This window comes from Rhamphochromis longiceps, linkage group LG12 (assembly GCF_057381845.1).
Source record: "Rhamphochromis longiceps isolate RC_006_pf linkage group LG12, R_longiceps_female_GT1.1, whole genome shotgun sequence".
Classification (NCBI taxonomy): Eukaryota; Metazoa; Chordata; class Actinopteri; order Cichliformes; family Cichlidae; genus Rhamphochromis; species Rhamphochromis longiceps.
Genome location: NC_140568.1, coordinates 35,498,469 through 35,741,756, shown reverse-complemented (window position 1 = coordinate 35,741,756; position 243,288 = coordinate 35,498,469). Strand labels below are relative to the sequence as shown.

Below are 243,288 nucleotides of genomic sequence, written 5' to 3'. Positions count from 1 at the left end.
AACAATGTTAATATTTTGTCCATAACATTTTGAAATTATGACAAGTATTGATCATATTGATGAGATAGAAGTCTCAGAAACTCAGGTATCAAATATGATACAAAGGGCTTTATAGGGTTAATGTAAACAGATTACCAAGTGCAGAATGTGCATGGATTGAAGAGATGTAGCATTTCAACAGTAAATTTTAATAAACCTGTGCATTGTGAACAGATTTAGTGCTCATTTCAACTGTCAAATGTACGAATATACAGTGAGTAAAATAAGTACTGAATATCTCCCCAATTTCCTAAAAAAAGGCGCATATGAATATGAAATTCTCGCCAGATATCAGTAAAAATCCATCCAGTCCACACATGCAAATAAATCAAACCATAGAAGTCCATATGTTGTATGTAATAATGAGAATGGACACAGGACACAGAATGTCAGTCTGCCCCAGGGAAGCTGTGGCTACAACTGTAGCTTGCCTCCACCAGTGTGTGAATGTGAGAGTGAATGAATAGTGGCATTGTAAAGCGCTTTGAGGCCCCCGAAAAGCGCTATATAAATGCAATCCATTATTTTATTATTACAGGGTAAAAAAAGTATTGAGCATGTAAAGAAAGGGCAAATTCAGCTGGGTAAGTCCCAACTGATGGCCTGTACAAAAGGAGGCTCATTAGCAAGGTGTCACAGAAGAAACATGTCATGATGGATAAAATCAGTGGCCTTTGCAAACTTATTGTTGCAAAACATACTGATGACACTGGTTACAGTAGAACGTCTGAACTACTGAAGGTTTCAGTGAGCACTGCTGGGGCCATAATCTGGAAGTGGAAATGAAACAACATAATTTCACATCAACCACGACCAGATGCTCCCCACAAGAGTTCAGACATAGGACTGAGCCAAGAGCCAAGAACCAATTGTGGACAGCTACAGAAAGACCTGGAATCTGTAGTTAGAATTGTTTGAAAGAAAAACAAAAAGTAATGCACTCAACCGCCATGACCTATGTACACGCTCACCATGTAAGACTCCATTGAAGAGTAAATGTTATAAGAAGGCAACAAGTACTGAATGGAGTGAAAGTGGGACTTCTTGTCATGCTGTTGGAATGAGCACGAGGAGAGGTTACTGTAGGCAGGCAGGCAAAGTCTGTGGAACAGCAGAGAGCAGGTGAGTGACATCCAAAGCAGTCAAGTGACTGGAGTGAAGACGCAGGAGCAAGTGTTTGTCGGTGCTCACTTTTTCTGGAGGTAAAGATTTGGAATTATATTTATGTTAAAAGTTCTGTATGAAAAAAATCAAAATAACAAGCAAATTATTTAGTTTTTACAAACACTAGTATTCATTGATACTTTACACAATTCCTTGTGCAGAAATTCAAAAATCCATATGTGAAGAGTTCAGCAGCCACGGCCACAAAGAAGCCATTGCGCACACCAGAGTGTGTGCTTTGGAAGCACTGCAGAAGATTTCCTTGAAACTGAAATCAACTGACTATTGACTGTTTGGGGGGTAGAGCATAAACAAAATGGGGTCCTAATGTGATTGGTCGCTTTGATTGACAATTCAGGTTACTGCATTAAACTGAATTATACTTTGGCACCAATATAAGTGCCTTTTTAACTTGGAGCTATATAAATAAAATTAAATTGAATTCAGTTAATCCATTCTTGACTTTTAATAAAAACCTTAAAACTACAATGGAAGTTCAATTTAATCCCCTCTCTCATATAGAAACTACAGAAAATTGTTATTATTTGTGATAAATCTGACCACTTGCTTTGAAACAATATCACCAGTTCATCAGCTGGCATGTGTCAGTTTTGCTGACTCATTATTTTCCATGATCAAACCACATCCTTCGAACTCAGCGTATAAAGCTATGCATCAAAGTAAATTTCATGGCATTCGGCATCTAATCAAAGAGGGGTAAGACAAAATGTTCTGCCTGAAGAATTTCAGTCTTTTAATCTCATGTTTGATTTTCTTCATCATCCAGTCAAGTGAGTAATATTTTCTATTGCACATTCATTCAGTACACAGAATGCAAGGGCATTACTTTCAGTATTACAAAGCCGCTGGCATTTCTTGTGTTTTACTCATCTGTTCCTTCTTTCATTTTTAAGTTCTTGACTTGATTATCTTGTGATTTAGATATTTAAGTGAATATTTTCTTTTAATTTTAGGTCATGGTTCTGAGATTATTGGAGGGAAGGAAGTCAGGCCACACTCCCTGAGTTTCATGGCTTACTTGAAAAGTAAAAAGTCTTTCTGTGGGGGGATATTAATCCATCCACAATGGGTCCTGACTGCTGCCCACTGCACTAAGTACAGACTTACTCTTCTGACATCAAATCAAAATATCTTAATATTTTTAACAGACTGTGAAAAATAACACATTGTGTGTTTTTTTAATACATTTTTATAATATATACATAATAATATAAAATAATATATACATATAACATATGTCTACATATAAAATACTGTCAGTAATCCTTTCACTGATACTGTGAGTACAAATATGCTAAAACTTCACATCTTCAGTGTAAATAATTTACATAATTACTTATCATGTTAATAGTAGGCACAATCAAATCAGCATCTCCTTAAAAATGTATTTGAATAAACTCATGGCGGAAGCGACCACATTTCAGTGTTGCTTTTATTACTCTCGGTTGCTGTCACTTTTCACACCCTGCTTCAGTTTTTCCCCTCGCAGTTGCTCACTTCCCCTACAACAACTAAGAAAGGACCTAGTTCACCCTTTTAAAGCAGGCGCAGCGTGATCGCTGATGACGCTCAGGTGCGTCCACCTCGCCCCACTACAGCATTGCTTTTAAAAATCCCTCAGATTTTTCTGCCGTTTTTAAGGACAAGCCTCAGCTCTCAGGAAAAAAGCCTGTAAGACACGAGTATGTTTGACTGCTTTGCACATTAATGAAAATAGAGGTTGATAACGTTCCAAAAAATGACAATAGACAAAATCTGTTCATATTCTAACCCTCATCACCCTACACCCATGAAAGTAATTTTTCAGTAAAACCCATAACGCAACCACCTCTAATAATATGCATATAACAAAATATAGAGTTAATTTATCTTATCGTAGTCCTCCCCTATGAAGCTTTTATATATGTTAACTTTACTCTGTATTTTTTTCTTTTACAGTATTAGTGAGGTGATCCTGGGAGCACACTCCATCAAGAAAGAGGAAAAAGATTCGAAACAATTCCGAGAGGTTAAGAAACAATTTCCTCATCCTGACTTTTGTAATATATTAAAGGGCAATGACCTCATGTTGCTCAAGGTAAGGTCAATATTCACTGTACAATTCACAATACTAAATGAAGCAAAGACGCAACCCTGTAATTTAAACGCTTTTTCAAGAAAACCCACTTAGAGGAATTTGTTTAAAATGGGGCAGTAAATTAAAGTGCACAATTTTTTTAGAGCTTTTAATCACATGAGATTTGATTTAGTATTACATGTTTTTTATGTTACATAAAACATTTCTATTTGTGAAAAGACAATTGAAATATGTAACAATATGAATAATATGAAATGTTAGGCAGCTCAGGACCTAACATTTACTTTTCTTCTTTTCTTTACTTACTCTTCTTACATAGTTGAAACATGTTTTTAAAGTCAAAACATTGTAAGCTAGTACTGACCAATGAGTAATAACTGACTGTTAAAAATTAGCAATCTGTTTATTAACTGACTCTCATTTGGTGTTGGCTCGCTGCAGTCCAGTATCACGACACTACACTCACTGTTGAAATTACCAGCTAATTATATTTAAAGTATTGATTAATTTTATCTTTAGGGATTTTCTATCTTAGCTCTCAGCCATGTTGCTATAGCATCATGCTTTATCCCCTGTTCCTCTGGCACTTTCCTGCTTAGTGTGCCACACTACTAGTTTTAGTAATAATGACACTTGTAGGAAGCTTAACCTAGTTTGGGGGTGAGCTGCTCCAAGTGCTCCAATTACCTCATGGACAACTTTTGAATCAACCTCCACATCTTCTGTAGTTCCTCTCTCGGCCCTTGGTATTTCCCAAGCTTCCCATGTTCCTTCTTCCTGATGTTGCTATCACTTGATATAGCTACATGTATTACTACAGCCTTCTTTCTTTACTTAGTTCCACAGGATCTTAGCTTGGTCATTCTTAACCACCCTAGAGGGTGTATTCCATTTTGACCTTGGGACATCCAGGCCATACTCAGCACAAATATTCCTGTATATTAAGCCAGCGGCTTAGTTCCATGGGCGTTCCATGTATGCACCCTGCTGTTATGTTCTGTCTTATTTACTTACTTTATAACTATATAAACATAATACATAGATAATCATTATCAATATGTAAAGCTTCTTTTTTTCAGCTTAACAATCCAGTGATGGAAACCAAAACAGTGACATTTCTCAAGCTGGGCAAAACTCTCAAAGACCCTGCAGCTGGCAGCAACTGTCTGGTGGCTGGATGGGGAAAAACTGAAAAGAAGAATAGGTCGGATGTCTTGTTGTCTGTCAATGTGACTGTGATTGACAGAAAGAAGTGCAACTCTCGTGGTTATTACAACCGCAACCCTGTTATTACTAGTGACATGATATGTGCTGGTTCAAATGGAAACGCTAAGGCTAGTACATGTAATGTAAGTATATATTAGTAAGTTGCTTTGTAATATGAAATTGTAAATTGCAATAAAGCGCAAGACCTTTTTGGCTTTTTTAAATCTCCAGAATAGTTAAAACACCCCCCAAAAATGTCAAACATTTGTTCTTGCTGCAGGGGGATTCAGGAGGGCCACTGCTGTGCAATAAAGAGCTGGTTGGAGTCACTTCTTTTGGACCTGTAGTGTGTGGCGAGATAAATGAGCCTGCAGTCTTCTCATTTCTCTCCAAAAAACAACTCAAGTGGATCAAAAAAACAACGAAGTCATCTGAATTTTAAGGAATCCACAGGAATCAGTCCACATAATTTAATGAACACGAGCATCTTTGTAATCTTTCTTGTTAAATCTGTTACTGCTGTTCCTATAGACCACTGACTTGAGCATTATTAATATTATCATTTCATTCTTTTACATTTTTATTTTTGATCTCTGCACATATATGACAGATCCTTATTATTGTTAGTCCTTATCATTGCACAAACTTTTCCTTTTCTTTGTTTTTCAATCCCCAAGTAACCCCAAGAATATGAGTACTCCTGTTTGCTGCATTTGAAGGCTACCTCTGCAATAAAAGCATACAAAGGTTTTTTTTTTTGTTTTGTTTTTTTAATGTACATACAAAACTCATGAAAGTAAAACAACAAAGTGAAATTATTCAGCCTGCCAGTGAGAAAGATTCACCAGCTCCTGCTTTATATACTGAAACTGAAACTGAGGCTTGTGAACTGATTTTGTTTTGATGTAGATAAATTACTGAGCATGCTTTCTTATTTGTTCATTTTTCATCCTGATTACTTGTGCTCAGAAACCACTGACCAATCTTTTTCCACACGTTACTTTTTTATTTTACTTTTAGATAATTCAGTCCTGGGCCACTCCTCCTGTTACAGAGCTGTGGTTATATGGTTATATAAAACTGCTTGATAAGCTAAAACAAAACTAAAAAATTGAGTAACCTTGTAAAGTAGCTGGGATAGGCTCCAGCCACCCCGCAACCCTGACACGGATAAGTGGAAGAGAATGGATGGATGGATGGACCTTGTAATGTTGAAGGGAAAAGGCAACCATATCTATGAAATTCCATGCCTTTTATTTGAGCTCTATTGTATTGAGGGGCGATCGTGGCTCAAGAGTTGGGAGTTCGTCTTGTAATCGGAAGGTTGCCGGTTCGAGCCCCGGCTTGGACAGTCTCAGTTGTGTCCTTGGGCAAGACACTTCACCCGTTGCCTACTGGTTGCCTCAGAGGGCCCGTGGCACCAGTGTCCGGCAGCCTCGCCTCTGTCAGTGCGCCCCAGGGCAGCTGTGGCTACAATGTAGCTTGCCGTCACCAGTGTGTGAATGTGTGCGTGAAAGCGTTTTGGGGTCCTTAGGGACTAGTAAAGCGCTATACAAATACAGACCATTTACCATATTGTAATTCATCCACAGGGATAATTTGCTGGACAGTGTGTGTGATAACGTCATGTAGAAGAAGAAGGACTTGGTACATCATGCTCCACAAAACAATAGTAACCAGCTACAGTGTATCCGAAAAGCATTCACAGTGCTTCACTTGTTCCACATTTTGGCTACGTTCACACTGCAGGTCTTAATGCTCAATTCCGATTTTTTGATCAAATCCGATCTTTTTGTCTGATTGTTCACACTACAAATAAAATGTGACAGCAAACGCACTCTAGTGTGAACGTTCACGGCCCTCAAAGCGGCCCGCATGCGCAAAAGAAGACGTCACACACAACACGCTCTGTTTACGAAAGTAAAAATGGCGGCTACAGAGCTAGTAGGTGTTGTTGCAGCAGTCTATCAATTTCTGCACAGTCGTAACCGACAGAATTTTGACAAATTAATTAGAGAAAGAAGGACACTGAGAAAAAAGAGAGCCCGTGCTTTAACAATGGCCGCCATGCTTTCTTGTTTGTCTTCTCCAGTGCTGATAATTGGCGTCTGTCTTGTGTCAGTGACGTAAAAGACTGATTTAATGCGATATGACCATTCAAACAGCAGTCGCGTTCTAAAACATCAGATATTTATCGGATTCAGTACCACGTACCGAAGTGACCTAGGTCGGATTTGAAAATATCGGATTTGTGCTGTTCACACTGTCATACCAAAAAAGTCAGATTTGATGCTCTTTCGCCTGCAGTGTGAACGTAGCTTTTGTCATGTTAGAGCCTTATTCCAAAATGGATCAAATTCATTTTTTCCCAGAATTCTACACACAGTATTTCATCATGAAAAAGGGGACAAACTTTGCTTGAAATTCTTGCAAATGTATTAACCCCCTGACTACCAGGAAAAAAAATGTTGTCCAATCAAAAATTTTTTTAAATCCCCCAATGTTTGTAAGGTAATTAGAAGACTGAAATAATTTTTTGGGGAAAAAAAGTTTACATTTTTTAGATATCACATGTCCACTGTAGAGGACATTGGAAGGCCAAACATATAAAAATGAACTTTGATGGCAAATATTTGCTTCAACTCTTCACCAAGGAGAAGTTTGAACTCAAGGAACTGTAGTGCTTTCTTCCCCCAAAACTGCAAGTCACTGCTATACTGAAGCCACGAGTTGGTGATTGCCAGATCAAAAAGTAGAAAACTGCACATACTGTCAATTTCTGAGTGCGAGAGACCATCCTGTAGAAACTCAACATTCGGCAACAAGGTCCACGTCACCTATATTGGTAGTGTACTCAGCAATTGCCAGTGGACTTGGCACATGGACAAACCTTTTGTTTTTCTTAGACCATCTTGTGCATCTGTCCTGAGGTTGATTGCCATCGACAGAGGATGCCATGACAACTGGCTTGTTGTCCAACCACTTAATGACAGCAAGTTCAGGTCTGAGTACCATCTCTGATGCTCCTCCTTCTTTCTTCTTCAAGGGCTTATTCCATATGATCTTCTTCATGAGACAACTCAAGATCTGGGTTTCCCTCATCAAACTGCAATAAATTTCTTTCTGCTTCTAAAAAGGACTCCTTTTCTGGTCATTTAAAAAAACAGAACAAAATGGAGGAAATGACTACAAATGTCCACTACGGAGGACATTTTTTAGACACTTCAATACTATACTAAAATGAAGTTAGAATTAAGCATGCTATGTTTTAATGTGTTATTAAGAGACTTATTTAAAATATGTTAACAACATTTATAGCTAAAAATTGCTCAATAAGAAGTTTTATGCACTTACTTTTCTTCTTCCCATAAAATGTGCTTGCAGCGATGGCCGCCATGTTCCTTAATGAAAAAACTAAAGTTCCCAAAGCTCCACCCCTTCACATTTGGTATCATTGGAAAGCCCTAAATGTCCTCTGTAGATACCAAAAGGAGGCAGTTCTGTAGTATGCAGTGCATGCCAGATATTCAGGTTTAGAAAGGTGCTCTACAGAGGACAAATTTGCATTGCTGGTAGTCAGGAAAACAAAAATATATCATGCATTTAAGTATTCAGAGCCGTTGCTCGATACTTTGTTGAAGCACCTTTGGCAGGAAATATATCCTGAAGTAATTTTGAGTAAGATGCTGCAAGCTTGGCATACTTGTTATTGGGCAGTTTCTCACATTTTTGTATGCAGAACCTGTCAGACTCCATCAGGCTGGATGGGGAGTGTTGGTCCACAGCCATTTTCTGTTTTCTTCAGAGATATTAAATCAGGCTCAAGTCTGGGCTCTGGCTGGGCCACTAAAGACATTCACAGAGTGGTCCCTAAGCCAATCCTCTGTTATCCTGGCTGTGTGCTTTGGTTCATTGTCCTGTTGGAATATGAACCCTCCCCAAAGTCCAAAGTACAGTGCTATGGAGCAGGTTATCATCAAGGATGTCTTTGTATATTGCTGATTTTATCTTTGCCTTGATCCTAACTAGTCTCCCACTAGTTTTCCTTTTACAGAAAAATATCCCCACTGCATGGTGCTGACACTGCCGTGCTTTGCTGTAGGAATGGTATTGGCCAGGTGATGAGCAGTACCTGTTTTCTTCCAAACATGATGCTTGGCATTCAGCCCAGTTTCAGCCCAGTCTTTGTTTCATTAGACCAGATGTGGTCTTTTTTGATAGTTCGATGGTCTTAAGCACCCGAAGGACTCTAGTGAAGGTGAGTCCTTCGGTGAGCCTCCCAGGCTTGTTTGGGTAGCTGTGGCGGTATTCTCTGACCATGGAGGGGTCCAGAATGCAGACGGAGGCATTCAAAATCTCTCTTCTGGACCCCACAAAATCCACAAGATACTGATATTGATATTGAAGGCTCTTTACTACAATTGCTTGTATGTGTATATGCACTCTTTAACGTCGGGGATCTGGGTCTGAGGGATCCAGGGTCCTTGAGCAGTGTGGACTCATTATCATTATTATTATTATTATTGTGTGTTTTAGCTGCACTGAGCTGCCGGCTGTGTCCCAAGTTGTAGGAATAGGCAGGTGTGTGTTGGGATGTTTGTTTGTCTGCAGTTGGCGCTGTTTCCTGTAGGCTGGGTGCCAGCCCCCTTGGTAGGGGGCTGGCCACACCTGAAGACCATGCCATGCACTTGCTGATGATGAGGCTCGTAGGGGGAGCTATTTAAGAGTATGATGGAGCTCCCTCTGGCGTGGGATTATTGCGTGAGACTCCAAGTCAGTTTTCAAGTCAGTGTTGAAGACTAGTTATGTGGTGTCTTGATGGCTGTTTCTATTGTGTCTCAGGAGGAGCGTGGAACGTCAGATAGCAGCAGGCATGGGGAATGCAGAGACACGGGAGTGGAGAGCACAGAACACGGATGTTTTGGGAGAAGACACGACACGGGAGTCAGGGGAGCACATGGGGATTTATTCTGTGGATTATTAACTGCACTATAAATAAACGCACTGTTCAGCATAAGGAGGCCGGCACTTGGGTCCTCATTCCCCACTTCCCCGACTGTGACAATAATTATTTATTTATTTTCTCCTCCTGTTCTCCCTCTTTTTTAAATACCAGCTTTACCACAGAAGAGAGTTGAATACATCCATTATGTTCTATCCTATTCTGTCCTTGTCTTGTTTTTGTAAAATAATATTAAAATACAAATATTACCAGTGATATGATTATTTTTTCTGTGATAATGAATTTTTTAAAAGACTTAACGTAAACTTCACAAAAAGACAACCTCAAATGTTTTACTGAGTTTTTGTTTTACACAGTTCCAGAGCATTGTTTGCAATTATTCACTATGTTTGAGTCCATTCATGGTTTTATGATTTCAACATGTCTGTGAACAGTGTGTCTTTTTTCATTGTTTATTCTGCAAATCATTTTTTCTTCTGGTTAATAAGATGACATTTTAGAAAGCAAATGTGAAAGTGTCAGTGACTTACTGACATATCTGCACCCAGTGACAACGTTCTCGGAATCACGTAAAGAAACCCACCATCGCACAGTAAATAAACAAAATGGTCATTATTCGTGGTAAATTCAACCAGAGTTCTTGAAATGATGTAAGCTTGAACCTTTTGCAGCCAGACCACATCCTTTCAGCTCAACATAAGTTGTGCATTACAGCTATGATCAAGGTTTCAGTGCATTCAGCATCTGATAAGGAGAGGTAAGCAGAAATGTTCTGCCCGAGAGATTTCAGTCTTTTCATCACATGTGTGATTCTCTTCATCATCCAGTCTGGTGAGCAGTGTTTTCTCTTGAATTTGCTTTTTGCTCCATTATGTAAACATGCACAATGCAAACTCACATTACTGAGGTCTTTCAGTCTTACAAAGCAGTTTGTTGAGATGCAGTGTGCTTCTTTCTTTTGCTCATCTGTTCTTGACTTCAACATCCAGTGACTGGACATTTTTATTTTGTTTTAGGTCATGGTTCTGAGATCATTGGAGGGAAAGAAGTCAAGCCACACTCGCTGCCTTTTATGGCTCTGCTGGAGGGTGATGGAACAATGTGTGGAGGAATATTAATTGATCCAACATGGGTCCTGACTGCTGCTCACTGTCCGAAGTAGGAAATTAAATCGTACTTTTATTACAATTTTCAAGCTTTAAAATGTTAAAATGCAATTTAATACAATTGTTTTGTGTATATGCCAGTCAACAGTATATTTATTATTCTGATGCTTATGGACTTTATTTACAAAAGATACAATTTTTGCCGCATCTGGCTTTCATTATGGAAACACACACACACATTCAGTATATCTACCTTTTAAATAAACAGTTGATCTCTTACTGAACTATCAGACCTTTTTAAAAAGACACACATGCACATACACATACACATGCAGACACACACTGAGTTACAGAATTATGACAGATTTTCTGATGACATCATATTTACTCTGTTTGGCTTATGTGACCAGTGTGTCTACAGTATTATAGATGAAAGATATAGAAACTGTAGAGCTAATGTGCATACGTTGATGTTTATTTTTATCAACAGCATAGTATTAAACAATCTCATTTTACACATTTTACAAAGATAGATCTTTCACAGAGATGCTGTAAGGAATTTTATTTATAAAGCACTAACAACCAAACAATGATCTATAAATTTTTATTAACCTGTTCTATAAACAAACTATCATCACCACAAAGTGTTGTTGATGTTTTTTTTCTCTTCCAGTATAAGTACGGTGATCCTGGGAGTGCATTCCATCGAGAAAAAGAAAAAGAAAGAGACACGTTTAAGGCAGGTCCGAAAGGTTCAGAAATGTGTTCGTCATCCCAGCTATTCTGAAGAAAAAAAAGTCAATGACCTCATGTTGCTGAAGGTAAGGTGATAATTGAATGTCCAACAGTGAGCAGAGCAAAGATTCAGCAATGTGAATTAAAAAGGAATCTAAAATAACATATCTGAAGCTTCAGATAAGAAATGGTCTAAATCAAACAAAATCAAAGTCTCTTTTCTTCTATTTTCAGTTGCTGTTTATTCAAAATGCTGTTAATCAAACACTTTGTGTGCCTGTTATACTCTTCCAAGGCTCTCGCATGTCCCTATGTTGTTTTAACAATATCAACACTTTTAGTAGCTGTAATTAAGGTTCATTGCAAACACTGTAATTTATTCTAATCTGTTCTGTGACTGATTCTGAGTATCAGACAAATTTTATAAAAAGCCCATATTCATTCAAACATCCTTCCTTTCTGCTGTGACTAAAAAATAGCAGTTTTGTTGATCTTCAACCTTCAAAGCCCTCATGCTATTGTAGACACTTTGATGCTACTCAGAAAAGTAAACAGGGTATTGAATTCTTAATCTGGCCATTGCATAGACTGCATGCTTTTCAAGTGGTTACCTGAAAGCATCCAGTCATACTCAAGCCCCTTAAGGTCAAAAAATGGAAACACTTAACATTTTTCACTGACTCTGGCTGGTTAAATTCATGTCACTAAATTCACAATTAACCCCCTGTTAGCAGAGCTGCTCTGGGCAGCGTTATGGCACGATAATCTTAAGGGAGAATAAAAAGTCGACACACATATCTCATTCCTGACGGAGGACTCTACCACTACACTTCTCCAGTGCATTCACAGAGTCGTTGCATGGTAGAACCTGGATGGGAAGTGGGCGGAGCCTTTTACCGTCATTTTATTACGGCGCAAAGTACAAACACCTGTGGACACACAATCCAACACCCCCACTTGTACACAGGTTGGGGAAAAACAATCCTCCGGAAAAAACATCTTACATTCCAAACACAAATACAGAGAATTTGTCTAACTTAGACTTTGAAACTGGTTTCGTCATCATATCTGCTACCATTGACTCAGTTGGACAGTAATCAATGAGCACTTTCCTTTCATGTACAGCTGACCTTATAAAATGATATTTCACATCAATGTGTTTACATCTTTGTCTGTTCACTGGATTTTTTGACAAAGCGATTGTTCCCTGATTGTCCTCCAATATCATAGGTATTTCATACTCAAACTCATCAAGATCTTGAATCAAATAAGTCAAATACATACATTCCTGAACTGTTGCTGCTAATGCCATGTATTCGGCTTCACAAGTTGATAGTGCTGTAGTTGACTGCTTTTTGGTTTTCCATGATATCAAAGGACCATTTTCATTTAGGCTTACACAATAACCTGTCATACTGCGTCTATCAGAAACATCGGATGCCCAATCTGCATCACTGTATGCTTGTAGACCTAGTTTTCCACTTGAACATTTCCTAAAGCACAGTTCTTTTCCTCGACTACCTTTTAGATACCTCAGAACATGTTTCACTGCTGTCCAATCATCAACAGTTGGCGCATTGAAATGTTGTGACAGTTTGCTGACAACATAGCTTAAATCAGGTCGCGTACAATAGCTCAGATAAATAAGACATCCTACCGCTTCACGATATCTCCTCACATCTGGTAATGTCTCGAATTTATCAGAATGAGTCCATTTCTGTTCACAGGGTGTTAACCTTGGCTTACAGTTTTGCATGTTAAATCTCTTTAAAATGTTCTCAATATATATTTTCTGTGACATTTTGACACATTCTTTTTCTTGAATAAAATCTATTCCTAGAAAATGGTTAAGTTTCCCCAGATCTTTCATTTGGAATTTAGAAGAGAGCATTTCTTTCACGCCTGAAAGCACATTTTCATTGTTAGCTGCAATGAGTAAATCATCCACCCACACTATGATGATTACTTTTTCACTTTCAGTTTCTTTTGAATACACACAATGATCAGCAATATTTTGTCTAAATCCACAACTGCTTAAATAGTCATGTAAGGTTTGGTTCCAGTTACGACCCGATTGCTTCAGCCCATAAAGTGATTTCTTTAGTCTGTACACCAGTTTATTAGTCTCACTTGATTCTGTCTCAAAACCTTCTGGTTGTTGTATATATATTTCTTCATTTATTGGTGCGTGTAGATAGGCGGTTTTTACATCCATCTGGTGAACCAACATATCATCCTGAACCACTTTCTGCATCAAAACTCTCACACTCGATAAGTTAGCAGTCGGTGAAAAAGTCTCCTCATAATCAACTCCTTTTGTTTGACTAAAACCTTTAGCCACAAATCGAGCTTTATATCTGTCTGATCCGTCTGAGTTCTTTTTAACGGCATAAACCCATTTACCCCCCACTGCTTTCTTACCCTCTGGTAAAGTGGTTAAAGTAAATGTGTCATTCTCCTTAAGGGATTGAATTTCTTCATTCATCGCTCTTTCCCATTCTTTTGACTCACTTGACACAATAGCTTCGCTAAATGATGTGGGTATTTCACACAACAATCTGTAGCAATAATCAACACTGGTTTGCATCTGTTCATTTTCACACTCTTTCACATCCGTGATATAATCACTCAAATAATCAGGTCTCTTTCTGATTCTGGATGGATAACGTGTAGCTCCAGCATCTACTTTATCATCGGTTTTAACCTCGGACTCAGTTTGACTGCTTTCACTACCATCTGGAATATCCTCATCCTTCGTCTGTTTGGGTTCACCATCTTTTCTGGATTCATAAACCTCATCTTCATACATCTGATCACTCTGTGTTTGTTGATCCATTGTCGCGGGATTTAGTATTTTTATCAATCTGTGCTTTTCAACTTTCCCGGTTTTTGGGAAATAGATCAAATATGCTGGACTATTTTTGTCATATCCCAAGAAAACACCTTTGTCGCATCTTGGATCCAGCTTTCCCCTATTTTGTTTATAAGCATAGCACAATGATCCGAATTTTTTCATTCTAGAAAGATCAGGTCTTTTTCCAGTTAACATCTTATACGCTGTCTGACCTGTGCGTTTGTTAAAACATCGGTTCCGAATCACTCCCGCGGTTTGTACTGCATATGGCCATAAAGACTTTGGCAATTCGCTCTCAACTAACATGCATCTCGCCATGTCAAAAAGTGTACGCCAGTTCCTCTCTGCTGTTCCGTTTTGATGAGGCGAATATGGCGCCGAAGTTTCCTGCCTAATGCCGTGTCTACTTAATAAATCTCTGAACTGTCTGCTTGTAAATTCAGTTCCATTATCAGAACGAATGCACTTGATTTTCCCATATGACGCCACCTCTGCAATAAATCTTTCAGTTGCTTGAGTTGTATCACTTTTGCTTTTCAGATTATATACAAATGTTGCACCTGAATAATCATCAACAAACGACAAAACATACTTAAACCCTTCTTTCGAGTTCGGCGTAATCGGACCAGCTAAATCCGTATGTACCAACTCTAATGCTGCCCTGGCCTTTTCATCTGGTTCTCGGTTCCTAGTTTGAGTAAACTTCCCTTGTATACAGGCTTCACATTGCATGTCTTTGTTGATTTTACCCTTAATTTCCATTCCATCAACGACATTTTGCAGATTTTGAACATCCTCATAATTACAGTGTCCTAGAATTTCATGCCACGTTTGCATATCAAAACATCCATTACATTTCTCTTCAAACTCTTGCACAGTGTTTATAAAGAACAGTCTCTCGTGTTCATATATAGGGAATTTTGTTCCATCAACATGTTTAAGAAAACTGTCCCCGTGTTTGAAAACCACAGTGGCTCCGTTACTAGTAGCTGCTTTTACTGACAAAATGTCCTGTGGAAACGATGGAATGTAGAGTGCTTGTTTCAATGTTACCTTGTGACTGCATCCTTTACTGTCAATCATACTTATCTCAGCATCTCCTCGCCGCTTTGCAGCTCCTCTGCTCCGCCTTCCGTCAGCCAACTCTACACAATGAGCCTCGGGTCGAAATGTGTCATCAAAAGTCTTAAAACTCTCGATCTTCGTAAAGATATGTGACGTCGCTCCCGTATCCACCAGTAGCTGGTTATTCAGCATCTCTTGGCCGCCGTCCGGGACCCTCTGGGGTTCGGAGCCCGTCCTGAACGCGTAGTCCTTCTCCACAACCCCTCTCGCTTCATCCCGTCTTAGCTTCCTTCTACAGGTCGCATCTTTGTGTGTACTACTCCGGCAAAAACTGCACCATACTCTGGATCGGCACGTTCTTGCAGTGTGTCCCTTTAGTCCACATTTAAAACACACAATCTCATTATTCTTTGATCTTCGGTCATCTGCTCGCCATGAAGTAGAATCCTGGTCTAATTGCACTTTTGTCCTCATTACGTTGTCATCAGTTACAGCCGCACGCATTCTCTCGGTTTCTTCATAACTTCTGAGTTTTACTTTAAACTCTGAGAATGTGATTTTTGCTTCGCTCTGTGTAACGTGCACAATCAGGGGTTTAAACCTCTCTGGTAGACCTCTCATTATCATTGCGATCAGAAGTCCATCAGTTAATGACTCACCCGCATTTTTTAACGCTGTGATAATTGCTTCTGCTCGGATAATATAGTCCGTCACACTTTCATTCTTTTCATTTGTGAGAGAAGTAAGTTCGGTGTACAGACTTATGATCCTTGGCTTGCCCACTCCTGCATAATGACCTCTCAAAATTTTTAGGGCTTTCCGTCCGTCATCAACTGCATCTCTCATAACTAACGATAAACTTTTGTCATCCAGAAATTGTATCAACTCTGCATATGCTTCTGCATTTTTGTCATCATCTTCACCATCGGCTTCTTCATCACCCTCAGCCTTTAAGATGACATCTTTCAAACCTTGTAGTCTGAGATGACCAAGGAACTTCGTTTCCCATATCTCATATTTCCTTTCATCTCCATCAAACTGCAAACGGGAATATCGACTGCCCGACTCTGCCGTGCGTCTGCTCATGATGCACAAAAACGCTTACTCACTCAATCGTGCCAAACTTTTAACACCTGCCGGTAACCTGCGGCTTTCCAGGAAACGCTGCCCTTCCTTTGGCAGTTACAGGATCTCTAGGATCTCTTTCCTGCTGCTCTGGGCCCATAACCTGTTAGCAGAGCTGCTCTGGGCAGCGTTATGGCACGATAATCTTAAGGGAGAATAAAAAGTCGACACACATATCTCATTCCTGACGGAGGACTCTACCACTACACTTCTCCAGTGCATTCACAGAGTCGTTGCATGGTAGAACCTGGATGGGAAGTGGGCGGAGCCTTTTACCGTCATTTTATTACGGCGCAAAGTACAAACACCTGTGGACACACAATCCAACACCCCCTCTTTACTTTTAAGGTTAGTCTTAAAGATTTCCTTTTTGATAAAGCTTAAAAGATCACGTTGACTCCTTGAAGCAAATTGTAGAGAAAGGAGGCTTCGGTTTTTGAATTACTGCATATAGTTCTTTTATTAAGAAAAATCTTTGTAAAGATACGTATACACAATTTATATCCTATGTTATGTTTCTTTTTAATCTTATTTCAGCTTAATGAACCAGTGCAGGAAACCAAAACGGTGAATTGTCTCCAGCTACATAAACATGTCAAAGACCCTGCAGCTGACAGCAACTGTCTGGTGGCTGGATGGGGACTAACTAAAAAAAACAAACCATCAGATGTCCTTATGTCTGTTAATGTGACTGTGATCGATAGAGTAACGTGCAACTCTCGTGACTATTACAACCGCAACCCTGTTATCACCAGTGACATGATATGTGCTGGTTCAAAGGGTAAAAAAAAGACTGATACCTGTAAGGTAAGGATCATGCATATTTTTTGTGCTTGAAGACCCGCTGCCACCTTGAAAGTTGTAAATAATTCAAAAGCGATTGCTCTTTCTGCAGGGGGATTCAGGAGGGCCACTGTTGTGCAATGGAGTGCTAGTTGGAGTCACTTCTTTTGGACCTAAAGAGTGTGGTAACATAAAAAAACCTGGAGTCTATTCTTTTCTCTCAGAAAAACAAGTCAAGTGGATCAAGAACACAATGGGTGCCCCTGAAATGTGATACCGACATCAATGCAGATATGACCTAACAGCCAAATATGAATCTTTGATGCTGTTAAACATGCCACTGCTGGGTCCACTTGATCTATTATTTTTCATTTAATGGCTTCTGTTTCATCTTTTATAGAGTAGGTTCCTTGCTTGCTATAATCTTTACAGACTATTAAAAGCATCAGCACATCTATTACATGAACAGGCGTTTGTTTAAACATCATATAACTGGAAGTGGGTTCATCACCCTTTCCCTTGCAGGAACTTGGGTGAGATATCTATAACCAGTCTTTTTAGTATTGTGTAGGAAAAGATTGACTGTCCAGTATTTTAGCAATTGTCATTGCACACCATACATAAACATGGGTACATAGCTTTCACACCTGAAAAGATAAGCAAATGTAAAAGTGCCTTAAATCTGCATTGTTTCTACTTTACTTTCTGTATTGCTTTTTGACTACACTTTCTTCTTTTTCTACTTTCTAATAAAGCAAAATTTTAAAAGGAATCACTGTTTATTTCATTGTTTTTACTATAGCTCTTTCAAATTTCCAATTTCTCAAACACATTATATGTCATATAAAAAACGTATCTGATTTTAGAATGCTACATTCTTCAAAGTAATGGACATAGAGCCCACCTTACATTTTAAGATACATAGTTAATAAAAGTTATAAATACAGTACTTGAACTTAATATGTCTCTCTCCAGACATGTGACATATGTCCATATGATTGGCAAACTTGTCCCGTACTTTTGCAAGCATTTCTGGAGTCACTGTAACCAGATACCAGTGAATGGCTGTGGAATTAAATCACTTACACAGTAAAGATGATATCTTGTAATTTATTTTCTTCTTTCTTCTTTCCCCCCCTGAGGTAGGTTAGGTTGTAATAATCTTTCCTGCAAAAGAGAGCTGTAGTAATGTCAACACAAGAGACATTCACTTCTAGAAGAACAAGCATAATGAGCCTCTGACTAAGAGCAAACCACAAAAAATAATGCTAAGACCCTGCACAGGAAGAGTGCAAAATGTCACGACATACCACAAGTGTCATCCATGACAAGGGGCAGTCTCAATTTGTTAGTTAGACGTTTTACCTTAAATGATGCTGTTCTTTCATTGCTGTCTGCTGATGACAACCCATTAGCGGCACTGCGAGTTGAGAATAGTTAAAGAATAAGAATAACTTTATTGATCCTAAAGGGAAAGTAACCAATCTACTTAGCCCTCTAAATACATCTCAGCATTACTGTAACATGAACAGTCCGAAAATATTATAAATAATATCTTTACTTGTAAGACCATGAGCTTCATGTGACACTGACGCTCAGTTTCTTACTATACCATTAGTTAGAGTTCTTTGCAGTGTCGAAAAAAGAAAGAAAAGCCGCTGCAACTCTGAAAGTCTCCATGTGGTCAACAACAGAGATGGGCAGTAACGCGTTACTTGTAATGCGTTACTGTAATCTGATTACTTTTTTCAAGTAACGAGTAAAGTAAGGGATTACTATTGCAAAAACGGTAATTAGATTACTGTTACTTTCCCGTAGTAACGCTGCGTTACTGCGTTACTAAAACCGTGATTTTTTGCAAGAATGTCTCACGACAGTGACGTAAGCGAGTGCGCCGTTAGTGACAACAGCTGTGTGCAGATCAACAATGGATCACATATCGATTGTGGGAGAGAGTATGAGCGTGCAGCGTTTGAAGCGTGGAAGTACTGACCTTACTCTGAGTTTGATTCCATAAAAAGTGACAAAAACATTAGCGTCCATCGTGCGTGGGAAGAAAACTTCTTTTTACAGCGAAAAAAACCCCTAAACTTCCAAGCAAGCACCGAGTGCGCAACGACGTAATGGGAAACTCACAGAGAAACTCGCGGATTCTTCAACTCACCGCGGCACACCTGCACCAGGGTAAACCTCCGCCTACCCCAGTCCTGCTTTACAGGTGAAAATAGAGCAACAGGACCGCTGAGTCTTTGACTTTATTTATTTTCTGCTGTGTTTTACTTGCATCTATTTGAAAGAGTGAGTGTAAACACAAAAAATATTTTATTTTATGTGCTGGAATGTGTAGAAAATAGCTTTAAATGTTAAACTAATTTATTCAAGTCAGAGAATGTTGCATATAATTGAATTTTTGCTTGATGCATAAAGTTAAAAGATTAAAACTGATAAAACAAGTTTTTAAAAAAAGACTTTTCCATTTGATTACATTTTGTATGATGGATTATGTAGAAAAAGTAGAATTGGGCTGAAAGATCTATCGCTTTATCACCTATTCAGGTTGTAAATCATGTTTTTAAAAAGTAACTAAGTAACTAATTACTTTAGAAAATAAGTAATCAGTAAAGTAATGGGATTACTTTTTGGGGAAGTAATCAGTAATTAGTTACTGATTACTTTTTTCAAGTAACTTGACCAACACTGGTCAACAACTGACATATATTATGCCCCTATCATGGTCTAAACCAGTCAGAGATAGTCAGGGGTGGGACCTCTCTAATTAGCCGCAGTCCAGATATTCCTGTAGTCCTTTGTGTGTACGTTTGAAAGTGCAGGCAGATAGATAGAGGTGAGTAGCTTGAATAAAGAGAAATCAATTCATTAAATCCTGAATCGACTTTTAAATATAAATGTATTTTGCCAGAAATGCCAGAATCTCAGATTAAAGCCCACAAAACGATTTCAGCAACGTAAACACAGAGCGCGGATGCGCGCTTTGTGTTTACATCCTTTTTGCGCTAGGTCTTGCCTCTCTTTAACAAAAATTCCCTGAACCAGCAGCAAAAGAAGATTCAAACTACGCTTCACATTTGATAAATGTCGTCATTAATTCTCTCTTACTTTTGCTGTTTTGCTTCCACCACGTTAAAATCATACTTCATGCACAGCTCTCTCTCTCGCAGTGTACTTTAAGAACAGTTTCCCATCGCAAACGGGTCATCAGAGGAGGTCGATGTGATGATTAAGTTTAACATTGTCTGCAATATTACCAAAGAGTCCCAAAGCACTTTAAACACAAGCACTTTTTCAGTAACTTGTTGACAAGATTGTTATTTAATCATTTACAGACAATATTGTCTGTATGGACGGCCCAAAAAGTGCACATGTAAAATGTAAATGGTAAATGGCCTGCATTTGTATAGCGCTTTTCTAGTCCCTAAGGACTCCAAAGCGCTTCACACTACATTCAGTCATTCACCCATTCACACACACATTCACACACTGGCGATGGCAAGCTACATTGTAGCCACAGCTGCCCTGGGGCGCACTGACAGAGGCGAGGCTGCCGGACACTGGCGCCACTGGGCCCTCTGACCGCCACCAGTGGTCAGAGGGCCTGCTTGACAACTGCGGTGTCAAGCGATGCGCTTGAAAAATTTGGGCGCCTAACTTTTAGGCACACCAGTGCAACCGTGACAAAAAGTTAGTCTAGAGCCCTGCTCTCATGTGCTTTTATGTATGCTAGGGCACGCTCCCAATGAGATGACAGAGGGTGTCCTGGGGGGGTCTCCTACAAGAGGTGACCAGGGCATAACTGGTTTCATGGACAGTCTGCAGCGTAACCTGGTGGTGTCAGATGTACCTAAACAAAATTTCCCATAGCTGTTCTTTTGAATTTAGGTCAGTCGGGCGTTGGGGGCCAGTATCAGTTTCTTCATCCTCTTGGATCTCTTGCTACATGAGGCCTGGCATTGTGGTTCACCTGGAGGAACCCCGGACCCACTCGGTCTATTTTGTCACGGAACTGGGTTTGCGATCCAGTGTTTTGTGTGTTTTCGTTTTATTCTTTGATTATTGTTATTTTCACAGTGTTTCCTGGTTTATTTTGAAAGAGTTTTGTGTGTCTTTGTCATTGTTTTTTGTTTCACTTCCTCTGTGGCGTCATTATGTTCGTTCTAGTCAGCTGTTTCCCCTGTGTTTCCACTTCTTCTGATCACCTCCTGTGTGTATGTAAGTCCCCTGTCTTCCTTTGCTGATTGTCAGGTTGTCTGTTTACCATCCACGTCTCATCTTAGTATTCATAGTCTTCATTGTGGTTTCATAGTTTTCACTGTTTTCATAGTTAGTATTAGTTCTTTCCAGTTTAGGTGTTAGTTTAGTTCTCGTCACTGTTCATGTTGTTTGCACTTTTCGTCGTCAGCCCTAATGAAGGCTCGCTTTTGTTTCCTCGCTCAGTGTCTGCATTTGGGTCTATATTCAAAACACACCGGCGTACCCCACTGTGACATATTTATTGTGTTCAACAGACTCAATAAACTGATTGGCAAAGCCAGAAATGATGTGGGGATGGAGCTGGACTTTCTTACTGTGGTGTCAGAGAGGCAGACGCTTTCCAACATAAGGACAACGCTGGACAATACCTTGCACCCACTCCATAACGTGCTAGCTAATCACAGGAGCACATTCAGTGAGAGACTGAGATTACCCAAATGCACCACTGAATGACATCATATTTTTACTGTTTTACTGTCACTCAAGTTCATATGTGTGTGAAGGTAGACAAACAAATACTGCTGGCAATACAGTGTTGATCAATTATTAGTAAACAGTACAAACATAAACAAATTATTTTTTAGTTTGCTTTACACATTGTCCAAACATGGTTTTTGAATAGTAACTTTAAAAAATTAAGTCTCAGCCTACACATTTCTCTCAATTGTCCCATAAGTTTGAATGAGTGGTGTGTGATAGAGACACGGCAGGTCCAGAGAGTGTTAGGCAAAGCCATCGTTATTGCACACTCGGCTGCACCTCTCAGCTGTCAGCCACACATTCATCACACCACAACTCACAACAACCCCTGCTTCCCCGTGTTTTTAACACGGCAGGCGTGATTGCGGATGCCGTGCAGGTGGGTCCGCACGGCACCACTGACCATGCCTCACCACAGATACTATGTCATGAAATATGGAAGTTTTTAAAGCACAGAATGAAAATTACAACAATCTAAGTTTAGTTTAACAGTCAAGCCAAGGACAATGAAGTATTCATCCATGGGAAATACACCAAGTCAAATTTCTCACGGTCAAAAAGTGGGTAAGTATATGTGTGTGTTCTTGTTGTTGTTGTTGTTATTGGTGCTGATGGTGAATGGGGTAAGGTTGGTAATGATATATTTGATCACAACCTTAGAATAGTTTAGGAGCCCACTTTGCTGACTTGTTAATTTCAGTTGTCAGACCACATCCTTTCAGCTCTCTGTATAAAGCTGAGCGTCACGGTTTCAGTGCATTCAACATCTATGAGAGACAAAGGGCAAAATGTTCTGCCAGAGTTATTTCAGTGTTTTCGTTTCATGCATGCTCCTCGTGATCATCCAGCCAGGTGATTAATATTTTATGTGGTACTTTAATTTACCTGTAGACAATTTTCTCATTCATTTAAATAAGCAGAATGCATACTCGGCATTACAAAAGCAGTTGGTGAAGGGTATTTGTTTCACTCATCTGTTTTTGACTGCATCATCTGCTGAATTTGTTATGTGATGGATATTTTCTTTTTGTTTTAGGTGGTGGGTCTGAGATTATTGGAGGGAAAGAAGTCGAGCCACACTCGTTGCCTTTCATGGCCTATGTGGAAAGCAAAAAATCTTTCTGTGGAGGGACGTTAATCCATCCACAATGGGTCCTGACAGCTGCCCACTGCAAAGAGTAGGAATGCTTCACAATATTGTAATATTTATGTTTAACTGACGGTGTGAAAGATAATACATAAAGAGATTTCACAAGAGATCAGAAGGAAAAAGTCTTTATTATAATTATTAATGTAAAAATTTTTGTTATTTTTTTATTTATAGATTGTCCATATTCTTGTAGTAATTAATATCTTCACAGAGAATTTTGCACTAGTCATTGTCATTTTTTTTTTTTACATTTTTTAGAATTTCTTCATTTCCTTATCATAGATACAAATCAAATTGGCATCAAACATATTGTCTGTTGTTTTTATAGAAAAGCCTGTAAAACACAAGTAGATTTGTCTGCATTCCACATAAATATTGATGTTGGCCATAATCCAAATGAGAAAAAAAAGATTAAATGTTTATCTAAACAGTGTGGTAATCACTGTTTAGAGACTGCACTCAGAAATTTCATAACTGCAAAATGTTATATCGTTGAAATTCTTTATTCACCTGGAGGAAGACACCATGCAGCTTTATCTATGTCTCTAAAATAACCATAACCCAACTATATACAATAATACACATATAATGAAATAACTGTGCAGCTATGATAATGTTATAATTGTTTTATTTAAAAGGGTTAATCTGAGCTATTAATCTTTTTTATAAGTGAACTTTCACTAATACATTTTTTTTTCTTCTACAGTATGAGTAAAGTGACGCTGGGAGCACACTCGATGAAGAAAAAAGAAAAAGCTTCTAAGCAGGCCCAAAAGGTTGATAAACGTTTTCCTCATCCTGACTATTACCAGGGATCCAGGGAGAATGACCTCATGTTGCTCAAGGTAAAGTGATAATTCATTGTCTGAAACCAAGTTTAAAAAAGATGCATTTATGTGAATACGTTTGTTTTTAATCTTATATGATGTATTTCTGTGTGTGTGTATGGATAAATCAATAAATCACTGTGCCTATTTATACATTTTCCAAGCAAAATGTACAAATATGTCACGGCAAATGGATCCGACTCAGGCTCAGACTGGAATCACAAGTTAGCAGTTCTTTTATTTACACAAAACACCAGGTGCAGAATATATATACAGATGGAAGGAAAGCCAGGGGTTCCAGTGGTCTACCGGGTAGGTTTAGGGGAGAGAATCAGATCCTTCTCACTCGTTCGCTCTGTTTGAGACTTCCACATGCACGCCACTCCAAACTGCCAATATCCACGTTTAAGTTTCCACGGTTCAGGAAGTCTAAGCACAGAGAGACGAAAGTCACAAATAGGTTCATACACAAGCACACTAGAATTCACCGAGCTGGATTTACACTAACGTATCAAACTCAATAGTCCAGCGATGAGGAGCTCAGAGCCACTGCCTTAAGAAGTGGCCCGAGATTAGGAGCAGGTGCGTGGTCCAAAAGCAGAAGCTTGGAGTGAGCTCCACCCAGGCAGAGCAGTGAGAGAGCAAAACCAAAACACATGTAGCCTTGCGGGGCCGACCATGACAAAATAAATGAGTGGTGTTTCAAGACTGTAGCACAGTGCTGTATATATACAAAATTTAAGGCCAGCTCTCTAAAGTTAATATAGTCATTATCAATATCTTTCTTTTTAATTTTGTTTCAGTTGAAGAAACCAGTAAAGCAAACCAAGACAGTAAAATGTCTAAAGTTAGCCAAAACTGTCAAGGACCCTCCAGCTGGAAGCAAGTGTCTGGTTGCTGGATGGGGAGAAACTGAAAACAAGAAAACATCAGATGTTCTCCTGTCTGTCAATGTGACTGTGGTTGGTAGACGGACATGCAACTCTCGTGATTATTACAACCACAACCCAGTTATCACCAGTGACATGATATGTGCTGGTTCAAATAGTGAAAAACAGGCTGATACCTGTCAAGTAAGTATATAGAAAGTATGTAAGGAAGTAAATATCCATCCAACTCAACACCCTTTTGACATTGTGACACCTGTAAGTTAGTCAAAGAAAGACTAATATATTTGTTCTTTTGCCAGGGGGATTCAGGAGGACCACTCGTGTGCAATGGAGTGCTGGTTGGAGTCACTTCTTTCGGAGAAGGTTGTGGTATCATTAAAAAACCTGGAGTCTACTCGTTTCTCTCAGAGAAACAACTCAAGTGGATCAAAAAAACAATGCAATCTTTAGAAATCTTATGAACCCACAGGTGTCAATCCATACAAGCTGAGCAAGAAGCAAATCTTTTCTTTGATAATAAATGTCCATGCCTTTAATGTAGACTGCTTACATGACCATTAGCCATTTTATCATTTCATATTCACATTATTTTCTGATATTTCAGTTTCTGTTAGCTTGATGAATTTTTTTGAGCATGCTCTTTTTTGTTGATTTTTCATTCCATCTATCCCTGCTTAAAACCCCTCATAGGATATTTTTTATAAACATTCTACTATATAATAAATCTTTCATTGTTTGTAACTCTTTCCAAGTGTCATTTTGTTTTTACTCTGACACCTTCTACCATCAAAGCTTGATATTTCAGTCCTTTGGTTTTAGTGTTCAAATTAAATAACTATAATGACTAAGAAAAGACAAATAAGACAATTAATGTAATGTCAACACAGAGAATATTAACTTGCAAAACATAGAAAGAAAAAAATGTGATTAAGCTCTCACTCAGAGCAGACCACAACAGACAAATGCTAAGTCTCTATATAGAGACTTAGACTATGACTTACTCAGTGTGCACATTTTCAGAGGACATGCCAGCACTATGTTCATAATCTCAGTATATGCCCCAACACTCTTTCAATTATCATTTCTTACCTCCAGAAATCCTGTTTCATTTTGATTCAACTGGTCCTCTTTTTACCTGAATAACACACGTAGTTTTTACTCATTATGATACATTTGACCACAAGTGTTAAATTAAAAGAAAAGAAAAGAAAAGAAAAGAAAAGAAAAGAAAAAGCATGCAATTTTGCATGCCAAACAATAGACCACTTGTAATTAACGGGGGCTGAATCCCGCGGGATACCTACCGGGCAACCAGTCTAACCGGGTCCACTCCCACGTCCAGGAATGGGTGGCTTGCCAAAGTTGACCTTCGCGCTCTCTTACTAGGATCAAATTGGTAACTTTAAGACCGTAACTGTGGCGTCCAACGTCTGCTGACCTATTGTAAAATTTATTATACTTCCACGGCAACACGTGAAAACGACTTTTCACAGACACTTAAAATAACTTTGCAGCAGACTTAAACATCAACCTGCAGTTCTTAGCAAAAATCTCTTGTTATAATGTTTCAACACCACTGAGCCAATTTAACAGTGAAGATCATCAACTCAGCGAACAGATAATTTAGAATTCATCCAATCTGCACATTTTGATTTAACAGGCTGTGCTTACCTTTGTATTATCAAGCCGGCTCTCCGTTCGCTTCATTTTACGATTTCACCTTAAGCTGAATTTGTCTTCTCAGCCGTAAAAGAATCCCGGGTTTTCAGCACCAACTATTAAATTTGGTTCTTGTCATTCTTTTACTGAATAGAGAGAACACGACTCAGTCAGTCAAAATATTTATAATTTTATTTAATCATCTTCCGGAAGAGAGAGACCTGCACAGCCCAAAAAGCCAGTTGCAAAATCTCTAGCATTAGAAATCAAAATGTGTATCATATAGGTGTTAATTTGGTCCTTTCCACGTCACACATAGTTTTGATAAAAACAACTTCTTCTGAGTTACTAGTTTCGCTCTTTCTGTCTGGTTTCCTGTATTTTATTAATATGCCTCTGCAGCTCTGCACTAAACTTCCTGTTTTTTAAACTTCCACTAACGTAAGCTTCTGTTGCTAAGATGACCTATCACCCTCTGACCTAGTTCTCTCTCACAGCTGGCCTTGCTTTATAGAGGCCTTTATTATTAAACTACATAAAACAATATAATCAGAAAATAAGCACCAAGAATATATATTTATTCCATAACAGAGGTCAGTTCCTTCATCATAATTATGCAAATTCTCATGACCCTTGATCAACAACCACTGATCAAAGCCCAATGGTCAATAAAAAGGTTCCTTTAGATGCATTTGTTGGCCACATATGTATAGGCTGACCACATTTATTAATCAGGTGTAAAAACCGTGAATAATAATTTAATATATGAAAACAGCGTGAATGATAAATGTGCACAGCCTGTCGCGGTGGGGAACGCTGGGGTGTTTATTCAGTGGGCCCAAAAGCAGACACGGGATATACAGCAGACACAGGCTGACGTTCAAAAACAAAAAAGACAAGGCAAGGTGGAACAAGGGTGAAACTAATGTGACCAAGTGGTCGGCAGGGTTGGATAAAAAAAAAAACAACTAATAAACACGACAACACCACCTAATGGAATTTCACCCCCAGGAAATATATATGTAAGAAAAATAGATAAAAGAGGCCGCAGATTCAAGGATGCACACCGAGGCAGGTTGGCTCCAATATTAATACAGTTTTATTTAGTTAAAATAAATAAAATATTAGAAAACAAAATGTAGCGTCATTGTTGACAGTGTCCTAAAGTTAAAATAAAACAATCATGGAACTTGGACTTACCAGCAGCCGTGGACCCAAAAGAAAATCACACAAAAAGAAAATCACTAGAGTCCACCCGGTGGTGTACAAAGGAAAGTGTGAAAACGACCCACCACCTGAGGTCCCAGGGCCACTGGCACGTCTTCCGTTCACTGAAATAAAACACAGAACTACACGTTAAAAGAATAAAATGACACTGAGCGTTAGGCTTGCTACATATCATAAAAACTAAAACTTCAATCTGTATTAGCTTTAATAAAAGAAATCACAAATGCACGCACGCACACACACACACCAAACTGGAAGGCTTACACCCCACAAGTCAAACTATGACTCGTCCTGGTGGCAACTGTCCAGACCTCGATCACAAGCCGGTGTTCTGGGAATCCATCCTACCTCAAAAAACATCCTACCCAATGTTTCTGCGCAGACGCGGCGCATGCGCACAACACCAATGCCGAATTAACTTCTTTTTCGCTCACCCATCCGGAATACTTCTTAAGGTTATGGTTAGGGGTAGGGGTAGGGGTAGGTTTAGTCACAAGTCACCGTCAAATTATAATACGGGTAGGACGATTTGTCAGAGTAGGTAGGATGGTTTCTCAGAACACCGGCTTAACTTTATACGGACTGACGCCACACTGCAATCAATATGCAGGTGGGTTCCCAGTTAACCCAGTTGCGTAGTCGAGAGGGGGTAGGGACAAATAAGTAAATACTTCTGCCTACTCCTTTTCAAACAAATAATGGAATGATATTTTGTAATGATTGTGAAGGCACATGTTTGAAATAAAAATGAACTGAACTGAACTGAACTGAACTGAACTGAGAGAGCGAGCGCAGGAGAGAGTGAGGGCGGTGGAATTTGATCAGAGACAGTCACACCACGTGGGCTCTGAATTTTTGTGGCCTGTTTAATCACAGTGATTCATAACATGAAACATGCAGGTAACTTGCACTCACTGTGACACTGGCTCTCAGTTTCCATACTACACCACTAGATGGTGTTCTCTGCCATATGGTTTGAGCAGTGTGTGCCTTCAGCCTAGCAAACGAAACTAGAAAACTAATCATTTAAAAACATATGAACAAGTGGTTAAACTGATTAATGCTATTTTTGATCAACACTGACTATTGTGGCAACATTAATACCTTTTTCTGCAGTGCACAATAAATCAAATTTAGTCAGTATTTGGGATTTTCCACAATTAGCAAGATTTGATCAATACTACTACTTAAAGGGCAAAGTAAAAGCAAATCAAGTGCTCCTTCAATCAGCACCTTACCATGTGCCTGCAGCCACCAGTCACAGTTGTTTCCTGTATGCTGCAGTTTCCTGAAAAGGAAAACAGTCTGTAAAAAAAAAAACAGATGTACAACAAAAAGCCAAGCAAACAAAAGCAACAGATGATCAGCATTGTTTGGATACACTCTGGCTTTAGTGCAAGTGACTAAGAAGAATTCATATGAAAATAGTGATGTAGAGTTGTGTATGCACTGCAAAACAACACAACTAATGTTCAAAATATGAATCGCACACTGGCAGTATATTGGCAGTTGGTGGGTAGCTATGGACTTCTACCTGCAGAGAGTGTCTGTTTTCCGATGGGGCTGTGCCAAAAATATGTGGTACAACTGGTCTGTAGACTACTTTTGGTCAATCAGCTAGCTGAATAGAAGAGAAAAGTTATAACAGCTGAAGTGAAACCAAGTGTTAAAAACAACAAAACGTTTCCTTGGTAGTCACTGTTTGTACTTTTCATTATGTATTTTTTGATCTATGGTGTTTGATTCCCTCTTCTCCCATTCCTGGTAAGCTCAGCTATCCAGCCCTTCCCTAATGCATGCCACTAGTCATCCAGACCGCATTCAATCAATGCACAGGATCATTCACAACAAGCAACGCAATGTTCGGATTTTGTAGGACTGCACAGGGGCATGTTTGCATTAGTTGAATACCCCTCTCTGTATGCTGTCCATAGGCAAATCCCTCTACAAATGGAAACATAAATTAGGCATAAATCTTTCAACCACCTTACAACACACTTCAAACTGCAGAATAGTTTTTGCATGAAGACCAAGAAAAAAAGTGCAGTGGCTGTTAACACGTATCACAAATACACACTGGCCTCAATACAAACATAAACCAATTGCATAACTATTTAAACAAATATGCCAGTCCACAAGAATTTTTCAATGTAGTAGTACAAACACCGTATGAAAAACATCACAAATAAAATGAGGGGGACCTCAGAGCTGTGGAACACTTTTCTAAGCATTTTATTCAAGTAAAATGAAATATAATACTATACAGTATAATGAAGCAGCTGAGTTACTGCATTTGGATATATTGTACATATACAATATGGAACATTTACACTACCGGTCAAAAGTTTTAGACCATCCTCACCCCATCAAACTAAACTTTTGGAATTGTTCAGTTTTCGCAAGGCTCTGGGTGAGCAACACGTTCTCACTCCCAAAGCGAAACATTTTATTCTAGGTGACAAATCGGTGGTATATTACGCTTCTGGGCACCCAACACGTCCCTATATTAGGAGATCAGAAAAATAAGGACACATGACAACCATTTGGAATGAATCGACACATGTACGTTCATTTTACTTAAATCGCTTTGGAAAACACTATCTAACATCATTAAAGTCGTGGTTAACGTTAGGGAAAAGGTTAGGGTTAGGGCTGGAATACATGGCTGGAATGTCTATTACTCTGGGAGTGTCATTCTACTGGGTTTATCCATAACCTGGCATGTAGCATAAGAATGCAGAAGGTCACACTTTGTTGTTCCTCAGGGACGCAGCGGGATGTGACAAATCATCAGTATATTATGCCTCAGGAGTGAAAATGGGCTGGGGTTAGAATCTGTTCTTGAATCTGTTCATGAGCATGAATTGTCTTCCAGAGAGCAGCAGCTTTGACAGGTCGTGTCTGGGTTTGCACGTTCTTTCATGATATTGGCAGCTCTGCTGGGACAGGAAAAACTGAAAAGTTCCTCCAAAAACAGCAGTGCACAGCCAAGGAGTTTCTGATTTTCATGTCTTTTTGAAGGCCTCAGTAAGCTGATTTTCACATTCTTTCAGTACCCATCCTCTCACTCCATGCAGGAGGGTGACAGCTCTAACCGCACACCTTACATTATGCTCTAGCACTGTGAAGGTGTGGCTGTAGTTATCACAAGGATGCTAGCTCCTTTCTGTGAAGCCCTTTAACTCTCTCACCTTTACCAAATAGGTGAGCACACCACCAGCTGAACACTTGTTGGTCTTGTGATGTTTTGCCTGCCCTGCCAGACTTATCCCATCTTCCTCCCCTCACTCACAACCAGACGTAGCAGATGGCCTTTCTGAGCCTGGTTCTGCCAGAGGCTTCTTCCTGTTAAAAGGGAGTTTTTCCTTCTCACTGTTGCCAAGTGCCTTCTCAAAGAGGTTTTTTTGATTGTTGAAGTTTTCTTTTTATTACTGTAGGGTCTTTACATCAACAGGTAAAGCACCTTGAGGCAACTACTGTTGTGATTTAGTGCTATAGAAATAAAACTGAATATTTGCCAAGGCAAGTAAAGCCCCTTGATCTTCTTTTTAAAGATCACTATACCTTTCTGATGGCTATTTTTGGGGTGGCTCTAGTTGTGCTATAAAAGGTTTGGTTGCCAGGTCTGAAAGTTGTGTCACTTCTAATTTCCTTTGTCATCCAAGGCTAGGCCTGGACATGTTTGTCAACAGTAACATTGCCAACACAGTGATGTACACAGAAGAAAACATTTGATGTGTGCACTTAGCCAACTTAGTTCAAACCTTGCAAGCCTGCGCTGCAAGGACCTGCAAGGAGGAGAGGAGGATGGCAGCAAAAAGGAAGAACCTGGATATAAGAAAGTATTAAAAACATTATGTAATTATTACTAAATGTTGTTAAGTCCTTAAAGTCATATTCTTTTATTGTCATAACTGTATTTGAAGCTATTTTTATTTTTGTATGAAACCTGATTTATATGGAATATGGCTGAAGTAAACTAAAGCCTAAAATACTTTAGTCAGTCATTTGTTTAATAGTAATTTAACATTATATAATTCACATTTAAAACTATGAATTGTAATTTTAAATGGTTTAAAAGCATGTAGAATAGCATATGTAGGCAAGTAAATTTCTCCTTTTTTTTATCAAGAAGCAAAGACAAAAAGGAAAAAAAAAAGAAACAGGGCAGGGTTCGGCGGTTGAATCATCCGTCCCCACCAATGCCAAAACCAAATCTACACCCTTGGCAGCATCATAAAATTTGCAGGGAATTACTTATAGATAGATTTTAAAACTACCTGCAAATTTTAAGCATAATCTTTCCAAGAGGAAAGGATTAGTACTATGGCCACATTTTTTAATTATTATTTTTATTTACTTTATTTCATGTTATCTAGTTTATTAGGCTTAAGTTAGTTTACAATATCTTATCAGTACACATTCAACAATTTTTATTTGTGCTGGGTGTGCTAAAGAATGTGGACACATTCACAAAACTAAGGTTCAAAATATAATCTCTGTATTGTGTTAAAACACAGTCATTATTATTTCATTTGATCCGTTTGGTTTTTTGTTTTTTTCAGTTGACTAAAACGTTACCTGAAACGCAAGTCTGTGTAAGAAATTAAAAACAAGAGATAAAATCTACTTACCTTGGCATCAGTCCTGTTTCTTTACAGGTGAAGGGGGAAAACATACCACACCTATCAAATTCCATCATGTCTTTTATTTGAGCTCTTAGTGAATTAAACTGACCAGACACCTGCTTTTGTGTTTACTCTGTTTCCATGGGCACCCACAAAAGCTCACAGGCCCACCTCGATGTGGGTGAAACTATCAAAGTTTGCCACACCCATACAAACTTATCTTGTCAGTGTTTACGCAAGTCTTTGTCATGTTTATAATAATAATGGATACTTTATTGATCCCCATGGGGAAATTACTTGTTTTTCTCTGCATTTGACCCATTCACTCAGTGAAGCAGTGGGCAGCCCACTAAGCAGGCGCCCGGGGAGCAGTGTGTAGGGACGGTACCTTGCTCAGGGGTACCTCAGGGTAGCCGTTAAGTGGATTCGAACCGCCGACCTTCCGATCATGGGGCGACCACTTTACCTACTGAGCTATCCCTGCCCCTTTAAATAGCCCTCCCTATCACTGTCTCTCTCTGTCTCATACACACACATCCACACACATAAAATCAGAGTAAATGTTTACCTAGAGTTGGGTACATGTCCAAGTTGGAGGAGCCTTGCCTTGCCTTTTCTCACTTGTGACGCAACACTGCAGGCATAGAGTGAAGCCTTGTTTTATAACTGAAACTGGAAGCTCGTATATCTCAGGAGGTGATTCAGCATCTTTATCTCTGAGTTAAAGTGCAAACAAATGTGCTTTGACGCAATGGCCCAAAGATAAGATGACTAAAGTCCGTTTTAAAACCTGTGCCCTCCTACAAAGATGTAAAGGATGTTCTGTTGCTTTGTTTGATTTTTTTCTTAAATCAGACATTGGATCTGTACGTGATGTGAAGGTTTGATTTTTCAGATCGTGAAACATATTGCAAAACAAACTGAAGCGTACTAACTTTGCGTTATATAAAGGTTGCATGAAATTTAGTGCAGTATAAACAGGTTATTTTTCCATATTTTGGTAAATTTACCAGTAATGTAGTGGTGCACAGTGGCTTTGGTGTTCTTGATTCTCTGTATTTGTATCAACTCATGTTCTACATAACAGGGTAAATAAACTAGAATTAAAAATTACTCAAACATAACTTCAAAATTATTTATATGATGTTATTATTTTAATATAGCATGTTTTTCAGTTCACTTTGCCAAAAATAGCTGATAGAAACATCCTCAAAAAAGCTACGTTTCACTTTCTTGCTTTAAGTACATTTTCAGAGGCTTTACTTTTTCACTCTTACATGAGTAAATAAGTTGAATCAGTATTTTATCTTTTACCAGAGTATTTTAACACAAATCTGTAGTTCTACTTAGGTACAGAATACCTGTACTTTTGCCACCTGTACATAAGTGTAACACAATGTAACACTGAAGCTGCTGACAAGTACCAGAATTAAGTAACAGTAAAAAGTTATTTAAAGTCCGTCTATAATATGGCATAAAAAAGCTACAAATTTTGACAAAGAAAAAATGTTCTAACACAAAATGTAAACTAACTTTGTTATAATCGCATGTTCTTGTGTGTTTGCAACTGACACCCCGCCACATGGACTTTCTGTTTTTTCCTTCCTCTGATTCCTTGACAGTTTCCATCTGTAAAACGAATTATAATGAGAAAGCAACACATTAGAATGCAAACGTCAGACATACTAAACTCACTGTCTATATTATAGTCTATATCAGAGGTTCCCAAAGTGTGGGGCCCACCCCCAAGGGGGGCGCAGAGCCATTGCAGTGGGGGCGCGGTATGAGAAAAAAGAAAAAAAAAAAGAACGCTTGGACACTGCTAGCATAATGGACAGGTTTTGACGGGGCTCCCACACAAACGCAAAGCAGGAGATGAAGCATCGCCAAATATGTTTCCAAACCAACTTCCTTCCAAGCCAAAGACTAGAAAATATGGTGAAGCATATCTTCAAAAATACCTGTGTAGGTGTGGACATAGTGTAAAAGAGTTAGTCGTGTATTTTATTACTACCTGTAATTTATTGCAGTTTACTTTTATTTGTGTTTACTGAATGTTTGAGGTGTGAAATTAACCGCAATGGAGTTTTAAAACAAAATATGGGTGTCTGTGGTTGGAGGATGTGTTTGTGTTTGTGTGGGGGGTGTTAGGTGGTGGTGGTGGGGCGCAAAGATTTTTCTTGTAAAACAAAGTTTGGGAACCACTGGTCTATATGATATTTGCTTACTGATCATTAATTTCACACAAGCGCAGTAAGAATTTTGCAGATGGAAAATTGAGCTCAAATGGCAAAGTTCCAAAGATGGATGTGGTCTGACCAACAAGGATTACCAGAGTAGGTCAGCCAATAGGACACTGGCCTCTGTACACACCAGTTCCTCATTCAGTTTAAGTTGTGATATTTTTATGACTCCCTTCATCAAGGTTTATTATCTGGTGCATAAATAAGTTATATGCAGCTTAAAAAAATAGCGCTTTTTGATCAAAGTATAGTATTAAGTCATTCAAACTTCTGGGATATTGATGTGATCAGTTAACAACAGGTGAGCTAGAGGGGCAACAATGAGACAATGCCAAGACAGGAGTAGTTTTACAGGTGGAGGCCTGTAAAACTACAAAATCTAGTTCTAAAACTTTACAGGTATGTAGTTTTAATCTAAACGAAGTCTATGTTTTAAGATAGGGGAAAACCTAATGGGGCTGCAGATATTGTGATCTCAAAAAGCAATGCCACAAATAGTTTTTGTCTAACAAATCAAGTGACGCAAGATTCATACGTTCAAACTCAACACACTCTCACAGCAACTTGTCACATACTAATGTGTCTAATATTTTTCTCTTTTGTACTTCGTCTTACTTTAATTTGTAACTTTTTTTGTTTGGTTCAGGTTTAAATAAAAACTCTCACGACATTGAACCTTTGCCTGAGATTTCATTGTCTAATTTAGATGGCGAGTGAGCGAGTGATCAGACTCGCTTGCTTCTGGAAAAATGATATGTAACCACTGTAACCTGGTGTCACTATAGTGATGAGATTGAATTGAAAATGTCATCATTACTAACACTCTCTCTTTTTTTTTAAAGCTGAGTATAAAGCATGAACTCCAGCGACTTTCTGCTTATCCAGATAAGTTTGTGTAACATTTGTCCTTTTGACATGAATGCATTGTGACTGCAGCCAAATCTGCCTGTGAAACAGTTGGTCTTTCTTTACGCAATGTGCTTTAGTCTTCTTTGTCCTGAACCATATAATTATGTTTTTTTTTTTTTTGTTTTTTTTTCCCTACATTTGTGTTGTGAGAGACTTTTAAATTACCCAAGCACTCTAAAAATAGCTCAGACTAGACGCACCCCTGTTTCTTTTTATCAGTTAGACAGTGCACGAGCACGTTCAACATTCATTCAAAAGTTCTCTCACAGTTGTAAATTTTGCAAAGGAAATGCTTCATATGCTTGTAGGTGTAGTGAAATAAGGTTATATTTGATATGTTTCGTTTTATATATTAAAAATATGTTGGTCTTACAAGATTTACCACTGAAATGGTAAATCTGAGCTTGTAGCACAAACACATACCAAAGGCAACTCTCCAGTCTCTCCTACTTTTGTATTGCCCTCATGTGTGTCTGATTACCTTGATGATGTCAGTTTTTGGAAAAGTACTTTCATGCTTATTCTTATCTACTTTGTCCACAAGACTCCCTTGTTCATGTAAACAAGCTGCTGAGACTCTGGATGCTTGCAGAGGTAGGAATGTAAATATAAATCTAAGGCAGAAATGAGCGAACAAATATCATTTTCACATAACACTGAGACATTTTATTGGTGATCATATTCCATCCCTTTTCCAGAGTGAAATGAAGAGTGTTTTCTGACCTATAACAAAAGCAGTACAATAAATAAAACCAAAACTAGAGAACATCAAAAGGCTGCATCCTCAGCATTCACAGATAAAAGATATTATAATAGTAGTCCAACATACAGATACGTATATAGTTGTTAACAATAAATAATCATACTAAATAAATTACATTCTAATAAATTCTGGACAGTGTTTTTACACAGCATCTATTGAAGCCATCTATTCACTCGTCTCTCGGGTGGTCAGAGCCAAGTTCTTTGAACTGTTTAGCATTGCTGTGGAAAGACAAAAATGCAAGGTCAAAAAATACATAAATTAATGTTTTAGTAGAAATCTATGCAATAGTTTCATTTTGAAACTTACATACAATCCTTTTTTAGCTATGTAAAGCAAAACTCTACAATTCTGATATTGCACTTTGTGGTGATTTTGCTATGACTGAGTAATATAACGGTGCAGATATGTTTTATTTTAATTTCTGTAGATTTTTATGTCATTTGGGGTTTTAAAGACAAATAAAGAGTAATAAAAATATTTTTTTAACCGCAAATAAACAGGGTTAAATAATCTGGACAGATTACTGTCCCTTTTAATTACTTTCCCTCATTCTAGTCACTCATTTTTGTCATCATTCATTCATGCTTCATTGTGGCAGTGTAACAGAAATCCCGTATTTCAGCAATTCCTAAATTGCCACAATAAAAAGCTTATGAAGAGAATACGGCATGTCCACACTGTGTATATCTTGAAACTAAAGTGTTTTGTTTCCAAACATGTAAAGTCATCATGCATGTTTGCATGTGCTGCTCAGTAAGATTTAATGAGTAATTATCTCTTTATAGGTCATCACGTGCAAAGTCAGTATGTCAATACTCTTATTGTTCAGGACACAAAGATGAATGTGTACAAATGAACGTGTGGTTTCTCTTTACGCTGCTATTCACTTCATTGATGGAACAAGTGGAGACACCCCTCACTAATCCCGACTAATACCTCTAGTAGGGATCTCTCTTGATCTGCATGATGCATGTATTCAACAACAACAACAGTCGTACGTGCGCTCCTGTCATTCAGTGAGCCCACTCCTTCCTGTTTGGCTTAGACTCATGTGATCAGTGGCTAGACACACTCCTCTAAGGAGTTAAGCAAGACCATAGGTGAAAAATACATCACGAAACCATACAGCGCCAGAAATACGAGAAGATTATATCAATGTTGCTGCACTGATGGCATTACTGCAACAGCACTGACACATTATCCAGCTTGGTAAAGGTCGTAGTTGTCATTTTCATGGTATGTATTGTTTTATATCTTTATTCTTATTTTTTATGGGTTATTCGAGGTCAGGGTTGGGTGACTCAAAACACTCATGTAAGGTGATGACTAAACGATATGTTTACAAACTCCGTCTGAAATAAAACGTTTCCATGATCTTGCTGGTCTGAACACAGTGCAGTACTTGGAAGTAGCACTGCTTTTTCTGATAATTTGATGCTTTATATTGTGCAATAAACACTGAGTTGTATAAAAAATAAGTACAGTGAGTACGTGTTGGTTTGCACATAAGGAGGTCAAAACCTCAGGAGCACCTACCTCATTGTAACTTAACGCCCTCAAACGACAACGTCACCAGGGTGTTTCTGAAGCTTCTCCTGCTCTGACACGGTTCCAAGGTAGGAAGCCAGGAAGTTTTTATGTGACCTGTAACTACACAAGACATTAACATTAGTATCAAAAGCCCAAACAGCTCAGATAAGTGAAAGAATCAGCTATTTTGAAAACCAGGACTGCAGTGCCAGCTACATGGTAATGGTCTGATAGAGATAAATACATTTTATGGTGACATTTTCACTGTCATTTCTATTGGCTGTGCACATAAAAAGCATATGACTATTTAAGTTTCAGACTCACAGAAATAAGTCCTACTTTCTCTCGTTTTCTCCAACTGAGTAGTTATAACTAACCGTGGCTGTAAAGCTTTAATTGCATGTCTGCTTGTTTTATTTGCACCATCATGGACTATTGACTCTGTCCACAATTCAAATAATACCTTTGATTTCATTACATATTGATAAGAAACTGTGATTATGTAATAAATTGCTTGTCATAGGAATTCAAGATTCAAAAAAAGTACGAGTAATACAAAAGACCTTACAGTCTTTCTGATAAAACAACAGTGAGGTGACGCCGTTGATGGTGCTGTAGGAACAGGAATGACCATTAGAGCTGTAGAAGTCATTTGAGTTGATATTGGCAAAGTGGTGAGCAATAACTCTAAAGTCTGGGTGTGTTCGGGTGTGTTAATGTACTTTTTGATGTGTCAGTGTGGTCATATGCCAGGAAGTGTTTCTGGCCTGGATCTTGGAAGCGTAACCTTTGTTCTGTTGGGATTCATGGGGTGTGGATGGTTTATTGGATAATATTCTCTACAATACTTTAAATGTAAAAAAGAAGAAGATTACTTTTTCACAAAATCACCACAATCAGGCTTTGTCTTAATGTTGTTCCAGCTTTGGTGAAGCTGGTCACACTGATAGCAGGTATATTGGGGTCTGATAGTGATGAGTTTGTGGGGACATTACATTTTGTTTTTTCTGCGCCTCATTCTCCTCAGTGAACAATGGCGGGTTTATTGCTGTAAAAAAAAATCCCACTATGAGGATTTTCTTTCAAGTTGTAAAGTTGTATTTTGACTGCTTTTACAACTGGGAACAAAAGAAAGATTTAAGTTTACTATTAAGAGTTCATCAGTGAATTGAAGATGGGTTACTCATACTAATACAATACAATACTCGGTTAACCCAGACCTATCTATATCTAGGAAAAGACAAAAGTTAAATGAGGGCTAAATTTTAAATTTTGGCATCATTAATTAAGGCCAAATTAGAGGCTTTTCTTTTCTTTTAAAATGTTGTTATATATAACATATGTAACAACTGGCATATTCAGATATATGTATTATGTTACCACTAATTTTTTCATGTTTGGAATTTTATCCATTTACTTTAAAATCCTTCAGCCAGAAACGAATGCTTTGGTTGCTACAGCCTTACCACCAAATAGTGTGTCTTGTTGTGTTTCTTTTTGTGTGTTTGGCTGTGTGACAGTTTCAAACTCACTAAGCACAGGTCATAAGCAGTATGGCGGTACAACTGATGACTGAAAGAACCACGGCGATGACCACTAAGACCGTCTGCACCAGCTCAGCATTGTTGGTCTCGGTGGGCTCATTTTTCACTGTCCCCAGAGTCTGGATCCCACAGCGCTCTCCATCATAACCCTTCATACATCTGCAGAAAAAAAGAGTTAAGAAATCAGTGTGATGACTCAATGAAGAGGCTTTTATATCAGATATTGATGAGTGTTTGAATGATTTTTTCAAGTTGTTCCAATAACTTGAATCTGTCTGAACCTGCCTATTAGTCACATTCAGGTGAGGCAGTGGTTTTAACAGTATAATTGTTTTGGGGGTTTTGTGTCTACATCATTCATTTTGATGATTGCAAATGATCCCAAACATGATTTAGTTCTGATTCAGTGAAGGCCACATGCTTGTATCAACCATAGAGCTCATATTTTCTCATGCAAAAATACAATGGGGCCAGGACTGTACTTACATACAAACTGGTTCATGCAGGCCGTCTATGTGCTTGCAGTATCCATGAATGCAGTAGCCCAGGTGGGAGGTGTTGCAGGGATCCTCATTGGTCCTGAGAGTGGATGTGTGTCCACTAGTGAAGACCATGTGCTCGGGGTTGAAAGGAGTTGTGCTTTTGCCCTTGTGTTTGTTCCTCCTCTTGCCTTTGACCTTCCTTTTCTTCTTCTCATCTCTGGTGGGATGCAAGTCTGTAGGAGGAAAGGAAGCATCCGCAGTTGTTTAGGGTGCCATTTTAACTCCCTAGACTTAAAGGCTGAAAACATTTTTTTTAATCAATTGAAGCTGTTAAAGTCAAGAGAACTTCACTTTCATACAATTTTATATACTCATCTTTCTTAAAAGAAACATATACAAATCACACAGTTATATACTCAGATAAAAGATTCCCTTGTACCAAGGAAGCTGACATTTTCATCATCTCCTCCTGAAATCCCGTCCTCTTCCAACTCATCATCATCGCTGTGCAAATTCTGGAGGCCTTCCCCTGAGGCCAGGTCGACAGTCACTCCAACTTGGTCACCTGACTGTGTGGTTGTAGATCCCTGAGCACTTAGAGCACTGCAGACTACAAAAAAAAGCCAACAAAAATGAATAAGACATTAAATCTACATAGAAATACACAATTAAATCAAAGTTTACTTCTTTTGATCCAGATCAACATCTTGGATTGTGAAAAACACTCTTTCAGAGCTATAAATAGAAAAAAGACGTGAATAGTTGCCGATCTGCTGATAAACTATTTTAGAAATCAGTCTTGGCAGTCATTTTTTTTCATTCTTTCCTTTTTTTTTCTTACCATGAACTTTGTGTGAGTTACTTTCTTTAGAAATTGTGCTCATATAGCTTTACCTCTGACTCATTATTTCACCTTCCTCTGCTGGGAACAATCTTAAACCAGTACAACCAGTCCACATTGAGGACTGTATTGCACCAGTGATGAATAGGATTCAGTGAAAGGATAATGAAGTATTCAAAATATGATGACCTTTCTGTGTGTCTGGTGTGTCTCCTGCACAATGTCTGGTAATAGTTTGGTCTCTAGAAGCGTCTCTGACAAAAAAAAACAAAAAAAAACTCAAATACCTCTCTCCTCTCTGACAAGTCCTCGCCTGTGGATACAAGTTTTCTCCCCTGACCCATGCCTTTCTGTCATGCCACTTGCATTTCTCTTTTCATTTCAGTCATTTAAACTATCTCCGCACACACAAACACACAGACACTTTTAAGTACAAGTTCAGACTTACCGAAGCACAGGAAACAGGTGAGGATGAGAGGGTTCATATCCCAGGAAGCAAGTGTTTTGTGTATGATAGTCCTGCACTAACGTGTGTGTAAGTAGGTGTCGAAGTGTGTCTTTGTCCCCCGCTGATCAAGAGTGTGCTTTGCTTTCTTCACCTCCACTGGGTGCAGCTTTTATAGACCAACGCCTGCTTCTCAACTTGAAGGAAAAAGATGGGTGTGTGTGTGCACTTGTGAGTGTGTGTGCATGAGGCAAAGAGAGAGCAAAGAGAGAGCACAGGAGAGAGAGTAAAAAACGCATTGTGCTTGTGTGTGTGTGGCTTATTCATGTGTGTCTACTAATTCATCTGCCCCAGGCAATACATTTTGCACCTCACGTTCTGGTGGGAATAATAATTGTGGGCGACACTGGGTCACCAAGCTCTTGGCTTTTTATCACCTGTTTGGTAACTTTTATTACTTCCGCAGGGCTGCCTTTATATGGCCTTAGTTATACCTTCTGTAGTGATAGAGACACATACCAGGATATTATAAAGCTTTTCAACATTAACTTGAAAACAACTTTCTAGGCCATCATGTGTCATTTATTGAATGGCCAAAGTGTTGACTAATCTTAGATAGACAAAATCATAAGCAAACCACAAAAGTAAAGTTACTGGGTTCTTAATTGACAGCAACTATACACACCTTTTTCTGTAATCGAGTCATAGCTACACTTTAGTCAAGGTACAAAGATAAAAAATAACATAAAAAAATGCTACATTACAGTGAGAGCAATAAGGGGTCATAAAAAGAGTATCTATGAGTGTTTGTTTCGGTAAGTGGTTTCATAAACATATATGGGCAAATGGGTCATGAAATGGGAATTGTGGCTGGCTTCTAGAAAATACACCTCTGAATGTGTCTTATTTTCTGAGATATAAGATACTTTTTTAATATAATCTTTTTAAGTGTGTATTACTTGTTACCTGTTTTTATTTATTTGCCTATGACAATGAGCGTTCTCTGTTTTATTGTTGTTTCGTTTTGTTCGGCGGGTTGTGGTTCTGTCTGAATTATTATGTGTGTGTTTTATCAAATTATACTCAGTGTTACTATTTCTGTACACTGTAACTAAGAGGAGACCTTAAGGCTTGGGTGGGGAAGCTGCACACAAGGGTGTGTTGTTTATGTTGTTGTGTCTGCAGATACAGGTTGTCCCATCAGTCATACACTAGTGGAATCAAACACAAACCTGCTAGGAATGCAGGGAACTACTCCATCTCATTCCGTAACAATGACTTGGAGCTCCTGGCACGTTTTGTTGAGGATAAACATGCAATGGAATTGTTTGGATATGTGTAATGACATTGAGGATATGAGATATGGATGTGTGGAAAGTCTGACACAAGCCAGGAGAGAAGCACCTCATAACAGCCACCCACAGTAAACACACTGCTGTCAAGCTAAAGGCACGCAGGATGAAAACTTGAACACAAAAATACAATTAGATGTCTTTGTGCATCTTCACAACACTGTTACAATGTTACTAGCTGCCGATATTGAATCTCTACTTTTCCGTTAAAAGCATAATTTCCCATGTGAAGTATTAGCTTAAAGTTTTTTAATGTATATGTACACTGTTGTCTACATGGTGCCTTTTGTAGCTGATTCAGTTCTCAGTTTATTTAGATCGGCTTCTTAAATTTATTGCCTTGAAGATGAATTCTTGCAACTTTACCAACTAGTATTAATGGCAGAAAAGCAACTCCAGCATCTTCCTGAAAACTATCAATTTCACCTTAATTATGTCTCTCCGCTGAGTGCCCTTAAATGATGTATGTGGACTTTCAATCTGGAGCCTTAATAGTCTGTATTTCCATCTAGAAAGCGACTCTTTGAGAATAAATGACAGCGAATAATACAAATATAACAGAAACTAAAACACAAACCTGACTTGAGAAGCAAAACAAACGCATACGTGATAGACATGAGACTTGTTTGTTAAAGAACACACGAAGATGCAGCTTAGTGGGGCTTCCCCCACTGTATTACTCACTGCATGAGTAGCCTACTATTACTTATGCAATAATAAGTAATAGCACAGTGCAGGGATTAGAGCAGCAGTTCCTGAATTTCGAATATCTTTATCCACGGGTTTTATGTTTAGAACAAAATGGCCACCACAGAGTGGGTGTGTTTGTGGGTCATCGCGTGTGTAAGCGCATGCTAATGTGTTTTTAAGTATGTCTTAACAGAGCAGCAGCTGCAGGTGAGTTAATGTTTACGTGTCATCGTCGCTGTTCATTGGTATACAGAACATGTAAAGCGGATCCAGGCGAGGTGTTAAAATGGATCATTGGCTCTGGTTGAGTGTAAAATGAAGCTACTGATTAACTTGACATCTGACACTGCACTCGGTAGGTCAGATGATGACCACAGACATGCATATTTATTTGGGTTTAATAGGGATGGTTTGGATGCACACAGTACACGTAACTTGTAGTCATTTGTCAGTCTTTTATTAGACTCAAATGAAGAACAATTCAAAGGAAAGCTTTTTGGAGATGGCGTTCTCAGAGTTTTATCAGAAGAACCAAGGCTCTTACCACCTGGTTTCCATTTGCAAAGCATTTCTGTGGCAAACCCGCAGAAGGAAGCAGCAGTGCAAAAGCCAGCATCACCATCAGCACAGCAATGTTTCCCCTGGTACAAGTCCAGATAACACTGCCCAAGAAAGATTATTTTGCAAACTGTACAGCAAGAAGTATTCTTACATGTGTATAAAATGTAAAGGACAAAAAAATTGGGAAAAAAAAGTTAAATAAATTTTAAAAAACAATACATATCAATATATATATATTAAAGAGAGATATTGATGACATGTAAGAAAAATGTGAAGACTGCAGGAAGGCTTGAGAAGAATTTGAAGCCTCACCGCTGCAGCCTTATCACCTGAAGAATGAGTGAAGACATTGAAAGATACAAGAATAAAAAAAAAACAAGTAAAAGTAAAAAAAATAAATACTTTGTAGCTTCAAACACAGACAGAGGTTGTAGAGTATATAAACATTGCCAACTGAACTTATAAGAATGAGGAAACCTCCACACTACACAAAGTTTCAAGCGTTAAAGCTCAAAACTTTACACTCATTGGCCAATTTAAAGTGACATCATCATAATAGTAATAGTGGCCATTTTGATTTTGTGCAAGACAAAAAAATGATATCTAATAAAAGCTCAAAGCTAGGCACAAGCATAAATTAAAGGCAAAGTTCAAACCACAGTGTAAACAGTCCTAATCTGTTTTTTAGGATGTTAAGTCAGAGTAGACAGGACTGGAAGACAAACAAAACATCTTTAACCAGTTCTATTTTAGGATCTGAGAGTGGGTTGATTCAAAAGATAACGCAGCCTCACTGAACCACAGAAAAGCCTTTCATATTCTAAAATTAGACTTGCATTCTAGCAAAAAACAGAAATCCCAAAGTGAGGAAACTACATTATTATTGATAATTGATTATGATCAATTCTGCTAGTTATCAGCAAATTCGGAGCAACATTTTTTTTTTTTTTGTTGCATTACAAGTTACTATAGTTACCGCTTCACAATTGTTTATTTTCCATTAATTTTTCAGTATCGTGTGGGCGGAGTCAGCCACAGAAACTGTTTTTGTGTGCCTAACTATTCATCTTTTCAAACTGAGTGTAACAGGTGCCGCAACTTTAGAACCAGTGCAGCTGGAAAACAATCCCACCGCACACAAAGCTGACCATTATAACCTCTTTGTGGTGATCTGCCTGCTTGATAAAGCCACGTGACGTACAGTGTAAAGGAGGCAGGAATAATTTACTAAGCTAGCCACTGAACTGCCAGGATGTTCTTGATATGTTGAAATTTTCATTTAGAAAACTGGGAGAAATCTTGATTTGTCTTTTCCAGCAGTGGATGTTGCAAGAGAGCGTGAAATGCTCTAAGCCATCTCGTCTCCTTTGTAACCCTGCAGCTTCAGCTGACGTCGAAAATTATTCTTCTCATACCTACAAAAATAACACATATTGATTTTATTTCAAAATACACAAATCCTGTCTCGGTGATGTAGCATTTCACCATTTCATGCTTTAATATAACCAACAATGAAGGTTGAGGAGCTTGAAATGGGATTTCGGTCATAGCCGTTCTTTGTGGTTTGGTGCGTGTGCATGGAGCAGGATGCTGAGGGCAAGATTTTATTTCATGAACTTCAATATTTAAAGTAAAATGTAGATCTGTAGGTTTAGCTGTAGTGTCACGAATACCCTCAGAGTTTTAGTGGTAGACTTTTAGCAGCTTAATGTGCAGCCTACTTTTGACATATTCCATGGAGACAAAATGTTATTATTTTCTTTTTCATATGTACTGCTGCAACAGTCAAAACTCATATTCAACATGGCTTCAAATGAGGTCAGCTTATGTTAAAATAATCCACATGAGCCAAAAGTCTGTTTCTTTTCTGCTCTGGGCTCCTCTTTGTTCTCAGCGTTCAGTTTTTGTAAGAAATCTCATTGCTTTAGTTTGAGGCCTACTAAGTAACCACACGTATAGTCACATACATTCACATATCTGTCATGATCCTGGGTCTGCTGACCCAGCGTTTTGTGTTTAGTTTATGTAGCCTTCAGGTTTCCTAAGTTCATCGTTATCATGCCAAGTTGTTTCCAGTTAATTTTACCCCTCGTGTTCCCACTATGTTAAGTCTCCCCTGCTTTTCATGTATTTCATGTCTGTGGCTTATGTTGTCAGTTCAGGTTGTCATGTCTATATCTCACTGTGTTTCCTGTTTTATTGTGAAGAGGTCTGGTGTGTCTGTGTTCATCATGTTCAGTTACTCTCCCCCTGTGACGTAATTATGTTCATGTGTCAGCTGGGTTCCCATGTGTTGCCACTTCCCTCATTATCCTCCTGTGTCCATTTAGTCTGTGTGTTCTCAGTCATTCTTTGTCAGGTTGTCCGTTGTACTGCTCCGTTGTTCCTATGTCTCCGCTCCAGGTATCCCTGTCAGTTCGTTATGTTTAGAGTTTTGTATGTTTCGTTTTAGTTCACCCAGTTTAGGTCATTGTTTAGTTTTCATCGATTCCCTATTATTTTGTACCCTCGTTTCTTGCCTTAATAAACGGCTTGTTTTGTTATTCATATCTCATTTCGGTCTGCGCTTGAGTCCTTCCCTGCAACATTTGACAATATCAAAGCCTTACCATCTGCAGAAAAGGTACAGAGCTCCAGCCAATCCAATAATCAGCAGAATCATGAAGAAAATGATGATAATTATTTGCTTTTCACCTTCTGGCCCCAAAACAAGTTCCAGTTTCTCACACCTGGAACCAATGAAGCCTGTCTCACACCTGCAACACAAACAGACGAGTCATGCATAACTACTCATGATGACAAAGTAGCACAGATTCACTTACCCACCCACATAGCCACATGTGACAGCCCTCTGCCATGGCCTGCTGCTTTTTCTGTTTGTCCCTGTGTGTGTGCAGGTTCCTGGTAGGTGGGGTTAATCCGTGTAACTGAGAGCACCTGGTCAGTCTACCTGGAGCATTTAAGAACTGGCTGTCTCAGCGCTTGGGCTCTCTTTCTTATCGCTCCATTTATCCAGCACTATGTTATTTGTTTGTTTGGATTTGGCCTGGTTCTTTTAGGTTTTACACCACATGACAGTATGCATCCTGAACATTCAATCATCCATCCAACTACTGATATGCTGACTGATAGCAATGATTGACACATCTCATGGAGTACTATCTTTTTTTAGTGTGTAAATTTTGGTTTGAGTGGTATTCCTCCCATTATTTGTCATGGCCCTTGCACATACACACACACACACACACACACACACGATCGTACTTGCAGTGGTGTTCATTGATGTCCACGAGCAGTATGCACTGGCCGTTGTTCAAACAGTAGTTGTCATATGCGCTTTCACAGTTCTGCATCGACCACTTAACCACATGCTGTTGCTTTTCTCCCTGGCCTGAAACAAACAACAAGCCGTTGGAAACGTTTCCTAAAAATAAGACCTGCATGAATCGGTGTACATTCAGGTAAAAAGTACTGTGGATGTTACTTTTTACCTGAGCTGTGGCTTATTTGTTTACTAGATTTAAATATCCTCCATTTGTTTTATCTAAATAATTTACTTCATTGTCTTATTTTTAATGTAAAGGGCTTCTGAAGGTTATTATATCTAACATTATATCCTTTCTATTAATAATTGTACATTAAATGAAATAAGTAGTATTTTGGGGCTGCATCTGTCAGTTAATATTGACAGTTAATGCCATTAATCAATCATTTTATCTATGAAGTGTAAAGAAAGTAACATTTATCTGTGTGGTTTTATTGTGCTACCAGTCAATGATGCAGATATATTCACCTTATTGTAACTTAAGGAAACATTTAAAAATAAAAAAAAATAATAGCTGACTAATTGTATAACACCTCATCCTCATAGCCCCCACTTTGTTTCAACTCCAGGTGCTCAGTGTTTCATTTTAATTTTGAAATCTTCTGATTTACTATGCTATAAAAAGGCTGATAAAATGTCTTCACAGCAGCTGTAGAGCTGAATACCTGCAGGCAAAGAAGCACCATCTGCAGACGGCACTCTGGGTGATGCACTCTCGGTGAGTACATACGGCCAGATCATCATGACACCTGTCAGATAAAAACAAATCCTCGTTATTCACACTGGATATAAGTCTGATATGAACAATGAGCTACGCAAGCCCTTTTGTAAGAGTTTTTTCCTAAAGAATGCTGACCAATAGCATTTTCTAATTTCTAACAACCTTAAGAATAGCTGGTCAAAAACCTTTTGTGCACCTTCAAGGTGAACATGCCACCCCCTGTACAGGGTAACAACTTTCAGGTGTTTTTATTTAAGCGTTTGCGAGGCCTTGAGAAGGTAAAACAATCAAAAAAGTCATTTGAAAATGGACATTTTAAAAATGTGCTGCCCAGGTTCTTATATATTTAACCTAATCCAGTTTGTCAGGGAATGATATAGTTTTGCATGCAAACACAGACTTTCACAGCTGCAAATGTTATTTTTACTTGCAGAGAAGATATGTACAGTCAGTCAGCAATATGTTTTATGATTTTATTTTTTTTTTTAAATTATATGTAGGGACGACTGTTCCTTTAATTACTCCACAACAACCCAAAATGATTCATGTTTTTGTTGGTTTTGCTTAGCATTCTCTGCAGGGTGTACCCAGCCTCTCACACAGTGAAAGCTGGCAAAGGCTCCAGCCCTGAAACCTGATTTAGGAAGACGGTTAAGAAAAGGGATGAATGAGTTTATTTACATAGCACCAGCATTAAAGAAAAATTCAGAAACTGTAAATATGCAGGGGGATAAAAGAAACTGTGAGAATGCCTGTCAGTTTTAGGTGATAACAAGAAGGTATAGCTTGTGTTACTTGGATCAAATACCTGTACTAGCCTGCACAACTTTATAATGGACAGCACTAGCAGCCGCCCACATTCCAGCAGACAGGATGCAAAAACACATCAAACAGAATGCAAGATGTGTCTAGTTAGGACTGGTTATGAATCTGGTAATACTCGCCATAAAATCGCTCCCTTTTTGGGTTTCTGTTCCTGTCTGTTGTTATGGCTGCAGAGGTATTTTTCTCTGTTTTCAGTTAGAGAGCTCAGGGTGGTTGTTGGGTGTTTCTGACATGGTTGACTGGTGTAAAGTACAGTGGAAGTGATGAAGTAGCTTTCCCGTATTACTAATTAATCACTATTAATCAGATCATTTACATCATTAGCCAGTGACTCACTCTAATTGCACATTCCTAGCAACCAGCCTACCTCAAGACATTAATTGAGGTGAAAATAATTGTCATAAAATAATTCAGCCTCCCTTAGGCTCTACAGATGCCACAGAGTATCATTTGTCTGAAAAACTTTGGATGGTTTCTGTAATTACTTTTAGTCCAGTGGTTTTTGAACTGTGGGCCCCACCAGTGGGACATAAAGCCACTGCATGTGTGGCATGCATAGCCATGCAGGGGGAAAAAAACTGAGGTAAATCAAATGAAATAAAAGAGTTTTGATCGTATTATTTAAGTTACCACGATTTCATATACACACTGGATCCCTTTTTACTGATATTAACTGACCAAAATTGAGTGGAATGGAAATCACGTGAATTTTATTGAATTTTTAAACATTTTTGGCTGATTTGGGGCGTGCCAAAAAAGGGTTTTAGAGACACTATAATTGGAGTTAACTCAGCTTTTGACTCAAGTGCCAAATACCAGTTTAAAAGTCAGTTTGGTAAGAATGCCAAAATATTAGCAGCAAAGGAAATCTGAAGATCAACACTAAAACTATTTAAATGCTAGATTTTAATGTTATATTGCGGTGATTATGCTTTCAAGCTTTGAGTATGAATAAAGAAATCATTCATATTAACTGCATCTTACACCAAGACATATCTAAGATGATAAATAAGATGCAGTAGAAATAGTATGTGGACTTTGTACTTAAAGTCTTAATAGTGAAAGTAATCATCAGTATGGAAAGTTATTTTACATAACTTAACATCGTATCACCTTATTATCTTCTAATAGACCTTACTCTGTTCAATTTTCAACTGCTATCTGCTATTAACATCTATAACACCATCAGAATCAGTCAAACCCAGAAGGATAGCAGCATATTGTACTGGTACATGGTACTTAACAGATGTATTAAAATTAATTTCAAAGTAAAAACAACAGAACTCATGATTTGCACATAACAGGTGACCAGCTTACAAACTTGCATTTTTATTTAACTAAATTAGCTACCCTCTATATCAAACTACATCAGCTAAAGTGCAAGTAATCTACTTGTAGCCTACTACAAATTAAAAATACATACAGATAAAGTCAGACTGCAAATGGGTACACGCTCACATCAGCCTTAATGAAATCTTGCAGTATGGAGTCACTCACTGACGCTGTTAAACAGTGTTCCCATGGCTACAACCATTAGTAACTGCATTTAGTTATTTTTTTAATTCAACATTCCGTTCCAGTAGATGCTAAGTTTAACTTTGAAAGAGCTTTTCGTCTATTTAAAGGGGATCATCGCTCCGGGTTCCTTGAGATGACTTAAATTCAATCCATACCTGAACAGACCTGCCATTCACTGTCAACGCGTCAAACTCAAATAATAATAATAATAAAACAATAAAAATAATATTCAAGACGTCAACATTAAGAAAAGCACACACACTTTACCGATAATTGACAGGACCACTGACAGTTTGCTGATCCCCATCTCAGTCGATAGTTCGCTGGTAGGACGAGCAGGACGAGTAATAACTGTCAGGTAAAGGTGCAGGTGACGTTTCTTTTGAAAATAGGAAACCAGTGGGCTTTTACTCCTGCGGTTTGGGTGTGGTGTCAGACTCATGTAATTTAGATAATTTCACCTCTCAGCGGTTTCAATGAAAGGACAGACCCGAGAATGTCTGTCCTCACCGGTTTCCATAAAACAGGAGTTTTTATTGTTGATAATAAAAGGCGGATTGTAATAGAAATTTTCAGATAACTGACTAAAGCTAGTAACAGCACAATTTAAAAAAAAGCCCCAATCAAAGCAGAAAAAAAACCCACTTATAATATGTTGTTCTTCTGCAGTCTGGCTCTTGCTGCGTTTGTAAGTACCATTATCGACAAAAGTGTGGACACAGTAAAATATAAACTAAACAAAAAGCTGTCAGCAAACCATTTAAACCCCATATCATTTGAAAAGTAGTAAGACACCCTATGAAACGTCCAAACCGATAAAAGCTTATTTGCGTGAGTGGAAAATTGTTCTGTAACATGACCGGGATAGGGCTATTATATAGCGTACATGGCATAGGTAACTGGATACATATGTGAAGGCTGCATTATAAATATATTGCAGATATATTATCTGGAGTAAAGGAGTTAGGTGGTACACTGATTTGGCAGAAGTCCAGGCCAGGTCGCCTGTTTGAGCATTTATTAGCTATGCAGTCCAAATATAGTTTTATTCTTCATGTTCTTTTTTCTGTTCTCGTATATTAATCTCAGCTTTAATCACTGCTAATTAAAATTACCGAACTTTTCTTATACCCTTTACTGTACTTTGGGCTTATTTACTCCGTTTAAGAATGGGACCAGTTTATCGTCATATTTCATGGCTAAATATGCCGTTCAAGCATGTTTAGCCTTTCACAGCATCGTGTTACAAGTTAACCTGTTGTTTAATTAGACTTTGGGCAGCCTTTTTAGGCTTAATAAATGGCTCATTTACAGTTTGTCTGGGGATCAGTGAGCATTATCGTTTCAAAAGCTTAATAAGTGAAACTCAAACAGGAATTACGCAGTTTTAAAAATTCTTCTTTACCTTATCAAAATGGTAATGGAGTATCTCCTGTCAAATATTTGGCACGCACAATTATCAAAGCAAAAATATATTTATTGTAAAAAGGCTGTAGCAAAAAGTGAAATTCAAATAACACAAATATCTTTTGTAATTAATTAAAAAATAAACTTTAAATACAAGAAAATAATAATTTATAATAATTTACTTAACATAATTTTGCAATAAATATATACAATTTTTCATTCTTATTCTTTACATGAAAATAAAACAATCGTTAAAAAAATAACGTTAGATTTGATAGAGCTTGCTCTTTCCTTGTTAATAACCTCTTGTAACAGTCAAGTGTTTCCATTTAAATGTTGTCAAAGGGATTTTTTTTCTTTTTATATATTATATTATTTGTTTTGTAGACTTGCAAATGATTCACTCTCATGAAATGCTGTGGTTTGTCTTTTCTTGAAAGGGGAAATGTTGAAGATGGTGGTGCATGAGCAAATGTGAGCTGCAGAGTTCACACCGAGGTCTTAGCAGGTGCATATTTTATTGGCACCGTCGATTCTGTACACCTGAAAACAGAAACACAAAAACAACATCAGAAATGGAACTGCCACTATTCCTGCATACTTTATTACACCGCGAAAACCTGTGGATACTCACCTCTTGTAGACAAAGAAGTAAAATGCGATCGTCAAAAATATGATGAGTATGAACACCCCGAAAATAATGCCAATGACTTGCTCTACATCAAGCAAAGTAACACCACGAATTGGTTCCACAAACATGCAGCGTGGCCCGCTGTACGAGGGTTCGCAGCTGCAGATCAGAGAAAATATGTGAGCGCATTCCAAAAGTGAACATGAACAAACACGTAGAAGAATTTCATACAGATCATTATTAACTAAATCTACTGTGGATACTGTCTGATACTGCAGAACTTACATGCAAGAAGGTTTGTCACTGTCTTGCGGATACATGCACTTGCCACCGTTTACACAATAAGAAGCATGTTCGCTTCTACATGGCTTGTGTAAAGGTAGGACTTGAGGCAACTCCATGCTACCTGCAGAGAGGGAGAATAAAACAATCAACATAAACAAAAATTTAACAGAAATATATGACTTTAATTATTCATTCTTATTATTAATTCCTTGATTAACAGGCGGCATTATTTGACACCGGTCTTCAGATAAGCTTCAGTTATAAGACCTTAAACCTTGTGCCCACAACTTAACAAGCATATATCGTGACGTCACTGGGGACATTTGGGGCTCTGTAGATTTCATATATGTCAGGGATAAAGCACTGTAATGCCATGTGTTTCTACACCGTCACAAAACTCAAACTTAAAACACTCACTGTTGCTAAACTGAGTGGTCAGAGATGAGTTTGACAGAGGCGGTGCTTTGGTCTGGAGATTATCATTCACCACTGCAGAATGTCCTGCTGCAGCCAAAAGCACCAGCACCGTCACTGCCGGCAGAAACGCTGTAAAAGAAAAAAAGAAAATAATGTAGAAAATATATTAAATATTAAATATATAGATGATTTATTTTTACTCTATGCATTTTTCAGTTTTCCTAACAAGTTTCTTCCTTTACTATTATCATTTATACATTAAAAAAAAAATACCTAGGTCAAGCTTTATGAAAGTTTTATTTTAAAAGGTTTTTTTTTTTCTTGCTTCATGGCTCTATCACAGAACAAACTGGAAACTTACGTTTCTCCAGGTACGTCTGTCTTTGTGTGACCATGTTGTCCTTTGGTGATGTGATGTGTTCAGCTCCTTCTGCCTGCACAGGTGTGACCAACAGGTCTGCGCTGAGCTTATTTATCCAGATTTGCACAGCCAATCAAAACACTGAAGGCTTTTTTTCTTTTGAAAAATGAAAAGTATTTCCTTTTGATACTCGACTTGAATCAAGTCATTTACTTCATAGGCATGCAGAGACAAAGCCTATGGGGGAGGCACGATATCCCCAGAGGCAAGTGCTTCTGAAGAACACTGGCTGGGTGACTTTCAATCAGTTTCACAGTCCAGTAAAGTTGCTTCACTGACAGCGGTGGTTGGGAAATCCTCTCTTTTTTCATTGGCGTGATCACAATGGAAGCTTTATTTTTCTTTGGCCTCTTAACACGTGAAGAGAGAATTAGTTAGAGACAGGTTACAGCACATTAGAATTAGATGTAATTAAAAGTTTTATCAAAAAATTTGATAGGGGGCCAAGCATTTCTAGATGAACTCTTCAATTATGTGTTTACTGTTTTTGTTTGTTTTTTTGCTTTTTGTTTTTCACTATCACCTTAAGGAGGTGGCTCCAAAGTGATATGGTTTACACTTTCACCTGACAACCGAACAACCGCTTCATTTTTGGGAGAAAACACAAATCCTTTGGGGATTGCATTGCAAACTGGTGTGGAGCCACCATTATATTTTACTGTCCCACAGCTACCTATATTACGTTCCCAAATATTGAGGTCAGGCGGCTGCCTGAACATACTCAATCACCAGGCTTTTCCATCAGTAGATTTTCTTTTCTTCTTTTATAGTACAGGCACATTTCTAGATGCAATGCTGCTTCATCTAGCTCAAATTATAAGAGTGACTCAGGGAGCATGAGATATCATTTTCAAATATAAATTATCCGCCATAGAGTCCAGAATTAGCTGAAGATGTGTTTACACAGGGCCGGGTAGCTTTAAATAGCTTTTTTCTTATTTAATAAATGAAGTTATCATTTTAAAATGTAATTTTTATTTACATGAGTTATCTTTGACTATTATTAAAATTCGTGTTAACATCTGATACATGTAAGTGTGACAAATATGGAGAGAAAAAAAACTGAGAAATCAGGAAGGGGCAAAACTGACAAGTAGTCCAAGATGGCCTGCCTCTAGCCTTAAGACAGTGGAGCAGTGCCATCATTAGGAAAATGGATAGCCATACAGAAATCTATATATTAATTATCTAATTATTATGATGATCAAAAGATGAAATGTCTTTGGGGAATCTTTTCACTGGTTACATTCATTTTTCAGAACTTCCCTATTTTTGGATTTGAGGCATTGCAGAGGATGCGATAAGGAAATGAAAAGCTGTCTGTTAGATCAGGAATCAGCAGCCTAATGTTTAAGATGCATAACCCTTAATCATGGTTGAGCTTTACTGTCTCACTACACTCAAAAGCAGAACAAACACACAACAAAATACTTTTGGAAATCATGAAAAAACTAAATAGAAAAAAACTTTGGAACTGAAATGTTTTTATTTCATTATGCTCAAAATGAACCAAACTTACATCAGTAGAAAAAATATTAATATAAATTCTTAAAAATTGAAAGCTGAAATAAATAACTTAATAAATAAATGAATAAATAAATATTATAAACGCAATACATATCAAGTAGATTTCCCAGCAGGTATTGAGTCTTGAGTTCACAGATGTTCAAATAAAACTGTGTTAGATGTTTGGCAGGAGGTCTGCCTGTGCGGGTGCCTATATAAATGTATGCATCTATATCTGCATGTCTGCATGATGTCTGCCCTTGTTAAAATAAATATCTTTATACTGTTTGTGCACGTGTGTGTGTGTCTAGGTGTAGGTGTGTGTGTGTGTGTGTTTAATGCATCAGTGCGTTTCTGGCAGCAGTCACAGTGTTCTTCATCAGCATGGCGACCGTCATTGGACCCACCCCTCCGGGGACAGGTGTGATGAAACCTGCTCTCTCCTTCACTCCTACAACATGCCACAACAATTGACTTGGAGACAGTTTCCCAAGAAAAATAAAGTCGACAGACAGGTATACATTGTTTTCAGAATGTCAGCAGTATAGAAGAAACTGTGACACAGTTAACTTCTTTTTCATTTACCCTCAAAGTCCACATCACCAATGAGCCGAAGTTTTCCTGTGTTTGGATCCTTGATGCGATTTATACCCACATCAATGACTGCTGCACCTTCTTTCACCATATCTGCTGTGATCAGCTCAGGAACACCTACGTAAAGAAACCAAGGTTATGGTGACAAACGAGAACTACTTTGAAACGTTTTCTTTAAATGCTTTAAAATGTTTTTTTAAATCCTATTCTTGTGTTAGGGGAAGTACTGAACTCAATAACAGATCAATTATTCATGAAATCTAAAAAAAATCTTTGGAATCACAGTTGATTGTTCTTTTGTCGGGTGGACCATGGACATTAAAACTGAATTAAAACACAAATATTCAAATAATCATCACATCATATTTGATAACAATCAATTTGATCTCCTCACACATTTATTATTGTTAATTGATAATGGGCCCCAAATTCAGTTGGATAATTAAATAATTAAATAACAGGTTTGTCTAGCTAAACTAGAACTGCTCATATAAAGCCAGCATAAAACTTCCAAGACAGGGTATAACAAAACTAAATGCCAAGCCTATTAACTGCAATTACTACAGATTACACAACCAGTTAATCCCTCAGCATACGTTTTGCTTTTAACACAACCAAAACACGTGCCGTTTCCCAAAAGACACAAAGACAGCTGAAAGAGATGATGTACATGCAGTTAGTACTTCAAAATCAAAACCAAGCATTTGCAGCATGAAAAGAAATTGAGGTGTGACTCATCAGGAAAAAGCCCATTTATGACAAACAGAGTAAGACATGGCACCCATCGCTGCATTGCGTTAATAAAGAATCTTTCATCTAATATTACAGCCCTGTATTGATTAATGGCTGCACGTTCCAGCACGCAAAAAACAAACAAAGCACTACTGTTCTTCCAGAAAGTTTTAATCAATGCCTACAGATGGGGTAGAGTAACAGGCGGAAATGTCGCCTTTTATTATTTTGATTCCAAGAAGCTCGCTTCAAGTAAGGGCTGGTGAGCACTTTTCACAACATCTCCTCCTTTTTGCATAATCAGCCAACATAAATCTACGTACACCTGTTCCAACACAGGAAAAGTAATCTGAAACTGACGGAAAGGAATGCACACTGGAGGGTAGAACCTCTTTAGTAATGCCATATAACTGGCACTGCTTTTCTTAATGTAGGGTTTTCTATCCAAAAAACTAGGGTTAACAAGAAAATTCACAAAATATGGATGTTTGCTCTCAATATATTTTAAACTCTTCTTTTAAAATGGGTTAATCCAGTTTCTCTAAAGCAAAAACAAATGATACCCTAGTTCAGTATAATAATGACTGCATACAAACAAGTAGCCTATTACAGATTAGGTAAGTAAGTAAAAGCCGACGTACAGTATGTGAAAAGGAAAGTTTTCATAGAACTCTCTGCAGTTCTGTGAGTACACCTCATGATTCAGTAGCTCGTAGAACTACAATCAGTAGCAGTAACTTGAAGTCATTATTTCTGAATGACTCTCAGTCTCTCACATTGTTGTGTCAGAATTTTGTCCCACTCTTATGTACAACATTGCTTTAGTTGATAAATGGACTGATTCTCATATAGCACTTTTCTACTCTCCCTGATTACTCAAAGCACTCTTTACGACAAGCCACATTCACCCATTCATAAAGGCAATGTCTTCTATGCTTTGAAGTGCTTTCTAACTACCATTCACACACAACACCTTGATTATTTTCATTTTCAGTCAGTTGTAGATATGCTGCTGTGCTTGGGATCACTGTCTTATTGTAATACCCAGTTTGGGCAAAGCTTTAGCGGTCAGCCAGATGGTTTCATACACCCTAGAATACTTTGGTATAGAAAGTTCACGGTCATCTCAAGGACTATAATGTGCCCAGGTCATTTTGCTGCAAAACAAACCAAAATCATCAGACCTCTACCTGATATGAGGTGTTGTGCTAATTAGGTTTTCTTTAAATTTTCTGCTGTGGATTATGTCCAAACATCTCCAGTTTAGTCTCATCTGTCCAAAGGACATTGTTCCAGAAACCTTTTGGTTTGTTCAGATTCAGATTTGCAAACCTAAGCTGTGCAGCCATGTTCATTTCAGGGAGAAGAGCCTTCCTACTGGCAACCCTTCCAAACAAACCATGCTTGTTCAGTCTTTTTCTAATTGTACAACAATGACATTTGACATGCTAACTGAGACCTGCAGAGTCTGAGGTGTAGCTCTGTAGTGTTTTGCAGTTTCTTTTGTGCATGGTCTGAACTTGGGGTGAATTTACTGGGACATGGACTCCTGTGACGATTGCGGCACTGTTATTACACCCATCAATTCTGCTTTTACAGAGCTGATCACACTTGATGATGAGCAAGTGATTAGTACTAATTCCTGTGGAAGCACTATGGGCATACTTAGTTTCTCACAGGATTGCAAATCCTATAAATCTTTAATTTTCACATGACTGCAGATACATTTCTTTGCAGTACACGCTGAACATTTTTTAATAATAATAATAATAATGGATTGGATTTATATAGCGCTTTTCAAGGCACCCAAAGCGCTTTACAATGCCACTATTCATTCACTCTCACATTCACACACTGGTGGAGGCAAGCTACGGTTGTAGCCACAGCTGCCCTGGGGCAGACTGACCGAAGCGAGGCTGCCATATCGCGCCATCGGCCCCTCTGGCCAACACCAGTAGGCAAGTAGGGTAAAGTGTCTTTCCCAAGGACACAACGACCAGGACAGAGAGCCCCGGGATCGAACCGGCGACCTTCCGGTTACAGATACGCTTCCCAACCCCTGAGCCACGGTCGCAAAATAACGAATAGCACAACTTGAATAATGAGTGAAAATGTACTAATTGTTTGAGGAAAATCAGGTGATCCCAAGTTCCTAGTTTTGACTCTTGTTTGGACAAAAATGACATCACTGATGTCAATTTTTCAAAAACAGTGACATTATTCAACCAAAACACTGACTGAGAAATGCCTTGGCAGATTAGCAAATTATGACAGTGATGGTTGGTTGTAACCGTACAGCCAGTTGATGTGATGTTAAATCCTATGAATCGTTTTGCAATACTTAATACAGTTAGTATGACAACTGACACCAGAAACTGTTGATTTATTACAGCAGCAGCTCATAAACATTACATTGGAGCCAACAGCTAGACGCTGGTGATGAAATAACAGCCAGTGATGCATGGCAGCAGTGTCAGTGACACAACACAGGGTAACACTGGAAATTTTTCAGCTTAAATTGAATGAAGTAAATGGCGACGAATTACGTGACGAAAGTGAGGGTTGTCATGAATGCAAGATGCAGGACAACCCAAACCACCTGCCTGAACTAGTTTGCATGTGTCACTCCATTCATTTGAAAGACGTTTTGTTGGGTATGACATATGTCACTTCGGTAGTTCTTTAGTTGTGGAAAAAACTGACAGATATGTTTTACTGTGGTCCTGATACGTTTACCTGCTGCTGCAATAATGATGTCAGCCAGGCGGGTTAGCTCTTTGAGCCTTTCCTTTGGAGTACATCTGTGGGTAATGGTCACTGTGGCATCACCTAAGAGGAAAAAGGACATGTTGTGGTTAATCCACCACTTCTTGGTTTACACTTCTTGGTCTCGGAGATATCTATCACCTACATCACCTGCTACATTCAATGTATATGAATAAAATGCCACATCAGGGTTTTAAAAATATGTATAAAAACTTACTTAGCCAAAACATGGCAAATTAACCATGAAAGGACATCTTTCAATACTTCTAAAAATGCTGATAGTGAAGGTTATCCTGTCAATGACGTTCCTTTAAACTGTTCTAAAGCTGGTGTCTCTACATGCTCAAAGTGCCAGAAGCAAGATTTCTTTTACTCAATATGAATATTTCAAGTTATTACCCAGTCTATCATTCTTCAGGTACTGACAGGTGGTGCATTTTGGGGGGTATTAGTGCTAATGTTAATAATCAGCAAACAGTTAATGTGGCCAAAACCTAACCTTCAATTAATTAATTCAATTAAGGTTCTCCTGTGGGAATGAAGAATATTGATTCTGCTAAGCAGTGTTTTTATACATTTAAAGTGTAAATATTCTCTTCTTTCTGCTTCATTACTGTGAGACCTGTTGTTCTCTTACAGCTTTACAAAAAAAATGAGACAGTGGTGGGGGAAGGACACCCTAAGTCAGACATTACACAATGAGGAAATGCAGCATGCGTGATAGTAACTTTAATCTCCGTTTAGGTGTGTCAGAGCAACTTGCAAAGTCATAACTGTATTAGGACCAGTATTGTTGCTGTAATCCACGGAGGTATTCTGCGAAGATAAGAACGAGAGGGAAGAAAAGGCAAGTCACAGCACAGCAAACCTGCATATCGCATACCAGAAGAAATGTGTGTGAAGCTGTACAACTCGTGTTGTGGGAAATAAACCTATGAACTATGTGGTTATTCAACTTCCCTTTGGAATAAAAAAAAAACCACTTACTGGGGACTGAAGATTTTTAAAATAGGAAAGTTTGTTTTTAACCTTATTGTATATTTGCAGTTTAATATCCAGTTACAAAGCACACATTCAGTTGCCATTCTTTGCAAACTTAGTTTTCAAGAACTAGGTAGTCCACCTTAGTGTCACGTTCTGATAAAATCCATACACCTGAAATAACAAGTACAAGAGGAGCGTAAAACTCATCTTACATCGTGGGCCACATATAGCCGACTTTGATCTTAAGTGTTTCAGGCCAGTGAAACTCCCCTTTCTGACAGTGTAAAGAAATTACATATTTAACTGTATTTCTACATGGTAAACAAAAAGCTGCTGAAAGAAATCTGACTTAAATTGTAAGAAATACATTTTTAAAGTTACAGAAAAAGTTCTGGTAGATCATTGACCAGATTTAGTCTTTTTGAAGTCTTGTAATTTGATTCAGAAAATTTTTTTTCTCATTTATCAGATATTCATTACTTCGAAAGTGAAATATATTAATCTTTTTTTGTTATAATTTTATTGACTATGGCTTATAGCTCTTCAACATCAGAAATCCAGTATCTGGCATTATCAGAATAGTTAGAACATTAAAATAAGATCATTAAAAAAACATTTTCAATACAAAAATGTCCAACCTCTGAAAAATCTGTACATTTATGCACTCAATATTTGGTTGGGAGTGTTTTACCACAACTTAAGGCATCCATGTGGTATCTATCAGTTTCTTTTTGCGCCGGATGTGTCTCTTCCTCCTTGTGACAATGCTTTAAAAGATTCTTTGTGTTTCAGGTAAGACAGGGAAACTCAAGTCATCCCACACTGTGCAAACGTTCCAATGGAACTCAAATACCTTAGATTCTGAGCCTCTCCACGCTTCTTTTTGACTCTTTGAAATGATTTATAAATTCCTGACGTTACCTGAAGGTATGTGCATGTACATTTTTGCACATTTATGCTTCTAGACACTGATTTTGAAGGACAACTTTGGGGTCTCTGCTCTAATTCAGCCCAAAGGTCTTCTATCAGGTTAAGGTCTGGACTTTCTGAAGGCCATTCAAGTTCTTCCACATCGAACTCGCTCATCTATGTCTTTCTGGGCCTTGATTTGTGCACTGGTGCGCAGTTATGCTGGAACAGGAAAGAGCCATCCGGAAACTGTTCCCACAAAACGATAAAGCGTTTCACTGAAACTAAGTGGCCAAGCCCAACTCCTGAAAAACAATCCCACACCACAAAGCAGTCAGACAAGTACCGTTCTCCTCGCAACCGCAAAACCCAGACTCATTGATCGGATTGACAAACAGAAACACAAGCGTAACTCATAGAGACAGACAACCGTTCACATTCACACCTACGAGCAATTTAGATTCACCAGTTAACCAAACCCCACTGACCAATTGTCTTTGAACCATGGGAGGAAGCTGGAGTTTATGACATATGAATAGTTATTGATACATTGATATTTGCTCTCTTCTCCTCTCCTCTCCTTAATATCGTCTTATGACCAAGAACTTTCTATTTCTTCTGTCCATGTCACGTGCCTCACAAATATGTGTTAATCTTGATCTGGGTGTAAGGCTCAGAAGACCTGGAACTGGCTGCACCAGTTCATAAGTTCAATCTTAAAGATTTCCAAGTATCTGTAAGAACAAGTTCTTACAGATTATAAGTTCTCATTAACTATTTATACCATCCATCATCCAGGAATCACTGATGATTAATAAACTGACAAAACTTGGTAATAGATGACGCAGCTACCAATAGAATAAACAATACAGTTTTCTGTTATGGGCTTTACAATAATAATATAATGTAAAACTAAAAGATTTTTTACATAAGGATGGCACAACATACCTGAAATTAATTAGGATTATGCTTATGTTTAACTAAATAAACAAATAGCACTGGTGCAGTTCCAAGTGATTCTAAAGGTAAAAGGTAAAGTTAAACAAATATGTACAGTTTCAAAAGATAACACCTGCCTTTAAGTTTGTTTTTGCATACTGCATTACTAAAACCCTGGCATAGATGTTTCCAAGCAACTCATTACAACTCATATGTTTTAACAGTGCAACCAATTTCAGCTACAAAGTCAGTAGTAGCCATTAAGAGCTTTTAAAAGACTCAAATTTCAAAATAGCGTGTTCTTTTACTGATTTCAAAAACTTAAAAATGGTTCTCAATTTGCAATATGTACACACGACATAGTTTGGAAGAACATGGACTGGGTCTCAATCATTTACTTTCAGAAATTGTATAGCATATTTCAGTCCCCTGACCTAATTTGATGTGGATGAATAAAGAACGTTTTATCCTTTTAGCGATGACTTTAGGGACAACTGCAGTGTTTTGATCTCCTAATTTTTCTTTGGTATGCAGCTTTGAGTGAGTTATGTTCCCATTTGTGTTGTTCTGACCTGCAATAACACTTTACTTTGAAATGTTAAGCACATCTTGTTGCTTCATCTGAACATGCAATACCTTTCCAAATCCAATCCCTTCTTCCTGCACCCTGATGGGCTGATCTGTCTTCCAGTGCCAAAAGTCTCACCCTGTGATTTTCCTTCACACTCCCAGATTTTTTTCTTTGTTCCTCAGCAGGACATTCATCAGCAGTTTTTTGTTTGATTAAAAAGGTGAGGAAACAATAAAGCTTTAATTTATTGCTCACATCCTGGCAAAAGCTCAAACATCAAACATCCCTCAGGGAAAGCCACAATGGTGAAACACCAATCCTACAAAGAGCAGCACGCCAATCTTATTACAATGCTGACTCAGATTGCAGATAAGCCACACAGACATCCAAATGCATTTTCTTACCTCCAGGACGCTCATGATGGCGATCAGTATGCAGCAACATTGCAATGGGCATTCCAACATTTTTGGAGCGACCAGCAACAAGGACATTCTTCCCCACAGTCTCAATACCTGCACAGAGAAATGATAAAATATGCTAGATTCACTGTACTGCTCAAGTAGAGAGAAACTGACTCTCCCTGAAGCTAAATTGTCAAGCAAAAACTATTAAGACGTTAACATAGGTGTCATCAATTAGGCCAATATCACAATTTGCTGATGAAATTTGTATTAAATACCAATTATGCTGCTAAACCTGATCTAAACCCTTCTTGTTTTCTATTTGTTTTTTATGTCATACCAAATTCTGTCCAATTTTTAAAAAGTCAACCTGAGCATGCTTGTTGTGTAGTGATAGTTTGAAATAACAAATCTAAGTATCGAAGCAGAAAGAGTGTTTAATATTACAAAGTATATGTGAGAAAAAAAGATTTTTGCCCTTGTAGTCAAAAAAAAAGCTGATAACCGGCTGCAGCTGGACTGGACACACCCAGGCCTGAAACCATGGCATATAAGCAATTTTCAGAAGTGTGAAGTTGCCTAAAAGGAATTACCAGCAGCACAATATGTGGTAACGACCAGAAATTTCAGAAGTGATAAGGAAGAAGAATATTAAGCCAGATAAGTCTATAAAGTTTGAAATCCTTCCAGAGTTTCAAAATATCCCAAAGAGTACAACAATGAATCATCCTATGATGTCAAAAAAGTTACAAGAAAAAGATTCATGGGATTTTTTCCTTCCTTCCTTGGTCTTTGTGTCATCTAGTATCTCTTTTGGTAACTCCACAATCCAACAGATACTGGGCATAAATGACGTGCACAGAAGGCTGGCAAGTAAAAACACTACTAACTCCAGAGGAACCTCAAGGCTTCTCCAAATTTTGCGATAATGTATCTTGAAATCCCTAAAACCTTTCAGAAGAATATAAAAACTCAAGCTTTACATCTCTGATATTGTATGACTTGTTTCTGAAGGACTCTATGCAGTCCTGTGATAAACTAAATGCATCCCCACTGGTTTAATAGGAATTAAGAAGGTAAATAGCAAACAGGTACCTAATCAAATGCACTTCATCAACAAGTGTGATGACCTCTATAAAAGCAGAATTGAGGTGTATAATACCACATTATTCACAGGAGTGGATATCCCAGTAAATTCACCCCATAGTCAGACCATGCAGTGCTCAGAGAAACTGTAAAAACTCAAGACCTGCATTTCAGGCTCTACAGACTTTAGTTACTGTGCTGCCCTGTCAGTGCGCCCCAGGGCAGCTGTGGCTACAATGTAGCTTGCTATCGCCAGTGTGTGAATGTGTGTGTGAATGGGTGAATGACTGAATGTAGTGTAAAGCGCTTTGGGGTCCTATGGACTAGAAAAGCGCTATACAAATGCAGGCCATTTACCATTTATTTAAATGTTAAAGTTCATGACCTTTCAGTTAACAAAAGAGTGAACATACCTGGCTTGTCTGGAATGTTTATCAAGAGAAAGCCTCTTACTTGTCAACAAACCACAAGATTTCTGGAATAATGGCAAATGCACAATGCCACATTTAATGACAGCATAGAGTCCTGTGAAAACCTTATTTTTTTATGACTCTATGGATAACTATTTAACAGGAGCCATTACTTTTTAAACCGGTGATTTGGGGTACTGGATAATATTTTAGCTTCTATGAATACAGTAATTATTAAAAACTTGCATCTGTTTTCACTTGCATTGCCTTAGCTAGGTCGATAGAGCCAGCAGAAAGGTTTGTTACAAGGCTTAAAGAATTCAATCACACTTCTCTCGGACCATTTTTACCTTTGAAACCAAAACCAAGCTCAAATAATTATATACACATAGTGTATAGTGTTCAAGTTCATCAGAATTGTGTATTTCCATAACTTAGAGTTTGAAACATTCCAGTCATTCAGACAGACAAGTGAGTTACGCCAAACCCTTCATCCTTCAGCTCTCAATGTAATCTATAAAGAGATATCTGCTTCAGCACTATGTGGGATGGAGGATTCCAAAAGTTCTGTCACAGCCGATAAGCTGATTTCATGATGATATAAAACCCTTAAGCATTCCTACGACAACTGAACTAACCTCAAAGGCAGCCAAGGCTTAGCCGCACCTCAATCCTCCACTCCTTTGGTATGATAACCAAGGGGTTTCTTGCCATTCTAGACACTGTTCTCACATCACAGTAAGAATAGTTTTATTTTAAGAACTAACGTCCTACTATTTTATTCAAATAATGTTTTAATAACAACATCTGTTAAATATAAAGTTTTACACACATTACTTCAAATAACTTTCACACTTTTTCAGAAAACTGAAACATTATACTTTTATTTCATGTTAAAACTAATGAAAGTCAAAGAACAGATGAAATTTAGATTTAGATGGAAGAAAGGATATTAGGCGCCACCTAGTGGATCTGAGATGCATAGAAATGGACATGTAATACCTACTTCTGCTATTGCTTCTAGAGTTAACTTTACATTCTTTGGAACTGAACATTCAGTTCAAATTTAGGGATCATGCCATCGTAGGTTCAAAAAACAGAGCGAATGGCAAGGCTAAAAATAGCCATGACAAACATTTATAGATATTAAGTTGAGTAAATGCTTTGGAGAATACTGGGAGGCATACCTGCTCTTTTGATGATCTCCCAGACAGCTGCAGGAGTGGCTGGCACCATGGATCTCTGGTCCAGGCACAGCTTACCGATGTTCACAATATGGAAGCCATCCACATCCTTCTCTGGAGCGATGGCGTTGCATACTGCTCTCTCATTTATGTGCTCTAAAATCAGAGGGAGCAGAACATAAGCTCAGGTACTGTATATCATGTGAAGAACTGTACAAAGAACTGAAACATAATAGACTCACAAGTGACTTTGTTAAGTACGCCTGTTCAGCATTCAGATGATAAGGTCAGAACTCGACATGAGCCCCTTAGTATCAGCAGAGCATTGTTTAAACACTATATAGCCTACCTGAGTAGTCTGACCATCCCTTTATGACTACAGTGAACCCCTCTTCTGATTGCTGCTTCCAAGCAGGATTACGTGTCACATCACAAAGTTCAAATAATCTCAAACTGGTTTCTTAAAAATGATAATGAGTTCACTGCAGTCATGTGGGCCCCACAGTCACCAGAAATCACTCCAATACATATTCTGTACGCATAAAATTTTATGCACACAATATCCATCGACTATAGAAGCAGAATCACCACAACTGTAAAGACCAGTTAACATGATGTCATGGAGGACACCTCTGGAGCAGTGGTGCCTTTGTTCACCTGGAAGTGGGAGCTGCACCAATAAGCCACTGACCCTCCAGTCACGGTTCATCTTGTCAATCAGCTCCAGCAGCTCCTCCTGAGACACTGTGCTGGGCCGCACCACTGTATCACTGGAAATACCTGGAGAACACATAAACACATATACCTAAACCATGAAGATGTAGTTGTGTACTTTTGCATGATTATTTTAAATACACATTGTTTTATTTTTGATTATTTTAAATGTATGTTACTTTTGCTTAAGCAAGTGCGTCTGAACATATGTATCTGTGTATGCATAAAATATGTGCTACTTTAGTTATATTTATTGTTTTTAGATATGCATGAAATACTTTATGAATACACGTTTAAGAATGCATGTGCTGCTCATATCTGACCCAGGATGCTGGCTGCGCGGGTCTTGTTCTTAACGTAGGTGTGACTGGCTGGGTCGTCACCCACTAAGACCACACCTAGGTGTGGTCTCATGTTGCCCTGAGCTACCAGCTCTTCCACATCACGCTGGATTTCTCTGTGCAGCTGACGAGCTAACTCTGTTCCGGAAATCACCACAGCGGCATGCCTGGAAAGATAAAGAGAAAACACATGAATTAATGCACTAATACACTGCGGGAAAGATGAAAGATGAATTTAACAGTGACAAATTCACTTTTCAAGCTGACCTGCAGTCAGCTGAGACTGAAGAACTCACTTGGATGAGTGACGAAATGTTTCTCCCACTGAAAACGCTACATCCAGATGACCAGAATCTACTTTTGGATATTCTTGGTTTTAAATTTGTATTACTGACAGCTATTACCCATGACCTGCCATTTTATACCCTTGTCGCCACAAAAGTGATAGGGACACCGGAATTCAGTGATTTGGCTAAGTGAGTGAATACTTCCAGTAACAAAGCTTATAAGACCACAGCCGGTTTCTCTCCTGTAGCTAAGATGAGGAAACTGAGGCTGAAATTCACACAGGCTCACCAAAATTGGACAACTGTAGACTGAAAACAGTCGATGGTAGGGTCAGAACCTGGCATAAACAACACTAAAGCATGCATCCATCCTGCCTCGTCTCAACAGTTCAGAATGCTTCCGGTGATGTAACGGTGTGAGGAATATTTCCTTGACAAACTTTGCCCTCTTAACACCAACTGAATATTCTTTAAACACCACAGCCAACCAGAGCATTGTTGCTGACTATGTACATCCGTAACTACCCTTTAATCATCTCAAACTGGTTTCTTGAACATGACAGCGAGTCAGTGCTCAGATAGCCAGATAGCCTCCACAGTCACTGCTTTCAGTCCAATAATGCAACTTTGAGATGAGGAGTGTTGCATCATGGATGTGCAGCAACTCTGTGATGCTCTCTGGTCAATATGAAGCAAAATCTCTACTTATTGTTTTGACACTTTTTTGAATCTGTGCCAGGAAGAATTAGAGTAGATGGCTCATATTCACTAATAGCAAGATGTTCTCAAGTGTCCAGTGAGGATTTTATTAAGGCGTCTGATTTAGGGACCACAATTTTATGTGTTCTTAAATGTGCTATAAATATACTAAATATGGTATAACCATAGGTGACAGCCCTCTCCATCAGCTACAGTCCACATTACATAGAGCGCGTTGTGTTCAGCCGGCGAGGCTGTGAGCCGGTTATGTAACTCTGTCATGTCTTTTGAAAAAATAGTCCCTTTAAATATGGTTGCAATTTGTACTGTAATCTACACTCGCAGGTTTCGTGAACGGCGAAACAGGCTGTCAATCACCACCCACCGACACGTGACGCTGCGCACGCCTTCGCCGGACCTGAAGCGTCGTTCAGCCCTGCGCAAAGTGATGCCGTATAATAAAAGAAAAACCAGCATTGTTTTAGACGTGCTGCGTTTTACCTCGTCGCCGACTCGTGTAGATGTCTCTTTTGACTCTCGCATTTTCTGTGCATCCGCAGTTTGGCCCGGCAGCAGTGATGGTGTAACGTTAAAGGGCTACAAATCCTGAAGGAGGAGCGTAGCGGTGAAACAGAGGCCGCCATGTTTGTGTGTGTGTGTGTGCGTGTGTGTGTGTTTGTGTGTGTGAGAGAGAGGGGGCAGGGAAGCGTGTAGACGATGATGAATGATACTCTGCATTACACACTACACATCTTTTGGCTTATGAGGAAGAGCTGGCCTCCTTTGTTGTGTGCACTGCCTGGGAGTGCATTCATGAAATGAGCTGCAACTGTAATGGCAAACACAGCCCATATGTGAGCAGGGAGGCCAGAGCCCAATAAACAAGATGAGGGTCAAAGAGTGTGGTTGTGCCATAATGGAGTGGTGTGTGTAGTCTGAAATTTTGATAAATGTTTGGCTAAAATCTCACAAAAGTTATACAGGTTAGAGTTTAAGTATAGGGAAAACGAATATGCTGTAATTTATCTGATTGCAATAAGCACATATGAGCTAAAGTATGTATAGTCTCAAGTCTTTGTACACTCCTATATTCCATCCATCCATTATCTTCCACTTATACAGTTCAGGGTCACAGGGACCTGAAGCCTATCCCAGCTGTCCTGGAGCCCAGTCTGCCACAGGCTTAACACACAGACAGATGTTTTAGAATCAGCAATTAACTTAGCCCCACTAACTGAATGTTTTTGGACTGTGGGAGGAGGCTGGAGTGAACCCATGCTGCTAGGGGGAGAACTTGTAAACTCCACACAGAGAGGCCCCTTCCACATGGCAGATTTGAACCGAGGACCTCGTTCCTGTGAGGCAGCAGTGATAGCAACAGTGCTAACCACTGTTAGCACTGATCCCTTTATGTAGAGCTTTGACAGATCAAACTCTGGTAATCATCTTCCACACTATCAATCAGCACATCTCGTTTTCGACCACATGCTTCTAGAGAGAGTCAGGTGTTCACAATTGTTCAGTTAAAGTGAATCACAATGTGGGACATTGTCTCAACATGTAGGACAGGGATAAAAGGATTTTCTGCATGGACATTCAAAGCATGAAACAATATGAGTAAAAGGACACCCTTTTTTTGTTTTGGGTTTTTTTTTCCCATCTTGGTTGTTAGGTGAAGTGATCCATACCAAGTTCATGTCTGTATTGTAAATATTAAGCTACCATCAACACCTGAGTAGCTTAACTTAACACAAAGACTGGAAATGATGGAAAAGCTGGTCTTTTGTCTGTCCTGAACCTGCACAGGCACAGAGAAAGCATGAAAACTCCACATAGAAAGACCTCAGCCATCAAGTGGATACGAACATACGACTTTCTTGCTGTGAGGCATCATTTAATTGTGGGTGGCTATAGCTCAGGCGGCAGAGCAGGTCATCTATTGATCGGTGGTTCGATTCCTGGCTTCCCCTAGTCTGCATGCCAAATATCCTTGGGTAAGATACTAACCCCAAATTGCTCTCCAATGCATCCATCGGAGTATGAATGTGTGTGTGAATGTTAGTTAGAAAGCACTAAGAAAATGTGCTTGGGTGAATGCACAAGTTGTGTAAAGTGCTTTGAGTGCTCAGAAGAGTAGAAAAGCACTATCTAAGAATCAGTCCATTTACCATAATTATAAAATCATTGTAGTGCCTCTACATTCCCAGAATAGATCAAATCTCTATTTCGTACATCCTTGTCAAAAGAAAGGTGTGTGGTTCCACGGGTACTGTACACATACAGCTATGAAGATAGTGCAATAAAGGAAATGATGACCAAAAAAGAAAAGCAACCATTGTTAGTCTTGATGCATGCTGAATCATCCCAGGGAAGGAAATCCCAAAAAGCTAATTCTGTTTATTTGGACACAACATAGCCAACTGAATCAACTTTTTGTAATAGCCATCGTCAGTGAAATATGTCCTGTTTTTCCACTAGATGGCAGCAAATATCTGCTATATTAATCTATCTCTTTGTTAAATTATGGCTATGTCAGTTTGGGCTCATACTTCTGTCATAGATCCATAAGCATAGAGGGATCCAAACTTCAAGTACTGGTGTTTATTCAAACACATCAAAACAAACACAAGTGTTCATTTCCAAGTATAGGATTATTTGCAATCGCCATAATGACTATATGGGTTACTTGGTCTGCAGTGAACATGCTTCCTCTGCCCCCAGCATCTGGTCATCTAGCAATTCTGTAAAGTAACAATTTCAGTATTTTTACATCAATGGTATTGGTGTGTTTCTCATTGGCATATGGCAGTGCTACAAATCTTTGTGCGAAGTGACTGTACTAACCGATTCTCATTTCAAGATGTCCTTATGGTACTTGCTACAGTGTAGCGGCTCGAGTTAGGCTGGACCCGTTGGCCAGCTACCCTCAGGGTCATTCCACGGTTGTAGCTCTGATGTCATCAGCAATTCTATTTCTTACTCTTCCTACCCTTCCTCTCCCCCCTCCTCATCTTCCTCTCCCCCCTCCTCGTCTTCCTCTTGCTCCTCCTTGTCGTCCTCTTCATCCTACTTCTTCACCTCCACGTCCTCTTCCTCGGCCTCCTCTACTTCTCACTCTTTCTGCTCCCTCCATTGTACTCCGCACACACAGCTTACCTGTATTATAGTGCTTAGGCTGATTGCAAAGTGAACTAATTATCTAAAAAAGTTTTCACATGTGAAAGTGTGCCAGACAGTTGGAAAATTAGTGTTAATGATAGCCATACATAAGATAAGATAAGATAAGATAAGATAAGATAAGATAAGATAAGATAAGATAAGATAAGACTTTATTGATCCCACAACGGGGAAATTTTTGCGTCACCTCAGCTCAGGTACAGATATATGAAGGAAATACAAAAATACAATTAAGTACAATCAATGAAAAAAAGTAAGATAATACACTATATACAATGGTAGCATACACAGTATGTGATTATGGATATGGTTGGAAATATGGAAGACATAAACTATATAGCTTGGAAGGTCATGGAAGGTCCATTATGCATGAAGTGGTGACCGTGGATGTTCACAGTGTCCAGTGACTTATGACATCGTGATTGAGGAGTTATAGAGTCTAACTGCTGTTGGGATGAATGATCTGCGAAAGCGCTCCTTCCTGCAGCGAGGGTGTTTCAGTCTCTGACTAAAGGAGCTGCTCAGACCACTCACATACTCATGCAGTGGGTGATGTGGGTTGTTCATGATGGATGTCAGCTTTACTAACATCCTCCCCTCACCAACCACCTCCACAGACTCCAGGGGACATCCCAGCACGGAGCTAGACCTCTGCACCAGTTTGTCAATCCTGCTCCTGTCCCTGTCCGTGCATCCACTCCCCCAGCAGGCCACTGCATAGAAAAGGGCAGATGCTACCACAGTGTCATAGAATGTCCTTAGCAGAGTCCTGCAGACTCCGAAGGACCTCAGTCTCCTCAGCAGGTGGAGTCGACTCTGGCCCTTCTTATACAGGACGTCTGTATTTGTTGTCCAGTCCAGTTTCTTGTTGAGGTGAACACCCAGGTACTTATAAGAGTCATGTGTATACTTTTGCTAGGAGTGTGTTGGAAATTTGGTAATTGAGTGTTGTGCAGTGAATTGTGCCTACAGTTTTGCAAAGTGTGTGTTACAAAATTGCAAACTGAGGGCAAAGCAGTTTTTGTGCTTTTAGTTTTGCAAACTCAGTGAGTGGTTTTGCTATAAGTCTGAATAGTTTTAGAGATTGTGCTACAGGAATCACAGTTAGGGTTTAAGCATTCAGAAAAAACTGTAAAATAGCTAAAAATGTAAGAATTAAATTGTCCAATCTGTGTGCAGTACCTGACAGTATGAACATCTAGAACTGATGATAGGTGTCTAGAGTCCATAGTAGTCAAGAAGAAAGCCTCACTGTCTGCTCTTAATCATACATGTTTCCTGGAGAGGACGCTAAGATAAAGGTGCTCATTGTACAGTGTTTGCACATAACTTCAGCACTAAGGGTTTCCCCCCCCCATGCTTTATGCTCCTGTTTACTTTTTTGCAGTATTTATTCAAGACCGTAATTGTCAGCTGTCCTAAAGCACATGTTGGTTTTGCAACATAAACAGCAGAGAAGTGGACGTTTAGCATATGTCAGCGTTTCACATCCATCCATTTTCTTGCGCTTATTCAAGTCAGGGTCATGGTGGGGCTGGAGCCTATCCCAGCTGTCCAGCTGTCATATGTGGGGGAGGGGAATACACCCTGGACGGCACAGCCACTTACATTTTAATTAAGCCAACATGTAACCTGTTGGGTTAGAGTTGGGAATTCGCCTTGTAATCAGAAGGTTGCCGGTTCGAGCCCTGGCTTGGACAGTCTTGGTCATCGTTTCCTTGGGCAAGACACTTCACCTGTTGTGTCAGAGGGCCCGGTGGCGCCAGTGTTCGGCAGCCACGCCTGTCAGTGCGCCCCAGGGTGGCTGTGGCTACAACGTAGCTTGCTATCACCAGTGTGTGAATGGGTGGATGACTGGATGTGTAAAGCGCTATACAAATACAGGCCATTTACATATGTGGGGGAAAGATGGAGTATACAGGGACAATGTAAACAAGAGAGGCAGATTAAAACCTAGGGCCTCCTTGCTGTGATGTGACAGTACTAATTTCCATGACATTTTGCCTTGCTGGAAAAAAAATTACAAATACAATTACATATAAAAATATATATTCAGTGTAACTTTTGACCTTAAATGACCAAATTGGAGTATGGTGGTGGTCTCATGTCAGTTATCCTCATCAAACACACCACAGTAAGAGCAGCTACATTATATACCTTCCTTGCTGCAGGATTGAGACACCACTTCAGCGTTACCAGGACCACAAATGCATAAAACTTCCTGCATACAAAAATACAACACAAAGAATAAATATTTACATACATGTATGATGGATGTGTGCAAATATTTAACATATAATATTCCAGTGATTTTTCACTCAGAACTGTGCTCTTTAGACCAACATTAGGTGACCAATTTTCCAGTCTATAGTCTTGATGCTACTCTTATTTAACATCTTTATATTGGTATCATGTCAGAGGTAACTTTATTATTGTGTTGTTACTCAGACACAAAAAAAAATTATAATCTTTCCAGTGTGTGACCTGACAACACTATGGTAACCATTCAAATAAATGTAGTTCACTTTAGTGCGCATACTACAAATGGATTCAAGCATGTTGGTACTATCATTTATTATTTTTTTTAAGTAACCAAAAGATAGCTTATAACAGTGGTTCCCAAACTTTGCGGTATATTTCACACCTCAAACATTAAGTAAACAATTACGCAAATACAAGTAACCTGCAATAAATTACAGGTAGTAAGAAATAACTGTTTTACGCCATGTCCACACCTACACGGGTATTTTTGAAAACGCAGCTGTTTCGTCCTCCCGTAAACGGCGTTTCGAATCACCGAAAAGGGAGATTTGTTTAAAACTCCTTTTTTGGTTTATGTGTGGACGAGGAATACAGAGTTAATCATGCAAAGTCAAATTTATGTGCCTTTTTTCACGTCAGCTGTGCGCCACGTTATTGTTTACGTGAGATGAATTGCAGAATGGCAGATAGAGACAAAATACTGTTAATCTATCTTCAGGTTTTACATGCTTACATATACACACGCAGTTACAGTTTTTTCTGATTGCTTAAGCACATTTTTTGTAACTATTGGCTAATTTTGCAAAACTCTTCACACAAATAAGAAAACCTGTCACCCAATCATCAAAACATTGTAGTTCTCTTGCAAAAGCAAACACAGCTAGATTAACTCTTCACACCTTCGTAAAAATGGTGTTTCCGTATCAAACAGTACACACAAGCCATCATCTACTAAGCACACAATGCCCCAACTGCACACTGATGGTATGAATACAAAACACATCTGGCCTTTGCTTTCTCTGTGCACAAGGTAGGCTATGTCAGTTTGAGCTCATACTTCTGTCATAGATCCATAAGCATAGAGGGATCCAAACTTCAAGTACTGGTGTTTATTCAAACACATCAAAACAAACACAAGTGTTTATTTCCAAGTATAGGATTATTTGCAATCACCATAATGACTATATAGGTTACTTGGTCTGCAGTGAACATGCTTCCTCTGCCCCCAGCATCTGGTCATCTAGCAATTCTGTAAAGTAACAATTTCAGTATTTTTACATCAATGGTATTGGTGTGTTTCTCATTGGCATATGGCAGTGCTACAAATCTTTGTGCGAAGTGACTGTACTCACCGATTCTCATTTCAAGATGTCCTTATGGTACTTGCTACAGTGTAGCGGCTCGAGTTAGGCTGGACCCGTTGGCCAGCTTCCCTCAGGGTCATTCCACGGTTGATTACATGGTCCACTATTGTAGCTCTGATGTCATCAGCAATTCTATTTCTTACTCTTCCTACCCTTCCTCTCCCCCCTCCTCATCTTCCTCTCCCCCCTCCTCGTCTTCCTCTTGCTCCTCCTTGTCCTTGTCGTCCTCTTCATCCTACTTCTTCACCTCCACGTCCTCTTCCTCGGCCTCCTCTACTTCTCACTCTTTCTGCTCCCTCCATTGTACTCCGCACACACAGCTTACCTGTATTATAGTGCTTAGGCTGATTGCAAAGTGAACTAATTATCTAAAGAAGTTTTCACATGTGAAAGTGTGCCAGACAGTTGGCAAATTAGTGTTAATGATAGCCATACATGTGTATGCTTTTGCTAGGATTGTGTTGGAAATTTGGTAATTGAGTGTTGTGCAGTGAATTGTGCCTACAGTTTTGCAAAGTGTGTGTTACAAAATTGCAAACTGAGTGCAAAGCAGTTTTTGTGCTTTTAGTTTTGCAAACTCAGTGAGTGGTTTTGCTATAAGTCTGAATAGTTTTAGAGATTGTGCTACAGGAATCACAGTTAGGGTTTAAGCATTCAGAAAAAACTGTAATGTCCCTCTATTTACAAAGGCAGAGGCCTCACGGTGTGATTATTTTACATGTAGTTTTTTTTCCCTGTGTAATAATATTCAACATTGCTCATTCAAAAAATGCCTCTCTGTGCAAAATGGGTTTAAAAACATAAACAGCTGTGGGATGCTGTTTGTCTGTGATTTAGACAGAGGGAACAAATCGTGGCAGTATCAGCCTGATCAGGGACGTGCAGAGAGGTTTAAAGGGGCGGGTGCTCAAAGTTAAAAAGGGGCACATTGAACCATGCTGAATAACAACAACACACATTCATCAAGAATCTAATATGGGAAGGGCAGGGCTGTGTTGATCTGAGACTGTAGACATTAAAAAGTCCACAGGAGAGATGGTAGCTGATTAAACAAGTGTCATGAGATAATAACAAAATGCAAAGATTGGTGACAGCGCTTGGAACCATAAGGCAACGAAAAACTGTGACATAAACTCGGCTCTGCCTATGAATCACTCTTTGCTTCTCTTCTTCCTTCCTTCCCATCATTTCATATATCACTCTCCACTTGCTGTCTATCTGAGAACAAGGCACAACTTGCTATTGCAATAAACTATAATCTAATTATCCACACCTAACAACTCTTGCACTTAATCTATAATAAAATGATGACAGAAAAATGTTATAGCCCTGCCTTTAGTAGCCTCATACAGCTCCTGCTGTTTCCTCCTCATGTCCTTACCAGCCATGTCTGCACAATGTTATATCATGAGTAATATTTTTTTAAATCCAGCTAAATAAAACACACACATGCACACACAGTGACATTTTAGACCTTCTTCAGAATACTGTATATACTATGGGCATCCTTACATTATTATTTATTACTAGAGCTACAATAATAAAGCAATGAGGAGGGGGAAGTAATAAATATGAAATAATGTATTTATGATGATTCCATTTGTTTCACTATCCACTCTGTGCAGGGGCAAAGCTTATTACATTTTAAACTGTAGAGATACAATCATTTTACTGCTGTAAAATCCAACTTTTGTCTTATTTAAAATATAAATCTAATATAATCTGCTTCTTAATGTATGTTCTTTAAAATACAGCGTGTGTTTTTTAATATATTATAATTATAATAATTATTATGTGGACATGCATATTAGATCGTTTTTTAGTGAAATATAATCCCTCCAGAAAGGCAGGAAATGCCCAGAAACTTACTTTAAAACTAAATATGTTCCCTAAAACGGTGACAGAGCTACAGACCCATGACAGCCTTACACAGGTAGCCAGCAGCTATGACCAGCACTACTTGTGCAGTTAATAAAAGGACAGGTAATGTTTGTCGCGCTGTTGCACACACAGCACGCTCGTTTGTTTCAGTTAGTCAGTTGCAACAAGACAGCTTACCAACGTGTACGTAATTAAGCTAATACTCCTGTGTGCTACACACTACAGTGTGCGCTGTACACCTACTTACTGGTTTTGTCGCATCAGTCTGTGTCTCTGAGTTAACTTGTGTTTCTCCTACAGCTCCGGACCGCAAAAAATGCGCGTGCTCTTTGTGAGCTCGTTCCCGGCTCGTAACCAGCGCGTTCTGCCGTCGAGGGCGACCATTGGTTAAATGTGATCATGTGACTGATGCAAGCCAGATCCTTTTATTTAGCAAAACTATGATTAATAGTTAAATATTATTGTTGAGGGGCACAGACAGGACTCCGCACGCACACACACATTAAATAAATAAATAAATAAATAAATAAAATTTAAAAGTTGCCTCAACAAAAGGGCACTTTGGACACTCATCAGGAAAGGGGCGGGTACTCAAGCCCCTCTAGCCCCCCCCCCCCCCCCCCCCCCCTCTGCACGTCCCTGAGCCTGATATTATTTGTATCCCACTGTAACTTTACTGTATAAAGAGCTAACATCTCCAAAATGTCAGGAGTAATTAGTCATTACAACAAGTGTTTGTGAACTAAAAATCAAGAATGTCGGACACTGTTTGTCCGTGACTTGAAGAGCCCAGCGCTGCTCCCAACAAAGGGAAAACCAATTATGCAGGGGAGACCTACCTTGGCACTTGTGCAGGTGAAGCCAAAGGGAAGATATGCTTCACCATATTTTCTAGTCTTTGGCTTAGAATGAAGTTGGTTTGGAAACATATTCAGCTATGCTTTATCTCCTGCTTTGCGTTTGTGTGGCCTTCCCGTGCTAGCAGTGTCCAAGCGTTGTTTTTTTTTCCCTTTTCACCCCCGCAATGGTTCTGCGCCCCCCCAGGGGGCGGGCCCCACACTTTGGGAAGTCCTGGCTTATAACAAAAGATAGCTGTATGTATGACGTGCAGTCTTGAGTCACACTGATCAGTATGACTGTTAATATTACGAAAACAGGTTGTTTATTTGGAGAAAACATGAATATTACACAACGCATGACGCATTTTTAGCACAAAGGTTTATGCGAGTGGTGGGAATGAATTCAGACAATGTGGTAAACACCACACCCAACCAAGCCTGCCTGGACATGAGACTTGTGAGAATGTGCACAATATCCAGTGTGACAAACGCTAAGCTGTGGTTTCATCGCTGGCTTTTACGTACATGATCTGTTTGCGAATCCTGAAGTTTGCTATTATATTCTTTTTACTGCAATAACTGAGACTGTTTGGTTGTTAACCAAATATAACTTAAACAAAAAGGTTCAATTATCATATTACTCTGATGTAGACATTATATTTGATATGTGACTGTTAAAAAAAAATAGACAGCACAGCTGACGCACAAGAGGATGACTGCTTTTTATTAGGATGACAAGTTGTGACGTGAACCCAAATGAAGAAAATAACCCCAACATTAAAGTTGCTTTGTTCAAAGGCTCAAGACATGGGTATCATTCACTGGGATGACTCATGTTAAACACAACTTAATCCAATGCATAAAAGAAGTACGAACTCCATTTTAAAAGATAAAATATATTTTAATTGCCCCTAAACTGGGAAATTGCTGTGATTAGATAAAATAAAATAGAATAACTCACTAAAATAAAATATGGTAAAAGAAAGTGGCTTATTAAGAAGAAAAAAGATGGTGTTCCACAAGTTTAAAAAATCTAACTAGAATGTCATAGAATGTTAAAAGAAAAAAAAAATATATAATATAATATAATATAATATAATATAATATAATATAATATATAAATTAATCCATTAATTTCTTTGTCTTCTGTTCAAGGTCATGGTGGGAACACCCTGAGCAGGTCACCAGTCTGTTGCAGGGGTAATGGAGAGAGACAGACATTCATGCCTACAACCAATTTAGAATAGTCAGCTAACCAATCATATGTGTCTTTGGATGGTGGGAGGTAGCTAGAGTATCCAGAAGAAGCCCACTCAGACACAACGAGAGCATGCAGACTCCATACATAAAGGCCCCTGTCTGGAGTCAAACACAGGAGCTTTTTGCTGTAAGGTGACACTGCAAACCACAGTACCACCATATAATAGGGATGCTAGGGATAATAACAAAAATGTTTAAAATTTTACAGTAAAATGTTGGTGAGACATGAGATAACTTGCTTTATCCTATAAAGCACCATCCAGTGCTATGACCTTTTCATCACATTGACCACAATGTTTCATTTATGACAACTGTAATCTGTCTAATCTGATCTAATCTCTATCTTGTGTTGAGTATTATAGTCTATATTGGCAGTAATAAATGGGTGTATGCTAATGTTTAATAGGCATTAAAAAAAAGTGTTATCATTTCCGTGAAGCTGCCCTGAGACCTTATATAATTCAAAGGATGAAAACAGGAAAAGCCCATTTTGTGTGTCCTTAGGAGTATCTATGGGAGGATCTGGCCAGTAAGCTTTGGTTTTGTCTGTCAGGCTGTGGTGTTGTGTAGGTTGTCATAGTTAATATGGGGTTAAGATGAGATGGGTGGAATAATAACGCTGACATAACAAGGTGTGGGTGAAAATGAAGAGAAGGTAGAGTCAGTTGTCCCTTCCCAACAGAGGTTGAATGAAGCAGAAGCATGTTTCAGCAAGAGCCAGCATTTGTATAAATGAAAAGAGAAATTATTTCTCAGATTATGCACACCGCTACTCAGACATCATGGCTACAGGGATTTTGGAAATTCAGAGTGTGATTTTATAAAACCTTGAAGGCACTCTTCAAAGGTATAAACTGGGAAGGTGTGGTGCAAGAGATCAAATTGGGAGGAGTTTCTTTTTTCAATTTTCTAAATATTCAATATATCCATGTGTCTAAGAAATCCCTGAATTGAGGTTTAATTACCCTCCAAACGACCCCCCCCCCCCCTCTCTTCCACCCACTGTTGTTGACTGGCTCGGCCGGTTATGTAACACATTTATGCCTTGCGCACGTGGCTACAGTCATTATAAATGACAATATGTGGACGGATTAAACATTACCATCCACCCCTGAAACCAAACAGCCCGCATTTCACCTCTAAGGCACAGGATAAGAGTGAGGTCAATGAACGCTGTGGCCAATTAATCGATTTTCTACCGAGGAACTCGCACTCATCCGTTCAGTCCCGACCATAAAAACGAATCCAGGGATTGAACAGGACAGTGTGTTTGCTCTTAACTCGATCTGAGGGTACACTCAGTTCAGCGTGACCGGTTGTTGGTTGTGTCATCCTTACCAGGAAAAATGCATTGAACGGGTATTATTCGATGGGCCTCCTGGCATTTATCTCAAGAGGGCAATGAGCAAACACTGATTTAAAGCAAAGTTCATACACTCGTTGAAAATGTTAATTAAAAAAATAAAATAAAAAATGAATGCGATTGGATGATCACTCGGATATCTTCTGAATAAAAAAATTAAACCACATTTAGAGATGCAAATTATGCGCATATTAATCGTATTGTTGTAATTCCCCCTCTCACCCCTCATATGGTACCACCACTAGACTGACCACCACTCTCTCTCTCTCCCTTTCCTTCCCTGTCTCACGTTATTCCCCCTCCTTCATCTAAAAGCTGTCATCCTGAGCGGTACTGAGTCGACGGCTCAATCCCTAAACGCCCGGATGAGAGCGGCAGGCGACATTCAGGGCAACACAGTCGCATGAGTCGACCGACTGGAAGGCAACCAGTCCAGTGGGGGACGACAGCGAGTGCAGGAATCTGAAAATTTTCGACGCAACCCACGAAGATCGCTGTGGGAAAAATTCAGACAGAGACAGAGGCGTGGAGGCGAAGAGGAGCGGCGCGTTCCCCCCTCCTCTTGCGGTGTCCTATTTCGTTGGTAAGTACATTTTGCCCATTAAAAAAAACCGCTGCACATGTGCCTTTTCCTCTTCCACGGGACTCGTGTCTCGTTTCGCCACTTTCCCTGCGCGTTTGTTGTGGTCTGCGTCCCCGCGGGCTGCGTTTAAGGAAGAAGAGGCCTGGTAAGTAGCAATATAGCGGCAAAGAGGCATGTGTGTACATTAAAATGGGCTGCAGCAGCTCACGGGCACGCTACGGTGATTCCGAATTGTACTCCTGTTACGTTGACGGACAGCGCCGTGAACGTCACATTTTACCGTGAGTGGCAACATTTTTGTTTTATTTCTGTGCGCTCGTTCCTGTTGTTGCTGCTGATCGCACGCGACAAAACCAGTGAATGAAGCTACACGTGTGTGTGACTCCACATCTGAGAGTCACCAGCTCTTATTCACTGTCCGCTCTGAACCACCGTAGCCGGCCATGGCTTGAATTTGAGAGCTGCTTTCAGTGCCTAATAAATCATTTAGTTGTTAATCACACGCGCGCATTTCTCTCAGGGCTTTTCGTGAGCAGACCAAACGCTGAGGACAACGGTGGTCTCCACTGGGCATGCGCACTACCGCCCCCTTTGACCTATAATATTAATCAGTTGAGAGTAGTAGTAGTCTGTCCTGCACCTCTCAAAAGTGCATCGGGTCGCTTCTCCGGTTTGTTGACAGAACGATTATTGAGTGGAACTTCAGGCGAGTGAGTCGGGCAGCACAAGCAAATAAAGCAGATCCTGTTATTCACGAGCAGAAATGAATCTGTGATGGCAAGCTCTGTAGCTCAAGGCAAGCCTCATTGTCACCATGATGACTATTTTCCAAAGAGAAATATCACAGGGCTGTGGGAAGAACAACAGAATGAACTGGGCAAAACGCTACAGACTGCTTACTCAGAACAAAAATATCACAGTGTAAAAATACGCCATCACAAAATTACTGAAATGTCACGCAAGTGAAAGTAAGATAGTAAGCAAACATTATGCAAATACTCAGAGGTAGGAGTGCCAAATAAAAAGTCCCTGGTAATATATTTTGGCTAGGCTCGTTTTTTTTTTTTTTTTTTTTGTTTTTTTTTTACGTGAACTATTTTAAGTGTATGTGAAAACAAATACAAGTAAATTTCAAGTACCTTAAGTTGGGCACCAAAGTGTATGCACTTAGCTATTTTCATAGTTAATAAAAAGTGCTGATTGTCATATTCTAGGCAAATCCAGTTGTCCTCTTGTCTTCTTTAACAATATTTCACTACGTTAATGATATCTGTTGCTACTGCTTGCATAGGAAGTGGAAGTCACATATTACTTATGGACCCATGATGCAGTTTTCTAGTTAATCATTAGTCTGCGTGCTATGATAAGCAGTGGTGAGAAAGGGGCAAAAATATCAGGGTCTGTCACTACCTTACGTGTTTTCCATTCTCTGCTTTTTCTCCTATATGGTTTTGGTAATAAAATATTAGAGCAGTGCTTCGCACAGCAGGGGTTATAACCTGGGAGAATAAAATGCTCTGATTGCTGTGTCTATTCTAGCTTTATCGGCATTAAGACAGATATGGAAGTGCAGAATGATAAGATACGCAGATTAATGACCTCCCTGTCTTTCTACACTTTTATCCTGTTTGTAAACAAAAGCACAACCAACCTAAATGTCCCTGGAGTGAGCTAAAGTTATTTATTTATTTATTTATTTATTTATATGTTTTTCTTAACTACAGGGTGGAGAATGCTAACAAATATGGTACAGAGCAGGGAAGGGTGTTAGGTAACGGTTTGGCTTGGTACTTGCTGTTCAGGGCGTTTGCACCCATGTGGTAATAATGAAATGGTAGTAGAATTTGTTTGCTTCTCTTTACACCATCCGGCCATTTTTGTGTCTTGGATTAACTTTTTTAATAACATGAACAGTAGCCAGTCTACCTAAGCTGGACTCACTGGCTTTCACGCAGTTATGCAGGGATTTTAAAACGTAAAGTCCTTACACCTTCGGCTGTGGGTAATCTGCTGCTTTAAAGCAGTCTGATTTACTGACACAGGGAACATTTCAGTTCAACTTCTGTGTTTGAGCGTCAGCTTCTTTTTTTTGTTGTACTTATTTACTTGACAGCTTTGGAGAGAAGAAAACATGTTAGTGTGGTTGGACTTCTTTTGACAAAGCTTTTATTAAAGAGTTCCACCACTATCTAGTCGAGTTAAGGTGCGTTCACGGAAACATTATGGTCCACTGTGTTTATGGTTGACTGTACTTTGACCTGCCTTTTGTGAGTGTAATCTTTTTTGAGAGAAAAAAAAACAATCAAACCAAAATGATTCACACTAAATTGCCAGTTCCGTGGCGACAGGGTGCAACCACAGCCTAGACCACATGCTCAATAGTCTCTCTTCTAATGGTTAACCAAATGCTCCATGACAGACACCGAGCACCTCATATTTAAGCTTTGCAGCTAAACCTTGTTTAGTAGAACTTTTGTGTGGAAATTAGCCATCAGTGGAGGAGGGCGGGGGGTGAGCCGAGTTTTTATGCATGGAAGAGGTATGTGTACATTGCGTAATGTTTTCATGTTCAACAGTACACTGAGTGAGCAGACTGGTTTTCGTGGCTGTACTTTTAAAGTACAGTTTGTCGTTTCTAAGAACTTTTTGCCCTCTGCGACTTTGCTTTTAGTTCCGGTTCAATGTTATTTTCCCCTGAGGCCTCTCGCGATTACACAAAAATATTTTCTGTCAGCAGGCAGGCTACAGCACTTCATATTATAGTCTCTCTTCATGGAGGAGACCTTCATGTGTTTTGATTGAAGGTGTGATAAAACTCTGAGATTTTTTTGTTAGATTGTTTTTTGTTTTGTTTTTTAAAGTAAAAACCAAACCTGATTTAAATTTGGCTGGTTTTCCCTTCAAGGTTCCTTCCATGTCGTAGAAATGCACGTTCAGATTGCTCCTGTTTTGTTAGGATCGCTCACTTGAAGTCCCACTCTGCCCACTTGCAGGGATATTCACAGGATGTGAGTAAACTGTGTCAAAACAACATTTCTAATCATTTCATTTCATTGGGGAAGCTAGGTGCCGTCAAAGGAAGCCAAAGCAGAGGAATTGTGCCAAAAAAAGCCTAATGGTATGTGATAAAGTTAAGGCTGTTTGGACTGAATGTTCTCTGTCCGATGCCTCAGTGCGTCACAGGTTAATCGGTACTGACAGTCCAACCCTGGTGGATACATTCGCAGTAGAAAAAGACTTGTGTGTTCTTTTACCTTGGATACTTTGAGTATCCTTCTACTAATGTTTGGCCACCAACTGGTGACCCAATTCTTGTCACTAATGATGACATTTTATATTAAATTTGGGTCAGAGTGACACAACATTTGAGATTTTGTTTTATGTACATATTTGAGGTCAACAGTGACCCTACAGGGAATGATTTAAGTGTCGTGGCAGCTCTGGTAGTTATGCAGGGCTGCACAAGGAGGCATTGTTGAAGGGGATAAGCACTAAATTTGAATCAAGTGGGGTTTTTAAAAATTTTTAGGTGAAGTCTTATCTTGTTGAAATAGTGACTGCTTTTCAGATGCACAATGATCTTGGTTAATATACAAATTGTGCAGAGTTGTCACTGTTGTGCTGACAGCTTGTTTCAGCTCCAACAGTTACTTTTAAGTGTTCAGAATAGCAAAATCCTCATATTTTACATGTCATTAACAATTACTTTGTGGAAAAACATCTACTAAATAACAATAAATGTCTTAACTGGGACATTTTAAGACTCGTCAGTGTCCTCTGGTTGACAAAATGTCATAAGGAGTGTTTCCAAGAACCTCACCCTATGATTAGCAATATTACAGCTGGAGTACAACTAAAGCAAAATATTTTTTTTGAATTATTAATTAATCTACAGGTTATTTTCCCAAGAAATGTTTTTGCTCATATGTATTGCAGAGGATAGTGAATCAGAATTTTGCAGGGCCTCCAGTGGCACATTGTTAATAGCAGCCTGAAACCAAGCAGTTTTTATTATTTTATGATGATGTCAAAGAAGACAAAGGAAACAACTTTAAATTAAAATTCTTAAACAAATAATCTAACCCCAATTTTTGGGAATTATAATTTCTTATTACTAGAATAAAATAAAGCTGTACCGTGTTAATATTGTATACATTGATGGCAGTTACACACAGCTATCAGAATTCTGAATTATCTCAGATTTAATTTGGATTTTCTTACATAAAAAGACTAAATTAGTTTGACCTTGTCTGTCAACATGACCTGGAATAAAAGACAATGATAGGAAAAGGTGCTCGCCTCCTTTCAGTTATGGCTGCCCACCGTGCAGTCCGGCCCTTCTGCCAGTGGGTGTGTCTGCGTCACTGTGGGCAGAAGGGCAGTTGGCACCGGGGCTGGCAGCTTCACAGTCAGAGAACAGTCTGTCTTTCTGATCAGCCCACCTCGCCCTCCGAGCACAATCACCCTGTTATGTCTGAACCCTCCTTCGCCATGGCAACATCACATGATACCACTGAAAGAGCGAGAATCTTCATGCTGTGTGTGTGTGTGTGTGTGTATGCGTGCGCTACATGCCTGCTTATGCCAGTATTGCTTAATCCATGTTATTGCTGAAAACCTGGTTAAGCATATCATCAATCACGTGTCTTCTTATTTTGTTAGCTAAGGTCACAACATGCATAGGACAGAAGATGACGGAAAGGTTTGCATGCAAGTGTTTTAAGAGGACACAGAGCAAAACACACTTAGGGGAATCTGCTAGCTATCAGTGATAGAGAAAGAAGACAAAAACAGATCGAGCAAACTTCAAATTTGCCTTTTTTTAATTGTTTAATTTAAGCTGTGCCTTAGGGTCAGGGGGCCATTAAAGCTTGGGATAATAACCCAAACCATTTCAGCTCTTGGACTATTTTACAACCATCAGTTCGGTTTTACCTCAGTACTTAACCAGATTTTAACTATCAGGACGCAAAATACTTGAGGCTGCAATTATACGTTTAAATATTTGTGGCTAGTACACATGTATATGTATGCAGCTGGTTTCAGGGAACTTCTGTCTCCTGCCAAGTTTAGAGCCATAATGCTCATCTATCCGCCTTTACTGCTGTCATGTAGACCTTCATTCTTAGAAACCATAAGTTAACCTTAATAGCTCTTAATGCTGAAATTTTTTTTCCGAGAACTCGTAACACGACGATTGTGGTATTTTTGAAGGTTTCCTCGGTCTTCTTCACAAATATCAGCATTTACTGACTCACTTCTTTAATCGTGCTGCCAGCCGTAGGTTTCCTGTTAGTTTTCCTGTTTTGGTTTCTTTAAAGCTGGAATCTCTCGTTTAAATTGTTAAGGCTGGTGCTTACAAGAAGTTATTGCCTCCTGAACCTTTAGATTCTTCCCATGAGAAATGTAAGCCATTCCATCAAACAACAAAACAATTAGCCATATATTACACTCTGGTATTTTACGATAGCTGTATCATCGATAGCTGGTCGAATTTCCCAGAGGAACCCACCCGAGGGATTAATAAAGTTCTATCTTATCTTATCTTATTTTCTCAGTCCTGTTGTGTGCTTTTTTGGCCCCGTTTGTGCACTCCACTCTGCCCATAAGAGCGGTTTTGTAGTCTTTCTGGTGGCCTTCTGTAAGCGGCAGGGTCTGTATCAAAGCGGCGTCACACAGAGCTTCTCTTGTTCGGATGTTGGCCTTGTGTTAACTATGCTAATGGCATAGCATGACAGGCTTACTGCTAAACTGTGAGGCCTTGCGGTTCTATTTATGGAAAGTATGCATTTTTCTCTTCTTTTCGCTCATGTATGTTTCTCAGGAGCACAGTGGGGCTTGCTTGACATTAATGTGAAATCATTTCGCCACTAAGCCCGGAGGCCAGTTTGAAATTTTGGAAAATGTTTGTTGGCACAGCGCTTAGGGAAATCAATTTTTGTTATTTTGGGGTAATGTGTCTGTGACAAATTGGGTAAAATTATTGAGAATTGGCAGATTTATGTTGGTTGCACAATTTTATTTTAAATAATTTATATTTTATTGCAGATTGTATTTGATTTAAACAGGTCACCTCTTATGGTAGCGTATCGCAGTTTTCTCCATTTTACTCTGCTGTGTGGCGAAATGTGTAAGAGGTCTCAGATATGAATGAGAAACGTGTACATGTCCTGGTTATTGCTGTTGTGTCTATAATGTTGCCACTTATTTGTATTTGACTGTACGAATGAGGCAGGGCTCCATGTAAGGTTGAGCAGCTGGCAGACTGGTTACTGCATACGCTCATGTGACACGGCTATTTCTAGCCAAATCATTCCTTCTCCCTGCTGCCTCCAGCAAGTGCAAGAGCAAGTGGTGGATACGTGACACCTCAGGAAGCCGTGAGGTTAGAAGGTGGGGGCAGTCGTCATAGTCCAGTGGTATCTATCCAGAGGCCACTTTGTGGGATGGGGATAAGCTAGGTAGGACATGACTTGATGGCCAATTGAATGTCTTCAGTAGAAGACTGAAGTAAAGGTATGTGGTCGGAACAGGTTGAGACTGTTGCCACAAAGTTGTAATTTGTCAGACAGTGTTTGCACATGTCACTGGGCACGCTGGAAATAAACACATGAATTGTTGGTTGACACACATCCAACGTTCTTGTTGGGAAGATGTAAAGATATAAGGTGATTGATCAGTTCTGCTGCTTACTTAAAAAACCTTTCAGAATCTAAGTCTGTTTGTTGTTCAGTGTCATTTCTCAACTTCAGTGCCACTTGGATAGGTTGTGGTATTGAATGTGATGTCTTAATAGATGCTTCATCATTTCTTTCTTTCTGTGCTAACATTGCTGTCTTTCACAGACAGCAATATTAGATTCAATATTTACATTTAATAGCTGGATTCTCATAAGCTTAGAACTAATCCATTAACAATACATGGGGCATTGGTTTGGAAGCCACCATGTTGCTATCTTGAATACAGTAGCCATGGTAAAGCGCCAAATGAGGCTTTATGTACGTGGCTAGAGACCGGCCACATAAGTAGTACCTTATGAGTTACTATAAATTTAAATCTCAAAAATCAATCTTTCAAACTATATATGACTGTAACATTTGTACAAAAGATTTGTGTTTCTCATTATGTCATTCTCCTCCTCCACTGCTCTCTCTTTTACCTCATGTCCACTTCATTCTATTCTTTCTCACCTCTAGCCTCATTTCCTGAACTGAAGCCAAGGCTCTAATACATGAAAACATGCATAAACATGCTTATTTATTCCCGATATTTTTGTAATTACTTATTGTCAGCAGATAAGATGTGACCCTCCTCTCTCTCGATAGCTGACAGCCAGCTAAACACAAACAGCTGGTTATAAACTAACATCATGCCAGCTAAGGTTAGGGTCAAGTGTCCTAACAATCACACTTTCCCTCTGATAAACAGTTTGATTAGATTCCCAATGAAGATGAAATCAAACGATGTTGAATCAACTTCAGAGAAAGTTTCACTAATGCCAGCTAACAGTAGCTAACAATAGCTAACAGTAGCTAACAATAGCTAACAGTAGCTTAAAGGGGCAAAAAAAGGCAGCTCTTATGGACACAAAAGTTCAGGATAACTTCCACAGTTCACCTTGGTATCATTGTCATCGGACAGAAGTAAACTTCATTGACTCGTATTGGGCTCCTTTCATAAGGTTTTGCAGCCTCCTCCAGCATAAATAGACCTGTACGCCTAGCATATTTACAGCTGAGGTAAACAGCAGACTGACGGTCACACTGAGATGAATGGTGGCCAGAGTTGTTTATTCTAATTATGCACTTGAATTGTAAGATGTTAGAAAATAGAACTCAGTTGATTCCAATCAGTCAACTGACATCTATTAATGATATTTTGCACATTGTACCATTAAGATTTGCTGTCATCTTGTGATTCCCGTTTATGTTTTGCATTTAATTCACGTGATGGTAAATGCAAAATTTCCTGTGTTTGCTCATGCCAAGAACTGGTACAGTATAGAAAACAATGAGAATTTGTGTGAGTTAACTGGAATCTCAAGCTGAATGTTGCAACTCTAGTATTGACAAAAATTATCAACAAATCCCAAATTTTAATCATATTTTTATCCAGTCATTTTACTCAATGATTTGTTCCACGGTAAGCACCAATTTACTGCCATATGCATAATTTTTAAGTCTAAAATAGTACCGAGGGAGTACTGTTGTGATCACATATAATTTCACTGAATCATACCATTAAGCTCTCACAAGCTGAGACTACCTATTACAATGTTAGGTGGCATTTTGTACACTTTACGGACGAATTAATCAGAGTATTCAAACGGAGTGGAGGATATGATTGTTGGTCTAATACAAGTCTGTTATTTTTAATAATGGTTAGTTGTATAATTGGGTCTTCTTTAGATGTGTGACAGAAACAAGAGATAATTTTGGAACAGAGTGTGGGCACAGAATACACTCCTATTGTGAAGTAAACCTGATATCAGTCCAGTAAACCAGCGGTCTCCAACCTTTTTTGCGCCACGGACCGGTTTATGCCCGACAATATTTTCACGGACCGGCCTTTAAGGTGTCGCGGATAAATACAACAAAATAAAACTAGTACCGGTACCGAAAAAAAGAAAAAAGAAGAAACCGAGTTAACAATAAACGATAACAAAATAACGCTGAAAACCGATAAAAACCGTGAAAACCATACATTTCACACCCGAGCCTCAACTCTCGCGGCCCGGTACCAAACGACTCAAGGACCGGTACTGGTCCGAGGCCCGGGGGTTGGGGACCGCTGCAGTAAACTACAGGAGGTTAGGATTAAATGTGATTGAACAACTCGGAGGGTTCCCTATACTGAACAGGTGATGACATCTTCATAATGTTTATCACATTCCAGCCCTGCCCTCGGTATACAGCAAGTAACCGTTATGGCCAGCAGCCTACTAATACTTAGAAGGCTTACCCAGCTCCAGTCTGAACTGTAGTCAACAAACCTGTCTACATAATCTTTACACATAAACACGGCATCTTTCAGAATACTGTATATGATATTAGAAAATGTTTACTAGGTGTCTAGGGCCGTGTATAATCTGTAAAACCTGTAAAACAGAGAGTTTTCACATCTTTAGCTCTAATATAATTTGAACTTGCGCAATAGAATCGTGTCTTATTGAGCTTAAGTTCAGGAGTTTTAAAGTACATTTTGAGCTTAAGAATATTTGATTTTGATAAAAGACAGGGTTATATTTTTTTTCCTAAAAGCTGGTAGGCAACTTTTTAAGGAATAGACCACTGATACAAATGTCTGAATGTCAGAGTTAAACTTGCAAACACATCAAAGCATGGCTGTGAGATCAGCTCCGTTAAAGCCCTCTTTTTGAGTCCTGCTGGCTTTTGGGAGATGTTTGCTTAAACAGTTAATGGGAAATGGGACTTATCAGCACTTTGGCGTTCTTACTTGGACAATTTTATAACCTAATTATATTTGTTCAGTCAAGTGTATAGTCAAGAGGACTTTTGTTTAACTGAAATCCCTGATTCAGAAGCATGGTAAGTTGCCATTGAAGCTAGTAGTTGAAAAACTTACTCAAAGTATTTAAAATTCTCCTACTCAAGAAAACTGAGAGTAGAGGGGGGATGGGGGGGGGGGGGGGGTTGGGGATTTCAGCTTCATTGCACCCCCTACTGGTTGGGCAAGATGATGTTCTGATCTGGAGCCATGGATGGAAAAGTCTTGAAGAAATGAGTTATACCAACAAGATTAGAGGTGACCCAGGCAGAGCTGCCCTCCTCCCCATCCTACCCTCCATCACCGAAACACCAGCAGACCACTTGTCACCAACGGCTTTCCTTCAGCACCAGGCATGCTGTGACAGCATTCACACACAGAGAAAGTAGCGCATGTCACACACAGCCTCCAAGGATGCTGCCCCCAAAAATATCACTCCCTGGAGTGTGCACGGCAGCTGTATCAAAATATTGTGTGAAATATTCTGACAAGGCTGCGCATATCAGGACAGATAAATAATTTGCACATTTGTGTAGAGAATTGTTATCAGTTTTGATTGCAGGTTCTTCATTTAGTCCGAACGCTAGGACACTTGTATTGAGCACCTGGGTGTGACCTTAGCTTGCCCCACAAATGCAAAATTGAACACACCTCCTTAAAGTTGAAAAGTGCATTGTGTCTGTGTGTGGACGCCATGTGCCATGAATGTGCGGTGCAGCTTGAATATGTGATAACACTGGCCACACTGTGTTTACTGTGTAATTTTCAGATTAAGCCATTTGTTCTTTCACAGACGTAGCAACGTAGACCAACATCTCCTGCCATGCAGTGTAGGGCTGGGCGATATATCGAGTTTTTTAAAAATATCGATATATTTTCATACGAGATATAAGATGTGACAATATCGTTTATATCGATATAGTCTATGTTACGTTATAATTATACTTGTGGAGCCGCAGGTTTGCCTCTCTTTCGTCCACTTTTGTCTCTACGCTGCGTTACTCGGCCTCGCCTCTCCTTCACTGAACACAACTCCGCCTCCCCCATAGCTTCACCTGCAGGCAATGACAAGATGAAAGCGGAAAATCTCCGTTAGCGAGTTACCGTGCCTGGGGCTGGACGGCGTCAACGTGTTAGCGAGCTAACCGCGCTAACGAGCTAACCGCGCTAACGACATGCAGCCCGGAGGTGCTGCACGGCCTAAAATCCTTTCATTTTCTCAGAAATCGACAGTGCACCTTATGTATGAATTCTGGTTGTGCTTACTGACCGCGAACCGATTTTATGTGGTACACAGCGCTCAGCAATCTGTCAAAAAATGTTTTAATATGACTTTGCTAAGCTACGGAGTTGCACCGCTTGATGGATTGTCAGAGGACTACGGCTACCGAGGAGGAGCCTCGCGGAGTGATACGTGTTCAGAGACCTGTTCAGAGACGTGGTGCAGCTGTGAAATCTATCTCTTTGTTATTACGCTCAGCATCTATTAGTTTACATTTTGACTGCACAATTGTGAGCTTTTTGTTATGCACAAAAACAACATTGTTTTCTTTTATTTATGGACCATGATTATTTAATAAATGCTGATAATTTATTTTTGAGTAATTTCTTCATGTACATCTACGCTGTATGTAAATAAAAGTGCCCGTGTGACAGCTGGGACACAGTGTGACTAAGAACTCTCTTTTTGTTCTTAACTTATGGCTTAAAAAAATAATAATATCGAGATATATATCTTATATCGCCATCCAGGTAAAAAATATCGAGATATGAATTTTGGGTCATATCGCCCAGCCCTAATGCAGTGCTCTGTTGACAGTCCTGGATTCGTGATTGTGATTTTGTTTATGCACGCATTTGTTCACTGGCAGCGGCCTGCCTGTGGACTGTTCCGTCTCTGTTGTCATCAATCATTCCAGGAGATAAACAGAGTATTTGTAGTTCAGAAACGTCTGAGTCTGGAGCTGCTGTGTCCTCAGCTCCCCTTAACTAAGACAATTGAGATTCAGTGCAGTCACTAATATATCGCCATGGTTTTAGTGAGGATACACTTAATTTATGTATTTTAAAAACAGAAAACGAAAAATTCAGACATAAATAAAGAAAGTTGATTTTGATAAATCTGACTGCAAATTCACGACTGATGATGGACTGACCTTTTTTCTCTAATTTAGCATTTGTTTTCCTGTCTGCAAACTTAAGTTACGTCCTCAGTTAGCTTTTTTCCTCTTAGTTTATAAAAATACAGTTGTTGTTTTTTTTTTAAACCCCTTGATGCGATTAAAGCCTGCTGCTGAAGTTGTCATGTGAAAATCCCCTCCCTGTTGTAAACAGTCTAAGTACCATTACTGCAACTCATTCTTAGGACAAAGACATTACCCATGGCTAATGCTAACTACACATTGTTGAGCATTACTCTCAGTTTTCAGAATAACAGCAATGGGGTAATACACCAATTCACTGACTTGCAGATGTAATCTGTCAGGCCTCGTGCCTTTTCTTCGATTGTGTGTAAGCCGTGTACGCTTGGGTCGACATGTAGTTAATTACACTGTGTGGCTGTACATGCATCTATGCAGAGGCCTGGCATTCCTGTAAAGTGGTGCCAAAGTACAGGACCCCACGTACCCCTGCCACCGCTACGTCTGTCACTACGTGCGCGCAGCAGCAGGCCTAATCAAAGCACTTCTGTAATAGTGTTAGCTGTGTCATGTGCTGGAAGCCAGGATTAAGAGCAAGAGGGCACGGCCACTAGATGCAGCTTAGGAGGAGCCATTCTCTTTCATTCTCTTTTTGCTCTGTCTCTCTCTCTCTGGCTTTGTCTTATACTTACGTTTAACCTCACATGCGGTGGCTGCAGCCATCCAAGGTCACTGAAGTGTGTTATACTACAAATACTATAGATTTAATGTGAAACAAAACAAAGCGCTTTCATAATCCTTTTGCTAAAAAAAAAAGTACCCACAGCTTAAAGTATCTGCACATACACGTACTGTTTATGTATCCAATAGTGTCCTCCTTTAACCTTTCTACCACACACTGTTCCACTGGCGGGACACTAGCACCACATAGAACGTTCCCGAACAGCTAGCACTACCAAAAACATCACAAATAGGAGCATGTTAGGTGAATCATTTTGTTGTGCTTGTGTTCTACACATATGTTCTCATACTTTTTATTAGGATACAGAGAAAGTAAGAGAAATTCAAACATAAACGGTAAACAAAATTGGAGGGAAAAATCATTCTCCCCTCCCAAGCAAAGAGCTTTATAGTGAATATTGTTCTGGATCCTGTGGCACTCAGGACCACGAAATCCTATGTCAGCATTTGCTTAAAAGGCCTCATATTTGTCTTTTCGCATTACATAACAATCCCAGAGGTTTTAGATCTCCACTTTGGAGACCATTTGAAGTTTCATGGGTCACTTGGCAGCTTTAGTGTAGACAAAATACTGAGGCGACAACATGCTTTATTCCCACTGGTGTAAACATGGACCAAAACATAATTTAATCATGTTGGTATGTCTCATTTTTCACTGGACTCTTTCGCCATTTTTGCCCTACATTTCCAGCACTCACTTATACCGGCACCCACTTTGTCCCAGTAACACAGTTTAATACCACAGAACATGCCAGCAGTAGATTACCAGTCTCAGCGGTCAAGAAAAAAGTAGGTAGGCTGGAGGTCCTGGCAGTGCTATGTGAGTACAGAGCCAGATCAAAATTGTTCTGCTTCCACATCTAAAAAGAGGAGAGGGTGGCAGGGGGTCGGCACAGGAGTGAAGAAGGAAGCAAGGACAGGGCTGAAGGGGATTTGTTTTTTTGCTTTTGGGTACCTATGCTGATTCGTGGAAAAGAACTGGAGCTGTTCGGACAAAACTAAGTACGGAAGGGAGGGAGCAAGGAGGGGAAAACGGAGAAAGGGTCAGGGGTAAGATGACTCCTACACTGAGGAACATGGACACAGATGGCAGAAAGTGAAAAAAGCCAGACTGCAGCCTCAAAAAAGGCCCCAAATAGTTGGTAGGTACCAAGCCTAATTGTGTCAGTCACATGATATGAGGGCTTGCCTGAATAACTGGCCCTCTTATTGTTAGTAATAAATTGTTGGCTCTTTTTTTTTCCTTCTTTGTGGCACTGTTTGATTGGTCTACTAAGATCCCACTTGTGTGCATGGGTTATTCTCAGAGGTGACTAATAGTTTCTGCTTGCCTAAAAGCATTATTCTGAGCACTCCATCCTTTGTGAGCTGCTATTTTAGCCTTGGTGGTTTTTGTGCATTGGGTACATGGGTTATTGTGTGTGTCCTTGGCTTTAAAGTCCCAAATTTATGAACTTCAAGTATAGAAAGTATAATTATTGAAGTTATTGTGACGTTTTCTAGTTTTTTTTTTTTATGCATTCAGTCAGTATTTCCTTTAAATACACTGATTTTATTGATCTAAGTTAATTTCCTTATTTGGATGCCTTAGAAACCTCAACAAGGGCGAGCAGTGTTAGGTTCTGTGCAGTGTGTCTGGCTGTTATTTAAAACAGTCATACAGACGCTTAAATAGGGATGAGTCGCTTTACTTGGTTTGCCATTTCTCAGTAAGGGTGTCAAACCCATGCATAGTCTCCACTGAAACCAGAGAGAGCTGACCTTAAGAGTATTTAAACCTAAGCCTTACACAACATTGAAAGCCACAGGGGGGCTCAATTGTTTGCTCTTGCACCAGAGCTCGGTTTAGCATTGATAAAGGCTTGGATATTTGTTAGGTGCATGAGAATGTCATTTTAAAACTGTTTCGAAGATAATTGCTGTCTGAGGGTTAGCCAGAGGTAATTAAGCGGCAAAAGCTTTCATAACACAGATGCAAATCCAACGGTAACAGGGGCCTTATTAGAGACTGTGATGAAAATTTTGTTTCTTTCTCCTCTGATAGTCCAGGAAATGTATTCGATACTTTTGGGGTAATTGGTCTGAGAGTCTCAGTACTACCACACTGAGTAATAGTTGTCCAGGCTTTTGTTGTGTCCATACATAGCAGACAACTTGGCAAAGAACGCAAATTGTATCTTTAGGTACTCTGTTACTACCAGTCAGTCACAAAAACACAAAATTTGTTCCAATTTCTTTAGACGAATCTATGAAAAATGCAAAAGATAGCAAAGACTTGACACAGGACCTGGCAGGTGTATCTGACTCTTCAGTTGCTCCATCTGGTGTTCACTGAAGCCTCTTCAGAAAATGGTCTTGGTGGAAGGGTCGCTATCAAGAAGGCATCCCTAAAGAAGGGAGAGAAAAGGTTGAGGTATCCCAAATTATGCAAGAACAAGACTGAAAATCAGTGGTGACAGGTCTTTCCAATGCGGCTCCAACAACATTCTCAAACAATGTTGTTGGAGATCTTGTCAAAATTTATGTTATGTACACATGAAAGTACCGTCAGATTTCGATCCAACATGCAATAGCATGTGAAAAGCATCTGATTGACAGCAGCTTTATTTTCCAGCATGACAATGATCCCAAACACCCTTCCTTTGCAGTAAAGCACACCTGGATAGAAAAACACACAATGGTGCACTTTTAGCCATGGACTGGCCTCACCAGAGCTTGAACCTCTACATTTTTGAAGCACTGTGGGATCTTTTAAAGTCCTTCAAGAAGACTGGAGAACTATTAATGAAGACTAGTTTAACCCTTTAAAACCGGTCCGAGCGGGCACGCTCCGTTTTGCGTAACTATTTTTAAATCTCTGTAGAACTGGAACCACTTAAGGTAGCGCAATATTTTTTTTTTGCATATGAAACCGGAGGAGTTGTACTTACATGTTATGCCATTAGCTTGTCCTAAGTCATGGTTTCCTTCCACATATAGCTTTGCAAAAATTGCATATAAAGCACTGGCAGCAACAAAAACATAATATATTCCACGCTTTGCCGATCCGATCAGCTGTTCATAACACTTCCTAGGTTGGAATAGACACCAGCGCGAACTACTGTATGTCCGCCATTACCTGCCCGAAACCGAAGTGACGTCATCTTCGTGGAAAAAGTAGTTTTTTACCTTCAGGGCCTTATAAGCCTTTGCTGGTGTTTTTAAAAGTCATGTTTGACTTTTCTGAATAGTTTCTGGGATGCTTAGGACTCAAATTGCACTGCTGGAAATAGTTTATTGTGATGCACATGCAGTTTTTTTTTGCAAATTTGCATTACAATATTTATTTTAGTTTTTCCTGCAGTATATAAAAATTGGTGTTTCTCAAAAATGAATTTTGTATTTACAGTTTTTAGGAATAAACCTCTTAAATTTCTCTAAATAGATATATATATATATATATATATATATATATATATATATATATATATATATATATATATATATATATATATATATATATATATATATATATATAAAAACGATTTTCAATTTTTTTTTTTGCAGTTTATTGCACTTTTTTGCAATTTATGTGGTTTCTATTGATTTAATGCATACATATTATTAAAATTTGGGCTATAATGGTTGTATTGATGTATAGCAACTTGAAATGCTCCCAAAAATGGCACTACAGCATGTAAAAATATAAAGATAAGCTCTTGCGGACTTGGTTCTATGGTAGGTCTTAAAGGGTTAAGAAAGCCTGCCTTGGAAAGTTCAGACAGTGTCAAGGGATAATGTTAGTCATACTTAATATTAACTTTCAAGGTTGATAGAATTGTAGAAACTCTGTTTTTGTCTTATTTATTGTATTTCTATGTATGTTTGGACATGTTTCAATAATTCACTGCACCTGTTTCCAATTTTCCTGGCAAAATATAGAGGAACGAAGGGGGACTAAAGACCTTTGCACAGAACTGTATGTTCCTATTTACACCTGGTATTAAAATACACCTTGAGATATCAGATTACAGTGGAAAGTGCTAAATAAGTGTAAATGACCACCCTGACTCATTTCAGCGCATGAAGTCCAAACACTTGCTGAAGTTGTCGCATATGACTACCTGGTGTATAAACTACAAATGCATCGTCAACATGGACATAAGAAGAAAAGATGTCCCGAGAAAGGACATGGTGGTCCTTCATCTTGTCCTCTACCCTTTTTGCAACCTGTGAATGACTTTGCCCTGTCATTCTCCTTATACATGTATATTGGTCCTTGAAACATTGTGCTAGCACTCGCTAAAATATAATCTGTTTCTTCACTGGTGACAGATGCATGTAACAATGGTGCACTGGACCCTTTGACATTAATGAGATCCAAACACAAGTGGCACAGGTTTAAATGACGATGTGCCTCTGCTGTCCACTTGTGATCCAGTCACCCCGTACATATTTTAAAACCAAGTGCAAAAAGAGGTCTGTCAGACCTCTTTAGCATGCACCTCATCTCTGCTCGATGGTTGTGGGTTGAGACTACAGCCATTAGCTAGAGGATAGGCCGCCCAATGTTCAGAAAATGTTCCTGGTTGCATTGCGGGAAACCTAAATACCAAAGTTTGACATTGAAGAAATGTGTGGAGAATCTTTGGTTCTGCTGTAAGAATTTTGGCACTTTAAAAAAAAAGGCTTATCAGCATTTAAAATGGCTCTATGTGCTAAATCGTTGGAGTAATCTTTTTGTGGTACATTTTGCAGCGGATATCCACATTCAATTGAGGTTAAAGGTTAACTCTGAGGGATTTATTACTATTGACTTTTTGTTGTTCGTGTCAACGCTGTGTTAATGTCACAAAATCCATTCATGAGTCATCTTTGCTGTGTGTTGAATGCCCCATAAAAGCAGTCCCCCTTTCAACAAAATACTTTACTGTAACCGAGTTTTAACCAACGCAGCTGCATTAATGCATCTTTAACTTATATTTGAAACGATGATAGGAACTCGATGCTGTCAGGTTTTATGTAATAGTGAAATAAAGAGAAAATGAACATATTTTTAGAAACAAAGTTAAGAGGGGATTTTATTTCAAAGCAGTCTATCTTGAGACTTTAGTCATTGTGCAGAGATAGCAGAATCTCTACAAAAGTAAATCTAGCAAAAATCTCTACTGGAGACTAGAGCTGGGCGATATATCGAGTTTTTAAAACATATCGATATATTTTTATACGAGATATAAGATGTGACAATATCCTTTATATCGATATAGTCTATGTTACGTTATAATTATAGTTGTGGAGCCGCAAGTTTGCCTCTCTTTCGTCCACTTTTGTCTCTACGCAACGTTACTCCGCCTCGCCTTCACTGAAGACAACTCCCCCTCCTACCCCATCGCTTCACGTGCAGGCAGCGACAAGACGGACACGGCAAATCTCCGTTAACGAGTTACTGCGCATCGCCCCATGCGTGGGGCTGGACGGCGTCAACGTGCTAACGAGCTAAACATGCTAACGAGCTAACCGCGCTAACGAGCTAACAGCGCTAACCCTAAAATCCTTTCATTCTCTCAAAAGTTGATAGCGCGCCTTATGTATGAATTCTGGTTGTGCTTGGTGGCCGCGAACCGATTTTATGTGGTACACGGCGTTCAGCAATCTGTCAAAAATGTTTGAGTACGACTTTGGTAAGCTACGGAGCTGCACCGCTTGATAGATTGTCGGCGCATTACGGCTACCGAGGAGCTTCGCGGAGTGATACGTACTGTGCATCAACGTAATATTACCGTATTGTGTGTGTATAAGGACCATAAATGGCACCTGTAAGAGACGTGGTTATGAAGCGGATTTCAAACTCCAGGCTATCAGTCACACAGTAAAACTTGGGAACAGAGCAGCTGTAAAATCTGTCTGTCTTTGTTATTACGCTCAGCGTCTTTTAGTTTACATTTTGACTGCACAATTGTGAGCTCTTTGTTTAGCACAAAAACAACCTTGTTTTCTTTTATTTATGGAGCATTATTATTTAATGAATGCTCATAATTTAATTTTGAGTAATTTTTCATGTACATCTGTGCTGTATGTTAATAAAAGTGCCTGTGTGACATCTGGGACACAGCTTTGACTAAGAACTATTTTTGTTCTTACTTTATGGCTTAAAAAAAATATCGAGATATATATCTTATATCGCCATCCAGCTAAAAAATATCGAGATATGAATTTTGGGTCATATCGCCCAGCCCTACTGGAGACTATTTATTTAGCTGTGTGCTCGCATAAATTTTTGACAGATTGCCTGTGTGTTTCCATCAGAAGCAATCTGAAGAGTTATTCACTTCTTAACAACCGGACTTAGTGCTGCAATGCGGGGAGAAAATAAATAGACTTAGTGAGAGGATTTATGAAAGTGTGTGTGTGTGTGTGTGTGTCTGGTGAACCTTTTGAAGATGGTGCTGAGAGCGACATGCGCTGTTGTTGTCATTCTTAAGCGACCCCCCTCCTGCCCATCGACGCTGACTGATCATAGGACTGTAGCATGTGTGTGTGTATGTGTGCGTGTTTGGGTTCTAAGAGACAGCGCCTCCCTGCTGCGAAGTACAGAGTCAGAGGCAGCAGGTGCAGCTGACGCAGATTGGCTTTTAGCAGGCAGGGCCAGTTTGGGGGACAGAAAGGGAGAGAATGAGCTGAGAGGCGATAGAAGAGAAAGCTCAAACAAATACAACATGAGACCTTTGAACAGAACTGGATAGATGAGGTCACCGTGTTTTTAGCCCTTGGACAGTATGTGAGGAGGAAGGGAACAGGACCCAGAGTGTGCTGTGGAGGCATCTGACTTATTCTTGGCTTCAATGGCGCATGTGAGTAATGATTTAAAAAAACAAAGAAAAAAATCCACACAAAAGATTTTGTGAAGGTTAAAAGAGAAAGTTTTTAGGAAGCAGGTAGTTTATTGTCGAGCCAAATCTCCAATAAGTTTAGAACAAAAACCTTGCTGGTTGTAGCCAATTAGAGTTTGTTTCCCTGTAAAGTCATCTCAAGTATAGGATTTTTCTTGCCATTCTTCTTGTTTAATTATCAGTGACGTGTTGAGGAACTGCTGAAGAGATGCGAACTCTGCGGCTTTGCATTTAGTCGCCTACATCAGCTCTGGCCTGGGCTCTTCATTGTGTCGACGAGAGCCCCTATCTCTGCCCGCACAAGTCAAGTGACATAAAGACGCACTGTTCGGCGTGTCTTTGAAAGGAACAATTGTGGCAGAGAGAGAAAGGCAGAGAAAGTGATGGGTGGGCTCCAGCCAAATAATGGTGCTGAAATGCTGTGCGCTCTTGTGTGATAGGCTTCTGTATTACAAAGAAAAGTAGTCCTGTCTTAGTTCATTTCATTATACTGATTATTCTGCAATAACAACCGCTAGAGATGACAGTGTGCGTTCATCTGTGCATCGTTTTCTAGTATGTGTGCATAATATTATTATTATTATTATTATTATATGAATCGGTCTGCTACTTGCGTTGGGATCAGAGTGATGAAGGAGAGGGAAGTGCTCTGAATGCCCTTCATCTGTCCGAATGCTTTTCCCTGGCTGTAAAACACATCGCAGGTTCAGCTCCTCTTCTTCTCCCCCCCCATTGCTGGCTGTCCTCCTCCACAGACATTGGCCGCCTCCCCCCTGTCTGTCCATCCTCTCTGCACTCAGATAACCAGTCAGTGGTACACCTCTTCTTCTACGACATTTGTCATTGGTTGATGTGTGCTGTGAATGCAGATAAATTCCTTTAAGAGGCAGTCTAGACTCAGCTGGCTGTGCTGCTCGCTCTCTCTCTCTCTTTATCTCCCTCGCTCTTGGTGGTTAGCTCGCGCCGTCCTCTCTCCTGCAACACCACCACAACCTGCCGATTCCTCAGTAAACCTCTTCTGCTCCTTCTCTTCCCCTCTCCTCGTTCATCATCAGTTTTCTTCCCGTCTCTCTGCGTAATTTTATTTCTGATCAATCACTCGCCACTCTATTTCCCAGTCTGTTTTCTTTTCCATACTGCCATTTCCCTCTGTCCCCCTCTACCTCCCCTCAAAAAATACATTTCGTCTTTGACGTTTATTCATTTCCACCACTGTCCCATCTCCTCTTGATGTGAAGTGTCATGAAGGTGAGTGGTGCTGTTTTAAAGGATTTGATCTTTCTGTACTTGGCTTCCTGTTTCTCATAGTTTTGTGTTATTAAATATAATCTCTCTCCATCTCTTAACTTACTGAGCCATCTGGTAGATGCGAGCATCCGGTGTCCTTGAAGGCACTGCAGTTGCGTATGCTTCAGGTATAACAATTAGCCGGCTAGTAGGATGCTGCTGTGAGTCATCATCTTGACACTAGATGTATGTTCTAGTTCTGTTTCTTTCAGCATGTGCCTAGACAGGATGAGAGGAAGGGGAGGGGGCTGAATCAGTGTGAGGATAGAGGAGCCCCGTGTCAATGCAGACTGTAGCTCGTGACACAGTGTTTTGCACCAGCTGTGGCTGTGGTGCATTGGCATCTCCGGCGGATTAATGATCACTGTTCAGCAGTGATAACAAACAGTTAAACTAATCACTGGAAGTAGTTTGCACAGAGGCTTCGTCTTACAGTCCATGGCACACAACACGTGCGGCTAGGGGCCGATGCTGTAACAGGTGAAACGCTCTAGTAGTGTTACAGGTTAGCTGGCAGTCTCTGCATTTTTTGGGGTCAATAAAAAGTCTAAAAATCAATATTTTATTAAACAGCTATCATCCATATGTTTATAAGAATGTATCAGATGTGTGAAGGAGTACAGTTTCGGCTACAGATGGCAGCTATTGAATAGAAACCCACTGTACACCTGCAAATGTAAGATTAGGTGTCAAGAATTGATAGAGGCCAAGAAGTGGAGCGAAGCGAGAGTGAATTGGCATCTAGCCTCCCCAAGAATGATGCTGCTGCTCTGTAATTGCTGGACTGGTTTAAAAAAAACATTCCAGAAAAAAACATTTTCAGGTTTAAATGTTTCTACTTTGCTTAATTTCTTCTGCACAGACAACACGAAGACCCACTTTAGCCTTGTTTGCCCATGTTGTGTCATTTCTGAGTTTGTGCATGTGTGTCTGTGTCAGTGCTCTCATTATGGATACTGTTTGGCAACCCACATCCACAGGAAGAAAATGAGTCTGCCAGAAATAATCCTCAAGAGCAGGTTGCTTTACGGAGTCACTTTCCAGTGTTTTTATTTAGGGTTGCTTTCTTAGGTACTCTTGGCGCACCGTTGCTGTGCAAGGCCGTGGTTTGCTCTTTGGGAACAATTACACAGTCGCTCAAAGATAAAACCTCAAACTGTTAGCGGACAAACAAGGAAGGCCCACAATTTACAAGCAGATTGTGGAAATAAAGGTTAAACAGACGATTGAAATGCAGAACTGGTGGTGTTTATAATAAGATGTGGAGTGTGGGGTTTATTTTTTTAAAGAACATTTTACCTTGATATTTAAAAATTCTATTAATTTCCAATTTTCCATGTTCAGGAGGAACTGCCGGTTCATCTCCTTGGACTGACCCTGGATCCAGAAAAATATCTGAGCTCTTATTAGTTTGTGATGTATTTTTGAAAATTAAGGCAGTGTCTCCAAATGTACCAATGTCCTTGTTATTTCAGTTTCATTTATTCTTCAAGCGTATGAAAGTGTTGCAGGGGTTAGCACTGTAGCTAACTGTTCAGTTCATTTCCACCATCAGGGCAGGGTCTTTGTGTGGGGAGTTTTTCTGTGTTTGTGTGGGTTCTCTGGCTTTAGTTAGTGGAGTTAGGTTAATTGGTAATTCTAAATTGCCCTTAGGTAAATGTGAGTGTGGGTGACCATAAACTAGGCTTAAGTATGGCCATGTACCAACTGGAAACATTTTGATGCAAAAAATTATAAAATTTCAACAGACAAAACAAACAAAATGAAGGTATTATACATATGATATAGGGCTGTGCGATATGACCAAAATCTCATATCCTGATATAAGAATTCTATCGTCCGATAACGATATAAATCACAAAAATGTAACATTTTCTGTAAATTCTGTGAATCTCGGGCAGCTCGACTTGCGGGAAGTGTTTCCAGCTGCGCGTCATGTAGCTGCAGTCGAGTGTTTTAACCGATGCATGAAACGATACACTTTTAGACATAAGTTGTAAAGGCCGCCGTTTTCTTTGCGTATTTATTACACGGCGTGCTGCGGGGAAAAGCCTGTTCTAACGTTTGAGTCTAAGGTTTCTTTTTTAGCACCTGGCGGCTCTTTTTTACTTCTCATCCTTAAATAATCTGCTCTTTCACGTGATTCAGTTTATTTTGAAAAGTCTCAACAGGATCTTGAGCTTTATTGTGAAAGGTTTATGTGGAACATAAACAAGCAGACACGCGATGCTGTTACCGTAGTTGTTGCTAATCACAACCATAAAAACAGGGCTTGTCAAATAAAATATAAGAGAAAGAGAGAACTTTAAGAAATTAATATAGCCACTACAGTGACCATCAAAACCATGAAAAAATATTGCCGTAAACAGTTTATTTTGCGACACCACGAAACAAACGATAGCGTAAAATGAAACGATAGACTGTTTTATATCGTCATCGGATATATATCGTTATATCGAACAGCCCTAATATGATACAACATCCTTTGTGGAAATGGTGCCTGTTAATCGACTCTTCATACTCATCTGAAACTATTCAGGGCCACTGTATCCAGAATTTTCCCTTATAATTCCAGCATTTCTCAGGCACATTAATCGTGACCTGAATATTGCTCTTGCTCTTAAAAAGTCTATCAAAGTCACCTCAGTCATCCCTGGTGGTCTCAGGATCAGCACCTTGGAGAGTGGCAGCGGCACAGTTTTTAAAGGTTGTAAATGATTCACCTGAGCTGTGTTGGAAACGGGATGCTTCATTTCGGCAGATAAAATCACATCATATAAATATGAGCTGGACTTCCAAGTTTTTTTTGTTTTTTTTTAACTGACTCAGTGTTTTTACCGAAATGGCACCTATGCATTAGTTTCCTTAACAAAGCGGGTCAGACTCCTTCCTGTGTGCACCTTATCTCAAACATTTCTTCTAAGTTGTTTGAACAGTTACGTGATTTCCTCTCTCTGCTGCCAATTTTCAAATTAAATTTTGTATGCTACTGTTTCATCACCTGATTACTTCCCTGCATCCCAACGACCTGCAAAATAGAAACATCACGGAGTTCATTCTTATCCAGGTAGCAAAAAGCAATTGCAATTACATTTGCAGTGCATCAATTTGCATTGTGGTTCTGCTCCGTCCTTGCTTCTATTTTATTCTGCTAACACTGAGCGCATCTTTTACATGAATTATTCATTGATTGTTACAAGTGAATTACAGAAGGGCCGCTCTTGGTAAATGGCAATAAAATGGAAAGATAATAGGTTGTATGACACACCATGCAACGGTTCTTATTTTGCTTTCAGGCAAAAACTGTAAAGATTCATTCTGAAGGTCATGTAGCCAGACAGTCCATTTAGCTTGAATCACACACATGAATATGAAACTGAATCTCTTTGCTAAATGGCTGGATCCAAATCAGTGCATACTCCAGGTCGTGGTAGGATTATTGAGTTGTGTTCAAGGACGTACTCAATAAAATTATGACCAGCTGACCTAGAGATCACACCCGCGCTCAAATCACTTTCTTATCTTTCTTCCATGTCACCCTAAGGCACAGGACGTTCAGTCTGCTTTTGCTGCAGATGTGTTTGGCTGCACATCTCTTCTGAGCATTGCCTGGTTCTGTGTGTTGCTGGACGCTCGTGTTTGACTGTGGTGTGTGATGTGGTCGTCTTGTGGCAGCAGTGCTCCCCGGAATAAACATTTACACAGTCTCTTGTTAGTCCTTCAGACTTTGCCAGAGTCAATACATTGACTGCAGAAAACATTTTTAGAGAGCGCTACTCAATGGCATGAAACAAGCCGCCACACATGGATTCTTTAACTTATTCAATAAAGATTCGGTGAGAAATCAGTTTAGGGTAGCTTTTCATATTGGTGCGGCCTTTATTAAACTGCCTTTTATTATGAATTGACATAATTACAAGCAGCAGATATGAGTCGGGAAGCAATTAAGTAATCAGAGATAAAATCATGCCCCGCCTTATATTGTCTTTTTTATCGTTCATCATTAATTTTCATTCGTTATGGCGATGGACACAAGTTCACGAGCTTGGTTTCTTTAACTTTTTAATTCATTCAATTCAGTTTTATTTATACAGCGCCAAATCACAACAACAGTCACTTCAAGGCACTTTATATTGTAAGGTAGATCCTACAATAATACATAAAAATTTGGCCAAGAGGCACTGAACTTGTGCTCAGATGTGTTTCTCTCACTGGAGAGGATTTCACCTCGGGGGTCAGTACATCATCAAGTCATTGTTTACTCATTCTGTTTGAGATTTGGCAGCGTCTGAGCTCTCCTCACCTTCACTTCTGTGATTTTACTGTGAGAAAACCAAGAAATGCGTCCACTTATTTTTCAAATCAGCAGCAACGTAATCATTTTTAGTGTCACTAATGGATCCCTATTCCAGGAGGTCTTGATCAAAAGACAAATTATCATGTTTTTATGTGTTTGTTGTGGTTCTGCAAAGGATAAAGGCTAAGAGTGCGTGACACCGACTGTTCCAGATGGAGTTCTCGGTCGGGAGGAGGGAGCCATAACTGGCCACAGGCTATTTAGAAAGGAGCTGCTTGCCCCCCACGCGAGGAGAATGCAGTCGGTTTATGCCAAGAGCTGTTTACATTTAATGCTTCCCCATAAAAGAACCCCCCCCCCCCCTTCCCACTGGTTTAACCATAGAAGGAAGTAGGCTGTCATTGGTCCCCATGAAGATACAAACTTAAAAACCCAAGCAAAGTCATTTGCGGCATAGAGGCCTCTTAAAGACCACTGGAGGCTTCGTAGTAGGTGGCCTCATCATCTGATTTTAAAGCATGTCACTGTTGTTGTTGTGTTGTGTGTAAGCCTTGGGGAACAGTGGTGAGGTTTTAGTGGATGCGATCGGCTTTTAAACAGGTAAACATGGTAAATGGCCTGTATTTGTATAGCGCTTTTCTAGTCCCTAAGGACCCCAAAGCGCTTTACACAACCTGTCATCCACCCATTCACACACTGGTGATGGCAAGCTACATTGTAGCCACAGCCACCCTGGGGCGCACTGACAGAGGCGAGGCTGCCGGACACTGGCGCCACCGGGCCCTCTGACCACCACCAGTAGGCAACGGGTGAAGTGTCTTGCCCAAGGACACAATGACCGAGACTGTGCAAGCCGGGGCTCGAACCGCCAACCTTCCGATTACAAGGCGAACTCCCAACTCTTGAGCCACGATCGCCCCTTCTTCAGCACCTGATCATCCACAAACAAAAATTATTTTTAAATGACTTTAGTAGTGTAACGAATCCAATTATTGAAATACAGCAAAAAAAAAAAAAACAGAAGAGAGAAAAAATGAAACCATTCCAGACTGTTTGAGGTTAACTGTGAAACACCCCCCCCCCCCCCCCCCCCCCCCCCCCCAGAACAATACTTTTTAAATTTAGAGAGAAATTAGGAAATAGGGGCTTAATAGTTTTATTTTATAGTTATTCACATCAGAAACGAAGAGTCTTGTAAGTCCCCTCAAGAAATGTATCCCACCTCGAGCAGCAGTAGAACATCAGCGCAGATGCTGTTGCTGCATTGCAGTCTTAACTTAAACACACCACGTTTTTCTTTTTTGCACTGCACCAGAGCATTTGGTTCTCTTTGAAGTCATTCACAGGTTGCAAAAAGGGTAGAGGACAAGATGAAGGACCACCATGTCCTTTCTCGGGACATCTTTTCTTCTTATGTCCATGTTGACGATGCATTTGTAGTTTATACACCAGGTAGTCATATGCGACAACTTCAGCAAGTGTTTGGACTTCATGCGCTGAAATGAGTCAGGGTGGTCATTTACACTTATTTAGCACTTTCCACTGTAATCTGATATCTCAAGGTGTATTTTAATACCAGGTGTAAATAGGAACATACAGTTCTGTGCAAAGGTCTTTAGTCCCCCTTCGTTCCTCTATATTTTGCCAGGAAAATTGGAAACAGGTGCAGTGAATTATTGAAACATGTCCAAACATACATAGAAATACAATAAATAAGACAAAAACAGAGTTTCTACAATTCTATCAACCTTGAAAGTTAATATTAAGTATGACTAACATTATCCCTTGACACTGTCTGAACTTTCCAAGGCAGGCTTTCTTAACCCTTTAAGACCTACCATAGAACCAAGTCCGCAAGAGCTTATCTTTATATTTTTACATGCTGTAGTGCCATTTTTGGGAGCATTTCAAGTTGCTATACATCAATACAACCATTATAGCCCAAATTTTAATAATATGTATGCATTAAATCAATAGAAACTACATAAATTACAAAAAAGTGCAATAAACTGCAAAAAAAAAAAATTGAAAATCTTTTTTTTTTATATATATATATATATATATATATATATATATATATATATATATATATATATATATATATATATATATATATATTTAGAGAAATTTAAGAGGTTTATTCCTAAAAACTGTAAATACAAAATTCATTTTTGAGAAACACCAATTTTTATATACTGCAGGAAAAACTAAAATAAATATTGTAATGCAAATTTGCAAAAAAAAACTGCATGTGCATCACAATAAACTATTTCCAGCAGTGCAATTTGAGTCCTAAGCATCCCAGAAACTATTCAGAAAAGTCAAACATGACTTTTAAAAACACCAGCAAAGGCTTATAAGGCCCTGAAGGTAAAAAACTACTTTTTCCACGAAGATGACGTCACTTCGGTTTCGGGCAGGTAATGGCGGACATACAGTAGTTCGCGCTGGTGTCTATTCCAACCTAGGAAGTGTTATGAACAGCTGATCGGATCGGCAAAGCGTGGAATATATTATGTTTTTGTTGCTGCCAGTGCTTTATATGCAATTTTTGCAAAGCTATATGTGGAAGGAAACCATGACTTAGGACAAGCTAATGGCATAACATGTAAGTACAACTCCTCCGGTTTCATATGCAAAAAAAAAATATTGCGCTACCTTAAGTGGTTCCAGTTCTACAGAGATTTAAAAATAGTTACGCAAAACGGAGCGTGCCCGCTCGGACCGGTTTTAAAGGGTTAAACTAGTCTTCATTAATAGTTCTCCAGTCTTCTTGAAGGACTTTAAAAAAAGTCCTTCAAGGGGATAAAATGATACTAGCCTTTCTAATGTTCGGAGCATTGCTCATGTCTCATTCTGGAAACGGTGATCTTTTTATAGTGTCAGTGCTGACAGCAAACCCTCTGCACGATCTGATTTGATTCCTTTGAAGTGCAGACTGTGATTTCCTATTGTAGATATCTGAGATGTCCTCAGCTTTTCTCACTGGAGTGCACTGGAGTGCTATCATTGTTTCATCAAAGCCAGTTCTGCTTCATCATCATCTATCCCGAATCTTTCATTTATGTGTGTCTCCCCTCCCCTCTCTCCTAGTCCCACCCAGACTTCTTTGTTTTTGGTTTTCTGAGGAAGTCACGGGGAGGTGTTGTCAGGAGGTGTTGAAAAAGAGTAATCATAGCTTATGACACTAATCTGTTTCTGTCTCTCCTCTCTCTCTTTTCTCCGGCAGGTGAAAGAGCGTGCAGACCGACTGTCTCACACTAAGCTATGGAATGCTCTCTGCTCCCACCATCACTAACCTCCAATCTTTGGACTGAGCTCCAAACGCTTAGTTAGCGGCTGTGCTTCTCCCCTCAGACTCTTTATAACCAGGGGACGAAGAGAAGGTGTGGGCTTACCAAGTCCTCCGCTAAAAACGCACAGAGCACTTCATCTTTTTTTTTCTTCTTCGTCTTTTTTTGTAGATATTTTAAGCAGGATTTTTGTTTCTTTGCATATTTTTCTCACCTGAAATCATATCAAGATGGATCTGGAGTCGTATCTGTGGATGGTGGTTATTGGCTTCATCATTGCCTTCGTCCTGGCATTTTCAGTCGGAGCTAATGATGTGGCCAATTCATTTGGCACAGCAGTGGGATCCGGCGTGGTCACTCTGAAGCAGGCCTGCATCCTGGCATCCATCTTCGAGACGCTGGGTTCAATGTTGCTCGGGGCCAAAGTGGGAGAGACGATTCGGAAGGGCATCATAGATGTCAGCCTCTACAATGACACGGTGCCCGTGCTCATGGCAGGCGAGGTCAGCGCCATGGTTGGTAAGTTGAATTTGCTCTTACATCCACTGAGTGACGCAGTTGCCGCTAATGTCTTAAGCCTCATTTTAGACATGCAAATCCTTATGTTTATCTGATGGACAGTTTTAGGCCATGCTGGAATAAGCACCAGAGTCAATTTGATGTAAAAGCCACAACAGCACTTCTACTAAATAGACCCAGTGATTGTTTGTTTTTGTTTTTTTTTAATTTGCAACCTGTCGCATGTCTGAATGAAGTTTGAAGTAACTTGAATGTGCAAAAAAAACTTGGATGTCGATGAAATTTAGGATTCATTATTTTATTTTATCCTTTACAAATCACATCAGACTTCATCAAAACTTGTAACAAACACGATTAGTGGAGAACATGCTTGACTTTTTGATGTTATAGCTGCTAAACAACTGTTAACAAACAGGAAACAACCATGAGACTGGAAATAAGAATAATAGTTGTCAGTAGCTCTGAAAACAGTCTGTAAATGCTTTTTATTAGAGATGCTTAAGTGTATTTTTCTTTTCTGTCTTCTAAGACTGTTAAAAGGCTTTTGAATGAGCCGCGATGGAAGAGAGACATTTGACTTTGTTGCCTCGGCGATTTTTTTTTTCCTGAAATTTTTTGACTCTTTAAAAGTTGATTCATTTGCTAATATTAGTTGTGATGCTAGTTGCAGCCAAGAGAAACTCCTGCGACTTCCACTCCATAGATGAAAAATGTGTTACCAAAGGTGCCCCCCTCCCCCCATCACTCCAGTGTTACTACTACAAGTTTCGATCCTTATCCAGCAAAGGGTCACACAGAGCCAAAGATCTATTTTCAGCCATTCGGCCACACGATCAAGTATTCCTACAGCAGTTTTCCTGATGTCAACATCATCCTGTCCGTCTAGGATTACAACAACACATGCTTTTTCCTAGTAAAATAATAAATAAAAACTCTTTACATTAGAAATCTTTCTCACATGCCTAAAAGATTTGCACATTGCAGTAATATATGGTATATATTAAAGAGGAAATGCTTCAGTTTTTTTTTTTGTCCCCATCACCTGTAAAGTTGTAAAATAAGAGAAAAATTAAAAAATTACTTTCCAACAGCCCAAAAGACAATTTTTTAAAACTTCAACAATGTCTTATTTATTACCTCATATAAACTACTTTGATATGTATTGTTCAATATTTACCATGTCACAAATTAGGCCCTGCTAATCCTCCCGAAATCTGCTAAATCCATAGCTTAATGCAGACATAGACCTTTATAAAAGGCTTAGAAATGAATTTGAATTTAACAATAATGTTATATATATTATCCTGGGCTCAGCTGGTACTTGTGACATGCACCAATCCTCATGTATGTATCATAATTACTGTTATTAAGCAGTGCACCTCACTCACTTTCTTACTGTACATGAAAGGCACTGCACGAAGTGTTTTTTTTTTATTTATTTTTTTTATGTATTTTCAGATCAAACTTTATTGGGGCTTTGCAAATGTTAGCTAACCTTGCAGCATTGTAAGTATTTCCTAAGAGCCGCAGGAAAACAAAACTCCTGAAGTGAAACATAAAGAGAAATTGTTGAGTATCAACTGGAGACTCGCACACCACCATTTCAGTAAAAGCAGAAAACAATGGGTCTCCCATTAGGACAATACCATTTTGATGACAGACTGCTGGCAAACGTTGATTTAAAAAGGGCAGCATTATGCACAGGGGATTCCCAAGGAGATGAAAATTCAGGTGTGGCTGGCTGCCACAGGTCACTGTTGGAGAAACGTTTTAACTGGCATATTGTTCATGCATAATTAAAGAAGTTTTAACCTATTGTTAAAACTTCCTCCAGTGCTTCTTGTGTACTGGAGGCTTTGGTGTTTTGCTGGAGTTTAGTCTAATTTAGGGCTGACAATGATTTGTCCTATTATCTGCTTCTCTAGGATAATGAAAACAACCGCATGTATAAAATCTCCAGCCAAAATAAGCTTTTAAAAGGTTGCCTCCCCCCCCTGCAGGTTATAAGTGTACTATGTACACCCAAAACAGTACTTAACAGCTAACTCGATGAATGTTTCTAGCTCTACTTACCGGAGCACTGAACAGACACCATGCTAACTCAATTTATGGAAATGTAAGCCGAGAGAAATGGTACACATTTTTCTACACATACACATTCCCTAGCGCCACTCGGCTGAAACTGTTGTGAACCTCAGCTGTGTGCATGAGTCAGTGCAGTTTCCTGGTTCAGCTGTTGATTGGCTCTTTGGAGGCAGGTTGTGTCATCCCTCATAGAATACCTCTGCTGTAAAACTGTTTCGGCCCCTCTTAATTCCTGTCCTCAGCCCCCTTCAGGTCATGCCACAGCATCTCAATTAGATTAAGGTTAAGGCTCTGGCTTAGCCTCCGCAACAAATTTTCTTTTTTCAGCAGCTCTGTTGTTATTGTTTCACTGTGTGCGCTTTGGGTCATTGTCTGCTTACATCACCCAAAATCTCCAGAGCTGCAGGTCATGATCCGCTGCCCCTAAAGTTATCTTGTAATTTTCAAATTCACTGTTTCCTCAGTGATTTGACAGGGTGCTCTTTCACTACACACATTTTATGACTTTATTTATAGAGAGAGGTACCTCTCTAAACCCACACTTCCAGTTTTTCCTGATTTTAATGAGCTTTTTAAAGTCTTAGTCTCAGATGTTGTTTTCGATTTTCCAGCTTGGGCCATGAAACTACTCTCTGTGTTGAACTTTGTCTGTGTTATTGGTTTAGTTAAAATATTTGTCTCTAATGAATGTAGTGATTTAGAAGACATATTTGAGTGATTATTTCGAAACTTTTTCTCACGACTGGATCTTAAAATATTCCTCTTTTTAAATATATATAATCTTCTATGTCAAAAACACTGCAATTACTCACATCATTGAGCAATTTTTGAATAGCAGTCTTTGTTAAAGGGGGGATAAACAAAGCCTAGTGTAGTTTTCAGATTATACTTTTGTCTCAGCTTCTATAAACACTGCAAACTTAAGGCAGTCATTTGGAATTTCAAATGGCACTCTCAGGCCCTCATTTAAGATGTTACATGATGTCACACAAACTGCAGATGGGAATTAACTGCTAATTTTCCCAAGAGATTGTTTTTGTGCATGGAGGCGGACAAATAAATAAACCAAGCTAAACGTTAGATTTTTGTCTCTGTTTTGGTCACAGGGTCAGCCGTCTGGCAGCTAATCGCCTCCTTCCTCAAGCTCCCCATCTCTGGGACTCACTGCATCGTTGGCGCCACCATCGGCTTCTCTATGGTAGCCATCGGCACAAAGGGAGTACAGTGGATGCAGCTTGTCAAGATTGGTAATGGCAGAAGATTGTATCATAGTGTGTGTGTGTGTGTGTGTGTGTGTGTGTGTGTGTGTGTGTGTGTGCGCCTATAATAACTGCCCCATTTTCCAGTGAAACCTGATGGAATAGAAACCACTCTGAGATATGCCCAGTGGAGTTTGATTTTTAGAAAGGTTTCTAGGTTTTTAGTAAACAACAATCTTCAGATTGTGTTTCCAAGTACATGACTCACTTTATACCCAGTACTTTATTGAGTTTAGTTTAGACAGATAAACCTATTTCTTCCTTGTTAAGAGCCTCTGTCATACATCATACAGCATCCAATAATAATGCATACTTTAAAGAATAAACTCTCACGTCACCATTAGGGCTGCCACAAACGATTATTTTGATAGTCGACTAGTCACCGATTATTTATGCGATTAGTCGACTAATCAGATCATCATCCACTGGACGTAAAACTACAGCTTATTGCACCAGCAGCATCTGCTCTTATATAACTATCATTAGCTTAAGCTTTTAAGGTGCTAACTAAAAATAAAGACAAGATGATAGTTTATTCAATTTTAATGAAATTTGCAGATTGTTTCGGTGAAGTTTAATAAACTCCTTGCTATCTATAACAGGACAACGGAGTATATTCTCCAGCATCTCACACTTCTGATAATCAGCTGTCTGCTTGACGTTTATTCAGCTGTGTAAAAACTATAACTTTAATCTCAGACAAACCGATTTACTCAGGAACAAATAAAATACTAACAAAAAAAAAAAAAAAAAAAGCCGCCCAACAACATTTTTAAGTTATCTAAGTGACTCATATATATTTAACCTGAGTAGCGAAAGAGGCGGTGGGTTTGAAAACAATTTGCCGGGAGTCCGGTGTTCTTACCGCGCTAGTGACCTAGCCCCCGGCTAGCTATCGAGCTAGTGGGTAACAGACGTCTCCGAAAACGTCGGAGCGCTTTTGAAAATATGCGGTGTCCTGATAAACTGAGCCGATATTTGAGGTTTACACAGCTACATTCTCGGCTGAAAATATGTTAAACGTTTATTTTGTGACCCAGAAAGAATAATAAGAGTAATATTAAAACTAACTAGCTGCCGCCATTGTTGGAAACTGAGCTGGGCCGCGCTATGAATTCTGGGACACAGCTGCTTCTTCTTCTTCTTCTTCGGGGTTTAACGGCAGCTGGCATCCTTGTACATGCAGTGCTGCCATCTTCTGTTTCAGTCCGTTATTACACTCTTAAATCCTGCTACTTATTCTTGCGTCTTTTGGGATCTTACAAAGCTTCAAACGACGCGTCGACTATTAAATCAGTCGTCGACGATTTTGATAGTCGACGTAATCGTGACTAGTCGACAAATCGTGGCAGCCCTAGTCACCATAAAACTGGTTATTGGGATTTATTCTCATACTTAAATACATAACGCATAAATGAAATGACTTGGAATTCATTTTAGGAAGAGAACTGATGGCTAAAAACACAAAAAACTATTAAAACACAAAATTTCTAGTTGTAGAGAGTTGGCAAGGCTCTCCTGTCGTTTCCTCATTAACATTTTTCAATTCTTCTTCAGTGGCGTCTTGGTTCATCTCCCCCTTGCTCTCTGGACTCATGTCTGGACTTCTCTTTATGCTCATCAGACACTTCATCCTCAACAAGGTAGGCGCACATCACTTTCAACTAATGCTGTGTTCAGTTTTGTGACACTGCCCTTGCATTTGCAGCCGTTGCACTCTCCGCACTCACACTTAGCTGCCAATCTGGTCATTTTAATATAAGAAATCGGAGACAGACTTGCACGTGTACGCCCAACTTGTCTGAAAGAACTTGAGCACAGATAAAAACCCATTTGATATGGCAACACCCGCGTATTTGTTATGTAATGGGAAAGCTCTGGCAGACTAGGAAGTGCTGCAGATCATCCGAGGGTCACGACTGCAGGATTATATATGAGTGAGTCACGGGAAGATTTGCCGTTTGGGCCGGTGTTACTGCATAGATGGGTCAAATTAGGAATGAGTTCATTTTTGCGTCTGCGGGCTATTTGCATCAGAATATTCGATCTTTCTGTTTTGTGTTTGCAGGGTTGAGATTTGTTACTTCTGTAAAATCCACATCCCATTTAGTGTCATTTTACATTTCACCTGCCTCATTAGTCATATTAATTATTAACCTTCTGATAAAAGCAAGCCATGGTTGTGCAAGATGGAATAATTGTATTACTCCACACCTTTAAATTGACCTGAGCTAAACTTTTAGCCAGAAGATGTTCTCATTTTAGCTAATATGTTATTGTGTTGTACATGTTTTGTTTTATGATTTATTATCATTATTGTTGCATTTCCTTTTTTACTTCACAGGATGACTCTGTTCCAAACGGATTGCGAGCATTGCCCCTCTTCTACGCCTCCACCATTGGTATCAACACATTCTCCATCATGTATACTGGAGCTCCATGTAAGTGCTTATTCCCAGTATATCTCTGATTATTTAACCTGACACCAGTGTATGATCAAATTATCACCTCAGGGATGGAAGCGCTTGTTAGTTTGCTCAAAATTCCTCTTGAATGTGTGATGCCAGTACATGATTTTGTATTTTTTTTTTTTTTTTTTAATGTGTGTTCATTAACTGCAGTGCTCGGGTTGGAGATGCTACCGGTGTGGGCCATCTTTCTCATCACTTTAGCTGGCTCGCTGGTCTGCGCAGCTCTGGTCTGGATATTGGTCTGTCCCTGGATGAGGAGAAAGATTGCAAGTAAGTATCTGTTAAATTTGGTTTAGGGTTAGGGTAAGTGTTGTGTTTAGGTATTTGGTTTTATGTAAACGAATGTCCTCACAAGGATATCCATACAAGTGTGTGTGTGTGTGTGTGTGTGTGTGTGTGTGTGTGTGTGTCCAGTCTGTCTCTCTCACGCCATGTGAAAACGCTCTGACACCAAACAACGGAAGCCAGGGCATGTGCTTTCTTGTTGGCCTCTGCCAGAGGCACTAAAGCCACCAGAAAAATCCCTGTGAACTCTCCAGTGCTCCACTTAGATTTTTGGGCGTAGAGCTACTTGGTCAGATGAAAGAGGCTAAGATCGTGGCCTGCAGTGTAGAAAGCTTTCAGGATCAGGGCTGGGAATTGTTTCCCTAATGGGAAAACCAGCCCACAGCAAAGCAGGCAGTGCTGTAAAACTCATGACACAGAAAATTAAAACATTGGAAAAAGTAGACAGTGGTGGATAAAGACAAGGCACAGCTCTGTTTATTTTAACTTTGTGCTGGATAAATAAAAGGTTCTTTGTGTAAGAGCTCAAACACTTGATCCAAAAAATCTGATCGATGCCAGAAATGCTTTGCACTATAAAGAAATATAAATAAAATTTAATAAGAAGCTGAGTGGTATTTATAGGCCATGAAAAATAATATCTATGTTTAGGCCAAAAAAATGAATGTTTTTTTCCATTGACTCGTGGTTTGTGTGGCCGTGTCATGAACCCCCTAATGCCTGCGAGGATTACAGGTAAAATTATTGGTGCTAATCTGGATATTACTGCATCCACTTAAATAAAACAGGTCATAACTCTGATTGGGTTTTTTTTCTCTACTGGGGTATTCAAAGAGTCGGGTAGGCACTGGGATAATTTAGATAATCTGTTTCTTGTCAGAAGTTTTGTCTCCCGAACCTGAAAGCAGAAGCAACAGCTTTTTTTAAGCGTGAAAAGTTGCAAATAAATTCTAATCTTTTTTTTTTCTTTCCCTTTTTTTGTCTAACTATTGTTTTGCTTTCTTAACTGGCTGCCATCCAGATTGGTTTCCTTGAAATCCTTTAATAATAAAAGGCTGCCACAATACAGTTGTGGCTTTCCTTTCATGATGGATTTAAAGCAACCTGCAAAAATGTCCTAACTCGGTGCTCTTTCAACTGCTGCTTGATCTCCTCCAGGTCGTTTAAAGAAAGAGCAGGCTCTGTCGAGGATTTCTGATGAGAGCCTGGATAAGATCCCTGAAGAGGAGGAGGAGAGCCCCGTCTTCAAAGAGTTACCAGGGGCGAAGGGCACAGATGAGGCTGTGATGCCGCTCACAGGCGGCAGCAGTGACCGGGGCACCCGCGAATCCAGCAGCGAGCTCACCAACCTGGCGAATGGAGGCACTATCCTGCCAAACGGCAGGGTGTATGGTACAACTGGACATTTATAATAATATTTGATAAGAGGAGAGTAACTATAGCTTTATTTATGCGTTAATACTTATTAGCATAAATAAATTTGCCATTAATGGAGATCAAACTCGTCGGTCATCATCATTAATATCCTGCTCCCACGCAGACTTTTCATTAATCGTCTGTCTTCCAGGTCGGACACACTCAATGACGAACGGCAGCCTCAAATCCCCCATCTCTAACGGCAGCTTCAGCTTCGATGGCCACATGCGTAGCGATGGCCAGGTGTACCACACGGTGCACAAAGACTCGGGTCTGTACAAAGACCTGCTTCACAAAATCCACCTGGGCCGCATGGATGACAACGAGCGCTCCAACGCCGGCCCGCCTGACAACAATTACCGCCTGCTGCGCCGCAACAACAGCTACACCTGCTACACAGCGGCAATATGCGGCATGCCCGTCCAGCCGATGCGCTCCGAATCACGCGAGGACAGTGAAAAGCTGGTTGGTGAGGGAGGCGGCAGGAGCAACAGCGTGTCTTACTCCAAAAAGCGGATACGCTACGACAGCTACTCATCGTACTGTAACGCCGTGGCCGAGGCTGAGATCGAGGCCGAGGAGGGCGGAGTGGAGATGAAGCTTGCCACAGACCTGGAAGGGGTGGAGGAAGAAGGGGCTGCACCTCCAGGGCCGGACGACTTGGAGGATCAGGAGGAGAAGGACAAACCTGAGGTGTTTCTGCTTTTCCACTTCTTGCAGATCCTCACCGCCTGCTTCGGTTCTTTCGCCCACGGAGGCAACGATGTCAGGTGCTGCCCCCTACGTGTTGCATGACAGATAGTGACCTTTATGGTCCAGAGTACATTTCTCTGTCAACTAAATATAAAAAATCATCTTCACGCTGCTCTTTGGACTTGAGTATATAATGCCTGAATAAGGTTTTTATCTACTTTCTTGTTTGTAGTAATGCCATTGGGCCTTTGGTGGCACTGTGGATGATCTATGAACAGGGCGGTGTGATGCAGGATGCTGCCACTCCTATCTGGCTGCTGTTTTACGGTGGTATAGGCATCTGTGCCGGCCTGTGGGTATGGGGCCGCCGCGTCATCCAGACCATGGGGAAGGACCTCACTCCCATTACCCCCTCAAGGTGAGAAAGTCGCCTCACAGGAGAGTGAGTGCACATGTGCATGTCTGTGGATGCGGTTGGGTGCGTTTGAAGGAGAGTTGTGCTGCAGAGGTGAACTATCCACCATGCTTTGGTTTTACGCGCTCCATAGAGCCTCAACACGCTGACACAAACAAGTTCATAGAGGGCTCCCAGCCTCCATGGTGAGTACTTACTTTCCCACAGCCGTATTAGAATGCTTATGCACAATGTCTTAAGGGCAGTAAAGTGCAAATGAACAATCAGAAGATGCTTAGTAATCTATGTGCAGACAGCAAAATGCATAAAGCAGTTTGTCTGTTGTGTAACTAATGAATGTTCTGATTTTCCCTCACTCTCTGCCAGGGAGTGACCTGCACACACAGTGTTGATGTGCACTCATGTTTATCATCAGAGGTCAGACAGATCGTTTAAGTGAAAAGATCTGTGTGTTCAAATCCATTACATTTGAGTTTATTAGGTAAAATACAAAGACTGAATGGATTTTTTTTATTACTTTTTCCTGCTATAAACGTATAAATAAAAATTTGGTGATAAATAAATCTTGATCTCAGCATTAAGCACACTATTTATGATTTTGGGAATCATCCCAGACTTTTCTAGAAATAATTCTTACTACTTTTTTTACAGAAATCTGCTTTAATAATAGTATCTTAGTGGTGCCTAGGGAGTGAAATAGTAGCGCTTTTTTTTTTTCTCAGATTTTTTTGACCTATTACATAAAAAATTCTGAATAAACAAGTAGACTTTCGGACCACAACAAACAAAGCCTGAGGACACTGGCTGTCTGATAACCTGAGCAGTAGACGTCTCACATCCACAAACCCGTGCTGTTGCTCTGTCCTTGACTTCAGTCTCCTCCTTCCTCTCTCTCTTCTCTTCCCACGCATAAGATGAAGAGTTTGCGTGTGTGTGTGTGTGTGTGTGTGTGTGTGTGTGTGTGTGTGTGTGTGTGTGTGTGTGTGCATACCACCGAGTTGTTTGTGTGCTGAGGAAACCGAACTCTGCAAGTCACTGTGCATTGAATGTACTGTATGTGTCCGAGCATGCATGCACATTAGGGTCTAATTGTTCCAGCAAGGCGTTTTGAGGTTTGCGTGTGTGCGTGCGTGCATGTGTGTGTTTGAGTGGCTGTGTTTTGTTGCCTGGCAGGAACATCACACAGGGTTGCAGGAAGCTGTTTGGCATTCTGGGTGAAGAGAAGTAGAGCAGGAGGGGTGAGGGAGGGCCACAGTGGGAACCGTAGCCTCTCTTCTCCAACCGCAGGGAGGGACGCCAGTCTGACTCTTGCACTTTTCTTCCCCCCCCCCCCCGTCCTCCTTTCTCCTTCCTACCCACTCCTGTAAATCACTATTTTTGTGGTTAACCCTCTTCTTCTTCTCAGCGCCCTGCTTTTTTCTTTTTCTTCATTCCTTTACATCTTGTTTTTTTTTTTTTTTTTTACGTCTCACCTAAAGAGCTTTCTCTCTGTCTCTCCCCTTTTCCCTAAAGTCTCTTTCTCACGCTCACGCCCACGCCATCTCATTATTTTCCCTTCCCTCATTTCTCCTCTTTTTGTTTGGGCTCTCTCTTTTTTGTCTGTCTCCTTTCTCTCTTAATCTCCCTCCTTCCATCACCAGCTTAGACTTTTTGCCAGGACCCAAAGACAAATTTGCACTGGTTCACCGTTCTAAAGACTTGATTTCCTCCAGTGTCTGTTTCCATGCATCACTCTGAAAAGAAGTTTGTTTGGGGCAAGGACACAGAAGTGTTTATATGTGTGTCTGCGGTCTATGTGCCCGGGAATATATTTTAGCAGCCGCAGCGAACACCTAAAAAGTGCAATGTATCACAGCAGTAAAAAGACTTTTGAAACTTGAAGTATGGATTTTCATCCTTCTGCCCAGCTCTGCTGTTGAAGCACCACAGGGACAGATTGCTGCAGATCTACCAGGCTCTGCAAAGCTTAACCAGCAGAACTCAGAGAAACACAAACAATCATATCTCTTTGTGATGAGTCGATATGGCACACTTGTCCAGTTGTGTATAGTTTATTGTTGCTGTTGAGAGGTGGAGCGAATGGTGTGAGTTTTTTCTGTAGCTTTCTTGCAAGACCCTCTACTCCTACATTCTGACATGAGCTGGGGGAAAGCACAGGTCTAAGTAATACAGTTAACATTTGCCTAATGGCTATCAATTTCTGTAGGCCATGAGTTGGGGCCAAGTGGCCATTTACAAATGGGTTCAAAATTAATCAGGTGACATCGCTGGTGCTCTGCTGTCTTAGAGATTGGCTCCTGCTGCTCGACCACTCCACACTCCGCCTGCAGTGACATTTAAATTTCAGTCGTATCTTCATCTGGAACCTTAGCTCAGTGTTTCTGACGAATGTTATTGGCTGCCATCTAGTAAGAAAAAAGCCACATTTTTCTCCTTTTAAGTTGCATTTTCATGCATTTAGTTTAATTTTTTTCCCCTCTTTTATGATTTGGAAGTTTATTCTAATGTCTAATGTCTTCTCTGTGTGTGTCCTGAAAGCAGCTGGTGGCTTTAGAGAAACTGTCTTCTAGTAAGCACAAGGCAGCACAGAAACACACCAACACAAAGGCCTGTTTGTATATCACATACTGAAACTGTGTCCATTATGAATAACACACTAGTGTGTAATACCTGGTAGAAATGCTGTGTTTATTGTGTGTGTGTGTGTGTGTGTGTGTGTGTGTGTGTGTGTGTGTGTGTGTGTGTGTGTGTGTGTGTGTGTGTGTGTGTGTGTGTGTGTGTGTGTGTGTGTGTGTGTGTGTGTGTGTCAGATATTTAATATTATTTCTGTTTTTCAAATGTGTGTTGGGTATACTTTAAAGAACTGCTGAATGCTCTGCAATGGTTTTATATGTGGATGCCAGTGAGATCGTGCCATCATGAGCATCATCCAAGACATCACAATGAAGAATGTCTCTTTGCTCCCTCCCCCCTTCCCTTCCTCTCCCTTCCCTTCCTTCCACAGTGGATTCACTATTGAACTGGCTTCTGCAGTCACAGTCGTGTTCGCTTCCAATATCGGAATCCCTGTCAGTACCACACACTGCAAGGTATGACTGAGTGGCCTTCCAGCTGGCCTCTCAACTCCCTTTCAGGCATTTCCAGGGGACAGGGAGCTCACACTGCCTCCCAGGCCGCCGTGCTGGACTGAGCTAGAATCGCGCACACACACCGCTTTAGCTATAATTAGTGCTTAGTCATGTCGTGAGATAATTAGCTAAAATCTGTTTTAGTTTACTATAATTTTATGCCTACCTCCCTACAAGTGCTCTGCTTCTTAGTTAAATTTCTCCACAGAAATCAAAGCTCAGATTATTGTGGCAGAGAAAAAAAAGGATAATTGCAGTTTATGAAAACGTGGGTCTTATTTATTAGTTTTGACCTTCTTTTCTGTCTGTTGTGATCACTTGTACAAGCTAGGCCGAAAGCCGTGAGCACGACATCATTAGTCCAACAAAGTCAGTAACACGGGCCCTACTGTCGGGTGTGTTGTGGGGGGGAAAAAAAAAGCAAGAAAGTATTTTCCTGTGGAAATCAGCAGGGAGCCTGACTCGGTTAAATTTCCTAATACCAGTTTTACAGTTACATTTTAATTTTATCATTAAAATCTCTTTAAACATTATCCTCTAGCTGATTTACTGAAATCCAGGCGATAAAAATTCTTGTAAGTCTGAGTTGCCTTTAATTATTACAGGGCGCTCCAGGCGGCTTTTCAAATAGCAGAAGAAGCTCTGCTCAATTGTTTTTGATCCGATTTGCCATTTCTATCATTTCCATCCTCATGAGTATGAAAAATGAACCCTAATATTTCCAGTTTGGTAAAGTGTTTCCCACAGTGATCACAGTAACAGCATCGTTAGTAGAAATCGTTGTCAAAACGATGTAAATACCACTCATTTTCTCATAAACGAGACTTATCCTCCGCAGGAACTGATAATCCTAACCAATCTTTGAGGTGCATGAGAAGATCAAAACGAATCCATGTCCAGCCCGCTACAACCAGCCCCAGGCAGCAGTGTGCAGCCCCTCTCCCCTGTTCTTTTCAGGAACAGCAGATCGAGGCTGGAATTCGAGACGGACCCCACCAGTCCCAGTCCTCCCCTGCCCGCCCCCATCAACACGGTGTCTCATTCTCTGTTTCATTTCCACCAAGTCTCTTCCATTTTGCCCTCTTAGCACTGGCATGGTTTGGTGTGTGGGTTTTCGACCCTGCCGTGCTTGTCCGCAAGCAGACCTCAACCTCCCAAATACCTATCACCCCCCCCCCCCCCCCCCCGAAACCCACCTGTCACACTTGTTTTCCACTTTTTTTTACCTCTCCATCTTTCTCTGTCTGTCTCTCTACTCATCTATCTTCACAGCGGATTTTGCATTGAAGTAATGAGTGCGCTAACAGTGCTTGTTGCATCAAATGTGGGCATCCCAATAAGCTCCACCCACTGCAAGGTATTGGTAGTGAAGTCATCCTAGAGAGCCCTCCGGGAGCTCGCCTTCATCGCTTCACCTGTAGCTGTCAATCGCCAAAGCCAATCACAACTCCCGAAGTTGACGTTTTGATTTCTCGTGCAGTTTTCCTTCAGCAACACAACCCCAAGTTTGACTGAAAGGTAGCTTTGTAAGATTAAATAATGTTATCAGGCAGTTACGTGCATGTTTATTAGACATACAGCAAATACATAGATATCATCTTTATTTATTTATTGTTTTTTGTTTATTAAATTAGTAGTAAAAGTTTTTTTTAATAGATGAAAAACTAGGAATATTTGCTAAACAAATACACAAGTAGAGAGTTTGATGATAATATTGATATCACTAAATATCAAGCTATTGCCGTTAGCCTCTTAGCTACTTGTAAAGCTGAAGCTGGATGAAACACCCGAAATGTTTGTTTTTAGCTTATATAAGATCATACGTGCAATAATCAGTGAAAACAGGAATGCAAAAATGTTAGCTCCACTGAAGGGAAACTGCACAAGACTCAAAACTGGGTTTAAGTTACTGGTGATCTATTTGTCTAAACATCAATATCATCGCCATCCATACCTTATCTTCATTTCTCACCTCCAAATGCCTTCGCGTTTCCTTCCTAAAAACCTTGGATAATCAACTGCTCTGCTAAAATGCTAAATCTACTGATGGTTAGAGGTATATAATTGTGGTGGTGATTTGAATGATTTAGTGATTCTTATTTATTTGTTTATTTTAAATGTGGAGATGGTCCACAGATGATGCTGGACTAAAAAAAAAACCACTAGCAAGACTTGCAGCTCTTTGACATTTTAAATTGTTTGGTTTTCAGAAAGTAGCCAGCAACATCTCTCAACATCTTCAGTGTGTGTGTGCGTGCGTGCGTGTGTGAGAGAGAGTGTGTCTGTATCTGTGTCACTGGCATCCATTCGGTTTCAGTGAAGTTCTGTTGTGTATGAGTGATAATTTTTCTTTTCAGGTCTTTTGTGTGTGTGGGTGTGGAAGTTAAACCGAATGGATGGGTGTGTGGGTCGGTGTGGTATGGTAATGTGCAGTGACTCGTTTCAAAAACTCAAAAGCAATACGAACACTGAGGTCACACCGAGTTCAGAATTTGTTGCTCCGTGCTTCAGGTACTAAAACCATCAAACAAACAATGTGACCACTGAGTTAAATATTGTTCAACACATGCACACCCTGCTTTGGAAAGAGGAGAATCCAAGAAATGCTACATTAAAGTATCTTGCGTTTAAGTAGAGAGGCTACATGACCTGAATGTCTTTTCTGGGAGATATTTTTGTGAGTCTAGTAGAGCTTAGTCTTATTAAGACTGACTAATAAACCAAAAGAACAGGCTGGACTCTGTTGACCCGACCTTCCACATTTAGTCAGCGTGTGACAGACGGTGTCTCATGTTGCTGCGGCCATATAAGAGCAGGGAAACGCGGTTTAACTCCCGCCCACCTGTAGCGTCACTAAGAGCTGAAACCACTCACTGCACGTTACTCCAACACTCAGGTGTGTCGCTTTGAGTCTTTGAACATGGATTAGAAAACAATCTCTTTTGTATTCTGAAGTTATTTCTATCAAAAGAAAGAAGTGGAAGTCTGAAATTTGCAGACAGATTTGTAAAAGCTAACTAGCTCTAGTTTAGTGCTTTTTGATATTTACAGCCTAATATTAAGTAAATAATAGACTGTTGCTACTCTGGAGCTGCTGATTTCAGGCTTCCACGGATACCAAATTTAATTTATGCTGTGATAACCTCTATAATCTGCTTGCAGTCACTAACGCAGACACTGAAAACTGATCTGATTTTGAAGAGCTGCAGGTTGCACGTGGCCTTTCTGCTGACCTGTTGATATGTTATCACCTTTTGTTCGTGTGTCTTTCTGGCCGCACTCTTTGGTGGAAGTTTTTTTTGTTTTTGCTCAGTACAAGTTTTAGATACAGTTAATATACCAATTACTACCAGTTTCAATATCAATTACATTAAATTCAAAGTATCAAAGTATTTTTTTGTAAGAGTCCATATAGTACGAAAATGGACTTGAGTATGTATGTACATATTTTTCTTATACTGTCCCTCTGTGAAGCATGTTAGCTCACCCCCTGTCTAAAAAGTTGCTGACCACACTCTACTAACTGGCTTCTTCTTGCCTGACTTCCACAAACAGGAATTTGATTCTTTTTAGCCCCATGTTTTCAACCTAGTGCTTCTGTTTGTGCTTAAAATGACCATGTAAGGACATCCATGCCGAGGTGATGTCATCTCGGGACGAGTAGAAAAAAAACGTAGTCTGAAGCCTGAGCTTTAGCTCATAGAGATTACTTTTACATACGCTGTCCTCATTTTTTGAAACTTTGCTCGTGTTCTAAATAAGCATGCAGTGTTTTATGTGGGAGCAAATTAGGAAAACCATAAAAGGAGCCCTTAAATAGAATATTTAATATTAAACTTATTATTATTGTTGTTGCAGAAGAATTTGAGGACTTCTTCAAGTGCTGACTGATACTGTTAGAGGAGACTAACACATAATTTCCACCAATCACCATCTGCAATTTAATTAATCAGCTGTTGCTGTTATCTTTTCTGTCCAATAGGGTTAATTAGACAATTAACCACTTACTGCACAAGAGAAGAGTTAAGCATTGCAAAACATGCCTTAAGAATAGCTGACGTAATCTGACTGCAAAACAATCTTGGAGAAACTTCCATCAAGAGAAAAGCGTGGACAACCTGTAGCTCTTTATACTGACTTTGGCTTTGCTGCGTTGAACGTTTTGTTCTGTGCTGCTGCTGATTATTTTTCTTTCTTCCCTCCTTGCTGCGGCCTCCAGGTGGGCTCAGTTGTGGCTGTGGGTTGGATCCGCTCCCAGAAAGCAGTGGACTGGCGCCTCTTCAGGAACATCTTCCTGGCGTGGTTTGTCACGGTGCCTGTGGCCGGCCTGTTCAGCGCCGCCGTCATGGCCCTGTTTGTCTACGGCATCCTGCCCTACGTCTGAGGGCGCAGCGCCGGGAGGGAGAGCAGAGGAGGAAAAAGAGAGTCGGGGAGAGAGAGAGAGAGAGGGGGAAACTTGGGTAGATGTCATATCTCGAATGTGTGGGTTGCTGATAGAAGAGAAGGAAGAGAGTCGATGCACAAGGGTGACGAGGAAGAAGGGAGGATGGTTTACAGGTGGACTTGGTTGTACTGTAGATGTGAGGAGGTTTGGTTCACATGCTGCCTGGCTCCGTAGTCCAGAGATCTTTTTGACTCATTTGAGTTCCCAATCGGTTTTTATTTATTCTCTTTCTTTTTGGTGGGATTGATTAAAAAACAAAAGTGTAACTAGTGTACCATTCAATCTGCTGTACATAAGACAATAACAGGGGACTTACTGGTAACTTCTAACAAAACACGTGACAGTCTCCTTAAAAAACAAAACCACGTAAATATAAAAAATACAGAAATAAAAATGATCAAAAAGCAGTTTATTCTGCTAACATAAGCCAGCAGACTCGCCTGCAGTAAATCCATATCCTTCTGCCTGAAATTCTAGGCAGCACAATCGGTCAAGTGCTTACTTTTTATTATCGTTATCATTGTTCCAAAATGCCAGGGGTGAAAAAAACAACAACAAAACAAAACTGTACATATTGTGATATTGGGTCGAGTGTGATTCGTTGTATTGCGGCTTGCTTTCAAACAAAAGAAAAGATGTGCGCGTGGTCAACCAAACCCATCCGTCATCTCACTTTCAACATGCTAGCCGGTACAACTGGGGCCAAACGGAACGGACGCCTCAGAGAGGAGCGGTGAGACTGTCACTCTGCTTTTGTTTTTTTATTATTATTATTATTTTTCACATGATACCATAGGAACCTAATTTACTAAAGAGTTGATTTTTTGTTTTTGTCAAGAGCTCCTGTATGTTTTTAGAGATCTCATATTTTTTAATGATGTATTATACTGTAATTTGTACTGTAAATAATGTCCTTTAAGAGTTTGGATGTGGGGGTCTGGGATGGGGGATTGGGGATGCGTGCGTGCGTGTGAGTGTGAATGGTTTCAGAAAAGTGGGTGGGCGGGGGGGGCCCTCTTCACCTCATAATGATGTCAGAATTCACGGTTAGTTTCAACCCCCGCGGCTCATGGGAAACTCCCACCGATGAACACTTGGCAGGTTTTTCTGAAGTTGGCAGAAGAATATTGATTAGAACAAAGTGTTTTGCTTTACCAAACCCATCCACAGCAGAGGAAGTGAGAGTTGCCGTTGCATTCACTGTTTTATTGCCTGGGTGAATTGAACAGTATTGACAGAAGGTTCTTTTGTTAACGGCTCCCTCCTCGAGGAGATACGCAGATAGCGAGGGACAGTGAGGTTGCTCTTTAGAGAGCAGAACCATGCCAAAGTAAGTTGTTGTCACCATGTCTGTATGCCAGATAAATGAGGTACAGCAGATGCCAAAACTGATCAGATGTACAAAAAATAAAGCACTGATTAAGTTTAGTAAAAATGTTTGCATATCATCATCCATATGCCTTTGACTTTGGATAAAGCAGGAGTCATTTCCTTATATCAAAGGCTCCCTGCCCACTGATGAACCTTTACATTTTTTCATATTCAGATCATCTCAGATCTCGCACCGCGGTTATCCGAGATTATCCGAGTCCAGGTTTCAAATCTAACAGAGTGAGACATGCAAAAAGCTAAGGCCTTGTGATCTGTCATATCGAATACTTAAATTGTAAAGCGTTATGCAGACGTCGAAAGGAAGAGGACTCAATCCAAGCCACACGAGTAGCTCCTCAAAATGGGCAGGTGTTGTTTGGAGCAGAGAAGCATTTAGTCTCTCAATCACATCTGATTCAGTCTAAGCGCCATGTCATGAGGTGTGTGAATCACAGCCCGGTGAGGGTTTCAAGGCTGCTCATGCCACAAAAATATCACAAGACTTTTGTCTTAGGACTTAAGGTTGTATTCGGAGGTAGAACTGATCATCACCAGCTTTTTAAAACGGTCACCTGACCTGTAGATGAACAAAGTCTTTTTTTTTTCTTTTAATTTGAACAAACTCGATGCCAGGTGTCGCAAGTTGTTTTTGTTCTTGTGGTGTGTTTCCTCATTTCTTGTTTTGTTTGTTTGTTTGTTTTCTCTCTCTCTCATGAACAAATCTATGCTTACGTAGCCACTTGCCTTGTAACTTTGTGTTTTACTTTGTGCAGAAAAAGTAAACTAATTATGTACTGTGGTGTTTACATCGTAACCATATTGTAGAGTTATCTGAAAAACAAAAAACCCACAAAAAAACAACTGTTGCCTAATGATGCCAATGAAAGACAAACTATTAACCGTGAGTTTTTAAGTGCAAGTAAAAAATTTTTTAAAAAAATAACCAGAAGTGTCTAGAGAGAAAGAGAGCGAGAGCAAGTGTGTGCGCAGTGACTCGTTTTTCATTTTGTTTCTTGTAGCGGTAGTGCTGATCCTGACCCCCGTCACCTTACACTGCTACTACAATGCATTAACACTACATGTATGGGTGCAATTCAGTAATAAAGAGGATAACTAGAGAAATTTCATCAGAACTATATTTTTCTACCATATCTGAGTTTTAACCGGGATGAGCTTCCGGACACTTTGGAGGACACTGTGGGGCTGATGGTAAAATCTGGCCAATTGGGATTAGTTGTTGTAAGACTGTAATCGCAGCAATACTGAGAAATGGTCTTATTTCAGGGTGCCATGTGCCACACTTCCTCTCAGCCCGGTGGGTTCCTCTAACATATAGACTGATGTGTCGGTTGCCAGTAGATCAGATTTTTAAATTACCATTTTTATTTTTGAATTTTTGATGAAAACACTTTGTAATTTTGTTTCCCTACTGCTTTGGCCACGAGCTTCAAGAGCAGCACAGCACCGTGCCAGAAAACCATTGTGTAGGACTGACCTGATGAAGATGAATGCAATGAGTGGTATCTGGAAACTTGATTGTGAGGAAATTTGTTTCCCTGTTTTTTGGCAGGTTAGCGCTGTTGAAGCTCATGGCCTTCTACTTTTCCACAGGCTGTGTGTTGTTCAATGGGGCTGCACAGAGCCGGTGTGTTCAAATCCTCTTGTGTTTGTTCTCTGATGCCCGGAGGAAGAATATTTAGAAGGAATTTTGTGATGACACAAAACATTTAGCCTCCCCCCCCCACCCAGGAAAATATGCAGCAGAGATCTGAAGCTTTCATGGATTTTTTTTTCCCCTTTGTCTTTAAAGCAAGCCAGTGTTACGGCCAACTTCTAATTGCTAAACAGCTGAGGCGCTCTGGCCTCAAGCAAATGGCACAAAAATGACAAAAATTAGTAAAAGCAGACGGTAGCCTCAAAATTTTTTAAATCTCTCATGCAGTCGTGAGGATAGCATTTTGTGCTATTTTATTTCTTTGGATTCTATTTTATACTATGGCATTTATAACTGCTGAAATAAAAGCAGTTTAAACCTTAAAAATCTATATTCATAATATGAAGTCAGAAGCTGAAGAAAGACTCTTTCATTTGCCAGCTTTCTACTCTGAGGCTTGTGGAAGTTTGTTGCTCTGGTGCAAGATTTACTAAACAATATAATGAGCCGGAAAAAACTTTATTTCCTTCATGCATTAGGAGGTTTGTTTGTGAATGGACTGAGGTCAGCCGGCATGCATCGCGTGTTTGATTTGTGCAGTGTCACCATCCTCTGCTGCAGCCCCCCTTTGTAACTCACACTGTCATTTTCGATATTGTTTTCCATGCATTCTCAGTCCTGATAGGCCAAAAGGGATGCACTGCTCAAGATGGGGAGGGAAAGTGAAAATCGCCTTCTGCTGGCAGCTTTAAGTATCTGAGAGAAAGGGCTACATCCTGAGCCGGCAACAGGAAATATATACATCTAACGTGGTTCCCTGTAAAATCCGAACACTTTCAAAATTTGATCACAAACGCAAAAAAAGATTGGGCGTAGGGATGACCACGGCCCCTAGAGGGCGCAGTTTGACACGTTCCCTCCCCGTAGAGAGGGACAGCATTTTAGACGGACTGTTTCAACGATTGGTTGAATTGCCATTGAGGGAGCTGCTGTGCTTCTGCCGCATTTCAACTGTTTATCAACCTTTTTGTAGACAAAAAACGAAACAAAAAAAACAGAATGTGCCATTTCTTTCTCCCTGAATGTGCAATACAAGCCGTTTCTCGTGAAGGTGCAACTACATTGCCGTCACTTTAGTGGTCGTGTGTAGCTCCACCTGCCCTGGTGTAATAGCGCCCTCTCCTGTGTGTGTGGGACTAGCACCGCCTCCCAAAGGCGGAGCAGCATCAGCTCAGACTTTCATCTGGATGTGGCGTGCTGTCTCCTAGTTGTCGGGTCTGTTTTGTAATAGAATGTGCTCCTTGGCTGGCCTGCAGGTTTTACAGCTCTGTGATGTCTCTTTACTGTTTACTGCTACTTAACTGTCCGGTCCTTCAGAAATAAGATGCATATATATATGAATACAAATGAATAAATTAAAAAAGAAATAAAAAAAATCTAAAGAAACTGTAGCCTGCTTCTACAAAATCTTAAAGCTCTTCTGATTTGCATATATCGTACTGTAATGTTTTATTTAAGATTTAGTGAGAAAATGTCTGCATTTAAACTAAATTATGGGAATTAAAATTACAAAGAGTACCTAAAATCCACTGAGTTGTGTCTTACTTTTGTAAAGGTGTGTGGTATGTGTTTGTATGCTGCATAAGGAAAGCTGGGAAAGTGTATAATTAAACACTGAGGCTTTATTGCATAGTAGGCACAAGAGACAGATATTTAAGACAAGTTACCACATTGTTTATTTCACATAGTGTTTATTTTTTTTTTTTTTTTGCATTATGGGTAAGCTAGAGAACATCTGGCAATGGGATCAGACCATCGCTGATGCTAGCGAGTTCTTGAACCACACCATTTTGTTTCCTTTTATACAAGATAAAGATGTCTCATGTTAGGAGTTATGCATGTATTAAAAATCCAACAGTGGAAAGGAGCCACAGGACCTTTGGGCCCCTACTTCCATTTAGTAGTGTTGGACCACACCCAACCTCTCGATCGTGATTACAGGAATGTAGTTAACATTGTAAAGTTTTGACTGGTTTTAGGTCCAGCGTTATTGAGGCATGCTGATAAAATGTAACCACAGAGACAGAAACACCTGATAAAGTATTCAAAAAACACCTCCGTGGCAGTTCCTGTTGCAGTATAAAACTCACAAGGTAAAAACAATAACACCCCACCCCTTATTTAGCTTATTTAAGTCAATAAAGAGACAAAAAAAACCAACTTTTGATATACAGTCCGAGTGTTTTTTTTTGTTTTTTTTTTAATCCAGTCCAATCTCTGGTATTATGAACCCAACAACGGCAACTTGCTTTATACAGTGTGTAGTTTCCACTGCATCTAATATGAACTTCTGCTCATGCTGCGTCTCTTCTCATTTCCCCCCACTTTGCATGCATTTGGTTTCCTGCAGCAACCGACCTCTTTAAAGACCAAATGAATCTGCCAGATCTTTTCAGGCTGCTCTTATTTAGGGTTTTGAGCTGAAATAATAATTCACTGACTTGGCTCAGATTGCACTTTAAGTTCTCAGCAGCATTGCTGTCTGAGCTGGGTTTCATTTAATACATCTCTACAGTAACGGTGAAAAATGCTGGTTTGATGCTGGCACACAGCAAGTGACACCATTTGCGTTCAGAGGGATAATGGTTTCCATTTCACATCGGTTAAATCAGTAACCAACAAGAAATGGAAACCATAACCTCTCTGCAGTGTTTCAGTAACACACAGCCTGCGTGCTTTGTGAATGGTATTTGTCCACTTATGTGTGGTTCTCGTCCTCATCTTAATTGACAACAGACAACCCTTCAGCTGTGATGAAATGTGGCTCCTGCACTGCAGTAAAAATCTCATCAGGGTTCAGGGTGGAGGTTCACTTCATTTTAAGCCCCTGACCTCCTCCTTTGTCTGCAACCACCGGTTTGCATGCTTAACTTCAAACACCAAGTCTAATTTGTTTGTAGTATGTTGCAGATGTGTCTTTCTGTGAATCAATTTTCTATAAAGACCTTGTTTTCAAGTTGTTCTTGAAACGCGGTATGTCTCCAGATGACGATGATGAAAGTATTTCACAAAAGACCTTGCAGTCTTTTCAGTAAAGCTGTAAAAAATTAGCCTTAATTTTCAACTACATGATTCTTAAAAAGTCCCAGTCCTGCCATTGCCATCGATTGGAATTTGTAGATGCTAAAATTGTCCACTGTTCCATTCTGCAGCAGTGACGTCATTATATTTAGAAACAAAGGTTAAGAATGACACCTATGTGCTTTAAAAACCAAGACGTGTTTATTTTGTGTGTTATTCCAGACATATTGTCCACTGTTCCATTGATGTTTGAGATTCTTTGGCCCTAGATGGTCTGCTCACATGACACATGGCAGACAGGCCGGAGATACGGCTATTTTTGTTCTATATTGGTATTCATGTGGCGTTCGTGTGTTCAGATTTGCATAAGTTCACAGTGAAGCATAACAGATATTCGTCTGGATTTGTGCGTGTTCATGTGAGGAGGAAAGTGCAGCTGCCATAATGTGAGCAAAAAAAACACTGGAGTATTTGTGCCTTTAATAGTTAATGTGTTGTTGTTTTTCCTAACTGTGCACAGAAAAACTGTGGAAATTTTCCCCAGGTAAGTTTCCACTACATTTTAATGACCCAAGTTAGTCCAGTGGTTGTCAAGGAAATCAACTTTTACAAAGATGATTTTTGTAAATTTGAGATTATCATGCTGTTTATTTCTCCCAAACTTAATTTAACTGTGAAAATACAAGAACAGCCGAGCTGGCCTGCAAGTCAAAAACCAGGGCATAAAACCAAAAGTTCATTAGCGCCACTATAATCTCAAGGATAACCGAAGAGACTCATACCCTTGTTCTCATTTCTGTCAGAGAGAGCTCAGTAATAAAAGCCATTCCACACTGACAGATGTGCCTCACTCTTTGTGAGTTACACAATGTCAGAACTCAAGGTGAAATCTTTTTGTTATTGTTATTAAAAAAATAACCCACACTCAGTTTAGTCCAGTGTGTCAATCTGCTGCTGTGAATGAGGACAGGAGAAGACCAACTGAGAATGCCTTGACCTGTAAGATAGGCGTTTATTCTTTTTCTTGTAACCATGTTCTGTACATGCTCGCCAAGAAGTTAGCAACTGAGAGAAAAAAAAAAAAAAAGTAAAAAAACCAAACAAACAAACCAGAGAGCAGGATTGAGTTAGTTCATTTCCATCCAAAAACATTTTTTATTGTCCTCCAAACTGAAAGGTTTACCCTGTGATTTGGCTTCTTTGATAAGCCAAAAAACATACATTGCATTTCCTCAGGTAGCAGTGGAGGCATACAAAGATCGTTTTGAGTGAGAGAAATTAATGGAAAGAGCAATACAGGATTCTCTCCTTCAAGTCACATGATGAGTAATCTTTGCATTCATGAGTAATGGAGAGAAGATTAATCTCAGATCACTGGAAGCTTGAGAAAGTAGCATCTGATCTTCATTAAGAGAGAAAGGAGGGAGAAGATGAAAAACAAAAACAAACAAAACAAAAAAAAAAAACCACATGAAGAACAGGGTCGCGTTTCTTCCATGTTAGAAAAGGCCTGAAAATGGTCACACTGCTGAGATAGTTTCATCTCTGGTTGCCTCCAAGTTGTGTATCGCTTTTATGTAGAGCATCTGTAGTGTACACAAATGGACACTGGATATGCAATTCAAAACCAAAGTGCCCACAGTTGATAGAAAGCAAGGTCACATGACCCAAAACAGGTAATGTCACACAAAGGGGAGGGAGGAGGGTGAGATTGGACTTGAAGGTAACCAAACGCCGTCATCAGTCTGTGTTCGTGTGTGTGTCTAGTGTGTGCGGTGAAGTGCCGGCGATGCGGCACTCAGCACCATTAATGTACAGTTACTCAGGTGTACGAACAAAAAGAGAAAGACCTCCCCGTCTAGTGACTGTGCAGTTAAAAATGGGCACATGGTGATTTAAGCTCATGCTTAAGTTGTGGTAAACCATCCAAGCACTTCTTTAATTTATAACTATAAATACACAGCAGCGTTTTTACCAGAGAGGCTTCTGTCTGCTCCTCTCCCTTGGTGAGTGGAGTGTGTGACAAGTTTCTCTTAAAATGGCTAACTACGCTTTACTCATCTGCTAAAGGAAACACGGGTTATGTGGATTTGATTATCAACTTTCATATAGATTTTTCTATAATATATTTATATAGTTATTTTTCCTTTCTCTCACGCAGCCACCACTCTTGCTTTCACATTCTCTCGTCTCACTACTTTTATTCAATGGACAACATAAAACATGGGGTGGAGTGGGGAGCAACAGAGCTGAAATGACATGATCACTGACAGATGATCACTGAGAGGAAAAAAAAAAAAAAAAAGCCAAGAAGAACTGCAGTCTTTTTGTCATCCATTGGCAGTTGGACTGACGCCGCAGTCAGCCAGTTACAATGGTGGTTTTGAGGGGAGGGAAGGGCCATGTCATCAAAGAGGCGGCGGAGGAGGCTCTTTCTTCGTTGGTGCCGTTTTAGTTGTCGTCTTCGTCGTCTTGGTAGCTGGGGTCGTCTCCTTCAGGTTGAGGTTCTCCAGCGCCACGTCTAAGGTCATGACCTCAACACAACCCATGGCCTCGAAGTCAGCGAAATTCCGCAATGAACCGTGACAGTCATCCTCGTCCTCGGAGGAGGAGGCTGAGGCGTCCTCGTCTGGTAACAGTGTGGACAGCAGCAGCTCCGTCACGAACAGGCTCCTGTCGGCCCACTGGGCCTCGCACGCCTGGCGCTCTGCCTCAGACAGCCGTGGTTCGTTCAGCCTGCACAGAGAGAGACAGAAGGAGTGATGAGAATAAGAAATTTATTTGTAACATAAAAATCCTGTAACTACTTATTCCGCACTGAAAAATCCAAAACGTCTACTACTGGACACAAGATTTAGAGGTTTTTAAATTTCCACAAAGGGGCCAAACGTAATGCTTGCAGATAACTGCCTTAAACTAAGATTTAAAAGGAGTTTCTGATCACATGTTAAGCTGTGAACCAATGAGTGGATCACACATACATACTCAAACGAGCATGCACGTGGTTGTTGCTAATTTTTCCACTCAATTTCCACGTTCTCTGCACAGAAAGAATTTCTAAACACAGGTAATAAGTAAAATACATTTAAAAAAGAAAAACAAAAGAGACTTGAAAATAAAAACATTTAAAACTGGCACACCTGCTGAGTAGAAACTGGGAGCTATGTGCAGTATGCTGTGTGTTGGGCTCGGGTGGGCCCGGGTTAGGGCTTGGGTTGGTATTATGGTTGGCGCTTGGGTTGGGGTTTGCAGTGGCTGAATTGGTATTTAGAATAGCATTGGCTCGGCCGCCACCTCTGGTGGCATTTCGGGCAGTCTCCAGCTGTTGACGTGCTGCCTGGGCCTGCTGGCGTTCCAGCTGGAGTTGCATCTGAAGCTGCTGGAGCTGGGAGGCAGACGGGCCCGAGCTGAGCTGACCTCCTGCTGAACGCCGTACCCCCGACAACTGAGACAGAAGCTCTGGAGGAACAGAAAACAACAGTGGTCAGTGTAAAGCATTAAAGCTGATCATACTAACTACAGATGATAGCTCAATAATACATTTCTTTAAAAGATAGCAATATTTTATTATTTTCAAAATAATATATCAAGTCGGTCAAGCGTTTTATCCCTCAAAATATGCACTGATTAGTTATACTGTCACCAGCACACCAAATCAAAAGACAAATGTGATTTTCAGGGCTAAAACTCGATGAGCTGGATCAAGGGCTCAGCAGGTATAGTGGGTCATTAGAGAGGCGGCTGGTACCCGTGTGTGAGGCAGACTGAACAGGGTCCCTCATTATGGCACAGCTGGAGCTGACATGGCGAATGCCAAGCACTGAACCAGATTCAAATTGGGAACAGGATAATCAAGGAATTGCTACAGCAACAACTCTACCCACACATTTCTTTACCATCTACACAACACTTAAGTACATGCAGACACAAGTAGCAATGGTTTGTAATACCCAAGCTACAGCAGTTAGCTTACCCTTTTTTGTGAGGAGGAAAATATACTAAAGAAAACCTAATAAACATGCTACACCTGATTTAGTATTGAGCGCACTTTTTCTTTCCCTGTCAGACCTATATGATAATGCATATAACAATAAAGATAAATTAATCCTTTAATGTCTTACTGTAATAATTTGTTGTCTGACTTGCACCTGGCTCTGCAGCTTCTTGCTCTACAATTATGTGCCCCACAGGAAGCCTGTAATAACAGGTGCTTTGGGACTGGGGACTAAGGGAAAACTACACACTGGGGAGCAGCATTTGAACCTTGGTGAGCTGACATTACTGGTTGGTGGGTTCAGACTATTTAAAAACTGCATCAAATGTACTAAAGTTAAGCTCAATAAAGCCTGGATTTCCAAGGGTTTTCGTAAAGTTAAAACCCATCGTTTACAGAGCTACCAGGATATTTTCCCCGTTTTTTGTTTTGTTTTGTTTTTTTTAAATAACACTTTCTGGTGCGGCATTTACATTTGAAGTCAGCGCAACATACGTCACTCATCGTTTACTGTCGTGCTGGGAGATTACCTATCATGGAAGAGGAACTAAAAATTACCCTGAAATGGCTTGGGTACTTTATTGAACCGTTCTTGCATACACTCATACTGAAGAAATCATCAGGCACTTCCTGAATCCAGTAAAAAAAATTAAAAAAAAGTTTTTTTGAGTGTATGTGTGACTAACCTGCTATGGGGTCCATGGCCTCTCTGCTGTAGTTGGAGCTCTGTGATGAACTCTGACTGGTGGAAAGCCCCCCTGTGGTGCTGCTGGTGAAATGCATGTTAGACCTGCGGGCTCGCGGGCCCCCTAACCCGCGCCCGGGGTGAAACATCCTCCTCACATGCCGCACGCCACTGGACTCATCGTGATGCTTGCCGTCAAGGAACAAAACAAGAGCATAATATTGATACAACTAAAAGTCAAAAATTAATGAATAATAAAAAAAAAGTACAATTAAAAATAATCCATAAACCTCAAAATGTGCCTGATTGTGAATAACAGATATTTCTTGCTTATAAAATTGCTTTTTAAAAAACGAACAGTTAATAAGCGAGATGTAGCTCAAAACTATCGCTGCCACGCCTCTAAATGCTTCCCAGGACTTTTAATGAGCCATCTGCAATCAATACCTGCATAAAGCTCTCATGTCAACATAAACACAGAAGACAAAGAACTTTGCTGACTCGCAATCAAAAGTTATGGCTCTGTCAGTGAAGCTGTCAAAGGACTTGTTTGAGCTACGTTTCATTCAACTATATTTTTGCATTTGTGGTTTTCTTCACTGCACCCATTCAAAGTACGCTATAAATAGGCAGCCAGACTGCTGTTGTCAGTCCGAGTCTATTCACGAGTGTGCTTTTCAGCTGATTTCCGACAGGCTAAGTAGACAATCACATTTTAGCCATTTAGACAATTAGCTCAATTTAATGAATGTCCCTTTTTTGGGAGAAGGTGAAGCTTCTTTAACCTTTGCACAAGTGGTCATTTACTCATTTAAGTTACAATGTGTCTGCATTTTTATCCTCAAAGGAATGAAGGAGATAAGCATGCATGTCTGGAATCTAATTAGTTAAAACGCCTTGACAGAGCCTTGGGTTTATGCAAAGTTTAATAGCAATCAAGTAACGGATCAGATAAGAGCACTCCTAAGACTACTTAATTTTTTTTTGAGTAGAGAAATTTCCCAGATAATGCTTAAGTGAATGAAATACTCAGGTCTTATTTCCTGCACTGATTTCTGAACCACTAACATGTTACTGCCTTCTGCAGTTATATCATCAACAAAAATCTAAATCAGGTGATAAAACAATGCAAATCAGTGTTTCCATTATACATTTTTTTCCTCTTTCATAAAACAAGTCTACTGTAATGTTTCTGTCCATCAGCACTTTTTTCTTCATCTCTTTTCTGGCATCTTACAGAGCCAAGAGTAGAAAAAAACTGCAGCTTTTGGCTCCATGGATTTATATATAATGAGAAATAATAAAAGTAACCAGTAGAGGAAAACAGTACAGTATTTACAATATCAGTATCAATAAGGATCCAGATTGTATTGATAAATCCTGAGCAAATATCAATGACAATGCCACTAGGCATCAAAATCAGTGGAAACCCCTATGACAACCTGAAACAGCCAAATAACAAAAAAGAAGGGAAAAAAGCTGAAAACACAAGTGCCACTGATCTGTTTTAGCCACATTTCCTCATGCTATTAATTTACCACTTAATCATGTGTTCATATTTTTGTTTTTGAGGCATGATAATTAGTCCATGTGCCTTCACTGTCGTGCATTGTCTATGCACCAGATCACCAGCAAACTGCTAAAGATTTTATTAACATAAATAAAATGTTAATGTTAAAATGGCTTGTCATGCAGAGTAGGCTTTAATACTGTAAGCAAAATATCAACAAATGTCAGTTCCACTGAACAGATGCCTCCTTGTTGCAATGATCTTTAAATAGACAAGGCTAGTTCAATGACATGAAACTCAGCATTTCTTTCACAAAGCATAAAATGCAGCTAATGTCACTTCATATCTGCAGAGATGGTACTTAAAGTACTTGAAAAGGATATCAAGTCTCTGGGTGCTCTGTGTTCAAGTGTTAGATGAGCAGCAAAGTCATCTGTCACATGATTTGGGTCACCACCAGGAAGTGCTGCACATATGGGGCAGATCTAAATGACAGAAAAACAGAGTGTGCACATTAGTTTTCACAACACACACACACACTTCACCTCACACTCAACATTCACCACGAGGTATTAAATCCTCTTAAACAAACACTGTGCTTAAACACGAAGAAATGTAATATCAGTAAAGTGAAACCTGCATGTGAAAGGAATATATCCAACAGAAATTAATTTAAAAGGCACAGACTGCCATCAAAACATCAGAATGCTGCACAGCACTGGCTGTAACAATGACATTAATAAAAACATCAATATTTTAATACCTTGTAAACTCTGACTACTATTTCAATGCCAATTTTCTGCAGTAGTGACAGACTGATACCTGCTGTGCTTTCTCACGCCGTCATCTGACAGGAACTGACACCTGAGACTTTATAATGAGAGATATCTATGGGAGAGTTTCATGACAGAAAGAATGGCAGCTAATCGTTCACAGTTCCATCTTCCTCACTTGTTAAGTGATATTTATCTTTAAAATTTATCTATAAAAATCTGTTTATTCAATGCTGTCATTTTTTCCCCAGGGAAATGTTTTTCACAATTTTTTCTAATGTAATCACATTAGAAATTTCCACAATGTGATAAATTTTTGTTTGTACATTTAAAAAGGAAGAAAATTCAAATTATCCAAGCTAAGCTGCAGTGTTGATTTAACCAGAGCAGGTAGGCAATTCCTCATATATTCAAAGAACAAGGATTTTGTGTCACTTGCAAACATAAGGAGACATTAACAGTGTTTTTACACAATGGCTGTCTGCACCTGTGGGGAAGACATACTGTTAAATTTCATTCATTTTCGAATAAAAACTTATTGAGAACGCCTTTAGCTACATATGTTCTTGGCCTTATATGGTATCTAAGGGGACTGTATGACTTTTAACAATTAATATACTAACTTTCATCTGGTGTTCCTGGACAGATTGTGCCTCCCCGGTACTTTCTCAGTCTCCCTGTCTGCTCGTGCGCCTTTCTCACAAATTGCACACATAGAAAACTAGTTCTCCCCTTATTAGAATGAGAAAACAAATATAAAGCCATAACTGAAAAATCATTTTAAGTCAACAGCTTGGAAAGCTCACGTGCAGTCTCAGCTGTATAAGCCAGTGGTGGTGGTGTTTTTGTTGACTGTACAAAAAGAATAAGCTATAAATAGAGCTGCAAAGTCTGCCATGACTTGCAATTTGATTCTTATTTCAGACTCAGAAACTGACTCAAGGACTTTCAACAATAATACTGTGAACCAAGACAATAAATATGACATAAATGCATGCTGACAAACCCAACAAGATCCTGCAATGTGAGGCCCACTCAGACACTGATTCAGTTTGCTTAGTTAAGATAATATTGAAGGAAATGCAGCTGTTAATATCTGCACAAACATCAAGTTTAATTTCATGGAGCACCAACTTACCACTTCTGTGGAGGTCTCTGTATGCTCTGCAGCCACATGCTCCTGCAGGGACATCTCTGTGTAGCCCATTCTGCCACAGTAGGGACATGTGAAGGCTTGGGGCTGCTCCACCGAGAAGGCTTCACCACCATAGTACAAGTCTGGGAGGGAATAAACACCCACATTCCATGTAGTGTCAGTTATGTAGCAACATTTAAATGCAAGAGTTTAAGTTAAAGCTACAAGTATGCTATAAAATGTAAACACAATTAAAGATACTCTGTTAACTACAGTATTTTTACCCTTTACATATACCAGGAAACATAAATAAACCCATGCACATGAAACCATCAGCAAGTAGGCCATCTACAGACATAGTTACAAACTACAACAGTCCATTTAAGAAGAACATTTAGCTCCTAATGAGAGATCTACTCAGCACTCCATTAGTTGTTTAAAAAAACAAAACAACAACAAAACCCACCAACAACAACAGAAAAAACACATACAACAACATTAGCATTAACTTTGGGGTTATGTTTGAGTTAAATATAAGTGCAAATTTCACTTTTCCTACTTTCATAGTTAACACTCGCAAATAACAAACCCCCTCCCCCCTCAAAATGGTGTTTATTACAGTTAATATTCATTAATCTATAAACCTTGATTAATATTGGTTAATGTCAACTGTTTAACACAACTAATCATAAACTTAAAGATCCGATATTTATTGAATTAAAAAATTTAAAGATGTGTTCCTTGCCACGAGTCTTCAGGGATAATCAATGAAAAGCAATGAAAACATGCATTTATAGATGCATGCTCATCTATATTCATTCTACAGTCCATAATACCATCTTTTTAAAAATCAACACTTGTGTTGTCCAGCAACACCACTGCTACTTCAAATTCTTCCTTAATGTGAGCATAGGTTAAATAATAAAAATAAATAAATAAAAAAAAAGGTACTTCTGAGCTGCTTTAGGCAGTTTGATTTGCAGGTAAACTCAAAAACTGAGTGGAAGAAAAACCATCACTGGGCTGAATTGGGCAGCAGCACGTTAAACAAATTGGCTGAAGGTGTTAATGTGCGTGTGGTAGCCTGTCTCTGTGTTAGCCCTGTGTTAGACTGGCAATGATGCAAATATTTGAATTATTATTTGAATGCAAATAAGTCATCGCTTTTTCTTGATTATGGAAGCTTTTTTTTCCTTTTTTAAATTTGGTCTTTACAAACATCTGTGGGGGAAAAAAAAACAAAACACCATCTTGATTTGACTCTAGACCTGGTGTGAAAGTTTCAGCTCTGAAAAAAAGAAAAAGAAACTGAGCACAACGCTAAAACTATACCAGAAAATTTTAATGTTCACATACCCTGAATAGTTCTATAGAGGTGCTGAGAAAAGCTGCTGATACGGGTCATTTCACAGAGACCAATTTATAGCACACCTTTTCTTTCACATCGCTTTTTTTTTTTAAAGAGAAAGAAATCACCTATTACTAGCTACATGTATGACAACAACTCATGGCAGGGGTCTCATTTCCCCAAATAATCAAAAGAATTCTAATCATCAATTATTTTTTTTTTAGACATAGCTCAGTTGGTGGAAAACCAGCAGGCTCACTGAAAATGCTTGCAAAAAGTCAATAAAATATCACTGCCAAAAAAAAGAAAACCTCTTATTAAGCTTGCACCTTCTGTTGTGTTTTCAGCAACAGTTGCTGTTTGTATTTGTTTTTTCACCAGGCTGAAAAAGAGCATCTTCAATGTGTGAAAAGCTGAACGGTAACATATTTCACAACATCAAGACAAGAAGTAATAACAGAAGCAGTCGTCCAAAAGGAAGACAAATGGCCCATTTAATCGAAAGAAATTTGGATTGTACCACGCTTACCCGAATGCTTAATTAAAGAATTAAGAATATTAAAAGATTTGGAGAAGTTTAATCCTTACTGCTGCCAATATAAAATATTCCAGTTATGCAGTGATAAATCAAACCCAGAAGGCCAACAACACACTCCCAAAAACTCCTCAGGCTGAGTCAAATCCATCACTGTTAAGCCATTTGGGAGCAGCCTTCCCATCTGAAAACAAAAGCCAGTGCCAGGAAAAGATAACATACGACATTGCACTTTTGCAATCTTATAAAATCTAGTGAAGGGAGGTTTATAAAATTAAAAAAAAAAACCAAAAAAAAAAAAAAAAAAAAACACTGCCAGTATTACCGCTCTGCCCTAACTGGCAGTCGTGACCATCCCAAGACAATTCAGTTCTTTAGCATTTGTCACATTTTAAAGGAAAAAAAAAATACCACTGCACCAAGTTTGAAAACAGCTCATAATTTCTCCATCTTTTGTCACCCCCCCTCCCCTTCCCTCATACACCTGGCCCATACCTGGACTATCACTCAACACACCATATGAGCACACATCATCCCTCTTTAACAGCTGATAAATTCATGTTTGATTGCTTGACAGTTTACAGTCCCTCAGTTGACTCGACAGTGAAATACAACAGGCAATTACCCTCTATGAGAACTGGCTTACAGGCACTGTGTCTGTAATTTGAGGCTCAGTATTTCAACTAATGGAGAAATGTTCATAAATTCAACTACACTCCATTCTCATTCCTGGTTTTTAGCTGACTGTCTGTTGACATGGATGACATGCATATCATCTTTACTTACCAAAGTCAACGCGGGTTAATATACACTGCATGGGATGCTCTGTCGTGTGTCTGGTTGTAGTTGCACCGCTCTCGTAGCACGATGCGCAAAGATCATAGTCGTAGCAAATTAAACATTTGTAACGTCGTCCTCTGAAGTTACCCTTTAAACATGCATCACAGCTCACACCTGAGTGAAGACAGGAGAACAGAAGAGAGAAAAGTTAGAAAATGTGACAGTTAATCAACTTTAATTAATTTTCAAAATCAAGTACCGTAATTGTCGGGCTATAAGCCGCTACTTTTTGCACAAGCTTTGAACCCTGCGGCTTTTAGTCAGGTGCGGCTTTTCTATAGATTGTCCATGATTTTTGTCATATCGTAAGACGATTTGTTTTGTTTGTTCCGCTGTTGTACGGCACTACGTTGCCTGGCGGAAGGATCGGGGTTCAAGGGTGGTATGTTGGTCACATGTCCATCCGCCAGGCAACATAGTGCCGTACAAGTAGCGCGAAAAACAAACTTCAAAGTAGCGCTATGCGTTCAGCTGGAGTCGTGGATGATGAGCGGCGATAAACTTGCGAAAAGCAAGTTGTGCTCAACTCTACCGGTGGATTCTGACAGCGTGGAAAAGTGTGCAAACATCCACGATCACCAACGGATTTCGAAGGGCTGGACTGCTGCATGATGAAGAGGAGGACACCGCCACGGCCCTTCAGAGGGTGTTCGACTCCGACACTGACAATGACAATGAGGATTATCTTTGGTTTTGAAAGTGACAACGAAGGAAAGAAGCTGAGAGTGGATGACGAAGCCATCCTGAGCCTGTTCGTTTCCGACACTGGAGAAGAGGACTTTGGTGGTTTTAGTGCGCAGGAAGATGGTGGTGAATGACTGACTTTTCTTCTTGTTAAAGCCGTGTCACTGCACCTGAGCCTAAAAGGTAGTCTGAATCTATTTTTCTGGTGTGCTGTAGGTTACTGTTATGTACTACATTTGTTACTCATTTATGAAGCACAGCACATGTGCAAATATGTACCCATAACTTGATTTTCAAAATATTAATAAAAGGGGTGTGTCTCCAAACAGCCATCTCTTTCCTGACAATTCGCTTTGTGCATATTCTCTTACATATGATAAGTCAATATTGAAACACCTGCGGCTTTTGGTCAGGTGCGGCTAATGTATGTACAAAACAGGATTTTCCCCTGATTTTAGCTTGTGCGGCTAATATTCAGGTGCGCTTTGTAGTCCGGGAAATACGGTAATTGAAAACTTCATCTTTTGAGGATTGCCAGATTTATTACTGGATACAATTTATCACAGTTTCTCTGATACCATTAGGTTCACTGGATTACAACTGATATTTTTTTCCTTGTATGTCCACTTCAGTTAAACTGCAGTGAATAATATTCAAAACATACCTACATTGGAAATTTACAGAAACATTACCACTACATATTGTCTGGTTGGAAGATTTTAAAGTAATGGATATTCAGTTGATTTTTCAGTCCTGAGCCAGAATATCGCAGATCGCTGCAGAATTCCTGCCTCAACATTAAAACTAACACAATCGAGATAATTCAATGTTCATTAAGATAATTTATAATAAATATTAAGTGCACAGACAGCACTGTTTAGTCTGAACTGGGACTTTGAGAGAAGTCGACTCTTGTGGTAACATACTGGATTGCATTACTTTCTTGTGCATTTGTTTTGTTGTAGTTGGCTAAGCGTTTTGTTCAATATTTGCTTGTGTTGTGGTGGGCATAGGTGACTTGGAGTAGATTTTTGGCTATGTTCCTTACAAGTGTTTATTTATTGCACAATTTATAAATAAAGTGTTACTGTGTTACACTTAGTCCAAGTCCCATCAATGTTTAAGTAAAAACTACATTCACAACAGTGAATTACTAATTACCACTGTCTTCATTTCAGTACCTACATACATGTAATGCGCCATGTGAGATGGACTGTGGTCAAGTCCGGGCACTTTTTGATTGACTACGACAGTCGTACAGACACAGTGTACGCATGGCATGACACTGGTTTGTGTAACCCCCCCTAATATCTCCATTCATAACTATGAAGCTGTAAAAAGGTATATAAACGAGTGTGATAACGGTAACCCCTTCATGATATAACTCAGGCACAAACACCTTGACTGACAGCAAAGTTAAAAACAACAACAACAACACAGGCATGGCATGTAAAGGCCGCCCGGCCTAACCTTCGCAACCGGCTAACAATTTAACAACTTAACTCTTAGCTCACAGGCAAGTCATCAATGGTAGACTTTACCCAAGTCAATTTTTTGCCGGTTTGTGATCAGAAACGTCTTCTAACAACACTGCAAGACATCTACTCAACACTAATAACTAACAAGGTTGGCCACAAGGACGACGTGAATGTTAGTTTGCTAAATGTTAGCTTGCGAAACTTGATTCAGCAGGCCAGCAATGACCAGGAAGGAGGCTGAAACTAGCTAACGTTTACGACATACAAGTTTCAAACCCATAACGCCATCTGGGTCGCGTTCCACGCTTCTGTTTCCTATTCTCGACACTCCCCTCGCTCCCCGGCTCGTTAAGGTTAACCTACATTACCCATCTCCCAGGCTAGCTAGCACACTTAGCTAAAGATACGGAGCTCCTTCCGCTTATATGTCAGCGTTGTTTTGGTCAGTTAAAACAGAGTAGTGCATATGTTCTGAAGAGAGAAGACCAACTCCAAGAGTCCGTTATGATTAGACACCAATTCTCCCGGCAGCCATAATGTGCCCCCACGAAATTTCACTGCAACCTCGCTGCTAACACTAGCCTACGTTAGCTAGGATGAGCTGCAAACTAAGGAATTCTCGGCTAGCTAACATTAGCTAGCGGTGAGCTGTCATCGTTTTTAATCGCAAATCCCGTCTCTGCTTCCACCTCCGTGCTAAAGCACCTTCTTACCTTCATGACGGGACATCCTAGCGCAGCCCCTTGCTCGGGCTCCTTCGCCTTGCAATGCAAAATAATATGAGTGAAGTGAAGAGAAGAGAAGCCGGGGCTGGCTGGCTCTCCCTGGCCTCTTCCCTCATGAAGGATCCGGTCTGGCTCGCTGCCCCCTCCCTCTCCTTCTCCCTCCGCCTCCTGCTGTGTCACTGTCCAGTGCATTGTCACTCCATGCACACGGTGGCGCTGTTGTTCCATTTTATTTTTTTTTACCACAAATGCTGCTTTGGGTCGCTTGTGGATGAACTATAGTGACCTTAGTTCTCACTTTTTTAATTTACCGTGAATTTCAGCATTGAAAATTCTCACAAGTGTTTTTTAAATCATTAAACAGGAGGTGCAACTGGAGTTGGAACAGTTGAAGATAATGAGATTTTCATTGTGTGACCAGGAAGGACGGGATTAAAGTGAGGAAGAGCTCCGGTTGAGCAGGTTCATGAATGTAGTAAAGGACAACATTGAGCGGGTTGGTGTGACAGATGACTGGGTGTTAGGGATAGTTTGAGATGGATGCAGATGAGGTGTCGTGACCTCTAATTATTGCTCATTCCAGTTCTACCCACTTTATTTAATTTTTAGCATCATCAAACAGCCACAGCATTAGAATAACTGACAGATTAGGTGAATTTTCATCATTGCCTTACAATGAAATGTTATGCTGGGTCAGGATATCAGGTGGAATAATCTGCTCCCACCAAACCAGATCCAAATCTCAAAGGATCCTCTTCCAACGCCCCCAGATCCCGGGCCATCAGGATCACTAACGACTCCAGCCATCCTGCTTACAAACTGTTCAGGCCACTGAGGTCAGGGAAACGCCTCTGTAGCCTGAAAACAAGAACTGAAAGGTTCAGGAGGAGTTTTTACCCACAAACAGTGAGACTCCTCAATCAAAACACAAATCGGACAACATGATGGACAATTCCATACACAGTATATAATTTTCCTTTGAGTTTTATCCTTATTTTTATTTGTACTTTATCATATACATCTGTATTTATGTAAATACGTACACTATAGCTCTTAACTATTACAGCGTAATATTTTGCACGATATTATACATTTTTATACTTTTATATAGATATTTTTTATTATAAGTTTAGTAAGATGCACAGTCGGGGGGGGGGGAGTACTTTTTAGCCGGAAAAAACATTTCACTGTGTGTTGTACTAGTTATAACTACATGTGACAAATAAATAAAGAATTGAATTGAGATCATACATCCCTGTCCTGGTGCCAAAGCTTGTTTGGTGGGTGCCCATACAATATTAGTTGGGAGGCTTGATTTGATCATGTCAGCTACTGTCAGATGCTCCCTTATTCACAAATGGTCACCACAGCGGGTTGCTCAGCATGATGATTTGGCAGACGTTTATACACCAGGTGTTGTTCCTGATGCAACTCTAAAGGGATCTACTCCCCAGACCAAACCAAGGATGACCACACATAACGTCAAAAGGTATTTAATCTTGGAAGTTTGTTATTTAGTCATTTATTTTTATTCAACACACCAAGACTGAGACATCTAAAAGCTTTGTGTGTGAGTTCTGCTGAGAAGCTGCTGCTGCCAGGATGTCATCTCAGTGGTCTGCCAACACTGCAAGCTTTGTTCTAACTTCATGGCTCAAAATTGAAGTTTTTGACAGTAATTTAAGGAAGGAGTAACGGCTGCACTAGATGAAGATGTTTAAATTATACTGGAGAACTGCTGATTATTTTTGTATTTCACAGTGCCTCATTGTTGCTTCTTGCCAGGCAGACCTTGTAGAGCGAAATCAAGACAGGTCAGCAAAGTGCAGAATCAAACTGGCTCACACATTTGGCAGCTTGCTGAGGTATGTGGATGGAAAGAATAACTTTAATTGTGCATGCAAAGCTATTTTAAATTTGACGCAAATGTACAACATCAGCTTGATTCTGGGAAGTCCACAAGCTTTTCTTTTCTTTTTTTTTAATTTTTAATAAGAAGCAGAAAAAAATAAGTTTATCTGGTAAAACATATGTTGACCTCTAAACTACAATCTTTCTAATTTTATTATTTCCACAGCATACAGAGAAATGTTTAGTTTTAGACCTCAAACACCTTGGGGAACTCTATAATACCCCATGAAATTGTATCTCATATTTACTTATTTGCCAGAGGTGAAAGAACACAGGGCAATGCTCTACTACTGGAAAGTTTCCAAACATGCACAGACGTCACAGAGGTAATCATCTGACCCACGCCTTTTTTTCCACATAGATCTCACACAGCACAGTGTGATACCTATATTAGCACAGTATATGGGCTTGGAAAGTAAATAAATACTTTGCAGATCTGCATATCTATGTCTCCAGTCTTACCAAACAACTTAACAACATAATTCCAGCCAGACTCATCACATGCACCTGAAGTCCACCAATCATATTATATCTATTCACATCCAGCGTTGCTGGCTCCCCATTCCCGAACGCATCCAATACAAGATTCTGCTCCTAAACTTCAGACCATTTTGGCCTTGTCTTTTTAACTTTGTCATCAAAGCGCTCAACTTAAGCTATAGCCCTCTGATATAATCATTTCTGATCCTGTACATTCTGGTCATTTTCAGGTGAAATCTTAGCATCTTCAGCTTTGCCACCTCCAGGTTTACTCCTCAATTTACGACTCACAAAGACAGTGAATTTTTTTTGTTATAAGGCAACCTTGAATGTTTTGAAAGGCACCTGGAACCCTCAGGGGATCAAGTAATGTAGTATTGAGTCAGTCAGGTGCATTGTCTCATCTTATCACTTGAACTTTAGTGCCCTACTGAAATCAAAACATATACTTTCCTATACATTTTTATATAAATGGGTGTTAAAAATACGAAAAGTTACTTTGGACTGCCCTTTGTCACACAGTGTCACGCTCCTCCATTCAAGAATACATTTTAGTGTGTCTTCTGATTTTTTTCAAAATTGTAAAAAAAAAATTCAAAAAGGACATAATTTCTTGGTCAATTTGTGCAGTGAAGCACTATGAAGGATATGGGTTATTGGCATTTCCATCACTGCTTGTTTCAGTGCACTGATGGCTCATTGTTAGTTTTTCATTAACGTAAAGCTGTACTGTGTGTACCCTCATTTGATTGCACGATGTGATAGATTACACACGCAGTGACATCTTAGACAGACAGACAGATAGGATCTGTGTAGTTATAGTGCCTTAAGGTAGTGAAAAAAGCAAAATAAAACATAAGAAATTGCGCTGTAACTATTTGCAGAGATGCGTAAAAACTTTTTTAGATGTCAGGTATCAGGCGCTGTTGGGGTAGCAGATGACACTTCCAGCTGGTGATGTGTGCACACAAAAAACAGTGGTGTCACTTTAACAGGGACCTTTGCGTGAGTGCACCCATTCTTCGTCTCATCAACTGAAACTGGCTTGCGAGCTAAGCTGATGATTTGGCAGCATGCCAGGCAGGGGGAGAGAGACCCCTTCCTTCTCCATACAACCAGCAGCCTTTTAAATATTCCTATAAGAGCTCCCATTGGATTCTTTGTATGACTGGATTTTTTTTTTAATGTTGGTATTGTAAAAACGCCGTCTCGTTTCAGTGCGTCTTTCAACTGTTTTTTGGTTTTTGTTTGCTTGTTTCTTTTTTGAGAAGTAGCGCCTCCTGGATTCCTGGAACATTTCTATTTGAAGTGCTCTCTGGATGAGCAAAACATAAAAAATAATTTAAAAAAGAAAGAAAGCGTATTTTCGCATTCTCTTTGGGTGTCTTGGAGTTTTCTTGAATTTTTGTCTGCATATTCCTTTCGCGTCTTTTGTCATATGTTGCCTATTTTTACCCTCATCTGTCCGGTAAGAAAACAAAGACGGGAATTGTATGATCTTCAGACCAATACAAAACAATTAATTGCGTCTGACGCCTATACACCCTTTAAGGGTTAAAGTGAGATAGGCTACTACGATTCATTCAACCTTTCCACGCCCTCAACGTAAACAAATGGGGGCTTGACCAATAAGATCCGCCATAGATCAGCCGATGATCAGATGACCGAAAGGAGAAACTATTTAAAACTGTAATGACACGCTTCATTCACAGCTTACACATTTCTGGAGCCGGTTCGTAACAGGCGCACACGAAAACGCATCACCGGCTCTTTTGTTACCACTGAATTTCAATCGCTCACCAGCGCACCTCGTTGCCGGCAGTACTACCAAAAAACATTTTATATCCTAAGAAAGCTTTCATTTCGTCCACACTCATCTGTGGCTGAGAAATGAATCATAAAAGCGTTTTAATCAGGATTTTCCTACTATGTGCTTATCCGCTTTTTTCATCAGCAACTGAGGAAAACGCCGTTCTTAAAGGTAAGAAATGGCTTTTTTGTCTATTCATTCGCTAATTGCTCTCTAAAATAAAGGGAGAGGGTGAAAACCTCACGTCTAGCATACAGCGGGGTATATATCATACGCCTGAGAAAATCCTAAAATTCTCCCACGTCTCGCTTGATTAATGCGCGTCATTTTTAGACTAAATTACACATTTGAACAAGTGTGGCGGGCAGAGCAAAGCAGAAAAACTGGAATGGATTTAAAGGACACGAGGGCGACGTGTCCTTTTTGGAAGGAGTCTTCAAGTAGAGCCAGGACACAACGCCACGTCTGTGCGCTGCCCTTGGAAAGATGTCCTGCTGAATCCGCGTTTTACTGCAGACTTCACGAGATCGTTTTTATTACCCAGCTCAGCTGAAATCATTTTGGTCTGTGTGGCCCATTGGGGCGTTGAGTTCATGTTGAGCACACTGTGAAGTTCCTTGACACAATGTGCGATGTTGGCTATAACTAAAACTGATCTTTACTTGCTGCGAGGGTAAACCAGACTTCATTCGGTTCATTAAGAGCGTAACACAATGAGACTAAATTAAAAGTCCTATTCAAAACCAATTCGGACTGTACATCTTTAAAATCAAGCACGGCTGCAATTATTTTTAAACTTGGAAACAGTCGGCTTCTTTCACCAGGCGTTTTAATCTCAGGCTTGAGACAGGTATGCTAAGTTGTGGCATAATTATGAGCTGTAGCTGCAGATTTGTGAAAAAGATGAACTGAAGAAGCATAGCGATGACTTTACTGCTTCTTGAGTCCAGCTTGCACCTAACCGTTGTTCAAGAGCAAATCTTGGCAGCAAAAGCAGGTTTATTTTGTTTTTCAGCCCCTAAAGGCTGAAAATAAAGACAATATAAACAGTCGATTTTTATATTTATTATTGTGCATTTTTCTCCTCAGGTGAAGACAGTGGGCAGAATGACTTGTCAACAGACAGCCACTCTGTTGCTGGCATCATCAAGTACAACATGAGAAAGAGCTTAGATCTGGAGCAGGAGGGCTGCTACCTGAAAACTGGCAAGAATGACTGTCTAGAGAAATGTGGCTTCAATGCTACAGCCAAGACTATCTTCATCATCCATGGCTGGACGGTACATATGAATGATAATTTATATCTATCTGTTAATAAGCATCTGTGTAGTTTAGGTTATTTCTTTGGCTTCCTAGGTCACTTTCTTGACTTCAGAGTGAATCAAGCTTAAATGTTTTAACTATTTATTTTTGATTGTTGGGGGTAGCAGAAAGATGCTTACATAGTTAACAGTCTGACCAATGACTGACTTCTGCTGTCCTTTCCTCTTAGATGAGCGGGATGTTTGAACACTGGATGCACAAGCTCGTCTCTGCATTAATGCAACGTGAAAGTGAAGCCAACGTGGTGATTGTTGATTGGATATCAAGGGCCCAGCAGCTATACCCTGATGCAGTCAACCACACTTATGGTGTTGGCCTTGATATTGCAGCGCTGCTCAACTGGCTTCAGGTATGTACAGTAATTTAAAGAAGCTCCCACCCACCCAGAGTACCAAAACTAAACATTCAAATATTAGTAATGCTTCAGTGGGTTTCTATTCAGCCTTTTCTTTTTTTAAACTATAGAAAGTGAAAACTGATGTGCAACTACTTAATTGTAACATCCCAGTGGACACCAAGGTGCACTCGTGCATAACTTTATCAAAGGCAAAATGGCTTCATTTGCAGAACTGATGTATAAATGGCTTTCATCATAGCCTTAAAGTGTAACATTGTGCTTCTGATATAGTACAACATGGTTGCTCCATTTCTGAAATCTCTTTTTTTTTTCTTTTTTTTTTTTTTTTTTAGCGTAATATACTTGTTTTGTTTTTTTGCTTTGAGTACCTTTTTGTTTGTATGGTTCGTTTTCCCAACTTCCAAATAAGATCAGTGCATTTAGCAAAGACAACAATTCCCATTCAGTGGGACTGTTACAAAATTTTATCAGTAAATAAAAGGCAATTCAGAAAGCGTTCAGGCATCTTGCCATGTAGTTGTAAATGTAGACAAGAGTGTCACTGAGACAGAGGGTGGAGGCGCTGCTCCATGGAAGGAACTATCAGTGGATTCTGTTCGGGTTAACTGAGCCTGGCTCAGCTGCAGGCACAACTCATCATTGGCTGAAATCCAGGCTCTGTCCATTTTAGGCCACTGTGGCAGCAGCTGACATCTTTATATATATATTTTTTTATTGTTTCCTGAAACAGGATGAGCACCAGCTCCCTCTGGAGAATGTCCACCTGATTGGTTATAGTTTAGGTGCTCATGTGGCAGGCTACGCAGGAATGCATGTACGAGGGACCATTGGCAGAATCACTGGTAAGTTGGAAGTAATATGAGCCAGAAAAAATAGCCCTTTAATTTGAGGGTTGCCTCATTTGCTTGACCTTTCTAATCTTTGTTCTTCATAGGTCTAGACCCAGCAGGACCGATGTTTGAGGGCGTGGAGAAGGAGAAGCGCCTCTCACCAGATGATGCCGACTTTGTGGATGTTCTGCACACATACACTCGGGAGGCTTTGGGTGTGAGCATTGGAATCCAGCAGCCAATTGGGGACATTGATATCTATCCTAATGGCGGTGACGTGCAGCCGGGCTGTGGACTTGGGGACGTGCTGGCAGTGGCAGGAAGTAAGTGGCTGAAAGTCTTTACTTTTGCATGTATCCCCTATGTTTAAAAAAAAAAAAAAAAAAAAAAAAAAAGAAGAAAAAGAATCCTACTGACCTTTAAACTATAATCTACTATACTCAACTTTTCTAGATTTCATGGAGGTGATGAAGTGTGAACACGAGCGCGCTGTGCACTTGTTTGTGGACTCTCTGATGAACAAGGAGCACCTGAGCTATGCCTTCCAGTGCACTGGGCCCGACCGCTTCAAGAAGGGAATCTGCCTGAGCTGTCGCAAAAACCGCTGCAACAAAATTGGCTACAATGCCACAAAAATGCGCAAGAGGCGTAACAGTAAAATGTATCTGAAAACCCGGGCTGACACACCTTTCGCAGGTGAGATACAAGAAGAATGAAATGTGTGAAATGTTATGACGTGTACTTCCTAGAGCAAAAGTGATAAGCAAGTACTATAACCCAATCTGTTTTCATATCTTTAACCTCTATATCTAACTTGTTTTATGATTTTACAGTTGCAGTGTAAACTACTACTGTACACACACCTACACTAGATCAAGTATTAACTCTTGCTTTTTGTTCAAGGCTACCACTACCAGATGAAGATGCACGTGTTCAACAAAAAACAGTCTGATGATGCTGATCCCATCTTCAATGTCAAGTTGTATGGCGAGCACAAGGACACAGCTGATATGTTTGTTGACGTGTAAGTTCAAAACCTAAACCCTTCCTGCCAAACCAGTCTTCTTTCACAATGTCTCAACATGACAACGTGTAAATCGCTAACGGCTCAGTTACAGTCCTTCTGTATGCACAGTGTGGTAGTTGTTTTTGACTGAATGTTGTACTGAGAAACAATCAGATTATTTCTATACATTTAGAATTTTCAACTCGAGTGCTTGTTCTGAATTTTTTCAAAGTGGTCTTGGGCTGTACAACAAATTTGGTGGCAGACTGAAGCGAACAGCAGTTTTCATAAATATAAAAGCGTGCCAGGGCAATATGACAGCTCTCTGAAGACTGTTTATTTTAGAGGTCTACTTTAGTTGCAAATGCTTGATCTTAAAAAATGGTGGACTTAACACGTTAAAAGGAAGCTTTGTTTTTTTTTTTTTTTTTTTAAAACAAATTTCTTACTATTTGTGCAGCCGCGATAACACCATTGGTCTGAACATGACAAACACCTTCCTGGTTTTTGCCGAGGAAGAGATCGGTGAAGTGCTCAGGATCCGTCTGAGTTGGGAAGGAGAATCCGACTCCTGGAGCTCTATGTGGAAAAACATCAAGAAGAATTTCTGGGGCTGGAACGCCAACCCTTCCAAACCCGTGCTTGAAGTTCGTCGGATGCGTGTGAAAGCTGGAGAATCACAGAAAAAGTGAGCTGAAGGGTCAAAACTGCAGTTGCCAGTCTTAATGGTGCAGAATTAATTTTAATTAATCTGTTCAGACACTGACTGATGCTTTGTGGTGTTACAGGTATGCTTTCTGTGCCGAAGACTCTTCAAAAACAGAAATCTCTCCAGGGGAATATATCAATTTTATTAAATGCCCTGATGGCTGGGATGCGAAACCGAGAAAACGGTATGAAAAGTTGAAAAACTGGAAAAATTCAAATTTATCATTACCTGGTCCTGTAACTTAAAGTTGTGTTTATGGTGTATGTAATTATTCTGCTCTTTCTGATCAACAGGGTGCCCATGTAACAATTCGGCTCTCCCAACAACCAATGCACCATCACCATGGGGGAATCCAACATGAATCAGGAAGAAGCTGTGCCCTCTGTATTTGAGCACTTAGGCTTAATCAGCACGTGGTGAAGGGGGAAGTGGGCGGGGGGGTTCAGCTCTAGTGGAAGGTTTCCACTGACTTCTGAAAATAAGAACGATGGGTTTCTCTCAGCATGCGGCGGTTGCAAAATGGTGCACAGCCTGGAAGTGGTGGCACTCTCAACTGTGTGGGTTGCCTGAGAAGTTACAGAAAGTTCCTCTGTGTGGACTAGTGAAGTAGAGATTTCTGCCAGTGGACACACCAGCAGTTATAGTCACTGTACTGTACAATTTTTAAAATATTTATTTATGAATAAATGAAAGCACTGCAAGACAACCTTATTTATCAGAGCACACCCCATAATGGAGCGCATGTTGAATGAGTTTCTTCGAGATGCAGTATTTGTGTATTAATGTGCGTGTTTGTACCTGTGAAGTGTGCCTTTCTGCTGAAAGAGATTACTGATACACTGTTTAATTGAAGGAGATGTCAGTCTTATTGGATCCTACCTTTCTGTGCTTTTGTGTGTAGTTACTGTATGTGACTTACTTTTGAGGGGATGTGTCTGTACATAATGTAAATACATTTGTTTCTTTTGGAGAAATAAATTCACACTTTGTTTGTAGCAGCTTGTGCCTTGTCCATCATTTCAAGATTAAATCGGTGTTGTGGCCTACTCACAACATAGAAGATGAAACTATTTAACCTGAAGATTCACTTTGATTTTTCAGTAATCAGAGCATGTATATTTGTCACACTGTCATGTTCATGTGACATTTCTGTATGACTCAACTTTAGGAGAACGCTGAAAGTGAATGTTTTCTGAAAAAGACTCCACTACTGCTTGTGAGAACATGCTTTTACAGCTCACACTGCAACTGATGCTTGAACTTCAAGCGCACCTGTTACCTCCTGTGAGGATTCACTTTATATTTGAAATATAAGCTGAACACCTTTCATTATAAAAGGAGTTTGATGCTATTCTGAGAAACTAGAAGAAATGGCTAAATGTCATGGGGTAAATTTGCAGTGTAGTACACTCTGATTTCTGCTCTGCTTGTAAAATTTGTTTTTTTTTTCTCAGGCCTTGAAAGATGTCAGGAGAAACGTCAGCATTGCTTCCTCTAAGCTATAGTTTCTGAATAAACAGGAAAACCTATGACACTTCATGGTTCATAGCATACAGTGGCATGGTTCAACCATGGCATAGGTTGAGCTGAGCAGAATTTTTTTTTGTTTGTTTGTTTCTTGTATACATGTTGACTCACTTTATTCTGCTGTAACACAACACGCAGTTAATATCCAACTGGATGTGTTCCTTCCACAAGCTTTTCCAGTCTTTAATGAGACATCCATTTACTGGAGCAGGAGCAACACAAACACACACACACTCACTCACTTTTTTCCCATCATATTACTCCTTCACAAACATCTACGTCACAACTGCTATCCTGTGATGTTTCACTGAAATTCTTTGAATACATTTAGACCCTTGATATCACTCGGTTGCCTTGACTAAACATGGGAAAAGAGTGTAATAAGCTGACAGATGTGTGTGAAATAGTGTACTTGAAGATTTCTAGGTCTAGTAATGCCTTCAGATGTGCTGTATGTAACGTGAGATGGGTCCTTGTGATCGTCGCTGCTGCCTGGCAGCTATTTACGTATGATCTATATCAAGACTTCCTATCTCTGTCAAAGTTTTAATTGTTTTCCTGTTCTGCTGTCTGATTGCTATCTTCAGTGGTTACTTTTGCCTGTGTACAACTCTGCTGACCCATTTTCACCAAGACAAACAAACATCTGCTCAGAAAATGTCTGTGGTTAAAGGCATGAAGCTGGTTTTACCACCACGCTAAGCTGACCACACAATATTGTTTCAGTGACTCACTCCAGTTTCATAGTCATAGGGTATTTTAATGCCATTAATGTCGTCTGCCTCCAGAATGGAAAACAAGCCATAGCCTTTAGCTTTTAGTCACTGTTTGAAACATGTCTTTTCTATAACTGGAACTTATTGGCATCTTGACTTATTCAGAAATGATGAAAATGCAAAGGAATCTTAACCTCAGTACAGACAGAACATTTTCAAAACCTCTGATGGTTAAATATAAAATGCCAAACAAACCTTGCGGTGGTTAAACTTCTGCTTTCTTGGTGTTTTGTAAACTGATGTGTTTTATTAAATTTTTATTTAATTTAATGATAAAAAACTGTCAGTTTTGTCATTTTGTGTCCACCAATTTTCACCATCACACCATCACCATGGTGGAGCCATAACAACCCATGATATAGAAGTTTTAAAACAATTGAACCTGAGGATTCTCTTTGATGTTTTGTTAATTCAGATATTTTCTGTTCATGTTTGGATTAAGGCATCGAAACAAGTACTTCGCACGCACATTTGAAACTCCTGCACGACCCATCGTTATGAGAAATTTGCAAACGAAAGTCATCTTGAAAAGTGAATCTGCTACCATATAATGCACTTGTGAGTGTATGCACGTGCCAACTAGCAAAAAAGAAATTGTCTTTTTCTTTGAAGTTTATCATCTTTGTCTGTAGATTCTGTTTCTGAAAGTATCAAGTGTTTACAATTTCCATGAAATGTATTTAACGTTAGCATGCTTGTACCCGATATCGTCAAATAAATACCACAATTCAGGGGATTTTCCACTTACAAAACTGAAACCATTATTCTCAGAACACGAAACTCCCAATAAGCCACTTCCATGCAGTGAGTGTTTTGCAATGATGTTTTTGAGACTTTATACAGGACTATTGAGAAAAAGTTCTGGATCCATACTGTTTCCACAAAGTATAAGTTACAGAAACATTCAGACACAGCTTCCCCACAGCTATTTGACATCGGTCATGGCCTTCCAAATAAGCATACAGGCAGATTACATACTACCTCACAAAGCCACTTTAACTGGTTAAAGTAGCGAGAAAATGAAAAATTGCTTTTCATTTCCTCATACACCTTCTCTCCTCTACACCAAAACAAAATAATGTGCTTGGCAGCTAAGCACATTATGCTGTGACAGATATTAAACCCTCTCTGGGTTTGATATCTGTCACATCTAAGCAGTGACAGATATCAAGCTGGTTTCTTCAAAAGTGCAGAAATGTAACCAAGCATGATCACAGTGACAGTGGTACCAGGTTAATGTTATGTCAGTGAACACCTTATTAAGCATGTTGGCATGTTTCCCGGCATTTGGATGAGAACATCAATGTATGCACCAAGTTTGTGTTTATCCACTCTCTAACTATTAAAAACTCTCACTCACAACCTTGAACGTAAAGTCAGAGGATTACCAAAGTCAGCGGGATTTGGGGGAATCTCTTCCAAATTTCACGTCATTTTTAAATACAAAGCTGTTCTACTGTCATGAAATTAAAAGACTCAACAAGAAATAGCAGAACAAGATGAATAATCAGCCACAGACCACATGCTTTATGTGTGTGTTTATATTTCGCCAGTGTATGCTTGTTTAAATGGGGCCTGGTCTCTGAAGCAGAAATGTGATTAAAATAGGTTTTAGGCAAACCTGTCCTACATCTGCAGTCCAGCTGTAATTCATTTGTGCATGTCCTGGAAAATCTAAATCTAAATATTTTTATTGCAAGGTCCTGCAAGCAGTGGCTCTGTAGTTTCTCCCAGCAACACAACATGAGCTGTCCTGTGTTGTTGGTTGCCCTGGAGCCACGTGCCTTGCAGATTAAAGGGTGGCTGTGCGTACATTGCCACATGTTATGTTGTTGGCAGTGACTGCAGTGCGATCAATAGCACAGAGTGGTGGCGGGAAGCGGGGGAGTTCACCTCACATGACCCTATAGCCAGGAGGGAGGAACCACTTTAACCTTGTTTCTAGGGCGTTCAATGACATCACAGTGGTCAATTAGAGACACTTTGAGCAGAAATGAATGTTGACCTCTCTGGGTTTACGGTACAAAGTGTGCTGACGGCTCACTGGTTTTGGCAAGCCAGCCTGGCATGAGCGGAAAGCACTCTGAGGTCACATGTACTAACTCTGTTTCCAAGGAAGACATCTGCTACATTTTCTAGGAGATGTTACAAAGTTGGTGAAGTTGGGCCTAAAGCTGTACCATCTCCGAACAAGTAATTGTCTACACATTGAAGATGCTATAATAAAAGGCTGGCAGGTTAAACTAGATTAGACAGCCATAAAATATTCTTTACTTTACCTGTGACAAACTTGCAGTTTATTTTCACTTTTGGCCATAATACAACAAAGTGAAGTGAAGATGGAGGGATATTTACTTGATTACAGCTGCTGCCTTGTATGAAAGACACTTTTTTTGTTTGTTTGTTATGAAATAGGCTAAATTTTATTTTCCCACCCCACCTTATCAAACAGAAAATCAAGATTATTCTCAAGTGCTATGCTAAGCAATGAGGGGAAGCTGTGACTGGGCATTCATTGCAACTTTTTGAACTGCTTTTAACCCCTTTTCTTGTTACAGTGTTCTTGCAGGTTCACAGAGACAATGAACTCTGATATCCCTGAACCAAATCCCAGATCAACCCCAGAAAAAAAAACAATTACCTTACTGTGTCTCAAGAAGAGGTTATGGACAAAGTTGCTGAAATGTACAACACAAATAACTCTTTTTTTGTTTATGTTTTTGCTGCCAGTTGACCTGATAGAAAGCTGACATTCTGAAGTGACACTGCAAACACAACAAAGCTGATTTGTGTTAGATCGTTACCATCTTTGTTTCTATGGTGACATAGACACTGTAGTTATGAGGTGGATTATGAAGACTGTGGTCCAGACTTTAGGTTGTCTTTTATGATTTTAGTGACCTTTGGTTTTTTGCATTTAGTGCCATCTTCAGGTTACAGTAGTAGATACTAGGATTGACATGTTTATTACAAAACCTCACTGTAAATGAATTAACAGCAACACTTTTTGATGTAAATGATATTGCAGAAAAGTTGCTGTAAATTATTTTTACATAAACTTCATCTAGCTGCTAGTATTTAAAAATGACAAATTTGATGGAATGTCCACTCCCAGGAATGTTGCAGTATTGTCATACATGAATGCTCCAGACCAGCAAAGTGCAAAAACCTCTGCTTTTATAGTGCAAGGAGCAATGTGGCACAGCAACCGGCTTCTACTTACTTTCAAATTAACATGCAGTGGTGTTCTTCACAGGACTGTACAGGACTTCATATGATCATATCTTTAATGCTGGAAGAGAACGCAAATATTTGTAAATTGTTTTCATTGAGATTTATCGGATGATTTTTTTTATGTATAAAATTTTGTAAAACAGTAATTTCCCAACTTTTGTGGTAAATAAAGTGTTTTTACTTATTTCTCCTTCTTCTTATTCTCCTTCAGTAATAAATGTGATCTTGCTTGGTTCCAGTTTAGAGCATTATGACAGTCAGCAGAATTCTGGTGACAATAAGTACAAAGCTACTTTCCCCAAAATCGTCTTCTTGCTGTATTTATTGTTTTGCCCATGGACAGTGGTGCGTGTTGTGCACATGCTAAATATATTGACGTCAGATGGAAAAATGTGTTCACATACAAGAGGAAAGTGTTGTTTGTGGGTGGGAAGGTGCCACCCACTATGACTGTCATTAGCCTATCATAAATTGCCCGAGCACCCAGAGGCTACATGGTTTAAGTTCAGTGTTTATGCTTTGCAGGTACATAACAAGTTTGTTTAAGAGGCTGTAATTATATACCCTGGTCCCTATGTTGATATGTGTGTGTGTGTGTGTGTGTGTGTGTGTGTGTGTGTGTGTGTGTGTGTGTGTGTGTGTGTGTGTGTGTGTGTAGGATGGGGCTGGTGTGATGGGGGGAATTTTCCACAAGTCTCCTTCTAGTACTTGAGAATGTGTGGGTGGCATCAGCACCGTTATGCCATGTTGTGACAGACCAAGAGCGTTTTGAGGGTTATTAATCACCTGTGATTTCAAGTGATTTTCAGTAAATTTATGTGGGCAGGTTTTATCTCCAGGATCATTTTACTCTTTTTAAAGATGTTTTTACACTCACTAATTTCAAATAAAAGTGAGTTGCACACCATTCAAATCTTATTTGGATCATTCTGTCCACTTTTGAGAGCTTTCCCCATGAAACCATCTCCAATTTATATAAAAATGTTATGGTACAAAGAAATTTTAGCTTCATATAAATACTTTTCAAGATGTATTTTTTGAGAAGTGGTGCGAGAAAGACCAGGGAAAACCTGGAAAGTTTCACAATAATCATAAATGTTCAAATTTTCATCCTGTCACAGTGTGCCAAAGCAGACTGTATGAATAGTGAATAGTGGACCCAGAATGCAGACACGAAGGAACGTGGAACAAAAACTTGAATTTGCAAAAAGGGAGCCGTTTAATGTCCCTGATGCAGAAATACAAAATAATGCATAAGGCAAGCAAAGACGAGAATAAACAATCTAAACTGAGGAATCTAAAGATACACAAAACCCTAAACATGAAACCTGGCGTTGCTACAAAGACACCTTGTACATGGAGACATAGCGCAAAAGACAACAGACGATTTGACACTGAACAAAGGAGGACAGAGGACTTAAGTACACAGAAAGATAATAAGGGGATGGGGAACAGGTGGGAACATAGCTGGGACAAATCAGACCCAACGAGACAAGAGGAAGCAAAACTAGACACTGCACACAGGACAGGGACTTTCACAATAAAACAGGAAACAGCATGGAACCCAGACACGACAACACAAACTCGACAATATAAGACATAAGATATGAAACACATAACAGGCAAGGGAAAATTAAACACAGGGGTAGAAGACACAAGCGGAATCTAAGAAACTATAATGGTAACTTGGGCATAATAGAATGAACTTAACTATGGACTTAACTATAAACCAAAAACATCAAAATAAACTAAAACTCAAAACGCTGGGTCAACAGACCCAGGATTGTGACATGGCCTGGCTGATTAAAATCAGAATAACCAATTTGTAAAAATAAGATATTACTTTTTTAAAATACAAAATTTGCCAAAGTCTTGAGCCATCCACCATTTCTTTATATTTTGTTTCTAATAGTATTTTTGCACCAGCAAATTGATTTCGCTAGAGCTATTAGCTGCAGTGCAGTGTGTCCTTAAACAATTTTTGCAAACTGGACAAGTGGGGAACACTTGTATTATTTGCAAAGTCATGTCCTTAAGAAATAGGAAATAATCCAGCAAATACCTGACACAAAGCTTAAAAGCTGCATGTGGCCCTTCAACTGATCTATCTACTGTTTGGAGATGTAATTCAGTCAGGTGCACATGGAGAGCTTGTGAAAATTGATGGAATTATGGTCATCATACCAAATATTGACTTTTAAGCTTGTTACATTTGTGCAAACTCTGTTATTGCCTTATGTACTGTGTTTTCATGTTTGCAGATGTTTCGATATATGTTTGCAACTATTTCCCATTTTTTAAGAAAATACATGGCTCAAGGATTTTGACCAGTACTTTATAGTATATGCTCCCTTTTTATTTAATACCAGCAGCACATCTAAACAAAATTGTGAAGTGGCATTTTGTGCTGCATCATCACTTCTTTTAAAAGCACTCTTTTCCTTTTCAGGAACTGATGAGACTTTAAATGTCCATCTCTTGCTTGATATAATATTTTGGCTCCTCAACAATTCAGTCCCACTGTGTATTTTAGCTAAAACCATTCTGTAATCAGATTTGTAGTAAAAAAATATATATACTGATGGAAACAATTAAGAGAACACTCAAATCAGTAATTGGGTTTTGAAGAACAAAATAATCAAGTTGACAATCTTTCTGCCGTGCATGTTTGTTAAGAACAAAATCCCATAACAATGGCCAGTGGATACCAAAATAATCTATCCTCAGAGTGCTCTATTCTAAATCCCACCAGAAGTCAAGGTTAGATTGTCAGAGTATTCCCCTAACTGTTTTTGAGCAGTACATATTTCTGGAATCATCACTCATCAGTTATATGAAACGGAAACGGACTAAGATTGTCAGGTCAGGCTTCGGGTCATTGTCCTAATGCAGAGCTCCAACACAGCTGGACTTGTGTCCTCACTGCCCTCTCAGATGATGACTTACTAAGTAAACAATGTGCAGTTATCACCATGATCCTACAATGACAAAAAGGGCATGTTGGATTTACTTAATTCAATAGTGTACATTGGTTGCACACAAATGTTTTGCTTTGGCAGAAACTTAAACAACTGAGTTAAATCAATATAACTTTTCCGTATTAACAAACCTGTGCATTTTGTGTTCATAAAACGTGATTGAAACATGTTTAGATGAAGTAAGTTGAGCTCTTGGAATATTTTAATCCTTCACAATTTTGTCATTTTATTTCAACACTATTCAATAGCTTTTATCCCAGGTCACTTAAATATTACATGTTGTCTTCATATTACATAATGTTCAGCAAAATCTAGAGTCTGGTTACTATAAAAATCAAATGGATCTACAACAGCTAATCCTCCTATCTTTATCCTGGTTGCAGGGAAATAACCCTGAAGTGATAAGTTACTTGGTTATCACAGAGACAAACAACCATTGGCCACTTACATTCACAGGTAATTTAGAATCACCAATTAACCTAACTCTAATAACTGCATGACTTTTAACTGTGGGAGGAAACCAGAATGCCCAGAGAGAAACCTGCAAACTAGCCGAGATTGTGGATTTGAACACAGGACCTTCTTAATGTGAAGCAACAGCATTAACCGCCACCAATCCATGCCTTTGTCGTTGACAGGTTAAACCACAATAAATAGCAATAGCATACACATAGTGTGTGTGTGTAGTTGTCTGCCTCTTATAACTCCAGTGATTTTCCTGAAGTTTGACATCTCGTGCGATCTTGTGAATTTCATGAGTTCAGCAACTAACCACTCTTACTAGATTGTATCATGTAATCTAAACAAGAACAAATTAAGTTGTTGAATTTGTTACAGATCCTTCATGATTTAATTAGGTTCATAGAAACATGAAATTATTGTGTTCAAATTACAAGTTAGACTTTTTTAATGTAACAACCACCAAATTTATTTACCAAGAAAAGTAGAGGAGGCTGCTCGACTTGACTGAGGGGGATGCCTTCCTGAAACCACGATCCAAAGCGCGCGAAACTGAAATACCGTGCGGTGTCGCGAGATTTAACATTGCTATATTATTGACTTACTTCACTCAAACATGATATAAACAATTTAATCTACCCTCTCTGCATATCATGTAGTTTCTACACTATATAGTTACACTTAACTTTAAAGCATGAGGCACATGTGTTAAATACACGCAAGATGCTTACATAAATCCAAGAGCTGGCCAATCTCTTTTTTTCAGTGTACCACTAAGTGCCAACATAAGCAAAAATGGAGAGACCGGTGAGCCAGCGGCGTTGGAATGGACATCAATGAACTCTTCCGACCTCGTCAACTGTGAGCCGAATCAGCTTCAGTTCTCATCCCCTTTTCTCATGGAAACTCCCTTTGGAAAGAAAATAATAATCGGCTGTGTCTGAATGTCACATATTTGCCACGACTTCTGAAGTAGTGCCAAATCATCTTGCAAACAGGATCTTGAACAATGGAAAGATATAATAAACAATGGGACTGGATCAGTTTTACAGTGAAACATCTTAATGACTAAATTGCAGGCCTTTCTTTTTTAAGGGGAAATCCAACATCAGAGGTCATTTACTGTTAAAGCTCAGTGTCAGCAAAGCTGTTTCAAGCGTTCTAATGAACCAGGAAGTTATATCTGTTGTATGCTTATTTCTGCTGATTTGCGCATCTTCGTAAAGTTCCATTTTCTTTTCTCGTTTAAAGAGTTCTCTCCCTGCTGTCTTCTGTTCCCCCTCATTCCCAAACTGCAATGGCAGATGGCTGCCTCTCCCTGAACGTGGTTCTGCCAAAGGTTTCTTCCTGTTAAAAGGGAGTTTTTCCTTCCCACTGTCTCCAGGTTCTTGCAGGGGTTGTATGATTGTTTGGGTTTCTTTCTAATATTGTAGCATCTTTACCCTACAATATAAAGCGCTTTGAGAAAGCTGTTGTTATGAATTTTTGCCATATAAATTGAATTGAACTGAACTGAACTGAACTGAACTGAACTGAATTGAATTGAATTGAATTGAATTGAATTGAATTGAATTGAATTGAAGTGAATTGAATTGAACTGGTTAACTTAGATCACTATATCTGTCTTCCAGGATTAGTTGGTGTGGCTTAACATAAAAACTGATAAAAATCGGCTTAACATGCAGCCAAATTTAGCCATAACCAATCCCAACAGGTTCTAATGCTACTGCTTCCAAAACATGAATGTAAATGGACTGGTACTTTTATAGTACATTTCTGCACAGTACTTGTAGTAAGCATGTCCAATGTTCCACAAGTCTCATCAATAATTCACAAAACATTCATAAAACATTCTTTAAAAGGCAATGTTTCGATATGATGAAGCACTTGCCTGAAAACATCTCTCAATTCAAATGTTGCCTTTATAAGGATTCAATTATTAAACCAGACCCGAGTAGAATATGGAACATAAATGTAATGTGATCTGTGTAAAACACACATACACACAAACACACATTTAAGCTAACAATATGCGTGTTAATGTTGTTCCTACAGCTCATAATGTATGTTATTCAGAGCTTTGTGAGTCAGTGTAGTTAACCTTCAAGGTTATCTGCCTCATATCCTTTCTGATAGAAATATTTCTGAACCTTACTCACACAGGATTAGTGTTACCAGGGGAACGACTCTCTCATGAGCAGAATTCTCATGAAGTAAGAAAAATCTGTTTTATTTCACTGACATCTGTGACTGGTAGTTACAAACATAGCTGTTACATCTGCTACATAACATTTGTTCTGTTGAAGTTAATATCATTAATGACATTTGAAATCTTTTACAAATGACTGGAATCAACACTAGTCCTGCGTGCGTAATACTTAACACATGGTGGCTTGTGCAAGAGTCTAATTTAATCTAAACCTTGATATTATCCCAAATCAAAAGAAATACTTTTGTTGTCTAAATCTAGCCAAACTGTGAATGAAAACCTAAAATAAGGAAAAGGAGAGAAAAATGTAGGAGTCTAAAAATATCTGAGCCTTTAGTTTTGGTTTAACACTGAACAGAAATCCCAACCACCACATGTGCTTCTGGGTAAAGTCCCATGTTTCAACTGTTTCTCTGCAGCAACTTCATCATAATGTCATGGGTCAAGGATCAGTGATATCTTTATTATCGCAGATCAGCAAATTATTGTACAGTCAGCAAAACACACACAGCCATTAAGCAAACATGTATAAATAAACAACAATTGTTACACAAGGACACACTGAGTCCAGATTTCAAACAGTAACTTTATTAGTTATTTAAAATGTCAATGGGAGCCTGCAGAAATGATGTAGACTTTATCTTTCTTCATATCAGTTAGTCATATTAAGAGCAACCAAAGCATGATGCTGTAGGATTAACACAAATACATTTAAATCAAATACTCTTTACACATAATCCTTCAAGTCTTTACTGAACACACCATCACCAGTGTTGCTGATAAAAGTAAGTGAACCCTTGAATTTGAAAACTGGTTTTAGCTCTTCTGGCCGCAAACCGCTTCCAGTAACTACAGATGAGACGTGTGCAACATTCACAAGGAATTTTGAATCTCTACAAATCTGTTTAATCTCAGCCATATTTTTATGACATCTAATATGAACAGCTAATTGATTTAGGTTTGTTTTTGTTCATGTTTGCGGTCTAACCGCCATCATGCAATAGTTTTATTTTGATGCTTATGATTATTGTCGTGCAGCATCATCACGTTCCGTTATGCTGCATCTGATAAACTTTGGAGCTAATTTTTCTTTTGATGAAACACCTCCAGACTCAAAAACATTTTTAAGCTATTCGGACTGCAAACAACTTGACAATATCAATCACAATAAATGACTATTCTATTCTGTTCTATTCTGAAGAGTCTAAATACACACACAAGCCTTTTAGGTTGACTAAGATTAAGCCTTTACCGCACCACTGCAACTACAGGTCCAACTAAAAACTTTTTAACCTTAGTGGAATTCTAATCTTAATCATCTTAAATTTAACCAGGTCTTAACCTCTTTGAAGAAGGAAGTACAAGTGCAGATCTTGACCTTTCTAGATTTGCATCAGTAAGGCAATATATTTCAGTGAAACTGGTCTTCTCCAGAACACACATGCTTCTTTCTTTCGATTTCTGCCGATTTCCAACAGTTAAAAACTAACAACCTGATTACCCCACATACATATTTTATGAGTTTGTTTAGTCAGAAGTACCACTGCAGGACTTGGTTGTGCATTAGCAACAAAAAGTTTAATTTGAGCCTGAGAGGGTTAATTGAATTGTATTTGATTAAAAACACAGATTCACTCTGTTGGGACACACAGTGCCACACAAAGAGCCTCTGAAGCTGGTCGTTTCTTGTGTTCCCATATTTTATGGTGTCAGAAGTGTAGGCTCACAAGTTCTCGTGGGAATGAGCCAGACAAGTGTGACGGAGCCACAAAAATACCCTTCTAGCTGAAGGAACGTAGAAAAACAACCATAATCTGCAGACAATGGGACTTATGTAATTCTTTCATGTTACAAAAGGATATAAGCTCTGAATGTTAAGAATCAACATTCTGATTTGGCCTTATTTCTCAGACAACGTCTGGGATCGGTTTATACAGTTAAAGTCACAAATGACATATGGATATGATAAAGCAGTTAGTTTTGTTTATAATCAAACTACATGGCAAAATCATTATTTTTGACTGTGGCAATACTCATGGTTTTTCTTTTGAAGGTTTTTGGGTATTTTCTAGATTTATATACTTATTGTTTTGGGAAGACAAGCTGCAGTTGGACTTATCTAAGTGGGTGTGTATCCACACATCAGCCGTATCAGCTTTCTAACTGTTGGTCACTCGTAGAATAATGTCACTGATGCCACAAGTTTGCTATATAGTTATACAACAGTGCTTGGGTTATTTAAGACCAGTCACTTCTTTTAATAGCTGTGTGCACATGACCTGTTCACTGCTTACATGATTACCACACCTCTTTGCCTGCATAACACAATCAAACATGACACCTAAAAGACCCTTTAGTTTTCTACTTTAATATAATCAGCATTGGTAGGCAAGTTAAATAACACATGCATCACATTGTTCTATATTAAAAACAAACAAACAAACAATCAAACAAGCATTTTGGAAAATGCTTTTTGGTGTTTTATTGTAAAGATTTCGGCCATCGTGTTGTTGCTGAGCCGAGTCCTTGTATTGTATGTGAAGGTATTTGGCTTTGAAGTCACATGGTTTGAATCATATGATTTGAAGATTGATTTGTACAGTAGATCAAATACATTACACTGTCTCAGCTGAGCTCACTGCAGCAGCAGACAAAACCAACCTCAAAGGGAGCGTCACTTTTCATCAGAGCTGCCCTGCTGTGGAATGAGGATTTACTGTTAATCTTTTAATACCAATGAATCACGTTTTTTTTTCTCTTGGGGAAGACAGTCCGCAGGGGCACTAAATCCATCTATAAAAGGCAAAATCCTTAGCATGTGGATGTTAATGTATTTAATGTATGGCTCCACCTTCCTATTGTTTATTTAGGTTTGTACAGTTAGTTTTACACTTTGTTTCAGCGTCCTTCTGAGTGAACATAACATAACAGACCTTACAATATATAGTGTTGTTTTCTAACAATTACTATATAATTACTCTTAAATTATGGGGGAATTTGTAATGAGTCAGTAAAATGCCTTGTGGTTCTTACATCACAGCAACTATACTAAACTACACTATGCAATGCTAGACTATAGGACAAAAAGCTACACAAATGCTCTGCCTAACCACGTTATTAGGTACACTTTGGTAGAACTGGGTTTCACACAGTTGATCCAGATCCAGCCCAGAACCAGTTTTATTGTCGGGATAACTATGGGAAAGTCAGTGTTGTCCTTTAGAGTCTGTGGGAAAGGACCCGACAACAGCAGCGTTGCAGGTTTACACATTTTTATTGACTGGCTTTCCAACGTGCAGCTTTCCAGCTGCTCCTCTTCTGTGGCGGACATAACACAACCCTCTCAGGTGCCAGCAACATCTTTGACAGGGGAGACATGATTAGATGATGGGGTCAGGTGTGTGAGTCAGACACCACACCCTCAACCCACTGCTCCACCCCTCCCCTGCAGCTGAGCCACAAACCACACCACGCCATAGAGTCATTTACAGATGCTCTTCTTGGTTATTCAAGCAGTTATTTGAATTGCTGTAACCATCCCATCAGGCCGAAGCAGTCTGGCCATTTTCTTCTGACATCAACAAGGCATTTAGTTTCACCCCGAGAACTCCAGCTCATGGTCATGTGATTGGCTGATTGGATATTTGCATTAACAATCAGTTTTTAACATGTGTACACAATGAAGTAGCAAGTGTGAGTCTGTTTATGAAGGTTGATCAAAACTGACATATAAAGGGTAGGACACTGTATTTATTTAGTAGAAATGTCATAAAAAGAAAGTTAAGCTATTGAGGCTAAATTTCACAAAATGCAATAGAAACTCACTTGCATAAATCCTCACAGCAAACATATGAACTAAAAAACACATTAACAAATATTACATGTGAATCAGCAGACAGAGACAGATGGCTATTTTCAGCTGCTCCCTTATTTCCCAAGGAGTCACCACAGTGGACTGATGTGCATGGTGACCTCTACCCAGATGCCTTTCCTGACACAACCAACTCATTGAGTCAGGCTTGAGACCAGCATGAGGAGTAGACTAGCTTGTGACCCCTGAGGTTGTGTTTTTGTCTCAAACTAATTAATAACTGATTTAGGACATTTTAAAAGAGGCTGTCTGTTCAGACTGTTCTGTGCGAGGAATTTAAACAGATGTAAAATAAAGTAATTTACTAAGGGATGTTAGATACAAGGTTTTCTGTTCTCCCAAAGAAACGACTGTCTTTCCAAACATCCTCTTATCGTGAAGTGAGGTCATATATTTTACCAACAGTAATTCTTATTAGTCCATAACGGATGAGCAATAGCCCAACAGCCAAAAAACAAGATTAGTATTAGTATCAGTTTCACAAGAACTTAATCTTATTTGTTGGTTTCACAGCAGATCAAACAAGAAAGAAAAGGCCATGTAAAGGGTACCTTTGATGATAAAATGGTAACAATTATCACTGAATTAAAGAAGAAAAAAACATCTGCTCTAAATTTCTCCCCCCAAAAATTAATCACTATCATCCCGTATTTCCTGGGCTGCTTGCCTTAATCAGAAGCATAGGAACATGGGGGAAACTCATGATCAAAATGTGTTTTTGCCATTATAAACACAATTCTTGGTGCTGCTCACTCAGGCTTTTGTTCTTTTATATATACCCATCAGCCAGGTCATTAAAAGTCCAAAGACAGACAGGGTGTGGACCCAAATTCAGGACTCCAAAGCAGAACTAAACTCAGAATCTTTATTGCTGGAACTTATCAAAATAAAGCTGGGCTGAAGACACACTAGGAAATTAAAGGGGAAACCAGAATACCGGGACACAAGAAAAACCTGAGACAACTGAGGGTTAAATATGTGCATGAGGTATTTAAAGAGAGAAGACACAGTTGGGGAAAACAAGACACAGGTGAACAGAATCTAATTACCGACTGCCAAAATACAATAGGAAGTAACAGAACACAGGAACAGAAATGCAGACTTGACACAAAGACAGAAAGTAAAACACACAGAGACAAGACTGACTTCATACAGGAGACACAAGGGTCAACCGCAGAGATAAGACCAGGACAGTCTGGACACAAAAGAGAATTCACATTAACCAAGAACTGAGAACTAGAAACGCAATTAGCAAAACTCAGAAGTGCTGGGAAATAGTACTATACTCATATACTCAAAGGATGAAAGGATATAGAAGTAGAACATAAATGACTTCATAAACCCAAAAATAAATCATGAACACACAAAACTCAAACCTTGTTTATGGAGCACAGACACACTGAGTACCTACCCTATAAAAACTGTGGAATTTGCTGTCTTATCTGTTGTCTTATTAAATTTTTTTTACGAGACTCAAAATGAATTATCAGTTTAACCTAAGGCATTTCTAGGAGGGCAGACACTGCAGTTTTGGAACTCATGGAAGAGTGGCATTTTTGGAGCTGTCTTGACATGAAAAGCTGAAGTTTTGAAGATGAATTAAAGCTCATTGTTTGCTTTCCAGTGAATCTTCTTCATCAATATTCACAACGTATTTTAGAGCCGCATTTTACATACACTAATATTTTTGTAAATGGGTATTTTGTAATGATGACTTTGAATTATCAAAGAAGAAAAGACACCAAAAAACAAACATATATATGGAGTTTTACAGTGATATTTTTCTTAATTAAAAACCCATTTCCTTCTGACACCAACTATTTATGGTATGACATACACATCAAAAGTGAAAAGGAATAGGGATGAAGCAGAAAATGTGGCAACCTCTGACTCCATCTCACCCTTACAACAACCCTCTGCATTTCTTCCTTCACTACATTCATTTCTCTTATCTGTGGTGTTTCTCTTTTTTCCTCCTGCCTGGCAACTAATCCACCTTCCTTACCTTTGCTGCTTCAGAGAAACTTTCATTCAGGCACACATATTCTGTCGTGTTTCTCCTGACTTTCATTGCTCTTCTCTCCAGAGTATATCTCCACCTCTCCAAGCCCTCTTCCAGCTGCTCTTACTACAGGTCATCTGCAAACATCATAACCCACATAATCCACCCTGCCTGATCTCCCCAGTCAATTTGTCCATGATCATTGGAAATAAGCAGGGACTCAGAGCACATCCCTGACGTAAGCCACTGTCTCACTGACCTCATACATGTCCTGCACAACCTCACAAACTTCTCTGCAACTCGAGACTTCCTCATGCATTCCCACCGTTCCTCTCTTGGCACGCTATCAAATGCGCTCTCTAAACAGATACACAAAGTCACAGCATAACTCCCTTTGATCTTCTCTTACTTTACAATCAACACTCTCAAGCCAAACGTCACATCTATAGCATGAAGCCATACTGCTGCTTACTGCTTGTCAGCACTCTTCTTAGCCTAGTTTTAAAAAGACTTCCCCTTATGGCCTATGGTATGGCTCATCAACTTTATCCTCTTGTAGTTACTACAGCTCTGCACATCTCCCTTGTTCTCAAAAACTGGTACCAGTACACTCCTTCTCCATTCCTCAAGCATTTTCTCACTGTCCCAGAATGTCTTAACCTCCTAGGACCTGGCGTCCACATATGTGGACATCACATTTTGGGATGTCTAGACCAAAATACTTAATTTTTCTTTACAAGGACCTGATATCCACTTACGAGGGCATTATACTGCCACTGTTCTATCAAAATTAATGCAACACCATTGCATTAATCTTGCTAAGTGTAAATAACAGTAAATACTTAATATTGAATGTTGTTGTGCAGCGCGCAAGACTGACAGCGCACAATGTGCTTTGAGGTAGCAGCCAAGAAAAATGTAGTTTGTGTCTATGAACAGTGAACACCTGTGTGCACACCCATGTGGATCAGCGTGCTTGTATTCAAAAGGTTTCTCCATGTATCTGCTAGAGCAGGGGTAGGGAACTCCAGGCCTTGAGAGTCCCCAGACATCCAGAGGCCCCAGAGTGTGAGAGCCCAAGAAGGACCACCAGAGGGGCATCACCCTCCTGGGAAGAGCTGAGGAGAGCCCCAGATCACCCAGCAGCCATGGGGCAGAAGCCAGAGGGGGCTGCAGTGACGTGCCCGTGGGCTCTGCCGGCAGCCAGCACATGCAGTTTTTTAAGAAATGAGTTTCAAAGGAATGTCCAAATTGGAGGAGTCTGTAGATCATGGTTGGAACTGGCAAGACAAAACAATACCCATCTGTCACTCAAAGGTCAGATGCCTTCTATTATTATGCATAAATCAAAGCTGAAATACAGTTGAAACAGTGTATAAAAATTTATTTCACTTGCAGCAGTACAGTTGTCATGAAATGGAAATAAGATACAGAGACCAAAGACCCTTTTTTAAAATTACTATTATTATCAGATTTTGTTTATTTCTGCTGTAAAGCTTCTGTAACATGGGAACCTTCAATGCTTGACTAGCTTTGGAGAAAAACTATAAAGCCTGCATTTTTTGGCACTTTATTGCAGGCTTCAGTTTTCTACCCTGTAGCATTATCTCTTTCTCTACTGTGCTCATCCATGACCAGAGTATCCAACAGTGCATCCCGAGTTGAAGAATTTCATCAGATTAGATTTCACTTAAAAAAAAAAAAAAAAAACTAAAAAAAAAAAGAAATCACTCACCCAAGCAGTACACCAAGGTCATTATAGTTTACTAAAACTGCGGGGGGAGGGGGGGGGATTAAATAAAAAGGTGTGGAAAAAACATTGTAGTTAACTTAAATGAAAATAGGATGTAGACTTTTGGAAAAGTAATTGTGGTCTTTTTGGAAAAGATCACAATTACCAGAGGTTATACAGTATGCTTAAAAAGTAAACTATGAATGAATACAAGCAAATGCAAGATGTATTTTTCAAATTGTAAAGCTTTAAGGCAAATGTATATCTTGCAAATCTCATTAAGTAAACCAGACTCGGCTTTTTCTATGTTCTTATTTTTCCCCACCACAGGTTCTTGCATCTGTATCAGATTAAAATACTTATTACAAAAACATTATTTTATCCCAAAGAGCTCCTTCAACTAAAACAATGACTTATTATTAGGAGGAGCTCATCTTACAACATTCCCATCATCCTGACATATGGGAACAGACCACCTGAGCTTTCACTGCATGTTATGGTATTCTGTGGGAATCTGTGCAGAGTAAGAAGCAGTCGTGTCTTTACTTGACATGGTTTATGCAACGGCTGATGTCAGATGACGGTGTCCCAGCCTCAAATTACACTTTACTAAGGACGTCTGCACACATGCCTCTGTACACTCGCACTCACACACAGCTCCCAAACTTCTCCAAAAACGAAATGATCAAATGGGATAAATGTCTGTCCACTGAAAACACAGACATGGTCATCAGCAACAGACTTAGGGATTTCCCCTTTGTATTGTCTACTTTGTCAATGAATGAGTAGCAGAGACCATACAATGGCATGCAAGCTTAAGAGGCATAAGAACAAGGAGAAAAAAAACTGCCTGAGTGGCAGACACCAACAAAATGGTAACGATTTCCGCTAGGGCGTTTAGTTGTTAGTCATAAAATACTATTTCTAAAAGAATGACAAAGAACCAGAGAAAAGTGGGGGAGAAAAAAACACAAGCGTGTTGATTGGCTGAGTCCAGGGTGCCTGATCCTAGACCCACTGTGATTGGCTGAGAGGTATGGCCTCACCTTGAAAGAGGGTTACTCCAGTTCATTGACATTGAGATTTCGTGTGTGTTGGTGTGGCTGAGAACCTACATTCACTACAAAGACATGCCATTCTCATAAGCAACAATCATTGTGGCATGTGCAAACGTTGATCAGTTCATACCTGAATATTTACTCACTATTATATGCCCGTCTTGTTTCATCATACATCCAGTACAAACAGTTACTTATTTCCCTGAAACTCTGATTAAGTAATAAAATAATAATAAAAAAATAAAAAATCACATTAATCTTTAGATTAAGGCAGTGTGATGCCCCCTGTTCTCTTGTTTCACAGACAACCTCTCTCTCATCTGCCCTATCAGGCACTCAAACGTGACTGACCATGTGTCAGAGAGATCAGTAATGGCAAGGAAGCTAATCACTAGGAAAACACTACCAAGGAACCATAAAAACAGCATTCAGGCTAAATTCATTTGTAGGCATATACGCATTCCTGCTCTGTGTAGTTGAGCCAACCCCCCATGCCAATTCTAACCTTAACCCCCTTAACCCTCTCGCTCCTCCATCCAACTTTTGAAATGACCCTAATCCGGGAGCTGTGACACCGTGCTCCCTCTGAATTTTAGCCATTGAATATGTGGCACTTGGTCAAACAAAGGGACTTTGTGTTATATCTAGCTGGAGTGCGTGGTGGGAAAGTGGCTGTGATCAGTTATTTCCCCACAGAACCTTTTTTTTTTAATCTCAAAACTTACAGAAAAATGTAGCGTGACTGCTCGAGAAAGAAGTTCAACAATGAATCACTGGGCACTGTTTCAGAGTAAAACCTTTGTCCTCGGTCGTTAAACTTTTAGTTCACATTGTGAACAGAGCATATAACAACAGCACAGCAAAGACGTCAGCTGCTGTCAAGATGTTCTTGAGCGCATTGTTTTGTTGTTTTTGGGGGACCTTTTAACAATGGAAATATGATCATTTTATATTGCAGATGATGAACACTTGAGACCACAATGACTTGACATTACTACGTACGAAAAACAGATGGCAAGCTAGTATCCGAATAACAAACAACATAACAGCTGTTTACTCTTTAACAAATAATACTTTACATGTGCGATGAAAACTAAAATAAAAAACACATTTCAAACAAAAAAATGTCCTGATATGTTGATATCGATGCCCATCAACCTGCCTGCCTTTTTATAAATATATAAATTATATAAAAATATATTTTTATTGTTTTATGAACTTTGTAAGGAATCTGTTGTCAGTCTCTTCATCCTTTTTGAGAATTGATTTATGATAGGTGGACTATCAAAAAGGCTTCTTGCGGTGTTTGTTGTTTGGCTTTTTCTTTCTTCCTTGTTTTTCTGGTAGGGGTGGGTTTGGGGGTGGGTAGCAAAAGATTGCAGTCAGAAAAAAACTACACACACATCTAGATTACAGTAGTAGCTACTCAAACAGTGTTTTTCTGTTTTTTGGTGGTGATGATAATTTAATAAGATTCTAATTATCCTTGGCTAAAGGTGCCCTTAAAAAATGCCCAATTCTTATACAATATTTGGAAATCTGGTTTTCCTGCCAGTTGAAACCTGCATTGTTTACTTGCATGTGAACTAGCTTGTAGCCTTCTTCTGACCTACTTCTACTGGCACAGTGCTGTATTTTGATGCAGTGCCAGATGCCACAGAAATTGTGCAACACTATTGGTGAGAAACTGTGTTGCAGCAGCTGTGTGCACATATACGTGCATTTGCAATGTGGGGGGCTTGAACAAGCAAAGCAAAATAGGAGCTCTACTGTTGAGAAACATCTCAGTGGTGTATTATAGGGTGAAGCTTTTGCCTTGCAAGGTAGCTACATTCTTCTGCAAATTGCGAGATCACCATTATCCAACAGCACATCTTTACCAAAGATGACATGCTATTCTACCCACAATTATCTCAGATCAGAACTATTAGTCAATAAATTTGCAGTTACAGGCATGTTTTAGGTGTGACCATGTAGTGCTCATCAAATCAATTCTTTTAACGTGACCGTTTGTAAAAACTTCTTATGCCATGAGTAAGCCATAGATAGTGGATCTCTTCCAAACACCTGTGCTGCATTTTAATGTAGCATTATATGCGTTTTGGGTAACTTCAGGTTAGGGGAAGAACTTAAACCACAGGTTTGCAGATTTTCAGACTTCCTGACATGTCTATGAAGGCTTCACATCCTTAAAAAGTGAAGCTTGTCCGACCATGCTTCACACATGAAGACTCTGAAGTGGACTATGTCTCAAAAGCAACAGGAACATAGTCCACTTCAGATGGATCTTCTCCAAGATGCTTGTAAAATGGGTCTGAAATAACACAATCTTCAATGCAAGCTGAATCATGCCAACAGTTGCAAAGAAAAAATTTACTTGCCTGAAGCCATGCTATCAAACATCAATGTTTCCTTCAAAACTGAAAGCGAACACTGAAGCATAGGCTCAAATTTACCCAAGGCTTATTTTTATTAGATAATAAACACACCCTAATCTGAAAAGATAACCCTTGAAATAATCCATAATTAGGTTTATTGCCCCCCTCCTCAAGTTACCAAAGAAAATCACTGTTTTACACACATCTTGGTCTAGGGTATTTCCCATGATACACAAGAAGCCCACACAAACAGGATGTCTTTACAATGACTTTGCTCGTGCAGGCAAACGTGATCCTGTAGTGTAGCATTCATACCCAGTGATTCAAACATCAACACACCTATGTGTGAAAATGCGAAGAGTGTTTGATGTCAGGATGTCATCTGAAGTTTAGAGAGAGCTGCAGGACCTTTCAGGGGGAGCTAGACAGCACAGTTAGACAGCCTGCTGCTGCCGATCTCTGCATATGAATGATCCCCACATTTCACACACGAACACACACTTCAACAAACAGATGGTGCTAAAAAAAAAAAAAGCAGTGCGAAAAGGATCAGCTATTTGCAGCTTTCCTTCTGGGCATGCGGAAAGGGGACTAGCTGAGCTTTCTGCATGCCCAGAAGGAAATGTTCTTACATGATTAAAGCATTACTTTAGCATTACATCCATCTTTACTGTGAAAGCCCCATGTATGCAACAAAAGAAACATAGTAAGGAAATAAAGTTACACTCACAGCTGCTTAGGTGGGATAACGAGTCAGGAAACTGAACTTCATTCAGCATTTTATTCATTCATTTACAATGGGGAGACCCTTAAACACACTGAATGACATCAGAAATTATTGTTTGAGAGCAATTCAGTCACAGACTTGGACTTCACAACCCTTTGGATCCACTTCGGGAGCCAGTATTGCAGGAAGATGTCTTAGCTTGTCCAAGAATGCAAACAAACACACAATAAGGTGTCAAAGCTCTATTCAGAAAAGCCTTTTGTCATGAAAGGGGCCACTTTAGTTTGAAGTTGAATCAGGTACTTAGACCCTGTCACTCCTATCTGCTAGTGTAGCTGTAGGTCAATACACAACCAGTGCTTCAGTCCTTATCATGCCGTTGAATGGCGATTAACAGTTCTAATCACTTCCACAGATACAGAAAATAAACACCCTTTTCTAATTAACGATTAACAGAAAGCTTCCCAGATAATGCAAATGAATACAGTTGTTGTGTGATATGTGTGAATATGGGGATTATTATAATTGATAATGGCCAATTAGTAAGTTGCTAACATTTTAAAACATTTTAAAGGGTTGGGGGGGAAAAGTAATAGGCATTACTGGAATGCCTACTGAATTAGTCTAACTTTGCCATCTTCCTAGCTGCATGGAGAAGAAACAATAGTCAAAATACTCAAGTAGTAACAACATGTAAAAAAAAACTTGATTGTCATAAATGTTCTGGCTTCTTTGGAAATCCACAGAATGTAACTGATCCACCCTGTTTAGTGAAACACTACAAGTTTATATTTATACAAAGTTTTATGTCATTTGAAACAGAAACAAACCAAAATAAAATGCAAATGTTTTAGACAGGCTGACTCACAGCAAGTCATATCAGATGTCAGATAATTCAAAGAAACTGCTCCAAAACGAGATGATCTGAAATGGGGATCCAGTTCAGTGAGTCCAGTTATCAGAGATCAGGGCTAGCAGACCAGCTGCATCTGTTAGCATGCTTGAACACCTCTAGAGGAAGTAGTTTCTGGCATGTCCGCATTGGCTTTATTTTCCATTCCTGTAGAGGTACTGCTTGTAAATGACAGAAATATCTCGAAGTCATGAGTAAAAAAAGTTACCAAATGTTTAACTGGAACGAAAGACTGAAAATAGTGGCAGAGCGAGTAACACTGGATCTTCATGTGCAGCAAAAAAAAATCTTTCAGCACACATTCACACATACAACCACAAACCTGTGAACATTCAGAATGTTAAAAAATGTTACCAGTTACTTTTGAAGTATTATCCTTTTAATGTTGATTTTACAAATGTCACCACGTGTTTAGAGATGCCAACATAGGCTGCAAGTGTAAAGTGAATGAGATAAACTGAGAGGGTTTATATGGAGTGTAGAGTTCATTCTGGGGTCATGCACTATCACACACATGTAGATCTAACCAGAATGCAAACACACAGACGACAGACCTCATTAAGGTTAATGCATGCACTTTGAGCTCCTGGTGTTTTCTTCAGTGCTATAATACACAGGAGAGGAATTTCACAATAACTGCATGGTAAACAAAGCCTGGCTACTTCTGCCTGAAGGAAAGGTGACATTTGCCATGTGGACCAAAGGACAGTCACTTTGGTTTTAGATCACCTGAAACACAGCTGAGAAAGCTCAAACATCCTTTTCCCCAATCAACTTCCTGTCCTCTTCCTGGGGAGACTAAAGACAAACAGGAAAAATGCAGCACTAAAGGGATGGAGCAACCATGCTCAGGCTATCAGCTCAGCTCTTGCAGGAACTGACTTAGTTGCGGTAAAAAGAGAGCATTCAAATATAAAATATAAGACAGTGTATTAAAAAAAAGAATTCTCTTGTAGAGGCATGAAATGCATTAATATATATAAACACACAATAGCTAGAGGTGTTACAGTCAGCCGTCCTTTGTTTTTGTGTTAATGACCACGTGTTCTAATTGAAGAGCCCATGACCCAAAGACGACCACGTGGCCTAATGGATAAGGCGTCTGACTTCGGATCAGAAGATTGAGGGTTCGAGTCCCTTCGTGGTTATTTATATGTCTACAAATTTTCCCGGAGGAACCTACCCGACGCATTATTAAAACTTTATCAAATTTAATGGGTTAATTTCCTTCTCTTTTCTCGTACTCTTCTATATCATTGTCTATAGTTCCTTGTTCTATTGTGGGATTAAATTGTTTGAAAACTTTGCTCATGTGTCTCCTTTCACAGTGAATATAAATGAACAATGTAATTAATGGCGTAATCAGCTAAGGTTAGAACATTCCACAATCCACAAACACTAAATAACTGCTAATTAGTGCTAAGTAACATACTAATGCAGCAGCAGAATTTCACCAAGCAAAACGGAAACAGAAACTGACTCATTTTTAGATTCAGCCATGTACCCAGAGGAACTGCAGTTTTTGACACTTCAACTGAATGGCTTCACTTTTTCAGCCCCAGCAGCTGCTGCTTGGTTCATTATTTGTTTAATATTCTGTGTTCTTATTCAGTGCTTACCTTGTTGCTTGTTATCGGTTTGTTCCTCCCTCACTGACCTCGTAACACATTCCTGTAGCATCCTCGGACGTGTAACACGTCGCTGAATAATCATCTGGTGATATAAGTCAGCTTAACCTTCCATAAACATGTTATTATCTATTCTGTACTTTAAAAAAAAGAAAGCTTATCACTTTCCAACCTTGCAGTCAGCCTTTTTTGTCTGCATTTGGGTTCTGCTTGAATTTCCGATAACAGTATGTCTCCGTTATTAAAGATAAGCAAGATATAGGTAGACAGAAAAAAAGACGATGAATTTAATAATCACACTGCAGACTTTTATAAGTTAATTTGTCCTCAGTAATATAGTGAAGGCAGTAACCGCAGCAGAAAGGAATGTACTCATCAGATCAGACTGTTCTGGCTTACACTTTTGTTCTGTGCGACAAAAAGTTTGGCTTCGGACGAGAGTTCCCAGGAGGCTGGTTATCAGAGCAAGCAAATGGGTGTGAGTGTGTTCACCCATCTGAAAGATAGGCTTGATATCACACCACTGTCTCTGTCTGCCCTTTAATTAGATAATGCAAAAGCCCGTCTGAAAACACACACTGCAGTCACCTCATCCACATCACGCCACCTCTCACCAGTTGGAAGTCAGGAAGTCCCCAACAACAGCTGCACCACTGTATTGAGCCGTTGTACTACAACACATATCAGAGATGAATAATACACAGCTTTGCTTTTGTACTTGACACTCTGGATAAGACCAGCCTGAAACTATTGATTTCAATTTACATGGTGTGGTTCTTGTGGTTTTTCTTGTTATGATGATTACTGTGTTCATTAAACTTTTAATCTGCCCATATCGTTTAATCCCTCTTTGGAAATATTTATACACTTTTGTTTTTAATTTTGTGAAACTTCAAGCTCCTCCAGCATTTCTGAGATGTTATGTGTAGAAAAAAACCCATCTTGCTAGTATCACTGTTAAATTCTCAGAAATTGACTCAGTCTGTAACCACAGTTGAGACAACAGCGTCATCATTGTCCTCATGTGGTTGCAGACAATAGCTGGACTTAGAATTCCTTTTAATATAGTTCCAAGCGCTCATGTCTATTGTCTGGAGGTAAACTTTTATATTCAAGTAAATTAAAGAAATTAAAAAAGAAATCATCAGCCTAGCATCTCGTAGTTTTTCGAAACAACAATAATATTTCAAATTAGTTCTTTAAAATGTTCCCAGAACACAGATTACATAATTCAGAGGGGCCGATTGGAAATCATTGACAGTTAAGAAACAAATAATTCAAAGGAAGGGAGTGGTGCACACATGGTGAAATGGAGAGAACGAGCGGCAGTTGGGCAAGAAGAAGGATGAGGTGATGGGCTGGGGCGGAGTTCTTCCAGACCGACGAGGTGTACTGTTTCTACCAACAAGAGATGACCTAATGTGAATGACAATCTGATCACGTGATGCTGCCGAGAAAAGCCCCTTTTTTAAGTTTCAAACTTTGGGTTTGAAACAAGAAAAAAAGACCTAAAAAAAAAAGGTGTTAAAAGCCTAATACAGTTATACAGGTTTTTCTAACACAACTTCATTGAGCTGATTGTTCTGGGTGAGTAAACCTCTGCAGGAATGGAAAGGATGTAATGGTTGAGTAAGATGTAATGAAGCTAAAATCAAACTGAGGTAAATGTCTGTCATGTGCAGTCAGAACAAGAGGTGCAATCAAACATAATAATTGAAATCTTTTAGGGAGGTTTTCATGCAGAAGCTTAAATTGTTCTGCCTAGATGCTCCTTTGGACATTTTTTTGTTGTGGAACAACATTTGCATGCACACAGTGGTCTGGAAAGTTCATAATAAATGCAAAGTGAGAGTGGCAGTCACATAATAAAAACAAAGGGCATAATGACTGATCGCAGAGTAAATGAACTACTGGTCTTGGCAAACTAACAGTTGTCTGGACGAGTTCATATTTACTGTTCATTCTGATCTGTCTGGACATCTTATCACTGTGAATCTGTCAGCAAAGTTCCCCAGAGTCCCCCAAAGTTTCCGTGTTGCAGGATCAAGCTTATAATGGTGCTTTAAGATCCTTTAAGATCCTGCTGTGAGGGACAGCGACACTGTCCACCACAGTGGTGGTAATAGTATAGAGTAGGACTGTAGTTACTTCTTTTGATTTGTTTTACAGTGTGTTTGTTCCTCTCCCCATGTTCACACCACCTCCACTGGCACTTCACAAGTGCACCTGTGATGGGGATGTGGAATCCGACTGAACGTTCCTGTCTTGTATCACCTTTAAAAAAGAAATTGAAACATTTTGGTTTCAGATCTTTGTTTTTCATTTATTTTTCCACCTGTGAAAAAACAACCCATTCTGCAGGCTTGTATTATGTGTAGTGATATATTTCCATCAGTTAAACTGGGAAGATTTCACTGACTGCGATAAAGGAATTGTTGAAAAAATGTTGCTATAACAGCGACAGTTAAGCCACATTGGGAGAGTTGAGATGACAGAGACATGGAGTTGATCCCATTTCACATTTACTTTTTAGTGGCCTTTAGCTGACACACATCCAGAACAGTTCAAGTGAGTGAAAGGTAAGTGGGGACCTCAAAATGGTCTCGTTAATGACCGAAGTTCAAACTTATAAATGGGGCAAAGGGGATATTTTATCAAAAGGCTAAGCTGTGCTGGATGTGTGTCAACTGAAGGTCAAAATAACTGGAGGCAAAGTTTAGAGAGGCAGAGTTGAGAGGGTTTGGACACATGCAGAGGAAGGATAGTGGTTATACTAGACAAAAGATATTAAAGATGGAAATCCCAGGCAGGGGGTACAAGACAAAAACCACAGAGGACCTTCATGGATGTGGTAATGGAGGACATGCAGAGGCCTGGTGATAGGGTGAGACGCTGTGGTGACCCCTAAAGGGAGCATCCAAAGAAAGAAGATGGCCTTTGATAAAACAATAAACAAATCAAATGAGTGGCAATGCAAACACCTCAAATAAGCTCGTATAAATATTTCTTTTTTCATTTACATTTAATTTATAATTGATATTCAAATTTTGTTTTCACTGTATTATTTCTCCATATTTACAGTTTTTCTCAGTCGCTTTGGTGCGTTTCTCAGAACACCATTAACATTTGCACAGCAGTTAGTGCATTTCCCAAAACAATTAGTGCAAACTGCAAAACCTAGTGGATAGCCTGCAAAAGCACGTCACATGCACAGAATTGATTATCCATACCTCAAAAGCAAGTATCCATGTCAATGAAACTGTCAGTGCCATCAAAATGAAAAGTCTTGACACCATCTTTATGAACAAGATAGTCAAATGGCATTGTCATGTTTCCACTATGACAGTTTATAATTTCAGTGTTTCCCATTGCAAAAACAATTGGTGACACCTGAAAATGCTGACGACAGCACTATGGCCTACCTGTACAGCCATCTGAAATGTGCAGTAAAGTCACTGTAGATGTTATGGGAGTCTTGGGAGTAACTGAGACACTGAATACGTACGTTTCACATTTCCATTGTGTAGAAGTGTTTGTAATCCTACAGAATTGTGCAAAAGAAAAATATGCTACAGTCACTTGTGCACTGTATGTAAACATAAAATCACCCATTTGGTAGAGCTGTGCACTAATGTGAACAATAAACAGCACATGTAACAGTACAGTAAATCATTCTGGCACATCCAGACGTTCCTGTCTGTCTGGCCACATATTTTCATCTACATCACAACAGATGTTATCCCTCGCAATGCAGCGAGGAAAGTATCTCCTGGAGTGGCGAATCCATCCTCTGCAGGACCCTGCTGTGATGTCGTCACATGCTGCATCCATGGCTGCTAGCAGGGCCATTTGCTCATGTGGATTTCATTTTTCTTGAGTACTCTGTCAATTGTTGAAATTGGAACAGATTCAATATTGCCAAATACCGTGTAATTCTCTATGACAGCGCTTTGTATGTCTCTCAGCTTTATTGCATTGTTTACAATGACCATTGCACAAATGGCTTCTTCTTGCTGTGGGGTAAAAAGGGGCCCTCTTCCGCCTCCGCGAGGTTGTCTTACAATCCTATGTGGTGCAGAGTAAACTTTTTGTGAAATTGCAAATACAGTACAGTAACATGTGATGTGTCTGAGATGGCACAGTACAGTACAGTGTATTACTGTTTGCATACCTGTTTTCCCTACGGAATGTTTGAATGATTGAACTGACAGTAGTTCTTCCAATATTGGGTTGCACCCTTCGACCAGCCTCCTCCATGGTGAGGCCGTGATTGACAACATGGTCCACAATTGTAGCCCTTATTTCATTAGGAATCCGCCTATATCTGCCTCTTCTCCCTCTTCCCCTTCCCCTTCCTCCCCTCATCCTCACCCCTCTTCCATGGTGCTGACCTTCCATTTTGTGTCACAGAAGTGTAGAAATGGTACACACTAGCTCCTGCGCAGTTTATATATGCTTGCCAATTGGGGATTCACAGGATTCATCCATAATTGACAGTGAACAAGTTGTTTGTCATTGGTTACAACTAAACTTTCACACGCCTCCTCATGAGTGACAGCTGTAATTCACCTGAGATCAATTTTTCAATTTCGGAGACATTTCCAGGAAAAATGATACAGAAAGGTATAGGATTTGCTTGACAGATGGCCAATATTTGGCATGTGATAACTAGTTCAACAATTTTGTGTGTGATGACTCAAGCAATGGATGTATGACTATTAGTTTTATTGGGAACGACTATTCAGCATCCATAGGTATGATTACTTTTGACTGACATGACATAAGCAAATGGAAATGTCAGAAAGCAGCAGGGAAATGTATGGAAGCAACTGATTCATGTCCAAAATCATTTGCAGTTTGTTCAGAGAGAGGAGAAATTGCTACTATGATGTGCACAAATGACTGAGTGTTGTGGAGGTTGAACTAATAGTTATGAGAATTTCAATTCTGATCTGAGAAACGCACCAAAGCGACTGAGAAAAACTGTATCTTCCCAAGCTAATTTCTGTTTTGTTTTCCTTTTTCTTTATTCTTTATCCACATCATTCCCTTATAAGAAGAATAACTGCCCCCAGACAGGAACTGAGTCTCGTAATTCAGTAGACTAAACAACTAGTGAGTCATTCATTTGTTTATTTATCCATAAGGACGTCTTGGTCCTTCATACTACATTCTTTGTGGCAAAGAATGTAAAGTTTAACCTGTGAGCTATTATGAGTCAAACATGTTTATACAAATCAAACAGATAGATAGATAGATAGATAGATAGATAGATAGATAGATAGATAGATAGATAGATAGATAGATAGATAGATAGATAGATAGATAGATAGATAGATAGATAGATGTGTCATCAGAGAACTTCTGCAGGTGGCCTCTCTGATAGTGAGTGAGTTTGCTGCAGAAGACAGCTAACAGCATCATCTATCCCCACAAGAGGCTTGTAAACAAACTGAAGAGGGTCGAGAGCATGTTTCACCTGCAAGCTGAACCAGGCAAGAACCGGTCTCTTCAGCATCCATCGTCAAACTCATCCTTAAATCTCATCTTAATCACATGCGATTACGTTTTTTTGACTGCAACTCCGTTTTGATTGACAATTGTGACATACCGCATAGACACACGTCAAAGTACTCAAATGTGCCTCAGTTGTTCGTACAGCAAGCATCTCCAATAAATATTTTGTTTCAGTGACGCACACAGATATGCACAACACATAAACATTGTGTTTACACCCCAGATGGATTCACGAGGAGAAAAAAATGTAGAAAGAAGCCACACGGGCCTCTTTCTACCTTCCTGTCTTTACAAAAACACAGGTTACACCCATCTTTGATCTCTTCATTTTTTTTCTTCACCACTTTTTTTTTGTTTTTTTTGTACATTTGTGATTTTGTTATTTTTATAAAAACCTGTCTGTAAACATTTAAAAACATCCCAAAGAACTACAAGGAAAGTAGTGATACTTACCCGCAGCCTCCAGATTAACATGCCTTGTAATCTTAGATAAGAATGTTGCAAAACATTTAAAAAAACATGCAGGTAACTATTTAATCTGGGAAGTGAACTCGCTGTGACATTTCCAGAGGTTTCTCAGAGCTTTGGAATTTTACACAATTACTCAAGGCCACACATTAAAGGGAGCGTTATTGAGTCCTGCATGTGCTTGGTAATGTTCTAGTTAATTAGGAGTGAGAATGTTACAGAGCTGCTTCTAAGTACCTTTATGTGTTTCACATAGTTAATAACACAACAAGTGTACAATGGTGTTAACATGAATCGGGTTATGTCATTCTCTACAGTATGGGCAGTGCCTGCAGTGAGAATATCAGAGCAGTTCACAGATGGTGCTGTAGTGAAACTTGCTGGATTAATTAAAAACAGAAACATTTAGTGAGTCAGAAAATAGTCTTAATTGTTTAGTTTTATCTTTGTTAATAGAACTCAAAATATTAACACAAAGATGAAATGATCCAGTGGCTGATGTTTTGCATTATACTGATATTGAAGCATTTGCCCTTTGATCTGCTACACATTGTCTTTCTGTTAAATAAATGGTGTAGATTTGTTTTACCTACTGATCTAGAGAACTGGACCTCCATAGGAAAATGAAGCATCTATAATCTATTATCCCTCTTGTGAATTGGATCAATGTGTATTTTCTGACCTATAAGTACACTAGTGCAGTAATCATTAGTGCAGTATTACTAGAAGTTGCAGCTTACCTGGTATTGCTTTAAGATCACAAGTCTGTGCATGTGTGCGTCACTGAAGCCTTGGGACACCTACAGTAGCAGGAACTGTTTCACAAGTAGGTTTATAAACATGCAGGTTTTCCTAAACAGGCAGAAGTTATAGAACTATAACTAATGGGTAAACTGAGCCCTGGCCCTTTCATAGATGATCATCCACATCAGGAAAGTTGTGCACATGATGAGTCTGTTCTGGCATAAAATGCACCCAGACATGTTGGTCTGAGGTAGTATTGGTTATTTAATATCATTTATTTCTAATGTATCTCAGTGTTTGGCCAACTTGGCTCGTCATATATGCACAGTGGCACATTCACCACTGACATATCAGGTCCATAAGGGTGAGAGGTTGGGTCACGCTGGCCCTTTAGGTTACAGCAATTTTATGAACGCTTCTGATGGTGTTCATATTAGCAATGTATGCACAACACGAGCCGGTCTGATGTGTTGCCTAACAGTCATATCAGATACGGTCAGCTTGTGGAGCATAATTTATCCTGCAAATTGGTTTCCTATTATATCGAGATTGAACCCTCAGCTGACGATCAACAATGCAGTTCCTCCCATTTTGTAAATATCACCAAAGGTTCTTCACATCCACTTCCACACCTTCTAATTGCCACAAACGCCAGCCTGTCGCTCACCAACCGACTATACAAACCTGCTTGCAAGAGCCACTTCTCGTTTCCCCGTTGTGCTATCGTTTTCTTCCAGTGCAGTGCAATTACAAACATTCATACTTGTGGTTGAGGCTGTTTACATTTTTTTATCACTTGAAACTTTGATTAAAAGCTGTATCTTTTAATCAGAGTTGTTCATTTTTAATGAGTCGCTGAGTTTCTTCTCTACTCTGAAGGGATTTCATGTATCTAAATGTCGGCACACCTGAGGCAGTACACAGTCAGTGAATTGCTAGCGCTGCCTCTCATTGTTGACCTGCCTTTGCCATAGTGATGTACAGTTGATTAACGAGTACCGTGCTGGAGTCATTAACTTGCTCCTTCTGTGCACCTCCCTAAGGTTTCTGTTCCTTTGTGGTTCAACAAGGAATCTACTTGACTGATCAACATTTAGTAATAATAACTTTATTTATTTAGCACTTTAAAACGGTCACAAAGTGCTGGACAGTCTGGATAAAACACATTAAAAATAAGTGTTCATATCTGAACATACAAACACACAGTCAGGCATATGGTACTGCATTCTTTTATTGAGACACACTTCCATATGCACATTTGCTATGAACTATATCCAGAAATAAGGAAAAGCCGGCAGCTATTTAAAATAAACCACTGATTCAGCCAACCCAATGGGCTGACAGAGGCTGTTCCCAAGTTTAAGAGCCACGACCTCAAAGGCTCGATTGAAGTGAAGCCTCAGCAGGTCTGCTACCATGTAGGGTTTTACACATAATAATACAACTTTCAAATTCATCTTAGCTGCTGCATTCTGAACCAAATGAAGACAGGCTAACGAGGACAGAGAGGTGCACACGAAGAATTGTTTAAAGTAATTGAGACAGGAGAAAAGGTCTAACTTTATTGTTACTTAGATGAAAGAAACAAAGCTGGATGAGCCTAGAGAAGAGAGATTCAAAATTCAAATGGTGGTTGAAAATAATTGCAGATGATTTGATATTGCTGACAAGGAGGTCTAAGTAATTAGTCACTACCCCAGAGAAGCAGTCAGTATGGTTTGAAATAAATTACTGGATTTGAGGCCATTTGCTAGCCAAGCCCAAACTGTTTTTTCTGGACGTAAAACCGGTATTCAAAGAAAAATTATATTCACAAAAAAACTCTTAAATACATTAGCTTAGCCAAGAGTGAGAACCAATGTTTATATACCTGTATTCCAGTCCAGTAGGATCTGATACTGGTACAGGTTGTGGAAAGGATTATCATAGCTTCACACTGCATGGAGAGAAACAAAAGGTTCTGAATTGTAAACAAGCCAAGTTATCCTTTTGATTTTCTCAAATTATTATTAAACCCAGTGTGAGTGTGTAAAACTAAATCTCTCAGAAATGCTGGCAGTGTCTTGGTGGGGTGAGGAAAGGGGCTGGATTTATTCCCAGTATAATGAAGCAAGCAGCGGGGTCATCATTTTTTTTATTTTTACCCTGGGCAACCAGTTCAGTCTCCAAATACTTGGCTGTATGCAGTAACATGCTGCTGCTTCCATGTGAGGCTAGAGTTAATGGCCATATTCCTGTCACACAGAAAGGTGTTTTACTTCATAAACAGCTCGATGATGAACTATCATATTTCATATTGCAGCTATAATAAAGCTTTACACCAGTAAGTGAGCTCTTAAATGGGCAGTAGTCCTTAAATCTAGTGTATAAACTCTGGTTTGTTTTTCTGTTTATCCATCAGAATCATTATGGCGTGAGTTCCTCTGTGTTCAATACCTCAGCTGTAGAGAAATCTGCCTTCTCATTAAAATATTGGAGCTACAGTGGGGCAAAAAAGTATTTAGTCAGCCACCGATTGTGCAAGTTCCCCCACTTAAAATGATGACAGAGGTCAGTAATTTGCACCAGAGGTACACTTCAACTGTGAGAGACAGAATGTGAAAAAAAAATCCATGAATTCACATGGTAGGATTTGTAAAGAATTTATTCGTAAATCAGGGTGGAAAATAAGTATTTGGTCACCTCAAACAAGGAAAATCTCTGGCTCTCACAGACCTGTAACGTCTTCTGTAAGAAGCTTTTCTGTCCCCCACTCGTTACCTGTATGAATGGCACCTGTTTGAACTCATCATCTGTATAAAAGACACCTGTCCACAGCCTCAAACAGTCAGACTCCAAACTCCGCCATGGCCAAGACCAAAGAGCTTTCGAAGGACACCAGGAAAAGTATTGTAGACCTGCACCAGACTGGGAAGAGTGAATCTACAATAGGCAAGCAGCTTGGTGTGAAAAAATCAACTGTGGGAGCAATCATCAGAAAATGGAAGACATACAAGACCACTGATAATCTCCCTCGATCTGGGGCTCCACGCAAGATCTCATCCCGTGGGGTCAAAATGATCATGAGAACGGTGAGCAAAGATCCCAGAACCACACGGGGGGACCTGGTGAATGACCTGCAGAGAGCTGGGACCAAAGTAACAAAGGTCACCATCAGTAACACACTACAACGGCAGGGAATCAAATCCCTCAGTGCCAGACGTGTTCCGCTGCTGAAGCCAGTGCATGTCCAGGCCCGTCTGAAGTTTGCCAGAGAGCACATGGATGATACAGCAGAGGATTGGGAGAATGTCATGTGGTCAGATGAAACCAAAGTAGAACTTTTTGGTATAAACTCAACTCGTCGTGTTTGGAGGAAGAAGAATACTGAGTTGCATCCCAAGAACACCATACCTACTGTGAAGCATGGGGGTGGAAACATCATGCTATGGGGCTGTTTTTCTGCCAAGGGGACAGGACGACTGATCCGTGTTAAGGACAGAATGAATGGGGCCATGTATCGTCAGATTTTGAGCCAAAACCTCCTTCCATCAGTGAGAACTTTGAAGATGAAACGAGGCTGGGTCTGCCAACATGACAATGATCCAAAACACACCGCCCGGGCAACAAAGGAGTGGCTCCGTAAGAAGCATTTGAAAGTCCTGGAGTGGCCTAGCCAGTCTCCAGACCTCAACCCCATAGAAAATCTGTGGCGGGAGTTGAAAGTCCGTGTTGCTCGGCGACAGCCCCAAAACATCACTGCTCTCGAGAAGATCTGCATGGAGGAATGGGCCAAAATACCAGCTACTGTGTGTGCAAACCTGGTAAAGACCTATAGTAAACGTTTGACCTCTGTTATTGCCAACAAAGGTTATGTTACAAAGTATTGAGTTGTATTTTTGTTATTGACCAAATACTTATTTTCCACCCTGATTTACGAATAAATTCTTTACAAATCCTACCATGTGGATTCATGGATTTTTTTTTTCACATTCTGTCTCTCACAGTTGAAGTGTACCTCTGGTGCAAATTACTGACCTCTGTCATCATTTTAGGTGGGGGAACTTGCACAATCGGTGGCTGACTAAATACTTTTTTGCCCCACTGTACATCTCATCATATGATGCTCAAAATGCCAGCAAACTAGAAAAAACAAAACCCAGCAGTCTCTTATTAGAAACTGTGACCCAGATGCTTAAAAATATCCAGAAACCTTGATGTGAGTAGTTTCGTGCAGGAACAGTATTCTTCCTGCTGTCTACATCCAAAGTAAACATACAGGTTGATATCCTCACAGCTCAGTCAAGAGGGGATGCGTAAATGTCTACATCAAGTTACGCTTTGACTAGCGTGACCATATCATCACGGATGGGCGGAGGCTGTCTTCTGCAGTGCGATGCTTTTGCCACACATAATTCAGAAGTTCTTATATGAGCTGTTATATCTGCCTTTCATTTTCTAGTTTACAGGCTTTTGATCTTGTGAAAATACACATAGCTGTTTTGGGGGTTTTCTCAGTTTTATGTGGTTATGTCATCCAGAGAGAAACCACATGCTGAGCTGACTAACATTTCTCACAGGGGGTCAAGACAAATGCAATAGCACCAGCGAGACATGTTTCAGTTTGAGCACAGAGCAGACCTGTGATCTTAAACCTATAAACAACCCAACTGACTGTAGTGGCTTATTTATGGCGCGCAGTCACTGTTTTTATTTGCAGCAGCTTAACTTTTTCGTGAAGACTGTGAGAGTTTACAGTAAGTGAGGAAAACAGGTGTGAATGCAAGTGGACCATCACATTACACACTAATAAAGTTTCCCCTCAGCGCTTGAGTCAGGGCTTTGTCAGCCCAGCTTGTGCAAAATTATCTTTTTTGTTTTCATTTTTTTCATGTAATGACTTGACATCCATCTAGCTTGTTATGCAACAGATACTTCCATGGTTAAGCTGCACTGCTTTACAAGCAGTTTCTAAGGTTTTTTTTAACCTCCTGTTAGCTCAGTCGGTGAAGGAAAGAGGCATGACGCACTGACACTCGACTCTTCGGTCTCTACGCCGATCTGGGACTATATAAAGACCAAACTGTACAGGCGGAAGGACCAACTGAAGTTCCCCCAGGCTGTGCACACAGACACGTGCATGGCCACACATCGTTTATTTTCTTTGCCAGTTTCCCCATCAAATACTTTTCTTTCTTTCTGGCAACCCTCGGCATTCTTTTTCTAAAGCAGTGGTTCCCAAACTTTTTTTTGCTAGGCCCAAAGGGGCCTACCAAAGGGGTTTTACAAGAAAAATGTTCGCGCCCCCGCCCCCTGCGCGCGTGCACGCACACGCACAAACACATCCTCCAACCACACACACCCTTCTTTTGCTCCATTGCGGTTTATTTCACACCTCAGACATTTAGTAAACAATTAAGCAAATACAAGTAATCTGCAATAAATTACAGGTAGTAAGTAAGTAAACTCCTAACTCTTTTATGCTATGTCCGCACCTGGTATTTTTGACAGCTGTTTCGTCCACACGTAAACGGCGCTTTGAATCACCGAAAACGGAGATTTTTTAAAACTCCTTTTTTGCGTTTACGTGTGGGAGGAATACAGAGTTTGTCACCCAACGTCAAAGGTATGTGCCTTTTTTCACATCACGCTATGCGCCACGTTATTGTTTCCGTGAGATGAATAGCAGAATGGCTGATAGAGACGAAATACTGTTACTGTTAATCTGACTATCTTCAGGTTTTACACGCTTACATATATGCACGCAGTTACTGTCCCTCCATTTACAAAGGCAGAGGCGTCACGGTGTGATTATTTTACGTGTAGTTGGGTTTTTTTTCCTGTGTAATAATATTCAACATTGCTATCAATACATTTTTGCCAAAAAATGCCTCTCTGTGCAAAATGGGTTTAAAAACATAAACAACTGTGGGATACTGTTTGTCCCTGATTTAGACAGGGGGAACAAATCCTGGCAGGATCAACCTGATATTATTTGTATCCTGCTGTAACTTTACTGTGTAAAGAGCTAACATCTCCAAAATGTCAGGAGTAGTTAGTCATTACAACAAGTGTTTGTGAACTAAAAATCAAGAATGTGGGATACTGTTTGTCCGTGATGTGGAGAGCCCAGCGCTGCTCCTGACAGGGGACTCTAATTATGCAGGGGAGACCTACCTTGGATCTTGTATAGGTGAAGCCAAAGGGAAGACCATATTTTCTAGTGTTTGGCTTAGAATGAAGTTGGTTTGGAAACATATTCAGCTATGCTTCATCTTCTGCTTTGCGTTTCTGTGGCCGCCCCGTGCTAGCAGTGTCCGAGCGTTTTTGGGTTTTTTTCCCCCCTTTTCATACCGCGCCTAACCCTGCAATGGGGGCGGGCCCCACACTTTGGGAAGAATGCTGTCTTGAGCATCCTCACAAACTTGTTAACATTCATCCGATGCATCTGACAAGAATGGTCACTCTGTTTCTCTCCAGTCAGTCAGAGGGCCCACTGAAAATGTGCATGAATGCCAGCACCTCTGTCTTCAGTGCTCGTCTGGCGTCTGTGGGATTCCGGGTGTATTTCCAGGTTCTGGGATACCTAGAAACTGGACCTTATGGTCAGTGCCAGTTTCCATGGTTCCCACTGTGAAAGGGATGTTCTTTTGGGGCCCTGGCATGTTTGTGAAATCCCAGTGAAAAGATGGCTCTGAGTCTGGAGGTCCTGAGCCCACTGAGAGCACGTTTCGGAAGGAAAAGCAAGCGAGAGAAACACAGAAGTGGCACGTTTGGGTCCCGGCTCAGTGCCGCACATCGGTTAGGAGCTCAAGGGACTGGGTCAGAGCAAGGGTTCACTGGCGGGATATAAACATACTGGTTTATCCAAATTTACAGCAGTAAACACAAGTTCAGCTAAAGATATACACAGAGAGACACGCACATACAAACATTTAATGAGGAAAACTAAATGTTATCCCTAGTCTCCTTTTTTTTTTTTTTTTTTTTTACTGAATTTCACAAACAACGTCCTGTTTTCATTATTAGAACTCACCCTAAGGTGATTTGCACACATTGAATGTTCTTATTTTCATATTTTAGACATAAGCTAAGAAATTTGAAAATGGCCTGTTTAGTTTACATGTTTCAGACACTTAGTTTACACGTGACTCATCTTTTGAAAATCCTCCCAACACTCCCTGTGCAAACAATCATATACACAAAGAAACTTCTGTTTATTGAGGAACACCAACAATGACAAACACAATACTGGTTTTGCCATGAAAATATGAAATTAGTTCAAATGTAACCGGTAAACTGAACTTCACTGCTGTGACACTGTGAGAAAAAGTAATTAGCTGTAGCCTTCCATCGAAACACAAAGTCAGTCATCAGCAATGAACATCAGTGTTAGCAATGTATGTGCTACAAATACAGAAGAGTGATTGGATGTATTTTTAGATTTGAAGTGAATAGACTGTGAGAACATGTGTGAAAAGGACAGATGGGATTTCAAAGGTACATCCAGTACTACAAGCCTTTCCAGTTATAATGTGGACAAACCCTTCTGACTATGACTCAGCACCGGTAGCACTTGTCACAGTAATGAGCTGATCACGTCTTTTAAAATGCATGGGGTTATTATTTTCTCTATACATCTGAAATGTTAGAGATTTATCTATCCTGCTTTTACAACACGTTTAAAAACTGCTTGAGATTTTTGCGATGCTTTTGCGACACTCTGGACAGGCACTCAAAAGCATAACGTCATAAATCCTCGGGCTGCTGACAGATCAATCAATCAATCAATCAATCAATCAATCAATCAATCAATTAATCAAGGCTTTATTCGCCACGTGCAGGTTGCCCTGCAGTGAAATAGTGCCTGAGACAGTGACAGTTGCAGTGGAAATATCTGATGATCACATTTTTTATTTTGGCATCCTGTCTCGTTGCTGTACCTGAGTTACCTGGAAACAGCACGTCTTCTTCTCCAGCATGGTCACGAAGCAGCTGTCTCCTCATTCCCTTTGGAGATTTCATTTACAGATAAACAAAAATGCGCCAATTATGTATTTCAAAAACAGCAATAGAAATATTTATGAAAATAAAAGCACTGATATAATTTAAAGGAAAAGAGGCAGACTACACATTCCTGCTACAGAGCAGTTTCCATGCGGATGGTAGAGATTCAGCATTTTGCACTGAATTGTAATTCTGTGGCATGACAGGTGTGAGGTATTAATTTCTTGTGGAAGGAATGCAGTGAGATGGTGCATTGTGCCTCCCCGCGCCATCATAGAAATCACAGAGCTGGTTTGATCTGAAAAAAAAAAGTGATGACTCTGGCATTTTGCAACTGGTTTCACCATTTTTACATTCCCCTTGAATTCAGGTCAGCAAAAATTTACAAAAATTAAAATATATCAAATCCAGCTTTCCCCCACAGAATCAGGAATGAATGTCAGGTGTTATTATCTTAATATCGCTCTGCATGAAATAATTACTTTCTTGAGGATAATGCAATTGTTAACCAGTAAAAGGAAAATGTTGTGAATAGTTACCACAGCATTCAGAATGGGCTGACTGTGCTCTCAGTGCAGCTGAATGGCTCACATTCACTAAGTGGCTTCATTTCCACTGCGGCTTTACAAAAAGCACCTGGGACTCCCCACATCGTGGCAGACGGAGGAAGAACCACACGTCAACTCAAGGCTTGAGACTCCGCTCTGTGTGGCCAACTATAACAATAACCCTCAGGCTGGACAGTACTCGTATGTAGCTCTGCTTTCCACGAATTGGCAGTGCTGAAGCCAAGGTTTTCCATGGTCAGGGCCAGCAAAACCCCTGAATTTATAGAATTTATGTTGGTTTAGATATGCTAGATGGACATTAATACAACACAGAGGTGTAACAATTGGTTGCATTTGTAGGGATAATTATACTGCTGGACTGCATGTTTTCAAACCATTTACTACAGACATATTACATTAGCGCAGAGCATTTCTGACAAAGCATAGCATGATCATTTAAATGCATTTGGGGCTTCAGTTGGTTTCATTGATTTTATACATTGAATGCTGCAAGAACAGATAAATTATATCACTATCCGAGATTTGTGAAGTACTTAAAAGTTCAAACCACTAATATTGATCCTAAAAGCATTTTATCTTTGCATCTTAACTCACTGCTGTCTCATAGCTTTAGAGTCCTTGAACAGATTTGATAATGTCTGGGCGATAATTAGCAGCAATATGTTAAAAATCAATGAAACAGTTCAGGATGGAAGTGACAGAATTCTTCCTCCCCCTGGTGGCCATACACTGCCAGTGCTACTATTTTATACACTATAAAGTTACTCATGGACTGGTCTCTAATTGTTGTAATGAGAGCAATGTGATTATGAAGTGATGGCTCCGGAATAATGTATAGTCAAAAGCACTGCATCGAGTTGGATAGCGTCCAATAAATACTGAAGTTATAAAACACTGTTTAAAAAAAAATGTTTATAATGGACGTTCTTTAGTAATCTGAGAGCTGTGGGATTGCTGTGGGATTTGGTATTTTGGCCATAACACACAAACTGGAACTGGAACCAGGGGCATATCAGTTTTGAGCAAAGAAATACCTTTGTAAGCTTCATTTTCATTGTGAAAAAGTCTCCAAGTCAAGATTTTAATGCCAGGCGCCCCATAATCATCCTATCAAAATCGTCGCAAATTATCAGTTCAAAAAACCGCCTAAGGGGAGTAAGTAATGCACTAAAATGATATGGGCAGATTTTATCACTGTCACCGTATCCCGTATCTGAAATGGAGAGAAAAAACAATATAATTAGTGTGTGTGGTGTTATGGGTTGAAGCGCGCGCGCGCGCGGGGGCGGGGGGGGGGGGGTATCCACGAGTTACATTAATACAAACTATTTCAGCATATAACCCTGAAATCTGGTGAAACAGCTGACCGGAACCATCTGTAGAATAAAATCCGTATTTACCGTCAGATCATGAGTCTAATAAAATCCCGTTACTCTGCCACACGCATGCGTAAACGCCCTCGCCGTTTTCCCTTTAGGTAGCATACTGTTGACATACTGTATTGGTCTGACATTAATCAATCACAGTAGCACCGCTCGATCACAGCTCAGCGACCTTCTCAACAAATGGATTATGAAAAGATAAAATAAAATAAATCTATGAAAGATCAACAAAGCCCTTCCGCTGAATCACGGTTGAAAGCTTCGAGAAAATACATTTTATTGTATTGTATTGTATTTTATCACCAAACTATTTTAGCATGTGTTTCCGGAGTATCACTGCAGAGATGTTGACAATGAAGAGATAGAAATCCTCCATGTCCGCCATCGGTACGTCAAAAAATGTATGCATGCAAGAAGCTTCACGTGTAAGAAAATAAATAAATAATTAAAACGTTAGAGTAACAAATGACCTGCTATCTCTATTTTGCTGACATATAACGTTATCAATGTCACAAATTAACTATAAAATGGTACTTTCAAACATCAACGGACGCTCTTTGGTTATCATCGCAAAACCGGAAGTTAATAGCAGACTATTTCCACTTCGCCGTATTTATCTTTGTGTGTTTGGTTGTCAGGACAAGCCCCAGGACAAGAGGGCAGAACACCGGTCCTTTGGAAGCTCGCTTCATAAGCGGCTACACTGCAGTTACATGATGTACATACAGCCCGGCCTTTTACAGAAAGTACCCTTTTATTTGGTATGTTTGTTTTGATAGTCGTTTATTATTATTATTCTTTTTTAAATAAAGATATATGCTAGCTTATTAGCGACCAACATACTATTGCTACAAAGAGTCAAACGGTAGGAAACCGTTGTCAGAACTGTTGTCTTCTAGCAACTTAAAGAAGTCCAGACGCTTTTCTTTGCAAGCTCCTTTGACTACGATGACCTGGATGACTGAGAACCTTCACAGACACACCGTTGTCTTCATTATCTTCACGATTCAAGTTGAGTAAGTGGTACTGCTAACTTTACGTCAAAGCTCTCTAAGAAAGAAAGAAAAAGGGGGCACAATTTTGCTTAGCTGTCTAGGGTGATTAGATGTCTGCACAACATTTTTTTATTCCTTGTCCTCCTGCCCGTCTCACATCTAAAGACAGTGTCACACATTTTGACTGTATCTGCAGGACAAGCACTTTGTAAAGTCTATTTTTTACTCAGAAGGAAAGGCTTTTTTGTATTTATTGTAATTCTAGTCAGAACCAAGAAGACATTGTCTTGAATACAGTGGAAACAACCACATAGAAATTGAAGCAGCCAGTATATTCTAAGAAACAGAGGTTTTCTCTTTTTTTGCTAGTTATTTTTTAATTTTGCACAGAGAGGGAAATATGGTGGTAACAAAAAAGTTAAAATTGTCAGATACAACAGGTATCTGACAATCAGGAAAACAGGTATGCCAATCCACCAGTACATATGAACTGAAAACCAAAAAACAATTAGCAGCTGCAACGATGGTGAAATTGAAAAGAATACGACATTAAGCATCCTTTTATCTTCATCTTTTATCAAGAGAGTTGAAACTATAATATATTTAGCATATACATGATAAATGCCAGTGTTGTAAAATTGTTTTTTCCATTTGTTTGTTTTTTATTATTATCATTTTAAATTTAGATATGAACATTTCAAGCTACAAAGCTGACATGTCCCACTTTGTCCCACACAACAAACCCCATGTCTGCCCAACAACCAGTTTGGCGAGATCTGGTCAACCAAAGTGCTGATATTTTTACTTATATAAAAATAATAATAATACACTTATCTTCTGTTCAGGTATGTAAGTAAATAACTATAATTTGGAATCATAATAAAAACAAATAATACTATTTAATAGTAAACAGCAAATTTGTAAATTCATCGATAACATTGATAATTACATTTTAACATTAAAGTATAATTTTACTTAAATAGCTTGCACATGCTGGTGGATAAACCATTGCAGAAACATAATTACCAACACTGTTAATTTTGGATTGGGTGGTAGTCTAATAAATCTTTTAAGCCGTTTATATGTAAAAATCATTTGATAAATGAAGTATTTCTCAATGCATTTCAACCTATGATCTAATGTTTATACATGGTCATATGATTTTAATGTTCCAGTGTGGGTGACACTCAATATATTTGATATACTGACTTATTAAATGGCTAAAAAAAGATTTTAAACACGCCTTTCTGAATGGTGGCGCTATTGCATAAACATGCCATTAGAGGGCGCTTTGGTAGAAATTCTTGATACTCAGGCATGACGTCGAAGTTTTTTTTAATGTATTTATTAGTGACCTACACGAGTCACGACCATGTGCTAATGTTCTATGTATAAGTCATAAGCTATCGTTCTAAATGGCCAGTCTTGTCCAGAAATGTCCTAGTTTCTAACTGACTTTCAATAAGGCATTTATAAATTCTAATGTAGTTTATTACATAGGTGAGGAACATTAATCGTCTCATTACCACGTGATTTTCTGCTGTCAAAATATGGGTCCTGGCACTCATGTGGACGTTATTTTGGCACGTATCACTCACTTAAACCTTGTTCTGAGACACACAGATGACTTTGATTTTGTGGGTGATGGGTGTAAGTGCAATGTTAGCGAGAAACTTGTTTTATCCAGATGTTCTGCACCATGTTTTTTCTCTAAAGCTGGAGCAGGATGAAGGCAGCCTTCCGACTTAACATTGTCAATTATTACTCACTTATACAAGTTCTAAAACAGTATTAAGCATTAATTAAATTAGGCCAGTGGTTACAACTGAAAGGGCTTTACAAAATGAGCCTTTATATGAAATGCTTCTGAAAACGACATAATCATATCTTTGTCCTGTTGTGTAACTGAAAACAATTTATGCTGTTTCCTGTTGCTTATATTATGTTACTTATAATCTTTCTATGCTTGCAGGTAAGACAGACAGACTGAGACTAAAATAATGTAAGAGTCTGTCCAGTATATCCTCTTGAAGAACACTATCTGACATTACTTTTAATGAATTCTAACCTGATATATGTTCATGTTGAAGGTCTGATCTAAAATACTACATGTCACTGTCTGTGACTGTGGGTGTCATGTTGGTGGGCCTGTCGTACACAATCTGTTTAGCCTCCCAGTGGATTTATGGTTGGCCTGACAAGCCTGGGTATAAGAAGTACATAGAAGCTCTTAATCCAAGGTAACTTTTAAAATACTTTAGATGTGTTCTCTGTTTTTATTTTGCATTTTTGTTCCACTCATTGAGCAGAGTCTGTTTTTAAGGTTTGTTTATGTGTTTGTGTTCTTAATCAGGCGAATATATCGTCTCAGCTTTGTTACGCTGGATCTTCTCAAATACCTGCGGTATGCCAGACTTTACTTTCAACTGAAGTCATGGTATAACGATGAGAGGAACCTTAAGTATTACGAAAAGGTATTTTAAGGATAACTTGCTGAGAAAATCTACCTGTTTTGTTGAAAAATTTGTCAGTAATCAGTTTGTTTGTGTGGACACTTAATAGGGCATCACATTTGGTCGCAGAGGCAACAAGCTGGACTTGTACCACCCTCCAAATGTAGACAAGTTAGAAGATATGCCATCACCAGTTGTAATATTTATCTATGGAGGTGCTTGGAGTTCAGGAGAAAGGTCCACTTACTGTTTACTGAGCAGGCAGATGGCTGAAGAACTGAAAGCAACTGTAATTTGTCCTGATTACTGCACATATCCAAAGGTGAGAGCTTCTGAACAACACAGTAAAAGCGGGGGGGGGGGGGGGGGGGGGGGGGGGGGGTTATTCAAATATTAAACTTCTAAACTACTCTTGGCTGACTCTCATCAACAGGGGAATGTTTTAGGGATGGTCCAAGATATCGCTGACTGCTTGATTTGGGTCCACGAGAATGGAGAGAAATTCAACTTTGACAAAGTAAGACAGCTTAGTATTATTTAAGTATTCTTTGGAACATGAATAATAAGCTGCCTATATCTGTACAATCAAACAAACCTCCTGAAATATAATTAATCAATAACAATAGCTACCATGACCCAAAATACTGACTTTTACAAATGTTACATATTCATATACATGCGTTTTTACAGATTAAGTAAATGTTTTATTTATTTTGTAGAATAATTCTGACAGCTTCTGCATCATGTCTTTTCCTATTTTTTAATTTTTGACACTGTTTTGGATTGTGACTGGTGGTTGAAGTGAAGTAATGTAACTTATTTATCATTATTTATTCAACATAAACTGGAAACAGATTTTTAGGTCTTGTTTAACCCTCTGAGCAGTAAAAATCTTCTTTTTGGTGTCGTTTCCACATGTTGATTAAAAACCACATCATCATACAGAAGTAGTTTGAATGATTTCCCGACCCTAGAAACTGAGCCGTGTAAGGAGGATTCAGCAAAATCTCAGGAGGGACACTCAGACCTTTCTCTCCATGCAAACGGCCCCAGTACAAGCTGGAGACTGTGGTTTGATAAAGTTAACAGAACCAAATTAATCTGACACCGTCCACCCCTTGGCTGTGTCCAATACCTACTGGTAATGATTTATTGCCAGCAAACCAAACCAAACTCTCGATATGGTTGTAAAGGGTTTGGATAACCTGGGCCAGATACACCATACTCCCAAAACAAACCCAAGAAAGACACCATGAGGAATGTGGTTGAACATGGTGAAATCTCAAAGTTCATAAAACACTTCTAGGCTAGTTGGGCAAACTCCCACATTACTTTCAGTCCTCAAGAGAATAAAGAGCTCTTCTAGTCTTCACAATCAGGATCAAAACCACATTGTTCCTGTAACCAAGGTCCACCTAACTGGCTCTCCTCTCTAATACCCTGGGACAGTCCTTCCAAGAAGCCTGACGGGTGTGATCCAGCAAGACAATTGCATAACCTGCAAAGCCTTAGGGAATCGTGGGTGAATCTCTACCACCAATGAGTTTTTTTTAACTACATCAGTGACCTTGCCCTCATTAATGTCTGAGTCCTCCTCTTCATTCCCAAACTCTGCTTTCAGCACCGAAGCAGTCAGTGGGATTGAGGAGGTCCCACAAGTCAACCAAGCTTCGGACTGCTTCTTCAGCTTGACTGGATTAAGGGTTATTCCTGTGACAGGTATCAGCCACCTTACAGCTGAAACCCTTTACAGCAGCTTCAGCAATGGTTTTGCAGAGCGTGGTTCACTTGGACTCAGTGTCCTTAGCATCTCTCAGAATGTTGTCGAAGTTCTGAAGTTGCCCCCAACGTACCTTCACTACACAAAGCGTGTGCAGCATGCTCCTGCATCACCTGATCCTAGTCATCACCAGGTGATCAGCTAATAGCTCAGTTTCCCTCCTCACCTATACGGCATGCTGCCACAGATCTGATGATACGATTACAAAATAAATCGCAGCGCGACCTAGGATGTCCTGGGACTAAGTGCATATATGAATGCTTTTATACTCATTCACAAATTGTTTGTTATAAACGTTAAAAAATACATATATCTAATCACATACAGCATGCTGTTCTGTTTTTTATAGGATAACATTGTATTAATTGGGCATTCAGCAGGTGCACATTTGTGTACACTCACCACACTGTTTCTTGTTGATACAAGAGAGGAGCTTTCCATAGAGCCAGACAAGCAGCAGGAAGTCTTCCTGTTAATAAGAGGAATTATTGGTAAGAAATGAAGTTCATCATCTAAAGAAATGTTTTTTAATTTTATACTAAACTTTCATGATGTAATATTTGCCACATACATAGCTAAATTATTGATGGAGATTGTAAAACACATTTTGAGCATTTTTAGCTAATCTGTGGTTCCTCTTCCTTTATTTATACTTTATAAGTTAGGTTAACTGTTTTATATTCTGGACAGGTCTGAGTGGCGTCTACAACACTGTGGAACATTATGAACATGAACAGAAACGAGGAATCGAATACCTCTCTGACATGCACAGAGCAATGACTGGTGTGGAAAACCTTCCATTCTACTCACCAACACACTTACTGAAGAAGCTCAGCCAGGACAAAGTCAGCAGGTGAAGAGAAAAGGATAAAAAATGGGTTTAAAACCAATTATAATTCTAAAATCTAGTGCATCAGTTATTTATTTGAAATGCAAACACACTACAGACATTTATTTACTACAGTCCTTTTTATTCTGACAGATTGCCTCCATTCGCCTTGCTCCATGGGACCAATGACATTGTCGTTCCTGCTGAATCTACCATGAGATTCTCTGAGCTTCTCACTTCGCGCTCTGTTAAGTTGTCAATGAATCTGCTTCCCAGAGCGAGCCACACTGATATCCCCGTTGACCTCATGGTGTCAAACAGACACCTCTACCATCCAATCTACGGATACATCAACGAAGAGTTCAGAAAACTTCTGGGTACTTGCACATCATTAGAAAAACATTCAAAAATCTGTAATACATACTGAATGATCCATACATTTACGTTTTAGATACTTGTTCTTATACCTCAAATGAACCATTTAACTTTGAGTTTGGTTTAACACTTTCTGAGTTAATAACACTGTCATTATATTTTAACAATACTGTGATTGTGTGGGAGAGTTGTTCTCTACGATGCTTTCAAATAAATAATCACAAAGTAAAATAAGTTGTGGAGAAATGTGCGCTAGTAAGAATTGCACTGATACACAGTATTAAAAGTTGAATACAGTTAACAAATCTGTAGCTGTTATTTAATTATCAAATTTGAGAATTTTCAAGTGTTTTATTTGATACTCTAAAAGTACGTGTATAATATATTGTAACAGCACATTAATAACCCAAGTTTTATTGACAAATGAAGTACAGTCATCATTTTTACACCTACTTGAAATTATTATGCCTAATATTCCAAAATTCAATGTTGTTACATCTTGTGATAGTGTTAAAATCTAACCCGTCACTCTTTTTGATATACATGTATTTACAGAGAGCAAAATATTTTGGGAAGTCTTGAATGATTAGCAATTTTTGAGCCAGTATAACTTTGAAACAGTACATAAATACCATCAGATTTTCACTGCAGAACAATAGTAACCATGTTCTGTAAAACTTAATTGCTTTAAAATGTTTGAATTTTGAGCATTATTTACAAAAAATGTGTGTCAAATGTTTTTACTGCAAGTAGAATAGAATAAAACTTTGGTCTGTATCAACTGTGCAGGAAATCAAAATAGTAAGACAAGGGGAATAAATAACCAACAAGAGGAATATGTACAAAACAAGGGGAAGGAGTTGGTTGGTGTATGGAGTCTGTGTGTGAGTGACCTGAGGGATGAGGCCACTCAGATCATGAATCAGACCATAGCTCAGATTGGTGGGTGGGTGGGGTGGAGGTGTGGGACTTGATTCACCTGAGGTATGAAATCTCTACACATCATATTCACTGTCTGGCCTTTGACGAGATAAACTGATCACGTTCTTGTGTTTGCAAAAAAACTACACGAAAAAACACCTAAAGAAATAAAAGCTGTTGTGAGAAACTCCTGCCAAATATCAATGTCCTATAGTTTCAGCTGGTTTGGGAATATCAGATGACCTCAGGAGCTGGCTTGATTAATCCCTTGTTGGAGGGAGTTAAGTAATGCCAGTACTGTGCCAAGCAAGCTAAAAGGGCAATTAAAAAACAAAAAGCACCTTTTGAGAAAGACTTTGCCTTCTTCAAAATAATAATAATAATAATTGCTGGATCTGAACCACCAGAGGCAGCAAGACTGTTTTCAGATTGTGTGAATGGAGGTAAGTTTTGGGCTAGTAGAGCGTAGCTCACAAAGATGGCTTCATCTGAAGTGTAATCTGAAAAAAAAAAAACTTTCCAGGTTACATAGTATATTCCTGGTAGATATGAATAAAACTGTAACATATCAAATTTCTTGCCTCAAGGTGCATTGTAAGGTAAGGTAGACCCTACAATAATAGATACAGAGAAAAACCCAACAATCAAATGACCCCCTATGAGCAAGCACTTTGGCGACAGTGGGAAGGAAAAACTCCCTTTCAACAGGAAGAAACCTCCAGCAGAACCAGGCTCAGCGAGGAGGGGCCATCTGCTGCGACATGCTGTGGACAAGAGCCAGAAATTAACAACAAGTGTGACTTAATGCAGAGAGGTCTATTAATGTTGAGTGAGAAAGGTGACTGAAAAGGAACTACTTGATGCAGCGTGGAAATCCCCCACCAATCTACACCTATTGCAGCATAACTAAGGGAGGATTCAGGGTCACCTGATCCAGCTCTAACTATATGCTTTAGCAAAAAGGAACGTTTTAAGCCTAATCTTAAAAGTAGAGTCTCTAGAGTGTCTGTCTCCTGAATCCAAACTGGAAGGTGGTTCCATAGAAGAGGGGCCTGAATTCTAAATCAGTTGTGGTAATGGACTATATATAGTTCTACTATCATGAGCATTTTCCAGAATAATAATTGTAAATCCTATTTTAGTTCAAATAGATCCCCCCGGGTTCCTGTATTTGGCTACCTGGTATGTCATTCTACTAATAATAAAAGACCAATAATTTTAATGGACTTAATGACAAAACAAAAGCTAATGTATTCAGCTTACACCCACACAGAATCAGGAATGAATGTCAGGTGTTAATATGTTTATATCACTCTACATGACATAATTCAATTGATGATAGTGTTAAACTGTAAGTGACAAATGCTGTGAATAGTTACCACAGCATTCAGAATGGGCTGACTGTGCGCTCAGTGCAGCTGAATGGCTCTCATTCACTAAGTGGCTTCATTTCCACTGCAGCTTTACAAAAAGCACCTGGGACTCCCCACATTGTGGCAGACGGAGGAAGAACCACACACGTCAACTCAAGGCTTGAGGCTCCGCTCTGTGTGGCCAACTATAACAATAACCCTCAGGTTGGACAGTAGCTCTGCTTTCCTTGAATTGGCAGTGCTGAAGCGAAGGTTTTCCATGGTCAGGGCCAGCAAAACCCCTTAATTTATAGAGAATGTCTCTGATGCTAGATGGACATTAATACAACACAGAGGTGTAATAAATAGTTGCATTTGTAGGGATAATTTACTACAAACATATTACATTAGCACCGAACATTTCTGACAAAGCACTTTTATACAAGTACTCCCCCCCACGTCTAATTACTTCCTCTCTAACGGATCAGAGAGTAAGGCAGGGTTCAGTGTTTTGCCCGGTACTTTGGCTAGAATATCCCTGATTTGTGTAGTCCTTAAAGCTTTAAACCACTAATGATGATACTTCCTTTTATCTTTCCATCTTAACTCACTATCGTCTTCTAGCTTCAGTCTCTGAACAGATTTGACTGAAAATTTTTTGTTGCAAGTGACATAATTCTACCCCCCTCTAGTGGCCATACACTGCCAGTGCTCATATTTTATGTACTGATAAATTACTTATGGACAGTGGCCGATTAATGTAGGAAAGTTACCACAAATACCTCTGATCTTTATTATGAGTTATTGTATGGTTATTAAATGGCACCTGCAAGATAATTATACTTCTGCTCTCACTACTTTATTTTGGGATTTAGTATTTTGTCCAACAAACAAAGGACACATTTAGGATCATTAAAAGCTGTATCAGTTTTGAAGAAAGACCACAGATTTTTTTTTTCTAATTGTCAAATATATTCATTCAATTTAATTTCAATTTAATTTTATTTATTTATAAAACATTTGCCAGTCGTTTACGTGAATCAGCATTGATTCACACAGAAATGAAGAATGAAAGTTGATGAATGAATAAAAAACTGGATAAATTAGCCAAACATTACCAAACCAAAGCCAGCTCCAGCAGTTTGGAATGGTTGGAGCTGCAGATGGAAGAAAATACATTAAAATTTGAAATGAAACACCCTTAATGAATTTCCAACAGCCTTTTAGGGAGGAACCAACCATTTAAAAGTGGCTGTTCTCACACCCCAAACAGCACTGGAAATGAATACATTTCAATGTTATGATGTGTGATGTGAAAAAACAACAACATTTTAGTGACCTAAAGTAAAAATTAAAAAATAGACCTTCGGAAAAAATATAACTGAAATCATTTTGAGAACTTAAGAAACTAACTAAAATAAAGTAAATTAAAATAAAGATGGCGTATCCTCAGTTTTGATATTTGTTCATTTGGAAAAATTTGTTTTCACAAACTGCAAGATTAGGGTTTTATTGATATTTCAAGTGAGGCTTTGGGTGTCTAAACGCCTGTGAGCCAACTGCTTTCTAAAATTCTGCTTAAACTGTAATATCTATGCTCATTTATCTTGCCTCTGGTATTTGTTAGAAATAAAATAATAAGTAATAAAGACTAAAACTAAGTAAAGAAACAAAAAGTCAAAATAAGATTAAAATAATGGTAGGAACATGCAAAAACTATAATGCCTTTTGTTTTTTATATTAAAATAATTTAATTGTTGTCTGAAGATAATATTGATCCATTTGGGCAGGAGATGGGGACCTTTTTTATTTTTATTTAATGCCTAAGTCTTTAATCTTGTCAAACTGAATGACGCACTGGCAGACAGACAGAGCTGACCGCTCAGTGAAAATGACGAATCTGCGGATGCAACATCTGGAGCACGGGGAGTGGAATCTGTAAATAAATCTAACCACCAAAAACCAGTTAACGTGGAACACCCTGCGTGAAAACGGGGCACAAACGTGGGGCAGGTCTGTAAATGTAAATATGAATTGTAACACTTTTCCCATTTCCATAATCTGCTGATATGATATGATTGGGCTGTTAAACCTACAGGGGAACTACGAACATTATGGTGCTGTACTATCGAGTTGTCTTGCATGAAGACCACAGATAAGCGCCATAAATCAAACTCATGTCAGGTCTAATGGGTCGAAGTGCGTTTAAGGTTCGCTTACATTACCCTTTCTAAAATCTGTTGCCGTGTTGCGAGCCTTTTGAATTGTCGTGAATTGATTTACACTTCCGGTAAGCTGGGACAAGAAATGGAATTTCAACTTTTGCATTGAAGTTGTTTGTTTTTCTTCTGTGGTTCTCGTTTACTTGACCTGCATGAAACAACACAGTATGAACGTTGACATGTGCTTCAGTCATCCGCAGTGACATTATTAAGTGCAGGTGGGTTCTCTTCACTGCTCTTCTTCTTTATATATATATATATATATATATATATATATATATATATATATATAGAGAGAGAGAGAGATATTTAGTTTTTGTTTGCATTTGTCCTCCACCTCTACTCATTCGCCCAACGAGGTCGTGACAGAGAAGACAAACGTACTTTGGCAACAAAACGTCCAACGGTAGGAGAACTGCGAAAATACGTGACAGAAAACTTATATTAAATTCCATACCAGAACTATTTGATATACAGATCGCGTTTATCAGTTTATTATCAAGAGTTATTAAGTGCTCATATGATTTTTAAAATTATTCTCGAGTGAAAGCGCCTTTCTGAATGCTGGTACGTCCTATAAAACCCCACTAGAGAGTGCTGTGGTACAATTTTAAGGACAACCATCACTAAGCTATTCCAATTCTTTATGAAAGCTATTCATAAGTAAATGGTTTTGTGTTTGTGAATTATGTAAAAAGCCATGTACTAATGTTCTGAAAGTCCTAAGCCATTAAATACAAATATACACATCAGCCAACTTTAATAAGTGCCTTCAAATTTGCCTTCAAATGGACCAAGCAGCCAAGAACGTCCAAGCACAGATATAATCTTTAAATTATGTTTTTTTTTATTATATCCCAGAAAAGATAAGAGGTTATTTCAAAAATACACAATAATAGAAATAAGCTATTTTAAGAACTATGTAGGCCTATAAAAGAGGTAAACTAAACAGACTTCTACTCAAAAAATATCATAACTCAACAAACTGACCTATTTAGTAACTGAATAAACCTTCTTTTAGCATCAGATTTTGTTTTGGGGTATTTCGGTGGGCCTATGTGAAATGTAGCTTCAGTTTCCTGTTCTTAACTTATGTGGTCTGCTGCTGCTGTAGCTCATCTGCTTCAAGTTTCAACCTGCTGTGCTCTTCTGCATACCTTGGCTATAATGAGTGGCTATTTGAATTACTGTTGTCTTCCTATCAACTCAAAGCAGTCTGTCCTGCTCTACTCCATCTGTTTAGCCTGTCAGTGGATTTATGGTTGGCCTGACAAGCCTGGGTATAAGAAGTACATAGAAGCTCTTAATCCAAGGTAACTTTTAAAATAATTTACACATGTTCCTTTATTGTCTTTTGTTTTGTTTGATGTTTTTGTTTTATTGGCCCACTCATTGAGCAGTATGTTTGTAATTTTCATTTACGCTTTTGGCCTCTTCATCAGGCGAATATATCGTCTGACCCTCACTACACTGGATCTTCTCAAATACCTGCAGTATTGGAAAGTTTACTTTCAGCTGAAGTCATGGTATAACGATGAGAGGAATCTAAAGTATTATGAAAAGGTAGGTTAAGGATAACTCACTGAGAAAATCTACCTGTTTTCTTGATTATTATTTACAATCAATGACGTTATCAGTTGAGTTAGTGCTGAAGAACGTGTGAATAATCAGTTTGTTTGTGTGGACGCTTGACAGGGCATCACGTTTGGCCGCAGAGGCAACAAGCTGGACTTATACCACCCTCCAAATGTAAGGAAGCTGCCATCACCGGCGGTAGTATTTGTCTACGGAGGTGCATGGGGCACAGGAGAAAGGTCCACTTACTGTTTACTGGGGAGTCGGATGGCTGAAGAACTGAAAGCAACTGTAATTTGTCCTGATTACTGCACATATCCAAAGGTGAGAGATTTTAAACAACACACAGTAATCACAAGGATGTTATGAGTCATAACATCCTTGAATCACAACTTATGAATGAAAATATTTTATCGCATATGTGTGTTAGTTGATAAAATACATATTGAATTTAAATTAGGTAAACCAAAAATGTAAATTTACAGGACAAAGATCAACTTTCATTTTAAATAATAAAGTTGTTTCTAAACTGACTCTTGGTTGACTGTGATTGTCAGGGGAATGTTTTAGGGATGGTCCAAGATATCACTGACTGCTTGATTTGGGCCCACCAGAATGGAGAGAAATTCAACTTTGACAAAGTAAGACAGCTTAGTATTATTTAACCTCCTAGGACCTGGCGTCCACATATGTGGACATCACATTTTGGGTTATTTAGACCAAAATACTTAATTTTGCTCTACAAGCGCCTGATATCCACTTACAAGGACATTATACTGCTACTGTTCTATCAAGATTTTAAATGAATATCCTCATATGCGGCTCTTATTTTTCTTAAAAACAAAAATAAGGTACCAACTTCCTCACTGCCCAGGGAAAACTCTAAAACACTGCTGCTCAGCTGTGTCGGTCTAGAATTAAAGCAGTGCTAAGTTTTGAGCCCCTGTATACAGACTAATCATGCTTGTACTTTATCTTCGTCAGAGCCTTTTTAAAAATAAAATCATTGTGTATCTGTGCATTAACTTAATCTTCAGTAGGTAAAAATGTATAATCACGTACAGCATGCTGTTCTGTGTTGTATTTTTTTTTTTATAGGACAACATTGTATTAATTGGGCATTCAGCAGGTGCACATTTGTGTACACTCACCACACTGTTTCTTGTTGATACAAGAGAGGAGCTTTCCATAGAGCCAGGCAAGCAGCAGGAAGTCTTGCTCTCGATAAGAGGAATTATTGGTAAGAAATGAAGTTCATCATTTAATATTAGTATTTGTTTTCCATAATGGTCTTCCCCTACAGTGATTCAATATATACACATTTCAATATTGTGATGTTTGTCTCACTCTTTGTATATTACCAGATTGTATTATAGTCTACCTGAGCACTCAAAGACTTTGTGTAACTTGCCTCATTCAAGCACTCCCACAAACATTATTTTTCTATGTCTAAGTGCTTTTTTATCTAATATTCACACTGTGATGAACGCATCAGAGATATTTGTGCAGACTGAGCCAACCAGGGATCAAACCACCAACTATCTGATTAGCAGATGACCTGTTCTGTCTCCTAAGCTACAGACACATTTACTCATATTACTATTTTATTATAAGTACTTCATATTTTCACTTTTAATAAATATGAAAATTAACAACTTAATCAAAAAATGACCTTTTTCTTTCCTGTTATTCTTAATAAGGTAGACTAATTGTTTTATATCCACCGGACAGGTCTGAGCGGCGTCTACAACATCGTGGACCATTATGAGCATGAACAGAAACGAGGAGTTGAACGAGTGTCCCCCATGCACAAAGCGATGAATGGTGTGGAAAACCTTCCATACTACTCACCAACACACTTACTAAAGAAGCTCAGCCAGGACAAAGTCAACAGGTAAGTGGAAAAGGATAAAAAAAATGGGTTTAACACCAGTTCTGAAATCTAATACATCAATTCTTTATTGGAAACACAAACACACTACAGACATTTATTTACTACAGTCCTTTTTATTCTGACAGATTGCCTCCATTCGCTTTGCTCCATGGGACCAACGACATTATGGTTCCTGCTGAATCTACCATAAGATTCTCTGAGCTTCTCACTTTGCGCTCTGTTAAGATGTCATTGAATGTTCTTCATGGAGTCGCCCACACTGAGACTGCTGTTGATCTCATGGTGTTAAACAGACGCCTCTACCGTCCAATCTACAGATACATCAAAGAAGAGTTTAGAAAATTTCTGGGTACCTGCTGACTGCATGTGATTAGAAAAGTATTCACACAGCTCCAGTATGTGCTGAATTGTACTGTACTGTAAATTAAAATCAACCATTTAATTATGAGTTTGACTTGATTCTCTGAAGCTCTGATTTTATAAAACTAATATGATATTTTTAACAGTACTTTAATTATTTTGGAGAGATGCTCTTTATAGTGCTGTCAAATAAGTAATCACAAAGTGAAATCAATTATAGAACAGTAGGGTTTATTAGGAAGCTACACACAATATTCAAATCCAGTTACAAAATACCTATTATTGAATTAAATATTACATTCAAATGTTATCTTGTGTTAACATGTCATTACTTATTATTATTGCTTCACTTGCAACCAAAAACATCATAAATGTTTTAAGATCTTCAATGCAGACTAAAAAACCCAAACTTGATTGCCTTAAAATGTAAAAGTTCTAAATCTTATTTACAAAGATTGAATGCTAGATGTATATTATGTGTGTATTTACATGTAAGGACCGTAACAAGCACTTGTTACATTCATGCTTAACAGCCTTACAAACATTTGAATCTCACTGAGTAAAAACCGGGAAAGAAAACACAGAGATGATGTGTGCTAAACTGCACATTTTACAACATTCAAAGTTTTTTTTTTCTATGGACTCATGCTTGGAATACCAAATAGCCATAATTTCCCTCAATAGTTTATGATGTTTAAGTGTGTCTGCCTAGTGTTATGTTAAGCTGAGTCTTGTGAGCTAGTCAAACAAAGAAATGATTAGCTGTTCCCAAATACTGTGCCATAAGGGAAGTCCAGGTGTTCTCTGGGATTCTTCTGTCAACCAAATATTATTATACATGGGGAAAAAAGTAATAACTGGCATTTAAACACACTATATTAGTACACCAGATTCCCTGACATATAACCAGGAGGTAAAACTGATCACCTCCTCCTGTCTGTAAACACGCACACAAGCACAAGTAAAACACCTGAAAACTGTCAACAGAAAACACTTGGCCATATTAAGCCAATTTTCTTTAGATATTAAAACAGTTGTGCCTTGAAACTTTTAGCCCTTTAAGGTGGCTTGGGCACAAATGTTTAAAACAAACAAACAAACTGATTCCAAGCGCTTTGCAAATGCTTTCCCCCTTTTGGCAATGGTCATTTAATTCTTTAGTTCTCTTATCAGCAGCATTTTCCCCAATAATTAGTTTAAATTAGGCTTTGGTTAAAATAGATTCCCAGATATTGGGTTAAACGTGACTGCATTTTAATAACGGCGAATGACTCTAATTCAGCTTCACTGTGTGCTCACCAAATGTCTGTTTACATTTTCAATCTTTGTTTCCACTTGCCGCCGTTTGCTTGAATAACCCTGCAGCGTTTACCCTCGCTCCTGGCTTTTATTTTGAAATTCCCCGTGCACGCACGCGCACGAGGCGGAGTTTGGCGAGGGTCAGTTGGAGCTTCAGTTCGGGATCTCCTGCTGACTGTCCGGGCAGTGCACACATTCTCTGACTGGTCGGACGACCAGCTTCTAGTCGCTTTATGTCGCGTTAGCGAAGCGCGAAGAAGTGAAAACCAGTCTGTAAATATGTGACTCCACTGCCGGCTAAACATTAGCGTTTCTACCGAGACGAGGAAGATGGACTCTGTTGGGAAAAACACCCAGAAGAAGAAGTTGTGGCTCTGTGGTCTGCTTTGGTGGTCGCTTCTTGTCCATTTGGCGTCAGGAGGTAACAACTGCAACTTCTCTGACTTTATCAAATGAAAACGACAGCGATACATTTATTTAATGATGCGTTCAGTGGCAGGGTGTTTTAATCTTTCCCTTGTTAAATTTGAAGAGTTGTTTCGCTGTTTTTAGTTTGTAGTCTCTGGCTGTGATTAACAGTTTATAAATACCTCGTACTTGTGCGTGCAGTTCACCATATTTGTTGGCGGTGATAAACTACAGCACTAATGCTTATTATCACTTAACAATAATTTGTTGACGGATTTCGGTACATAATATTGCGTTACTCTGCATCACAGGTCCTAAAATGTTGACCTGAGTTTAACAGGATTAAACACGATGTGATAGAGGGTAGGCTGCAGGGTCTTTTGGCTGCAGTGTCACGATTACTCCCAGCAACAATAGCAGCTCGTTTAGTCTTTAAACAGCACAACCCTGTGATTACCTTTATATTAACTCAGCTGAAAACATCAGTATACCTCTCATTTAAGTAACCCCCACCCATTCTTATAATCTGTTTCTGTATGGACGCCCACAGTAGTCTGATATGATCAGAGACAGCAGCAGAAATAGGACTGTGATGCCCACTGCAGTGGAAGAACTATCAGACTGTGACAGTAACACACTCAATTAAATTCAAAGAAATGGACAGTTGTTGCTGCCTTAGGAGACCTAAAGGGAGGGAGATGTGATTTTCAGTTTAGCTGTACATTATTTGCATTCATGTGAGCATTCCTTAGCCCATTTGAATAATTTGATCCCAGACATGTGTCATCTAAATTCAGAGTTCATCCAGGCTTTGGCCTCAGGAATTATTTCAGAGTGACTCTCACTTACTATATCCTTCTTTGCACATGACTACTGTATAGATATTTGCCTTACTTCAGTGGATTTCTGGATGTTTTCTTTTTTTTTTTTCATCTCTACTGTCTTTGCATTATGAAACAAGCAAGGGCAACAGAGAGTCCACAAAAAACCCAAACAGGCACTTCAGTCAAGTTGCATTTCTGATTTGTTGTATAAACTGAGCACACAGGCAGTGACAAGCACTGCTGTCGCCCCTAAAATTAACTGTTAGGTGTTCTCTGGCTTTGTTGTTGAAAAAGCAGTTTGTGAAATCTCTTAGAAAATGTCCTTAATGCACAGAAACTAACCCTGCTGAAATCTAGATTATAGAGCAACATTCAAAACATGGGAATTGTTTTCTGGTTAGTCTGCAGTGCTCTTTAATTAACATTCCCTCAAAAATTCAAACTTTTGGTCATGTCAGAATGCTTGTTTACTTTTTTTGGGGGGGGGGGGGCATCATTCTTCATCTGATCCAGAATCCACTTCCTCACAAGCAAACTGGGAGATGCAGCGATGGGGAGGTTCTGACCCTTTTGTTTTAACCAAACATGACTTTCAGTCATATGACTTAAACGTCATCTTGATGACGCTAAAATACAATTGAGCATGCATGTCCATCCTTGTGAATTTAAGAGAAAAATGTTCGTGCATTCCTCTTGAACAGTTTTGGGAAGTGCTTATTCCTTGTTATGTACACAGAACCATGAAGATGAATGGCACGGGACAAATAAATAGAGATAAGTAAGGCTGGATGCCTTTGTGGATATCAGTTTTTGTTTACTTCCAGCTACATTTAACAGTTCCATCTAAACAGGGTTTCAAACTTAGGTTGGTTACTGGTCAGTTAATTTCATTTCAGCTTTGGAATTTCTGCGTGCTTTGGAATTTGTAAGTGTTTTGGAGTTTGTACGTGCTATTTGGAACTTGTACGTGCTTTGTCTCTAGGGGCCACCGTAGTTCTGGCTTCACAATAGGGACAATCATTTTAGTTTCTTTTGAGCTATTAAATAATAAGTAAGTATATCGTGGTTGTTTGTTTTGGTTAAACGAAAAAGTGTTTTTTTAATTACTAGACATTATATTAACCAGATGATTTAGCTCATGGTTGACAAAATAGCATTAGTTGACACTTAAAGTCTGGACTTTTGTTTGCGGGGAGTAAATAAGAGTTGGCTGTTAACATGTGAAGCAAGCCAAAATTGTATAAATTTAGGTTAACAAAATAAGAATGTGTATGATTTTAAATATATCTATGTATAGAATTTCTAAATGAAGCAACAGCACGTATGGCCTAGATGTGTTAAAGCTCCATCTCAGTTATACAAACTAAGTTTTATTTTGTTTTCCTTTCTCTAGTTGTTTATATTTTAAATTCATTCTCATTGATTATTGTATCTTAATGTGCCTCAAGGGCTTATTAACATGCTTAACTGATCGAATTGCTTAAAAAGAAAATATTGCACGGTCCACACAGAGTGGATCAGTTTAAGCAAACTGCACATTAGTGCATTAACCCTTTTAGGAGGCGGAGTAATGCATGAGCAGACATTAACTTTATCTAGCTTCCCCCACTGAGCACTTTTAGCTCATTAGCAGCAGGGGGGAGGGGGGGGGGAAATCAAATGTAGAATGGGCACATTTCTTCAGTTTGTTAACCATTCAATATGCTGGGGACTCTGGAGCTCATTAAAAACTGAACTGGTGGTGCCCGGGCATGGAGGCTCAGACAAAAACGCTTCAGAGCATGTTAGCCCAGATTACAGGGTGATGTGAAATGGCAGGGAGGTGATGTAGAAGAAACAGCTGGGTCCGTCCGCCACGCTGTTTCTGGAACATGGGGCCACAGACAATGTGGGGACGTCAGAGCCTTTCATGTTCAGGTTGAAGGTTCCTGTTAGGGCAGGGCATGCCCGAACATGACGGACTTCCCGCAAGCCTCCTCCACATCCACTGCCTCAGTTGGTACACTGCTGTTATGGCATTAAAGTCAACATATGTAACTGCTACACATTTAAGAGAAACCATGAACAACTTTCTCCTACAGCTACTAACGAGAGATAAACCTGCAGTTCTGCAGGCTTGAGTTTAGTTTCGTCTTAAAGGTGGTTATTATTCTATAGGTAAAGCTTTAAAGCTACAATAATTGTATTCTTGTTGTAATTGAATGCATGGAGCCTTTTAAGTGTAACTAGCCCACCGCGAAGGCTAAACTCAGTAGATCCAGAGAATCTGACAAGTCTTTGAAATCAGGTGAGGTATAATTTGTGCGCAGCGTGTGGTGTAAAGCTCTGTGTGTGCCCTTCCCACTTATACACAGTCTGCTCACTTGTAAAGAACAGCTTTGATGATAATTATGCTGGCTTTTATATCTAAATGTCACATGTCGACTATATTGAGACCACAATGCTTGACTTGACTTGCTCTGTTTGTTGTAGTCACTGCTACTCTACTTCCTGTCCCAGTTCTCTCTTGTACTCGTCTCAGTTTAAATAATTGTGAGTTAGCCTGAAAAAAGACACCAAAATTGAGGACATGTACTCTTCCTCTAAGTCTCTAGGTTTTTTTTTCCAATCCCTTTTCCTCTCGCAGCTTCCTTCTATGGTGACGGCTTTGTACAGCTCAAGGCGAGACAGTCGTCCGACCGTAACGTGCTCCGCATTCGCTTCAGAACCTCGAGCACAAATGGCCTGCTGTTTCTCGCCGCTGGACAGACCCACTACTTTTTACTAGAGCTCCACACAGGTCGCCTGCAGGTGGGTACATCCATGGCTCCAGGACATGAGCATATGTGTTCAGGCATATAATTTCACACGTTCACGCACACACACACACACACACACACACACACACACACACACACACACACACACACACACACACACACACACACAGTATGCTATATGCACAACATCCAGTTTTTACTTTTTGTGTCTGACTACATGTATGTGCATTTTGGACAAACAAACATTCGTCACCATTAGCTGTGGCTCTGTCTCTGTTGACAGTGTCAGTCTCTGAACACGTTGACACAAGCTGACAAGCCTGTGTGGTGTGAGCTGAGTCTTAATGCCATACCAGTCACTTCTTGTCACAGTGAACACAACGAGATGAAAGATTTTTGAGATCATGGACAGATTAGTCACTCAAACCACATGATTGAGAGGCTGGATGACAGTGAAACACACGTCTGTTACAATTGTGGATGCTCATATTAAACATGGCCAAAGTAATGAGGCCAATATATGTGCAAGTAATCTCTGTGAGCCAAAAGTTCAGACTTCAGACTCCTTTAAATTCCCCATTTCAGACAGTTTTATTCCCTCTTCTTATAGCTCTTCATGATATACCCCCAAAAATCTACTTCCAACTGCTTCCATGTAACAAAGGACCAAAGGCACCAAAGCCCAATATGTAATAAATATGGATTATTTTAAACCATCAATCATGCAGACCTATAGTAGAGTCCAAGAATAAAACATGAAATATCACAAAATTGTTTGTCATTGCAACTATTGAATGAGTTAGTCATCCCATCTCTAAGTAGTGTATTGTTCTTTACCTGATGTTCTACAGTATAATAACTAATGTAATGTAATATAGAAGGTATGCACAGTTAAATGACCTAAACATTGTTGTTCAAATATTGTCATCAGTCTAATCTTAAACTTATATATCTACACTCCAGTGGCTTTTGTTCTGTTCAATCATGAGCTGTCCTCTTAAACTCAGCCTACAAAGCTCAGTCTGTTCAAAATCAAACGCTTTTATAAATAAATTTGTGTAAACTGTGAATGAAAGTCAAATGTATTCAAACATGTATCATACAGATTTTTTTTCACTAATCTGTTATTGTAATAATGATTATTTCACAAAGTTTATTGGTTCCTGTTTATCTGGGTTCTGAATTTCATACTAGAATGAGCCTTAATTAATGGAGTGGAAAACAATGAAATATCATGTTTCAGCAACAGTTTTATATTAAAAGGAAGCTGTATGTGGTTAAATATAGCATTCACTGCCACCTTTTGAGATTTATTTTGTATTTATCAAAATGTAGGTGTACAGTAGGTTTACACAGGAATTTAGTAATTAAAGATAAGCTTGTGCCACAAGCATTAAAGTCCTGTAACAGAAGCTTTGCATGGAGAATTTAAAGGTAAATCAAAATGTCCATTGAAGATAGCTTCTAAAGCATAGGTGTCAAACTCTGGCCCGCGGGCCAAATTTGGCCCGCAGTCTAATTACATTTGGCCCGCGAAGCCATACCAAATTACTATTAGAGCTGGCCTACTGGTATTATACAGCTAATATATATATTGTTTAGTATTAAACTTTGCTTGTTCCATATTCAGTTTTTCAGCTAAACTTGTTTGAGTCCATAAGAAAAGATTCATTCTTATATCTGGAGGAAGAATTTTTTTTCAATAAATATTAATGTTAGCCTGCGACTTTGTTTCATTTTGAATTTTGGCCCACTGTGTATTTGAGTTTGACACCCCTGTTCTAAAGCATCTTGTAAGCAGCCCTGCCAGGCTAAATCAGCACACAGAATGCACAGATATACTGCCAGAAGACTTTTTTGTAAGTAGACACATTCATAGGAAACATAGGAAGTCATCAGATATGCATTAGAGCTTTTCTGCTTCAGACTAGAGAAATCCCTGTGACTAAGCATCTATTTGTGTTAGACTTTTGCTGCTGGGAATGAATCACACTGACAACTGTGTTGCAGAGTTGTACCTTAGTAAGCACGAGGAGTGAACTCCGTGTTCATAAACTGGCACTGGTTACCATTTTAGGGTTTTGTTTTGTTTTATTTCTTCCGTCACACAAGTTTTCCTCTGGCTTGGGGTCTCATTTCGTGTGAGTCAGGCATGAGCGTCGCTTCCCGGAAACCAGTCCATGAATAGTGGCGACTGAACAGCAAGCCTTGACAAGCACATCATCTAAATGGTGCATTAGTTTGAGAAGGTGATGTGATTCTCTGAGGACATAGCTGAAGGCAAAAAGATAATAGTGCTCTTCCTGCTTTAAACGACAGACAAAGCTCACTGTTATAATCACAGGTGACATCATGGAAAATAAGCAATTTAAATCTTGCTTCTCCTTCGGGGTTCTCTACTTTTGCTTGTACAATGAAAATATTTCAAGAATTATTATTTTACATGTGTACCACTGTATAAACAATTTTAGATTGTATTAAAATTATATTTTCTGTATGATCATACCAAATAACATGTACTTGAGCACAAAAGTGGTTTTGCATTACTGGATAAAAAATTAAGGAGTCACTAAAGTTATCAAAGTTCATCCATGAATGTCTGTTTAATTTATGTTAAACTCCTGATGGTGTTCAATTTACCAAAGTATTCTGGATATCACTAAATATATCAAGATCCTTGTTTTAAGAACCAACAATGTTGGTTCTGTTCTGTCAATCTGTTGTTGGGTCATTAAAGTTAAGACTTTATATGCTGTAAGTGTTTGTGTCACAGTGATGTCAAACTGTGTTAAACTAAACAAACATAAAATAAAGTCCTTAGAGAAAAGTTGATAGGTCTTCACAGTCGCTGAAGTCCGTAGTGTCAACCTTCGGGGACCATAAACCAAATTTTCATGGCAGTGCATTCAGTATTTCCTGAGGTAATCGGTCTGGAGCCACATGCTGGACCTGCATACTACTACTAGCATTCCTAGCAATGAGTCATATTTAATGTGGGATATATTTTTTTTAAAGGGTATTGGAAAAAGTGAAAAGTTAGAAAAAGTATTTTATACCCATCCAACTTTTTTTTTTTGCATATTTGTCACACTTAGATGTTTGATGTCATCTAATATTAGATAAAGATAGCCTGAGTAAATGCATAATGCTGTCTTTAATTAATGGTTTTATTTAAAAAGCTATCCAAGCCATATGTGATAAAGTAATCGCCCCCTAAACCTAATAACTGGTTGTGCCACCCTTGCCAGCAAAAAGTACAATCAAGCATTTGCAGTAACTGGCAATGAGTCACATCATTCTGGGGGAATTTTTGCCCACTCTTCTTTGCCGAATTGTGTTAATTCAGCCACATTGAAGAGGGGTTTTTTTTTATTTAGTTTTGTTTTCTTTAGCTATTTCTGAGGTAATATGCTTCCAATCATTGTCCTGCTATATTATGCAATTATTTTTTAACATAGGCCCATGTAAGTTTGAATATTTTTTCCCCTTAAATTATCAAGATTTTCATTTAAAAACTGCATTCTATTTATCTAATAGAAAATACTGTTTGATCAGGAACATTAAAGTATAGCAAATATTTAAAAAAGAAATCAGGGTGGGAGCAAATACTTTTTTATTGTTATGTAATAATAAGCCTAAATTTACTTAATTTCCTCCTTAAGTTGCTCTGTGCATTTGCATAATATTTTATAAAATATCATATTTTGTAATCCAGTTGTTTTTGTTCTTTCTCCCAGCTGAAATTGGATCTTGGATCGGGGGAGCAGATGTTAGAATCAGACCGGGGAACCCATCTCAACGATCTGGCCTGGCACCATGTGGAAGTCCATCATGTGCAGCTCAACATCACTCTTACTGTTGACTCAAACTCTCACAGCAGTGTAAAGGTGCCAGGTCCCCATTACAGTCTCAACACAGATGGTCTCTATGTTGGAGGCTCAGGGGGCTTGGATAGACCTTACCTGCCCAGAGACCCAGTTTGCTTCCGAGGCTGCATGGATGATGTACTTTTCAATGAACGTGACTTGCTGTCATCACTGAGACCATATACCGGATACAAGAATGTTCATGAAGTGTCTTTAGGCTGCAGTCCCCAGTTCTTTGCCACTGAAGAGGACCCTATCAGTTTCTTCAGCTCGAGGGCTTACATTTCTCTTCCAACCTGGATTACTGAGCAGGAGGCTGCATTTGAGTGTGTTATGCACACTTCAGCTAAAGAGGGAATTATCCTGTACAATGCAGCCAGAGAGGAGAAGTTTGTGGCTCTGGAGATTCAGGACGGTTTGCTTGTGGCTGTTGTTGGAACAGGTGAAACCAAAACTGAGCTTCGTTCACTCACGCTCATCAATGACAGAAAATGGCATTCCATCAAGTTATATTTCAGTTCCAAAAGCCTTGAACTAACTATTGATGGAGAGATGGTGAAATCTGGCATTATCCCTCACCCAAAAGCGCTCCAGCTTAAAGGTTATCTTTTTGTTGGAGGCATCGATGATGGCACAAGATCTGAAGTCAAAAAGATGGGGCTTGTCTCTATATCTGGAAAGCGTGCCAGGGGAGGTTCCTTCAAAGGATGTCTAAAGAACATTGCAGTTAACAGAGTTAAGATGGGTCTCTCTAATGCTGTAGTCACCAAAGATATATCAGTTGGTTGTGAGCCAGAGAAAGAATCAGATCCACCAACTGCTTTGAATCCAACAAATACTCCAGGATCTCTTTTTCACTTGATAACACCAACACCATCGATTGATATGTCCACACTTGCATGGGGCTTGGACAGAAGGTATGGTTTCAATTTTGTGCAGTTTAAGAACCTTATAGTCCAAGAGGGTGGTCGAGCATCTCTTGAAGCCAAACACATCAAGGTTCTCTTGGACTTTAGAAAACTTGGCATTCGACAGTCTCAAATTATGTTTCGGATAGAGGAGCAACCACTTCGAGGTCAGATAAGGCTTGATGTCGATCAGGACCAAGAGGAGAATACTTTCAGCATGTTGGACCTTTGGCATGAGCGAGTAATGTACATCCACGGAGGCTCAGAGGAACCGGATGATTTCTTCATGTTTTCAATTTTTTCTAGTAGTCGAAAGCAAGTTCCTGATTATTTAAAGGGCACCAAACTGTACCGCTACAATATTTCAGTGACATCCACTAATGATGCACCTGAGTTGAGTCTACCTCAAGGAAATCTCTTTGTTCTGCTGGAGAACTCAAAGAAACGCCTCACCACTGATGTTTTGATGGCAACAGACATTGACAGCAATTACACAGACCTTTTCTTTTCTGTACTTGGGAACTTGAATGCTGATGCAGGATACTTGGAAGTTGAAAGCAACCCAGGCAAGGCAGTGACCTCATTTTCATATATAGACTTAGACGAACTGAGGGTATACTACGTTCACACAGGGGTTCGAAATTCAAGGATAGTTCTGAGAGTTAGTGATGGGGAAAAGGTCAGCAACACTGTAGTTTTACGAATTATGGCTGTAGCACTCGAGTATAAGATTGCTAACAACACAGGCCTTGATATCATTCAAGGAGAAACTGCTATTATTGGCTCAAAGCAGCTGGCTCTGCAAACAAATGCTGTGAACCAGGTTGTAGACATTCGATACGATGTCATTGAACCACCTCAGTATGGAGAACTCCAGAGACTTCACTCAAGTGGTGAATGGAGGCATACTGATTCATTTTCACAAAGGCTTTTAGAAAAGGAGCGCTTGAGATATGTTAGTACTTTCCAAGACATCCAGACATCTAATCCCACTGATTACTTCAAGTGTAAAGTTAATGTGGCTGCAAGGGAAACCACTGAAATCTTGTTCCCAATCACTGTGAAGTGGGTAAAGTACCACCTGGTGAGAAACACTATGATAGATTTGGATAAAGTGAGGAAAGTGACACTAAACTCAGAGTGTCTTTTTGCCACAACTGAAGGTGTGACTCTCTCAGAGGATGACCTATATTTTCGGGTTCTCACTACACCAAAGAAAGGGAAATTACTTCTCAACACCATAGTCTTAAAGAAGAACTCCACCTTTAGCCAAAGAGATGTAACAGATCTAAAAGTGCATTACGAGCTAGTTGACAGACCTTACCAAGATACAACTGACAGATTCAAATTTCATCTGGTTTCTAAACATGCTCAGTCACAGAACTATGATTTTCAGTTTTCTATTAAGGCTGATGTTAACAGCGTGTTTATTAGAAATGCAGGACTCTCACTTCAGGAGGGAGAAAGTAAGCTTATCACCAAAGATGAGCTCTTTGCAGAGACTCTGAGCACGAAGGATATGTTTTATACAGTTATAAACAGCCCAAAACATGGAAAGCTAGTCCGTATAAGTCAGTCAAATTCCAATGCTAGCTATGACAACATCTTAACCTTTAGTAATAAAGATATTTTAGAGGAACGTATAATATATGTCCATGATGACAGTGAAACGACTCAAGATGAATTCACTTTCATAGCCTCCACCACCCAAGGATTCAAACCTTTTATTGCAGAAGATGAACCTGGCTCCAAGGAAAGTGTTTTTAACATATCCATTCAGCTGCTAAATGACCAAAAACCAGTACGTGTAATTGATAAAGTTTTCCACGTAGTAAGGGATGGACAGAAGTTACTCACTACAGAAGATCTGCAATATCAAGATGCCGACTCTGACTTTGATGACGGTCAATTGGTTTACACTCGACGTGGTATCCCAATGGGAGACCTCGTGCTGGTAAATGACACCACTTATCGGCTGTTCCAGTTTCGACAGAAGGATTTGGAAGAAAAGCGGGTGCTGTTCATTCACAAAGGTGTGAGCTCTGGCAGATTTGTACTTTTTGTCTCCGATGGAAAACATTTTGTGTCAGGCCTTTTACACATCAGTGCACATGACCCTTTCTTGAAAGTCGACAATAACACCGGCCTGCTGGTCCAGAAAGGTCATTCAGTGGTCTTTTCCACCAGCAATTATAGTGTAATGTCAAATCTGGACATCCGAGATGACAAGGAGGTTATCTTCAAGTTAGACGATGGTCCAAAGCATGGAAGTCTTTACTGCAATGAAACAACCGTTGTGACATTCACACAAGCTGACTTAAAAGCAGGGCTGATCCGCTATCGGCACAATGACAGCAAATATCTGACAGACTATTTCAACATAACGGTGAAAGCTAAAAGTCTTCAGCTCACAAGCAGGGTCAATGTGAAGGTTTACCTGGAAAGTCATCAGAGACCTCCCATTGTACAGCATCATGATACTTTATTGGTGGAAGAGGGAAAACCAGCAAAGATTGATGAAACTAAACTAGAGGTGAGTATTTTCATTTAAAGAACTTTAATTTCTTTGAAGCATTCAATTAAAGTTTTTTTTTGATAAATGAGTGAAATAAGTACCGTAATCTGAATTGAAGGAAATATTACATCAACTGCTTGTATGCTGCTGAAAGGCTTAAAACAAATCTTTGACCAGTTTTTGTTTTTATGTTTTACTATTTTGCCAGTTTTTGTTGAGAATCACACGACAACTAAACCTCAGTGACACAAGAGACATTTCAAATTTAAGGACCAAATGTTTTCTGATTCTTGCAGGTCACCCACGAGGACAACCTGCCATCTGAGATTGTGTTCACCGTAAAGGTAGCCCCATCTTATGGCTTTCTCAGGCGTTTTGTTGAAGCGGAAGAGCGCTACATCGGAACCAAACAGTCCCCTGTCAACACATTTACCCAAAATGACATCAACAGCGGGAACATTCAGTATGTGCAGGTGGAGCCAAACAAAGTCAACGACACCTTCATCCTTGATGCCACCAACGGGGTCACTGATGTCACTAACATTAAAATGTTTGTAGACATCATCCCCCTGCTCATCCCACTTCAAGTCTCCAATATCACACTGAACGAAGGTGCGGCCAAAGCACTGACGCAGGATGTGCTCAAAGTCACCAATCGACACTTTTCGGGAATCAACTTCTTTTATAATTTGACTCAGCCCCCGCAGCATGGTCACATCGAGCACTCACGACATCCTGGTGTGGCCATAACCACTTTCACCAGGAGGCAGGTGAGATATTCTGACAAACTCTCTTACAGTTACCACAGAAAATAGCATTAGACTGGCAGTTGGGTGGGTATAAAACTGCTTTGATTTAGTGTCGCAGTGACATTTATTTTATTTTTTTTGTTTGGTTTTTTTTGTTTGCATCAAGTGTTTAGAATTTAGAGGATGCATCCATCAATTACTCATTAATTGACTGGACTAATTATTTTAAGTAACCTTCGTAACCTTCGATTTGGTTCTCATTAAATGCTTTAAAGAAAAATCTTTCCCACCCTATCCCAATAGGAATATCATCATTTTCCTAGTTTTTTTTTTTAATCTTGTCATTATGCCCTTAAGTATTTTCTGAGAGGTTTCACATTATTATCATGTGGAAATTATATGCAAGAGAAGAGATTGTGACCTAAGCATCATAAGGTAGTTTTATGCACTGCTGTGTTTTGGAAGACCCTTTGCTATGCCAGTCTATCCTTTCTGTGATCATTATTCAGGTGGAGCATGAGTTCATTTACTACGTCCACGACAGCAGTGAAACCTTAGCTGACAATTTCACTTTGGTGGCCAATGATACGAGCTTGAGGAAGCAGAGTGCAGCTCAGATGGTGCACATCCAGGTTATACCCGCCAACGACGAGCCTCCTGTTATTATAACCAACAGGGTCCTCAGGGTGAGTCTGCTCTATATTTAAACTTCAGACACTTTTTTTTTTACTAGGAGGTCTGGCACTAGAGCTTACTGTCATGTGGGCAGTGTTACAAGTTGCCATGGCTGGCTGGCAGGGTGGATGGGGGAAACTATGTTTGCTATGTGGAAGAGGGTCCATAGGGGTTTGCAGCATAGAATAGCAACTTAAATCAAGCATAAAAAGAACTTGCAGGAAAGTCTGGTATGATGTTCAGAAGTTAAATTTTCAAACAACTCTAACCAGTATTGAGATATATCACAATGACTTGAACAATGAGCTGCTATTTTTGGGGGATCTGGAGTGGCTGGAAATGATTTCTTAGGCTTATTATAAAAACTTTTAATTAAGTCAAGGATTATTTCCGAGCATTACAGAGACAGTAGATCCAATGGTGAAAATAAATTTCCATAAATAAAATCTGTTCAACAATATTCAAGTGTTGAGTGTTTAAAAATGGTAAACATTGTGACCACGCTGCCTCATTTTGGTCCACTTTTGCTCTACTTCACCTTTATTTTTGTCCTTTTCTTACCAAAGGAAAATGTTCTGGTTATTTAATATATGTTTAGTATACTGTATGTGAAAAGCAATCCCTACTCAGATATGTTATACATATCTATACTTATAAATTAAACAAGTTGTCTTTTGTGTATATTTGCTGAGCAGTGCTGTCTTGTGCTACTCTGTAATACAAATACAACTCTGGCTGGAGTTGGAGGAGATCCAGCTGTAAGGAGAGTTTGAAGTATAGGTCTTTGTAGTCTGTGCCCCAAATGCCTCAAATTCCTCTGGGATCCTGCAGACACAGAGAGGAGCAACTTCTAACATTTACTGTGCTAAAGAGTAGCTGGCAAGTTTTACATTTTGGTGATGTTGACTGACAAACTGATCTGCATGTGTGCTCTGTTAAATTTAAATCAAATGAGCCATTTTTTCTTTTCTTTTTTCTTTTTTAAATATGTGTTAAGTTGGAGGTCAAGGCTTTTAAGTCTAGGGAGCTGATTCATCAGTGGCCACAAGGTGGCCCTGTCTTACCTCTAATCATTGGTCTTAAAAATGCCCTGCACATGATTTTAAGAGAGTGAACTTTTTTCTTGCAATCATGTGTGTATATGCATTTGAATTATTTTAGAAAAAACACTTTTTATGCAAATATTACATTCTCTGTTTCAGTTTTTTAAAAAGACTTGCTATATTTCTTTTTGCAAGCTGGAATTATCAGTACACGTTACCTGCCCTTGGAAATACTCCAGTATTTCCAGAGAGAGAGAGATGGTGGCTGAGTGGTTAGGGCACATATCACATGGTAAATGTGTACCCGATGTGACATTAGCTGCTGGCTGTTTGCTACAGGTCATAGCCCCTACTCCTTTTGCCACATTTCAACTCTTTATTTACAGAAATAAAGACCAACAATTGTTTCTTGAAAATATCTTGTGTAACTGAAACCAGTATTGTTCATGGCGATGCTGCACTGAGTTGTGAGGACTCTTTCTCATAGTGCAGCATTCCACCTTTTGAACTTGCCAAGAGAATAAAGGCTAAGACAGACACATGATTAAATAAAAGAAGACATCTTATTAAAAACATGTTAAAAAGAAGCATCAAGCAGTTTAGGTTTTGCACTAATGACTCAAATAAATTTGTCTAATCTGTCATCTCTATTACTAAAGCTGTAGCCTGATAAGCAGCAGCATGAGGTCTATCATATCTCATGTGTGCTGTTCATCAGTCCTGCTGTGACTTCCTGTTAAATAGGGGATTATTGGAGGTGGAGTCATTTCACACCAGAAGAACGCACACTCACCTAAGATGTTCTGCTGCAGGGCTGATGTGGAGTGTGTGTTGTCCCATTCCAGAGGCTTCTATTTGATTGGTATACATTATGATCCATTTAAATAATGTAACAATTTAAAGTATAAGGCCAGCTCATTGCTAATTATCATTTGAGCTTTTCAGGTCCATTCACCAGTGTTTAGTGTTTTATTTAAGTTCAGATCCAACTTGACATATTTAGTTCTATATTTTTAAAGTAAGGAATGCATTTTTTTTCTTTTTGTTTTTCTTTCTTTTTTTGTTTCACTCTTGTTCAAAATTCTCTCTTCTGCAAACTGTGATAATTGTTCACTTTGCCCACCTTTCACCAAGCACAAACCTGCCAATAAACAAGAGTCTGCTCGGTAAGTGTGTGAAAACAACAGTGATCACACCTTCAACACAAAAAAGCACATGATGAAACTTAATTCTGTAAAACATACAAAAAATATTTTTTAACAGGAAGTGTTTACTTGTTCTCTTTTTAGAACGTTATATCTGTTGATTAAGTAGAAACATAACTTTTTTTTTTTTCTTTCTTTTTTTTTTTTTTAACTCATTTAGAAATGCTGTGATCATGTAGTTTGTGTGATTTGAAAAAAACAATTTATAGAAACTCAAGTTTGGAAGAGTGTGCATCACGTGTAGCATTTTTAGCATCTCAGCTGAACAGACAGTAGTGCAAGGTGAAGTGATGTCTTCACGGTAAGTTGTTTACTGATTAATAATTACGTGGTAAATAATGAATCCACTACTATCCACTGCCCCTAAAATTAATGTTTTTACTTTCTGGCTCAGCTTTGGTTGTTTGGTTCTCAGCATTCATACCAAAAGCTAAAAGTATGAATCTTGGTCCGTATAGAGTTATGTAGATACTCGCTGACAGTTTTCTAGTACTAGTAGTAATTTTCACATTTGATGCGATAGGAGCTTTGTGTCATGGTGCGTTATCCTGCTGGAAGCAGTCATGAGAAAATGGGTACACTGTAGCTATTAAGAGATGGACATGTGGTGTTTAAATGATGCTCATTTGTACCTAACGAGTCCAAAGTGTGCTAAGAAAATATCCCCATTACCATTACAGCATCATCACCTACCATACTTGTTGGTACAAGTCAGAATGGATTCATTCTTTAATGACACCAAATTCTGGCCCTGTTATCTAAACGTTGCTGCAGAAATCAAGACTCATCACTCCAATCTTCTGACATCAACATGGGCTTTCCACCCAGAGAACTGTTGCTCACTGAATATTTTCTTTCTTAATGACCATTCTCTGAGAAAATCCCAGTGTTCAACAGTTTTTGAAATACACATTTAGAGTCACTTAAATCAGGTTTTCTTGACCATGTATAAACCTAAATGCAGAGTTGTTGCCGTATGATAAGTTGATTAAATATTTATGTTAGGGAGAAGTTGAGGAGGTGTCCCAAACAAAGTGGGCAGTGAGTTTGTCAGCACTGCTATTTACTGATTCTGTTGTTAATATACAGTTTAGCTATAATCTGTTTTCTTTTTGAAACTGTTGTATTGGATGATTTTTGACATTTTGTTTGGCCTATTTTTGTGCTCTGTCATTAAAGATTCAGCTCTGTAAACAAACAAGTTCAACACAATTGCCCAATAGCTCCATGGCACCCCAGTGTGTTGAGCTAAAGTAGATGGTTGAACACAAACACTGCTATGGAGATCTGGCATTTTAGGGTTGATGCTAGATATTATAGAACTGCAGTCCCCAACCTTTTTTGCGCCACAGACCAGTTTAATGTCAGACAATGTTTTCACGGATTGGCCTTTAAGGCGTCACAGAAAAATACAACAAAATAAAATGATACAGCCAAGACAAAAACTGTGGTATTTTGTAAATATAATAATAAATGCGAATTCACTGTGTAATTGTGTAACTTTATTAGCGGCATCCTCCTGAAATGCGCCAACAACATTTCAGAGTAGCATCCTCCTCTCTACCCCTTAATGCTCTCTGGTCGGTATGGTAACGCATAAATATTTCTTTCAAAATAAGACACACAACTACAACACGGGAAAAGACCCAGGGAAACCAAGTTAACGATAAACACCCGAGCCTCAACTCTCGCAGCCCGGTACTGGTCTGTGGCCCGGGGGTTGAGGACTGCTGGTATAGAACAAAGCACCAACCTCTGACAAATTTCTGAGCTTGCAAGCTATCCTGAAACTTTGGATAAGCAAGCTTACTTACAAGGGACTAGTTTTTCCACCATTACCAAAAGATACAGGCTGTGCACCCTGAACACACCTACCCAGATGTATCAGCCACTGCTGGTTATTAGACTGAGGGTGGCCAGTGGGAAAATAATAAAAAAAACACCCAACCCTAGTTTGTATCAGCGGAATGTTTAAACCTTTTACTTATAGGTAATCTATACGGACTTTTACAGTCATGAATGTTTAGGGAATAACAAGATAACATTTAATTTCATAAAATCATCGTTTTATGATTTTCTTTTTGTAGCATTTGACACAAGACTAAATAAAAATAAAATTTATTTTTGTCCTAGGAAGTACACACAACACAATTATCATCTTTAATATTGCTGGCATTGATCTTCTCATCACAGAAGACAGGTTTGTGCCAATATAAAAAGCACAGATGTTAATAGAATTAATGATGGCTGTATTCCTTTGAGCTGCTTCAGTTTCAGGGATCTGTTATTGCTGCTGCTGGTGACCTGACATGTTATAAAAGCAGAGGTGTTGTTAATATCATATGTGACACGTGTTCTTTGACAGCTCAAAATGTCTTACAAGGAAAAGGTTTGTGCAGTTCATCGCATTTTACAGGCCATACATTCACATCATTCTGATCACAACATTGCATTAATTACTGTGGAATGACAACCTGTCCTAACAACAATTGCTTGTTATGCAATCGTTCTTCTGGACTGGACTGTAGAAGCTCATCTTTTGTTGTCAAGTGTCTGCACGGTTCAGTAGTTTCGTGTTCTGTGTGTGAATGAGATCCTCTGTTTCTTCGTGTTAGCCTTGAGCTTTTGAATTTACATGGAAGCAATACTTCACTGTACCAAACCAACACTCTGCAGAACACCTAACTGTGTATAAAGTTTACATGGCTATATTTAGTCTTGAAATGTCCTTGGTTTGAGTGACAGTTTTCCTGAGGTTTTTATTGTATTACCACCTATATTTGCCTGAGTTAGAACATTTTTTGTAGCAGTCCTTCTGTGGATGTTATGTTGCACAGAAGCAAGACAAAAGAAAGAAGAAGAAAGCCTGTGAAATAGCCTTATAGCTGGATTCGCACTCAAAGCATCTTTGTCAGTTGCATTAGCTAATGAATGACAGGAACACATGAGCTAATTCTGTGGTCTTTTATGTGCCTGGCTTTTATTTCATTTGTATGCTATTATATTTTTGCAGAAAGTAGGTGTAGCTTAGCTGTGGTGCAGATACTTTTAATTCATAAAATGGCACATAATTTTGCTCTACCTTACAGACTTTGTACTGCATACTTCTTCTACACTGCCTAGATTAAATGGGAAAAGATTGGCATTTACAAATGTAAATAAGCTTTATTTTAGCAAGTTTTGTGCCCCAGTTTCATGATCAGATGTGGCAGCTTTTTATTCCAAATACCACAATAAATGTCAAACTTGGGTTTAGCTGTCATGCACTGTGAGCCTCTACATTATGAGCCCTGTCAAACAAAATCTTGTAGATTCCTTGAGGTCAGATGGTCTCTGCTCTGTCCTTGTCTGCCCCCTGTCCAGGTGTGGGTGTCCTCAGTGACAGAAATCACTTTGGATGATCTGAGTGTGCAGGACCAAGACACACCACCAGAGGAGCTCCACTTCATGGTGACTCCACCCAGCAATGGACACCTGGCCCTGAAGAGCGCCCCGATGAAGGCAGTGCTCAACTTCACCCAGGCCCACATAGACCAGGGGCAGCTGGTGTTTGTTCACAAAGGTAAATGTATTTTCCATGCTATATCAGAGAGAGGACTACTGAATTTAATATTTTAATTTGAATTATTTAAATATTTAACTAGAAATAGCAAACTTTGTCCAGCCAATTTCATATTAAAATAATTTTGATAAATGCTAACTACCAAACAGGAATGTAATTAATAATTATTCAGCCAGATTACCATCATAATATTATTCAGTATGTAATTTTTTATAGTCTGCTGCCCAAATTAATTTGTATAGTCTTTAATCAGGTTCTATTTCATCAGTTAAAAGGAACATTTTGTATTAAAATTGTGTTTTTAAACACAAACTCACACACAAATATAAAGGTCATACACTAAGAATGAGTGAACACAATATTTAGCTCATAGGCAATACAAGCTCAAGGTCTAAACAAGTACAGTTTCAGGTCCTTCATGTTCTAGAAGTAACTCAACCCAGAGTCGATACTCTAAACTGGAAATTTCCAAACAAAAGCTAATGTTCTGTGATGGACACTGGAGTAGTTTCTGTTGCTATAGGGTATTCAGCAGATATACTGTGATATATTATATTCTTTTCATTCTCTTGCATGGTTTAAATGAAATAATTCCAAATATTTTTAAATCTTTTATTTTTGCCATTCCTTTTTGTACCCACTAGAAGGTGCTGTTAGCAATTGCTACAGTTTGATGTTCTCTCCAGTTTCTCTGTGAATTAGAGTAATCTGTAGGAACGGTGTGCAACCTTCTTTCTTATCCATTGGCTTGATTGCATAAATGAGACCGGCCAAGTGGGCTGAAAGTCAGATTGGAGGTGATAATACTTGATAGTCTGGAACTGCTGTGACGTAGTGAATAACTTTTGTCAACATTTAATGGTGACTCAGATCAGGGTTCTGCTTACTGTTTTGATTTTTATCTACCTTTTTCTTTGTTTTGTGCCACCATGAAAGCTTGTCATAACAGCGTGCAAGACTAAAAGAAAGTGTTCTTTTTACATGCGTGTACCCACACGTACATTATAATATTTATGTTCTATACTCAGAGGTTACTTAGACGTTTGGAATTGTTACATTTTCTTGAGCTCTTTTATATGTCTGTGCCAAGAATAAAGTAAAAACTTGTACATACAAAACTAAATGAAGGCTGTTTTTTCTTGAATAAAGGAAATGCCACTTATCCTTTGATCTGTTAATATTAGTGTTTTGTTTAATTATGTTTCCAGGTGCTATGTCAGGAGGATTCAACTTCCAGGCCAATGATGGTGTGAACTTCACTCCCAGACAAATCTTCAGTATTACTGCTAAAGCCCTAGCTCTCAGTTTGGAGAAGAGTCAACCACTAAAGGTCTTTCCAGGTAAACCTGTTCTTTGAGAAGCTTGTGATTATTAAAGTCTAAAACTGGCTATATATTTTTAATACTGTTAAAAAAAAAACTATTTGTTTATTTTTTAATATTTGTCCTCTTCCCTCTTCCTTGGTGCTCAGCTCTCAGACAAAGGGTATGAAATATCTGACTTTAAGATTTCCTAAAACTTACGAACAGTGCAATTCTAAAAGAAAAGCAGACCCAGATTTGTACATCAGTGCTGTGTTATTTTTGAGAATAATGGAGCTCAGTGGAACAGTGAACCAGTATGTGGTCTCACTGCATACTTCCACCAAGCAAGAAAAGTCCCTTCACTCTTTACACGAAGCAACTCCCTTGATCCAGAAGCAAATCTGGATTGAGGTTATTTTGATATTTTCTTGAACTGAGCTGTTGTCTTATGTAACTTTGATGTGTTTTACAAAAATATTAAATTCTATTAAATGTTATGCTAAATGTTGAATTTTACCCTCCTTGCATCAGTAAGGAATTCTTCCAGAAATCCTTGGATCTGGATCTAGGTTTAGATCAAATCCATCCATAAGTTTCTGGGTCATCCTCCTAACAAACAAACCAAAACCAGCTGTATCACCTCCTTGACAGAAGTAATGAGCTTCATCTGGCCGTGGTTAAAACCAAATAGCTTTTTTTTCACATGATTTGTTGACAGCAAGAAACAAAAAGACTTGAGTCTAAACTACTAACTATGCTTCCCATTGTTTTATTTTCCCTTCTAATAATATGAGGTTTTTTAAAAGTATTTGTGTCATGATCAAGTGTACAGCTGCTTCCTGAAAAGAACTGAAACGGCATATTTTTATTCGCCTCAGTCATCAACTCATACAAGTTTTCTGTGGTACTAGTAAGAACCATGAGCACAGTATTGGTTTCCTCTTTTTATTTTAGGATTTTTTTGGGGGTGGGGAATTTTTTTTCTATGAAACATTAACTGTTTCTGACACCATCAGTCTCTACTTAACTGTATTTTGCATCAAAATTTGCTTGTATGCTCAGCCTGACCGCTACCAAACACCACTGAATTCCTTTAGTTAAATAATTCAGCACATCTACAACAGCTGCAGCAAGCACTTTTATCCCCGAATACCAGACCAGTGAATCAGCTTTTGCCATGTCCTAATGTTTTGATATTTTTTACTGTTAATATTTTGGAGATAAAAATAGGCCAGCTGGGTGTTAACTGTGTCTGCAAACATGTTTAGTTTTCTGAGATTTTCAGTAGTCTGTCAGTGGTGGAGATTTTCAGTGTGAATTAGAAGGAACGGATATGGTGAGGATAGAATACAGCCAACTGGCACGCTCTGCTGAGCTTCCCAGCCACAGGGTGAGTGGGTACTTGAAAAGCTGTGCCACTGTCTGCCTGAGACAGCCCTGTTTGTGCTTCGTGCCAGGCAAGCCGGAGAGAGAGAGTGAGATACAGAAAGGGCGGGATGGGAGCTTTAACTGACAATGAAGGGTTTTGATGGGGTGAGGGGTGACATGAAACACTTTCACAGTGTGGAGGGAAGATAGATTTATTTATTTTTCCTCTTTCCTCACAGACACCTTAAATGTCTTGGTGCTTTCTGGGAAACTGTGCAAACACTTCTTGCTAAATGGTTGCAAATGCTGAATTTAGAAACCACATTTACCTGAAAGCATTCTTACGGATAGTCGTAGTGCCAGTAAAGACATTTACACTTTTATTTTAGTACACAAAGCTAATTATCTAATTGGCCGATACAGTTACTTAATGGTGGGAATACTGGATATTATTAGAAGCTTGTTTTTTGTCGTTAAAAGATAAGAAACTTGTTGCTCTCTCTTCTTCCAGGCAGGAAATTTCCCATGATAGATATGGATGGTGGGAGCACTGCTTAAAAAAAGTGATGAATGGGTTACACTGTGCTTTCACCCCTCTGTCTCTCTATCTTTGATTTCCATCATTCATCACCAGACTTTTAGGATCCCAACAATATCCACAGTGACAGGAGGACTGTGGAAATCTATGTAATCCATCTTAAGAAGAAAGAATTCCTTAGAAGTCACCTATTACTCTCAGTGGACACTTCTTTTTACATTTTCCCCGAGCGGAAGATTTACGTCTGCAAGGAGCCGATCTACTTTTAAATTCTTGTTTGGATTTTATGTAACACCCGCACTGCAGTTGGATGTGCTGTAAAAATGTCTCTGATGTCTGCAGTGCTGCTTTAATTTGACACATCAAAGGAATCTCATCGGTCTATTCCAGACCTTGTTTTGCATAATTTGGAGTCAAAAAGATGTGGAACGCATTCAAAGGGGAAAACTTACAAAATGTAGAAAAAAAGGTTTTAACTGCGTGGTTTCAGCTAACTTGATACTCAATTCAATAAAACAATCTTTTTGTTGACGGATGCTGAAGCAGGCCACTTTATCAGTAAAGCTACTATTCTTATTTAATTTCTCATTTCTGTACAGGCTCTTCGAGACCAATCACAAATGAGTATTTACAAGCAGTGACCAATGACATGAGCAACACCTCAAACCGTGTAATAACATTCAGTGTGACACGGCATCCTAAACTGGGGCGTCTGGTGATGAGGCAGCCTAATAATTCAACAGCAGACATCTCCACTTTCACACAAGATATGGTAAGTGTGAGGAGCCAGAGGTCATGCCCATACTTATCACCCTTATGTGCTATGTAATATGAAACAGAGAAAGACTAAACAATAGGCTTTCTCCGCTGATGTGGAACACTGCCAGATTTCCTCTGTATGAATAAAACATGTAATGCTTTTATGTAATCAATTATTACTGGTGGATTATTATGTGACACAGACACAGTTGTGATGGTTGTCCTATATTTACCGCTGAGCAGAGCAGATTTAAAGTAATGAATAAATATTATGCAGACTGCAGAAACATCTTTAAGAATGAGGCCGCTGCACAGATTACACAGTTGATTATGTTCATTTTGAGGATGGCTGATTTCAGTAACTTCATAGATGTACATTTCTTTTGTAACTTGGCTTGCCTGACTCTTTGGAGTGTGTGTGTACCACAGGTGGACAGGAAAGAGGTTTTTTACATTCAAACTCCTGTTGAGTCAGTTGGCTGGGAAGCCATGGACTCGATGACCTTCTCTGTAGCATCACCACCTGCTTCAGTGGACAGTCTGACCTTCAGATTTGACATCTCATATGAGAATACTGGACCCGAACACAACACAATCCTGCTTGCAAACACAGGTATGAATATGACTCTACAGCTGTGTTAGCAGCTCTGGTCAGACACGCTGCTGCTTTGAGGTAAAAAAAAAAAATTAACTTCATCATGTGAGCATCCTTACAATATGTGTGTTCTGAACCGGTGTAAAATTCAGATGAAATTGGGAGACGGCACAGATAACAGAGTTTAAGAGAACCAACATTTGTTTAATTAAATGAAAGTGGGAGGAGAAAAAGTCAGTGCCTAAGTGTTTAAAAGAAAGAAAAGTAAACCAGAAAAACACCCAGACAAGCCACACGCTTACCTGCTGGGGAGAAGCAAGAGAATATTAGCTACCAAGCCCTCCTTTTTTAAAACAATTAGTCAAGTGGCAGGTGTGCTTTCTCCTAGGACCCACCTCTCAAACTCTTAAAACTGTAGATGATGGCACTAACATTAGCACATTGTTGGGACTGACTAATTGAAGTTTGCTTGGTGACAGGTGCTGAGGTGACAGAAGGGGAGAGTGTCATCATTGACGAGTCCAAGCTCGATGCCACTAACCTGATGTCCAAGCTGCCTACACCTCAGCGTAGCTCCTATGAGGTGTGGTTTCAGGTAACATCTCTGCCTCAACATGGTGTCATCGTGGTTGGTGAGAGAAACCTAACCAAGGAGAAACCTAATTTCTCACAATTCATTATTAAAAAATATGGTATCACCTATAAACACGACAACTCGGAGACAACTCAGGATTCTTTTATATTCAGCGCTTGGCTTAATCCTAAGGGAAAAACTGCGCAACGCCCTGAAGATGACAGTGATGTTGTTGTGGAGCATTTTAATATTACAGTCATCCCTGTGAATGACCAGCCACCTTTGCTAAAAACCAAAGCTCCAAGTCTGAAGGTGGTACAAGGAGATACAATAGCCCTTGGGCCAGAAAATCTCAAAATTGAAGACTTGGACAATCCTCCTGATGATATTAAGTTCTCCGTGATAAGCAAGCCAAGCAATGGTTACTTGGCTCTCAAAGGAAGTTTGAATGAGTCAATAGTGGCCTTTACCCAAGCTCAAATCAATAACAGAAGTGTCTGTTTCGTCCATGATGGAAGTTCTGTCTCTGGAGCGTTCTACTTCAGTGTTACAGATGGCTATCATAAACCAATATACAAACTCTTTAACCTAGAAGTGTCAGAAATTACCATCACTCTTGTCAAAAATACTGGATTAGAACTCCAGCAAGGTAGGACTTTAGTATCTCTGACCGAGGACAACGTTGCTGCTGAGACCAATGGGAAAAATGTCACAGTTTACTACCAGATTACAAGGCCTCTGAGATTTGGCAAACTTTTGAGAGACAACCGAGAGGTTACGCTGTTTGACCAGGAAGATCTCCAGACAGGAAGGTTGTCCTACCATATGATCTCCCTTTCTTCTGTCGAAGACAGCTTTGAGTTCACTGCTTTCACTTCAGAGGCAAATCTGACTGACCAAGTGCTTAACATAACTGTGAAACCTTTACTCCAGACTGGTAAAGGTTTAAGGATTCCCAATGGGATTACGGTCAAATTCAATGTAAACTTTCTCAATGCATCTGAACTGGCTAATATAAGTGACAGTGACCCCGTCTTTGAAGTATTATCCCATCCTAGGTATGGGAAAGTGGTTCGACCAAAATTAAAAATGACCATAAAAGCTATCCCAGTGGAGTCCTTCACCTTTCAAGAGATCATGCAGGCGAAGGTAGCCCTAGAGCTGAATGCTAACATGACTGGAGTTGAAGAGCTAAACGATTCAGTAGTATTTGTTCTGAAAGCTGATAGCGTCCAACCTGCTAAAGGGGAATTACATTTTACAGTTGTGCCATATGATCCAGCATTTTTTCCACCCACAAAGAGTCCTGTTTCAGCTACATCATCTGTGCCTCAGGCATCAATCAAGACTGCTTTTCCAGTCCTGTCTACAGTTTTCCTCTCCACCCAACAACCAAGCATAAACCAGCAAAAGTTCAGAGGACGCAACCGCTGGGGAAACTCCAACAGAACTAGCGTTTTTGGTACAACTCTGGGCAAACCATCTCAAACAGAGGAGTTTCTCTTCAAAAACACACCAGTTCGTGTCGAGTCCTACCCTCAAAAAACGTCTAATCCACTCCTGATTATCTTACCACTGCTTGCTCTGCTGCTGCTTGTAATCATCTTTGTGGTGCTGGTTGTCTTTCTTCGACACCACAGGCAAAGAAAGCAGAGCACTGCTACAGCACAGGAGCAAACATCCACCGGTCTTCCAAACAGTTCATCTTACCAAGGCCAAACCCAAAGGAGCCCAGCAGTTCCCACTGTGACTGTCACTCCTCTAAACCATAACTGCCCAGGCAGCCCAGTGCTTGATCGGTTATTGACACCAAACCAGGGCACAACTTATAACGCAATAGATTCAAACATGGTTGTAAGTTCATGGAGTAATGGCTCCCCTGTTACATCATGTCAAATGATTAGAACCGCTACTCCCACTTTGCAGAAGAATCAATACTGGGTATGATCTTTTATAGCAGAAGTTGTCACTATTCAGGTTTTAGAGTTACATGACCACTGACGGTGTGACAATAACTTGTTCACCATTTTGGATGTATGACGCAATATGATGAAATGAATAAGGCCCTAGTCACACAGGCTGCAAAGGAAAAATATTTGTTCCCTAGCTGGTTGTCGAATGGTTGCTGGCTGTTACCTTGAATCCAATAGCTACAGTCCCAGTCACACGGGCCTAGAGACCAGTCAGCAACCATCTTGGGTTGGCAGAAGGAGAATAATTTAGCAAGGAAAATTTCAAGAGTTTTTGTAAAGAGCTAAACAAGAGTTAAAACATGCCCTTAAATGCTGTCCCAACAAGGTGATAACAATATTCTGTGTCTGCTGGATGTGAAACGTCCTTTGCGATATATTTATCAGAAGCAGGACAGCTCATTAACTCATTGTCCATCACCACAACCACTGCTGCACATTCAGTTAGTGGGACAGAATCTGTTCACTAGAGCATTTACAAAGTGGTAATTGTAGAGAATTATAAACAATGTTTGTGCCTCATGTATATGTAACCAACAATGTCCTCATGCATGTTGCAGTTTCTCCCATTAAGAGTTATGAACAGCAGAGTGGAAGATGATTCTAATAACTGTGAATTACTAAGACTGACACTGGCATTTCAACTGATTGTGCAGATTTTGTGTAGATATTATAGTTTAGAAATGTTGTAAACTCAGGAAGTTTGTCATTCACCTTTATTGAGGGTTACATGTGTTGTTGATAACTGAGGTCCATTTAAAATTATGGGACATAACATAAAGGAAAATCTGCCCGAAATGTTTCCCAGCATGGCTTTGTACCACTCTCTTCATAGACCCGATCAAGTCATTGATAACACATTTGGTTAAATGATGTAATTTTATTTTACTCTTTCCAGTATTTTTATATTTAAAGAAGTGCATACAAAAAAATCAAGGTAGAAATCTTTTAAATTATACAACTCTACTCTTACTCTTCACATCTTTACCTCAGTTATTAAATATAAAACACAAGGATTATTCTATAATTTATTAATAGGCTCATTGATCTACAACTCACCTGAGGTGTAGCATGTTTGCTTTTTATTGAGGAGTGACTTTTGTGTACAAAACGTCACTGTACTACAGCTGCTGACAGGGCTTTCCTAGAAAAAGAGCAGATTTTCTGTGACTGAAATGGGTCCTTGAACGATATATAATTATTATTTATCACTGATAAACCAGTTCTAACTTATGTGGTCAAATTATTGAATACGTCTGGTGTACACTGTAATGTAACTGCTGTAAATGAATGGTACTGCTCTGGGGGATGAGACTGCGGTCAGATAAAATTACCATTGGCATGAAATTATTTTATACTGAAGAGAATTGTCCTTTTATTTTATGCTAGTCTCGACTCAGTTGTGTAACTTGCCATGTAACAGAAGTGTCATATTTATTTATACCATATTTTAAATAAACCTAATGTTTGTAAACAGCTTATTTTTATTTTAGTTTCTGCAGTAGCAGTGTAATATGCGTGTGCAGTCGTTCTGGTCAATTATTAGTTTACTTCTCCTCATAAAAAAATGTTTAGCAACCAAATTATCACTTATTTCTTTCCTTCCTAAATGGGTTTTTGGCAGTTTCCGCTATCACTGTAATTTAAACTATCTTGCTGCTTGTTACCCTCCACTTTGTGGCACTATGCTTGCTACAAAAAAGACGAATTACACCATTAGATAAAGATGTGTTGTGATCATGAATTCTCACAGTTTCCTGCAATTACTTTAATGAATGTTCATGCGATGTTATCTGCACTAAGATGTGTTTGTCCCCTCCATAAGAATGTCTGTTCAAATACCTAATATGTTCACAGCAAATGCCAGTGAATCTGAGTGGCTGCAAACCTGGTTGCCATGTAGTGTGATTTGCAAAACCAAGTGAGTCTTTTTTTTTCTAGCTGAAGCTTCCCTGCTGTGAGTCAGTCCACATGGCTGATGGTATCATGTGAAGAAAGCAATTACTTGTTTTCTTGACCCGAAGCACACAAACACAGGGGACGTTACAGGTGTTAATTAAAGATGACAGTGAGTTCATGAAGTATGCAAGAAACACATTCAGCTCAAGACTCGTACACAATCAGTGCTGGGCAGCTGGGGGTGTCTTGTTGACTGTAAATGAGCTAATGGCGCTCATTTACAGAAAGCAGTGAGCAGCTGCATCACATGCGAGCTGGAAAATTAACACAGTGATGTCAACTGCCCTTCACGGGGATACTGTTGCTAACCACAATAATGACATTCAGAAAGTGAAAGTGCAACAAAGCACAGGAAGACCTGAGTTTATTGTTGCCATGGCCGTGTGTAGGGTCCTTAGAAAAATAGAGAATGTACGCCTAAGCATAAATAAGTTCTGCTGTAAATTGAAAACGTCTTGCATCGTTTCACCAACAGATACATAGCTGCACGATGTTCTATACTGCAAAGTGAATACTTTAAAAAAGGTAAATGAAACTTTAAATGTATTTTTATTTTTTTGCATTCCACAGCTTTTGCAATTTAGAAAAAAATTAGACACGATGGAGGAAAAAAACGGGACCAAAGGCACTGTAAAAACAAAGAATTCACTTTATCTTTTCTTGGTGTTTGACTGCTTTTCGACAAAGAGGAGCTGCCTTTGCAACTGCAAAATGAATACAAGATGGAAGCTGCAAGAAGTGCAGTTTGTCGGGACTGCAGAAGGGAAGCAGTCCCCACAGGCTCGTATTGAAATGTCCAACTTTACAACATTAAAAAGCATGTTTAGATCCTCGTAGCAACTGTCCTTGGGCTGATGATGATGATTGTTATTATTATTTTAATAATAACTCATATACCTGGATAATTAAAGGGGGTATGATAGCTTTGATTGTCAGGTGTTCTGACTGGCAGCTGGAGCCACTGTCTGCTAGGCCTCATGCCCCACTTAGTTATTAAACTGGAGCTCTTCAGTCTGTCTTTAATGTATTATCTGTCTTGTATTACGGCTTGCTTTGTATTGCTGACCATCCCAGAAGTTTGTGCTTCAGTTTTGATGACTGATCTTTTACTGTTTTATTAGTCCTTCAGTTACCACTAACTACCCAGTGTTTGTGTCTGTATGTTGCACATTTATAACTTATGAATGCAGCTTGGTAACCAAGTATAGCTAAAGTCAGCTGTAAAACTAATAATGTGACCCAAAAGTCCAAAATCAGTGGGAGGCAAATCCATATTTTATACTCTGTTTTTGACACAAGCAAGGTGTCACACGCTTTTGACCAGGAGATCTTCAGGAATAATTTTGGCTCCCTTGGATGTTATCTTTGGATTAGGTAAGATGGTCTTTCTTGGCTAAGATGTATTCTTGTATTATTTAGAAATGCTGCCTTCACCACTTACTGCTTTCAGCTAGGAGCCGTAGCATACTGTGACCTAGTCAAATAATGTCAGAGCGAAGGATTGGCATGATTTGCAGGCTAGCATTTGTTTCCATATAGAGTAAGCTTTAACCGTGAAATAGTTTTACATTTCACTAATCCAAGGTACCTGAGTTTTATTACATTCTTAAAGTCTTCTATTTCAACTGACCATTTATTGTGTTATTATTCCATTGACATTTATCCTTTCTTCTTGCTGCCCAGCCCTAATCTGTTTTCATTTAGCCAGTTCTTTTATTGATGTGACAACAATTGCGTCCTTAGATGTGGTCTTTGAATATCAGTTGTGATCCGGTCCATGCAGAGTTTAGACCGCAGGAGCACAAAAGCCAAACTTTTTCAGGACACCAACACGTGTCGTGAAGAACAATAAGAGTCAAACATGGTTTGTACCGTGTTGATGGCGCTCCTGTTGAGGAGTTGGATTCTGTATACATAAGCTTCTCGGAATGCTTTACCAGATTAGCTCAAGTGAAATCCTGTCCTGAACACATTCTTGTTATTTAAATTAATTAAACATCTGGATGGGGCAATAGTAGGAGAACTCAAAAATATCCCCTTTTCCTCTCCAGATTGGTACATTAATGCTGGGAATCCTTGCCTTGGACTCTCATTTGGACCGTTTGTTTCCATGCATAGTTTATAACATTTTTCAGAAATTCCAAGAAGGTGTGACAATAAGAGTGTTCCAGGGGAAAAGAAGACAAAGAGCAAACATTGCATATTACATATTACAAATATTATTTGAAAGAAATGACTAGGACAACAGAAAAACTTGTGTTCTAGGCAGGAAGGGTTTAAGTGGAAATTAAAAAGGTAAAGCAAACCCACTCCTTTACCCAGAGAAGTAAACAACGGCACACACTACCCAAACGCTGCCAGGATAATGACACAGGGGAACTAGATACTTCCTCTCACTCCTAGACTTTGCACTCCTAGGGTGTTTTGCCAAGTAGAGTCAGCTGTGTGCAAATCATTGCTCCACAGGAAGAGTGGTGGTACCTAACTCAGAAAAGGAAGTGAGAGAGCAACACTACACAGAGATGCACAACAACCCACAGTGGACCTGCTGGGACTGTAACACCCCCACTCGTGGTGTAAAGCAGGGTTAGATTCTGCTTGCAGAGGGACGTGTTGGTTAAAGCAGCCGTCCAAACACTCGGTCAGCTGAGGCCTGTCGCTGTCGAGTTTACATGGTCTCCCTGGGAGTGTTTGGATTCTCTCCAGCCTCTTGGGTAATTGGTGAATCTAAACTGACATAATCAGAGAGTGTGAGGTTGCCACTCAGTGTTAACCCTGTAATGGACGAGTGACCTGTCTGGGGTGGACAGCTCTGGATTGAAAAAGCAGAATGGCTTAAAAGATGTTTAAAAGGATTATTATTAACTCACCACACACTGTGCCAACAATTAGGAGTCATCAGAAGCGCCCAGTACTTTTTTAGTAGGTCCACCATACTGATAAAAATGACTGAACCAGTTTCAAGTGTCACAATGTAACAAATCTCACATTTTCCCAGGACCAGCTCTGAGCAACAGTATCATGGGTTATAGTCTGTAATATAAAGTAACAGAAACGGGCACAGGCACCTTGTATTTTCTATTTATTTTTATTTATTCATTTATTTTGTGTTTTGATAATTCAATAGAGAAAACTTGAATTTTGGGTAAACTTCCAAAGGTCACATCATGTCGTGGGAGAGTAGGCTGCTCAAAACAAGTTGATATGTGAAAGGTTTTCTATATAACTGAATTTCGATATTAGGATAATCCCCTAGCTGTGCAGCTTTCACAATAAAAGCACCATTCACGATACTTATTAAACTGGGACCACAGTACTAGGAGTTGTTGAGGAAGTTTGAAAAATACTAGCGTAATGGTTTTTCAGTAGAGACGGGGGTAAACAGCGGACACACACACAAACATAAACAAACACACAGGCATGTCATTGTCCTTTCCTGTACTTCCCCGTATTTTAATCCAAACCTCCAACCTCAGTCCCAAACTGTCAAGCCAACATTTTTTGTGCCAAAACCACTTTGTTTGAATTCTTTCATCATCACAAAAACCAAAGATAAATCATATAAACACACATATTCATAGTGAGACCACCCGCAAGTGTTATATATGATTAGATTGCCTGTTTGGTTTAGGAATGCAGACGATAGGAAGGACTGAAGTAGCTGTTAACAAACCACTCTGCCTATATTGTCTGGAATAATTTGCATGGTTTGTTTTGTGATTTACACAAATGATTTACAATCTTTTGTTTGGCAGAGCCGAGCAGGGTGTTAAAAAAGAGAGGATACTGAGACACATGTGAAGTTGGTTGGATATAAAGTCAGTGTTTAACCATTAATCTCACTTTTAAAAAATATTAAAATTATTAAATTACAGTAGTGTCCAAAAGTCTTGAGCTGCCCTCATTTTCTTTTTATTTTCATAGTAAAATGGAAAATATTTTCAGCATTTTATTAAAACTTTCCAAAATGCAACCAAATCTATTATGAAAGTTAAAAAGTGCTACTGAGCTTAAATGTCGATATTTTATCTGAATACCTTAATTCTTCTCTTAGGCAGCTTTCCTGTAGTTTCTTTAAGTAGTAGTTCTCTGGGCTTCATGGAAAACTTTTAAAGTCTTGAAGGACTTTAAAAGCTTTTCTTTGATTTTTTTTTTTTTCCCCAGCTTTTTTTCTGTTCAAAATGATTGCACACAGCTTCAGCAATGTTGAGGTACAGGCTCTGGGGAGGCCAATCCTTGATTGATAGTCCTCAATTTTCTGTTTTTTGTCCAGGTATGCTCTTGCTGCCCAAGCTATTGCCAATAAGACACATTCCAGATAGTACTCTGTGGTGAATCAAAATCGGATCGTACTTTTCTGCATTCATAAAT

General features: G+C 39.3%; 13 protein-coding genes and 1 non-coding gene across 23 annotated transcripts; 9 read left to right on the top strand and 5 right to left on the bottom strand.

Moving 5' to 3' along the window:
* Window positions 1-1,930: 1,930 nt before the first annotated feature.
* LOC146657773 (granzyme A-like) lies at window positions 1,931-5,211 on the top strand. The gene is made up of 5 exons (XM_085427035.1): window positions 1,931-1,994; window positions 2,178-2,319; window positions 3,163-3,301; window positions 4,381-4,650; window positions 4,788-5,211. Exons 1-5 carry the CDS (start codon window positions 1,931-1,933, stop codon window positions 4,947-4,949), a joined length of 777 nt encoding a protein of 258 aa, XP_085283161.1. The 3' UTR covers window positions 4,950-5,211.
* Window positions 5,212-10,237: 5,026 nt separating this feature from the next.
* Window positions 10,238-17,867, top strand: LOC146657772 (granzyme A-like). Its single transcript, XM_085426096.1, has 5 exons — window positions 10,238-10,301; window positions 10,487-10,628; window positions 11,250-11,397; window positions 16,893-17,162; window positions 17,251-17,867. The coding sequence occupies exons 1-5, from the start codon at window positions 10,238-10,240 to the stop codon at window positions 17,410-17,412; spliced, it is 786 nt and encodes a 261-aa protein (XP_085282222.1). The 3' UTR covers window positions 17,413-17,867.
* Window positions 17,868-22,675: 4,808 nt separating this feature from the next.
* On the top strand, window positions 22,676-25,298 carry LOC146657771 (granzyme K-like). The gene is made up of 5 exons (XM_085427034.1): window positions 22,676-22,739; window positions 22,924-23,065; window positions 23,744-23,882; window positions 24,668-24,937; window positions 25,054-25,298. The coding sequence occupies exons 1-5, from the start codon at window positions 22,676-22,678 to the stop codon at window positions 25,213-25,215; spliced, it is 777 nt and encodes a 258-aa protein (XP_085283160.1). The 3' UTR covers window positions 25,216-25,298.
* A 10,782-nt stretch (window positions 25,299-36,080) lies between these two features.
* On the bottom strand, window positions 36,081-43,290 carry areg (amphiregulin). Of its 2 annotated transcripts, XM_085426093.1 has the most exons (6): window positions 41,032-43,290; window positions 40,182-40,352; window positions 39,747-39,975; window positions 39,249-39,419; window positions 37,723-37,836; window positions 36,081-36,404 (listed from the first exon to the last, which is right to left on the bottom strand). In XM_085426093.1, the coding sequence occupies exons 1-5, from the start codon at window positions 41,066-41,068 to the stop codon at window positions 37,743-37,745; spliced, it is 702 nt and encodes a 233-aa protein (XP_085282219.1). In that variant the 5' UTR covers window positions 41,069-43,290; the 3' UTR covers window positions 36,081-36,404; window positions 37,723-37,742. The 2 variants fall into 2 exon arrangements, with proteins under 2 accessions (XP_085282219.1, XP_085282220.1); XM_085426094.1 differs by lacking the exon at window positions 36,081-36,404 and having other exon boundaries at window positions 37,760-37,830.
* Window positions 43,291-43,432: 142 nt separating this feature from the next.
* On the bottom strand, window positions 43,433-50,436 carry LOC146657769 (proepiregulin-like). The gene is made up of 5 exons (XM_085426095.1): window positions 50,288-50,436; window positions 47,622-47,705; window positions 46,896-47,022; window positions 46,241-46,387; window positions 43,433-45,046 (listed from the first exon to the last, which is right to left on the bottom strand). The coding sequence occupies exons 1-5, from the start codon at window positions 50,325-50,327 to the stop codon at window positions 44,980-44,982; spliced, it is 465 nt and encodes a 154-aa protein (XP_085282221.1). The 5' UTR covers window positions 50,328-50,436; the 3' UTR covers window positions 43,433-44,979.
* Window positions 50,437-51,588: 1,152 nt separating this feature from the next.
* On the bottom strand, window positions 51,589-53,279 carry epgn (epithelial mitogen homolog (mouse)). The gene is made up of 5 exons (XM_085427033.1): window positions 53,122-53,279; window positions 52,761-52,889; window positions 52,344-52,464; window positions 52,062-52,217; window positions 51,589-51,970 (listed from the first exon to the last, which is right to left on the bottom strand). The coding sequence occupies exons 1-5, from the start codon at window positions 53,153-53,155 to the stop codon at window positions 51,916-51,918; spliced, it is 495 nt and encodes a 164-aa protein (XP_085283159.1). The 5' UTR covers window positions 53,156-53,279; the 3' UTR covers window positions 51,589-51,915.
* Window positions 53,280-54,680: 1,401 nt separating this feature from the next.
* On the bottom strand, window positions 54,681-67,948 carry mthfd2l (methylenetetrahydrofolate dehydrogenase (NADP+ dependent) 2 like). The gene is made up of 8 exons (XM_085427032.1): window positions 67,806-67,948; window positions 66,301-66,485; window positions 65,921-66,043; window positions 65,267-65,419; window positions 62,587-62,694; window positions 58,750-58,842; window positions 55,273-55,398; window positions 54,681-55,138 (listed from the first exon to the last, which is right to left on the bottom strand). The coding sequence occupies exons 1-8, from the start codon at window positions 67,946-67,948 to the stop codon at window positions 55,023-55,025; spliced, it is 1,047 nt and encodes a 348-aa protein (XP_085283158.1). The 3' UTR covers window positions 54,681-55,022.
* An 11,797-nt stretch (window positions 67,949-79,745) lies between these two features.
* On the top strand, window positions 79,746-129,493 carry slc20a2 (solute carrier family 20 member 2). 4 transcript variants are annotated; one of them, XM_085426092.1, is made up of 11 exons: window positions 79,746-80,033; window positions 108,105-108,687; window positions 111,879-112,019; window positions 113,589-113,674; window positions 114,376-114,472; window positions 114,653-114,772; window positions 115,946-116,179; window positions 116,355-116,973; window positions 117,129-117,314; window positions 121,712-121,796; window positions 124,659-129,493. In XM_085426092.1, exons 2-11 carry the CDS (start codon window positions 108,399-108,401, stop codon window positions 124,821-124,823), a joined length of 2,022 nt encoding a protein of 673 aa, XP_085282218.1. In that variant the 5' UTR covers window positions 79,746-80,033; window positions 108,105-108,398; the 3' UTR covers window positions 124,824-129,493. The 4 variants fall into 4 exon arrangements, with proteins under 4 accessions (XP_085282218.1, XP_085282215.1, XP_085282216.1 ...); XM_085426089.1 differs by lacking the exon at window positions 121,712-121,796 and adding an exon at window positions 120,316-120,400 and having other exon boundaries at window positions 79,747-80,033; XM_085426090.1 differs by lacking the exons at window positions 79,746-80,033; window positions 121,712-121,796 and adding exons at window positions 80,044-80,178; window positions 120,316-120,400.
* Window positions 129,494-132,116: 2,623 nt separating this feature from the next.
* LOC146657765 (E3 ubiquitin-protein ligase KCMF1-like) lies at window positions 132,117-144,848 on the bottom strand. Its single transcript, XM_085426087.1, has 7 exons — window positions 144,685-144,848; window positions 141,756-141,923; window positions 139,090-139,229; window positions 137,562-137,663; window positions 135,670-135,850; window positions 134,130-134,448; window positions 132,117-133,725 (listed from the first exon to the last, which is right to left on the bottom strand). The coding sequence occupies exons 1-7, from the start codon at window positions 144,698-144,700 to the stop codon at window positions 133,398-133,400; spliced, it is 1,254 nt and encodes a 417-aa protein (XP_085282213.1). The 5' UTR covers window positions 144,701-144,848; the 3' UTR covers window positions 132,117-133,397.
* A 3,308-nt stretch (window positions 144,849-148,156) lies between these two features.
* lipg (lipase, endothelial) lies at window positions 148,157-154,118 on the top strand. Its single transcript, XM_085426086.1, has 10 exons — window positions 148,157-149,068; window positions 149,987-150,177; window positions 150,390-150,569; window positions 151,309-151,420; window positions 151,513-151,731; window positions 151,862-152,104; window positions 152,312-152,432; window positions 152,875-153,102; window positions 153,203-153,307; window positions 153,417-154,118. Exons 1-10 carry the CDS (start codon window positions 148,978-148,980, stop codon window positions 153,427-153,429), a joined length of 1,503 nt encoding a protein of 500 aa, XP_085282212.1. The 5' UTR covers window positions 148,157-148,977; the 3' UTR covers window positions 153,430-154,118.
* Window positions 154,119-178,062: 23,944 nt separating this feature from the next.
* Window positions 178,063-178,135, top strand: trnar-ucg (transfer RNA arginine (anticodon UCG)). Its single transcript has one exon. It is a non-coding gene; the product is annotated as a tRNA-Arg (tRNA).
* A 12,617-nt stretch (window positions 178,136-190,752) lies between these two features.
* Window positions 190,753-202,018, top strand: LOC146657762 (uncharacterized). Of its 5 annotated transcripts, none has more exons than XM_085426083.1 (10): window positions 195,919-196,042; window positions 196,165-196,297; window positions 198,249-198,278; window positions 198,367-198,516; window positions 198,630-198,750; window positions 198,839-199,051; window positions 199,163-199,246; window positions 200,859-201,000; window positions 201,200-201,362; window positions 201,492-202,018. In XM_085426083.1, coding segments are annotated over exons 3-10 (1,149 nt in total). In that variant the 5' UTR covers window positions 195,919-196,042; window positions 196,165-196,297; window positions 198,249-198,276; the 3' UTR covers window positions 201,766-202,018. The 5 variants fall into 5 exon arrangements, with proteins under 5 accessions (XP_085282211.1, XP_085282209.1, XP_085282208.1 ...); XM_085426084.1 differs by having other exon boundaries at window positions 195,933-196,042; window positions 196,216-196,297; XM_085426085.1 differs by lacking the exons at window positions 195,919-196,042; window positions 196,165-196,297 and adding an exon at window positions 190,753-190,949.
* A 4,477-nt stretch (window positions 202,019-206,495) lies between these two features.
* Window positions 206,496-210,125, top strand: LOC146657761 (uncharacterized). 2 transcript variants are annotated; one of them, XM_085427030.1, is made up of 7 exons: window positions 206,496-207,521; window positions 207,651-207,771; window positions 207,904-208,107; window positions 208,341-208,424; window positions 208,882-209,023; window positions 209,515-209,677; window positions 209,803-210,125. In XM_085427030.1, the coding sequence occupies exons 1-7, from the start codon at window positions 207,301-207,303 to the stop codon at window positions 210,035-210,037; spliced, it is 1,170 nt and encodes a 389-aa protein (XP_085283156.1). In that variant the 5' UTR covers window positions 206,496-207,300; the 3' UTR covers window positions 210,038-210,125. The 2 variants fall into 2 exon arrangements, with proteins under 2 accessions (XP_085283156.1, XP_085283157.1); XM_085427031.1 differs by lacking the exon at window positions 208,341-208,424.
* Window positions 210,126-211,484: 1,359 nt separating this feature from the next.
* cspg4ba (chondroitin sulfate proteoglycan 4ba) lies at window positions 211,485-238,631 on the top strand. Its single transcript, XM_085426080.1, has 10 exons — window positions 211,485-211,757; window positions 215,195-215,358; window positions 219,065-222,634; window positions 222,913-223,386; window positions 223,875-224,051; window positions 229,652-229,850; window positions 231,059-231,190; window positions 233,660-233,832; window positions 234,249-234,432; window positions 234,894-238,631. The coding sequence occupies exons 1-10, from the start codon at window positions 211,667-211,669 to the stop codon at window positions 236,933-236,935; spliced, it is 7,206 nt and encodes a 2,401-aa protein (XP_085282206.1). The 5' UTR covers window positions 211,485-211,666; the 3' UTR covers window positions 236,936-238,631.
* Window positions 238,632-243,288: the final 4,657 nt, after the last annotated feature.

Excerpts from the sequence above, each read along its gene's own strand:
- LOC146657762 (XM_085426085.1), top strand. Across the intron at positions 198,751-198,838 it reads ACCTTAAGTATTACGAAAAG|GGCATCACATTTGGTCGCAG; the intron begins GTATTTTAAGGA and ends GACACTTAATAG. Across the intron at positions 199,247-200,858 it reads AGAAATTCAACTTTGACAAA|GATAACATTGTATTAATTGG; the intron begins GTAAGACAGCTT and ends TGTTTTTTATAG.
- lipg (XM_085426086.1), top strand. The coding sequence starts at position 148,978 with ATGAATCATAAAAGCGTTTTAATCAGGATTTTCCTACTATGTGCTTAT. Across the intron at positions 149,069-149,986 it reads GGAAAACGCCGTTCTTAAAG|GTGAAGACAGTGGGCAGAAT; the intron begins GTAAGAAATGGC and ends TTTTCTCCTCAG. Across the intron at positions 151,732-151,861 it reads CGTGCTGGCAGTGGCAGGAA|ATTTCATGGAGGTGATGAAG; the intron begins GTAAGTGGCTGA and ends CAACTTTTCTAG.
- LOC146657772 (XM_085426096.1), top strand. The coding sequence starts at position 10,238 with ATGTTCTGCCCGAGAGATTTCAGTCTTTTCATCACATGTGTGATTCTC. Across the intron at positions 10,302-10,486 it reads TCTCTTCATCATCCAGTCTG|GTCATGGTTCTGAGATCATT; the intron begins GTGAGCAGTGTT and ends ATTTTGTTTTAG. Across the intron at positions 17,163-17,250 it reads AAAAGACTGATACCTGTAAG|GGGGATTCAGGAGGGCCACT; the intron begins GTAAGGATCATG and ends CTCTTTCTGCAG.
- LOC146657761 (XM_085427030.1), top strand. The coding sequence starts at position 207,301 with ATGTGGTCTGCTGCTGCTGTAGCTCATCTGCTTCAAGTTTCAACCTGC. Across the intron at positions 208,108-208,340 it reads ATTACTGCACATATCCAAAG|GGGAATGTTTTAGGGATGGT; the intron begins GTGAGAGATTTT and ends TGTGATTGTCAG. Across the intron at positions 209,678-209,802 it reads AGCCAGGACAAAGTCAACAG|ATTGCCTCCATTCGCTTTGC; the intron begins GTAAGTGGAAAA and ends TTATTCTGACAG.
- epgn (XM_085427033.1), bottom strand. The coding sequence starts at position 53,155 with ATGGTCACACAAAGACAGACGTACCTGGAGAAAC. Across the intron at positions 52,890-53,121 it reads ACAGACGTACCTGGAGAAAC|CGTTTCTGCCGGCAGTGACG; the intron begins GTAAGTTTCCAG and ends TTTCTTTTACAG. Across the intron at positions 51,971-52,061 it reads TACTTCTTTGTCTACAAGAG|GTGTACAGAATCGACGGTGC; the intron begins GTGAGTATCCAC and ends TTCTGTTTTCAG.
- LOC146657773 (XM_085427035.1), top strand. The coding sequence starts at position 1,931 with ATGTTCTGCCTGAAGAATTTCAGTCTTTTAATCTCATGTTTGATTTTC. Across the intron at positions 1,995-2,177 it reads TTTCTTCATCATCCAGTCAA|GTCATGGTTCTGAGATTATT; the intron begins GTGAGTAATATT and ends TTTTAATTTTAG. Across the intron at positions 3,302-4,380 it reads ATGACCTCATGTTGCTCAAG|CTTAACAATCCAGTGATGGA; the intron begins GTAAGGTCAATA and ends TCTTTTTTTCAG.
- LOC146657765 (XM_085426087.1), bottom strand. Across the intron at positions 139,230-141,755 it reads ATTAACCCGCGTTGACTTTG|ACTTGTACTATGGTGGTGAA; the intron begins GTAAGTAAAGAT and ends ATTCCCTCCCAG. Across the intron at positions 134,449-135,669 it reads GGCCATGGACCCCATAGCAG|AGCTTCTGTCTCAGTTGTCG; the intron begins GTTAGTCACACA and ends CTGTTCCTCCAG.
- LOC146657769 (XM_085426095.1), bottom strand. The coding sequence starts at position 50,327 with ATGGGGATCAGCAAACTGTCAGTGGTCCTGTCAATTATCG. Across the intron at positions 47,706-50,287 it reads AGTGGTCCTGTCAATTATCG|GTGTCATGATGATCTGGCCG; the intron begins GTAAAGTGTGTG and ends TTTATCTGACAG. Across the intron at positions 46,388-46,895 it reads ATCAATGAACACCACTGCAA|GTGTGAGACAGGCTTCATTG; the intron begins GTACGATCGTGT and ends TTTGTGTTGCAG.
- areg (XM_085426093.1), bottom strand. The coding sequence starts at position 41,068 with ATGAACCCTCTCATCCTCACCTGTTTCCTGTGCTTCG. Across the intron at positions 40,353-41,031 it reads CACCTGTTTCCTGTGCTTCG|TCTGCAGTGCTCTAAGTGCT; the intron begins GTAAGTCTGAAC and ends TTTTTTTTGTAG. Across the intron at positions 39,976-40,181 it reads TGAAAATGTCAGCTTCCTTG|ACTTGCATCCCACCAGAGAT; the intron begins GTACAAGGGAAT and ends TTCCTCCTACAG.
- cspg4ba (XM_085426080.1), top strand. The coding sequence starts at position 211,667 with ATGGACTCTGTTGGGAAAAACACCCAGAAGAAGAAGTTGTGGCTCTGT. Across the intron at positions 211,758-215,194 it reads TGTCCATTTGGCGTCAGGAG|CTTCCTTCTATGGTGACGGC; the intron begins GTAACAACTGCA and ends TTCCTCTCGCAG. Across the intron at positions 229,851-231,058 it reads GCTGGTGTTTGTTCACAAAG|GTGCTATGTCAGGAGGATTC; the intron begins GTAAATGTATTT and ends TTATGTTTCCAG.
- slc20a2 (XM_085426092.1), top strand. The coding sequence starts at position 108,399 with ATGGATCTGGAGTCGTATCTGTGGATGGTGGTTATTGGCTTCATCATT. Across the intron at positions 113,675-114,375 it reads GACACTTCATCCTCAACAAG|GATGACTCTGTTCCAAACGG; the intron begins GTAGGCGCACAT and ends TTTACTTCACAG. Across the intron at positions 121,797-124,658 it reads TAAGCTCCACCCACTGCAAG|GTGGGCTCAGTTGTGGCTGT; the intron begins GTATTGGTAGTG and ends TGCGGCCTCCAG.
- mthfd2l (XM_085427032.1), bottom strand. The coding sequence starts at position 67,948 with ATGGCGGCCTCTGTTTCACCGCTACGCTCCTCCTTCAGGATTTGTAGC. Across the intron at positions 66,044-66,300 it reads CCGCGCAGCCAGCATCCTGG|GTATTTCCAGTGATACAGTG; the intron begins GTCAGATATGAG and ends TGTGTTCTCCAG. Across the intron at positions 62,695-65,266 it reads GGAGATCATCAAAAGAGCAG|GTATTGAGACTGTGGGGAAG; the intron begins GTATGCCTCCCA and ends TTCTCTGTGCAG.
- LOC146657771 (XM_085427034.1), top strand. The coding sequence starts at position 22,676 with ATGTTCTGCCAGAGTTATTTCAGTGTTTTCGTTTCATGCATGCTCCTC. Across the intron at positions 23,066-23,743 it reads ACAGCTGCCCACTGCAAAGA|TATGAGTAAAGTGACGCTGG; the intron begins GTAGGAATGCTT and ends TTTCTTCTACAG. Across the intron at positions 24,938-25,053 it reads AACAGGCTGATACCTGTCAA|GGGGATTCAGGAGGACCACT; the intron begins GTAAGTATATAG and ends TTCTTTTGCCAG.